Here is a 288,358-nt window from a genome sequence, read left to right on the forward strand (position 1 = left end):
GGAGGAAGCTGTGCTGTCGGTTGGTGGAGGAGCAAGCAAACACTGTGCTCCGGGAGCCTCTTCTCCTAGTTGGGCTTGGGCCCTGTCCTCATGGTTGGGCTCACTGTCACACCTCTCCCTCAGGCTCAGCTCTCAAGATCACAGATCAGCTGTAGGTTCTCCTGGAAGGCAGCGCTACTTCTGAGAACCGTGGCTGCCTTCTCACCTGGCTGTGCCTGGCAGCCAACTGCGCTCTGGCCTGTAGCATGCTCTCTGTCTGCCCGCTTCGTCCCTACCCTCAACCCTCTCCCTCTTGGGTTAAAAGCTCACATTTTTTAATCTCAAAAGCTGAATATTTTTCTATGTCTCTGATGTTGCTTCACATTCTTCTGATAATTTTATTTAAAAGTTTATTTATTTATCTTTATTTACTTGAAAAGGGGGAGAGAGAGATCTTCCATCTGTTGGTTCATTCGCCAAATGCTCACAGCAGCCAATGCCGAGGCAGGCTGAAGGCAGGAGCCCGGAACTCTATCCAGGTTTCCCACATGGTGGCAGGGACCCAGGTACTCGAGCCATCACCTGCTGCCTTGCAGGAAGCATTGAGAGGAAGCTGGGGCAGACGTAAAGGAACCAAGCCTCCAGCTAGCGTTCTGATATGGCCCTGGAGCAGAGCTTTCCCCTGGGTGTGGCACCACAGCGCCTGCCCCTCTTTCTTCTTGAGTTGCAGGCAAGCCCTCCAAATTCCCCCTCCTCCAGGGGCTCCTAACACACGACGAAAATGCTTTCACTTCTAGAATGTCACCAGGGAAGGAAGCAGCAGTTTTGATGAAGACAAATTCTTCGGCCTGAGAAGCAAACAAATGGCAGCGACGATGGCACCACAAACAAAATCAGAGTCAAAAAGCTCCATCTCTGTATACTTTTTTAAAGATTTATTTTATTTATTTGAAAGACAGAGTTACAGAGAGAGGTAGAGACAGAGAGAGAGAGAGGTCTTCCATCCGCTGGTTCACTCCCCAGATGGCCGCAACTGCCAAAGCTGAGCTGATTCGAAGCCAGGAGCCAGGAGCTTCTTCCAGGTCTCACACATAGGTGGAGGGGCCGGAGGACTTGGGCCATCTTCTACTGCTTTCCCAGGCTGTAGCAGAGAACTGGATTGGAAGTGGAACAGGGATGCCAGCACTGTAGGCCAGGCTTTAACATGCTGTGCCACAACGCTGGCCCCCATCTGTGTATTTTTAAAATGCCTAATAACATTCCAAGAATTCTGAAAGAACTTGGACACGAGAGCATTCTAATTTTAAGTAGTCACATTTATATGCAAAGTAATTTATAAAGGAAAAAAATCTTTTTTTATGAAAGATTTATTTTACTTATTTGAGTTACAGAGAGAGATAGAGGACAGAGAGGTCGTCCCAAATGATGGCAACGGCCAGAGCTGCACCGATCTGAAGCCAGGAGCCAGGAGTTAGGAGCTTCTTCCAGGTCTCCCACACAGGTGGCCATCTTCTACTGCTATTCCAGGCCATAGCAGAGAGCTGGATTGGAAGTGGGTCAGAAGTGAAGCAGCCAGGACTCAAACCAGAGCCCATTTGGGCTGCCAACACTTCAGGCCAGAGCTTTAACCCGCTGCACCACAGCGCCGGCCTTGGAAAAAAATCTTTCGATAAAACACAGGAAAATAATTCTGCTGTGGAGGTACTCTCATGTTCTGCCTTCCTATCATCTGAACTAACTAGTAGAGATTCTCCCTGGAAAATTTAACCACATAGAGGAGAGCCAAGGAACCTCTTCTTAAAGGGCAGCCCTTGGCATCAGACTGACCTTGGTTTATCTCCTGCCTTAGCTACTTCCCTTGCAGCATAAACTTGAACAAGCCACTTAATCTTTCTGAGCTTAGTGTCGTCGTCTCTACCATGGGCCGCCCTTCTCTTTGGGGGTGAGTATTAAAGGAGAAAATATATGCAAGCTGCATGGAACAGAAGCTGACACACCGTGAACGATGACCCACGTGTGTTGTGTGCCTACAACGTACTTGTCAGTAGACAGGGCACTAGGGCAGAACAAACAGGGCCTCTGTTCCCGTCGTGCTGAGGCTGGCAGAATTGGCACCGTTGACTCATGCCTTAGGGAGAACATCCCCCTCCCGTGGCTCTGGTTTACACGGAAGGGTGTGTCTAAGCAGCACAGAACAAAATACCATGCATTATTGGCAGTTGTCTGGTAAGTTGGCTGAAAGACAAGGCCCTCTCTCCTTGCACACACACGACTCAGTGCCTGTGACAGATGCTCTTAGCCCCGTATTCCACCAGTCTCCAGTGACAACTTGTGCTGTCTTTTTTTTTTTTTTCTTTTTCTTTAAATTTATTTGACAGGTAGAATTATAATCAGTGAGAGAGAGACAGAGAGACATTTGGTTCACCCCCAAAATGACCGCTGTGGCTGGAACTGTGCTGATCTGAAGCCAGGAGCCAGGTGCTTCCTCCTGGTCTCCCACGCGGTGCAGGGGCCCAAGCACCTGGGCCATCCTTCACTGCTTTCACGGGCCACAGCAGAGAGCTGGCCTGGAAGAGGAGCAACCGGGACAGAATCCGGTGCCCCGACCGGGACTAGAACCTGGGGTACCGGCGCCGCAGGCGGAGGATTAGCCAAGTGAGCCCCAGCACCGGCCCCTTGTGCTATCTTTTGAGTTCACTTTCTGCTCCCAAGGGTTTTATAGATCCTCGCATCATCTGTTTGGCCTGATTTACCGCAGCACCCTCTAATCCAGTTTACCTACATTTTGTTATTTTTTTATTTTATTTTTTAAGATTTATTTATTTGAAAATCAGAGTTACACAAAGAGAGGAGAGGCAGAGACAGAGAGAGAGGTCTTCCATCCACTGGTTCACTTCCCAATTGGCTACAACGGCCGGAACTGTGCCAATCTGAAGCCAGGAGCCAGGAGCTTCTTCTGGGTCTCCCACGTGGGTGCAGGGGCCCAAGGAGTTGGGCCATCTTCTACTGCTTTCCCAGGCCATAGCAGAGAGCTGGATCAGAAGTGGAGCAGCCTGGCATAGAACCGGCTCCCATATGGGATGCTGGTGCTTCATGCCAGGGCTTTAACCTGCTGCACCACAGCACCAGCCCCATTCTGGTTTTTTTGTTTTTTGTTTTTTGTTTTTTTAATTTATTGAGCATTTGCTCTGTTCAGGTGCTAAGCAGAGAGCAAGGAAAGCGATGTGCAGTGTATGATACAGGTCTCCATAGCAAAGCATTTGAGGGGACGGGGAGCACTCGCCAAAGGGATGTTGAGCTCAAGAGGAAGCTCTGGGCTGAAAAGAAAGGCTTGGGAATGGTGGATGGAAGAGTGTATCGAGGGCAAAGGAACGATGTGAGGAATTAAACTGGGACTGAGGTATTTTGGTGGGGATGAACATCCAAGAATAGGTAGAAAAGGATGAACCAAAGAGACTAGGAAGGAGCAGCAGTCAATGCAGAAAAACAAACCAAAATGACACACACACACACACACACAACCAAACAGAAGGGTCCGGAAAGCAAAGGGAAAGGATTGCTTCCGCAATTTTCCAAATGAGAAGACAGTAAAGACAGAAAGACATCTGAGTTGAGAACTGAGGTCATTGGTGACCATTATGAATGCAGTTTCAGTGGCGTGCAGGGGCCAGGGCCAGGTCCTGATTGGTAGAGGAGCGAATGGGAGATGGAGAAGTGAAGGCTGGGAAGGGCAACACTTCCTTTGGAAGAAAGGGATGAGAAAGAATAGAAACAAGTAGCAGGTGCCAGTGGTGGGGATTGGACGCTGAAAAGTGCAGGAGCTGCCTGCCAGGACTCAGAACCTACCACCTAGCTTTGAAAGTTGATGACAGCCCTTACTCCCTGTGTGACCTTGGGCAAGTCAGTCCTTCAATTCTGTCACCTGTAAAATAGTATCTCCTTCAGTGAACCACCTACAGCATAGGATGATCCATTATTTAGATGTACACTCTTGAAGTACAATACAATGTTTCCTTACTTTTACCTCTTAAAAAGTATTGTGTTGGGGGCCGGCGCTGTGGCATAGTAGATGGGACCACCGCCTGCAGGGCCAGGATCCCATATGGGCGCCAGTTTGTGTCCTGGCTGCTCTACTTCCGATCCAGCTCTCTGCTGTGGCCTGGGAAAGCAGTAGAAGATGGTCCAAGCGTTTGGGCCTCTGCACCCATGTGGGAGTCCCAGATGAAGCTCCTGGCTCCTGGCTTTGGATCTGCCCAGCTCTGGCTACTGCGGCCACTTGGGGAGTGAACCAGCAGATGGAAGACCTCTTTCTCTCTCTTTGCCTCTGCCTCTCTGTAATTCTGCCTTTCAAATAAATAAATAAATCTTAAAAAAAAAAAAAGAAAAATATTGTGCATGGCTTATGACTACAGGCAAAAGTCAGCTGTTATCTCCAGTGAGGGAAAACCATGTAGCAAATTTATTTAGTTTTTGGACTAGCTTTCTATTTCTGAAGCGATTTGCGGTGCTTCCTGAATGTCTTTGCTCTTGCTGATGACGCTTGTGTGTCTGACCATGTCGTGGTTGCCTCCTGGAGAGGTGCTCTAACTGCTGCTTGCTGTGCTGTGATTTGCACTGAATTGTGCTGTTGGCCTGTGTCAGCAGATCGGTAAGAAACAGCCCAGTGAAATTCACCGTTGCATTAACTGGAAGGATGTTGTTGAAAACGGGCTGCACTACTCTGCATGGTGTTTTGTTAATGAGGTTTCTTAGGAGACTGTGATAAGGAAGAGCTGCGCTTCACCTGACTGACTGGTTCAGTTTGGCAACATAGGCACCACGTTCTGGTCTTTGAGAAGACCACTAGAAAGCTTAGAGTATACTTGGAGATCAACCTAAGCAACTACTGTGCATTTCATAAACTGGGTTAATTCCTGGTCCCACTTACATTCTTATTCTCTGTTCTTTTTCTTGTGGGCTCCTAGTTTATTTTCTTTGGGTACAAAGTACATGTCTTTCAGAGTCACCTCAAATCTCTTGGAAGTAGAATAATAAAGTATGAGATCCGGAGTCAAAAAGTCTTATTTCACATCCCTGTTTGATTAATTACTGACTGTCCAACCTTGGACAAATTATTTAATGTCAGTTTCCTCTCCTGCAAAACAGGATAACTGATTTTACTTCACAGAGTTTTGTGAGGATCCAATGAAAGAAGTCATGTAAAGTACTGGCATATTACCTGGCACAGGGAGGGCACTCAACAAATTGATGTCATTGTTATTACCAACATTCCTCTATATCAGTGTTAGCAAACAAGACACAGACACACACATCTCTGGAAAAAATCTGATTATAACTCTTAGGAAATTAACATGGTTTTGCTTCTTCCTGGTTTATTTGAAATTCACATGCTTTGATATTCATGGCAAAGAACCAACTTCAGGAAATAGATTTTCAAGTGTTGACTCAAATCAGGCAAAAGATTATACTCGATAATTAGCATCAGCAACAGACGACTAAACATAAATATATTTTTTAAAATTTTGTGTCTCTCTTACCACAGATACAAGCTACTATTCTGTCTTTAGACTGATGGGCCTATTTACATAGTAGTTCTAGAAATGGCAGTGAAATGCAGGAGGTTATTCTGTCTTGCAATTTAAATGAAATATTGCACGGATAATTTCAGAAAGGAATTTTCCAGAGAGTAGGAATAGTTCTTAGCAACATGAAAAACCAGAAACAATGCTAGATCTAATTCTGCAAGAGCATAGCCATGTGCTGAGTGTACCATTTCATTTTTAAGGACATAGATTTAATTTCATGTGACAATCTGGCATCCAGGTTTTTCTCTGGTCTTTTTTTTCCAAATAGCCTAGTAAATATGAAAATGCAATCTCATGGTAAAAGATTAAATTTATGAGACCCTACTTGCAGGGCACCAGGGTTATTATGAAGACAGTAGATGAACAACACAGATTAAGAAAAATGTCAATGATAGTTGTAACATATAAACACATCTAATAAATAACTAATGAGAAGCCTATGTGCATAGTGAAATGCCACCCTTTCTGTCTAGCTTATTGTTTCCTATACCATTTCTATCCATCATGTTTATCAAAGAGATTTAGTAACTCTTCAGGGTATTATAGTAATTTATGTAGTATTTTTTTATCAAGACAAAAAGAAAACATTTTTTACATTAGTAATTGGGTGTTATTTTCTTCCAGCAAATTTACTTTAAAAGGAATCTGGCTACAAAAACAATTCTTAGTAGCTTATAACCAAATATTTAAAAATTCTTCTGTTGTATAAAAAAAGTGACAAATTATAATTTACTGCACAAAAACATGACAATTTATTTCATTTGTGTTCCTAATGAATTCATCTATTTGTATTATGCAGCTTATTTTAGTTCTCATTTTGCTGTTTTAAAAATAGAATAAATATTTATCTATTTTAACAGCACATGATCAATGAGTCTCCATTTAAGTTTCATTTGTTGATACAGAGTTCCACATTGTGATTTTTAAAAAATGAGTTACGGATTTCAACCCATTTTCTCTTTACCTTTCTGTGGTCTTCTTGTGCCATGATGAAGAAGAAGAAACTCAGGAAGTCTTTGATCATACATTCACAATTGGCACGCTTAACATGGGACCCGCGTGGTGCAAACAGTGGACATCAGGTACACTGGCATTCATAAATGTGCCAGCTCTGTAATCACCTGGTCACCTTGGGCAGGCCTGCTTTTCTCTTTCCATCATCTGTTCCTATAAGGGGAGAAATTTTCATACTACACAATTGTGCTCACCACACTTCAAAAATGCACTTAGAAACCCATGGTCAAGGATGGCACTCAGAACATCGCTGATGTATGTTTATTTTTTTATTTTTAAGAAGATTTTGTTTATTTATTTGAGAGGTAGAGTTACAAACAGAGAGGGAGAGATAGAGAGGGATCTTCCATCTGCTGGTTCACTCCCCAAATGGCCACAATGACCAGAGCTGGGCCAATCCGCAGCCAGGACCCGGAGCCAGGAGCTTCTTTCAGATCTCCCACATGGGTGCAGGGGCCCAAGGACTTGGGCCATCTTCCACTGCTCTCTCAGACTAGAGCAGAGAGCTGAATCAGAAGAGGAGCAGTCAGGGACATGAACCAGAACCAATATGGGATGAAGCCTTCTAAGCCACAATGCCGGCCCCAGTTGATGTATGTTTAAAGTATCTTCTTTCCATCTCATTTATTTTCGGCTTCTGAGTATAATGAATAAGTGATTTTCTAAAGTAAGCAGGGGAGTTGAAAGTATAAGATAAGGAGCTGGTGTTGTGCTGGAGCTGGTTAAGCTGTGGCTGCAGTGCGCATCCCTTATGGGTACCAGTTCAAGCCCCAGCTACTCTACTTCCAGTCCAGCTACCTACTAATGCACCTGGAAAAGCAGCAGAAGATGGCCCAAGTACTTGAGTCTCTGCACCCTCATGGGAGACTGGGATGCAGTTCCAGTATCCTAGCTTTGGCCTGGCCCAACCCTGGTCATTGTAGCCACTTGGGGTGTGAACCACCAGATGGAAGATCTCTCTTTCTGTCTCTCTCTCTCTCTGTTTCTCTATAACTCTGCCTTTCAAATACATATATAAATAAATCTTTTTTTAAAAAAAAAGTAGAAGATAAACTTCCACAACCCTGATTACTGATTTTAATTACTTTGACTTTCAGATAATTCTATGAAGAATTCTTTCTTGATTCGCAAGACTATTTTCTTTCACATTTGTCTTAATCACACTGAAATGCACCTATGGGAAGAGAATAGATCCTTATGGAATATCTGCTATTGCCTAATAGTTTAAATAATTAATTGAATTTATTCCTGATAGTATCCTTACATGGAAAATGTTGCTATCACCATTTTACAGATTAAAATAAAGCAAAAGCAAAGATCCAAAGAAATCCAGATAGGTTTCTGGTTCAGATTTGGGATAACTATTCACTCCCTTAAAATTGTTGAATTATAGAATGCTTTTAAAATTATTTTACTATAAATATAATGTACTTGTTGGTTGTTTTCATAGTTTAAAAAAGAACAATGTGTCATGACAAGTAGTGAGAAGGGTTTTCTCAGTCTGGAGTGTGCAACCTGTTTACTTTTCTGGAATTTACCTATTGAAAGATTTAGAAGCAATAGATGGTTTCATGTTAAAACAATCTCCAATACCTTCCAAAATCAATGCATGCTTATTATAACATTTTAAAATACAACAAGAGACTTCAGAGACGTCTCTGAGAGCCTGTGGTGAGGTCCCAAAGCTTCTAGGGCCAGGGTTTCCGTCTGCTCTCCTGCGGAGTACTTGAGACGCTGGAGTGCCCTAAGTACTCTCTTTAATGACAGTGGAGTTCCCTGGTTTGCCAAGTCACTTTGTGGTAGTCTTTCACAATCAGTGGGAATTTACCTCCTAGAAAAATCAACTTTGAAAAATGAATGAGCCTCTCCCGGGGCAGACGGCAGTTCCCATATATGTAAAATATTATTTTGTATTTGGAAAAAGATGTTTCTTTCAGCACTGGCTGGGTGTAAGCAGACTTGTACAGATCAAAGCCAGTTAGCAGAGTGGTTGACATTCTCAGTGAGAATCAAAACTGTGTCAGCTCTACATGCTACCAACAAAAACACCAGAATCCTGAAACTCGCCCCATGTTGTCTCCTCTGCCAGGGCTCCTGAGTGCGTGGCTGCTTTCTGAGATGGTCATTACAAATGGCCCCTCAGCGCCTGTGGTCTTGCTCTGTCTCTTCTCACCGAGGGTGAGCACCTCTGTGCTGTGGGGGAATATGCGTCCATAGCTCCTTGCCCTGAAGTTGCTCCTCCCAGGCAGTGTTCTCCTAAGGCACACCGACACTCAAGCATATGCAAGCTGATTTGGCATAAACAAGAACCTCATGAGCGCCTGCATCACAGTGGGTTAAGCCATCATTTGGGACACCAGCATCCTACATTGGGGCACCTGTTTGAGTCCTGGACACCCCACTTCTAATCCAGCTTTCTGCTAATGTGCCTGGGAAGGCAACGGATGATGGCCCAAGTACCTGGGCCCTTGGGAGACCAAGATTGGATTCCAGGCTCCTAGCTTCTGGTTTCAACCTGGCCCTGCCCTAGCCATCATGACCATTTGGGGAATGAACTCGCAGATGGAAGATATCTCTGTCTCTGTCTCTCCTCTCTCTCTCTCTCTTTCTCTCATACTGTGTTTCAAGTAAATAAAATAAATCTTTTTTTTTTAAAAAAATGGTACAGAAAAGCGTTCAACAGATTTCAGTGTGCATTCACAATTTCAAAAGTAAACTCTTGACAAACTAAAAATAAAAGAGAACATTTTCAAAAAACCTACATCATAATTCAAAACAATTATTTTGCCCTAAGATTGGGAAGACAATGATGTCCTTTCCTGCCATTACTGTTTCATGAGAGTTCCTAGTTCAGGTTACAAGTCAAGAAACCAAAAAACAATCATGTATTTTGAAGAGGAATATATAAAATGGTCACTATGTCATAGTGATATGTAGAGTCCTAAGGAATCTACTAAAAAACAACCACAACAGCAGCAAATTTAACAAGGTGACAGAATACAAAGTCAACAAACAGAAATCAATTGTATTTCTGTATGCAAGAAACAAACAATTGGAAGTAAAATTTTTAAAATACATAATTTACAATGGTGTCACAAAACATGAATTACTTAGGTATAAATTTAACAAAACAGTGGAACTTGCCTTGTGGCACAGCTAGTCAATCCACTGCCTGCAAAGCACGCACCGGATTTTAGAGCAATGCTCTACTTCCAACCCAGCTTGCTGCTGCTGTGCCTGGGAAGGCAGTGAAAGGTGGCTCAAGCGCTTGGGTGCTGGCTTCCCACGTGGGAGACCTGGATGAACTTCCAGGCCTCTGGCTTCAGCCTGGTCCAAACCTGGCTGTTGAAGCCTTTTGGGGAAAGAACCAGCAGATAGAAAAATCTTCTCTCTCTGTCTTTCCCTCTCTCTCTATTGTTCTGCCTTTCAAATAAATAAAAGAAATAAATCTTAAAAAAAAAATTTTAACAAGGCAATGATGGTATGTCCTTAGAAAACTCTTAAGATTTTTTAGCAATATTTAAAAAAATCAAAATAAATACTGCGAAGTGCCATATTCAGAGTTCATTTGACTCGATTGTTGTTAAGATGTCAAATCTCCCCTAAATTGACCTATTGATTTAATGTAATCCCAATCAATATCATCAATATCCAGGCAGGATATTTGCATAAAGATCACATAGACATGTGAAATCCTATGTAGCCAAAACAGTCTTGTGAGAGAACAACTACTACTTTATTTCAAACTTATTATAAAGCTAAAATCAGACACTGTGGCTTTACCCTAAGGATAGACAAATAGATCCAGGGAGCTGAGAGCCCATAAAAACTCTTATCTCTTATCTCATACAACCTAAGAAAGCTAACTTAAAGTGTGTTATGGACCTAAATGGAAAATCAATAGCTATAAAACTTCTATAGCAAAGTAGGAGGAAAATTCTTTGTGATTTTGGAGTAACAAAGACTTCTTAGGATGCAACAAGACACAAATAAAAAATTAATACATTGAAGAAATCATCAAAATTTAAACCTTCTCCTCAAAACACATTTTAAGAAAGCAAAAATGTAAAACAGATTGGGATAAAATATTTGCAACATATATTCTCATAACTGATAAAGGACTTGCTTCCAGAATTTGTAAACAATTCTCAAAATTCAATAAGCAGACACACAACCTGATTTTTAAATGGGAAAAAGATTTGAGCAGACATTTCACCAAAGATATGATAATGGCCAAAAAAAAAGCACATAAGCAAACTCTCAGTCATTAGGGAAATGCAAGTAAGGCCATAATGGGGTAGGACTATATGCCTCCACAATGGATAAAATGTTTTAAGCTGTAAATATTAAATATTGCCTGGGATGTGAAGCTGATGGAACTCTCATCACCAATGACAGCAAAGAAAAATAGTACTGCCATTTTGGAAGACAGTTTGTCATTTCCTCATGAAGTTGAAATCTCCATCTGTTATTTTCTTTCTGCCTGAAGAGGATTCCTTTGACATATCCGCAGTTCCATGGGTGACAAAGGTTTTGTTTTTGTTTCTTGGAGTGTCGTCTTTTCACTCCTTCTTTTTCTCCTTTCATGTTAAGCATTCTGTGTGTATTTCTAAATTTATTCCTAGGCTTTCTTTCTCTTATTGTGACAAAAAATACATAACTTTTATCACTTTAACCATCTGTAAGTGCCCAGGTCAGAGCATTAAGTACAAAAAATGTGGATCTCTTCTGGAATTTGTGTGTTATCCTTGTGCAAGGGTCATGCCAATCCATTTTGTGCAATGGTAAATGTGTGTATTCCCTCATTATAAATGCAGTCAGACTGGATTTACTCCTGGGAAGAGGCTGGGGGTACAGGGTGACTTTGGGGTTGTTTAGCTTTATTTTTCAAAATTCTCACTTTGTTAAAAAAATGAATTGACCATAAATGCTTGGGTTTATTTCTGGGCTGTTTTGTTCTACTGGTGTATATGTTTGTTCATTCATTTGTTTATTACTCCTACTACATAGCTATCTGATGCCTCCAGCTTTGTTCTTTCTGTTGAAGATTGTCTTGGTTATTGACTTATTGATTTTATTTGTAATTCCATATGAATTTTAGGGTAATCTCTTATTTCTGTGAAAAATATCATTGGATTTTTGATAGCAATTACATTGAATTTGTAGGTCATTTTGAGTATGGACAGTTTAAAATGTTAGTTCTTCTAATCCATGAATATGGAATATCCCCCCATTTATTTGTATCTTCTTCAATTTCTTTTGTTAATGTTTCCATCTTCTCAATTTTTTAGAAGAGTTTGAAGGTTAGTATTAGTTGTTTAAATGTTTGATGGAATTCAGCAGGAAAGCCATCACTTCCTGGGTTTTTCTTTGATGGGGCTTTTTTTTTTTTTTTTTAAGATTCATTTATTTGAAAGAGTTACACAGAGAGGCAGAGACAGAGAAAGAGGTCTTCCATCTGCTGGTTCACTCCCCAGATGTCTGCAACAGCTGGAGCTGCGCCAATCTGAAGCCAGGAGCCAGGAGCTTCTTCTGGGTCTCCCACATGGGTGCAGGGGCCTCAGAACTTGGGCCATCTTCTACTGCTTTCCCAGGCCATCAGCAGAGAGCTGGATTGGAAGAGGAGCAGCCGGGAATAGAACCAGCTCCCATAAGGGATGCCGGTGCTTCAGGCTAAGGCTTTATCCCCGCTGTGCCACAATGCCTGCTCCTTGATAGGACATTTTTACTACTGATTCAGTCTTCTTACTAATTACTGGTCTGTTTACATTTTCTGTATCTATTTCTTCATAATTTGGCCTTGGTAGGTCATATGTGTCCAAGAATTAATCGTTTCTTCTCTGCTACTCAATTAGTATATTTAATAGTGACATAATACTTCTGTCTAATCTGCCATTGATCTGTCGATTTTATCAGTTGACCTAATGACAACTCTCTGTCATGTAAAGGATCTAGGATTTGACCAGACATGAAATTTAAGTGTCACGTCCCTTTAACCTCCTTCAATCTGGAACTTTGTCTTTCCACACTTCAGGTTTTACTAACTTGAGACAGCACATTATATAGATTTTTGCTACATTTTGTTCATTTATGTTTGTATATATATAGTCTTATATTTCACAAAAGCAAATAGAATAAAAAATCATGTTTTTACTTATCTGTCATCACTATTTCCTTCCAAATTTTAATTAGCTTTTGTATGTAACCTTTTAAGGTTTTCTCTGAATATGCAAAATGCAGTTTTTTTTGTTTTTTTGTTTTTTTTTGACAGGCAGAGTCGACAGTGAGAGAGAGAGAGAGAGAGAGAGAGAAAGGTCTTCCTTTTGCCGTTGGTTCACCCTCCAATGGCCGCCGCGGTAGGCGTGCTGCGGCCAGCGCACCGCGCCGATCCGATGGCAGGAGCCAGGTGCTTCTCCTGGTCTCCCATGGGGTGCAGGGCCCAAGCACCTGGGCCATCCTCCACTGCACTCCCTGGCCACAGCAGAGAGCTGGCCTGGAAGAGGGGCAACCGGGACAGGATCGGTGCCCCGACCGGGACTAGAACCCGGTGTGCCGGCGCCACAGATGGAGGATTAGCCTAGTGAGCCGCGGCGCCGGCCGCAAAATGCAGTTTTTAACAAAAATAATATTATATTTTTCTGATAATCCTTTCTGCTTACTCATACCTTTTGCATGTCAAAGTTTATGTTCTTTCCTTTTTCTTCCCAAATTGTTATTGAAGTAACACAATACATAGAGAAAATGAAAAACCCATACATACTCATCTCCAAGAACTTTCACAGGTTGAATGCACTCCTGTGCCCAGCACTGAAATCAACAAACAGAACGTCAGCTATATCCCAGGGGTAGCTTTTGTTGCCATTCAGGTTTTCCTTTCAAAAGGGCACCCACTATTGCATAGCCCCACAAATTCATTTAACAGTTTTGTCTTGTATAAATAGAACCACATAATATGGATTCCCTCGGCTGTGGCCTGGCATTATGCGGGTGAGGTTCCTTGTTATTATTGTGTCAGCTGTGGCTTGTGAATTCTTATTGCTGCGTAGTGTGTCAGTGGGTATGGATACCACAGTGTTTATCCGTTTTCCTATTGACAGGCATTTCGGTGGTTTCCTGCCCAGGGTTATTATGACTCCTAGTGCCAAGGACATCTGAGCACATATCTGTTGTAGATGTATGTTTGGATGGGAACAGTGTAACTATATTTACAGCTTTAGTAAATTCTGCCAAACTCTTCTCCAAAGTGGTTATACTAATTCAAACTCCACCATACATACATGAATGATCGGATGGATTTGCCAGGACTTGATACTGCTTTCTTTTTCACTTCTTTCTTTTACTGTAGGTTGGTTCTTCATTTAGAGTGTAGGATAGCGTTTCATCGTGGTTTTCATTACTATCTTCATAGAAAGGAAGCGAGGAAATGTCTTCTCATAATTTTATTGACCACTTGGATATCCTCATTCAAGTTTTTCACTCGTTTTTCCAATGGATTTTTAGTACTTTTTTAAGATTATTAATTTGAAAGGCAGAGTTACCAAGAGGCAGAAAGAGAGAGAGAGAGAGAGAGAAGAAGAGAGAGAGTTCTTCCATCTGCTGGTTTACTCCCCAAATGGCCACAACAGCTGGAGCTTTGCAGATGTGAAGCCAGCAGCTAGGAGCTTCTTCCAGGTCTCCCATGCGGGTCCAGGGGCCCAAGCACTTGGGCCATCTTCTACTGCTTTCCCAGGCATAGCAGAGAGTTAGATCATAGAGCAGCCAGGACTAGAATCAGCGCCCATGTGGGATGCCGGCACTGCAGACGACAGCTTTACCCACTACACCACAGCACTGGCCCCTAGTGTTCTTTTAAATTTGTTAGATTGTTTTGTATTTAGATATTCTGTTCTTTATTGGACATGTGATATGCAAACATCTCTGGGTTTCTTTTTTTAAGATTTATTTATTTATTTTGAAAGTCAGAGTTATATGTAAGTAAAGACACACACACATACACAAGAGAGAGAGATCTTCCATTTGCTGGTTCACTCCCCAGATGGATGCAATGGCCAGCATTGAGTCAGCACTGGGCCAGGCTGAAGCCAGGGGCCAGGAGCTTCATCCAGGTTTCCCACATGGGTGTCAGGAGCCCAAACACTGGGGCCATCTTCCACTGTTTTTCCCACAAAATTAGCTGGGAACTAGATTGGAAGTGGAGAAGCTGGGATATGAACCTGTGCACATATGGGATACTGGCATCCTAGGTGGTGGCTTTATTTATTGGTATTGAGGGCTTTACCCCTCGATAATACCCCTGTAGATGTCTTAGTAAGGTCCTTCTGGTGGTGTATTTCCAGAAACAGTAGCTCTTCTCACATCTTTATTTTTTTGTCTTTGTATTTGATTTGGAACTTTATTATACTGAAAGAATAAAGGACTTTATTGTACTTTATTTGGAGCTTTATTGTGTTGAAAGAACTTTTTTTTCTACTCAGATGTTATAAAGCTTCTCTTCTGTCTTTTTATTGTAAGAGAGATTCTTTCTTTATATTTTAGGCCTGAAATGAGGAACATTAAGAGTTAATCTTGGCCAGCGCCACAGCTCAATAGGCTAATCCTCCATCTGTGGCGCCGGCACCCCGGGTTCTAGTCCCGGTTGGGGCGCCGGATTCTGTCCCGGTTGCCCCTCTTCCAGGCCAGCTCTCTGCTGTGGCCCGGGAGTGCAGTGGAGGATGGCCCAGGTTCTTGGGTCCTGCACCCGCATGGGAGACCAGGAGAAGCACCTGGCTCCTGGCTTCGGATCAGCGCGGTGTGCCGGCCGCAGGATGCCAGCCGCGGCGGCCATTGGAGGGTGAACCAACGGTAAAGGAAGACCTTTCTCTCTGTCTCTCTCTCACTCTCACTCTCACTGTCCACTTTGCCTGTCCAAAAAAAAAAAAAAAGTTAATCTTAAATGCTGTAAAGAAACCAACTTTATCTTTTTAGACTAAACTTACCATAAGATTCTGAAAATGTAAAGCTTTGCTTCTAAGCTTTTAGGTCTCAAAAATTACTTGGATATTTTTCAAGTCTATCATTATGTTTACTTTAAGCAGCAAACATAGATCTTCCAAAACCAGTTTCTCCTAGCTCCAGTACCTCAACTGAAGTTGACCCTCTCTATCTGCAGGTTCTACATCCTTAGATTAACCCAACCTTCAGTGGAAAATATGTGAAAACAAGAATTACATCTTTGGGGCCAGTGTTGTGGTGCAGTGGGTTAAAGCTGCCACATGCAATGCCAGCATCCCATATGGGTACTTGTTCAAGTCCTATCTGCTCCACTTCTGATCCTGCTCCCTGCTAATGCATCTGGGGAAACGGCAGAGGATGCCCCAAGTGCTTGGGCCCCTGGACTCAAGTGGGAGATTCAGAAGAAGCTTCTGGCTTCTGACTTTGGTCTGACCCATCCATTGTCGTCATTTGGGACATGAACCAGTGGATGGAAGATCTCTCAGTCTCTTCTCTCTCTCTCTCTCTCTCTCTCTCTCTCTAACTCTGCCTTTCAAATAAATGAATACATCTTTTTTAAAAAATCAAAATCTCAATTTTTCCCCATCTGCACAGGTCTAATTTCTTGCCTTCTCCTTCGTGTTTGTATGTTTTATTTTTTATTTCAGTGAGAACTCTGGGATCCTGAAACACCATTTTTTATTTGCCCAGTGGCATAATATATCTAAAATATTTTCAGAATCACATCATTTTTCCATATGTGAAACAAACAAAAAGAGTTCAGGAATTATTTTTAAGTTTCTCCCTGCCCAACTACTTGACCATGAACTGAGGGTATGGTTGTTATGGTTTGAACAGAATTTGGGTGTTCACAATCATGTAGTCATTTAAGCACCAAAGTCTTAGCTGATGCCTAATGGATTAATGTTAATAGTTGACAGAATAAGGGTGGAGGCTTGATCCAGTTCCCATGTCTGGGAGGTGGGCCTAGTGGGAGGTCTCTAGGTCATGGAAGCCTGCTCTCTGAGGGTTGTTCTCATGGGAAGGTTGGTTACATGAGCTGAGTTTGGACTCGCTTCTTTTCCTGCTTCCTGTATCACCATGTGAATTCCTCTAGCAGTTGACTGCCTAATCTTGGACTGTGAGCTAACAAAAGTTAGAGGGGCCGGCACTGTGGCACAGCAGGTTAACACCCTGGCCTGAAGCACCAGCATCCCATATGGGTGCTGGTTCGAGACCCGGCTGCTCTACTTCCAATCCAGCTCTCTGCTATGGTCTGGGAAAGCAGTAGAAGATGGCCCAAGTCCTTAGGCCCCTGCACCCGCATGGGAGACCCAGAAGAAGTTCCTGGCTCCTGGCTTTGGATCGGCACAGCTCTGGCCATTGCAGCCAATTGGGAAGTAAACCAGCGGATGGAAGCCCTCTCTTTGTCTCTCTGCCTCTCCTCTCTCTGTGTAATTCTGACTTTCAAATAAATAAATAAATAAATCTTAAAAAAAAAAAAAGTTAAGGGGAAATAAACCTTCCTTGCTAAATGACTCCTCTGAGGTATTTTAGTTAATGTAATGAAAACCACTGGCGAGAACAGTTAAATACTGTATTCAAACATTGCTAGGGTTAATTTTTCTGCATTTTCTCTCTGTGTGGTTATGCTGTTTATTTAAAATCTAATTGGGTTGACTTTTTCCTATTTTTCTCCATTTCATTTCTTTTATGCTGTTCTTACTAATTCGATTAATCCTTTGTATGTGTAGAAAGTTGTAATATTTTCAAAAGAAAACCTGGAGAGTTATAGCCATACAAATGCCATTCTGTACACAGTCCCTTCTGCTACATTCCCCTTGTAGCTCACCAACTTCATGGTTCTGGTTTATCCTTCCTGTGCTTTTTTGTAAACATCCCTAGATAGTCATGGTTTTAATTTTTCCTTCTGCTTCCTGGAAAGGTAGAATACCATACATGCTCGGGGTCGGCACTGTGGCACAGCGGGTTAACTCCCTGGCCTGAAGCGCCGGCATCCCATATGGGAGCCAGTTCAAGTCCCGGTTGCTCCTCTTCCAATCCAGCTCTCTGCTATGGCCTGGGAAAGCAGTAGAAGATGGCCTGAGTCCTTGGGCCCCTGCACCCATGTGGGAGACCAGGAAGAAGCTCCTGGCTCCTGGCTTTGGATTGGCACAGCTCCGGCTGTTGTGGCCATCCGGGGAATGAACCATCCGATAGAAGACCTCTCTCTCTCTGCCTCTCCTCTCTCTGTAACTCTGACTTTCAAATAAATAAATAAATCTTTAAAAAAAATTTTTTATTTTTTAATTTGAGAGGTAGAGTTACAGACAGTGAGAGGGAGAAACAGAGAGGAAGGCCTTTCTTCTGTTGGTTCACTCCCCAAATGGCCGCAACAGCTGGATCTACGCCTATCCAAAGCCAGGAGCCAGGAGCTTCTTCCTGGTCTCCCATGCGGGTGCAGGGGCCCAAACACTTGGACCATCTTCTACTGCTTTCCGAGACCATAGCAGAGAGCTGGATTGGAAGAGGAGCAACCTGGACTAGAACCAGCGCCCATATGGGATACTGGCACCACAGGCAGAGGATTAACCTATTGTGTGTCACTGCGCTGGCCCCCATACATGCTCTTTTAAAAACAGCTTTATTGAGGTATAGTTCACATAGCATGAAAGTGACCGGTTGTGAGGTGTAGCTAGACATGTTTTAGTGAGGTAGCACAGTTGTGCAACCTTCACCGCCATCCAGTTTTACACAATTGTGGTTCCCCCCACAACTTCCCTTATGCCCATTTGCAGATGCTTCCAATCTCAACTCTCGCCTTAGGCAGTCACTGTCTCTACACTTTTTCTAGAAATTTCATTTAAATAGGATTATACCATATGGGGTCTTGGATATTTGGTTCTTCCATATAGCACAGTGCTTTTCCTCTTTCACCTAGCATAATGCATTTAAGTGGGGGTACATCAGTGGTTTTCTTCACTCTCTTGCTGAATAGCTTTTATGGGTAAACCACCATTTGTTTAACATTCACCAGTGTGAGAGTTGCAGATTGTTTTCAGTTTTTCTGTGATCGTGTGTAGTGCTGCTATGAACATTTGTGTGCAAGTCTTTGTATAGACATATATTTTCATTTCTTTGGGGGTAGATACATAGGAGTAGAATTGCTGCATCATATGGTAAGTGTATGTTAAATTCTTTTTAAGAAATAATTATTTATTTGAGAGGCAGAGTGAGACACACAGGCATACACACACAAACACACACAGAGAGACAGATAGACAGACACACACACACACACACTGAGTACTCCCTGTCTGCTGGTTACTCCCCAAATGCCTACAACAGCTGGGGCCTTCCTGGGACCAGAGCAATGAGTCAGGAATGCAATCCAGGTCTCCTTGGGAGAGTGGCAGGCACCCAATTACTTGAGCCATCACTGCCGCCTCCCAAGATCGGCATTAGTGGGAAAGTGGAGTCGGAGCCAGAGCTGGGAAAGGAACCCAAGTCCTCTGATGTGGGATCAGGCACCCTAACTGCTAGGCTGAATGGCCACATCCTGTGGAACTTTTTAAGAAACTGCCAAACTATTTCCAAAGTGGCCGTATCATTTTATATTCCCGTCAATGTGGTATTTATGATTTTTACGTTAATTGTAAGCAAGCGTAGTGTCTCAAAGTTGCTGACAAGTCTTATCTTAGCTAAGCCATGTGTCTTTGTACTCCTGCTCACTTTTTACTTAAGTTTGAATTCAGAAGGAATGTGGCTAAAAAAAAAAAAAAAGACCCAGAAAATTGTATCCTTTCCTTTCTTAGGGGATGGGAAGATGTTGATGACAGTTTTAAAGGAGGGATTTTATAGCCCCAGTCTTTAAAAACAAAGGCTATTTGCATCTCAAACCTGAGTTTACATTCTCTCTGGTGGTGGGGCAGGAAGTGGGATTAGCTTCCTTTAAGCCATAGATATTTGGGAAATTCACTAAGCATAGGGTAGGGTCATTAACTTCACATTTTGAAAAATGAGAAGAAAATTCGAGATTCTGCAGATTTCTCACGTTGTTACTGTAATTTTGAACTGGGTGCCGTGGTAGCTGCAAAGAGGCTGTTGGAAGTGAGAGCCGTGTCTGCTGACTTAGCTGCCTGGGAGCCCAGACACAGGCTTGGACCCCATCATGCAGGGTACCCCCAACATGATACCTCAAGGTACACTCCAGGAAACTGTGTAGCAGTCAACAGACTCTCCGTTAATTTGTAAATGAACTTCAGCTGAATTTTTCAATGATCAAAGTTTGTCTTGAAAAAAGACCCTCTTCCCATCCCTTTTCACTGGTGTTTCTCTCTCCTTCTCATCCTCTTCCTGTCTCCCACCGCCCACCCACCCCCATCCTATGCACCTAGATTGTATTTTGTTAGGCCTGAAGTCAGCTAAGATAAATATTATTTACTACAACTCCCTTTGATCGCATGTTCAATTAATTTGATTAGCTTGTATTCTTGCTTCGGAGAAATGAAGAAGTATTCAGGTAGTTAAGGGGTCTCTCTGGTGGCTCTCAGAACATACCCTGTGTTTCTCACAGGCCCAGTCCTGACGAGGTGCATGTGGACCTGAACATCTGGACACTGGGTTTTTAAGAAAGGAGAAATGGGCACTGGCACTGGGGTACAGGGGGTTAAGCCTCTTACAACACTAGAATCCCACATTGGTGCACTGGTTCAAGTCCCAGCTGCTCTGCTTCCAGTCCAGCTCCTGCTAATGTGCTTGGGAAAGCAGCAGAAGATGGCCCAAGTCCTTGGGACCCTGCCACCCACGTGGGAGACCCAGATGGAGTTTAGGCTCCTGGCTTTGGCCTGGTCTAGCCCTGGTTGTTGTAGCCATTTGGGAAATGAACCAGCAGGTGGTCTCTGTCACTCTTCCTTTCAAATAAATAAAATAATTATTTTAAAAAATGGAACTTTATTAAAGAGAGAGCAAAAAGAAAGAGGAACATACTCCTTTGGAGTTTAGACTGTATTTGGATGAACGGAGTGAAAGTATTTGGTACCTCTGTGTATCTGGCCGACCGCAGCTTTACAGAGACGTAATTAGGTGCTGAATAACTAATAAGGGGGAAAAGTGGGAGGCTAGGATGGTGTGCGTCCAGAAGGAACAGCTGATGTGTGTGACTGGGCAAACGGGCCTGTTGATCCTGTAGGACACATTGTTAATTAGTGGTGCATGCAGTCCCCTATTTTCAGAAACTATCTCTAAACACACATGCACGCCGCAGTGATTTTTATTGTTGGTTTCCTGTTCCAAGTTCAGAGCTGTGCCATTCCACAGATGGGAGGAGAGTTCAGAAATGTTATTGAGGAAACACTGAGATGTTCGTACTTCTGGTTTGGTTAGGCCGCACATCAATTTCAGGAGTGGTCTCCGGGTATGCACAAGTCCCTCTGTTCGCTTTGGGCTGGGGGACGAACTGGGTGGTGGCAAATATGCTGTGCCAAGAGGGAGAACCACGAATGCATGCCAGGGACGCCTGCAACTTGCCTCTTTCCCTTTGGGTTCTTTATTTTCTATCTTTTACATTTGTGACAAAGCAAATGAAACTCGTCTGTGCTCGTCAGGCCGTGGCAATTTTAATGTACTTTGCACCATTCTATCGCATCCGCTTGGTTGCAGAACTTAAGTTTTCTCTGGGAAATCTGTCCTTGGCAGTGCCTTCCCCTCTACAGCCTGTGGTGTGTTGCTTAGTGTTTAACAACTAGGTCTCTGGAAAAGTAAAAAGCTCTGATTTACCGCATTTGCTGATTTTGGTGGCGTAAGGACTTCTCCTTGGCTGATTTCAAGCTTCTTGAGTGATATCACTCAATACAGAGTTGGAAAATTATCATTATATAATATTTTCACTGAACCAATAACAATAACATGAACAACCGCAGAAGCACAGGCGACCACTAAAGGTTGGAAAATAACTAGGAAATGATGGGTTTAAGTATATGTTAGCTCTGGTGCAAATATAATTCATTGAGTTGCATGTTTATATAATTTACTGTTTAATAATGGCTAGCTAAGAGAGTTCCTGTCAATTTAATGATTGGTTATCACAATTCTGGATGAATTGGTTCCAGCACCTTCTAAACCTCACTTTGCCATAAGGACAGCGATGAGGGCCTGGGGCTGCTGGTCGGAGTGAAAGCAGTAGCAAGCCGGCAGGACCAGGAGGCCCTGGTCAACCAGAGTCACAGTCATGTTTTTATTGCAGGATTTCCTGCCTCTTATAGATTGTGTATGTTCAGGTATGGGAAATGCAGATTGTACTTGGAAAAGTTTGTAAAAAATAGAATTAAAAGTTAAGTTTATATTAGGTGCAAAAACCATTGAAATCCTTGCATAGTATTTTCTTTTTTTAAAGATTTATTTATTTGAAAGTCAGAGTTACACAAGAGAGGAGAGAGGAGGTGGGGAGGGGTCTTCTATCCGATGGTTCATTCCCCAACTGGCTGCAACCTGGCTGTGCCAATCCAAAGCCAGGAGCCAGGAGCTTCCTCCGGGTCTCCCACACGAGTGCAGGGGCCATCTTCTACTACTTTCCCAGGCCATAGCAGAGAGCTGGATCAGAAGTGGAGCAGCCAGGTCTGGAACTGGCGCCCACATGGGATGCCAGTGCTTCAGGCCAGGGCATTAACCCACTGCGCCACAGCATCGGCCCCCATAGTATTTTCATAATACACATTTTGCCTGGACTTTTTGAAGATTCCCTGTATGGTGTATGGAAACCAGCTCCAGGCAGTGCCTTTTTGTTTCTTGTGATTGATGCTTTTCCCTTCCAGACTTCTACTGGACGCTGTGCCTAAAATGAGCACCCTCACAGTACAGTACAGTCAGTGGCTCTCTTTCCTACTGTTTCCTCTTTTGAAGCAGGAGGACATTGGCGCTCACATTCTACTTTAACCATCTCCCTGAGAGTAAAGTCTCCAAAGATGACTCTTCACTTGTGCCTCCATTGTGATGACTGTTTCCCTGCTTGGTGACAACATCTTGAAGAGCCACACTCTAGTGCTGCCACCCTACTGTTTACCCTCTCGGCTTTTCTCTGTCTCCCTCTCGTCACCCCTTGTATTTTTCCCTTTCTTTTCTTTATTATTTTTTTTTTAGATTTATTTATTTGAAAGTCAGAATTATGGGAGTGGAGAGAGAGAGAGAGAGAGAGAGAGAGGAATATCTTCCATCTGCTGGTTCACTCTCCATTTGGCCTCAGTAGCCAGGCTAAAGCCAGGAGCCACGAGCTTCATCTGGGTCTCCCATGTGGGTGGCAGGGACCCAGACAACTGGGCCATCTTCTGCTTTTCCCAGGCCATTAGCTAGCAGCTGGATTGGAAATGAAGTAGCTGGGATGCAAACCAGTGCCCACAGTCGGTGTCACAGTCGGCAGCTTTATCCTGCACGCCACAATGCCAGCCCTGTAGTTTCCCCTTTCTATCTTCCTCATTCGATCGGTCTTAAAGTTAGTCCATGACACAGAACCAACTTGTATGTTATTATTACTGTGGCTTTTGTTGAACAGAATCTTATATTCTCTTGCCTTTGTCTAAATACTTTATGAACAGTATGTGTCTCTTTCAAATAAAACATGGGCTTTTAGGTAGGTTTTCTTGGGGGAATTCCAATTGCCTTTGAGAGAGAAAAATAGGCTTTTCCCAATTCCATCCTAAATACTCTATTAGTTCAGTCTGAGAGAACACTAATGAAGAACTAATAGAAGAAATAAAAAAGCAAAACCAAAAAGGCTTCAGGATTTTGGAAACAAGATAGCATCCCAATGCACATTCAGTATAGCTTCAAGTCCTTTTTACCAAAAATTGAACAAAAATCCCAAGATACGGTAACACCCCAAATTCTTTGTGGCACTGAGATTTGAGCAGCCAATGACATTTGATCTCAGCTTGCTCAGGGCTCGGCTCCCTGACCAGTGATGCTGCTCTTTAAGAAGGAAGGCGCTGGTGGTGAAATGCGTAGCACATATGGGCCTGAACCAGTGAAACCGGCTTCCAGCTGGATTCCTCGAGAAGTGTGAGGGCGCAGAAAGTGTGATGCACTCGCAGATGCTGCACGAACAGCCAACACGGTGCCTGTTGTTTAGACAAAGAAGCTATTTTTAAAGTTTAACACAAATGGAAAGCTTTGCCTGTGCAAGATCAGGAAGTGGTATTTCATTTTGAGGAGACCCTAGTAAACACTCTGTGCAGGCTCAGAATCACATTTTAGAGACTAGAACCATCCAGAAGGGAAGTTGTAAAATTATGAATATCTTGTAAAAATAAGGCTGTAAAGAAAAGTAAGGTTACTTGAATCACTGGAACCAATAGAGATAAACTTGAACATTTCCCAAGGAGAGAAAGCAGGACTTGTTGTCTTTTGGATCCTTCGCCTTACCTAGCACTGAGGACACACAGGCACGATTTCATGGAGAATCAGTGACTACAGACAGCCTTATCTGGCAAGTGGAACAATTATGAGAACAATCATCTCTCCGAGAATGTAGAGATGTTAGGTATTGGGGCTTGAGAGCTGTATGGCCTCCAACCTGGGGCAAGTGCTTCTCAGTGAAGGCCTGTCTCGTAGGATCCAATAGGCAAACCTTTAACAATTGCCTGGTAAGTGACCCTCCTCTCTCACAGCCGCCCCCCACTGCAGGAAATCCATTAGAGAATGTGATTTCAACTTTGGACCAAAGAAGGGTTCCTGGCTCCTGTCTTTGAAGATTCCCCAAGACCTTGGATGCCCCTGGGGAGAGGGGTGCTGGGTGGGTTTTAAAGCATCTTATAGTGCTCTGGGGACAGGATTCAGTAAAGCACACTGTTGCTTCTCATCCATCAAGGAATGGAGGATTTGGGCAAGACAGAATGCAATGATGTTTCCCATGTGTGCAACGTGGCCTAGAGGATGTGAAGTTCCTCAGTGTTTCTCCCCAACACTCCTCGATGGGGTGCAGGTAGATCACTCTTTCCTCCATGGGCCAGACTGGAATTATGAGTAGAAAGTATAAATATTTTTCCTCATGGTAAAACAGGCAAGTATGGTTTTGATTTAGATCAAGGAGACTCAAGCTAGATCTGCGAAAGCCTCTTTTCTTGGGAAGAATTATTCACAATGAAAACAATTCTCACTGAAATGCTCAAGATGTGGTTTGCAAGTGGTTGCCTAATTAGAGTCAGATATCCATAGAGTCAGATTTTCATGCAAGGAATCAAAAGGGAGATACAATAGAAAAAGAGGTGATTCCAGACACAGAAAACGGCAAAAGGTAGCACGAAGATCTGACAAGACTGATAATAAATGTATTTCATGGCTGATCACAAGGGATTTGTACTCAAAACAAGTTAATGAGAGTTTGAGTTGAAGTTTACATTTGTAAAAGAAACCCGAAGCGTATAGGCAGACTAGATGTCTGTTTGTCCTGTTGGACAAGTGTTCTCTTTGGTTTCAGGGCTTTACTTAAGGATGAAGTTTCCCTCGTCCTTGTCAGAATGCTCAGGTGTGGAACCAAAACCCATCCCTAGAGCCACTCAAATCACAATGCAGATTATCCCCTTCCGCATCTCCCAGCATGCCTTTGGTCTCAGTTCTTGGGCTATCCATTTCTCCTTCTCGGGCGAAAATCTTTTCAGACCACACCTGTGAGAGAAAGTAGCTTTATCTTTCGCTGAATGATCCAAATACCTTGTGGTTCAAGGTGATTGTTCCTCTGATCCCCCAGGTGCCTAATCTTGTGGGGCGCACAGCTTTATTCCGCGGGCTTTCTTCTGAGGAAGAGTCTTCTGTGACTGGATACAGCTGGTGTCACTCGACGAGGCGAATTGGGTGAGCAGGAAACCAATCACCTTTGAGTGGAGGAGGAAGTAGCAACAGAAGGTGGGTGTGCCCCTGCAGCTGTGGATTCATCCGGGTTCTCGGGTGCTGCTTAGCCATAAATCAGAAGACACCAGGACAACTTTTTAAAAATGTACAATTTAGCTTATTTGAATATTACCTCACCATCTTCCAAGCAGTAGTAAAAAGATGGACAGTGTAACCACACTGCCAACAAAATTTTAGAAAATATGTAGTTCATGGCATTTGTGCTGGGAAAATATTACCATGTAGGCTCATTGGTAAATAATGAAATTGTTACGCCTCATTTGGCTTCCTATTGATTGGGAAGGCAGAAAATGTTTCAGAGGAAATTTATAAATGAAGGCAAGTCTTGGTTTGGATTCTCAGTGAGTCCCAGATGGTTCACACAACCTTTATCACTTAGCTCTGTGTACTTTAGACCTAAACTTAAACAAAAGGAAATAATGGGCTTGGAAAATTGTGTTCTCTTGAAAGACATCTTCAATAGCCTGAAAAGCACACATTTTGTGATCATCGTCTGCTAACGTGTATGGGTAGGACTTTCTGCTCTCAGAATCACTCCCAGTTTCTCCCTGTGAAGCTGTATCACGTGAGCCTTGGCAGAGGCTCTGCCTAGGTATTCTATTAGCATTTACCATAACCAGTGTGTAGAAAACACAAATGACTCAAGTCGTTGCTTTGAAAGCCCTTTGCACAATTGAATTTCCTGTGGAGAAGCAATATCCCAGGAGCATAATAGATTTTTCTCCCCTTCTTCCATTTACACACTTTCACAGCTAACTAATCAGTTGCAATTCTAATCCATATTTCTGATTTGTTTACATGCATCATGCAGGCTGGCAATCTTTAGAATTCAAATGTGACTTAAAGTAAAAGAAAATAAACCACGAGTAAATGACAGAGAATTACTAACAGTAGGAGCCTTGTTTACATTCCACATTCTGAAAATATTTTGTTCAGCTGGCTAGGAAAACCACATGGTTGAGACAGACTGGGTGATGATTTGCTTTATTGCTTAGCTGGGGCCAGGATGGAAAAGGGTATGGCTCGTGATACGGCTGTCTGTCACCTCAAACCACAGAAAGAACACATTTTCGGCACACGTGTGATCTGGGCTTTGACAGCAGAGGGCTGATAACCCTAGCCAGATCATCATGTGCGCCTGGCCCCGAGCCAGAACAATGTGCCAGACTTTTGGAGTCTTCAGATAATAACCCCCTCTTCCTTTCTGTAGTCATCAGCGGATGCTGCTTATTTCCCAAGGCCCTTCAGAGCCTATTTGTTCTTCAAGGCCTTTGTTCCCCTCTACTTTCTGGAATTATCTTCCAATGCATTCTCAATTTCTCCCTTTCCACCTACATTTGAGAGGCTTGAGCAGTCTCACTGATGCCCCTACTCAGCTCAACTGCATGAAACTAACCAGTAGCTCAGCAACAATCACCAGGAGCCTGTTCACTCCCAGAATGATGGGAAAGACAAGGATGCTTTTGAATGGGTTCCTGTCCTCCAGAGAAGGAGCATCTCAACCGTAGAATGCACTGGGATGCACCATGCAAGTCTTTAATATAAGAAATAAGGAGGCAGGGGAGAGGATAAGATTTTAACAAGTCTTTACTATTAGCAGATATACCTGAAGTGCAGCTCAGAAAATCAGTGATGTCATTATCTGTTGGTTAGGGACATATTTCCTCCCTGAAGAGAACCAAAGGAAAATCTTCCTCAGAGACTTGAAGAAGCTGGCACATTGTTCCTTTGTTTTGTTTCTTTTTTCTTTGAAAAACCAATCTCACTGAGGATGGTGCGGCACAGTGGGTTAAGCTGTTGCTTGTGACACCTGCATCCCATATCGGAGTGCTGGTCTGAGTCCCAGCTATTCTGCTTCCGATCCATCTCCCTGCTCAATGTGCCTGGGAAAGTGTTCCAAGGGCTGGGCTCCTTCCCACCCATGTGGAAGACACAGATGGAATTCCTGGCTCCTGGCTTCATCCTGGCCCAGTCTGGCTGTTGTGGCCATTTGGGAAGTGAATCAGTGAAAAATGTTTGTCTCTCTGTCTCTGTCTGTCTGTATCTCTCTGTTGCTCTTCCTTTTGGATAAGTCATCTTTGGAGAAATAAAACAAAAATCAACCTCTGTAAGTTCACTGTACACCTTGAGAGCTCATCAAGCGACACATCCTGCCTAATTAGGGCTTCCTGGAGCCCCAACAGGAAGACTGGATTAGTGGGGGGGGGGGGTGAGGAGAGAGAAGCTGCTGTCGTCTCCTTTCCCAGCCTCCCAGACATGTGCATCTGCAAAGAAGAGAATGTCCAAGAGCCACGGTAAGAATCAGAACTGAGACCATTCCCAGATGCATTTCTCTAGTTGTGTGTCCACCTGGGAAGATCAGAGGCCGCTCCTTCCACCTTGGCACCCCAGCTGGCTTCTTTCTTTCTCTCCCCGCTCTGGCCCCAGCTCCCCTCAGCCAGCTTCCTATCTCTGTTCTCTGTGCCTGATGACAGAGCTTGGGCAGCATTGTACTCCCTTGCTTTTCTTGGGCCAACCTCTGGAATCCTGTCCGTGTTCAGAGGAGTGGGGAACAAAACCTGGAGCCTAAGCCTGCTTTTTGCTTTGTGCCCCTTAATCTCTCACTCCACAAACCCTCTTTCCCACACCCTGAGTTTTCCTTTCCAGCCTTTGAGATTGTGGAAAGAGTCTCTCAACATGGCCATGGTATTAGTCAGCTTTTGTCACTGTAACAAAATACCTGAGAGAAGCTACTTACAAAGCAAAGAGGGTTTTTTGTTTGTTTTTTTTTTTGCTCACGGCTTTGAAGCTTCACAGCCCATGATCAAGCAGCCCCTTTAGTCCTTTAGTTTACCATCTGGTGGTGCATTCTTGCTGTCAGAGTCCTGATGTGGTGCAGAGCGTGTGTGGAGGAAGTATATCACACGGTGAGGCAGGAAGCAGAAAGAACGGCTGTGTCTGGCTCGGGCTTTTGTAATAACCAACTGCATTCCAGCCACACTGGGCTCACCCCCAGCAAATCATGCTCTAGAATGAGAAAAAAGATAACAAATGGGACTCTGAAAATATTCACTGGCAAATTTAGAAATGCATAGTGAAAATCCCCCCCCCACCCCGATGAAGGAGATCTGCTCCCAAAACAGAAGAATAATGTAGTTAATATTTCCTCAGTTCTCAACAAAAGAACATACTTGGAGTAACAGGCACACAAACTGAAATAAAACTTTAATTGAAAACAATAAGAAGCAGATCTAACACTGTAGAAAAGTGAACCATGTAAGGGGAATGATTTACAATGTGAAGGATTTTTTTTTTGCAATTTCATTAATGGTATAATTTAATGACAATTGGCAGTTTTAGGGATTCCATTTGATGAGTTTTGGTCAATGAACACCATTGTGTAGTCACAAATCACAGCAAGCTTTGTAACACTTTCATTATCCCAAGGCCTTCCCCTGTGTGTAAAAATCCATCCTTATCCCCATTGCAGCCCTTAGTCCTTGGAAACCACTGACCTGCTCTGTGTCACTATAGTTTCACTTTTGCAGAAATGTTCAGTAGAATGCGCCCTTTTGTGTCTGGCTTCCTGAACCTAATAGGGTGTTTTTGAGATTTGTTCAAGGGCTGAGCATTTCAGTAGTTCATTTCTTTATGTTGCTGGGTTCGTTTTATGGATATATCATATCTTCCTTATCCACAGATAAACATCTGGGTTGTTCCCATTTAGGGGTTATTGTGACTGTTCCTGCTGTGAGCATTCACATGCAAAACTTCACAGAGACTTATGTTTTCATGTCCTTTGCAAAAGAGGGGTGAAAATGTTGCTATATTAATATGTTGGCACATACCCAGAATAAATGCATGTTGGCTTTTTTTTTTTTTACTTTATTTCATTGCAATTTAAAACACTACATAAATGAACAGGATTCAAGTTAATCCAAGTTATGTACAGGTGATCAAAGCAAAGAGCCATGATAGTGTTTTTTCTTACTGAAAGTTTAAAACAGGAAACCTTTTTTTTGAAAGTAAGCATATTTTGGGCTTTATAAGACAGATATAATCTCTACACTAATTTATAATTTCTTTCATTTCTGTTCTAAGAAGAAATGAAACACAAAACATTCGAATATTATAACTTTTAAAGACACTCTCAAACCATATTCTCAAAAGGTCTACAGTGTTCTCTATCCTCCCAGCACTAGGGTCCCAGCTGCACCAAGTCTTCATACATTTTTGGCATTGACAGTCATTTGAATTTTATTTATTTATTCCTTTTCTAAATATTTATTTGAGAGACAGAGAGAGTGTGTGTAAGCATATACACTCTTACTTCCTGGTTCACTTCTCAAATACTGGCAATGGACAGTCTGGCCTGGCTGAAACTGGGAGCTGGAAACTCAACCCAGATCTCTAACCTGGGTTGCAGGAATCCAAAAACTTGAGCCATCACCTGCGGCTTCCTAGGATCTGCATTAGCAGGAAGCAGGAGTTAGGAAGCAGAGTCAGGTATTGAACCCAGCTACTCCAGTATGGATATGGGTATCTTAACTGGCATCTAACTGCTAGGGTAAACACCTACCCCATCATGTTCACTTTAGCCATTCTGGTGAATGTGTGGTGGTATTGCTTTATGGATTCACTTTGTTGACTGATGATATGAAGCATTAATTCCATCTACTTGTTGTCTTTTTTTTTTTTTGTAAATGTCTCGTCAAAATGTTTTTGTTCATTTTTTCCAATTGGGTTATTTGTCTTCTTCTTATTGAGTTTTAGGCATTCTTTTATATTTGGAATACAAGTCCTGTCAGATATAGTTTATGTGTATATATTTTTTCTAGTCTGTGGTTTGCCTTTTCATTTTTAATGATGTTTTTAAAGAAGCAAACATTAATTTCAATGGAGTTCAGTTTCTTGGTTTCTTTCTTTTATGGTTTGTGCTTTGTAAGCCCCATTTAAGAAATCTTTGCTCAAACAAAAGCCACAGGATACTCGCTTATGTTTCCTTCTGTAGCAAACTCTTTGAATAAAGAGGCAGATATTGAAAATTTATTATGGAAAGCTATCAGTCTATAAACCATTATTATCAAAAAATGTAAATAGAGCAAATAGATTTAAAAAAATGAAATGAACACAGAGAAAAGCCTTTTACAAATCTAAAACATTGAAATTTTAAATCTAAAACAAATCCAAGAACGAAGGCTTGAACGAGATGGGTAATCACAGGTAGGGCAGAAGCGAGGGCAGAGAAAGAGAAAACAGGGCATGAAGTTCCAAAGGCAGTGAAGACGCAAAGTGCGCATCGGAGTCAAATGCTGACGTTTAGGAAGGATCGCATCTCGACAGACGGCGCCCTTGAGTCTAAGCTGATTCATCCACTCTGCCCCACACCTTCTGGTTCCTGAAAGGAAGGACTCAGGTGCCTTCGTGACCCTACTGGATTCTGCCGGCTTGGCTACTCCTCCTGCTCTGGACCCTGAGATATTTGGCTCCCTGAATCCGACCTTGGCCCTTGCTTTCATCTCCGGGTGCTCACACTGTCTCTAGCATCGGAATGATCTCCCAGGCCTTTGAGGACTCGAGCCTGAGAAATCCAGGCCCTGAGGCTGATCCTCAGCCCATCCTCTTCAGGATGCGTTACAGTTGGACATGGATTGGTATGTGTCCTTCAAGGGTTCAGGTGCCGGAGGCCTGGTCCCCATGTGAGCATCCTGAGAGGTGGTGGAACTTTTAAGAGGTGGGGCCTTTTGGGAGGGCGTTGCCTTATGGGAGCATGGCCCTGGGTGGGTGGGGGGGATTAATGCTGGTTTCACTGTGAGTGAGTTCTCATGAAAGGACGTTGTCATTAAACTAAGGAGCCTGGCCCCGACTACCGCTGACCTTCTCCTACAGCAGGTGGTGATCTGTCCCTCCGACAGGTGCTCCCGCTCTGGTACTGCCTACCATGTTGCGATGCAGCCAAGGGCTCCCTCCCCAGAGGATGAATAGATGTGACTGCCTGAACTTTTAGCCTCCAAAATGGCAAGCTACATAATCCTCTTTTCTTTATAAAGTACCTGGCCTCCAGTGTTTTGTTATATTAACAGAAGACAGGCTAAGACAGGGTGAAAGAAGGAAAAGCTTAGGAGGATCTTACACAAAACTAAAGCCAGCTTAACTAAAGACTTCTCCTCACCAGTAGTGGAGCATAAGCGATAACAGAGCAACATCTAGAGGGTTTGCCAGGAAAAAAAAGAGCTTTTAATAACCTAGCGAAGGGCAATTTTAAAAAGTCAGGTATGTATATCTGCAGGATACAGATGATCTTGGTGTCACTTCTGTAAAAATCGTTTTAAAGTGTGCTTCGACCACTAGGAGAGCAATCGTTGAAAAACAATGGGTTAATGGAGATTGTGTGGACAAAAAGGACTGGGAGTAGACTTTAAAACCATCCCAATAGTTTGATGCTAATGATTAGGATAAGGGTTCTTCCCGAGAAGTTACAGGTTGTGTTAACAGATGGAGCATGACATGATGAGTGGCTTGAAAGATCACATTCAGGAAGGAAGGGACTGCACAAAGATGGGCTGCGAGGTTACCAGCTGTGAAGCACTGAGTTAGGCGTGACGAGGAAGACAAGGACACAGGAAAGCGTGGGCCCGGTCCCTGGAGCTCATGATGGGGCTGGAAAGACAAGGCTTACTCTCCTGGTGGGGCTGAGACAACTACAAGGAAAGCAGCTGGCCAGCAGGCTCTGTCCTGCCCAGGAACCCACCTTTAGCGATGCAACCAGAGCATAAGAAGTAGGAATGGAGTAGATCGACTTCTGGAGAAGAGAACCTATGGCGAATGTGTGTCTAGCTGTGGGCCGGACAACAAAAGGAAGGACGCAGGAAGCCGGCCTGGTGGAAACCGCTGCATCCCACGGTTGGCTGAGACAGGTGTGCGGGACCCAGTGACTGGTGGCCTTTCAGTTGCTTCCCAACCTAGTGAGTGACACAGGTGACCACGATGGTCCTACAGTGGGCACAGTCCTTTCCGAGGACAGGCTTCCTCGCTGCCGTCCTGGTGCTGCTGCTAGGGCACGCTCTGGGGGCGGGGGGGAGTGGTGCCAGCAGGAGCCCCAGCAAGCCTCTGCTGACGGAGCTCAAGGTCACACCATTCAGGTCAGCTGGTGAGCCACTGCGTACCGAGCATGTGCGGTGCCTGTGAGCCAGACATTCCCAGTGCCTCCAGTGGGAGACACAGACATCCCCAGATGATTTCTGTACCACAGAGTAGATGACAAGAGCAAGAGCACAAGTCTGCACAGCACCCTGAATGCAAAGTCAGCCTCAGTGCCAGCGCCTCTCAGGGAAGGGTTGCAGGAGAAACAATATGTGAAAAATTGCAAGAGTTTCCTATGAAGAGAGGAACCATCAGAGAGAGAGAGGAGAGAGAGAGAGAGAGGAGGAGGATTTTCCACACAGAGAGAAACACTTGTGAAAAAGAATGGGACATAAAGTGTATTGCTAACTGTGCGGTTTGGGAAAGCGGGAGCTTAGGATGGTGTGAGCAAGGGGTGACAAGAGGCGTCCCCGAGGGGCAGTCCTGCAGAGCTCACCACTCGTCCTACCCCGGGAGGTGCAAAGCCACTGAGGGACTGTGCAGCAGGTGACGTGGCCATGGGGTGTTTTAGATGGCTTGCTCCAGAGGCTGGTGCAGAAGATTAGCTGGGAAGAAATCACTTTTGTCTCGGAAGATACAGATGGCGAGCAGCGGTACAAAAGAAGGGGCGAGTGGCCGGATGGGAGAAACATTTAGGAGGTCAACTCCATAGTGGACCAGGGGAGGTGCAAGGCCTGGGATTTCTTCTGGGTCTCTGGCTGCCCTTCTGAATGGCTCTTGGTGCAAGTTAACACATCCTATGGGGGCGGGAGCAGATATGTGTCAGAGGTAGAGGAAATATGAATATAGGGAGATTCCTCTCTCGTAAAACATAACCTTCTGTTACAACTAAAGCAGAATACATGCATTGTAGAGAACTATAAAATGAAGAGAAACCAACAACAAGGTAGTGGAAAGTTTCCCTTCCATCACCCACTGACTATCACTATGAAATTCTTAGTGTATATCCTTCCACATCTTTTTTCTAGGAGATCACAGTGTCTTGTTGACTTGTTACTGTTTTCAGTCAACAATTTCTAACTTTTCTGGCCCATAACATTTCTTTTTTCTTATCTTTAACGGCAAGAAGTCAATCTGGTTTGTCCAGGTCAGGTTCTAACTTGGGGCCAGGAGGGGAAGGCAGCACAGTATGTTTCTCCGTGCTACCGCCGTGCTAGAGGCACAGTGCGTATGGAGCACCAGCAGTGGCCGGTGCACTGCAGGCTGTCCCACCTCCTGGGTCTGCCTGGGACTGCCTGGAGGAGGTGCCATTTCACTCGCTCCTCCATCCTGCAGGGAGGTTTCCCACAGTCACTAGTGAAAAGAAAACAAGTGTAGTCATAGCGTAGAGAGGGACAAAGACACATCAAGTGCACTAAAATTTCAGAGGAGCGGATTTGACGTTTGAGCAGGCCATCGGCCATCGACTATGGGTAGAATGTGGACAGTTAGCCAGGTCGAGAGTTCCAGGGGATGGCACAGTGAATGCAGGCCCAGGAGGGAGAACACACAACACTGTGGGTTCATTCTGGTTATTCAGAGGATGCTGGTTCAGTTTACCGAAATGAACGAGAGATAGTGGTTGCCGTTCATGACTGCTGTGATGTGGGATGGAAACTATTGTGTGGAGAGTTCAGAAAGCATATCCTCTTTTCAGATGACACCGCTGAAGAATACTGGAGATTCTATCAATTCTGCCATCTTAAAGGTTAGAGCAACTAGAAGGCGCTCAGGGTGTGCATTTCATACAAACATCTTCCTGCTCTTTGTCTTTCTGATAGTGTTTTATTTGGGTCCGTTTTAGAGGCAATGCTGGCCTGTAAGTTCAGAAATTATCTAAATCTCCAGAATCTGTTGGGTCTGAACATGTGATGAGGCAACTGGAAAACTTTTTCTCTGATGAAATCAGAAAGCTTGTCCGACAGTGCAGTGGATATTTTCAGTTAGAAGGTAATTGCATTGAAACCAAGGTAGATTCACACTTCTGGAATTTAAATATATCAAATTTCTGCTTAAATTACCTTAGTAATTGATATATTCGCATAAGATTTGATGATTGAAACAAACAGAAATTGCCATCCTGTTTGTGTTTTTTTTTTTTTTTCAAGTCCATTTATTTACTTTCATTTACTTGAAAGGCAGACCAATACACACACACACACACACAGAGGAAGAGAGTGAGAAAGAGAGAGGAGTGGGGTGGCAGGAAGGGGAAATAGAGAGACATGAGAGAGGTCTTTCCTCTGCTGGTTTACTCTCCAAATGCTTACAACAGCCAGGGCTGGGCAAGCCAGAAGCTAGGAGTCTGGGACTCCATCTGGGTCCCCACATGGGTGATAGGGACCTAGCACTTGAACTATCATTTGCTGATTCCCAGGATGCATTAGCAGGAAGCTGGATAAGAAGTAGAAGAGGCGCTGTGGCGTGGTGGGTAAAGCCACTGTCTGCAGCGCCAGCATCCCATGTGGACGCTTGTTCGAGTCCTGGCTGTTCCACTTCCAATCCAGCTCTCTGCTATGGCCTGGGAAAGCAGTAGAGGACGGCCCAAGTCCTTGGGCCCCTGCACCCATGTCGGAGACCCGGAGGAGGCTCCTGGCTCCTGGTTCCTGGCTCCAGATCAGTGCAGCTCCAGCCATTGTGGCCAACTGGGGAGTGAACCATGCATGGAGGGCCTTTCTCTCTCTGTCTGCCTCTCCTTCTCTCTGTGTAACTCTGACTTTCAAATAAATAAATAAATCTTTAAAAAAATAACAAATAAATAAATAACAGATGTATTTATTTGAAAGTCAGAGTTACACAGAGAGAGAAGGAAAGACAGAGAGAGAGAGAGAGAGAGAGAGAGAGAGAGAGGTCTTCCATCTACTGGTTCACTCCCCATTTGGTTGCTATGGCCAGAGGTAGGCCAATCTGAAGCCAGGATCCAGGAGCTTCTTCTGGGTCTCCCATGCGGGTGCAGGGGCCCAAGGACTTGGGCTGTCCTCTATTGCTTTCCCAGGCTGTAGCAGAAAGCTACACTGGAAGTGGAGCAGCTAGAACTTGAACCAGTGCCCATATGGGATCACGGCCCTGCAGGCAGCAACTTTACCTGCTATGCCACAGCACTGGCCCCAATAAATAAATTTAAAAAAAAAAAAAAAAACACGATGGAGATAGTGCTGCAGTATTTATAGATGTTTAATATTATTTTAAGCAATAAATCAAAATCAAGAGTAACTGAAAGGCTCTTTGTTTCATTTAATTCTTTTTTTTTTTTTAGTTTTATTTATTTGAAAGGCAGAGTGACAGAGAGAGAAAAAAAAGAGGGAGAGAGATCTTTCAGCTGCTGGTTCATTCCTCATAATAGCTGGGACTGAGCCAAGTTGGTAAAACCAGGAGTTAGGAACTCCAGTCTGGTCTCCTGTGTGGCTGGCCCTCATCCACTGCCTCCCAGTGTGGTAACAGCAAGTTGGGTTGCAAGGGGAGGTAGGACTTGATTCCAGGCACTCTAATATGGGACAGGTGTGTCTGAGCGGCGGCTTAATCCACTGTTCCACAACACTCTACCCTGCTTCCTTAAGTTCCAATGACTGTTCTATAATAATACATTTCATATTGTATCCTCGAAGAATTAAATCTCATAGGTTTGAGGTTAGATAGCACTGTTATGTATTACGGTTGGCAGGGTTACCACTTGATTAAACTCTTAAGCTGAATGATACATTTTTACTGCTTTTCAAGATAGTTAGCCAAATTCCCTGTAGTTTAGAACTTGATTTTGGTGTAACACTTCAAAAGACAGCTTTAGATTCCTGACCCTTTTAGATGTGCAGAACATGGTTAGATAACTTTGGGTATGGGCTGGGGTGGTGGTGAAAGTGGTTTGTTAGTTGTTTGCCACAAGCTGTAAGATGTGAACACTGCTGCTGTCACTGCTGCCCCTCTGAAATCTTTTCATCTGTGTTGGTTCTGCTTTTTTTCTGCTAGGTCTCTCTCCATGGGTATTCTAGTACTCACAGACTTGGGACCACACAATACAGATTTTTTAACAAACAAAAGAATGGATCCAGCTATGCCACCTTTTTTTTTTTCTTTTAGAAAAGAGACAAATAATTTCCCCCATGTTTCAGATTGGCTTTGAAGATGTTTCCCAGATGCTCCTTATGGATGTACCAGTTCTGTAACTTTCCCCCAGCCTTGGCTCTTGAGCAACAAGGTCCAGCTATTGCGTATGATATTTGTAGAAGGACAGAGAATGAAAGTTCAATGTAAGAAAGCTCTAGGTTCTTCTGTAGTTACCTTTAGAGGAATAGAATCCTCTAGCATCTAGTTGGTAGACAGGGTTCACCAGCAGCCTCATAGTTTTATTTATCTTTTAAGAATTTATTGATTTATTTATTGAGAGGTGGGGGGGGGGAGAGAGCGAGCGAGCGAGCTCTCACCTGCTGGTTCATCCCACAAATTTCAGCAGCAGCTGAGGCTGGGCAAGGCTGAAGCCAGGAGCTGAGAACTCAAACCAGGTTTCTGTGGGGTGGCAGGGTCCCAATCCCCTGAGCCAATCGCCACTTCCTCCCAGGGTGCACATTAAGCAGGAAGCTGGAATGGGGAGGTGGGGAGCAGGGCCTGGACTTGAACCTAGGCACTCTGGTACGGGATGCAGGTGTCTCTACTGGCAGTTTAACTGCTGGGCCAAAAGCCCACCTTATTTTTTTTTTAACTTTTTTTTAAAGATTTATTTATTTATTTGAAAGGTAGAGTTACAGAGAAGCAGAGAGGTCTTCCATTTGAGGCTCACTCCCCAAATGGCTGCAACAGGGGAAGCCAGGAGCTTCCTCTGGGTCTCCCATGTGGGTGCAGGGGCCCAAGTACTTGGGCCATCTTTACTGCTTTCCCAGGCTGTAGCAGAGAGCTGTATCAGAGGTGGAGCAACAGGGTCTTGAACTGGTGTCCATATGGGATGCTGGCAGGGCAGGCTGTAGGCAGTGGCTTTACCTGCTACACCACAGTACTGGCCCCACCCACCTCCCTTTTTAACACTTTCTTTTAATTCCCAAATAATAAACCACTTCTATTGACCATGCAAAGTTATTAGATTTGTAGACTTAGAAACTGTAAAATATTCTTTAAATGTGATTGGAAGAGTGTAAAATGTGGAAGTTTATTGTAGAACAGGCCTTTTGTGATTTTGAGGTAGGTTAGCAACACCTTATATATAACAACTTCCATTTCATGGTGACATTTTTATAAGCCCCACGCTATCCTAAGCATTTTCCATGCATTATTTCATGACAGTCCTATGAATCAGGCACTGTTTTTACTCAGGCTTCATGGGTAAGAAAACGGAATCAGAATTAAGAAACTGACTTGTCTCAAGTCACACAGATGGGAAGATCAGAGCAGGACTCGGCTGAGGTCTGAGTGCGTGCAAAGCGTGTTCTTAGTCCTATTAGGCCGTGCAGCTGGGCTGCTGCATCAGGCCCACTTCTCTCCTCTCTTGTATCTCAGATGCCTGAAATTTCACTCATTAACATTTACTCTTTTCTAATACAGTGTAGCCCTTTGTTAAAATACTAATAGTCTGGGGGGGGGGAGGGAGCAGTGCTGTGGCGTAGCAGGTAAAGCCGCTGCCTGCAATGCTGGCATGCCATATGGGCACCAGTTTGAGTCCTGGCTGCTCCACTTCCAATGCAGCTCTCTGCTATGGCCTGGGAAAGTGGTAGAAGATGGCCCAAGTCGTTGGGCCCCTGCACCCACGTGGGAGACGCGGAAGAAACTCCTGGCTTCGGATCGACGCAGCTCCGGCCATTACGGCCAACTGGGGAGTGAACCAGCAGATGGAAGACACCCCCTCCCCCCGCCTCTCTTTCTCTCTGTGTAACTCTGACTTACAAATAAATAAATAAATCTTTTTAAAAAAATACTAACAGTCTGGGTGTGTCAACAGGTTGAGCCATCTCCATTGTTAATAACATTTAATGCAGGTTAATGGATCAGATTCTTCTACTGTGATTAGTTTTAGATAAAAACTGCTGAGACCTAGTAAAAGGCGAGTTCTTTTAATATACTTTTTAATAAAGATTTTATTTATTCATTTGAAAGGCAGAGAAAGAGAAAGAGAGAGAGAGAGAGCGAGCTTGCGCGCACTTTCATCTGCTGGCTTATTGTCAAAATGGCCACAGTGGCAGGGGGTGGGCCAGGCCAAAGCTGGGAATCAGAAGCTCCATCCGGTCTCCCACGTAGGTGCAGGACTTGAGTACTTCAACCATCTTCTACTCTCCACATTAGCAGGGAGCTGGATTGGAAATGAAGCAGCCGGGACTCAAACCGGCACCCATATGGGATGCCAGCATGGCAGGTGGTGGCTTAATCCACTGCACTGCAATGCGGGCTCCCAAAGGCAAGGTTTTTTTTTCTTCAACCACAAGTTAAGGTAGGTGAGATTTGTTCGGGTTATGAGGGTTGGTGATAAATAACAGGGATTCCATAGCCTGGATCAGATGCCATTCGTATGATCACATTTTATCTGCAGTCTTTCAGAACAATTTGAAATAAACACTTTGCAGTGTGTGAAGTCAGTCACTAAGCCTGAATTTGAAGAGTACCTGTCACCTTTGTCAGAAACTAAGCCAAACCCGCTTCGTTTTTAGCTTAGGTCTCTTGTGACAGCGGGATTTGAAAGGTAACCCTGCTGGCCAGGAGAAACTGATCATGGTGGTGCCAGTTTCCAATCTGTTTTTAATTAGGAATCATAGCTCCTGCCTGCTCTCTTGGGGACGTGGTTTCATTTACATCTGAGTAGCTGTCCCATCGAAACTGGCTGACTCCAGTTTGTGGAATGCTTAATAGATTTTACATTGTATTTTAAAATGACGTTTTCTGGTGTGTCCACCGATGGTCTTGTCAGGTGACACACTGCCTTTGACCTAGTGCTGAGAGGTTTGTGTTTTCCTCCTGACCAGCTGTTTGTAGTTAAAACTAATCCTGGCAGGAAGAACCTGATCCATTAATTATTACAAAATGCTATTAACAACCAAGACAGCTACATCTTCCCACCAAGCAAGGGTAGATGCTAAAATGAGCTCAGGGAACTTGAACAGTTTGCAACATTTGGGTATCAGGTGATGGAGACAGGTGATTTCCCAGCTCATGAGCCTACCCCAGGCTATGCCTAAGCCTCTTGTCTTTATCTTTCCACCTCCTTTGAAAGGCCCATCCCTCTGGACACAGGTTTGGGCAAGTGACTAAAAGCACTTCACTCACCTGACAGTAGGTAGGTTAACATTGTGTCTGAGGACCATGGCAGTCAGACTGTATTTTGGGATCGATACAACCCCTCCATACTCCTCCTTTGTGTTTTATTGTTAAAATGTTTTTATCTGTTTGTTTGACTTATTTGAAAGGCAGAGAAAGAAAGGGAGAGATTTCTCACCTGTTGCTTTACTCCCCAAATGTCCACAGCAGCTATGGCGGGGCCAAGCTGGAGCTAGGAGCTAGAAACTCAATCTGGGTATCCCAGGTGGCTGGCAGGGACCCAACTACGTAAGCCATCACCTGCTGCTCCCCAAGGTGGACATTTGCAAGAAAGTGGAGTAGAGGACACAGCCAGGATTCAAACACAAGCACTCAGATATGGGATGTAGGCTCCCTAAGTCGCAGCTTAACTGCTGAGCCAAAAGCTTGTCCTCATTCCCACACTTTAAATTTAGAAACTTTTTGTTGTTGATGATGGCTTAAAGGAATTTGGCCAACAAGCTGAGTTTCTGAGAGGTGCTATTAACTGGTCTGACCACTCCAGGCACTAAACTCCTGGCTGAAACGTTCAGGGAGGGTACTCTCAGGCCAGATTGTTAGCACAAGCAAGGCCTGGCAGGGTTTCCTTTTACCTGGGACATTGGAAGGCAACAAAAGAATTAATTAAATGGACAGAACTCCAACAGCCTGATGTCATTGAAAATTTGAGTTATACAACTCATTCCTCAGTACTGATTCTAGGCTTACCAATGTTCTCACGGATAGGTTTTCCACGTGGTTTACTTCCAGCATAAGAGGGCAGGAAGGCTAGTGCCTGCTCTATCTAAAACTGTATCTTTCATTGTCAGTGGACCAGTAGCCTGTTGGTTTATGAACTTCATCTCTTATGATCTGGTTCAGGGCCAGTCAGTTGCCCAGAGCCCAGGGAACCCAGGATGGTGACAGGAATGAGTTTGTGGGTGTGCAAGCTGGTGACCATGCCTGTGACAGGGTGAACTGGAACTGGTGCCACACAGGCAAAACGTCAGTTGTACTTTCCCCAAAAGATACCTAGACATGACTGCTACTTTTGCCTAAAACTTTCACACCGATACCTTAGATCTCAGAACAAACGAGTATGTCCTCACTGACTCACCCCAAGCCAAAGATATGCCTCCGTCAGCTATTTGGGTAAGAAGACAATCATCTTAGGCAAATTCTCTGTTAAAAGGAAAAGGGGAACAATGTTTAACCAAATTACACTGCATGATTGGCATAATTGTCTCAAGCAGACACAACCTTAATTTCTGAGTCTGAAAATTGTTCCATTTATAAAATGAAGAGAATAATAATTACCTAAACTATTCATTATAACTAAAATTATTTTATGCCACCATATGAATAATGCTAGGAAGAACAGTGCCACCCAAAAACAAAGCAAGAGAGCATGATCTCCTCAGATTCTGTGAACATTTATTGAGCATCTATAATGTATTCAGGTGTTCTGCTGGGTGCTTTGCCTCTTATTTTCATTTCTCTGTAAAGTTTTTAGCTTTAAACTTTATTTATTTCAAAGGCAGAGAGAGCAAGCCATCTCCCAGCCGATGGTTCACTCACCAAAATGCACACAATGGTCAGAGCTGGGCTAAGCCAACGCTGGGAGCCTGAGCTCAGTCTGGGTCTCTCACAGGAGTGGCTGGGACCCACGTACTTGAGCGGTTACCTGCAGCCTCCCAGCGTGCACATTAGGAGGAGGCTGCCACTGGGAGCAGTGTCAGGACACTAACCCAGGCACTTTGATGTAAGGCGTAGGTATCCTAAGCCATGGCCTAACCATTACAGCAAACATCTATGCTCACTTCGGTTTAAGAGCAACTCAGGGCTGGCGCTGTGGCGCAGCGGGTTAAAGCCCTGGCCTGAAGTGCTGGCATCCCATATGGGTGCTGGTTTGAGCCCCTGCTGCTCCACTTCTGATCCAGCTCTCTGCTATGGACTGGGAAAGCAGTAGAAGATGGCCCAAGTCCTTGGGCCCCTGCACCTGCGTGGGAGACCCAGAGGAAGTTCCTGGCTCCTGGCTTCTGATTGGCACAGCTCTGGCCGTTGCGGCCAATTGGGGAGTGAACCAGCGGATGGAATACCTCTCTGTCTCTCTTTCTGCCTCTTCTCTCTGTGTAACTCTGACTTTCAAATAAGTACATAAATCTTTAGAAAAAAAAAAAAAAAAGAAGAGCAACTCAAGAAGTGAACATTGTACCAAACTAAGTATGGTTTCCTTCCTTTCTCTTTCTTTCTTTCTTTCTTTCTTTCTTTCTTTCTTTCTTTCTTTCTTTCTTCTTTCCTTCCTTCCTTTTTTTTTTTTTTAAAGATTTATTTATTTAAGCAGAGCTACAGAGAGGCAGAAGCAGATAGACAGAGGGAGAGGTCTTCCATCTGCTGGTTCATTCCCCAAATGGCTACAACAGCCAGAGATGAGCCAGTCCAAGGCCATGAGCTTTTTTCTGGGTTTCCCACATCATTGCAGGAGGCCAAGGACTTGGGCCATCTTCTACAACTTTCTCAGGCCGCAGCAGAGACCTAGATCAGAAGTGGAACAGCTGGGTCTTGAACCAGCGCCCATGTGAGATGCCAGCACTGCAGGTGGCAGCTTTACCCACTATGCCACCATATGGTTTCTTAATTTTGGGTAGTTTAGTAACTTCATTAGAAAAATGACAGAAGTGGGGCTGGCACTGTGGTGCAGCGAGTTAACACTCTGGCCTGCAGTGCTGGCATCCCATATGGGTGCCAGTTCGAGACCCAGCTGCTCCACTTCTGATCCAGCTCTCTGCTATGGACTGGAAAAGCAGTAGAGGATGGCCCATGTCCTTGGGCCCCTGCACCTGCATGGGAGACCCAGAGGAAGTTCCTGGCTTCAGATCGGCACAGCTCCGGCCATTGCAGCCATCTGGGGAGTGAACCATTAGATGGAGGACCTCTCTCTCTCTCTCTCTCTCTCTCTCTCTCTGCCTCTCCTCTCACTGTGTAACTCTGACTTTCAAATAAATCTTTTTTTTTTTTTAAAAGAAAAATGACAGAAGCAAATTTTAAGCCTACATCCCTTATCTTCAGATGTGGATCACTGGGTTGAACACTGTGCTGCCTTTTGATACTATTTTTCCCAGAGCTATGAACAAAGTCTGAAAGCAACACCTATGTGTTACCAGTGGGAACTGCTCCAATTAGGAATCGCTGAGGATCATTCTGCGGCTTTTGCTCTCTCTTCTGGTCATTCATGAGTTGTTGTAATCCTGAAAGATAGAAGATTCTATAGCTAATTAAGATGGTAGGTGTTTTATTTTGAAAGAAAATAAAATATCTTCCTCAGCAGATAAAATTTGGCTTGCTTTTGGCTACCATGGTGAACCACAATTAAACTTTGGATTCTGGGCTTCCAATTCTGCCTACAAGTCCATTGCTGACTGATTAGATTGGCTTAATTTACTCCAATTTAAGAACTGTTTATTGGGTAACCATTGAGTGATCAATGATCCTTTTAAGAGCTTACAGACAGGGCACGATCTACAAGTAAATAGGCAGCTAAAACAATCATATAGTGTAATAAATACCACAAAATTCCAGTGCTGTCAGGGTTAAGCCTTAGCAGTAGCATCCTGGCTTTAGGAAGCTTTATTAGCCATTGTCTTTGTTGGTAAGCACTTGAACCAAGAGATAGTGGATAAAACAGGAGTTTGTCTCTGAGTGGTTCTTTATTTTTTTTTTCTTTATAAATATCTATACTTTTTGGCTGTGAAAAAAATGATGAAATAGCCAGAAAATAGCAAAACAAAATCAAGCACAATTACCCCTGTCTTGCCACATTATTATCACTTGAATGTGATTTTTTTCCCCCCTGTCCCTTTTCATTGGATCAAATTCTGCCAGGTTCTTGGGGTGAATGTGAGCAGAGCACATGAAACATAAGATTAGAATCCACAAGGTAAAAATGGAGCGGGCATTAGGCCTAGCAGTTCAGATGCCCGGGTCTCACATCAGAGTACCTGGATTCAGTCCTGGCTCCAACTCCTGATTCCGCGTTCCCTGTCAGTGCACACCCTTGGGAGGCGGGGTGATAGCTCGGGTAATTGGGTTTCCTCCGTCCCTGTGGGAAGCCAGGATTGTGTTGCCAGTTCCTGCCTTGGCCCAGCCCTGGATGTTGAGGTCATTTGGAGAGCGAACCAGCAGACAAGAGGGGTCTCTGTGTTTCTCTCTGGTTCTCATTTTTTTTTTTTTTTAAAGAAGTGCTCAGATTCAACCTGTGGTTATTTTTCCATCAGGAATACACTCAAGGGTACTTTAAAAAGTTCGTGGAAAATGTGGTGTGCATAAATGGGGTGTGTATATGTCACCGGGCAAAACAGCCGTGGGGTTCTTGTCTTCATGCAAGAATTCAGGCGTGAGACAGAGTGAAGTAATAAGGTTTTATTAGGGACAGGGCATCTGTCAGAATGGAAGGGACAGATCGAGAGTGCTCAGTCGCTTGGACTGGGGGAGAGCGAGGTTACACGGTTGAGTGGAGAGAATACACCTGGGCAGGCCAGGTGGGCGGCTCAGCAGAGAGCAGAGAGCAGACAGCTGAGTGCGCAGTCTTTGTCTGGACTCCGTTTTTTTTTTTTTTTTAAAGGTTTTATTTATTTATTTGAGAGGTAGAGTTACAGACAGTGAGAGGGAGAGACAGACAGAAAGGTCTTCCTTCCGTTGGTTCACTCCCCAGATGGCCACAACAGCCTGAGCTGCGCTGATCCAAAACCAGGAGCCAGGTGTCTCCTCCTGGTCTCCCATGCGGGTGCAGGGGCCCAAGGACTTGGGCCATCCTCTACTGCTTTCCCAGACCATAGCAGAGAGTTGGAGTGGAAGAGGAGCAGCCAGGACTAGAACCGGTACCCATATGGGATGCTGGCACCTCAGGTGGAGGATTAACCTACTGCGCCACGGAGCTGCCCCCAGGACTCTGGGTTTTTAAGGGAGCCTTTTTATCCCCTTCCCTCTTCTCCTCCAGGACAAAGGATGGGGAGCCCTGGCAGGAGGGTTTGTTGGGTGAAAATATGAAAAATTCCTTCCTAAGTTTACCACTGAGGTTGTCAGACAGGGGAAGCCTTCCTGGAGTCAGCCAAGGGGCTTCTCTCTAGGGTACCCACCTTAGAGGAAAGAAGTTTACCAGGCCAGGTAGAAGGGGCAGGGCCGCCTGGAAGGTTAGCAGGGTCTGGGCAGGACTTTGAAATGCAGATGCTGGGTGCAGATGCTGGACTGCTTAGATGTCAGTTTCCTTAGGCCCTTCTTACACACATAGGCTAATTTCTAACTTCCTGCCTAACACACACACCCACACACACAATGGAACACTATTCAGCCATAAAAAGAATGAAATCTTGTCATGTACAGCAACGTAGATGGAACTAAATGACATCAGATTAAGTGAAATAAGTCAGATACAGAAAGATAACTCGTATTCCCCCTCATATGTGAGATAATACTGATTACTAGAGGCTTGGAGGGGTGGGACGGACAGAGGGAGTTTGGATTAAAAAATAGAGGAAATCGTGGGTGGTTCATTAATTGTGAAAAATGTATTGGGGCCGGTGCTGTGGCTTAGCAGGTAGAACTGCCCCCTGCAGTGCCAGCATCCCATGTGGGCGCTGGTTTGAGTCTCAGCTGCTCCACTTCTGATCCAGCTCTCTCCTATAGCCTGGGAAGGCAGTGGAGTTGGCCCAAGTCCTTGGGCCCTTGTACCCCTATGGGAGACCCGGAGGAGACTACTGGCTCCTGGCTTCAGATCGGCCCAGCTCCAGCCATTGCAACTATCTGGGGATGGGCTGGCAGATGGAAGACTTTCTCTCTCTCTCTCTCTCTCTCTGTGTGTGATTCCGCTTTCCAAATAAATAAATCTTTAGAAAAATGTATTATACAAATATGAGATGTTAATAATAGTGGAAGCTAACTCTTTGTACTACCTCACAATTTTTGTCTTGTAAATTTAAACTATTATGAGATGGAACGTTCAACAAAGAGTAAATAGAATTAAAGATAAGTTTATTTTGGTGCAAAAATTTTTAAAAATTCCTGCATAGCTTCTTCATACCACACATTTTTCCATGAACTTTTTGAAGACTCCACATGTGCATGGATTTTGGCATGTTTGCGTCAAAATAAACTTATCTTTCAATTTCATCTTCCTTGAACTTTTTGAAGCATACACAGAAAAATGAACGAACCTGCAGAATGATGATTATCTCAACAATGGAATTAAGTTGATCCTGACCCTTAAGGAAGATTTGAGAGCGTTCTTTCCAGGTCAAGTCAGATTCGGTTGACTCAGTGCTATTAATATCGGAGACAGACCCCTTAAAGGTCCCACCTGGGGTGCCATTTATGTTACTGGGTGCTTATTAATAAACTCGGAATATTAATAAGCCTGTGGGTTCTTGCCTCATATTCAAAGAAGAATTCTGAATACTGGCACAAATAAACGAGGTAGCATAAGTTTTTAATCTTTTTATTCAGTGAGAGAAATGCATAGGAGAGTGAGGGCCCTATCTAAGAAAGAAAGAGAAATCTAGATTCATACCAAGCACTGGGAGCCAGCCATGTGGAGGAGCATGCAGGCCAGAAAGCATGGGGAAGGCCACGCACCCTTGGAGGTGCAGGGCAGCAAGGGCCTGCAAGCAGGAAAGAGGCAAAAGGCCAAACAAGAGCTGGGCCCACCCTGTCCCAGGCCTTTAATCCACTTCCAAAGGGGAGTGGTTAATTAGTCTGAGTGGCAGGTGGGTACACAGGTGTGGCCAGGTAGGGGATAAGATCACACGGGGGCATGGTGAAGCCATGGTCTTCCAGCTTACAGACCTACTCAGTTTTATTTTATATGCGTGCCTACAACACTATGGCTTTGGGTAGAGGCGAGAGCTGTGTATAAGCAGTTGTTTTGGTCTGATCAAGTGCATAATTGAAGGAAAAGAGGTTCCATCCCACTTGCACCCTCTTGATGGAGGAGCAGGAGAGGGGAAGACGCCAGCGTGAAGCAGACGTGCTTGAGCTGCTGTCAGGCAGCAGAGGGTTTCCCAGCAGGCCACCCAGCCCCCTCGGGGACAGAGGAGTCTTGGCCATCCTGTCTGTGTTGTTACACAAACCATCAGCAGACGGTTTAGAGTGACACTGAAGAGACATGCTTGAGCATCACAGGTTTTAGGCCCCTGAGGAAAGGACCTGTTGTATTTGATGACAGTGTTCTGGAGAGTGCCACCTGGATCTCAAGCACGATTTGTCACAATGTGCCTGTGCTATGTATTTTTGCATTTCCTCTTGAGAAGCCAGAAAAGATGTGTTTACAGGGCTGTGGCTCCCTGCCTTGCCCCTGGCTACTGCTAGTGGAGAAGTCCCTTTGACTCTGTAGGAACAACTGAAAAGTGTTACAGTGTATTAGTGCTGACAGGACATTTGTAATGATTGTTTGCAAAGGCCCCTTGCCTTTAGGATGCAGATGAATTGTGAGAGCGGATGCTGAAAGAGCCTTCATTTTTGTGTTTGCAGTCTCTGGAAAACAGACAGGATGATGATTGGGTAAATGCATTCTGCTAGTTTTGGTATGCTACATGGAAACAGAAACTTTGCTGACTTTTTAAAACAAAAACTAAAATTTATTGCACAGTTTATTATTTTTTATGCATACATACTCATACAGATAAACACACTGCCATTTTGTCTATACACATAGAAAATAGTTCAAAGTATTAAGGTATTTTGAAAGGAAGTTGAGCAAATGTGTGTGTGTTGTTAGGCAATCACAAAACACACCAAACACCGGAGTAAGGGAAAGGGTTTATTGGGGAACACCCAGCAGACCGGAGGGAAGGGGTGAAGAGGGAAAAAGAGGCGCGTGTCTAGGAAGCGGGTCTAATATACCTTTTCCAGGGGGTGGGCAGGGAAGTAGGAATAGCCAATCCCATTGGGTTGGAGGTGGAGCTTGACAATGGCAGTTGGGCCATGTGGCCACCTGGCTTCCAGCAATGGCAGCAGGGGCTAAAGCATAAAATGGTGTTAAGGTGTAGATCGCACCACAGATAAACCTGCACCATTTTCCTAACCTGTGTGTGCCACAAAATAATCCAAAATTTTAATTTTTTTTTTTTTTTGACGGTCAGTTAGACAGTGAAACAGGTCTTCCTTCCATTGGTTCACCCCCCAAATGTCTGCCACGGCACGCCACTCCGAAGCCAGGAGCTTCCTCCTGGACTCCCATGTGGGTTCAGGGCCCAAGCACTTGGGCCATCCTCCATTGCCTTCCCGGGCCACAGCAGAGAGCTGGACTGGAAGAGGAGCAACTGGGACAAGAACCCGAGGTGCCGGTGCCACAGGCAGAGGATTAGCTAAGTGAGCCACAGCGCCGGCCTTAATTTGTTCTTTAACTTTGGCTGGTTTAATGGTATATTGGAACGGGTATAGCTCCTTCCTCCCTCCCTTTCTTCCTTCTTTCAAGAGGGGCTTTACTGGAAGAATTTAATCATAGAAAAAGACAAAGGAACAAAATGGGTTATATATTGATTGTCCATGTGAGGCAACATGAAAATTTGGAGACCATGAGGTTGATGCATCATGAAGCACCTGTGGTCACAGAAAGTCTTCAGAATACTTGCTGTCGGTTAGGACACAAGATAACATGCTCACGGATAGTTCCCTAAGCACTCGTCTCTCATAATGACAGATCTATTACAATACAAGCTAGATTTATTTTCTACGATATTTATGAATTTCCTATGAAGCCCAAATGTAAAGCTTGTGGAGGCTACACCAGGAATAAATCGTAGCCTCCTGGCCAACAGGGAGCGGTCAGAGCTGTGACAGGCAGGAGTGACAGGGAGGAGTTAAGCAGAGACTCTGTGCTGTCACCACCATGGTGCCCATTCTGGGATAAAAATAACACGTCTGCTTATAACACGGTCTCTTAATACCCGAACAGTGACTGAATCGGAAGATCTGTGTTATCTTGAGCCTAGAAGAAGAGATTAAATGAAGGATTCAATACATTTGACAGAGTCAGAACCCTCCACACCTCCATTCATCTCTGAATAATACCCGAACCTGAATTAGACCACTCAGAAAGCATAAAGGATCCATCTTCTCATGGGTTTTGCCAGAAGCCAGCTGAGATGGAATGACTGAACAAAAGAAACCGGGATATGGCAGTGATTTGGATGTGAATCAACACTTTTTGTGTCAAGTTCTCCATTTTCAGATCGAAACAGAATAAGGTCTAATTGCTTTAGTTAAAATGTATTATAATATTTAAGAAATATTTAAATCTTTTCAACACATATTGAAGATAATATAAAGAGTGAACTCCTTCCATAGCCCAATAGGTTAGCATTACTGTTCTTTTATCCTTTATATTTTTGAAAATATCTTATGATCTTTAACTGCATAATGTAATCCAAAAGAAAAAAAATTATAAAAAACTGATCTATGTTTTATTTTTTAAAAAATTTATTATTATTATTATTGCTTTGAAAGGCAGAGTTACAGAAGGGATGGAAAGACAAAGCGAGAAAGAGATCTTCCATCTTCTGGTTCACTCCCTAGGTGGTCACCCCAAGTGGGGCTTGGGCCAGGCCAAAGTCAGGAGCTTCATCCAGGTCTCCCGTGTGGATGGCAGGGGCACAAGTACTTGGGCCATCTTCTATTGTTTTTCCCAGGCCATTAGCAGGGAGCTGGATTGGAGGTGGAGTAGTAGTGGGGACTGGAAGCTGCATCCATATAGGATGCTGTCATTGCACGTGGTAGCTTAGCCTGTCACACCACAGTGACGACCCCAGGGAGTTCCCCTTTATATGGAACATAAATCATCTGGTGACTGTGGACAGTGTAGTCGGTCAGCCACAGTATCATGATGGGACCTGTCTATTGTGGTGTTGGGGTGTTTTCAAAGAGACAGGAATAAAATATTTGGCTGTCCAGACAATTGCTACTTGCCTTGGATCTACTGAATATCAGCTTTCTGTCTGTTAAGTATGTGTGAAAGTCCTGGAGAGTTCTTTTCCCTATTGGGTCCTACTGATGCAGGATACCTTATATAGACAATTTTAAGTTCAAAGACTGGAAGTCGCACCTCCTTCTCCCTGTGTTGCCGTGGTCAGCTACCTGTCAATCAGGGGACCCTCCCCAGGAAGTACCTCCTCTTACCAGGGACGTGGGGGTGGTATCAAGTAAACTCTTCCGTTTCTCTAAGTGCGCAAAAAGCTAGGAAGACCGGAAGCTCGAGCTCTCCTCCACGTGGACTCAGGACGAGCAGATCAGGGTATGATAATTCCTTTTCTTTGGCCCCATTCTCCCCTAATAAAGCCCTAATGGGCCTTTGTATTTTTTGCACTTCTCTAAGTAAAAGGCAAGAACCTGGAAAATTAATTTAGACCCAATCCTAGCCCATAACATCACCTCCTAAAAGGACTCAGACTAGTCTCCAGTTGTACAAGTGGACTTTGTATGGGTCATGCAGGGAGGAGAGAGTGGCAGCTGGCTCCTTGCCGGAGCCACACACTGCTAAACCCTACCCTCTTCTGTGCCTGTCCAGCCGGCTGCTGGCTCAGCATACCCGGTTCCCCCTGGTGCACGTGAGCTTCGCTCCTCCGTCACACACAGGACACCTTGATGATGTGTATCCTGAGGGCCATGTGAAGACACCATGGTGCCTTGTGCACTGAAGCCCCACCCAAACTCCTCCCCATTTGTATATTCATTTAGGACAGCAGCCCCTCCCCCATAAAGGGGCCACCCAGACTTGGGTGGGTGCAGCAGCAGATGCCACTTGTTCCTCATGGACAGGCTGCCTGCATTCACTTTTTTTTTTTTAAATATTTATTTATTTAAAAGAATTACAGAGAGACAGATACAGAGGGAGAGGGAGAGGGAGAGGGAGAGGGAGAGGGAGAGGGAGAGGGAGAGGGAGAGGTCTTGGTCTTGGTCTTCCATCTGCTGGTTCACTCCCCAGATGGCCACAACAGCCAGAGCTGGACCGATCCGAAGCCAGGATCTTCTGGGTCTCCCACACAGCTTCAGGGACCCAAGAACTTGGGCCATCTTCTACTGTCTTCCCAGGCCATAGCAGAGAGCTGGATCAGAGGGGAGCAGCCAGGACTGGAACCAGTGCCCATATGGGATGCCGGCACTGCAGGCGGTGGCTTTACAAGTTACACCACAGCGCTGGGCCCTGCATTTACTTCTGAATGTGTACTATTTCTTTACTCTTTTAAAGGAAATCCTCCTCTCATTCTTGCCCCATATCTGTGTCTTTACTTTGAATTCTCTCATGCTGAGGCCAAAAATTGGAATAAATCCAGCTGGGGAAATGAAAGGAATTTCTGCCCTCTACAGTATGTCCCTCTTATTCCCTTGTGGGACATATATCAAGACTCCTAAGCAATACCTAAGACCACAGGTAGCAGGGACCCCAGTATATCTGTTTTTCCTATACATAGAAACCTATGAAAAAGCTTAATTTGTAAACTGGGTACAGTAACAGATTAACAACAGCAATAACAAATGGAATTATTATAATAATATACTGTAATTATTTTGTATTTCTTATTTTTGGACCACAGTTGACTGCAGATATCTGAAACCAAGAAAGCAAAGTCACGGATCAGGAGGGACAGTTGTCTGGCTGTGTGGTGCCAGGTCACACTCTTTCTTGCTGTGAGAATTCTTTGTTGTTGGTATTTGGATATTTGTGATATAAATGTTTCCAGGAATCGCACATCATGTTTCACATTTCAGAAATTTTGCCGGCTCCACCACCGCTTCCCATTTTCACTGCTTGAATACGAACCAAAAAGCATGGACGTTGTAAACCCACATGATATAAGTAAATATACTTTCAAATAAGAAATATTAAAACATAATTTTTGGTGGGAGTTTTCTCTCTGTAAACTGTTTCAAGTAAACATGCTCAGAAATGAATGGATCAGCTTTATAAATTCGATACATCAGACACGATAGTAACAGTACTGGCTTTCCCAGCACCTTTTGTGAATTCCAGTGATCTTCTGGAGGAAAGTATAGAATAGATTATTTGGTGGGTTTAGCAGAAAGTGTCTTAGGGCTACCAGGGTCTGCTGTAATTAGCAGGTGTTTTGATACTCTAGTTAACTCTTCCGTGCTCTGGGAGCTCCCTGGCATAGCCCAAGGCCTGATACAGAGCTAAGATCAATGCTTAAAGAATCGGTAAATTAAAGATGAATAAGAGCTTAGTTTCCTTGGGGGTCATACAGAAACCAAGTCATCCAGCACTTCATAATGTTTAATGTGATGGCAGGAATAAACAAAACAATTTAAGTTATATAAGCTTGTATTCTTGTTTGGTTTTGAGATAAATTACTATTTGATATTCAAGCTCCAGGAGGAAGCAATTCCAAATAGATTTTTATTTTTCTGAAAATTATTTCATGATTCGAGTGGTGACAATATTCCTTTTAAAACATTACAGGTAGGCCAGCACCGCGGCTCAATAGGCTAATTCTCTGCCTGTGGCACCAGCACCCTGGGTTCTAGTCCCAATCAGGGCGCCAGATTTTGTCCCAGTTGCTCCTCTTCCAGTCCAGCTCTCTGCTGTGGCCAGGAAGGCAGTGGAGGATGGCCCAGGTCCTTAGGCCCTGCACCTACATGAAAGACCAGGAGAAGCACCTAGCTCCTGGCTTTGGATCAGCACAGTATGCTGGCTGCAGCACACCGGCCGCAGCGGCCATTGTGGGGTGAACCAACGGAAGAATGAAGACCTTTCTTTCTGTCTCTCTCTCTCACTGTCTAAATCTGCCTGTCAAAACAAACAAACCAACAATACAGATAGTTTTAAGACTCTATGTTTAGGGAGTTAGTAAGGGAGGCAACTTCATGAGGGGGAAAATGACTAAAGGGAGGTCGACTGAGAGGGAAAGTTCAACTTTTCTCTCCCAATGGGAAGGAATAAATAATTGAGTGTAGAGGGATAACTGGATATACAGAAGCATTCGAAATTTGGAAAGATTTCGCCACAAAAGTTCTGCCTTCTGAACTGAGTCTAAAAATGTGATCTGTTGGTTTGTTCTCTGTAGTTTGTGTGAGGAGAAGCAAGCGAGCCAAAGAATTTTCTAGACTATTACTAGAAGTGAACGTATTTGAGTTATCCATACAAGTATCCTAGTAGGCTGAATAATCTAAATGCTGTAAAAGTTGGAAGACATTAGCATCTGTAAAAAAAAACCTCCAGGGGGCCGGCGCTGTGGCATAGTGAGTAAAGCTGCTGCCGCCTGCAGTGCTGGCATCCCATATGGGCGCTGGTTCGAGTCCTGGCTGCTCCACTTCTGATCCAGCTCTCTGCTGTGGCCTGGGAAAGCAGCAGAGGATGGACCAAGTCTTTGGGCCCCTGCACCTGCATGGGAGACTTGGAGGAAGCTCTTGGCTCCTGGCTTTGGATCCGCCCAGCTTCAGCTATTGCGACCATCTGGGGATGGAAGACCTCTCTCTCTGTCTGCCTCTCTGTAACTCTGCCTTTCAAATAAATAAATCAATCTTAAAAAAAAAAAGAAAGAAAGAAAAAACCTCCAAAATCTTTCTGTTGTCAGACTGTTCTGAATTCCTTCCTATGTGGCCAAAATTAGGAGAGATTTGGAAGCAAGTTTTCTGATCAAGTTTAGGGATGAAGTCCATGATGCACCCCACTGTGACGGGCGACTGTTAAGGGCAGTAAAGAGGAAAGCCAGGCTTCCCAAACCTTTTTTGTAGTTTGTTTGTGAAAGTTTCATTTTCTTTGTTTCAGCAGAAGGTTACTGCCTGGTAAAGCTCCTCTTGCTCTTCAGTGCACCCGTGGGAAAAGCCTGTTAGTTTGGTAACTACAAACCAGACTTCTTCCCACCGCTTTGTATGTAGCCACTCATATTGGCACATTATATTTTGAGAAACCAATAAACTTCTTAAAACCTGAATTTATACTATAAAGATAATATATTTTTAAATTAACAAATACAATGAAAAGACCATTGAAAGAATCAGGTAGTATGATGAGACACATTCGTCAGAAACTCTGTTTCCAGTCCCTGGCCTATGTAGCAGAATTATGTCATTAGACGTTTACTGTCACCCCATTCCCTCAGCTTCAGACTTAAGTTGTTCAAGACAGTGATCTGGAGCCTAGCATAGCCCCTGGCACCTGAGAAGGCACCTATAAGTATTTGATAAATAACTGAATGGTTCATTTATAAAGAGTTTATCTACTTTTTATTCATCATCTATCATCAGTCTTATCATCTACCCTCCACAACATCCACTAGAGTCGCAATGAGGAACAAAACCAGATACACACTGAGCTCAGGAAACTCACAGTCCAGTGGAAGCCTCAGAGCACCTCAAAACAAAGTTTGACAAAGCACTATATCTGAGGCAATACTGATACCCTCAAGCATTTCCTTTTTTTTTTTTTTCCCCAAAAGATTTTATTTATTTATTTGAGAGGCAGAGTTAGAGAGAGAGAAAGATCTTCCATCTGCTGGTTCACTCTTCCGATGGCCGCAATGGCCGGAGCTGAGCTGATCCAAAGTCAGGAGCCAGGAGCAGCTTCTGGGTCTCCCATGCAGGTGCAGGGGCCCAAGCACTTGGGCCATCTTCCACTGCTTTCCCAGGCCATAGCAGAGAGCTGGATCGGAAGTGGAGCAGCCATGACTAGAACTGGCTCCCATATGGGATGCTGGCACCGCAAGCAGAGGCTTAGCCCACTACACCACAGCACTAGCCCCTGTCCCCCCTTTTCCTTTTTAAATGGTCTATGTCTCAATTTTGTATGGGAACTGATATGCCCACACTATTATACACATGTAATACACACATGTGCTACCTATGGGTAATTCTAATATTGTTATGTACTTGTAGAGTCACATCCAAAGATATTTCAAATACACATCACATCACATGTTCTATAAATCTCCAGCATTTTCCTTAGTGACTCTGACCTGGTGGGATAAACAGGGCAGTCTCTATTACAGACTAGATTTCAGTTCAGTCTTACAGGAAGGACAGAGATTAGATGATTTCTTGAGAGCTCCATCCTTCTCACCAATTTCCAAAGGTCTACAGATCATAAAGCAAGACATTTGTTAAAGAGATAAAAACATCCTCTGGGTGCAGGGAATTTGCCAGGCCTCACACTGCAAAATTGAGAAGAATTTGCTACAACTATCACACAGTGTGGCTTGGCCCAGTGGGTCTTAAACTTCCATAGGAAATTTGAAAGAATACGGGAGCGTTTGTAAAGTATATGGTTTCCCAGGCTCTGCTTGGTTCTGCTGTGTCAGAATTTCTGGAGGAGTCCCAGATCTGCATTCTAGCAAGATCTCTGTTGTTTTCCTTCCCAGCTGGGACCCCACCTTAGGAAACACGATCCCCAGGATGGCGCTGTGGTGCAGCAGGTTAAAGCCCTGAAGCACCAGCATCCCATATGGGAGCCGGTTCTAGTCCCGGCTGCTCCTCTTTCGATCCAGCTCTCTGCTATGGCCTGGGACAGCAGTAGAAGATGGCCCAAGTCTTTGGGCCCCTGCACCCACGTGGGAGACCTGGAAGAAGCTCCTGGCTCCTGGCTTTGGATCAGCACAGCTCCGGCCATTGCAGCCATCTGAGGAGTGAACCAGTGGATGGAAGACCTCTCTCTCTGTCTCTACCTCTTCCTGTAACTCTGTCTTTCAAATAAATAAAATAAATCTTTTTTAAAAAAAAGTAACCCAATCCCTTTGCATCCAACCAATCAAGCTCTGCCTTGACAGAGGGTGTTGCTGGTTTGAGATGAGAAAAATGTTGGAATAAGAAATCCTTTTCTCCTTTCGAATAGATTTTGATTAGTACCTAAAAAGAGAATCTGAAGTCAATTGGTAAAATGGCTTTGTATTTAAAATGGAGTTGTATTTAATACAATTTTATTTCAAATATAAAATAATTGTATTTAATATGAGATCCTGCCACCTGTGAATTCCAAAGCATAGAATTAACCAATTAATATCAGTCCCTCCCCACCAAGAAATACTCAGGGGAGCAGTTGGAAATATATTACCATCGTTTTGAGAGGGCCATGATATCTCATCCTGATAAAAAATTAACAGGCTTAAAGACAGAGCAATATAAATTTCCTACCACCAAGTAGTTAGATTAGTAGATGTAGTAGTTACAGATTCTCACAGTAAGTCTCCAATAAAATTTCAAAAAAGCACTGTTGATTTGTCCTGATTCTTGAAGCATATGTATTCATTTTCCAAATATTTGACAATTTAGAAGAGTATAAAAAGTCATATTAGTGACATCATTGATCTAATTTTCTACAAGACATAGTTAATAAATTAGTATATTTCTTACTAATTTTTATTAACATACATGAAGTCATGTATATGTTGGATCACAAAATATGCACAGTATGGAATTTTAAGAATTATTTTCACTTACAATATTAAGAGCATTTTAACAAACCACTAAATAGTTTTTGAAAATGTAATTCTGAGGGGCCAGCGCTGAGGTGCAGTGGGTTAACACCCTGGCCTGAAGCGCTGGCATCCCATATGGGCACTGGTTCTAGTCCCAGCTGCTCCTCTTCCAACCCAGATCTCTGCTATGGCCTGGGAAAGCAGTAGAAGTTGGCCGAAGTCCTTGGGCCCCTGCACCAGTGTGGGAGACACGGAAGAAGCTCCTGGCTCCTGGCTTTAGATTGGCACAGCTCCGGCCATCTGGGAAGTGAACCATCAGATGGAAGACCTCTCTCTCTCTGCCTCTCCTCTCTCTGTGTAATTCTGACTTTCAAATAAATAAATAAATCTTTAAAAAAATAAAATAGTTTCTGAGTTGGCTGTTCAGTTTCACAGTCTATGGACTTACCATGATTTAAATAAGTCTTCTATAGTTGGGCTTCTTCAGTAGCTTTCAGATTTTTTTCTAATAAACATGGCATGCAAAGTATTTTATTAGCTGTTCTCAAAGTTCTATGGAGAGAGGACATTGCCTTTGTTCAGAAAACTACCTCAATAAGCTGCTATTAGTGGTGAAAGAACTTTGAGAGAATGAATATTGAATCCAATTTGAAGAGGTTTCTGTGGCTGTGACTTAAGCAATCTCCCACACCCCACGCCAACGTGATAAAGTGCATGCCTTTGTTTTACGGGAGAAGCAAGGAAACAGCTTAAGTTGGGATGGTGTGGATGAGTCATGGGTGAGATCAAGGCTCCAGCGATGAATTGAAGTGACAGAGAGAATGGAAGTGCCCAGCAATTTGGAGAAATATTGGAGGAGGGCACTGTGTTTCCCTAAGGACATAGAACTCAAGGCTCAGGCCAATTTCATTTTAATTTTTAAAGGTCAAAATGACTTCAGCTGACATCTATGAAATAAATAGCACGGACAAAATAGCACAGTTGGATTTTGCCTTACCATTGGAGAGCCTTTGTTTTCCTATAGGGGAGATTTTAGCACACATGTTGACATCAATTGTTTCAGGGTTTCAGCTAAAAAATACTTTGTGCTCTTTGAAAAAAAAAAGTGTATCAGCTTCATTTTTTCCCATTTTGTTTTAGTTACAAGAATCAGGTTCATTTTGCTCATTACACCTGAAAGTGATTTGGAAATTGCTTGTGATATCACTTGTGATACTGCCACGAGTCAGACTCCCTGAGATACATGTAGAGATTTGCATGAAGAAGTTGGCTGGAAAGTGTGTTCAGATCAGCATCTGTAAGGGATGGGGATGTAGGCTTGGCTGAGAGAGGAGGTGACCTGTAGTGCATTTATGACAGAAGCCTCAGTCAGACCTACGTGTAGCTCTGAGATTGGGTTGGCCTTTCTAGAATGTTCCATGTTGAGGTGTGTGGGAGGGACAAGCAGATGTACTCCAGCACTATCCAGGCAGGGATGTGGGCTGCCTTCAGAGAGGGGTGATGTCCTGAGAGCAGGACAGTGCCTCCACCTTAGGGCAGTTCCTGGGAAGGGCCCCAAGCATGTGCCTTTAGCAGCCAGGACAATTAATTCCTCAGTTCTGAAGATGGGACCTGAGTGGTGTCCACGATACCATCCACACAGACCTTGTGCTTCTGTTAGTATTTCCTGTAAGTTAAAAATACCTGGGCTGCTTTTCTCTCATTGAATGTCAGTAATTACATTGAATTTTAATGGAAAGAGTATTGACTTACTTTTGGGCTAGATGAAAAATTTAGCAGGATTTTATTTCTGCACTCCTCAGTTTTTATTGATGTAATCTAAGATTATAGGTCAGCATAATTAATAACATCATGTTTCTGTGTTATAGCTTGTCTTTAAGAATTATTTTTGTCATCAGTACTAGATTTTTTTTTTTACCATTCCCACATCTATATAGATTTAACTTTTATACTATGAAGGGGAAATATGAAATTTCTCCTCTGTCTTGATGAAGAAATGAACAAACGAAAGTCTCAGATCTGAGAATTATACCTGCTTTGCTGATTAATCTCAAAGCCAACATTCCCAAACCTGTATCCATACTGCAAAAGTAATATATGATCATGGAAGGTTGTATTCAGACCTGATTTTTCCCCCTTTTTGTTTAACATGAAGGAGATTTGGGGTTCTAATAATTATTTTTTTGTTAAAATCTATCACAGGTTCCAATTTTTCCTATCTATGAGGGAGGTGGCAATAAAGGGGACGCGGCCAGATTCACATTCTCTTTGATCCATCTGCCCAGCCATCTTGGTATGGGGAAAGAACCTTGACTCTTTGGAATATGCCAGAACATGATGATCAGCACAGTCCATACTAGATTATGAGACTAAGTTAGGAAAACCACAAGCAAAACCAGTGTCTGCACCCTATCCTTACCTCTCACATGGTATGAGCTTTTTACCAAATGATTAAATCTGCAGTCATATCCAAGAGGAGAATGTTGGGAGGACAGGTAGGGCTCTGCCTGCAATCAAAAGTATGATTCAGGGAGCCCGTGCCGTGGCTCACTTGGTTAATCCTACGCCTGCGGCGCTGGCATCCCATATGGGCGCCGGTTCTAGTCCTGGTTGCTCCTCTTCCAGTCCAGCTCTCTGCTGTGGCCCGGGAAGGCAGTGGAGGATGGCCCAAGTGCTTCGGCCCCTGTGCCCACGTGGGAGACCAGGCAGAAGCACCTGGCTCCTGGCTTCGGATCGGCCCAGTGTGCTGGCCGAAGTGGCCATTTGGGGGGTGAACCAATGGAAGGAAGACCTTTCTCTCTGTCTCTCTCTCTCTCACTGTCTAACTCTACCTGTCAAAAACAAACAAACAAAACAACAACAACAACAACAACAAAAAGACCAAAGTGTGGATCCTCAGAGATGGGATTCCAGTGTAGTTTCAGAAAGTGCATAAGTTAGTGTGCTATCAATAGTGACTTGTTTTTTGTTTTGTTTTGTAATTTGTTTTAATGTGAGCTACTTGACTATGAATTGAAGGTAACTTGGATGGAGGTACTGTGGATTGGTATCATACAATATCTCATTGGTGAGGTGTAGGAACACTGGCGGGACCTTGTGGATCTATGTTCAATCATTGCAGGCCGAATTAGGCACAGTGGAAAGCAAGGGATGCCAAACTTGTATTCAGCAGAATGACACAGTAGGTCAGGAATAGGGACGTTTTGAGCCTATGAAGACGTAAGTCCCTCAGCCCCTACCATTATATCTGTTAAAGAACTTTGCAGAGATGTCATCTTTAATTTGGTTCGGTTTTTCTTTTCCTCTATTGCTGCATGGAGGCACTGTTCATATCTTTGAATGCTTATTTTATAGCAAATGTTTAATAGTTGGTTTTTGGTACTATATATTATTTACTTTCTAATTAGATGGAAGTCATCAAAATTTCCACATAGGCATTTTTTTCCTTAAGCCAATCCGCCTTAATGGTCAAATAGTTTCTTTCCGGGCCAGATGTCCACAAATAGCATTGCTTTAGAGCAGATGACAGGGGCGTGATGTTTTCGCAGACGTTTTTGTCCTTAGAATGCCCTTTTGTATTTCCATGTGAATCTCATCACATAAGGATTGAAGCAATTAATTAGCCAATTTATAAGTAATTCCTTCTGACAAGCTAGCCACCTTCCTTTAGCAAAAGTATAAAATGAACAATCTAGGGGACATGCATTAAAGTCACTAATTAAATTAAATGTAAAACCAAGGGCATTTGGGATCATGTTCCTTTTGTAAAGCAAATAGACATTTCATAATTAATAATTAGATTATAGTCATTCATTTTATTATGAATAGTGTTTGATTTTAAGAGTCAAGTCATAAATCAACATTGAATGTCAAATGTACTTGTAGACTAGTGCATGAACACTTCTATTTGGTTTTCTCATGGAAATTTCCTCTTGAAGATTATCAATGAAATTTTTTCTGGGGTTGGAAGCCCTCTCCTGTACCTTTCTAGACTTTAGAAGAGAGAATATAATGATGCATTGTGAGATTATATCCCAATAAATCCACCATAAATTGAGAATATTGCAAATGGGAGATGCATTAAAACAGCTAATCGGCCGGCGCCGTGGCTCAACAGGCTAATCCTCCGCCTTGCGGCGCCGGCACACCGGGTTCTAGTCCCGGTCGGGGCACCGATCCTGTCCCGGTTGCCCCTCTTCCAGGCCAGCTCTCTGCTGTGGCCAGGGAGTGCAGTGGAGGATGGCCCAAGTGTTTGGGCTCTGCACCCCATGGGAGACCAGGAGAAGCACCTGGCTCCTGCCATCGGAACAGCGCGGTGCGCCGGCCGCAGCGCGCTACCGCGGCGGCCATTGGAGGGTGAACCAACGGCAAAGGAAGACCTTTCTCTCTGTCTCTCTCTCTCTCTCACTGTCCACTCTGCCTGTCAAAAAAAAAAAAAAAAAAAAAAAAAAAAAAAAAAAACAGCTAACCTGCTGAGCATCATAGCTTAGCCTAGACTCTCCTAGACATGCTCAGAACACTTCCACTAGCCCACAGTTGAGTAAAAGCATCTACCATAAAGCCTATCTTATAAGAATGTGCTGAATATCTCATGTAAACTATTGAATTCTGTACCAAAAGTGAAAAACAGAATGGTTATATGTGTCCATCCATTTTTGCAGAATCATAAAGTTGAAAAATTTTAAGTCAGATCATCATCAAGTTGAGAACCCTCCATATATGGATCTGAAAATCAGGGTGGAATTGTGAGTTGGTTCCATGTGTTCCAGAGTAAAGATTTCCCAGGGAGAGTGGGTAAAGGGCAAAGAGCTGACATTGGAGTAGTAGCCTGGGGTAGACTAGTATTTGAGTGGCAGGAGGAAGAAAGAGTATGGGAAGGAAATGCACCTGACTAGGGAGGGTAGAAGAGCCCAGAGAGGAGAGAAGGGGTCCCAGAAGCCATGGCAGGGAGCTGTTTCAGAGCTAGAGGACAGAAGAGAGTAGGCAGTGGGCAGGGGCCCAGAAGAGCCATGTGACTGCTCTGCAAATGTCCCTAGGTCTGGGTCAGGGAGCATCATTTCGCTTCCTGGAGCATGGAACGGGCAGAGCGTAACCCCTACGCACAGACAACAGTACTCTGCAGCACACAGCACCAGAGAAAACTCTCAGGAGACAAGGACAGACTCTACGCACTTGTGAGGTTAAAACAGGGAAAGCTCAGGCTGCAAAGGCAGGTGTAGAGTCAGAGAAAGAACCAACCAGAAAACAGCAGTGAGGACGGCTGTGCCTGAGCTGGAATGGGGCCTTGCCCAGTGATGTCAGGGTCAGGCATCGATCTGGACAAGGAGCTATTATCACCACCCATCACCAAGCACAGCTGAGTGCCAGCCCCAGGCCAGCCCCTGTCATCCCTGAAGGACTCCTTTAGAAAGTCAAATTGGGTAATGAGGGAATAGTAGAAGTTGAAAAATGTTGATCAGTGAGTGAAATAAAGAAGAGAAACCAAAAGGTCCTAATTGAAAACTCAAATATTTCCTTAATTTCAAATTTCAGAGTCTGTTGAATAAGATTATCTAATGCTAGGGAATTCTGAAACAAAACGGCCAAAAAGGGCTGGCGCTGTGGCATAGTGGGTTAAGCCTCTGCATGTGGCACTGGAATCCCATATGGGCACTGGTTCAAGTCCCGGCTGCTCCACTTTCAATCCAGCTCTCTGCTATGGCTTGGGAAAGCAGTAGAGGATGGCCCAAGTGCTTAGGCCCCTGCACTTGTGTGAAAGACCTGGAGGAAGCTCCTGGCTCCTGGCTTTGGATCAGCTCAGCTCTGGCCATTGCAGCCATCTGAAGAGTGAACCAGCAGATGGAAGATCTTTTTCTCTGTCTTTCCCTCCCTCTGTCTGTAACTCTACCTCTCAAATAAAAATAAATAAAAATCTAAAAAACAAAACAAAACAAAAAAACTGCCAAATGGACAGAATGGTTAGATGACTTGTTATCTAAGAGGAAGATTCAGGTAACAAAAGATTTCCTATTGCTGTGGTTTATTTTAAAGAAAGCTAGTCTTAGTAGAATGAATTAGATGATAAATCAATATTTATATACAGAAACAAAAACTAGCACTGATTACTGATTCATGAAATTGGTCCTTTAATATTTATTGACTACCCATCGCTTGGCCTGCAGTGGTGAGCCAGATCCAACAAAGTTACTGTGCCCACATTGGTTAAACAATGGTATTGATGATGGCAAAGCTGACACTATCTGAAAGAATAATTTATAGTAGGGAGGCTTCACTTGCAACCATAAGAGAAGACTTTGTTAAGAAATTAATAATTCCAAATGGAAGGAGCATGAACAAAGGCCCTATGGCATGAAGAGGCATGACTGGGCATCTGTCTGAAGAAGCAGCAGAATTTTTTTTTTTTTTTTTTTTTTTTTTTTTTTAATTTTTGACAGGCAGAGTGGACAGTGAGAGAGAGACAGAGAGAAAGGTCTTCCTTTTGCCGTTGGTTCACCCTCCAATGGCCGCCGCGGTAGCGCGCTGCGGCCGGCGCACCGCGCTGTTCCGATGGCAGGAGCCAGGTGCTTCTCCTGGTCTCCCATGGGGTGCAGAGCCCAAACACTTGGGCCATCCTCCACTGCACTCCCTGGCCACAGCAGAGAGCTGGCCTGGAAGAGGGGCAACCGGGACAGGATCGGTGCCCCGACCGGGACTAGAACCCGGTGTGCCGGCGCCGCAAGGCGGAGGATTAGCCTGTTGAGCCACGGCGCCGGCCAGCAGCAGAATTTTTTAATGGGTTTTGTTTATTTGAAAGACAGAGAGAGAGAGAGGAAGAGAGAGAGGCCTTCCATCTGCTGGTTCACTCCCCAAATGGCTACAGTGGCCCAAGCTGAGCAAATCTGAAGCCAGGATCCAGGAGCTTCTTCCAGGTCTCCCACATGGGTAGCAGAGGCCCAAGCACTTGGACCTTCTGCTGCTGCTTTCCAGGCACATTAGCAGGGAACTGGGTTGTAAATGCAGTAGCTGGGACTCAAACCAGTGCCCATATGTGATGCCAGCGCTGCAGGCTGGAGGCTTTAGTGCCACAGCACCAGATCCAGCAGCAGAATATTAAGCTTCATCTTTATCCTCAGAAAAATGGAGACTGAAGGATTTTAGGCAGAAGAGCTGCATTCTCAGAATGATCTTGCTGGCTATTAAGTGAAGGAGAGTAATAGAGAAGGTTTATCATTAAGTTGTGGAAGTCTAGACAGGGCACGATGGTGACATGGGATAGGGTGGAAGCTGAATCTGAGACATTTAGTAGGTACAATCAATAGGACCAAGTGTTTGAACCAACATGAAGGAGAGGGATCAAGAGAGGTTCAGGGTGATCCTTAGCCATCTGTTTTATACAACAGGAAAGATTGTAGTGTCTTGCTAAAATAAAAGAAGTGGAAGGGGACCTCAACTTGTGGGTGGAAAGGATGCAGGATTTAGTTTTGGAATGGTTGATGTGCCTTTGAAACAGCAACATGGAGAAGACAAATTGGCAAGTGCATGAGCAGGTCTGAAGTGTGATGGCATGTCTGGTCTAGAGACACAGGTCGGTGAGTCATTTGTGTAAGTTCCTGGTTTCTAAGAGAGCTTAGGAAGAGTACAAACAGCAGAAAGGAAAGAGGGGTACACATTTAGCTCAGCAGGTAAGTTAAGAACTCCATGTCCCACACTGGCTTTTATCCCCTGGTCGGGTTCCTAACTCCAGCTTCCTGCTAGTGCAGTCCTGGGAGGTGGTGGTGATGGCCCAAGTAACTGAGTTCTTGCCACCTAGATGGAAGACCCGGATTGAGCTTCCAGCTCCTCACTTCGGTCCAGTCCAGCTCAGCCCAACCCTAGCTGTTGCATTTGGGGCATGAAACAGTGGACAGGAGCTCTTTTTTTTCCTCTTTGTATCTGTCTCTCTTTCTCTCTTAGATAAATAAATGATAATTAAACAAAAAGAAAAAGAAAAAGAAAGGAGAGGGCCTGATACCTTGTCTCATATTTAAAGGCCATATTTGTGCAAAGGAAAGGTGGTAGCCTGCAGGGCAGGGAAAGATAAGGAGAGCCCTCTGTCACCAAGGCCCAGGAACGGTGGGGGTGAGGTCAGCTGCTGTGCTGCAGAGCGAGATGAGGCCAGTGACATGTCCATTGAGGCTAGAGACACAAAGGGCCTAGGAACCTTGACAAGACTGGCTTTCAAGGGCAACTGAATGCCAGCCAGAGCTAGGAGTGGGAGAGCATGTGAGAAATCAGGGGAGGATAGCAAACTCACGTTCGATTGTGATGAGAACCAGCTAGCAGGTGGTTGGAAGAATGTTGGAAGTGGAATATGTGGGATGCCCTTGGGCAGGGACAGAAGCAGCCAGCTGAGAGGACTGGTGTGCTTGTGGAAGAGTTTCTGGAGAGGGTAAATTCCCAAAGGAGATGGGAGGGGAAAGAATCTGCAACCCAAGTAGAGGGACAGGGATATGGGGTTGGTGCTGTGGCATAGTAGGCTAAGCCTCTGCCTGAGATGCCAGCATCCCATGTGGGCACTGGTTCGAGTCCCAGCTGTTCCACTTCCAATCCCACTCCCTGCTAATGTGCCTGGGAAAGCAGTGGAAGATGGCCCAAGTACTTGGGCCCCTGCACCCACACAGGAGACCTGGGAGAAGTTCTAGGCTCCTGGTTTTGGCCTAACCCAGCCCTGGCCATTGCAGCCATTTGGAAAGTAATTTTTCTCTGTCTCTCCCTCTCTCTCTCTCTCTCTCTCTCTCTCTCTCTCTCTCTCACTCTGTAACTCTGCCTTTCAAATAAATAAAAAATAAATCTTTAAAGAAAAAAAATCACAGGTATGAATGTTCATACCCAGGCAATATGAGTCCTCATGTGACAACTGCAGTTTTCTGTATAGGCAGGAAAAGTTTCTGCTGAGATTGAAGAGGGAGGCATAAGTGTGTGTGTGTGTGTGTGTGAATATGTGTACATGTATGTGAATGTGTGTGTGTGTGTGTGTGTGATGGAAGGGGGCAGCTGCCTCCATGGAAGGGAGACACCGTGCATTAGTTTTTGTGCAAAGGAGAGTGAGTGAATCAAACATATGCAGGAAGAGGAGCCACCAAGGTTTTCTTTTATGCATTTACAGCAAAACCAACCTGCTGTACTGCATGCCTTTCTTCAGAGGGCTTTGCTGTGGGCACTGGAATGTAGATAGTTGAGTTCATCAGGGGAGAGTTTTTGTCAGAAGGGAAACAAAACAATCTCAAAGGGCAAGGGAATATAATAATCTCAAAAAGGGTTATCGAATGGCTAAGCCCCAGGCTCTGCTGGCTGAGGAGGGAGGTGAAGACGAGGTGAGGGTGAAGGCACTATGAGACTGAGGGGAGACTGGGATCAAGAAGTCCTGATGGTCTAAAGAATGAATCATCCAGTCACCAGGACCTGGGCACCTGGGACCGGGGTACACGTGGCAGGGCACGGTGAGGCTGGGGTGCGCTGGAGTAGATGACTCATGAGGAGTAGAGGGCGCAGTCACGGTGAGAGCTGGAGGAGACACAAGCCTGTGGGCCAGCGGATTGTCAGGTGTGCAGGGAAGTACTGAGGATGATGGCAGGGCCCGCAGGTGCGACGCTGGGACTTTGGTCCACGGCAGGGAAGGCAGTGTCCAAGAACCCGAGAGAAGACAACGACAACAAAGCGTGGTACACCAGAATATGTGAAGCACACAAACGTGAGGTTTTGCAAGAGGGAGCAATAGCAGGGCATGGAGCGGCACAGAGCTGGGGGAACAGCAGCTCTGCCTCCTCATCCTTGTGCCTACATAGGAGAGGGAAATGAGAGTGCAACAGAAAGGGGTGTGCTGGCACAGGGCAAGGAGCTGGGAGGCAACTCAGGGCCCAGCCTTAGAGAACAGCAACCCAGAGCAGAGAGAGTACCATTAACTGTGAGCTGGGGAGGGAAATGCCTTAGAAAGCTTAAAGACATGAAAAGGAGCCATTAGCCTCCAGCCTCTACCGTTGTTATGCAGAACCAAACCTGGAAGAGCAGAACACCCAGCAGGTCCCTGAGCCCTAAGCAAAGAGGATTTTTCACTTGGACTTGAATCCATCCCAACTAGGATTTGAACCTCATTTTAGAGAAATCTCTTAACCTTTAACACCAAATGTTCACATTGCAGCTAAAGATACTCGTTTGCACTCTAGGGAACAAACGAGTCCTGCTGAATATGTGTACCAGCTTGCCAATTAAAGACCCAAGTTAATGACCTCTCTGCTTTCTCTTCTTGAGTGGAGTAATCTCAGTCCCTCACTTTGTCTGCATAGGCCTTAGTGTCTAATCCTAGTTGGATTTAAGGATACGATACTCTATGAGTTCCTAATCTTTCTGTAACCATGAAGCTCAGGAATGGATGCAGTGCTCCTGGGAAAGTTTGATTGGTACCAGGGGTGATGGCCTGGCCTCTGGGTGCTTGTTGTGCATCCTATTGGTGTAATTTCAAGAAAGTTGTTAGAATTGACTGCAGCTTGTCTATTTGCTTACTGGCTCCTCTCTCGATAGATTATAGCCAATCACCCCTCATCTTCTGTTTGCATAACTTTATTTCCCACTGCTGAAGCTGCTCCGTGAGTACTGGCTAACGTGCTCCAAGTTTCCTTCCTGCTGATGCTGTGTTTGAGGGCCTTTGCCTGGGAATGTTTTCAGCCTACATTGTCCGCCACTCCTGGGCCTTCTTTGTGTGGAGTCAGAGAGGGCATTTTCTGTAGGGGGTGGGCACTGATCATCTTTCTAGTCTTTGTCAATGTTAAGAGAATCAATTCCTGTATATTTCTTAAAAAAAAAAAGATTTATTTTATTTATTTGAAAGGTAGAGTTAGAGAGAGAGAAGGAGAGAGGGAGAGAGATCTTCTATCTGCTGGTTCACTTCCTGATGGCTGTGGCTCTGCCAGGTCAAAGCCAGGAGGCAGGAACCCATGTGGGTGTGGGGCCCAAGCACTAGGGACATTTTCTGCTGCTTTTTCCAGACCCATTAGCGGGAGCTGGGTCGGAAGTGGAGCAGCTGGGACTAGAACCTGAGTGCATATGGGATGCTGGCGTCGCAGGCGGCAGCTTTACCTGCTGTGCTTCAACGCTGGCCCTGAGTTCCTGTACATTTCAAACCTGAGCTCTCACTTCTGTAGATGTTAATGGTGAAGAAGGCTATTTCCATTATAACATGTGTTGGCATCAAGAACTTCATTCCTTACATCTAAAATCAGCCCCTGGTGGATTATTATGTTTTTATCTTTGTATATATGTATATATTTTGTATCTCAAGCTCTATCTTGTCCTGTAGGAGCCTGTGGGTCGATTTGGTGTTTGGTTCTATTAACCCAACCACTGCACAGAGCTAGAGCATCCTTAAACAGTGATAGGAAGAGTGAATGTAGAGAGTCAGAGAGCGCTGGGCAGGACACAAGTCAGCAGTCAGGAATCCTCCCTCCTGCCAAGATGGATCTCTTCCTGCCCAAGTTCCAATGGGGGGAGTGAGGCACCTTATCTCTTCCTTTCTTTTTGTCCTCACGCTTCCTTTGTCATTGCAGTTCCAAACATTCACCGATAATAAACCTTGCTTCAAGCCTGGTGAGACTACAGGCCCATCCAGGCCCATCAAAGGAAGAGATGGTGACAAATGTGTCTCTAGCTCACAGTGTCTTTCATAATGTTTTACAATGGTCAGGGCTCTATTAATATTTGCTGACTGACAGAACAATGAAAGGAAGGTTTCATCCTAAATTGGATTTTTGTTTTGGAAAAGTAATTTAATTTTAATTGAACTCATCTTCCTCATTAGAAACCTTATTTAAATGTTGACAAATGACAAATGAAAACTAATCAGTTTGAATGTTGACTTGTACTCGAGTCAATTTTCATAAGCAAATGCAAGAGGAAGTCATGTCCATCTGCCCCTCTCAAATCTGGACAAAATTCTTAGTAACTCCCAGCAGGCAGCTCCAGTGGTAGCCTGTAATAGCCAATCAGTGAGAATCAGAGGCCTGGATCCTGTCAGACAGTTCCCAACAATCTGATTATGAGCAGAAGACCCATTGACAAAGCAGTACTTCTGTATACAACACACATTAGAATAAAAAGAAAGAATGCAATTGAGAAAAATTAGCTTGAATTAATATGTAAATCTAATATTTGTCATGCTGTCATTACACATGCAGAATTACCTGGGTCAAGACCAGAAGGTTATTGTTGGCCATGAAGATGATCTCAGTGTTATTCCTGTCAGTGAGTAGCCCTAAGGATGCAGTGGCTTCACACATCTCTGCATGTATACAGCATGGCACTTTCTCCACAGAACTTACAAAATACTAGCGCAAAATTATTGCTGAATGTTTTGATTAGGAAAAAAATGGTGGTACGTTAAAATAATTATCTGTTCCACTCCCTAGTCTAATGCAATTTGCTGCAGTAACTCAAGGCTGGCCTCTTGGTAGGTGTTTTTCATGCTAAATGCAGTCTAAAATAAAGAATGAAGAGATAAAGGCCTTTGGAGCCAAGACCTCCTGCAGCACCTCTTGACTGCCTCCTTCTGGGAGCCTTGAGCTTCTCCCACCAGTTACAGGAAGAAGGCAATAACCAAGCCTTTGTCTGGCCTTTGTCTGGCCTTTGTCTGTCTGGCTTTGTCTAGAATGATTTCTGCAAGTGCAGACCCCACAGATCTAGAGACAATTTGGAAACCAGTTGCCTAATGGATTGGAAAACACCCCTACCCTAGAAAGAGCCGGACCAGTCCAAAGATCAGCAACACTGACAAACAACATGTTAAACTCTTTGCAAATACCAGATACAATCACCATCATAGATTGGCCTTTTATTTGACAGTAGGCATCACGATAAATGCTTTATATCTGATTTATAGATGATGAATTGAGGGATTGCAGAGGATCACATGACATGCTCAAAGCTGCCCAACTACAAAGCAGTAGTACTGGCGTTTCTAACCAGCTCTTCCTGATTTTCAAGCCCTGCCCTGGGGTTGCCCATGAGAAATGAACCTGTACCTTGTTTCTTTGGCATTGGAGTCCAGGCTTGAACCCTAAGTACCTGTCAGAAAACTTGGGACTCTGCCCAACGCCAACCAGTCCCATCTGTCTTTCCCCACGTTATGCTTGGTGGCAGAATCACACTGCAAAATGATCTCCAGAGGAGTGGATTCTGGGAGCAAGCAAAAAGAATAAAAGGAAAATTCTGTGACGAAATTTCCCCTCTTGGAAAGCCACTTTATCTTAAAGACGTAGGAAGTCTTACATTAAAGAAACGGTAACTCAGTGTTTCCTGCACTGACTTAAAAAGAGAATCCTTTTTGTTCCATGAAATCTATTAATAATCCTCGAAATTTGTATCCTGCAGAAAACGCCTTGATCAATGGTGACCTGAGTATTTCCTAGGCTCTCCGTATGGACTCCTGCTATTATAGTCCAAACAGCTCTTGCTCTGTGTTCTTTGGGGTACCACACAGTTTGAATTAAGCTGCATTTTGCTGATCCCTTTGAACACAAGGTCTGCTGTCTCTACAAGAGCCAGTTCCCAGCTCTAAACCCATTCACATTCCATATCCTTCTCTGTCCCTGTGAGAGAATATGGCCAAGTTCCCAATTATGGCAAAGATAAATCCATCTAAGTAACAACAAATACAGATGCTACAACAAAAGAGAAAATAAGACATTATAGACACAAAGGAAGTAGAATGAAAAGGAGAAAACAGGTGATTCAATTTTACAGTTTGAAAGTTCAACTTTGGTGATTTATGATAACGTGCAGAATGTATTTATAAACTTTCCTGTTGAACCATTCTGAAGAGACTCAACAAACTGTGAGAATAGAGCTGCAAACTTCAAGCAAGATAAATTCTGACTTTTGCAAAAAGGGATGTAATTCAGAGCAACAAGCCCTATCACTCAGTCACATGGAGCACTAGCTTTCTGTACAGACAATAATTAGCTCATGTATTCATCCCACAAACATTTATTGAGTCTCTATTAATGCCAGCCTTTTCCCTATATACTTAAACCTGTAAGTTTAAAAGTATTCTATGTTAACGGGCAGTAAGTGCTATGAAAAAATAAAGAAACCGATCAGACATGATCTCTTTTAGGGGGAAAAGTACAGATTGCATGGTTAAATGGTGAGATTAATGGGGACCTGTGGGGAAGACATTTGACACAGGGCTTAAGCTGCTGCACGGGACTGAGTGATGGCTCCAGTGCTTGAGTCCCTGCCACCCATGTGAGAGCATCGAGTTGAGTTCCAGGCTCCTGACTTTGACTTGGCCCAGCCCTGGCTGTGGCAGGTGTTTGGGGAGTAAACTCATGGCTAAAAGATCTCTTTGTGTGTCTGTCTCTCTCTTTCAAATATATAACATAAAGATTTTAAAATGAGGTGAACAATTACATGAAAGACTTGTGTAATTGAGATGTATTTTTATAGCCCCAACTTTCTGCTTCACTTCTGCCATCCTCTTTTCTTCTTGCTATTCTTCTATTGCCTGTACTTCTCTGATTTTGTGTCAGTATTTTTAAATACTGTTTTTCAAAATATGTATAGTCAGAAAAGCATAAATAAGGAAGCAAAAGTAACCTAAAATTTTATCATGTTTTGCAGTTTGGGTTAACATTACATGTCTTTTTTAAAAGATTTATTCATTTATTTTGAAAGTCAGAGCCACAGAGAGAGAGAGAGGGAGAGAAAGAGAGATCTTCCATCTGCTGGTTCACTCCCCAGATAGCTGCAATGACCAGGGCTAGACCTGGTCAAAGTCTGGAGCCAGGGGCTTCTTCCAGGTCTCCCACTTGGGTAGTTGGGAGGTAGAGGCTCAAGCACCTGCACCATCTTTCTGCCTTTCCTGACCATCAGCAGGGAGCTAGTTTGCAGGTGGAGCAGCCAGAACACTAACTGGTGCCTGTATGAGATGCTGTTGTCACCGGTAGTGGCTTTACCCATTACACCGTAATGCCAGCCCCTCCACATTTTCATTCTTATGAACACATATATTTGCAATTTTTCAAAAGCAGCATCATGCTGTGTATACTACTATATAGTTGCTACTCTTTTTTCCCACTAAATAGTATATTTTATCATTTTCATGACATTTTAAAAACATGGAGCTTCTCATAATGTTCTTCCAGTATTACTTTATATACATACAGCAAATACACATTTATGGTAGGAAACTACAACATGCCATGAGGTATATTGTACTACACTTTGATTTTTCCCTGTACATTAAGGAGACCTTTTCCATATTGGCACATAGGGCTCCTTGTCAGATACAGGCATTTATTGTGTGATGTACTATAGTGTAATTGCTCTACTATTGATAATTATTCAAGCTCAGACAATTTTTGAAAGATTTATTTTATTATTTATTTGAAAGGCAGAGTTACAGAGAGGCAGAGGCAGAGAGAGAGAAAGGGGTCTTCCATCCACAGGTTCACTCCCCAGACGGCTGCAATGGCTGGAGCTGTGCCAATCTGAAGACAGGAATGAGGAGCTCCGAAGCTAGTGCAGGGGCCCAAGGAATTGGACCATCTATTGCTTTCCCAGGCCATAGCAGAGAGGTGGATTGGAAGTGGATTAGCCCGGAATTGAACCAGCGCCCATATGGGATGCCACAGCGCTGGCTCTAGTCAATATTTTAAATAAAGATTTTATTTATTTGAGAGGTAGAGTTACAGAGAGAGGGAGAGACAGACAGAAAGGTCTTCCATCTGCTGGTTCACTTCCCAAATAGCCACAACTTCAGAGCTGGGTTTATCTGAAGCCAGGAGGCAGGGGCTTCTTTTGAGTCTCCTATGAGGGTGCAAGGGCTCAAGCACTTGGGCCATCTTCCACTGCTTTCCCAGGCTGTAGCAGAGAGCTGGATCAGAAGGGGAGCAACTGGGACTAGAACTGGCACCCATATGGGATGCTGCAGGTGGAGGCTTAGCCCACTGGCCATAGGGCCAGCTCCAGTCAATTTTTTTTTTTTGACAGGCAGAGTGGACAGTGAGAGAGAGAGAAAGAGAGAAAGGTCTTCCTTTTCCGTTGGTTCACCCCTCAATGGCCGCTGCAGCTGGCACACTGCGCTGATCCGAAGCCAGGAGCCAGGTGCCTCCTCCTGGTCTCCCATGCGGGTACAGGGCCCAAGCATTTGAGCCATCCTCCACTGCCCTCCCGGGCCACAGCAGAGAGCTGGCCTGGAAGAGGGGCAACCGGGACAGAATCCGGCGCCCTGACTAGGACTAGGACCCGGGGTGCTGGCGCCGCGGGTGGAGGATTAGCCTAGTGAGCCACGGCGCCGGCCTCAGCCAATCTTAAAGGTGAGGTAACATGAACTTTAAACAGAATGTGTCTGGAACAGAACTGAAGAGAAGATCAAATTCTTCCTTGGAGTTAGGAGTCAGTGGCATAAGATGTTACAGACACCTGTGCTGCAGTCTTCTATTGCTGCTGTACATATAGGCATATGTACAGCATATGTACATATATGCTGTACATATAGACCTGTTTACCCTGGTATATGTACATATAGGTACATATACCTATATGTAAACAGGTGCCAGTGAGAAGCCTTGTGCTTTTCATATTTACTTTACATGTGATGAGCAGCACACAGTTGGAATTAAACTCATTTAAACTCAGACCTCATGAGTTTATTCTAGGTACGAATATTTTGTAAGCATTTATCTTGTTAACATCTAATGCATACTTACATTAACTCTCAAGGTAAAATTAAACATTCAATGTCAAATATTTCTACTGCAAATTTTTCATCAACTTTATTTCCCAAAAGGATAAAAACTAACCCCTGTAAGCATTAATATAAAGTTATTCTTTAAAATAATTAATTTTTGGAAATAGGAAGTCGTAAAAAGTAACCTTAAATCACCACTGTGCGCCTAGTGTGTGCTGAATTTGCCCACTTTGAGCCTTACAGACCTGGGAGTTAGACATTATTATTTCCTCTGACAGATGAGGAAAGAGGATTGGAGGTGAGATGCTGTGCCCAAAGTTACACATCTATTAAATCCAGGAGCAAGGTCTCAGTACCGAGCATTCCCCACTCTAGAGTCTGTATTCAAACAGGCCCTTACTCTGAGTCCAGTTGATGGTAAGTGGCCTGCGATCATTCATCTGTTGACAGTTCTTCTCTGAGAAATAACCTCTCTTTAAATTAAAAAAAGAAAAATCTTTTCACCTTCCTTTAAATTACAAAATGAAAAATCATTGAAGGGTTTGTAACCTAACAAGGGGTCCTAGGCCGTTGATCTTTTGCTTTCCTCCCTTCAGGAAAAAAAAAAAGCATCCCTGAAAATGTCATGTATATTAGATCGTAGGTCTTGATTTCTGAAATATAATAGTGAGGCAACACAGTCTTGTAGACCAAGCATTGCCACTTACAAAGATAAAGTTGGTGAGATAGAAGGAGAAAATCACTCTAGTGTACAAGCTCAGTTTCTTCCTTGGAGAAACCAGATCTGGAGAGATTAGTATGTCACCAAATACAAGAAAAATGGAGTAATTAAGAATGGCATCTCCGGTTTCCTGTAGCACAAGTATACTCTGTTTCCTATTGACGGAAGAACACTATCACTCACTGCTGGAGACTAACACTTGACACAGTAGACTTTATAGAATTATTTTGGAAACCAAGAGGAAAAAGGAGGGATTCAGTGACTCACATACTGGGACAGCATTGAGGATGAGGTAGTTCACCCTTTAAACTGGGGTGCTGGTGTGTTGTGTGAACTGTATATCCCCTGAGGTTTCTACTATGGTGTCATGAGTTTCATCTTCCTTTTTATCTCTTGCTGTAGAATTGGGGATCTAATTTGGATTTGAGGTTCTCCAATATGAAGTAACCAGTCATGGCAATCTGAACGCTGTCTTTAAGTAATAAAATCAAGGGTATTCCTTTGTAAGAAATAAAGTGAAAATGATATTACGGGGTAAAATATTAATTTTTGTACCCATCCCAGAACATCACAATTTTGTAGGCACTCAAACCTCTTCCATCACAGACTGTTTTAATCATCCTGGACTCCTGAAAGGCCCAAGAACGAGGAGAGCTGCCCATGTGGGCTCCAGTGAGAGCTGCCCATGTGGGCTCCAGTCTGAGAGCTGGCAGGCTTCAGACCCAAGGAGAGCCTAAGTGTCAGTTCACATTTGAAGGCAAGGAGATGACTGACATCCCGGCTCAAAGAGTTCAGCAGGAGGACCCTCTTTTACTCAGCCACTTTGTTCTATTCAGGGCTCAGTTGGTGAGTGGAGTCTGCCTTCGTTAGGAAGAATGCTCTGCCTTCCCCAGGCTGCCAAGTCACATGCTGATATAATCCAGAAACATCCTGACAGATGCCCCCCAAAGTGTTTGACCAAAGTCTAGGGACCCCGGGGTCCAGTAATGTTGACACATACCGTTACAGATGGATGTTGGGGAGCTAAGTAACAAATGGCTTTTAGGTTGATAAAAACACAGTATATTTAAAATTCTCAACCTAAGAGATTCTAAAAATCAATTAGTTAACATTGTTTAACTATAACTGTTTCACCATGTTACCTGCTGTTTCCTCTAATCAGAGAAATTTCCAAGAAATATGAATGGCTTTCCCATTCATTTGCTCAATTTGAAAAAAATTGATCATTTAAATAAAATGTTATATAAACAGAAACTGATGACATCTGAAAGACCCATTTTCTTTTCTCCTTCTACCTGACATTCCCTTTTCTTTCTTCCCTCTATTATTTCTGTCACTCTTTTTGTTCTGAATGCTTAGTTTACAAAAACAAAGGCAGAGAAATCCTTAAGCATGATGCAAAATTGGTTTTGGTGGTGCTACTTTTAAGGAGAAAAATTGTACTATTGATAAATCCTTGATTTTTCCAATGAGTGTTAAATGTCAAAATGGTTAATGTTACATATAACAAGAACAAATGCTCTCACTGCAAACCCTTTCTAGTGGAATCATCCATTTAAGAGCGGAAATTAGAACGTGTGTCAGCAGAAGAATGGAACTGCCATAATTCTTCCCTTGCTTGTGCTCACTGTACCTGATTTTCCAAAACTTCCATTGATAGATGTTTCCTCAGTGACTGTCATGGAAAAAATTATAATTTTCCTAAGCCTATGTAGTAAACATTTTGTAGCTTTGGTCTAGTCTAGCAATTTTGGTACAAATTTGGACTTTTTCTAGAAATAATGTGTAAATAGTCTCAGAATTTGCCAGTAACTGGAATCTATAGGTACATAATATTTATCTGTAATTATGCTTTTATTACTGTGTTGTTATATAATTAGCCATTTTTAGAATACTATAATATTTGAAAGCATGCATTTTGATAACATACTGATTATGCGGCCTATATACTAACATAATTTTCAAGGAAATGCTTGCCTCCTGATGTTTTCAAAGTTTATTTGTTGGGAAGTCAGCTCATGTAGATTCTCAGCTGTAGGCCAGTGAACAAATCCAGAGTAGCTTTTAAAAACACCCACCCTGCTATCTGAAGAGCTTGCGAGAGGACCAGAAGGATGCTTCTCATAGCTTGATTAGCAGTCCTGAAAAAGAGCCAACAGAAAGCAGAGGTATGAGACAAAAGGGGAAACTGCAAACTGAAGAAAGGATGTACTATTTCACTTGGCTGTGGGTGTAGGTGAATGATTTCCTGAATCCAAACTTTTCAAGTTTGTCCATTTTGAAAGTGTTACCTGGAAACACTTTACATAATTTATCGTTATTAATCCATACTTTAGTTGAGTATCAATCATAAAATAGTTGACTATAATGTATGTGTATAAGAAGGCTTAAAAAAGTTTGTGGAAAAGTGGAATTAAAAGATGATGCCCATGGTGCAATAGGTTAATCCTCCACCTGCGGTGCCAGCATCGCATATGGGCGCCAGTTCCAATCCTGGCTGCTCTTCTTCCAGTCCAGCTCTCTGCTGTGGCCTGGGAAAAAAGTGGAAGATGGCCCAAGTGCTTGTGCCCCTGTACCCACGTGGGAGACTGGGAGGAAGCACCTGGCTCCTGGCTTCAGATTGGCGCAGATCCGGCCATTGCAGCCATTTGGGAAGTGAACCAACTGAAGGAAGACCTTTCTGTCTGTCTCTCCCTCTCACTGTCTGTAACTCTACCTCTCAAATAAATAAATAACTAAAATCTTAAAAAAAAAAAAGATGATGCCGATTTCCTATGACCCTATGAAGTCCCCTCATATGTTGCTTTCCTTTCTTGCTGCCTAGACTCTGAAGGAGACCCGCTTAGGTAGCCAGGGGGAAGGGATTGCTGGCATGTTCAGGCCAGCTTCGTCCCTGGCAAGGAACTTGCATTTCAGGTCTTCGTAAACGAGAAACCTCATGGGGTCATGACAGGAAAGGGGTGTTCACCTATAACTGTTTGTGTATCTCTCTCTGTCCAGGCTCTTATCTCATTTCAAATATGAGGGGTCTTCAAAAGATTCAGTGAACATTTGTACTGTGAAAAAATTAGGCATGGATTTCAATATTTTTGCATTCAAATAAACTTATCATGAATTCCATTTTTCCATGAAGTTTGCAAAGTACCTGTGTTAGAGAGCTTTGGATTCAAATAGCTTCCTAATCTATTTTCTTTGTGCACAGGAGGAGTGAGAACACAGTAAGGAAATGAGAATAATTCTCAGTTATATCAGCTTCGAGGGAATGCTGTGAGGACTCTAAATGTTCTCCTTTCACATACAAAAAGCTGGATGTACAAGACATAAGCATTTTGCGTGGCTGGGTTGGTGACAGGCAGAACAAACATGTAAGCGTTTCGTGCATTTTCCTGTAAGAAAACTGTAGAAGGCTCGCTCTGAGAATTACAGATGTGACCTGGAGCCAGGGAGAGGGGGTGCAGAGGCGGTCAGAGTGAGAGAAACGTGAATGGGGAAGCAGATGTTGCCACGCTCGCACATTGCTGCTGTTTCCTTTGGGAGCCTTCTGCAGGGGTAGAGAGGGAGAGCTACAAGCCTTAGGGCCTCCCTCCAGAGGTAGTCAACAGCACACACCAGCATGGCTCTCCCAGCTAGAGAGAGCGTCTTGTACCAGCATGGAATATGATGCTTCTCTCCTCTCTCTGTCTCTCTCTCTGGCTCCTCCTTCCCACCCGGTGCCTCTCTTTGGAAGCGACAATGTCTTGAGTGTTTTCAAGCACCTGAGGAGTGAAGGACATAATGAGGGCTGGTCATCCACACAGCCATGGACGTGTTTAGAGATAGAACATTAAACTAACGGAAACCAGCCTTTCCATGGCTGCATGACCATCTTGTCGCATTGCTCTGAAGAAAGTGAAGTCATTTCCCAGTACTGGCGTGAGGCCGAGTAGTCCACGTTACACAGCATGTGTTCTCTTTCACACAATGTGATTTCACCTCTGAGGAAGAGCCACGCTTTCAGGGAGTCCTTGGGCTGGGTGGCAAATGGCCCGGCAACACTCACTGAGCCAGGGATTCCAAACTTGCCAGTTCCCCTACAAAATCCACGGAAGGGTTGTTGCTTGCAGACTGTTGGGGAACTTTTGGCCCAGTTGAATAATGCCATGAGAACATTCATGAATAAAACATTCATGAGTTAATATAATTTTAATATTTATGTGCAAAAGAGATTTAAAAAACAATGTGGGGGGTGTTTGGCCAAGCAGTTAGGCCACCTCTTGTCCTTGGCTCTAGCTCCTAATTCCAGTTTTCTCCCAAAGCTGACCCTGGGAGATACAATGATGACTCAAGTAGTCTGGCTCCTGCCACCCGTGTGGGAGACCTGGATTGAGTTCATAGTTCATGGCTTTGACAGAATTGTAAGCATTTGGTGAATCAGTAGAGAGGAATTCTCTCTCTGACTCTCAAATAATAAGTAACAAATTCAAAAATAAAAAAAGTAGAAGTTCTGAATTTACTTTCAATACTAATCACAAGACAACTTGTTGAACAGTAAGACCATTGAGAGTACCCAAGGAATTTCACCTAAAATGTGGCGACCGGGTGTGCTGATTATTTTACATTAAGTGTCCTTGGAGACCAACAGACACTGGAGAGGCCATAATCTGATTCCTTTATTCCTTTATGTGCCTAAAGAGGAGACCTCACAAAGAGGAGAACAACTGCTTTTGGGTAATAGAACCTCAAAGGTTCTTATCCCAGGAGGGAATGCTGGAACGTAACCAAACCTGGACAGATGTTGTCACAGTTTGTGGCACCTCCCTAGAGTCCTTTCATTCTTCCAAGCAGCATTATTGAGAAAGCATTGTTCATCCCCTTTGCCCATTCATTTCCTTGAAAAATTACTTACTACCCTGCAGAAAGAATCACCTTCCTCCCTGCCTCCTTCTGCCCTGTGAAGAAAGTTACATAATCATCTAACCCTCACTCAGTTGATGGGTATCCACGCTCCTATGATTTTACCCCAGTTCACATTAAATACCTTTGTATGCTCTTTCCTCCTGTTAACCTGTATGTTGTCTGTTCATTCCAGAAAACTTTCAGAGGGCAAAGTTTCCCCTTTATCCCTATGCCAAAAGGACATCATTAATCTAGAATTTGTGAGAGTTAGGATGGGGGCAGGACAGAAAGTTTAGCACTAGCCACATAGTTGCTGATTGTTTCTAGCAGGAGGAGAGGAGATCAAGCTTTGTGAAGTTAGCATCCCCAGGCAACCCCTATAACACACTTATTTCCCTGACAGAGCTCTCTAATCTCCTTGAGGAAGAAGGAATAGGAGGAAAAGGTGGTGCCCACATGTAAGAAGACCCATGAAGTTGTACGTCCTCTGGTTTTTAGCTACCTAAGCCCCAGTGTAACCTTTATTTCCTGATGAGACACTGAAGGGTTCAGGACTGGGAGCTGAGCCAGAAAACTCAAGTTGAACCAGAGCTTCTCTATTTGCCAGTTCACTCCCCAAATGGCCACAACAACCAGGGCTGGGCTAGGCAAAAAACAGGAACCAGGAACTCCATCTGGATCCCCCACATGGGTACAGGGACCCAAAGACCTGGGCCATCTTCTGCTGCTTCCCAGGTGCATATGCAGGGAGATGAAATGGAAGTGGAGCAGCTGGGACTCAAATGAGCATCCATAAGGGATGCCTGAGGCCACCATGCCGGAACCATATTTCCCTTTGTGCACATTCTGTTCGTAGGTGAGCTCATCTCTCCTGTGAATTTAATACCCTCGTGTATCAACAATTCCTACATCACAATAGTCAGCACCAGCATTCCCTCTGAGCTCCCAACCAAAAATACACCGTTGTAGTAGGCATCTCTAAGAACATGGTTACAGCACACCCTGGGCAGCTGTGATGTTTCCCTGACAAGCAGGACTCTTTTAGAGGTCTCTGCTTCAGGGAATGGCTTCATCATGTCTCTAAGTGTCCCAGTCTGACATCTGTAACTCATCCATGCCATCTCCCATGGTAGCACTCCAACTTCCAACCATCCAGTCCGTCAGTCTTGTTGATTCTAATTGCTGCATTACTTAAATCTATCCACTTCTCTCCACTGCCTTTGAGTGTACTACAGTCACCTTGCAACAGGATTACTCTTGTACCAGTCATGTCCCTGGAGAAGATGTAGGGTCTTTCGTGCACACGAGGTAATGATTAAAGATGCAAATTTAGGTGATGGTATTATGGTGCAGTGGATTAAACCACCACCTGCCACGCTGGCATCCCATGTAGGTACCAATTCAAGACATGGCTGCTCTGCTTTCAATCCAGCTTCCTGCTAATGTCCCTGGGAAGGCAGCTGAATATGGCCCAAGTGCTTGGCCCCTGCCATGTGGGAGACCAGGATGGAAGTCCAGGCCCAGCCCCATATGTTGCAGCCTTTTGGGGAGTGAACCAGTGGATAGAAGATCTCTCTCTCCCTCTCTCCCTCTCTCCCTCTCTCCCTCTCTTCCTCTCCCTCTCTTTCTCTCTGCCTTTAAAACAAATAAATCTTTTTTTTAAGAAGACACAGATTTAAGAGTTAGAGCTTAAAAACTTTCAGTCTTCCCTACTCACAAATCCTTAACAGCATGCCTCAGGCTTTGTGTGAAGAGATGATTCTTCCCTCCTTCACGTATGCTCATCCCACTTTCTGCTGTCCAGGCACAGGCATGGTAGCTCCTTTCTTGTTCTTCTAATGAGATGGACTTCTTCCAGCCCCAAACCTTTCTGTGTCTGCGTTTCTAGTCCTACAATGCTCTTCTACTTCTAGGGAGACATTCCCAGTCCATAAGACTAGGTCAGTGCCCACTGTTACATGTCTTGTTGTTCACCTTGTTGGGTAATTTTTCTCTACCTGGCTTCTCTCATCTGTAAGGGTCACAACAACAAGAACTGTCCAGTGCTAGTAGTGTTGAGATGAGCCTCAAACATGATACCCTATCGTATAGTGCATTGGCATTGAAAGAGTCTCAGAAGTAAGGCCCCTCTGACCTTTTGCCCTCTCTGTCTCATAGAAACCAGAATTCCTCTTCCCCCAGGTGGGTCATAGAAACTCAAAAGTAAGCCATAAAATCTGGAAAGGTCACTGTCTCCCTTCTCCTTTGAAGATTCATTCCTGAAGGATTGTGGCTCAAACCTGGGAGCCAGGAATGAGACAGGGAAAGGCCAAAAAGAATCTCAACAGACAGGCCCGGCTTCCCCTGCTCAGTGCACTATCATCAGGGCATACCTTTCTGTCTAGTCACATTTCTACACGGCTGCCCCTTCCTCATTAAACCTAATAAGTGCACAAGTAGTTTTCCCCGGGGTGGGGGGTGGGGAGTGGGGGCTTCCTTTCTGAAGGCCCCTGTGTCATGTAAAATTTTGATTAAATAAATTACTTCTCATACTTTTCTCTTCTTGGCTGGTCTTTTGTTACAAGATCATCAGCCGTGACCCTTCTGATATGTAAGGAAAGATATCAAACCTTTGCATAACGCGTTTCCATGTGCACACGAGACAGCCAATAAATGAATGCTTGGTGGAAGGATGAAAGTATTCATTAGTCTGAATAGAACTGAAAGGAGATCAATAAATAGAGAGAAAATAAAGAGCATGGATACAAGTACATACAAGGGTAACGGCACAGTGCCCCAGACTGCCGCATGTACCCAAGACTTACCAGGCCCAAGTTTTGGAATCCTCAGGGCCAACCTTGTCCAAGATAAGTTGGTTAGGGATTGGAAGGTCCTCATAGACTCCTCTGGGTTTGATAATGTGCAAGAGTGACATAGCACTTAGACTGGAGCTGTGGTTATGATTAAAGTTTTATTTTGGCAAAAGGTACAAATCAGACCCAGCCAAAGGAAAAGATCTAGGATAAGGAGGGCCCCAAACACAAAGCCTCCATTTGCTCAGGGACGTGCTACTGTCTTAGTGTTGCTTGGTGACCATTCATGTGCTGTTAATTCCAACCTAAGAAGCCATGTGAATGTTGGGATCTGGAGATCTGATCAGGCACCATGGGGCAGGCGTGACTGATGGCAGCCTCCTCCCCTCCTGGGGATTAGGCTACTATCACATGATTCAATGTCTCAACCCTCTCATCATAAGGTTCATCTTTCTGATGTGGTCAGGCTTCACCCTTAGGCTATCACTGTGGCCTGGGCCTCCCCTGAGTCATCTCTTAGCATAGCCCACCAAATGCACACCATAAATCACCTCATTGGCAGAAACTATGAGATGTGGTCTAAGGGACCCACAATGAATAACAATGCCTCTACTGTTACTGTGGAAATTCCAAGAGCATAAACGTTAACCCTCAAGAGAAGGGACAAAGACCAGCTAAAGTTAACTCACTGCTGAATCTTGGACTGTGCAGGTGCTTGGAACAGACAGACTGCATTCTTTCTGTGGTGGCTCAGAATATGATGTCTCAGAGTTTGACTAGGCATGCCGAAATGCTGTGAGCTAAAGGAGAACCAATGTCTCTTTGATCTGCTCCCACCCCACCCCTCCAACTGTCATGGTCTCTCGTGCCAATTTCTTTCTAAAGCGCAGGCATGGGCTTTCTCCGAAATTCCCTTCTCTACCAGAAGGCTGGATTCTCCAGAAGATTAAGGCATAGGAAGAAGGACTAGAGTTGACATCATCACACCCAAAGTCCAGACAAACTTGGTCTGACTATTGTCTGTTTTTTAGGTCCCTTTGTCTTCTCCAAAAATCATTGGCTCTTCCTCGAAAATTGCCCACAATCCCTACTTCCCTCTATCCTATGAAGAAGCTGTTTAAGCATCTACCATCTGATCCTTGAGTTTCATACATTTTGTATTTGCGCATTAGTAAATTTGTATGCCTTTTCTCCTGTTATTCTGCCCTGTGTCGTTTTGTTTTATAGACTTAGATTATTGAAACTTCAGTAGGAGAGTGGGGAAGAGTCAGTTCTTTTACCACTATGCTTCCCTAACTACAAAGCCAAAGGCCAAGACAAAGCAGATTGGGCCTTTGGCAGATTTCAGGGTTCAAATATCAAATGCTGCCAGCATTTATTTTGCCTTTGGTTCCTTAAAATTTAACAAATATTTTTCTCTTAAGAATGCAAAAAACCGAGAGATAAGGAAGATTAAAAATATCAATAATACACAAATAAGAGATAACACCCCCAAACGATGATCACTGTAACAGAACTCAATAAAAATCAGAGAGTATAATAATTTTACCTTACTTTTCTTAGTGATTTATAGCTTACAAAGTGCTTCATATATCATATCCCTCGGGTTGTTTAAGTCTTAGTGTAAAAAGAGTATGAATAAATAATTCAAAAATTGAGTGGCAATTAACAGCACCAAAAAGATTATTCAACTTATTTCATTTAACTTTAAGCTGTGCAAGAATTCATTTTTCTAGCACAGCAGAAATTCCATTTACATAACAATGGACATGCTAATTAAGATTCATCTAAGAAAACTGCTGTGTGACAATGCTTTGTTAATGTATTTCAGGATATTTTATGAATTTGAAAGTTCAAAATTTGATAGACAGTAGGTTTTTAAAGAGTTTTTCTCTAAAATCAAACAGTGTGACATAAAAAAATTAAAGTACAGCAGATAATAAAATGTTCTTCTCAGAAGGAAGCTATTCTCTATTTAAGCTGAATATTTACTATTTCACCCCTAAATTAATAGAAATTCGATCATTTTGTTTTGAGACTACGTAAAAATTCTTTCTCTGTGTAAATATGTCTATATATTTTTTATTTGTTCTTCTGTAAATAGTGTATTTTCTTCCTTCTAGCTGTTTTAAAAATTTTCTCTTTATCCTAGGTTTTCTGGCAATTTGATAATGATGTGTCAATTATTTTTTTTTACCACAATTGGGATTTATTAAATTTTGTAGATTCTTGAATTGTGATAAATTTGAAAATGTTTGTGCTGTTTCCTTAAATACTTATCAATTCTTCAAATTCTTCTGGAATGCCACTTACACATACGTCATAGTATCTCACAGATAATCCTTTATGATTATTCTGACCATTTTCCTCCTTATATTTTATACTAGAGTGTCTATTTAATGTCTTCAAGTTCAACTGTCTTTTCTTCTACAAAGCCCAATAAGCTGTTAGGAACATCTGGTAAAATTATATTTCCTATTTTGCATTTTTTTAGCAAATTACTCCTTGTATGTAGTTTCAGTTCCATAGTCTAATGTCTTCTTTTCCTTCCTTTGGGTGTTTTAATAAAAACTGTATAGTCCTTTCCTACTAACTTTGTCATCACTATCATTCTATTTTTACTGATTGATTTTTCCCCTGGATGTGGGTCACAGTGTTTTGCTTTGTAAAATACCTAGTAATTTTTTATGGGATGCTGGACATTGTAACTATTGTGTTGTTGAGTATTTATGGAGTAATGGGAACATCTGCCTTTGCTTTCTAAAGTTTCCATAATTGAGTCTGCTGAAATAAACTGATAATAGATTCATAGGAGAAAAGACATTTAGGTTTATTTTATGCACAGGAACATCATAAGAAAGCAAGAATGCAATAATTCAAGGAGATTTAGAAACTTATATACCCTTTTCATAAGGAAAAGGGAAGTGGGAAGTGTAGGCAAGTTTAGAGAATGAGTACTTGGTCAGTAGGGGAAAGGAGTGGACCCAAAGAACAGACAATAGCCCTGGGCCAATTTCACCTGGGTTCTGGATTTGGCTCTAGTCTTCTTTCCTGTGAGTTAATTTTACCTGTTTGATGAGATCAGAGTGAGGAGGCTCAAGAAACTTACATTCCTTCAAAAGGAACGTCCCTTAAGGAGTTAAGGAACTTCCAAAAAAGTCCTTTCCTCTGTTTGCTGCTCCATTGCTGCTTTCAGTCCCAAAGTGTTATTTGGAGGGGGGTGGGGATAGCATGTTAGTTTTTAAAAAACTTCCTTTAAAGTGTGTTGAACTGTTTTATGACTAGTAGGCAAGTTGCTTGTGTATCACCTTGATCTTTTAGACACTTTTTTATACACTTTGGTAAAATGGGTCTGCAGTAGAATTTAATCTAGGCAGTTTTAGCAGTATTACCAATCCTTCCGTGGTCTCTATGGGATGATTCAGGTTTTCAATATGGTATTTCCATTCTAGCTAGTTAGAATAGCAAACCTCTCCCAGCTCATGGAGAGATTTTTCAGCTAATTGCTTCTTTGCACTATGTTATAGAATGGGTTTTTTGTTGTTGTTGTTGTACTTTTGAAAACTCTCTCTTTTAAAAATAAGTTTGTTTCTATCTTGAAAGAGAGAAAGAGAGAGAAATCTTCAGTCTGACAGCTTACCCCCCAAATGCCTGTAACACCTTGGGATTAGCAACATTAAGGCCAGGAGTCCAGAACTTCAGCTAGGTCTCCTGGGTGGGTGGCAGGGACCTGACCACCTGAGCCATCATCTGGTGCCTCCCAGAATGCATTAGCAGAGAGCTGGATTGGAAACAGAGGAGTAGGGACTTGAACCAGCATGCTGATGAGATGAGGTCATTTCCAGTGATGACTTAACCCTCTGTACCACAACACCTGGGATCCCCCTCATGGAATTTTGCATTGCACATGTTTTCCTTAGTATTCAGCTGAAAAGCTCAACAGGCCTCCCAGGATTTGGATGTTTCCTTCAAAATACGTTTACACTTAGTCCATAATTTACATGTTGCTGGTATTTGGAGATGGGGACTTTGGGTGGGAGGTAATTCAGAATACATGAGGTCATCAGGTGAACCCCATCGTGGGACTGGTGGCTTTGTAAGAAGAGGAAGACAGACTACAGTTGACACTGGTTTGCTCAGTCTCACCATCCACTGTGTTATCAAGAAGGCCCCATCAGAAGACAAGTTGATGCCAGTGCCATGTTCTTATACTTCTCAACTTCCAGAAACAGGAGCGAAACAAAATTCCACTCTTTCAAAACAAGAATTTACATATTTATTTGAAAGGCACAGTGACAGAGAGCGACGGAGAGCTAAGAGATCCTCCATCTGCTGGTTCACTCCCCAAGTAGCCATGACAGCTTGGGCTAGTCCAGGCTGAAACCAGGATCCAGGTACTCCATCCTGGTCTTCCACTTGGGTGGCAGGGGCCCAAGTACTTGAGTCATCATCTGCTGCTTCCCAGATGCGTTATCAGGGAGATGTATTGGAGACAGAGTAGCCTGGACTCTGCTGTGGGCTGTGACCATCACCAGCTTTGGTTTTGGGCCACAATGCCCACCCTCTACTTTTTATAAATTATTCAGTCTTCGGTATTTTGAATAAGACAATTCCCTGTGGGAATATGCAGATTTCTGGAGCTTTAGCTCTATACAAGTCCCTCTACCTAGTATTTTGCCTTGCAGATTTCATTCTCACTGACTGGACTTCCCAAACTCCAGTCTCTGTCTACTCAGCTCTGTGAGATCATTGATACATGTATGCTGCCCTCTGCAAAGTGTCTTCACAGTGAAACTACGGGGACCACGAGTTTCACCTAGTTTGGCTCAGTTGTGATTGTTTTCTCTTTTTTATTCTTCTGGAATCTATATATATGTACTTGTTATTTGTTTATTTTTAGTTTTAACATTTAACTATTTTTAACATTTTCCATGTGTTCTTCGTATGTAGATATTATTTTTTAAAAATATTTTGTTTATTTTGTTAGAGAGAGAGTGAGATCTTCCATCCACTGTTTCAATCCTCAAGTGACCATGCTGGGCAAGGCCAAAGCTAGGATCCAGGAGCTTTATTTGGGTCTCCTACATGGGTGCAAGGCCCCAAGCACTTGAGCCATCTGCTGCTGCTTTTCCTAGACCATTAGCAAGGAGATGGATTGGAAATGGAGCAGCCAGAACACAAACCACTGCCTATATGGGATGCTGGCATCACAAGCAGTGGTTTTACTTGCTATGACACAATGCTGGTCCCGTATATAGATATTATTTACATACATATATACTCTATTTTTTCTTGAAAATGGATATTAATATCACAAAATGAGGAATTCACAACCATCATCATAATGTGTGGAAAGAAGGGTATATTATCATGTACATGGAGTTAATATAGACAGAACATAAAAACTGTGGCCTTTTTACTTTTTACATGTTGGACTCTTCATTTAGTGGAGCATTAAGTCTGAGCATAATTCAATTAAAATGTTATCTCAAAAATTAAGAAAGAAAGAACGAAAGAACGAAAGAAAGAAAGAAAGAAAGAAAGAAAGAAAGAAGAGGGAGAGAGGGAGGGAGTGAAGGAAGAATGGAAGTATCATTATAGTTTTAGAATTATATCTATGAATGACATTGAACCTATTCTCTTTGTATTAATATCACATTAATATATGAGAATTAACATGAGAATTGTGTTGTAATAATTATAATTTGCTGCGACCCCAAGAATCCAATGTATCAATATATTCCTATAAAAAAGCTGTGAGGATGTCATATCATTTTGCATATAGTTATAAATATTTGTCACTGACTATTTTCTAGTGTTTAAAACTACTGTTTCAGATATTGTGCCACATTTTCTAGTTATTTATGGCTACTTTGATAGCAGGTATTCTGTCATAGGTGAAGGAGAAAGTCTGCATTTTCTCTCGGTTGTGTCACCGTGTCATTGAATCACATGAAAAGTGATCTACCTTGGGTCTTTCTAGATAAATGAACCCATAAATTTCCTTCTTATTTTAAAGGTTCATTTTATTTATTTGAAGGGTGGGGTTCAGAGAAAAAGGGGATAGGGACAGAAAGAGAGAGAGAAAGAGGGAGAGAGAGAAGAGAGCTCTTCCATCTGCTGGTTTACTCCCCAAATAGTCACAAAGGCCCCAGGCTGAGCCAGGCTGAAGCCAGGAGCTTCATCTGGGTCTCCCACTTGGGTGCAGTGGCCCAAGCACTTGGGCCATCCTTCATTGCTTTCCCAGGTTCATTAGCAGGGAGCTGGATCAGAAGTGGAGAATCTGGGACTCAAACCAGCACCCATAGGGGATGCTGGCAATGCAGGCAGAGGCTTAACTTGTGCCACAATGCTGTCCCCTACTTATTTTAATAGTTGAGACTTGGAATTTTCTGCTGCCATCAACCAAAATGTGTATCCTAAGTGATGTATTTTATAAACAATTGGATTTGCAAAGAGAAAGATAGTTATTAATTATTGTTATTTCTTGTAAACTTTCCCCAAACTTGATGTTAAGCAATGCAAGTATTATTCTAGTTAAGGTCAATCAGTCAACTTATATGCATTTATTGAGTACTTGAATATAATTCAGATGCCATGCTAGACACTAAGAAAGTAGAAGTGAAGATATTGAATTTGAAGGTCAGTTATAACACAGATGCAAAAGGAATTAAAGGTTCGTGCTCATCCCCCAATTCCTATGTAGAAGCTGTAATCCCCAGTGAGTTAGGACTTTGGGGGATAATTATGGTTATACTTAGTCATGAGGAAGATTACTCTCCTTATAAAAAGAGGAGGCATGTGACCTCTCTCTCTCTTTCCCATGTGAGGATACGGTGAGAAGGTGGCTTCCACAAGCCGGGGAGTGGAGTCCTCACCAGATGCTGAAACTACAAGCATTTTCATGCTGGACTTCCAAGACTCCCAAACGGTGAGAAATAAATGTGTGTTGTCTAATCCACCAGGGCTCTGGTGGGTGCTACAGCAGTCTGAACCAAGGCAACTCTCAAGTAAGGAATGCAGTCATCTGTTACTTATCTACTTTATAAGTCTAAATTTGCTTCCAGCGAGGGTGTACATCTGTATAACATTAGGCAATTTATCATAATATGTTCCTTTTGATGTATCATTTTAATTCATTTCCATTCAAGTTCAGTTAGTCATATGGTTGATTGTTGTAAATCAATTGTAATCGGTCAAAGGTAACTCATAAAAAATGTAATACTTCTGTTTTATGGAATACTCAATTCAGTGTAGGGAAAACCATAAACTGTATGGTGACCTCTCACCTTTTCTAGAACTTAAGCACATGTCGTTTGCCAACACATGCTGTAAATAGCTGCTATTTCTCTCAACAGTAGATTGCCACTAGGCAGTTTCTTCAACCACATTGTGTTATTTAAAAGTTGTCTGCTTTTTTGGCTGCTGTTCAAGGGAGTTCTTTGCCTGTAAATCCTCTTTATCTCGTGCTATGGTTGAAGTAAAATCTTGGCACAGTTTTAGTGTGTTTGCTGCTTGTACCAAGGGAGAAAAAAATTAAGGGCTCCAGAGACTGACACTACTTTGCAAATGGTCATGAAGCAGTGGGGAGGCCTGTTGGCTTTTCCTTTGGGTAAAACTACTATGTACTCCCAGCGTAAAACAAGATCCCCTCACACAAGAGGCAGATGCTCCATTTGTGTGTGTGTGTGTGTGTGTATAAATAAAGATAAATTACAACCCTGAGTGATAGCATTTCAAAGTAGTGCTCATTGTATCCTTGACTCCAGGCCTTTAAAATCATCTTAACTTCATGGACTAAGTTCATCAGGAGCTGTCATTTAGTCCCTAGATTAGCTTCTTTTGACTCTGAATTTGGCTTCTACAATTTGTATTATGGAGATAGCAGCTTGTTTGCTGGCGGCTGTGAGGTTTAAGAGACGATAGGGCCCATCTCTCTTACAGCAGAAGAATGATAACAGACATCTGAGACAGTATATCCCTTCAATATCACATCTCATTCTGTGAAGGCCACCCCAGAATGGCTTCTTCCATTACTGACCATCCACCAACATGGACTGCATAATCCATAGTGCTGGGTAAAGGGTAGGAACTACTGTCAGAGAAAGCCCTTGTCGTGAACTGATCACTCTAGTTTGGCTTCTAGTTTGTCTAAAAAAAAAAAGGTGAACAATTGTGACTGTTTAATGAGGGATTTTAATGAGGGAATGCCAGAGTTGATCTAAATATGACACAGATCAGAGCCACCAAAATAGTGGATACAGGCATTTGGTTAAGATGCTAGTTAAGATCCCGGCGTCCCACATGAGAGTCCTATGTTCAGTTTCCTTCCAGACCCTCGTAGTCAACAGCTGATGATTCAAATAGTTGGGCTCCTGTCTCTCACATGCAGACCTAGGTTGAGTTTTCAGCTCTTGGCTTTGGCCTGACCCAGTCCTGGCTGTTGTGGGCATTTGAGGAGCCAAATAATTTCTCTCTGCGAAATTACAAAAAACAAATAAATAAACAAAAAGAATACTGACTATGATGACTTTAAATCTAATAGTTTAGAAACCTATGAGTTTAGGCCGGCGCTGCGGCTCACTAGGCTAATCCTCCGCCTTGCGGCGCCGGCACACTGGGTTCTAGTCCCGGTCGGGGCACCGATCCTGTCCCGGTTGCCCCTCTTCCAGGCCAGCTCTCTGCTGTGGCCCAGGAGTGCAGTGGAGGATGGCCCAAGTCCTTGGGCCCTGCACCCCATGGGAGACCAGGAGAAGCACCTGGCTCCTGCCATCGGATCAGCGCGGTGCGCCGGCCGCAGCGCGCTACAGCGGCGGCCATTGGAGGGTGAACCAACGGCAAAAGGAAGACCTTTCTCTCTGTCTCTCTCTCTCACTGTCCACTCTGCCTGTCAAAAAAAAAAAAAAAAAAAAAAGAAACCTATGAGTTTATATTGATAATATACAAACAGCCAAAATTCATTAATTATCTTTGGAGGTGCTAAGGTAACAATTCATTATTCTGAAAAAGTTGGCAAGTAAAAGGAAAGCATCAAATATTTTTCCTCCCTTTCCTTCATAAATGGTGTTTCAGGGTAACCAGGTAGTTGATGGGGGTAAGATCTTAAAGCTCTGGGTAATAAATTCAGAAGCAATGGAAGACATGGAAGATCACCATTCTGCAAAAACCTAAGGAAGTAATGGACCTAGAAAGTGATTTTCAATGGCCAATAAAGTTAATAATCTGGGAGCAGGCATTTTATAGAGTAGTTAAGTTATTGCTTGAGATATTTGCATTTAAGATCAGAGTGCCTGCTTCAGTCCCAGCTGCTCTGCTTCTGATCCAGCTTCCTGTTATTGCACACTCTGAGAGGCAGCAGGTTCAAGTACCTGGGTCCGTGCCATCCACATGGAGACCTGGACTGAGTTCTGAGCTCCTGGCTTCAACCTGGCCCAGCCTTGGATTATGCAGCTATTTGAGGAGTGAATGAGCAGATAGACTCTCTCTCCCTCTGTATTTCTACCTTTCAAATACAATGAAAACAAATAAAGAAAAATTTATAAATCTGGGTATTTTATAATGGATAAGTCTGACTAGTAATGCCTTAGTCCATTCATAAAAAAGCACAACTCATAAAAGAGAGATATCTAGTCAATATGTTCTTCCTGCTGTGATGCAACAAGAAATACACAGCACCACCTGTGCTGTTCTCTTGCCAAAAATTGCACCTGAATGTATCCCTCTATAGATACGAATACTTGTTTGTAGGGAAAATGTCTGTGGACAAGCATGCTAAATGGCAGAATGGAAACAATCAGGAAAACAAAGAGGAGAAAGTAGTTATTTGGCTTCTTCAATGAATAAGCACCAAGATTTTTAAAAAAGCAAGTTAAATTGCCATATATATACTTGTCAACTTCATATTTTGTTTTTTTGAAATAACATTTTAAATTTATGTTATAGTAAAAACTCAGTGACTACTAAATAAAGAGTTCAACAAATAAAAAGACAGTACAGCAGGAAAATAGGCAAGGGCTATAAAACAATACTCAGATGAAAAGATGTTCAACTTCACTCATATGAAATACATTTTAAAATAATCATAAAGTCCTTAAATCATTCAAATTATAGTTGTATATAATTCCTATCAAATTGTTTGACAAAGATTTAAAACAATGTTTGACAAAATGTTGTATTTGCAAAATTGATACAGGCATTTCTTTTTTTGATTTTTTTTTAATATGCAGCATTTGTCTTTTTGTGTCTGGCTTATTTCATTCAAAATAATGTCTTCTAGTTCCCACCATTTTGTTACCAATGATAAGATTTCTTTCTTTTTTTAATAGCAAAATAATATTTCATTATGTATATATATTCATGTGTGTATATAAATATATACATATATATACTGTCAAATATTTAAGAAAGAACACTCACTAATGCTACATAAGCACGTCTAGAGAGTTGAAAAAGAAGGACTTTTTTTCAACATATCTTCTGAAAACAAGACTAGAAAGATATTTAATGAGAAAAGAAAACTATGGACCAATATTTCACATAACTGTAAGATCCAGAAATAAATCCTTAACTAAATATTACCAAATAAAATCTAGTTTTCTTATAAATGATATCATATAATGTCCAAGTGAGGCTTATAACAGGAATGCAAGGTTGGTTGAATATTTGAAAATAGTTCCATGTATTGTCAGTGTATTAACAAATGAAAGATGAAAAACCATGATTATCAAAATTGATTCTGATAACAGCACTTGACAAAATCAAACTTAATTTGAGAGAGCTTCGGCTAGGTTACTTGAATGGGACGACACTTGACTGGCTGTATCTTTGTTGTCTAAACACAAGGAGGTCTTTGAGGTCAAAACTTTCCATCATACCAAGATATTTGCGTTTTATCATTTATTCTAAAAAGTATGCACTGAGACTACAAACTGTGATGATGTTAATAAATAGTAGTACTATGAACTGTACAAGTTATTTTAAAATCCTGTAGTTTTCCTGTGCTTCAGCACAAACATAAGTACTTGTGCAATGTGTTATATCTTTTCTCCAAAATTTCCAAATATTAAAGTTTTAGAATTTAGGAAACTTATTCTAAAATACATTTATGTTTTTATTATTTAAGAATGGATCACTGACTTCAGTAAAACAAACTTGTTAAACCAGCAAAAAAAAAAAATTAAACTTAATTCACAGCAATAATCCACCAGCAAACAAGTAGTAGAAGCAAAGTTTCTCTTCTTTTTGTTTTTAAGATTTGTTTATTTATTTGAAAGAGTAACAGAGAGAGAGAGAGAGAGAGAGAGAGAGAGAGAGAATCTTCCATCCACTGGTTCACTCCCCAGAAACCACAACAGCTGGGGCTGGGCTAGGCAGAAGCCAGGACGGAAGATCTTTCTCTGTCTCTCCCTCTCACTGTCTGTAACTCTCCCTCTCAAATAAAAAATAAATGAAATCTTTTTTAAAAAAGATGTGAATTGTAGACCTAAATGTAAGAGTCAAAATTACAAGACTTTGAAAACAAAACATAAAAGAAAGTAGTTTTTTTTTTTTTCTCGTTGTGTTAGGCAAGGTTAAAAAAACACTTTAAAAAACTAATTGGACTATCAATATTGAAGACTTCTGATCTTCAAAAGATATTTTCCTGAAATGAAAAGATAGCCACATACAGGTAGACAACATTTCCAAAATACTTATCTGATAAATGATCTGTATCCAGGTCATACTGAGAACTCTTAAAATGCAATAATAATGTGAAGACTCTAGTAAAAAGTTGGAAAAATATTTGAGCAAATGCATCACAAAAGAACATACAGAATAGCTACTGAGCACAATATGATGAGAATTAGAATAGAATGAAATAGTCATGAAGGAAATGCATATCAAAACCAGAAGGAGATAGCAGTAACACCCTTAAAATGGCTAGCTTTTTAAAAAAGAATTATTTATTTTATTTGAAAGAGTTACGTAGAAAGAGAAGGAGAGGCAGAGAGAAAGAGAGAGAGGTCTTCCATCCGCTGGTTCACTCCCCAATTGGCTGCAGTGGCCAGAGCTGCACCAATCCGAAGCCAGGAGCAAGGAGCTTCTTCTGGGTCTCTCATGCAGGTACAGGGGCTCAAGGACTTGGGCCATCTTGTACTGCTTTCCCAGGCCATAGCAGAGAGCTGGATAGGAAGTGGAGCAGCTGGGACTCGAACTGGCGTCCATATGGGATGCTGGCACTGCAGGCGGTGGCTTTACCTTCTATGCCACAGTGCCAGCCCCCAAATGGCTACAGTTAAAAGGACTGGCGATGTTAACTGCTGTTGAATACATGAAGCAATTAGGCCACTCATTCATTGCTGGTGGGACTGCAAATAAAATACACTCCCTCTGGGAAGAAAATTGATGGGTCCTCCTCACATTAATCATACATATGACATGAGACTGCAATTCTACCTCTGGGTATTTTTCCTAAGAAAATGGAAACATGTTCACACAAAAACTTGTATGTAATTGTTCAGAGCAGGTTTATCATAGCAATCCTAAACTGGAAACATCCTACATGTCCAGTGACCAGTGTGAATGGTTGTTGTACACCCAAAGCAGTGCAATACTACTCAGTGATAAAGAGAGTCAAATTAGTGACATATGCATCATTGTGGACAAATCTCAAAAGCATATACTAAATTAAATAATTGAGACACAAAGGAGAATAGTGTGTGATTCCATTTATAAGACTTTTTAGAAAAACCAAAATTACTGTAAGAGGAAACAGACCAGTTGTTCCCAGGAAAGTGGGGTTCAGGTTCAGGTTTGACTTCAAGGGGCACGAGGGAAATGTTCTACATCTTCATCAATTACATGTGTTAAAAATGGCCAAAAAAAACAGACATGCTCAGTACAGATCACTTAAGTCTATAAAAAAAGGAACCATAAAAGCAATTTAAATTACTTCATAAAAACTCTTTATATCTCATTATTAACACGGTGCTTTCAGGATTGGCTGTTACAATGTTTTGGTTCAGAACATGTCTATAAATATCAAGTCAGCCTTGGTTCATGTCTTGGTCTGTCATCGATTAGCAGAGTGACCTTATGCCAGTTCATTCATACCTCACAGGGTTATCGTAGGTGTTTTGGTTTTTGAGAGGCAAAGGAAGAGAGACAGTGAGAGAGAGTGCAACAAGCACCTATCTGCTTCCCAAATGCCTACAATGGTTGGTGCTGGACCAGGGCACTCAATCTAGGTCTCTCAGTCTAGGTGGTAGGGACCTAATTACTTGAGCCATCACCACTGCCTGCCAGGGTGTAGATTGGTGGGAAGCTGGAGTCAGGACTTGGACATCTTAGCTGCTGGTATCATAATTGCCTGGCTTTTTGTTAGTTGATTGAATAGCATTTAGAAGCAGCCTGAGTGGGGAAATACACACACACACATATGTATATGTACATGTATATATATGAATGATTACAATATCAAATGAAAATAACAGATATAGAGTAAGTATAAGTTACAGTAATAGTATAAAATGAGAAATGTTTCACAATATCTGGAGAAGCCAATGAAAACTTTCTGGAGGGAAATCATAACTAAGATAATTTTTTAAAATTTTTTATTATTTTTGACAGGCAGAGTGGACAGTGAGAGAGAGAGAGACAGACAGAAAGGTCTTCCTTTGCCATTGGTTCACACTCCAAAAAAAAAAAAAAAAAAAAAAAGGCCGCCGCAACTGGCATGCTGCGGCCAGCGCACTGCTCTGATCTGAAGCCAGAAGCCAAGTGCTTCTCCTGGTCTCCCATGGGGTGCAGGGCCCAAGCACTTGGGCCATCCTCCACTGCACTCCAGGGCCACAGCAGAGAGCTGGCCTGGAAGAGGGGCAACCGGGACAGAATCCAGCACCACAACCAGGACTAGAACCCGGTGTGCCGGCGCCACTAAGAGGAGGATTAGCCTGTTGAGCCATGGCGCTGGCCGACTAAGATAAATTTTGAAAGATGTGGTTTTCAGGCAAATCAGGGGAGTGAAGGGCATAAAATGCCACAGTAAACTTGGAGAATGATAAACAATTTTTTTTTAATGATGAGAGGACCTGTTACAGTAGGGAGGTGTGTCAGAATTAATAAGGTCTTGAATGCCAATTTAAAAACTTACTACATCTCATCACGTGATGTGGCAGGTGGGAGCCAGCTAGGAGAGACACAAATGTGATGTGCATCTTACAAAGTAACTTTGATCATCTTGGAGAAGAAGGATTGAAGCTAGACTGAAGCTAGAAATGGGAGACTTGCCAGAAAGCTTGTTAGATGAATCTAGGTATAGTTGGTGACACTGTATTATAGATATAGGAATGGAAAGGTGAGAATATATTTTCAAAGATTTATGTATCTATTTGAAAGGCAGAGTTACAGAAAGAGAGAGAGAGAGATCTTCCATTCGCTTGTTTACTCCTCAAATGGCTGCAATGGCTGCAGCTGAGCCAGGTGGAAGCCAGGAGCCCGGAATCCCGTTTGGGTCACCCAGTGGGTGGTAGGGTCCTCTGACCCTGGGCCATCTTAGTGTTTTCCCAGGTGCACTAGCAGAGAGCTGGATTGGAAGTGGAGCAGCCAGTGAGAATAAGTTTGGGAGACTTTTATAAAGGAGAACACAGATTCTGTTTATGAAGGAGAATGGTGGGTAGTAGTACCTCCTGATAAATGGAAGAACACGACTATACTGGGGAAATGATGAATTTAATTGGGTGGTGTTGATGTTCGAAGTATTTGTGGGTATCCAAAAGGAAGGCCATACTCATTCGTAAAGAGGAAGACTATACCCATGTGACCCTAGAGCTCACTATGGGAGTCTAATGGTAGTTGAAGTTGTAAATATAAATAAGATCACCCTGGAAAAGCATACAGTATGGAAAGAGAGCCAGGGAGAAATCCCCGGGAAATATCACTTAAGGCTGTCTACAAAAGACCTTAAATAACCGTCATGAGAGTGTGAGGAAGACCACAAGCAAGAGCACCAAGAAAACTAGGGAAGGAGTTCTAAGACCGAGGGATTATTAGGAGAGCTATATGCAGCTGCCACGTCAAGGCAGACGAAGACTAAGAAATACCCGATTGTGTGGTGCTCAGGACATCAGAGAGGGAATAGGAAACAAAATGTAGCCAACCAATTGGTGGGTAGGCAGGAGAGACAAAAGGAAATTGAGGTCCTTTCTGTGTACGAGCGATTGAGAGGCCTGGCGGAAAGATGAAAGGTCTTACCAGGGAGAGAAGGTTTGGAATGGCCATCACTTGTTCTGTGGGGGCAGATTGGACATCCTAGCATGGGGAGTGTTGACAACGCAGGTTTTACCTCAAGGCATAGACTCAGGTAACTGCAGATACACTTGGCTCCTCCAGTACTGACAGTTACAGAGGGACAGTGGGCACCTTGGCAGCAGAGCAGGTACTCCCTGGCAGGAGGCGCAGGTGCAGGCACACTGTGGCATTGCCTAGCAATCAGGGACAGGTGATTAGGAGGTGCCGGCCAGCCCCAGGGCCTTTGCTAGGAGTGAGAAGCCATTACCCAGCGGTACCTCCCTACAGGTAATGGCGGGTCCCTGACGGCATGCCTCCCCTCACGGTCAGAGAAGCCCAAGGTGAGCCCGGGGCAAACCTTGAGGAAGGAAAAGGACTGTGTGGGTGGGGTCTGCTGGGGCCAGCAAGGGGCCACCTTGTTGAGGGTTGTTGCTGCCCAGTACCTGCGGCGTGAGGTGGACGTCTGGTTTCCTAGTCATCTGCCACTCCCACTTAACAGGTGACCGAACTGAGTTCCTAAGAGGGGATCTGAGGGTCTAAGATTTGATTACTTTGGCCGTGAGCAATTCAGGAAATGGGCCTCTGCTTGTTCCAGCTCTTCTTCCTGCCTTTTAAATCTGGAAACAAAGCTCTCCACGGGAAAATCTTAAATTTGTAGGCTGAATGTCCTTGAAGGGACTGATAAAGACAGGGGAAAAAATGTGGCTCTGATAATCAAGAAAATGCAAATTCATCTTCATAACCAAAGCTTTGAACTATGTGAATTTTCACCAAGGTATTTTACTGTCTCAGATTTACCCTAAAGAAACAGTTGAGGATGTGGGTGACAATTTTATGACCAAGAATGTTCATGGCAGTCTTGTCTATAATTCCAGAAAATTGGAAGCAAATGCCCAATAATGAGACTGGCAGGATAAATAATGGATTTTAAATTATTATTTAAGGAATGTGGTATATGGAGCCACTGGTGATGAGTGGAGCAATAGATGGTGACTAATATTTCATGAAGTTGTCTGACATTTTAAAAATTTAGTAGGAAAATGGTCCCAGAAAGGGGAGGCTTGAGAATGAGGGATGGAGAGCAAGGTAGGATGGCAAAATCACTATAGAAAACACACAGAAGAGGAACTGTCTAGAAACGGCACTGGTGTTCCTGAGCTTCTCTTTGGGTGATTTTTGTCCTTCTTGCTTTCCAAATTCTCTTTAGTGAGCTGTATTATCTTTATAAGGAAAAGAAATTAGGGTTATCTTGGAGAGTCGTTGCTCCTGGCCTGTGTCACCTGTTTAGATCCAATGTAGGATAAAGCCAAAAGCACCAGCCCTGACATTGCGATGTGCTGTGTGTTCACAGTATTCCAGCCTCTGCTTCATTATACAGCTGCTCAAAAATGCTATCCTGAAAGAGGGAAAATGGGTTCCTGAGTGAAAATCAGATGATTTACCCAATTTTATTCAGTTGTAATTTAATTGCTTCTTAAATATTATTCATAAGGAAATCGTTTATAAATAAAAGTGAGCTATGTCTTAGAATTAGTTATAAAGAGCTATGAACTAATATATTCCTAGAGATTATAAGATAGATTCTCATTTGCATATAGCTCTCCTAATAATCCCTCGGTCTTGGAACTCCTTCCCTAGTTTTCTTGGTGCTCTTGCTTGTGGTCTTCCTCATACTCTCATGACGGTTATTTAAGGTCTTTTGTAGACAGCCTTAAGTGATATTTCCCGGGGATTTCTCCCTGGCTCTCTTTCCATACTGTATGCTTTTCCAGGGTGATCTTAAAGCACCTAGGAAAGATGTTTGAGATTTGAAAAAGCAATGACTCTAGATATGGAAAAAAATGGAAAAACCAATGCTAATTAAATGTTTTTGTTAATATTAAATTTTCATTACATTTGAAAACTATTTAAAATTTTGCAACAATTTCTAGGTATACATACTGATTCCTGAGTAATTTCAAAGTTTTTACAATGAACATTATATTTAATGGGGCATGTGTACTCTTTTTTTACATATTGGATAGAGAGTGAACAGTGCATCACAGAATAAGCCAGCTCAGAGTCTCAAAGATCTTAACATGTTTGTGACCCCAAGTTAGTGGTCCTTCAGAAATTAAGTTTCTATGAACACGTGGCTCTTTAATGTATGTGATAAATTCTGGTCAGTATTTCTAAAGCTAGGAGTTGCTTCTGACCCTTGCCAAGAAATTTGAACTAACCTTGACATTCTAGATTCTCTCCAAGGATTTTCTACTTTCTAAGATTTCTTTTGAGACTATGGAACTTCTCTGAGGTAAAAATATGCCATCTGAGATTGTTCTGATTACAAACTCTCATTGGATTGTGTTTGGCCTAGCAGTCAAGACACTGCATGTGTCCCGTATTGGAGCACCTGGGTTTGAACCCTGGCTCTGATTCCGGATTCTAGCTCCCCGCTAATGCAGACCCTGGCAAGCAGCAATGATTGCTTAAGGCTGGGTTCCTGCCACTCATCTGGTTGACCCGGATTGTGTTTCTTACTCTTAGTTTCAGCCTATTTGGCTGTTGCAGGCATTTGGGAAGGGAACCAGTGGTTAGGACACTCTCTCTCTCTCTCTCACGTAAGCAGTTGAAACTTGAGAGAAAAAAAAAAATAACTACAAAGATGTATTGCCTTATTCTAACAAGCATTAATATCTTAGAAAGTTCTTTTTTATACCCAGGTGGAGTGACTGCTCTGTGGTATGTCAGCCATATATATATTCTTTTGACTTTTTCACACAAGCCTGATTATAACATAGCAGGTGGAGAAGGGTCTTTAAAGGCACAACTTCAGGTTCCTAGAATACATCTCTTTGGATTCTCAATTGATTTTTCATTATATTTGTTACCTGAGGAAATAACACATGTGCTGATTCAGATTTTATGGGATCTTGTGTACCATTTACAAAACTAGTACTCCCAGGAAAACTGGAGTTATTGATTTTTATAAATATTGGTTGCCAACTATGTGCCAAACACTGTTGTAAATGCTTGGGAGAGATCTGTGCAAGAAAATAGCCAGAAATTCTGCCTTTGTGGCACATTCTTGCAGATTTCAAAAGTAATTTGGATTTAATCTCTCAAGCCCCAAATAAGTGAGCTATAAGCATGGTAAATGATTTCTTGTTACGTAAGTAAAATTATATCAGTGATATATTTGCTTTCTTTGCAAATTGGAAGCCAAGACTAGTGCTCAAAAATCTTATTAATAAACTTCTATAAAATAATAGAATTTAAAATAAGGATGCAGGTAACTTGTTTGTACAGGTAATTTCTACGTTTATTGCATTGCCTTTTTCTTTTATTAAGTAAAAATGTAAAGGAAGAAATAAAGCTCCTCCCAAGGACACAGGTAACTGAGAGATTTATACGTATAAAAGGCACAAATGGCACTTTAACCACTTACTGCATCGTTTCCACAATGGGTAAAATGATAAAGAAGGAAGTAGAAACTTTTCCTTAGGATGTGTTCTTGATTTGAATACTATTAGCACTTTAACAACTAGTTTTAAAAATAAATTGTTCAAACAGTTTGGCATGTACCAGTAAACACATGAATACATGATGGCAGAAGTCCAAAGTCTGACTAATGATAAGACAGAGAAATCTAACATCATATAAACAACATTTACAACATTGTCATTATGTAATTAGCACAATTAGAGAGTAATTATTAGCTTTTCCACTATGTGGATGGTATGTTTATAGCCTAGTTAATAAATAAATAGTTCTGTTTTTTCCTTTTAAATGGTTTACATTTACATTTGCCAGTCTCATTGTTAGTTATTCAAGTGAATTTTCAAAAATAACCAGTAGCTATGATATATATATATATATATATGTATATATGTTTGTATGTATATATAAAGAGTTGTAGTTATGAAATTTTGTATATATATATTTATGAGGTTATAACCATGTGGATATGAGAAGTACTGTATTTTACAGTTATATTGAGAGAGTAGAATTTGGGATCATCATCTTTGCTTTGCTTTGCTTTTTAAAGATGTATTTATTTGAAAGGCAAAGTGACAAGGGGAAAGAGATAGAGAAAGAGAGAGATGGATATTTTCCATCCACTGATTGATTCCCCAGATGCCCATAATAGCTAGAGTTGAGCCAGGCCAAAGTCAGGAGCCTGGAACTCCATCTGAGCATCCCACATTGGTAGAAGGGACTCAAGTATTTTGATCATCATCTACTGCCTTCCAGGGGCAATCCTTGATGGATTGGAAGCAGAGGGCAGGCACCCCATATGGGATGTAAGAGTCCCAGGTAAAAGTTTAAACCACTGAGCTACTTTGTCCACCCCCAATTTCTTTCTTTCTTTCTTTTTTTTTAAAGATTTATTTTATTTATTTGAAAGACAGAGTTAAGAGAGAGGTAGAGACAGAGAAAGAGAGAGGTCTTCCATCCTGCTGGTTCACTCCCCAAATGGCTGCATTGGCCAGAGCTGAGCTTATCCGAAGTGGGGAGCCAGAAGCTTCTTCTGGGTCTCCCAATGTGGGTGCAGGGGCCCAAGGCCTTGGGCCATACTCCTCTGCTTTCCCCAGGCACATTAGCAGGGAGCTAGATCAGAAGTGGAGCAGCTGGGACTTGAACTGGTGCCCTTATGGGATGCCAGTGCTAAAGGCTGGGGTTTTAACCCACTGTGCCACAGCGCTGGCCCCCCAATTTATTTCTATTTTAAATGCTAATCAATGCATTCCCCACTACAGAAAACCTTTTTCTTTCTTTTAATAATGTTTTTTCATCTTCAGTTACAGAAAAATTGGGTTAAAATTGATAGTTCTCAATTTAGAAATCCATTTTGTAGCAGATATATTATGTGATTTTCTTCAGTTAAAATACGAATAGAAAAGAAATGAATATGATCGACAGAATCACAGGATTTTAACGTTTGCAGGAACCTGAGCTTATTGTAGTAATCTCCCCTCCAAAACTGGAGAATTGTGGTTAAGACAGCTTTGTCCCAGCCTCTTAATGAACTGTGTTATTTTGGCCAGGTTGCTAAATTTGGTCAGATTATTTTGGTTTTTCTTTATCTTGCAAATGGGAATTGTCATTTCCAATTAATTTCAGCTGTTATATGTGTTAAATCAAAATAAATCCCATAAAGTTCTCAGCCTCTGGTACAAAAGTGGTACTTGGTAAATAAGATCTATTATCATGGGAATCCTCTGGACCCTGCTACACACACACACACACACACACACACCCTGTGTCTCAGATCCAGGAAGCCTTTGTAGAGATAATCATTGTTTCATAATGTAGTTTCATCATTCTGGCTGCTTTCCCTTGGAACTACCTCCAAAATGTGGCAGATTCTCTTATTTTTTTCCTAAGGCATCCTGAGTTTGCATTACCCTACTTCTTGCTGCCAAATAGCATTATTGACTTCATAACAGAACATGGACTCATGAACATGGTACTTGGCAACAATTACATTCTGATTAAAATTGGAATTAAGAGATTAATAAACAGGTTTATTTGTCTAGTAGAACTCGTGTAATTTTATAATGTTTCACTGTATTATATTCTGTACTCCAAGCACATTCATGTTGATTAGTCCTCTGTCTCTCCTCCTTGCTAATGGCACAGGGGAAGATTAGCATGGTGATTATTTAATCAGAGCAGTAGAAAACAGAAGAACAGGCTCTCTCACCTGAGCCGCCAAATCCAGTTCTTGGAAGAGTAGAATGTTTCCTATGGCTGTTTTTTTTCCTGAGTCTTCTTCATCAGTCTCGGAAGCCAAATTTTAATACTTTTTTGTACTTTGACAACATTACTGTGGAGTTTTTAAAATAAAATGAAGAATCAGAGGGACTTATTTTCCCATATTACTCCCTCATCAAAGATTAACAAGAGCTCAGGAATTAATAAAAAATAAAGATATAAATAGCACATATACAAAACTGTGTGATGATTACCACATTCCTCTCTTTGCTCTGAGAGTTTACTACTTCAGGCTGTAAAGTAAACCAAGAGCCATTTTGACGATTTCTGTTGTGACCCTTAGGAATTCCAGCAACGTTTCCTGCTGAGGTCTAGAGACTCTCTGCTGACAGTTCATGTCAGACGAGTGCAGGCACTTCTTCCTGTTTATTTGCTTCTCTTTTCCTGTGCAGTTGGCTCTCCCGGATCTGAGGCCACTGGTGTGGTAAACACATTCCCATAGAAACCAAAAGCCCTTTGACTCTCACTTTAATGGGCACCACAAAATCACTCAACTGTCATGGTCTATCTGTTGTCACTGTATTCAACTTTTTTTTTTTTTTTTTTTTTTTGACAGGCAGAGTGGACAGTGAGAGAGAGACAGACAGAAAGGTCTTCCTTTTGCCGTTGGTTCACCCTCCAATGGCCACTGCGGCCGGCGCACCGCGCTGATCTGAAGCCAGGAGCCAGGTGCTTCTCCTGGTCTCCCATGCTGGTGCAGGGCCCAAGCACTTGGGCCATCCTCCACTGCACTCCCGGGCCACAGCAGAGAGCTGGCCTGGAAGAGGGGCATCCGGGACAGAATCTGGCGCCCCGACCGGGACTAGAACCTGGTGTGCCGGTGCCGCTAGGCGGAGGATTAGCCTGTTGAGCCACGGCGCCGGCTCAACTTTATAATACTTGTGCTTTTTTTTCTTTAAAGTTTCTTTAAAATTCTCCTTTCAACTGATGTATGATAACTGTACATGTTCGTAAATCCAAAAATATGTGCAACATGTAATGATCAAATCAGGATAACTAGCATTTCCCTTTTCTTAAACATGTGTCATTTCTTTGTGTTGAGAATCTTTAAAGTCTCTTGTAGATATTTATAAAATATGTAACAAATTCTCGTGAACTATAGCTAACCTGTCATACTATAGAACATTAGGGCTTATTACCCTGAGCTAACTGTATTTTGATACCAGTTGGCAACCTTCCTGTCCCACCCTTCTACCCGCTAATGACCACTACCCTCCCATGTACTTCTGTAAAGTCAAATTATTTAGCTTCTACATATGCTTGAGAACCTTTGGCATGTGTCTGTCTGTGCTTGGCTTATTTCTCTTGGCACAACATGCTGCAGTTCCATCCATGTCGACACAGATGGCAGGATTTCATACTTTTGGTAGCCAGTAATATTCTATTGCATTCAAGTTCAAGTCCTAGGCTACTTCATACTTTTGCTTTCTGCTAATATGCCTGGGAGGCTGTAGATGATGGTCCCTGCTACCCACATGGGAGATCTGCATAGAGTTCCTGTTGCCTGGCCCAGTCCTAGATGATGTGGGCATTTGGGGAGTGAACCAGTAGATGAAAGATCTAGTTCTCTCTGTGTTTCTCTCTCTCTCTCTCTCTCTCTCTCTCTCTCTCTCTCTGACTTTCAAATAAATAAATAGTCCTTTAGAAAAACATTCATTGTGTATACATACATTTTCTTAATTCATTCATCTTTCAGTGGATACTTTTGTTGTCTTGGCTGTTGTGAATAGTGCTGCAATAAACATGGAGGGCAGGTATCTCTTTGGTAAATTTATTCCATTTCCTTTGGCTAGATACCCAGTAAGGGAATAATTGGATCATATGATACTTCTAGTTGTAGTTTTTTGAAAAGCTTTCATATTGTTTTCCATAATGACTGTACTAATTTACATTCAAACCAACAGTATATAAGAGTTTCCCTTTCTATATTTCCTTGCCAACATTTTTCTTTTTTTGTCATTTTGATGAGAGCCATTCTAACTGAATTGAGATACCTCAGAGTGCTTTTGATTTGTATTTCTGTGATGATTAGTGATGTTGAACCTTTTTAAAAATGATTTTTGATAAGATTTTTTAAAAAGTATTTATTTTTAGAAGCAGACAGAGAAAGAAGCAAAGAGAGAGAGAGAGCATGAGAGAGCAGGCTCCTATCTGCTAGTCCACTTTGCAAATGCTTGTACTTTCGAGAGCTAACTGGGACTAAAATTGAGAGGCAGGAACTCAGTCTAGGAATTCAAGCCAATTCTCCCACATGAGTGACAGGGACTCAACTACTTGAACCATCACTGCTGCCACTGGGAGTGCACATTAGCAGCAAATTGGAATTGTGAGGGAAAATGGGACTTAGACCTAGAGACTATGATATGGGGCCTGGGAATCTTTTAACCAGTAGGCCAGATGCCTGCCCGATGTTGAACATTTTGTGATACTCTTTGGCCATTTGTCTGTCTTCTTTTGACAAGTATCTATTCCAATTCAAATCAGTTGTTCATTTTTCAATCTGATTTTTTTTTTCTGCTGTTGAGTTTTTGAGTTCCTGATATACCCTGTATTTTAAATCCTTGTCAGATGAACAGTTTGCAGATCTTTTACTCTAGTCTACAGGATGTCTTTTTACTCAGCTGATTTCTTGCTGTGCTGTTTAGAAGTTTTTGTTTAATGTAAACCCATGTGTTTAGTTTTGCTTTTGTTGTCTGCACTTCAGGAGTTGATTTTGTGTTCTTGTAAGCCTGTGCTAATATGGTACCTACTAGTCACATGTAGTTTTTAAAAATTTAAATGCATAAGAATTAAACAGTTAAGAAATAAAATTAGCAGTTTAATTATTAGGTCTCATTAGTTGTGTTTCAAGTATCCAAAAGCCGTGTGTGGCCTGTGACTGCCAGTTTGGACTGCACAGGATCAGGTCATTCTCACTGGTGAAGTCTTATTGGACAGCCCTGCTCTAGACAGTCTTACTTCCTTACCAGAGATATGAAAATATCTCCATAAGCCTCTGGCCTCTGTGATGGGCTGGAATTGAAATCCAAAGCTCAGCCAATGTGCTCCTCCTTTCTTTCATTATTTTTGTAAGTAATTTTGGTTCATCATTTATTTTGTACAGAGTGTGAAATTATACTTTTACAACAAGCTTGTTGGTGACTGTGACTTCCTCATGGGAAAGCAGATGGGATATGTAATTACAGCACAGTATTATTTATTTAGTCATGTGGCATTCTGTTATAGCTATCATTTTATTCTTGATGCCTTTTAAATAAAAAATTACTATAATAATGTAGGCTCTGTAGGAGAAACAAATGCCATGCCAAGTTTCTCCACTCTCTGCCAAACACTGGTATTTCTCCTGATTTGACAGCTCTTTAGATTGTAACTCTCACAGTCTCAGGCTTCCCTTTAAGCTTTTAATACCCCATATCATATTTTTTTAAATGCTGACAAAGAGATATGGCAAAATACTGGAATTTTTTAAAGCATTGAAGATTTACTAGAGTTTTTGTGCAAATCTATTTTCATGTACTCTACTTCTTTGCAAATTATAATCATTCTGTGGAGATCACAACATATCCATACTTAACCTCAGTAGACTTATTTACATGCTTTTAAAAAGCATTAGAGGTATCTGACGTGAGAGTTCTAAAATGGGAGGGAAATCTGTCCTGAATGTGAGTTGTTGGTGAAGTAGCCAGCTGGAGTATTAAGGAACTGGCTTAGGTGGAACAAACAGTTTAAAGGCCTCGGTGTGCAATCAGGGAGCGTTCCAGAAGTAGGATGGGAACGGTGGCCCCTCTGCACACAACAATGCACTTTAAGTCCCTTGCATGTTATTTCAGTGGGAGAACGGCTACATGCCTATTGATGCATTAATGAACCTCAGATTTAGAACCTTCTTCCTATCACCAGCAGTTTCTAGAGGCACTTCAGTGCATTCCTCTAGAGGCATTTCTTGAATACTTCTGTACCCCAGGTATTGTTCTTAGGTAATAGAGATAGAGAAATAAAATGGTCCTTTGCTCTAAGAAATTAATTCATTAACTAATTAATTCATTAATTAAACACATAAGTGTTCTTGTACATCTTGGGAGTGAAGATGGGAACCAAGTCCAAATTCCAAGAACGCTTACATTATAGTGGGAGGAATAGCCAATTAACAAATGATAATATAATTCAGATAATGATAAGATCAATGAAAAAAGGAGATTTGGGGGGCTGGCACTGTGGTGCAGCACCCTGGCCTGAAGTGCTGGCATCCCATATGGGCGCTGGTTCTAGTCCCAGCTGCTCCTCTTCTGATCCAGCTCTCTGCTGTGGCCTGGGAAAGCAATATAAGATAGTCCAAGTCCTTGGGCCCCTGCACCCGCGTGGGAGACCAGGAAGAAGCTCCTGGCTCCTGGCTTTGGATGGCCATAGCGGCCGTCTGGGGAGTGAACCAGTGGATGGAAGACCTCTATCTCTGTCTCTACCACTCTCTGTAACTCTTTCAAATAAATAAAATAAAATCTTTTTTAAAAAAGGAGATATGGGATGTAAAGTGATGGGACTATTTTAAGTGGGTTCTAGGTCAGGGTAGACCTTTGCAGTGGTCATGCTTGTAAAGGACTTATGAAATGAGTGAGTACGCTATACATGTATCTGGGGAGAACACACAAGTCAGAATAAATAAATAACTAAAGTTTTAGTGGATTTTTAAAAAAAGATTTATTTATTTATATGAAAGTCAGAGTTACACAGAGAGAAAAGGAGAGGCATAGAGCAAGAGGGAGAGGTCTTCCATCCACTGGTTCACTCCTCAATTGGCTACAATGGCCAGAGCTGTGCCAATCCGAAGCCAGGAGCCAGGAGCCTCTTCCAGATCTCCCATGTAGGTGCAGGGGACCAAGGACTTGGGCCATCTTATACTGCTTTCCCAGGCCATAGCAGAGAGCTGGATCAGAGGTGGAGCAGCTGGGTCTTGAACCGGCACCCAAAGGGGATGCTGGCACTGCAGGCAGAGGCTTTACCCACTATGCCACAGTGCTGGCCCCAGTCTTAGTGGATTTGAAGAATGCCAAGTTTGTCACAACTGGTGATCAATAAGCAAGGAGTAAGAGGTGGGTCACAAAGATCATGCGGTGGTGGCAATCATGTACAGCCTCTTAAGCTATGTTAAGGAAGTTGGACTTTCTTCTAATGTACAAAAAAGGAAATCTATTGCAAGCTTATAAGGAGAAGACATTTGAATTATGTATCAAATGAAAGACAAGCTCATTCTAGCTATCATGTGAATGAAAAGTGAAAACTGGAAGACCAATTTGTAGACTATTGCCGTAGTGCAGTTAAGATAGAATGGGATTGGGTGTTTGGTTTAGCAGTTAAGATGCCCACAACCCATACATGAATACCTAGATTCTAGCCCAGGCTCCACTCCTATTTCCAGCTTTTTATACTCACACCTAGGAGGTAGAAAATGATGGCTCTAATAGTGGGGTCCCTGCCATCCAGGTGGGAGGCTTGGGTTGAATTCATCTCTCTCTCTCTCTCCCCCACCCTCTGTCTTTGTCTGTCTCCCTCTCCCTCATTTCCTCTCCCTTTCTCTATCTACCTCTCTCTTTCTCTCTCCTCCTTTCCCCCTCTCCTTCTCCCTTTGTCTCTCTTACCCTCTCTTCCTCTCCCTTTCTCTGTCTACCTCTCCCTCTCTCTCTCTCCCCCTCTCCCTCTCCTTCTTTCTTTGTCTCCCTTTTCCTCTCCTTCTCCCTCTCTCACTACCCCCATCTAATGAATAAATAAAATTTTTTAAAGCTGTAGTGGCAGCAAGGACCAGATGTAACTGGAGAAGGTGAGAAGTCGCCAGCATGAGCATACATGTTGAAGGTACAGATGACAGGCTTTGTAGATAGATTGTACATGGAATATGAGAGAGGAGTTGTGAGAGATGTTTCAAGGTTCTTGGCCTGAGCAACTGAGTGAATGATGCTATAATATACTGGAGTAGACATGTAAATCAATGAAATAATGCAGCATGTTATATGCTATTACAGAGCAAATCAGAAGAATATAGCTATGAAAAAAAAAGGGAGCAAGAGAAAGAAGCAGCAAAGAAAATACAATGATTTTTAATACCCAACATTCCACAAATAAAAAACAATGGAGATTTTATCCAGGAAAATTGAGACCTACTTGACTGTTGAATAAGCCATATACTTCTATATGTTCAAGCACTATTTTATTATTTTAATTCCTTAGAAATGAAATAAAGCTATCAATAAGTAGCAGGTTACATATGACATGGTGATCACTAATGGGGGCTATTTTGGAGAGTTGATGAGGGTGAAAGTCTCCCAGAATATGTACAAGAGACAGGATGAGAAAATGGAGAAAAGTAAATGGTTCATAAGATTTTTGACTGTTAAAGGGAAGGAGAGATTGTGTGGTACATGGAGAATGATTAGCACCTGGGAAAGTGGGTTTTTGTTTTAGAATAAGAAAGTTTTTAGAAATCCAAGTTTAGGAAAGCCATGGTGGTTAGAATTTGCAGGGCAGAGTACCAACAAGGAAGAAACAACATGGAGGAATATCTCCGGAACTGTGGCTATTAGTCTTCTTGAATCTTTGACTTCTACGTTATACAGGATGAACCACCCCCTACCTTTGGCAGCATGCATGAACAACTATGAGGGAGCTTTTAGCTGAATACTTCTTAGCACTCACACAGGTCTTGGAGACATAATTTTGAACAAAAAGGATGGAGAACCTTACTGAACTCATAGAGCACTAGTATAGTCTCTAGGGTCATTCCTTACAGTTAGTATGGCTATAGCTTTACAGTAAAGACTTCCCTCCACCTCCCCTAATAAAGCTTACAACCAGGCGTTAAACAAACCACACTGATTCATATGTAAGATAACTGCCTGGCAGAGAGCAAAGTCCAACATCCTTTAAGACAAGACTCCTAACCCCAACCTAAAAATAAATCCAGAAACTCAATTCTATCCTTTTCGCCATGGCCTATAGCCAATCAAAATTATTAGATTATGGAAAGAGAAGAAATATGAGCCATAACCAGGAGAAAATTCAGTGGAGGAGATAAAATGGGATACTAAAAAAATTTTTAGTTATTCTAAAGAAGACAGAAAAAAATGAATGGGAACAGAAAGGACAAAATAGAAACATCTAACAGAGAGGTACACATTTCATCCACAGCCACAGAACACACATTTTTGTCACCAGCACATGGGACATTCTTTACAAAGAGCCATGTTAAATCATACCATGTATCTTCTCTGACTACAATGGAATAAAAGTAGAATCAACAAGAGGAACTTTAGAAACTGCAAATACATAGAAATTGAGTAACATTCTCTGGAATGACTAGTGGGTCAACGAATACATCAAAAGGGAAATTTTAAAAATTCATGAAAATGAAAACAATATACCAAAACTTACAGGACACAGCAAAAGTAGAACTAAGAGAGAAATTTATAGTAACAAGAAACTACAAAAAAGGGAAGATCTCTGGGGCCAGCCGTGGGGTATAGCAGGTAAAGCCGTTGCCCATGACACCAGCATCTCACATGGGTGCCAGTTTGAGTCCCGGCTGCTGTACTTCTGATCCAGCTCCCTGTTAATGTGCCTGGGAAAGCAGCAGAAGATGCTCCAAGTACTTGGGCCCCAGCACCTACGTGGGAAACCCATATAAAGCTCCTGGTTTTGGCCTGGTCCAGCCCTGGTGGTTGTGGTCATTTGGGGAGTGAACCAGGGATGGACCACCTCTCTCTCTCCCTCTCTGCCTTTCATTCTTTCTCCGTAAGTCTACCTTTCAAATAAAAAATAAACAAATCTGTTAAAAAATATATTTATTTATTTATTTGAAAGGCAGATTACAGAGAGGCAGAGGGAGAGAGAGAGAGGTCTGCCATAGGCTGGTTCACGCCCCAAATGGCTGCAATGGCCAGAGCTAGGCCAATCTGAAGCCAGGAGTCAGGAGCTTCTTCATGGTCTCCCACCACGGGCGCAGGGGCCCAAGGATTTGGGCCATCTTTCACTGCTTTCCCAGGTGCATTAGCAGTGAGCTGGATCAGAAGTACAGCAGCCGGGACTCGAATCAGCGCCCATATGGGATGCTGGGATGCCAGTACTCAAGGCGGTGGTTTTACCCCTCCTCCCTATCTGAAACTTACAAGAAAACAGACAAAATAGATAAATAATGGCCAGGCACTGAACATTAGACAATGAAGGGTAGTGGCCACTGGGAGACGGGGAACAAAGGAAATAAACTGACTGCCCCAGCTGTTTCGCTTCAGAGAGCTTCCAGGCCACATCACTGCACAGAGGAGCCAGGTGGGTTCTGTGAGATGAGAAAACAGCTGAGAGTACAGGGAGTAAAGGCAGCTGGCAAAAAGGGCAGAGGAGAGGAGTATGTTGCACAGAGAGCTCAGGAGACCTGGGAAGGGTCCCGCTCAAGCGCTCGGCAGAGCCCTGAGCAGCGTGTGTTTGTGTTGGGAGGGAGAGGCTGGGCCAGACCAAGAGCAGCTCCAAATCCACAGAGCTCTGTGCAGAACACACAGAGGAGTATTGTCGTGGGATGAATAATAACGAGTCCTAGACAGAGAACTGTTCTGGTACCACCAACACAAATGAAAAGCAAGATCTTGAGAGGATCAAACTTTGCAGGTAGCTTAATTGTGTCTGCAAACAAACTTGAAGAATACAGAAATATTCTTTGTACCACAAGGAAAAAGTCATAATGTTGGTAATATAACATTGCCAGGCATGAAAAGAAGCAGGAAAAGTAATCTATGGAGTAAAGGATACAAATCAACCAGTTAATCAAAACCAACCCAGATGTTAGAATTTTCTGAAGACACGTTAAAAATGACTTAAAACTATATCTCATGTGTTCAAAAAGTGAATAAAGAAATGGAAGATATTAAACAGATCCAAATACAGCTTTTAGAGATGAAAACTTAAGCATCTGAGATAAACTATCATGGACTGGGTTAACAGCAAATTAGACCTTGGAGGAAAAATATTAATGAAGTCATATAGCAACAGAAACTATCCAAAATGAAGCACAGAGAGTAAAGAGAGTTTAAGAGAGCCATGGGAAAATTCAAGAAATGGAGTATTTGAAATGGGAAAAATGAAAGAAAAAGTATTTGAAGAAGTAATAACCCAAATTTCCCTACATCTGATGAGAACTCTGAGGCCATAGACCCAGGAAGCTCATCCAAGTCCAAGCACAAAGAATATGGAGTAAACTGTGCTGTGGTACATCACAACCATATTGCTGAAAACCAGTGATACAGAGAAAATCTTAAAGGCAGCCTGGGTGGGGATGGTACTATATTCAGAGGAACAAAGATGTCCATGACAACTGATAAATAGCAGGTGAGTTATCATCAAAAGTGATACAAATGAGAAGTTAGTGGAGCAATATCTTTAAAGAAAAAAAGATCTTTCAACCCTGAATTCCATACCCCTAAAAAAATTAGTTTTCAAAAACATAGATGAGGGGCCGGCACCGTGGCTCACTTGGTTAATCCTCTGCCTGCGGCGCCGGCATCCCATATGGGCCCCGGGTTCTAGTCCCAGTTGCTCCTCTTCCAGTCCAGCTCTCTGCTGTGGCCTGGGAAGACAGTGGAGGATGGCCCAAGTGCTTGGGCCCCAGCATCTGCTGGAGGACCAGGAGGAAGCACCTAGCTCCTGGCTTCGGATCGGCGCAGCTCTGGCCGTTGTGGCCATTTGGGGGGTAAACCTGCAGAAGGAAGACCTTTCTCTCTGTCTCGCTCTCTCACTGTCTAATTCTATCTGTCGAATAAATTAAAAAAAAAAAAAACGTAGATGAGGGGCTGGCACTGTGGCTTAGTGGGTAAAGCTGCCGCCTACAGTGCTGGCATCCCATGTGGGTACCAGTTCTAGTCCTGGCTGCTCTATTTCTGATCCTGCTCTCTGCTGTGGCCTGGGAAGGTGGTGGAGTATGGCCCAAGTCCTTGGGCTCCTGCACTCCTGTGGGAGGAACCAGAAGATAATCCTGCCTCCTGGCTTCGGATTGGTGCAGCTCCAGCTGTTGTGGCCATCTGGGGAGTGAACCAGTGGATGGAAGACCTCTCTCTCTCTCTGCCTTTCAAATAAAATGAATAAATCTTTCCTTTTAATTTTCTTTTATTTAATGAATATAAATTTCCAGCCGGTGCCGCGGCTCACTAGGCTAATCCTCCGCCTTGCAGCGCCGGCACACCGGGTTCTAGTCCCGGTCGGGGCACCGATCCTGTCCCGGTTGCCCCTCTTCCAGGCCAGCTCTCTGCTGTGGCCAGGGAGTGCAGTGGAGGATGGCCCAAGTCCTTGGGCCCTGCACCCCATGGGAGACCAGGAGAAGCACCTGGCTCCTGCCATCGGATCAGAGCGGTGCGCCGGCCACAGCATGCCTACCGCGGCGGCCATTGGAGGGTGAACCAACGGCAAAAAGGAAGCCCTTTCTCTCTGTCTCTCTCTCACTGTCCACTCTGCCTGTCAAAAAAAATAACAAAAAATAAATTAATTAATTAATTTAAAAAATGAATATAAATTTCCAAAGTACAGTTTATGGATTACAATGGCTTCCCCCCCATAAATTCCCTCCCCCCTGCAACCCTCCCCTTTCCCACTCGCTCTCCCCTTCCATTCACATCAAGATTCATTTTCAATTCTCTTTATATACAGAAAATCAGTTTAGTATATATAAAGATTTCAACAGTTTGCCCTCACATAGCAGCACAAAGTGAAAAAATACTGTTGGAGTACTAGTTATAGCATTAAATAACAGTGTACAGCACATTAATGACAGAGATCCTGCATGATTTTTTTTTTAAAAGATTGATTAATTTTCTATGTAATTTCCAATTTAACACCAAGGTTCTTTTTTTCATTTTCAATTATCTTTATATACAGAAGATCGCTTCAGTATATACTAAGTAAAGATTTCATCAGTTTGCACCCACACCTAACCACAAAGTGTAAAAATACTGTTTCAGTACTAGCTATATCATTACTTCACATTGGACAACCCATTAAGGACAGATCCCACATGGGACGTAAGTACACAGTGACTCTTGATGTTGATTTAACAATTTAACACTCTTGTTTATGGCGTCAGTAATCTCCCTAGGCTCTAGTCATGAGTTGCTGAGGCTACTATGGAAGGCCACTATGGAAGCCTTTAGGGTACACTGACTTTGATCTTATTCAGACAGGGTCATAGTCAAAGTGGAAGTTCTCTCCTCCCTTCAGAGAAAGGTACCTCCTACCTTGATGGCCCCGTTATTTCACTGGGATCACACTCGCTGAGATCCTTCATTTAGGTCTTCTTCTTCTTCTTCTTCTTCTTCTTCTTCTTCTTCTTCTTCTTCTTCTTCTTCTTCTTCTTCTTCTTCTTTCTTTCTTCTTCTTCTTCTTCTTCTTTCTTCTTTCTTCTTCCAGAGTGTCTTGGCTTTCCATACCTAAAATACTCTCATAGGCTCTTCAGCCAGATCCAAATGCCTTAAGGGCTAATTCTGAGGCCAGAGTGCTATTTAGGACATCTGCCATTCTACGAGTCTGCTGTGTCTCCCCCTTCCCACGTTGGATCTGTCTCTCCCTTTTTTGGTTTTATCAGTTAGTATTAGCAGACATTAGTCTTGTTTGTGTGATCCCTTTGACTCTTAGATCTATCAGTGTGATCAATTGTGAACTGAAATTGATCACCTGAACTAGTGAGATGGCATTGGTACATGTCACCTTGATGGGATTGTATTGGAATCCCCTGGCATGTTAAAATGAATAAATCTTAAAAAATAAACAAAAACATAGATGAAATGAAGTTTTTTCCCATATATGCAAAAGGTGAAATAATACATTATCAGCAGCTCTATACTACTGATTATGGAGTAAGAGGATCCTTCAGACAGAAGAAAAATGGCACTAGATGAAAATTTGGGCCTACACACACAAAAAGCTCATGCAAAGCACCAAAAGTTGTAATGCATAAGATTTTTTCTGTTGTTTAAGTCACTTTAAAGGCAAATTTATTATTTTCAGTGAAAATAATCATATATTGTGCATTGTGAAGCATGTATAAGTGAAATATATGACAACACCAACAAGTAGAAGGGGAAAAATGGGAATATACTATAGGAAGATTTTAATATGTAAAGTGGTATCATACCACTTGAAAGTAGACTGATGAGTCAAAGATGTGTATTAGAAACCCTAAAGCAGCCACTAAAATACACAACAAAACAAAACCAAATAAGCCATCAAATTAATAAATTGGAATCATAAGTAATATTCAATTTATACAAAAAGTTACAATTGCAGAAAATTAAGAAAAAACAAGGAATAATGAGACATAAAAAGCAAAAAAACAAGACAGTAGATTTAAACCTGATAATCAATAATCAAAAGGAATGTGAATGGCTAAGTGCCTCAGTTAACAGGAAGAGGTTGTCATATTGGATAAAAACCAAAGCTGCCTACTGTGCTTAAGAAATTGACTTGCCGGGGGCGGGGGTGGTGGTGGTGGTGTTTGGCACAGTGGTTAAGACACTATTTGAGATACCCACATGCTACTTGAGAGAGTTTCTGGATTCTAGTTCTGGCCCCACTTCTAATTCCAGTTTCCTATTAATGTGTACCTTGGGAGGCAGCAGGTGATGTCTCAAGTCCTTAGGTCCTTGACATCCATTTGGGAGGCCTGGATTGAATTCCTGGTTCCTATTACTGTTCATAGTGGCTGAATCTGATCTGCCAACAGAATGATAGGCGCTATAATTTCTGGTGAGAGCCATCTTTACCCTTTGCAGTTGCAAACAAGCTATTGCTCTTCTTCATTTCCTCCTCCTCCTCCTCCTCCACTTCCTCCTCCTCCTCTTCCCCTTCCTTTCCCTTCCCCTCTGCTTCTCCCTCCTCCTTCTCATTGCTAGAGCCATAGAGCTTTGTATGTTTCTGTGCCAACCTGGGATCTTCAAGACAGGCATTTAAATGATTTTGTTAAACTTTTTTTTTAACCAACATGGAGCTACTATCTTCTTTCACCTGCCAATTGTGTTTAGTTCTATGAGGACGTAAAACAACAGAGACTCACTTAACGAATTCAGCTAAAGAGAGAGTTGGTCAGGATCCTTGTAAGGTGAGGTAGCCTTTGAAGCTTAGATTGTGCTAAAGGCAATCTGAGGAGCTCACCTTCCCCAGAAAATGTTAATTGAAAGAGTACTCACATAGAAGATCAAGAAAAAAATTAGATGGCCAATATTATGCTATCAAAAATTGTCAATAAGAATGTGATGAATACAGATTGCATGAGAATACTCAAAAAAATGAAATTGCTGACAGTTCTGAAACAACCTAAAATTGTAGGTGTCACACTGTTTATCTAGCAAATAGTTCCTATTCAGTAGCCATATCTGAGAATGTTCCCAATTGAGAAGGAAGGGGACAGAAATCAATACCATGTTTAAAATGAAAGAAGCAGCACATTATCCATTATTTTTGCAGATTTAACCTCAAGAAGAGAAGGATTGTTTGAACAATCCGGTGTCAAGAAGCAGGAAAACACAACGATCAACTGTGTCGCCAATTTACAAGAGCTGCCAGTGAATTGCAGTCATCTGTTGAGCTATAAGAAAATGGTTTGGTGGATAGATTTACATCTGTTGTTGAACACCATAATTTATTATTCAGATCCAAAAGAGAATTTCCTGATGGAAAGAATCCCCGGGTGGAGGTGTTCATTTCATTTGGGCAGTTCAAAGTGTGATGGTACCTGATGTTGCCACACAGGTGCAGCAGTGCGGTCTCTGTCCGCAAGAGCCAGCGCTGCACAGGTACAGGAGGAACAGTGAGTGTACAGAGCTGCCTCTTCCTGACCTCATGGTCATTTCAGAATAGCTGGAATATCATATGGGGAATGCACTTGGAGATCTAAAGACCCAGGAAGTTTTTTCTTCAATCAAACGAAAACAGGAGACTTTTATAGGGCCCACACACATGCCCTACTGAGAAATACAGACTGAAATTATAAGAGTGAGAAGAGAATCCCAACACTCTTCCAAGGGCTACAGCTCTGCACAGTTCACTAGAACACTTGAGAAGATTTGAGGACTACGCCAGGCTATTATTTCTTAATCAGTGGAGTCAATGTTTTTCTTTTTAAATTTTTATTTAATTTATTTGAGAAAGAGAGCACCCGTCCACTAGTTTGCTCTCCAACTGCCCACAATAGCCAGGACTGGGCCATGTCCAACTCAGGAGCCAATAAGTCAATCTAGGTCTCCCCTATGGGTAGGGGAGACCCAAGTACTTGAGCAATCACTTGCTCCCTCTCTCCCAGGGTACATAGAAACAGGAGGCTGGAGTCAGAAGCTGAGTTGGGAATTGAACCCGGGAACTCTGAAAGGGGATGCAGGCATCTCAGCTGGCATCTTAACCTATAGGCCATCTGCCCATCCCCTTTTTAAAAACTGATGCAGACTATAAAATGTCCTCCACTTTGGGACACTACATTCCTAGAAGCATGTTTATTGGTTTGTATATCAAGTCAGTTTATATACATCTAGCTTTCTGACATTTTTTGGACATTTTTTAGCCATTTTGAACAGTAACAGAGCCAAGGTTTTGACAGGTTGAAAAATGGGTGGGCCCAGCATTGTGGCTTAGCAGGTAAAGCGACCTGGGACATCAGCATTCCATATGGGCACCTGGCTGCTCCACTTCCAATCTAGCTCCCTGCTAATGTGCCCGGGAAAAGCACCCAAGTGTTTGGGCCCCTGCCACCCATGTGGAAGACCTGGATAAAACTTCTGGCTCCTGGTTTCAGCCTGGCCCAGGCATGGTTGTTGCAGCCATTTGATGAGTGAACCAGTGGATGGGAGACCTCTCTCTGTAACTCTTTCAAAATAAATAAATAGACCTTAAAAAAAGAAAAGAAGAAAAATGGGCATATCGCTGAGTTCCTTAGGAAAATATGTCCAGTAAAAGTTAAATATATCCAGTGGTTAATGAGGAAGAATTAACCCAGAATCCATCTGCTTCAGCTGCTGCCAAGTAAACTTTTACAGCATTCTGGTAATAGTGGTTTTGTCTTCGAGACAAAGATGATTGACCAAGAAGAGAATCTGCAAAACTAAAGGAGCAGCTATGCCTTATTTCTCAGGAAAATCGTGTTTAAGAACAGCAATAGAGAAGTAGGGACATACCTGTCTAGTCCTAATTGGATTAATTGTAGAAAAGTAAAATTTTTAAATTTCAATACCCTGGGGCCGGCATTGTGGTGCAATGGGATAAGCCGCTGCTTGTGATGACAGCATCCCACATAGAAGTACCAGCTTAAGACCTGGCTACTCTGATCCTGCTCCTTGCTAATGCATCTGGGAAAGTTGTGAGCCCCTGCCACCTACATGAGAGACCCAGATGGAGTTCTTGGCACCTGGCTTCAGCCTGGCTCAGCCCCAGGCTTGGCAGCTATTTGGGGAGTGAACCAGCAGATGGAAGATCTTTGTCTCTCTCTATCACTTTGCTTTTCAAATAAGTAAGTAAATAAGTACATCTTTTTAAAAAGTCAGTATATTTACTGTTAAGCATTTTTGGCATTTCTGATAAATGAAATGGAAAGCAATCCAGATGTATTAATTGAAATAGGCTTAGATAATTCCTATTTGCATTCTGTATAAGATTTATTAAAATTGAACTTTAAAAATACCCTCCCAGCAAAAACAACAAGAAAAGATTCACTATATTACATAATGAGCAAGTACATGGCTAATAATTCAGCTTTACTGATACATGTTACAAGCACATTTTGCACTTTTATGGTTTTCCTTAGTGTTTTGAAAGACAGTTTAGTCCTCTGATCAAGAAGCATAGGTAGGAGTCTGTGTGGAGTTGGACTGACCTGGGCATGAAACCTGACTCCACCACTTACGTGCACCGTGGTTTGAGTCCTCAATTTCCATAGCTGTAAAATTACATGCTAACAACAGCTATCTCAGAAGGGACAGTTCAGTAGACATTGCCATTATTATTATTAATAAACAACAGTATTCTTTTTCTCCCTTTGTAGATGATGTTAAAAATTGTTGAGGGAGTTAAATGTCATGAATTTTGTAATTGCCATGCTCACTCCAGAAAATAACTTTGCCTCCTACCTCTATTTCAAAATTGGAGCTCGTTTCTTTTTATTTGATTAAACTGCATATTGAAAGTAACTTATGAAATATCAATTGTGAATCATTTTTAAACTCCCTCAAACCGCAGCTCAATTTTGAGTCTAAAAAAAAAAAAAAAAAAAAAAAGATGGGCTCTAAGAAAAGTGTGATGTGTGGAGTTCTGGGTTTTCAAAGCATATTTCAAAGTGATGGTTGCAAAGGCATTTAGCGTCCTGGTGCTGTTTATTTTTGATATGCAGAGAGAGTTATCCATGAATCTGCTAGTCTTTGTCTAACAAACATGTCTGCAGAGTACACAGGGCAAGTGCAAATATTTGAACACGGTGGATTAGAGCCACTCCTCGGACTGCTGAGTAGCTCAGACCCTCATTCACAGAAGAATTCAGTTGCAAGTAGGACAACTTGTTACAGGCAAGACCGATATTTAAAAACGTTTTGCTGAAAGCTGGCTAGAGACTTTATTTTCCCATTCAAAAAGGAAAAAAGGCTTGAAAAACTCACTAGTTGTGCATCATCAGTCCTTCAGTACTTAGTATATTCATCCAGAGAGAAAGTAATAGAACTTTAGATAGCTTTCAATTTTCACATTTTTAAAGTAATTTTCTCCCATGAAAAAAATGTTAGCAATGAATTTCTATTTTAAAAGAATAGAATGGCATGCAAATTAAGATTGGATGAAATGTACTTCTTCTGAAATAGGAAAGCTAAAATATTCATGATGAACATGGGCAGTTTCTTGTTGGTTTAACCCAGGTGATCTAAGCTCTTTGGAAGTAATAGTGTGTATACCAAGATTGTAGATTAGACTTACTAGTGATGTGAGTTGGCTGAACAGAATCCATTGTTCACAACAGCAAGATGCTACCTCACTGCTGTTTTCCTTTGCCATGGAAGGGGACTGCCCACCTTTACCTCCCCTCCATCCTTGTCTTCTGTACCCGTCCCCTCCCCCCAACATACACCCCTTGACACCCACGGCCCGTCAGCTTCCCTCTATGCCTGAGTCCCTGCTCTGGGTCCTTAGCCTTTACCACACACATTTGTTAAGCTTTACATCATCTGGAAATACACAAACGCCATTTAAATCGCTATCAGTAGAGTGTGAGAGAGTCAGGCAGCAAGACTGAGGCAGGCAGATAGGGTTCATGGAGAGGCTAAGAGAAACATATGGGCTCAAGCCAAATGGCCTCCAGAACAAACATGCCTGGCCGCGGTGTGTCACTGCCGCTTGACTGGGCACCTGCTGGTTTGACCCTCACTCTTCCTCCCAGAAAGAGACATCCCGAAGAGGAAGCACGAGGACCAGAGCTTTTCCCTTTGCTTACTTGGGCTTCGCCTCACCCAACAGACTTCCATATTCCTGTAAAGATATTTGTGTTTTTAATCTCAAGACTCCTTACAGCTGTCTCTATCTGTCATTATCTGTCATCAAGCAGAAAAGAAAAAATCCTCCAATTTGTTTTATTATTATTATTTTCATTTTATTTGAAAGGCAGAGAGACAGAGTGGGAGGGACGATATCTTCCATCCACTAGTTCACTCCTCCAAGTCCAGGCTAGGAGCAAGATTCAATCTGGGTCTCCCATGTTGGATGGGCAGGGACCCAGGAACTTGAGCCGTCACCTGCTGCCTCCCAGGAGGTGCATTAACAGGAAGCTGTTATCAGAAGCAGAACCAAAACTGCAGCCCGGGGAACTCTTGACATTGGATGTAGGCATCCCAGGTGGCATTTTAACCGCTAATTCAAATGCCCACATCCCCCACAGTTCTTAATAACAGAATTCCTAGCTAATAACAGTATACCAGGCTCCTAGGAATTCTGTTAACAGTGCCACAATCTGGGTGGCTTAAAACAACAGTTCTGGGGGCTAGCAGTTTGCAATCAAGGTGTTCATAGGGCTATAGGTGTTCCCTCTGGGCCTGGGTGGCATCCTTCCTTGTGTCTTTCCAGCTTCTGCTAATGGTGGTCAGTCCTTTGTGTGCCTTGGCTTGCAGCTGTGTCACTGCAGTCTCTCCCTCTAGGGCTCGCTCTCGCTCTCTCTCTCTCTCTCTCTCTCTCTCTCATTAAGGGCCCACCTTGCTCCAGGATGACCTCATCTTAACTAGTTACATCCACAGTAATGACACTGTTTCCAAATAAGGCCACATTCTGAGGTACTGAGGTTGGGATTTCCATATATATTTTGGGAAAGGGGAGACAATTCAATACATACCAAGATGCAACCTATAACTTTTAAGTTTAAAGGAAGCTGAACATCAGAGGTCAGATGAAGCATGGTTGGGGAAGCTAAGCTGCAAATGGGGCCTTTTCCACCTGCTCTCTCTCTGTAACTCTGCCTTTTAAATAAATAAATAAATAAATAAATAAATAAATAAATAAATCTAAAAAAAAAGAGTAAGAGACAGAGAATTTGTAAAGGTTCTTCTAGGATCACCTAATCTCTCCCTCTCCCTCTCTCTCTCTCTCTCTCTCCCTCTCTCTCTCTCTCTCTCTCACACACACACACACACACACAGATTCTAACAGTTGATTGAGTAGCATTTAACTGATTTGGGCTTCTGGTAGGTCTGAAAGCGTTTAGCGTCTTAACTCCAGAGTACAATGGTGATACGTAAATTTCAGATCCATTGCCCCACTCTGATGGCTTAGTAAATTAAATAACAAAAAATTACTTTCATTGTTTCTTAGATAATCAGGAGTCAAGGACAGGTGAATAGGACTTAAAAGATCCTTGAGAAACAACTTTTTATTAATTTTTGTAATATCCAGTTAGTATTTTTTTTTCCCCTAGAACAAACAAAACAAAGCAAAACAAAAAACCACCTCAGGGCTTACTATGGAAAACCAGAGGAATAAAGTAAAAACTAAAAAGAGCAGTGATGACACAAGTGCGTCCCCTAGCCAGATAAACCCAGCAGCCTTTGCTTTGTTGATCCCCGTGTGCCAGGCTCTGTGTTGGGCATTTAACATTTGTGATATACAATTATAAAAATACAAATATATCACTAATATATTCTGTTTTCAGAGATAGAAACTGTATATGAGCTAGGTTACTTAATTCACCCGATGTCACATAGCTAGAAAGTGGTTAAGCACAGGGAGGAACCTAGATTTGCCTGGTAAAGCTCAGTATTCTCACAGGTCTGGTCCTTCACCTGTCTTCTCTTGAGCAAGAAAGGAGAGGGGAAACTCATTGTATGGGTGTTTCACTTCTCTGATTTGTATAAATTTCTCATTTTTTCAAGAATATTTTTTCCTGTAAAATGAGAATAATAATTTCAACATTATACTATAACCACGTATAATTATTACATCACTACTCATTTCACAGAGGAGAAAAATGAGGCTCAGAAAAGTTAAATAAGTTGATTACAGCCACAAAGCTTGGAAATATAGGGGAAGGGCATGTTTCAGGACTAATACAGGGATTCTAGTTGGAAAAATTCAAATAATACAGACATATATACAGTGAGGAGTGTTTCATGCTCACCTAAGATTGGGTACAAGGTGCAGATGTTTGCCCTCATCACTTCAACGCAGTGTTGTCCTGGAGTTCCTAACCAGGACAAGAGAGACAGAAAAAGCATAAAAGACTAACAGACTAGAAATGTGTGACAGAATATGTGACCATGTGTACAGAAAATCCTAGAAAGACTACAGAGGGTTACTAGAGCTAATCAGCAAAAAGTTTATTGCATAGCCATTATATTTCTATGTACTAGTAATGAGCAATAGAAAAACAAAATTTTAAATGTGATTTATAATATAGTCCCAATATACCAGCTGTATGCAGTAAAATTTATCCCAAATCTATTCATTAAAAAAGGAATGATTTTAAAGAAAGCCTAAATAAATGGAGAAATGAAACATGCTTGTGGATTGACACATGTTATTAACATGTCAGTTTCACCAAATTGCCTTTTGAATTAATTTTCAATTCTCTTATAATGACTTATTGATTGGTTGTATTTAAGCTTGCCATTTATTATTTGTGCTTTGTCTGATCTGTTGTTTAATTCCTCTATACTTCTTTCCTAACATCCCTGGTATTAATTGATTTTCCTAGTGTTATATTTTAGTCGCTCTGTTGGCTTTCTGGTTATATCACATTGCACTATGCTTAGTGGTTGCTCTGATGTTCACGGTGTGCAGCTTTAGCTTCCCATAGTCTACGTGGAGTTAATATTGAACTACTCCAAGTACAATACTGGAATCTTGTGATTTTCTACTTACTTGTCCCATTCTTAGTATTATTTTTGTTAGATATTTTACATCTGTGTTCATTATAAATCCAACACTACAATGTAATGATAATTATTGTTTTGAAGTCCTGTGTCATTCACACACTGAAGAAGCTAAGGCCAAAATCTTACAATTGCATACATATGTGTATAGTGTCCGTCTCTCTGTCCATTCCTAGATATGCAATCGCTCAGATTTGCTGGCATATTTACCATTTCTGGTGTTGTTCATTCTTTCCAATAGATCCAAGTTGCCAACAATGTCAATCCCCTGAAGAACTTCGTTTAGCATTTCCTATACAGTAGATACACTGAAGTAAATTATCTCCGTTTTTTTGTTTGTTTGTTTGTTTGTTTTTTGACAGGCAGAGTAGACAGTGAGAGAGAGAGACAGAGAGAAAGGTCTTCCTTTTTCCATTGGTTCACCCCCCAATGGCCGCTGTGGCCAGCGCCCTGCGGCCGGCACACTGTGCCTATCCAAAGCCAGGAGCCAGGTGCTTCTCCTGGTCTCCCACATGGGTGCAGGGCCCAAGCACCTGGGCCATCCTCCACTGCCTTCCCGGGCCACAGCAGAGAGCTGGACTGGAAGAGGGGCAACTGGGACAGAATCCAGCGCCCCGACCAGGACTAGAACCCGGTGTGCCGGCGCCGCAGGCGGATGATTAGCCTAGTGAGCCGCGGTGCCGGCCATTATCTCGGTTTTTAAGTTTATCTGAAACATCTTCCTTTCACCTTAAGTTTTAAGAACATACTTTTGCTTGCTACAAAATTCTTGGTTGAGAGTTTCATTTTTACTATTAGCACGTTGTTATTTCTTCTTAACATCTTTGTTTCTGATGAGAATTCAGCTTTTAGTCATATTGTTATTTCACTGTGATCTGTCCCTTGTCTTTGATGGCTTTTGAAAGTTTCGCCTTTTTTCTGGCTTTTTGTGTTTCTGCTCTGCAAAGAAATGCAGAAATGTGGATGCTATTTCATGTCTGAAAGTTCTTAGATCTGTAAATTAGTGCTTTCCATTAATTATGGGGATTTTTCAGTTATTATGTATTCAAATATTTTTTCTGCTCCGTTTCTCCTACCAGGATTCAATTCTATAACTGCTGTCCTGCGTTGACATTATTGTATAGGACTCTAGGCTCCGTTAATGTTTCTTCAGTTTTTTTGGATTAAATAATTATTTTATAAAATTTATTTTCATTTTATTTGAAAAGCAGAGAGAGAGAGAGATTTTATATCTACTTGCTCACTCCCCAGATATCCACAGCAGTTGAGTGTGAAGCCTGGTGCCCAGAACCCAATTCAGGGTTGGACCAGACCAAAGTCAGGAGTCCAGAACTCACTCCAGGTCTCCCACATGAGACCCTGCTGTGGCAGCCATTTGGTGAATAGAAGATATTTCTCTCTCTCTATCTCTCTCTCTCTCTGTAACTGCCTTTCAAATAAATACACAAATCATTAAAAAAAAAAAAAAGGCTTAGCTTATTCCTACCTCTGACTCTATTCAGAGTGAGTTTTTATTGACTGCAATTTTCCTCCTGAATTTGAATCACATTTTCCTGTTTCTTTGTGTGTCTATAATTTTTTTCTTGGCTAAAAATGATAATTGTTAGTAGTACTGTCTAGTGATTCTAGCTTCTGTTGTGTTTTTCTAAGGATTGCTCTAGTAGACAAGTTCGTTGCAAACTCTGCCTCTCTTGTTATGTGCAACAGCTGGTATCTTTGTTTCTCTCTCTCTCTCTCTCTCTCTCTATCTCTCTTTCTCTCTCCCTCCCTTCCTCCCTCTCTCTCCCTCTCTCGATTTTAAAGAAATGGCTCATGATTGTGGAGGTTTGTCAAGTCTAAAGTCTGTAGGATATGCCAGCAGGTAAGCCAGCCGACTGGAGATTAAGCAGAGTATTACAGTGTGAATCCAAAGGCAGTGTACTGTCAGAATTCTTTTTATTTAGAAGGAAATCAGTGTTTGTTTGTTTGTTTTTTATTAAGGCTTTAAACTAATTGGGTGAGACCCACTCTCATTAAGGAGAGTAATCTGCTTTAGCAAGAGTCTACTAATTTAAATATTAATCTCACTTAAAATATATCTTCACAGAAACACCTAGAATAATGCTGTACTCTACGCTAGCCAAGTTGACACATAATGTTTCACTATTGCAAGCCCACTGTGTCATTTTGACACCCATACATTCTCCTTACAGCATACTCAATATTCAAATAAAGATAATGACACAGTCATACTTAACATTTAGCATGATAAAACTATCCTGTGTACATCCCAAAATGCATCTTTCCTTGGAGGAGGATGCAAAGTCCCTGGATAATGCTTACTTATCTCCTTGATATTCAGGAATTTAAGTACCATGCTACCAAGTTAATACAAATTACATTAAATGCTAAGGGCATGAAAGAAGGCAAAGCATATACACGCCTACACATGTACATACATGCACGCTCACACAGAAACGCTCAGAGCAAAACGAGGAAGAAATACGATGATTCCAGCCCTCCTGTCCCTAACTCATCACGTGGGTGTGGTTGATGTTTGTAACCACTTTCTTCCCTTTGCCTTCACCAAGCACCTCAGCTGGGTATGATCATTTACCTGTGGAGTGACCCAGACCTTCATGGCCCTCAGTGGTCCTGCCTGGATTGCATTGTGCTAGTATTCCATTGACTTTAGTCAGCAGAAATGGCCATGCTAGGAGATGCCCTCGGGGACCTTCTGGTTCCCAGACATACCCCTCCTCCCCTGCTTTGTGGAGTAGCCCTCTGCTTGCCCCTTGCACGGGGACACTCTTCTTGTTGCATCAGAGGCAGAAGGAGCCCAAAGTGCCCCAGGGGCAATTTTAACTTCCATTTAGACGGAATCATTGCTGCGTCTTCTGGTGGAAATGTTCTTCCCGTTGGAACTAAGATGGGAACTAAGGTCAACAGAGCATAAAGCATCTGATACAGAAAGCAAAAAATTGCCGGCGAGTCCCTGGGGGAAACACGGAATCCCGACGGCTCCATTGCCTGCCCCTCCCCGATTCCTAGAACCGTGAGTCCTGGCTGGGGGAGAAACGGCATGGTTTGACAGACACTAATTGAAAGCATATTCCGCCTCCTGGAAAAGCTTGTGCTAACCCTGCACGCGACTGCCCCCTAACTGGTGTCGTCAGCAAGTCTTTAAAGGGCTGTGCGCGGTCAGGCCGTGCAGTGAGCAGCAGTGCCTGTGTACAGCAGCATGATAGGATCATGCGTTCTATACTGAAATCCTTAAGGATTTCTGACTTGACTTTCTAGCTGTTCAAGTGAGGCTCCTGTGGTCCACTGCCTTGGAGATTTGAGCAATTCCTCGAGCAAGAAAGCCACACACTCATAATACTTCCCTCTCCCATTTGCACATTTGAAGGAATCTGTTTTCATTCAGCTTCTGTCTGTTTTCTCAAAAAATATTTTCTGCAGATTTTAGAATTGTTGTTGGTATAAGGTTGTATGAGCAACTCCCCCTGGCTATCATTACCAGACATTTCCTCAATAGCGTTTTTTTTAAAAAACAAACAAACAAACAAACAAACAAAACAAAAAAACATGAAGCTTTGAGAGTAAGGGGAGTGAGAAAGATGGGGAGATAGGAAAGTGATGTTACTTTGAGAAGCAAAACTCCTGTTTCCTCTGCTTTCTGTTAAAACAAACTTCATTACCTTATGTTCTGACTGACCATAGTCTCTCTTGCAGTAACATTTAGAAAGTGCAAATTTCTTTTATCACAACCTTCTAAAGTTGTGTTTAATTTTATTACTAGGAACTGAATAACCTTCATAAGGAAGTAACTTTCAATGATAGCCAGTTGCCTTGAAGACAAGGGCTCTGTGGTGCTGACCCAATTGATATAGGGTCTTCGAAAGCTGCTACCATTCACAGAGAATTCTATAATTCTTGATATTCAGAAGACTGCAGAAAAGGTAATGATTAAAACAGTTTTTGAGCATATGCCTCATTTTATTTTATCTGAATGAAGTCTACCTACCCCCTCTTGTATTTTTGGTTAGAACTGACAATCAATAGAGTATTTGTCTGCTTTCAAATAATCATTTGAGAACAGTGCTGTGCTTGCTACTTAAGTCCAAAGCTTATCTCACTGTCAATGAGTTAGAGACTGATTTTTTAGGGATATAATAAATTCAGCCTTATTTAATTATAATCCTGTTTTCATTACTAGTTCATTCCTAAATTAACTTTAAGACCTTATTTCTTTTGAATTTGGAGTTACATAGAATACATGCATTGTTTGTAATCCTGGAAGCACTGTTTGAAGAAATCAACATTTTCAGAATGCTATCTATGAAGGAGTTTCCAAGTCTCAGCTGCAGTCTGGTAGTACCATGTAGTACAGCTGTGAAAGGCAATCTGTTCTTACCGTGTATATAATGTAGTTGTCATATCAGTGACATGCTATGTTGATATAAATCTGTAAAATATGAGAGATTAATTACATTAAGCACTAAAAATGAAGTTATAGCTTTAATTTATGTATATGTGGAGTATTCTATTTAATAAAAGATGTGATTTTATTCTTCCCCTTCTGTATCACTACTCTTATAAATGATGACAGCTTTGATTATTTTGAGTGGTTTATATTCTAACCATATATACTCGTGTCTGTATATATCTCTATGTGTGTATTATGGGAAATGTTTCCTTTTCAGCCAGCGCTTCCTTCAAGGCAAAGCTTTCATGCAATGAACAGAATTTCACTGCCTAGTACATAATAAATATAGAGGGGCCTCATGAGTTACTTTATAAATGCCACATCTAAGGACAGGCTCTGTAATTTAGATTTGTAATGTTCGCCCAAGTTGGTTTTTTCAGTGTTCCATAAAGTGGAACTTGGACGTTCTTATAGCTGCTCAGTTTTGTTGTCCTCTTCCAGCCTCCTTAGTTCAATTGAGACCCAAATAGAGGTGTAACGGGAAGACATGGACAATGGACATACTGCAGCTTCTCTTTTGCATATTGTAGCTTCTATTTGGTCTGCGGTGGCTGGGTCATTCTAAGTCTGTTCCAACTCCTCTTGGGCTGGTGAGCTTCATGATGCTTACTGACCATGTGATTGTTCTGGGAAGAACCTGGACAGGAGTTCCTGTTGTTCTTGTTCTTGCACTAGTTCTACTACGAGCACTGCCATGGCATAGTGATGTGACTGTGAGTGAACTATAGAATCCAAGACCTATTTGTTCATTCATTCATGAACAATTTGTTGAGCCTCTTTTTTTGTGTTGATAAATCCAACAAAGGCAAGTAAATAGGCAATCACAATGCAGTGCTAAAGTGCTTCCTGACGACCCAAGATTACCCAGGAAGGCTACCTAATGCAGACTTGTGTCAGAGAGGTCTTCCTGGAATGAATGATTTATGGGGTGGAACCTGGAAAGGAAAGTAGAAGTTGGCCAGGCCAAGAAGGGCCTGATGGGCAAGGCAGAGAATCAAGAGCTTTCTTGCAAAGAACGGTATATGTAGAAAGTCCAGAGGTAGACTCCAGAATGGAATGTTAAATTCCAGAGCTGAAAGTTTCAGAATGGTTCATAAATGCAATGCAGCAGAAAACTTAGAGTTGAGGCAACAGAAGCAGTAAGGGGTCAAATGTTGATGCCAAATTATGCACTTTGAACCTTATTTTAAGGGCAGTGAATGAGCCACTGGAATGACTTAGAGAGAGGAAGGAACATTGTGAATTTTTAGAAAAAATTTTTTAACAATCTTTTTAGAAAGAAAGAATACTCTTGCTGCAAAGTGGAAGAGAGATTGGAAGTGTGTAGGACCAAACACAGAAGGCCGGGGTAGGGAGTGGTAGGGGTGTGCTGTGGTGACCTAGGCAAAATACAAATGTGCCTTGAAGCAGAGGTGCTGATTGGGATGGGCTGAAAGCATTTTGTAAGGAGAGCCAGCAGCACAGTGAAGAGCCCATACGTGTTTGTTGAATGACTGCTCGGGGTGAGGGAGGGAGCAGGGGATACTAAGGACTAGACCATCTTCCAGCTTGGGCAGCAGGGAGTAAAACAGTGCCATTCACAGAAACAGGGAACTCAAGAAGAAGAGCAGGTTTTGATTGAAGTAAAAGAAATGAGTTCCATTGAAAAAAAAAAGATACTGTATCACACATAATGTGGGAAAAATAAGGAAATGTATCATCATAACTTTTTATTTGTAATTTGAAAGGCATAGTTAGAGAGAGGCAGAGGCAGAGAGAGAATGAGAGATCTTCCATCTGCTGGTTCACTCCTCTAAAGGCCACAACGGCTGGAGCTGAGCCGATCTGAAGCCAGGAGCCAGGAGCTTCTTATGGGTCTCCCAGGTGGACTCAGGGGCCAAGGATCTGGGCCATCTTCTACTGCTTTCCCAGGCCATAGCAGAGAGCTGGATTGAAAGTGGAGCATCCAGGACTCAAACAGACATCCATATGGGATGCCGGCACTTTATGCTGGGGCTCTAACCCTCTGTACCACAGCACTGGCCCCATCATCATATCTTTTTAAAAAAATATTTATTTATGTATTTATTTGAAAGTTGATGAGAGAGAGAGAGAAAGAGAGAGAAAGAGAAAGAGAAAGAAAGAGGGAGATATCTTCTATCCACTGGTTCATACCCCAGATGGTTGCAGCAGCCAGGGCTGGGCCAGGACAAAGCCAGGAGCCAGGAGCTTCTTCTGGGTCTCCCACATGGGTACAGGGGCCCAAGAACTTGGGCCATCTTCCGCTGCTTCCTCAAACTATTAGCAGGGAACTGGATCAGAAGTAGAGAGGCCAGGACTCAAACCAGCTCCCATATGGGATCCTGGCTTTGCAGGTGGCAGATTTATCCGCCATGCCGCGATGTGGCCTCCATCATAACTGTTTTTAAATGTACAGCTCAGTGGCATTACATACATTCATGAGGCTGGCATTGTCATGTAGCAGGTAAACCTACCCGTGTGACACTGGCATCCAATGTGGGAGCTGTTCATGTCTCAGCTGCTTCACATCCCAGTCCAGCTCTCTGCTAATGTGCCTGGGAAAAGCAACAGAAGATGGCCTAAGTACTTGGGCCCCTGCACCCAGATGGAGCTCTTGGTTCCTGGCTTCATTCTGGCTTACCACTTGTAGTGTGAACCAGCAGATGAAAGATTCTCTCTCTTTCCCTCTTCCTCTCTGTGTAACTGCACCTTTCAAATAAAAATAATAAACATTTATAGTAAATACAATCACATTTTTATGCTGCCATCTATTCATGGAACTTGATTCTTCTAACAGCATGAAAATTATTCCTACCACTCAGTAAATCCCCATTAGCCCCTTATCCACCAGTCCCTGCTCACCACCATCTGACTTTCTCACTTCACGAATTTGACTATTCTAGGGACACAGAATCATACTGCATCTTTCTATGACAGTGTGCACTTAGCGTAATATCCTCAAGGTTCATCTATGTTAAAGTGTGTGTTAATAATTCTTTTTTTTAAGGCTCAATTAATATTGCTTTGTATACATACATATTTTACAATTTGTTTATCCCCTCAACCATGATGGGCAGCTGGATTTCATCCACCTTTTAGCTATCATGAATAATGCTGCTATGAACATGGATGTGCAATATTTGAAGCCCCACTGTCACTTCTACAACGGAGATATCTAGAAGCTGAGTTTCTGAATCACACCGTAATTCTATTTTTAATTTTTTGAGTTATTGCCATATGGTTTTCCACAGCAGCTGTACCATTTTACACTCCCACCAGCAAAGTACAAGGTTTCCAGCTTCTCCACATGCTGACCAACACTCGTTATTCTTTTTTTAAGAAAAATAATAGTCATCTTAATGGGTGTGCAATGATTTCTCATAGTATTTGTGTTTGTATTTCCCTAATTATTGTAGTAAAGTTGAGCATCTTTTTTGTGTGTTTGTTGGCCACTTTTTTTTTTTTTTTGAGAATTATCTGTTCAAGTCCTTTGCCCATTTTGCAGTCAAGTTGTTTGTTTTTATGATGTTGAGTTGTAGGAGTTCCGTATATTCTAGCTAATAACGTTGTATAGACAGATGACTTGAAAATATTTCCTCTCACTCCAGGGGTTGCCTTTTCACTATGTTGTTTGTGTCCTTTGCTACACAATGGTTTTTTCCTTTCTGTGGCCTCTTCTTGTGGTGTCATGGCCAAGGAGTCATTACGATTCCGTGTCATCAAGCTTTGCCCATGCTTTCTTCTAAGAGCTTTATAGTTGTAGCTCTGAGGTTTGTGTCTTTGATCCATCCTGAGTTAATTTTTTTAATGTGGTAAAAGGTAAGTATCCAACTTTATTCTTTTGTACAGAGATATCCAATTTTCCTAGCACAATTTTTTGAAATACATTCTTTATTTGTAACACAAAGGAATTCAAGCAGATAGTCTCTAAGTCCTTTCTGGCACTTAATGTTTCCTGATTCTACTTCCTTCTGTCACTTCTAAAATAACTACATTCCAGATACAAATCGTGTCTTCTCAGTCTTTATTTTAGAATCTCTGACTAAATCTCTATTTACTTCCTCTGTGCCATATGTGATTCTATCATGTTCCCTTCAGCCATCACTTTTCCTGTCTGAAGAATCGTTACCTTGTTTAGTCTCTCCTCGTACATTGTGTCCTCAGGGTGTCTTGTGCTGCTTCTCTTACCTCTTTGGAACTTTCACTTGTTTCTGATACCTTCCTTGCAGTGTGTTGATAAGTATGAAGAATAGTATTTTTTTTAAATTTGCACCATCATTTTAGATAGTGTAATGATGGATTCTTTCATGATTATTTTCCATTTCAGTCTTAGGAGGCCAGTATTTCAGTCCATCTCTTATTCATGTCAGCACGTAGGGCCCACCCTTGCCAAGGGAGACCTACAGTGAGTCCCACGTCTCCTTTCTCAGTCAGGACCCATATCTCAAAGTCTTTGATTTTAAATTCTAACATTGCTGATTCTATGTTCTTAAAATGAAAATTTTGCCTTAAGACTTGCATTTTCCTTGAGGCCTAGCATATGACTGATGTGTACAAGTGTTGTATCAAATCTTGAAAGGGTATACTCTGCTTCCTATTTAGGGGATATTTATTATAGGCATACTAACTGCAAGGCAGTGTTCTAGAAGATAAGGATAAACAGTGGATGAGGTAAATGAATAAATATTCATTGAACAGAGAAAAACATTTTTTCCTGTAGAATGTAGAGTTTGAAATTTATCTTTTAGTTCAACTTCATAAATAAGATTATAGAATTCCTTTAATTCCTATTTATCTTATCTATTTGATCTATCATAGATGAAGAGTGGAATGTCAGAAGTTTCCCACTATGTTATTTCTATTTTCTCTTATAATTTTATTTGCTTTATTTGATATTGCTTTGTGTGTCCATTACTATGTTTTTTTAAAAGATTTATTCATTTATTTGAAAGGCAGGGTCACAGAGAGGCAGAGGCAGAGGCAGAGAGAAGTCTTCCATCCGCTGGTTCACTCCCCAGATGGCAATGGTAGGAACTGTGCCGATCCAAAGCCAGAAACCAGGAGCCAGGAGCTTCTTCCATGTCTCCCACATGTGTGCAGGGGCCCTAAGGACTTGGGCCATCTTCTGCTGCTTTCCCAGGCCATAGCAGAGAGCTAGATCGGAAGTGGAGCAGCCAGGTTTCGAACTGGTGCTCAGCAGTGCCGGCCCCTGATTATGTTTTAAAAAGTTTTTTTTATTATTATTATTTGAGTCATAGAGAGAGTGTGTGAGAGACAGAGACAGAGAGAGAGGGAAAAACAAAAAACAAAAAATGCCCATGGCTGGGTTAGGCCAAAGCTGGGATGTAGAAACTCAATCCATGTCTCGCCCATGGGGGGCAGAAATCCAGTTAGTTACTTGAACCATCACTGCTGCCTTTCAGGGTCTGTATTAGCAGGAAACTGGAGTCAGGAGCCAGAGCCATTATCTAAACCCAGCTACTCCAGAGTGGGACGCAGGCATCTTGACCAGTGTCATAATGGCTGGACTAAATGTCTGTCCTGATTATGTTTTCTTTTTTAGAGTCTCACATATGCTTTTTAGCTGTAAATTCTAATTTGGTATTGAGATTGTCTTGTGTTATCAAGTCAGAAAAAAGTTATGTAAACTCCATATGGCTTAAGTAGAGACAGATGAAAGGACTGCTTTCAGAAATATAGTTAGGATGTGGGAACAAACAAGGAGCAACGGGGTCCCCGTGGATTAGCCACATTAGGAAGCCTTCTCTTGTGCTGGATCCAAAGAGCAAGGCAAAGAAATATGTTTGATTTATTTTAACAACTAACATATTTGGCCCTATTTCTGACATCATGCCTTACGCTTTGCACTTTTTATTATTTTGTGCTGTTTTCTCACTTCTTACAGATTTTTAAAGCTTTCAGAAACAGTTAATTAAAAGATAGTCATTATAGTTATGGAAGATGCTTATCAATCTTGCTTCCATAACTCGTTCCTTTCTGATGCTTGTACATTTAATAGGGAGGTAGGGATTTCCCTTTCTGGAATCTATAATCCCCTTTTTAAAGAAGTACTTCGCTGTTGGGGGCAGAGCAGGTTAAGCCACCACCTGCAGGGCCAGCATTCCTTGCATCCCAGCTGCTCTGCTTGTGATTGAGCTCCCTGTTAATACACCTGGGAAGGCGGGCGGATGATCGCCCAAGTACTTGAGCCCCTGCCACCCACATGGGGGACCCCTAGATTTCCAGGTTCCTGGCTTCATTCTGGCCAAGGCCCAACCATTGAAGCCATTTGGGGAGTGAACCAGCAGATGGAAAATCTTTCTCTTTCTGTCTCTCCTCCTCTCTCTCTATCACTCTGCCTTTCAAGTAAATAAGAATTAATCTTTTTTTTTTTTTAGAAAAAAGATTCACTTTGCCATTACATTCAATTTTATCAACATTTTTCTTTTAAAGATTTTATTTTATTTATTTGAAAGACAGGGTTACAGATAGAGGTAGAGACAGAGAGAGAGGTCTTCCATCCGCTGGTTCACTCCCCAGATGGCCGCAACGGTCGGAGCTTCACCCATCTGAAACCAGGAGCCTGGAGCTTCCTCTGAGTCTCCCACGTGGGTGCAGGGGCTCAAGGACTTGGGCCATTTTCTACTGCTGTCCCAGGCCATAGCAGAGAGCTGGATTGGAAGAGGAGCAGCCGGGACTTGAACCGGCACCCATATGGGATGCCAGCGCTCCAGGCCAGGGCTTTAACCCACTACACCACAGCGCTGGCCCCCTCAACATTTTTTATTGAGAGTTACATACAAATTGAATCTGTTTCACTGTACATTGTCAGTTTTCACAATGAAACTTACCCATTCTTAAGATTTTGATTCATTTCTCAAATTAACCAGGCTATACTTTTCAGTTAAAAATGTTTTTCAGAAATATCCAAGAGTGGTGTGCTATTGAGACCTTACCTTACCAGACTTGTGAATATATCTGTTGCCTTTCATGATTTATGACAATTTAACTAGGTTTGATATTCTGGCTTCCTAATATTTTCTCCTGCAATATCTGTAACCCTTGCTTTTGTAGAGTCTATGCCTGAGGCTAGTTTAAGTTCTAGTATTTTGTATATATGATGTTTCCTTTATCCTACCAGTTCAAAATTTTGCCAAAATGTCTAACTCTTAACCCCATCCGCCTCCCTCCCTGACAGTGCCACCCTGCCAGCATAGTAAAGCATTTTAATTTCCAGACCTGCTGGGTTGTTTTATGTTTTTTGTTCCCTAACTCCAGAAATAGTTTTTTTTCTCATTATAATTTTTGTTATTGCTTTTTGTTTCATTTAATCTCCCCCTGCAAAGAGTACTTACTATTTTGAAAGCATCTCCATTCTCTTTCTTCCATACCTGTTGGGCATTCTTTCATGGTCTCCCTTTTGAATGTTCTCCATGGAGTGCAGAAGGCTCTACCTAGCCCTGGTTTGAATGAATAGACAGGGATTCAAGGGTGCCCTTTGCGTGTGTTCCCCTTCAGCTGAGATGGCAAAGAAAGCCTTTAGCCAAGGTTTGATATTGAGGAGACCTTCCTCTAATGTGACATTGCCAATGCCACAGTCCCATCCTCTCCTGATCCCATTGCTGACACAGGAGGAAGGTAATGTAGGTTTGGAACATCTAAGAGTCCCATAATTGATTGGCGACCAAGAATGGTTTATGGAAATTTGGTTTGGTCTCTCTTGCCCTTGCCCTAAGATCCTCTTTTTCTTCTCATCTTCCTAGTCAACCTCTTTGATTTTAAATCACTCCCCCTCTTCATCTGGTCTCCATCATTTCGCCTACTGCATATCCTGCCAAGACAGTCCGTGTAGAATGTGACCGGGGCCTCCCAACTCCTAAATCCCACAGACGTATTTTCAGGTTTTTGTGTTTTTTAAATTTCATCTTTTGTGGTATTCCACACTGTCAATTGCCCTCTCCTTAAAACTCTTCAATCCTTTGATTTCCATAACATCCCTGTCTCTTGATTATTCTCTTAATTTTCAAACCAGCCCTTCACTTTTGCCAGCTTCATCATGTCGATACTAAACTTGCCTTCTCGTCTGCTGTCTTGTTCTCTTTTAAATCTCCCTGAGCAATCTCATTTATGACTAATACTTCAGCTGCCTCCCTTATTTGCTTATGAATCCCAAATCTGTTTCTAATTCTGACCTGTCTCCTGAATCATGCCTGTGTTTCTGACAGCTTCCAAGCACATCCGACTAAATTGCCCAAACTCAGTTTTTGAGGAGTTGTGAATTTTTTTGTTAATCTGATCAAAGAGTAACTTTCCTGAAGTGAACATATGCACAGCATTCTGTATATAATTTCAGGGAGTTTGTCGACTTCCTGAAGTCCATCTATGTCTTCTGAACCTACGGGCTCCAGGGTAATAGCTTTTGGAGTACAATAAACCAGATCAAGTCCATATTCTCTCACTTAACATTAGTGATATTTCTACTTTATACAGTCACCTGACTGTTGCTTATCAGTTGCTCTTGCTCAAGCACGCTCCGTTGTATTCTGGAATATATACCTTTTGGTAGACTGTAATTTTGTACTCATTTGCTCTCCTTTAGGTTCTTAGTCTGTATTCTGATTTTGTAAATCCTGTTCTGACCTATTGATATCCCTGTTCTTCCAATAGCTAGAGATAGAATGAAAGATCAAATGTTAATTCGCTTTCTGTTCAAGTCACTAAAATAACTGACTTTCTTTAAGGAATTAAAAAAATGTGCTTTCTCATGCTTTAACCTAGGATAAGAATCTGTGACAGTGTTTTCTGATAGCCTACTCTTGTTTAAATATGGTACCAGTTTTCTCACACCAGATTTTCATGTATCCCTTCCATTAGATTAAAGCCACAACCTTTTCGTGAACCAAAGATGACCCTTCTACTTTGAAATATCAAGAAACACAGCACACAAACTAACTCCCATTGCTTTGCAGACATTCCAGTTTTCAAACGGGGGAAATTTGCATTGACCCTGACATCACTTAACCAACTGCCCACCTGTATTACAATAGGGCCCCCCTCACCATTGCTTTGCAGGTTTCCGCTATTACTATAAAACCTTTACTTACTCGATCATTCACCTTATTGAACTGGTAACATTTTCCCATTCTTGCTAGCATAGTCTCCTTCCTTCCTAAATTTTCTCTACCTTTGGTAACTATATTAACAATGCAAACAGTATATCAGTTGGATCTCAAAATTCCATGGGTGCAGAGAAGAGGTTTTTTTTTTTTTTTTTTTAATATCCAGTAGCCAGTAGAAAGCTGTTTGGAAAGTTTGATTCTTGGAGCTTCTAGGGAAGATATATGGTTCCACAAAGATTCAAGCTTTCTCCCTGTCCACATATAGGACTAGACCCTCAACAGTGAATCTTTTTCTGATCCGAAGCACAGGGCTCGGAGAAAATCTCTCCATCACAACTCTAGCCTTTAGAATTCTTCCCCTGAGGCTTCTGAACGGCCTTGGTCATAACATTTAGGGGTGGAATTGCCTCCACCTGGCCTGGGCACAGTACTGAACAGGAACCACCAACCTGGGGCCAGTGCTGGAGGATAGGGTGGCATGTTCCTCGTTTGTCTGCTTATTCCGTTCTACTTTTATTGACTTAACTCTTAACTCTATTTACTTGGCTAGGTAAACAGCAGCCAATCCTCCTTCTATGGCCAGTTGCTAAACTCTGCCTTCTCGTCAGGTTGTACCTGTATTCCTTGTCTATTTTTATAACAACTCCTTCCTGCCTTGGCCTCCATCTACCAGAACCAGCCAGTTTAGGTAGGCATATTTTATTTTATATTAGTTATAATGATAAACTGAAATCATTGTAAAGATAAACAGTTAGCTTTTAATATTTCTGTACTGAAAGTAAATAATTATGAAGTTAAAAAAAATTTCCCAGGGAGCCAGTGTAGTAGGCTAAGCCTCTGCCTGCAGTGCCAACATCCCATGGGTGCCCATTCAAGTCCAGGCTGCTTCTCTTCCAACCCAGCTCTCTGTGGCCTGGGAAAACAGTAGAAGAAGGCCCAAGCTAAACTCCAGCTATTGCAGCTGTTTGGGGCGTGAACCAGCGGATGGAAAACCTTTTTCTTTCTCTCTCTCAAGTAAATAAACACAAAATCTTAAAAAAAAATTCTCATTTAGAAAACTCCATTCGTAAGTAAGGTTTGATAAGTAGCACTCCTAATACTGTTAGTAAAAACAATGTCACTATCAGTATTAATTTATAACTTTTTTATATTCTATCATCATAGGAATTTTTAGATTAGGTTATTATTATTATTTTATTATTGTTATTATTATTATTATTATATATCAAAAACGCAGCAGAAGCACACACACACACGGAACACACATTCTTTAAGTTTTGTTTGTTGAGTAAAGTTTAAACTTGCATCCCCACTGTGGAAAACCTGAATCAGTCCGCTTTTGACCTGGTACCAGTAGGAGAAAGGTGTTAATTACTGTGTTGCCAGGAGGTTTATGAACTGGCATTAACATCTCAGCAGGAGCAAAAATGATACAATAGCAACTTCTGGGAATGAGTGAGGAAAAGCATGATTATGCACAGATTTATTTTAGGGAACAAAACCTCATGCGTTTTATTTCAGTGATGTTGAACACATGTTATTTTTAAAGAGCATTACTCTGTTAACAGCATAACTATCTTGCCATCTTTATTATCTGTGTAATTGAAACACAAATACTTCACTTCTCAGTGTAGCAATTCAATGAAAGTACTTGGTTAATATGTTAATTCATCTTTTAAATCTACTACAGCCATGCTGTGGTCAGCACTTCTGAGGTGTGGTAAGCACAGCTGGATTTTGAGAGCACTCACAGCAGGGCTAAGAAACTAATTGTCCATAGTATGTATTTAAATTGCTTTAAAAATCTTTCTGATAATTACATATATTACCATTTTTTGAATGCAGTGCTAACACACTCCAATCTTTGTCTTTGCGAATTAATTATTTGGGCTAATTTTTCCTGATAGAATCCACCCTTTAAAGTGTTCTGTTTAGGAAATTTGATTTAGAGCTATTCAGGAAATCTTAATGATGAATCTAAGCATTTTAGGTTATAGACTCTGGAAAACATTCAGATATTATTTATTCAGTGAAAACTAATAAAGACTACATATATTTTAAAGCATTTTAGGAACCCCATACTTTGAGAAAGAAGTTTTAACTGCAGCTTTTTTGTGAAACACAGTTAGGGCATGCCTGAATTGTAATGTTAAATGAAAGGAAGAAGAGATTAAAATGATAGGATTACAGGACAAGGCTCACGACTGGTTCAAGAGACAGGAGCAGGAGTGCTGGTCATTTAGCCTGTGTCAGTCATAGCCAGACATCTGTGTAGCTGATGAATCAAGGCCCAAAGCACCTGCAGCCACGGTGCCATCTGAGTGTGGGACTGGGTCTGTGGGAAGGCGTTCATTTAAAAAGCTTGCTATGAAAGGGAGGGAAAAATCATATCTTAACTTTACAATGGAAACCTAGGTGCTAATAACTTTTAAAAATAGTTCTGGAGAAAAGCAAGTTAATTAAACTATGTCTGAGTGACTTACACATGTAGAGATTGTAATCTAAATTACTGTCAGCACTTTTTGCAGAGATTCTTATTTTAACAAAATATTCTTCTTGTGTATATATATATATACATATATATGTATACATACATATATATGTATATATATTAACATCCTAAGAGCACATTTCACACATTCTCCTATTTTGATAGTGAAAATTCACTTTATAAAGGTTAATTTTATAAACTTTAACAAGATTATTCATGGAGGATAAAATCTATGACAATGTTTTTTGAAAGAACTATAAGTAATTTAGCAAGGAATTCTTTGTAAACTCTTTTATATCAGTCTCTGGTACCTTTTTTTTTTTTTTTTTTTTAAGAGTTATTTGAGAGACAGAGTTACAGAGAGAGAGAGAGAGAGATGGAGAGGCAGAGAGAGAGAGAGGTCTTCCATTGCTGGTTCACTCCCCAGATGGCGGCAACAGCTAGAGCTGAGCTGATCAAGAAGCCAGGAGCGTCTTCTTAGTTTAAAGCAGTATTTACTAGTATAAGAAATCAAACTAACTCAAGAGAAGTAATGTTTAGGGAAAAAAAAAGAACTTTAAAAATACTTCGGATTTGGCCGGCGCTGCGGCTCACTAGGCTAATCCTCCGCCTGCGGCGCCGGTACCCCAGGTTCTAGTCCCGGTTTGGGCGCCGGATTCTGTCCCGGTTGCCCCTCTTCCAGGCCAGCTCTCTGCTGTGGCCCGGGAAGGCAGTGGAGGATGGCCCAGGTGCTTGGGCCCTGCACCCCATGGGAGACCAGGAGGAAGCACCTGGCTCCTGGCTTTGGATCTGTGCAGCGCGCCAGCCGTAACGGCCATTTGGGGGGGTGAACCAACGGAAGAAAAACCTTTTTCTCTCTCTCTCTCTCTCTCACTGTCTAACTCTGCCTGTTAAAAAAAAATACTTTGGATTCAAATTTAATATTTTATAATGGAGTCAATGTCATTGCATACAATCATTATTTTATTGGTTTCCAAATAAAGAAAACTACTCAAATGTATTTTTAGATTATGTTTGTGGTGAATTATCATTTAAATAATTATTTTATTTTAATTTTTGTTTATTAAGCATATATTGTATTTTGAGATAAAAGATGATTATGATTTCTTGATATGCGAGTAGAAGCTTCTTAAGAGTCAGGATCTACTAAATAAGTACTTTTTAAAATTATTATCTACTTTTTATTATCTACTTATTTTTGTTATCTACTCAGGAAGTACTTATTTTTACTTTCTCCCTGGTGTCTTAAGTATCCTGCTCACTAGTTTACACATCCTGGGCACTCTTCAGATCTTGGGGTTTGCATTTAAAATGACTGTCAAACGAGCAGCTTTTTGTGTTTAGTGAGAAGATAGCCTGTGTGAACACTGGACACCATGTCACCCCATGGTTGTTAAAAACATTCCTCTTTCTTATTGCAGAATTTTCTTTGCTGCAGTATTGATATCATATAAGGGAGCAGGGGAAAGGCAACATCCATGGTTCATATGATTCAACTACTGTGTTCTAAAGGTTAAGTAGGTATGAACTTAGCTTAGACTGTGCTACTAAAGCTGGCAAATAGTTTGAATCCCTATCATACTTTGCATGGGATTGTAGTAATATTTGTATCATTTTGTAGCAAAAATGTGAATTCTTTTTCTTTGGGTTTATGGAAGCTGAAAATAGAAAATATTTTCATGAATAAGAGGTTGAAAAGTGCCCGATAGCCCTTTTGTCTGAAAATCATGGAACTAAAAGTGCTGCTTCCCAAGCTATTTCAGCAATGTGTGAGATTTGGTCAGCAAAGATGTTTTCAATAATCAAGACAAGCAAACTGAAAATAAATGTTTTGAACATTTTTTTAAAGTCACACTTTAGCTTTCTTTTTCTGTAGGGATTGCACAATTAGTTCAGTTGTGAAAAAGTGACAATGAAAAGGTCGTGGAAGTTGGGGCTCTAGTCTGGCAGCCTGGCCACTTGCAGTCCTGCTAATGCAGATTGAAGAAGCTCACTCAGCACTCACTTCCACTTCCTGTTGGACACAAGGGGTCTTCAAAAAAGTCAGGAAAAAAGGGTACCAAGAAATAACTGTGCAGGGATTTCAAAATTTTTGGTACCAAAATAACATCTTTTCATCCCATTTTTCCCACGAACTTTTTTGAAATACCCTCCTATTTCACAGTGCAAGACGTTCTCAAATTTATATTGTATATATTTCAAGATAGCTTGTATCTTGTTTCTGATGTTCTATCTTGGTTTATTCTCATGAAAATAGAGTCATCATCATCCTTACTGGGCAGGGAGATACCATGATCACGAAAATAGAGTCGTCAGCTTCACTTGTTTTCCAAAGATTTTACAAAATCTTGATTATTTCAAAGGTTGTTGGGAAAATATGCAGGAGTAACTTGTACAAGCTTCTACTAAAAATAATACTGGATAATGTTGGAAATATTAGAGAAAACTTATAAAAATTTGATAGTAACATTTTTAGAAGATTCATTTTGATAGGATATAAATTTTAGATATATATAGAAACATTTTAAAAAATATTTTAAAGCAACATTTTATAGACAAATGCCATGCAGAAGTTTAGGAGATAGGAATGCCCTCTGCATTCCAAGCACTGTGGTGAAAATTTCTATTAATTTGCAAGATTAACTATCAAACGAATCTTTGAACAAGTGGAAAAACTGAGACACTGAAAACTTACCTAATATTTCTGCATATACATATTTATTTAACAGCCAGTCTTGGAAATTCCGTTATAAGATTGCCTTATAAAACAGTAAATATTTCTTGAAATTAGTTATCACAAATAAAAAAATTATTTGCCCTCCCAACATCTCATTTGGTATGTTAATTAGCTTTCATTTATTATTGTTTTGTGACATCATTGCTAAAATTACCCTTTTATAAACTTACCTTTTTAAAAAAATTTTTTGAGAGGCAAGGAGAGAGTGAAAAAGAGAGAAGACTTTCATCTAATGGTTTACTTCTCAAATGTAGTGGTGAGGATGAAGCCGGGAGCCAGGAACTTAATTCAGGTCTCACATATGGGTGACAGGTCCGTCTGCGTTAGCAGCAAGTTGCAGTGAGAGGCCAAAGACAGGTATCAAACCCAGGCTCTTGGATATGGTGTGCTGGGCCAGACACCTACTCCTACTCATTTCTAATGTGAGATAAATTCTCTGCACCCAGCTATTACTTGACCTTTCTTTCCTTTTCTCTACTCCTACACAAATATTTTGTAAGACCTTAATGGAGTGACTAAAAAAAAACTCTTAACAATGCAGATAAAAACATAGCAGAAATGAATAAGCATCAAAACAAAACTGTATTCCTTTAATAGCTGCATCTTTGACATGGTAATTTCCTAAATTAAGGGTCATCATCATCTCTATGAAAGCACCCACAGTTCCAGAATACTGAGTCATGGTACGTAGCAGTTTGGAAATAGCGTATTCATTTGTTTTTCCAACATAGTCTCTCTGGTACAAAAAGTCTTTATCAGCAACATGAAGCCCTTCTACCTCCAGGCCAGGCAGAGGTATCCATTGTCTGAACTCCTTTAATAGGCCTCCAGAGTGTATGGCTGTGTTGATTTGATGTGAGTATGCCTAGCTTATCTCGTGTCACAGTTTTACATAAATTCATAGAAAAATAGGATGTTTGGTAGCTCCAAAAGGTCCTCAGATTTGCCTTTCAGTTTACTAATCTGTTGTCAACGTACAAGTGCTGGGTAGGACTAGATGATGCCTAACTTCTCTACTACAGCCAACTTTCATACTGTTAGTCTTACAAATGTTTAAATTTTAATTGCTGCTATTCTTTAACTTACTATATCCTATCTTTTTTTTTTTTTTCCAATTTGTATTTGGTAAGGGAAATGGGAGATGAATGCAGATAGTTTTCTGGATGTTCTTTGGAGCCTATATAATTTTTACTTTGAACTTTTTAATTCAAAAAATGGAAAGTAAATGTTTTTAAGGAGGACAAGGAGTCAGATCTGATGTATTTGTGCCAAACGCTGAAAACTGGAGTAGCAGAGGTGCGAGTCAAAGGAAGGACCACTAATAACCACCGTGCCAATCCTAGCAGACCTCCTGCGGTGCGACTTGCTAAAGCCAAACACACCACAAGTGACAACAAAGGTGACTGGTTGCTTTGAATAACAAATATTTCCTAAGTAAATTGTCTTTATAAGACTGTTAGCTAAGCCTCGGCGCTGGCGCTGGCGAGTGTTCCCAGCGTCACATTTTAGAAGCGGCTTGTTTGATCAGATCTCCTGGCAGGAACCGTGGCTGTGCTGCTGCAGTGGGTGGAATCGGGGTTTTCTAATTGCTTTTCTACCGCACCTAGGAAGGAGGCAAAATCCCAGGCCAACATTCGTCCAGGTCCATTGTCTCATAATTGCTTGCCTGATTAAAAAAATGCATTTAGAGTACCATAAACAACAATTTCTTGCAGGTTAAAATGTAACCCATCTCTGTACTCTTATCTCGATGTGCTTAACATCAATTTCTAATTCTTATGTTCAGGGCATTTTCTAGAGTTGGTGGCTCATTTCATGAACTGAGTAATCAATGGTGTGTTGTGATAACATAAACCTGGTGTAATTTCCTTTATGTAACAGATTTTTGCCTGGAAAGTCATGGGTACATCAACTTTTTTTTTTTTTTAAGATTTATTTATTTATTTGAAGTCAGAGTTACGGGGGGCGGGAGGGAGAGAGAGAGAGAGAGAGAGAGAGAGAATCTTCCATCTGCTGGTTCACTCTCCAGATGGCCACAACAGCCAGGGTTGAGCCAGGAGCTTCATCTGGGTCTCCCATGGTAGGTGCAGGGGCCCAGACACTAGGCCCATCCTCCGCTGCTTTTCCCACACTGTTAACAGAGAGCTGGTTCTGAAGTGGAGCGGCTGCGACATGAACTGGTGCGCATATGGGATACTGGTGTTGCAGATGGCAGCTTTACCTGCTGTGCCACAATACTGGCCCCCAAATTTTGTAACATAAAGAAAAAAAGCCAGGGGTAAGAGAAGCACACTTTGTGGCAACAGTTTTCAAAATTGACAAATACTTTTTATTAAAATATTTTTATAATCTAAAAATAAAATTTTATAATCTATTTAAATTAATTAAAATTTAAAATATCTGATTTCAAATTTGCCTGCATCTTGCCTCCTGACAAGACAAACCATTCACATATAATAAAGTCATGCAATGAGGAACAATTTTAGCAGGAAAGATAAATCAAAACCAGACCATCCTATCTATGCTTTTGTGAGAGATTTTCATCTTTAAAGTAACTTGGACATCACCTGGATTTGTGCCAAAAGATCTTGCCTTTGTGAATGAGACTTTCCTGATATTTGGGTTTCCTGGATATTTAAAAATTTACTTCTTTAATCAACAAAATTTTTATAAATTTGTAATGAGTTTGAATTAAAATATTCTAAAATCCTTCAGCCCCATCTGTCTGAGCTGATCAAACTATTGTTTTGAGAAGTGGCTATTACACGGGGGCTTTTGGAGCCCACAGGGACTGTGGGCTGTTTGCCCCACTCTCTGAGTGTGGGGCCAGGTGGCAGTCCCTTGGGGCTTGATTACATTTCATTGACTTGTTATTGGCAGTCTGTCAGTTACTAATTTTCACTGCTGTCAGCTGATCGGAATGGCAGCGCCTCTCACTTCCTCCTGCCAAGATTCCCTTCACATCACTTCGTTCTGCCAGGCGAACACTTAGACACCAGGGAACCCAGCTTCATCAAATTGTACATAAAAGCCTTAGATGGGGGCACAGTCTGGCTTCTCAGAGGCCATTTCTTCCTCCATAGTTCTCATTTATGTTCTGGATAGGTGAGGTTTCTCGATCCACTTGAATTACGGATGAGCAAAATCGTAATTCAAAGACAAGTTTCTACTTACGTATCAGTAAAATGAGGAATTGGGAAATAAACAGACCTTAAAAAATGTGATTAAAAATTCTTCCAGCCGCACTTCTCCTTAGTTAGGAATGCTTTTCTCCCTGTCGGCCCTCCGCTCACTCCGTCACCCCTTCACGTCTGGTCACTCGTCTGTCCCCTTGGGTGCGTTATCAATCCTGAGTCACTGCTGCCCTTTTCCCCAGCACCCACTCTTTTCTGATGTGATGTAAAACTCACCTGTTTCACTTATTATTTCTTGTCTGTCCCTCCCCCTCTCCTACCCCTACCACCTGCAGTCATGAGGGGAGTAACCTGTGTAATTCACGGATGTATTCCAAGCATCTACAACAGTGTCCATTCCATAGTAGGAATTTGGAGGGGGGGGGATAGGTTTGTATTTTTAAAAAAGCAACCAAAAATAAAACAACAGTGGGAAAAAAAAGTCTATTTGACATCAACCTAAAACAGAAAGAAAACATCAGTGCTGTCTTATTTGTTTTTACTCAGTTTGGTCATAGAAGCAACAGTGGAGGTTTACTTATAATAGGTTTTTAAAAAAATATTTATTTACTTATTTGAAGGCTGGAAGGACAGAGGGGGTAGGGAGAGACACTGCCATCTTGGTTCATTCTCCAAATGCATACAACAGCTGGAGTTGGGCAAAGCCAATGCTAGTTTCTAGAAACTCAAACCAGGTCTCTCACATAGGTGGCAGGGACCCAACTACTTGAGCCATCTCTTGCTGCCTCCCAAGTGTCCATCAGCAGGAAGCTTGAGTTGGGAGCAGAGCCAGGACTCAGAACTCAGACACTCTGCAATGGACTGTGGCGTCTCAAGCAGTTGTAACTGGTGTGCCATATGCCCACCCTCCACGATCCCCTTCTACTGATAGATTTCATTCTTTATTCTCTGTAGAATAAAGCTTACTTTAAGTGGGTGAAATATAAAAAGGCAATGATTGATAATATAAATTACTGTTTGGAGGCATAGTAAGAGGATGAAAACGACCAGATTCACTGATTAGATGTGAAAGAAAGAGAAAAAAATTCTTTTAAGTGAATACATAAAAAATGAGAAAGTTAAAACAACCTCTAAATAAATGAATAGGTAAAAATGGAAACCAAGGAGCAATAATGGATTTTACAGAAAGATGTAACCCATTTAACTCATCTGGACCCAGATATCCTTTTTTTGTATACTTCAAATCTCTCTGATAATTCCCGATCAGTAATTTTTGAAATAGAGAACATTATTTTCAACTAAATCTCACATACATTTACCCTGTACTCGTACATTCAGTTAATCCTATCAAGTTTTATGTCATTTATATAATTACTGAAACATTGAATTATTCTTGGTTGACATTCTTCTAGTATGAGAATATTTTAAACTATTAATTTATAACATCACTGCCATCTGTTGGATCTGATCAGAATTAGAGATTTTAGAGTTATATCAAGAATGAGAAGGACTCGGTGTTTTTCATTTCTCTTTTTCAATGCTAACTAAATTTGGCCATTGGTAAACTAGTATAAATATTTGCCAGATATTTTCCAAGAGATGTAATTGTTTTGGGGAATAAAATGCAATAAAGTGATAATATAAAAAGCAGCAACTACAACTGCTTTAATACCTGTAGATAAGTAAGTGAAAACTGTGTTTTGCCATGGTAAATATATAACTGAGTCTATGTTGTGTACATATACATCATACTGACCTTGATTCTTCATGCTGTTCCAAGGAGAACCAGAAGATCTCCCTTGATCTTATGGAACCTGTTACTTCCATTTCCTTGTTTCTTATATTTTTAAAGTTTTCGGCACGACTTCTCACTTCCCACAAGAGCAGTAACCCAAGAAAGTTCTAAATGGTAGCACATACAGTGGTTACCTGGAGAGCAACTTGATCGCTGAACCATGGCCAGCAGCCACCCTGCCTGAGTCCAAGAGCTCCCCTCTGGGACCTGTCCTACTATTTTGGGACCTGCGGGTCAGGACCACACAAGGGAAATGATGAGATGAGCAAGGAGTATATCCTAGTGAGACTCCAGAAAGAGAGAAAATGCCCCAGATTAAATACATGTGCATTTCAATGCTTTGGGGACTTTTAAATGTTCTCATTATAGATAAATGACTTGGCACTTTGTATAATCGATACTAAAAATTCTCTTCATAAACACAGAAATAAAGCATTACTACATGATTTTAATACCTGTGAGAGTTATGAATGGAGTATCATGCCAGAGAAAGCCATGTAACGTGCAGAGAAAAAGATGTGCAAGGCACGCCACACAGGAACTTCATACAGTATTTCAAACAAAGTGAATACTTCCTGTGAGAGAGCTGCAAGGAAAGTGAGTACTGCATGTATTCACAATAACCAAACTCCGATCAGTCATTCCAGTATTGTTGGGAGGGGCGTGAGCGCAGGTGATTTCTCGGATTGTGAAATCTCTGTAGCATGTATAGAAAGCATTTTTCAAGCACCCTTCTCCCCTTTTTTAAATGTGTATTCCATTAAGTAAAGTTGAGGGGAAGGTAACGTTATCCATTTATTGTTACCATTTCTTTCTTTTGTTCTGTGGATCTTGACCTATTGTTCATTGCTTGGCCTTACCTGTGTTCTGTTGTGGAGCGCTGGCTCCGTTGTGAATGGTGGTGATGGTGTTGAAGGGGACCAGGTGGAACCTCTGATGAGTAACCAGTCTCACTTCTCCGCCTCCACCCCTCTACCGGCAGAGGGCGATACACACACCTTTGAGAAGGCTGGGCACCGTCGCCCTTTGAAAAGCCTATCTCAGAAGAGGCCCCTTGGCCGAGCAATACCCAGATTCACTTCAGTAAGTAATCTGGTTGCCTAGAATTCTTGTCAAAGAAACACTGGCTATGGATATAAGCCACGGTGATTTACAAAATTAAAATTCAGCCTCCCGAACAATGTAAGCTCCTGCTATAAACTTGCTGTGGAGGCTGGACATACTGATGCTAACGTTCTGCAGTTATTGTCTTTGTTGCTTGGGGTTTTTCCTTGGAAAAGGTTTTGGGAAGAGTTTGCTTCCTAACAATAGAGGAACTGCGGCTTCATACTGACCCCTAGTGGCGATTTAGGGAGAGGTTGGGGGAGGGGAAAACAGGTGAATTAGTAAAACTCACAGATTGAATTTGCAGCACTCTCTGATGTACCTAAAATAACATTTTAAGCCATTATTAAAAGATTGTGATCTAGAAAGCATTTCCTGGTGATGCTTTCAAAGAGCTAATATTCTTGTGCTAAATGTGTGCCCAACAGATGCTTATGTTTATCCTTTTTTAAGGTGTAGTGACCAAAATAAATGTCCGATACATTCACTGAACTGGTGGCTAATTACCTGATGTGATAGGTAGCCATCTAGGATAAACACAGTGCACTTGAACAGCACAAATTAATGCATCTCATTGCCACCCTGGTTTCTCTTTGAGGGAGCTTAAAATGTTCAAAGACATAGAATTTAAAACTGTTTATTTTCATGCAAAACAGATTTGAAACGCATGTATACTTTTTTCATAATGTGCATTGCCATAATCATTTTGGAGATACTTCATCTAATTGAAAAGATTGTTGTGTTTTAAATTCTTATTTATGTCATTTTGTTGTACAGTTCTAAATCCTTTGAGTTAGAGTGCTCACAATAGGAGCTGTTTTTCATAGCCTTTTCAGAGGTTCGGTTTTTTGTTAAGGATGATTCAATTTTTGTATGATACCTCAAAGAACTTCCTTAAAGTATCACTTTAAATGGGCTCTGAAGTGAATAGATGAAATAGAGTCTTTGTGGCAAGCATAGCCCTGTATTATCTCCATCCAAGTGCACTAAGTGGATACTTTTCATTTCTACCCAGTAGAGCCTAGATTCCCCTCTTCCTGATGGAGTCTTCGTATAACCTTGGTTGTTCTGGATTGGAAACAGTGCAAGCAGGCGTTGTGCAGGCTGACGGCTTTGGGTGGACACTCGGCTCCCAGCCAGTCTGCCCTGCACCTCCGCCAGGAGCTGCTCGGGCTGAAGCTCTTCCCTCCACCTTTCCAGCCTTGGGTCCTGATCAGAGCTCTGGACCCTGAGCCTCTCTGAACCTTCCCCACGAGAAGGCTGCCCATTGCCTTCCTGATCTCCGAATTCTTCCAGACACGAGAGCCCAGCGCCCCTTGAACCTTCGGAGGTGCCTGTCACTCCCTCCCTTCCTTTTCTTCCCTGCCTTCTTTCTCCCAGGTTCCTCTCTCCCTACCCCTCCTCTGCTCTTTTTTTCCTTTCTCTTCCTCTGACCCTCTCTTATTTCTTTTTCCTTAAGGAATGATGAAGGGTAGCAAGTAGATTCTGTGTCTTTCTGTTTTGTTTCTCCCTGAAAAATATCTTCTTTGTGAAGCTTAGAAGACTGATAAATGTCAAAAGGTGATGGACTGAAAGGGAGAAGTCCAGGGCTTTAATTCTGTGTCTGTTGGTTAGCTTGCTTCATGAGTCAGTTTTAATGTCTCTGACTTTTTTTTAAGGTTTATTTTATTTATTTGAAAGAGACTTACACAGAGAGGTAGAGACAGAGAGAGAGAGAGAGAGAGAGTTCTTCCACCCGTTGGTTCACTCCCTAGATGGCTACAAAGGCCGGAGCTACGCCGATCTGAAGCCAGGAGCCAGGAGCTTCTTCCAGGTCTCCCATGTGGATGCAGGGACCCAAGGAGTTGGGCCATCTTCTACTGCTTCCCCAGGCCATAGCAGGGAGCTGGATCAGAAGAGGAGCAGCTGGAACTAGAACCAGCGCCCATATGCGATGCCAGTGCTTCAGGCCAGGGCTTTAACCTGCTGTGCTACAGCGCTGGCCCCAGTGTCTCTGACTTTTATCTTTCTCAGCTATGAAACAAACCAGCAGAAAAATGTGAATCCAGATTGTCTCTATGCTGAGCACCTAAGTGCTTTCCCTCTGCCCAGTATTAAGTGGGAGTCTGGAACCCAACTTCCACCAGTAGCTAGATCAGCTCCCTCTCTGTAGTTTTTATCATTTTATCCCCACAGCTGAGGAAGTCCTTGCCTGTGAATTTAGGCTTCTCATGTAATTGTTTCACCATTGTTTGGGCGTCTTTCTGTGCCACCTGCTGGTCTGGACTGCCCAGAGGTCATGGGGCAGGGGCAAAGTTTCCAGGGAGCGGCATCCAGCTCTGCAGTTAAGGAGACAGGCAAGGCGTGAATAATCACAGAGGGAAAACCAGCGTCAATGCAATCAAACAGCACCGTGTCACAGAGTAGGCATGAGCTCAGGGTCGTGAAAGGAGTGCTAGGGAATGACACAGCTGGCCAAGGAAGTGGAGCTGGTGCTGAGGAGAATAAGCCAGTCCTGGCGAGTGCGTGCCACCCCACTAGACAGCATTCAATGTCCTTGTTGTTCAGTTATGAAAGTCCACAGCGTGGTGCGTTTGCTGACGTGGAGACTGTGTCCCTTGTCATCTACAGCTATGCAAGCTGGCTGATTGGGTGACCACGAGAGTTACTGACACCTTGACCACTGTCCTGTTTTATTAGGAGAAAACTCAGCCCTGTGCAGGCCGGCAATTATTGGCAGACCGTTCTGGCTTTTGAAACGGAGGTGGCATGTATGCAAGTGAAGAATTGTGGTGACCAGAGAAGTCAATAACGACTCCATGTGCCCTGTAGGCAAATGACATTGGATTTCCCCAGCCTTTGATGGACTGCCTCAAAATCAGTCACAAAGACAAGTGCGCTGGCTCGTGGACGTGCTGGGCGAGCCCGGGCCATCCTCACTGCACTTGTGCAGGTCTCCTTTGGAAAGCAGATGTCGAAGCAGCCACAAGAGTGCACTCTCAGAGTCGCGTGATCACACCAATGAAGGCACAATGACATGATGTTTGCATTTTAAACATTTTGTTGTGGAGTGCAAACACAATTGTTTCTGCTGCTGGGGTGTACTTTAATAATTATATGTTACTTAAAGCCCTTCAGGTTAAGCATTTGTCTATAATTCATTGTAATTCGCTCCCTTGTTAGTGAAAAAGCTTCTTTGAATAATATTTCCTGAACAGGAGAAAATGCCCTTGGCTAGTTTCCTCAAGCCTGGAGTTCAGCCAGAGTTTGGGGGTCCATATTCCAGCATTGTGCAGCTGGGGGCTGCGGCAAGGGGATCATGGTTTTATACTCAAAAATTGGCCAATTTAGCAAACACCCTCCACTTCTTGGATCGCTACCTTTGCTGAAAAACTGGCTGGACCAAGAGACAGGAATCCTGCTCACCCCTTTCTAAATCCAGCTGTGGTAACAGGAGAGCTGTGTATGGGAATGGCCGGTGTTTTCACCTGTCCCCTCTGACTGCCCCACGTGCCCCTCTCCTGCCCACCTGCAGCACGTCTGCCTCTGAGACATGTTTGCCTGGGTGTGATAAAACTCACAGAGACATATGAAAAGTCATGCTGCTGGGCATGGTTGTAATCACTGTTAACAAACAAGGTTCTTATTGCCAGTAGTGCCATCTGTTCCATCGGGTTCCATGGATTCCCCGGTGGGTGGGCTCTGTTAAACAGATTTCTGTGCTGCCCAAGGTCACACTTGATTCATGTAACCAGCCTCTGCAGATGGATCGAATGTGAACTTCAAAATGCAGCAAGGATCCAAGCCTGAGAAGTGCCAAATGGTGTCATCTGGTGGCCCCCTCAAATGAGCAGAGTTAACATGGTCTTTAAAGACAAAAGGAAGGCACCCCTTGATAAAACCCTAAGAAGTTATCCAACATGCAGAATTTCATTCATCGAACTCCATGTAAAACTAACTTCACTGTGTAAGTGAAGAAGCGTGGGAGGTGAGGAGGAAATGAATGGATCTCAGGAGCAGCTGTGAGTGCTGACAGTGGGACTGTGTCTGGAAGCAGCTTGTCCGCCGGGGGGCTCCTGTGTGGGAGGCGTGGTCCCCAGCGTGACAGTGCGGAAGGTGCTGGGACCTTAATGAGGAGGTGATTAGGTCATGGGGGACGCTGCCCACATAGGGATTAAGGTGGTTTTCAGAGGACCCCGAGTTTCTCATGAGGGTGATTTGCTATGAAAGGACCCTGCCTCTCCCTCTGGCTTCCTGTCTTGAGATGAGAGCTCTCTTTGTCTCATGAGCTCCTGCCCCTGTGACACCATCCACTGCACAGTCTTCCCTGGAACTGAGCCGATGTGGGCTCCACGCCCTTGAACCTCCCGAACTGTAAGCTGATTAAACCTCGTTTCTTTATAAAGTTACTCAGCCTCAGATATTGCATTACAGTAATGAGAAACAGACTAATACAGTGGAGAGCCCAATTTTATTGGATCCTATCCTTTCTTGCAAGCTGAAACCTAAGCAGAGCGCTTTTCCTCCCTCACTCCTTCTCAACACCTGCAGAGGTTTTTCTTCATCTCTCACCGTGAATTGATGCTAATCATAACATATATCAATCCTCCCTGCGTTGGAGGTGTAAATAAGACGCACACATTACCTCTACGAAGCATGTGTCAGGTGTAGACGTAAGAGGGGCACGATGGTCATGAGGAGCTTTGCAAGGGTGGGGGTGCTGAGGAGGGATCAAAGAGTGAAAGTAGATTTACTCAGGGAGGAGTGCACGAGGGCTAGGGAAAGGGCTCTTGGGCAAAGGGAACCTGAGTCAGAGACATAGACACATAACAGCCTAATAAGTGAGTCCCAGTAGACACCAATTGCGTAACTAAATTTCTCGTAGGGATGTTAGGAGTACCCATTCCATAATTGCTTTCTGATTGTAGCACTTGGGAGCTTTAAATAAAACAGTGTGTGTGTTGAATTCCTTCCTTTAACAAGTACTGTGAAATAATATTTTAAATGTGTTTCTTTTCTCTAACTATGGACATTTTTGTGGAAACGTCATTTATGAAACAAAAAGAGATGCATGTATTTAGCAAACAAATGCTCTCAGCTCATGTAAAAAAAAAAAAAAGTCCTAGTTTTGAAATCAAGAAATGCTTCCCTGGGGAAGAGAGATTTGTGCAAAATGACGGGAGGCGAATAGGAATTATCTGGGGCAGGGGGGAATAGCGTGCCAGGAAGTGGGAAGAGCATGTGGGAATACCCTGCCGTGAAAAAGACCCTGGCATCCAGGAGGCTGCAGGGGAGGCCTGAGGCACAGGGCAGCAGGGAGAGGTGGAATGGGGTGCGTAGGACCCCAGAGGGAGCGAGGGGCTCCTGATGCAGGGCCTGTGAGCCCATGTGACATGATCAGGGCTTTATCCTGAGCGATGGGAAGCCATCCAGGTTTAAAGTCAGGGAGCAGTCCCATTTCATTTTAAATTTTATAAGATCATTTTTGCTATAAGATGGAGGAAAGACTGGAAGGGGAGAGGAGAGATCTGTTGTTAGGAGATTATTTATATCAATATGCAAGAGAGGGCATGGATTGGATTTGGTGGAAGAGGAGAGATTTGAGAAATGTGGAGGAAGAACACAGTGAGGACTTTGTAATAGATGAGCGACACCTGACATGTCAAACGTCGCCTCTACTTACATATATCAGATGGTCTAAACAGATGTTTTCATACATCCCCATGTTCAACTTTTTTCCATTTCCATTTTAAACTTGATTAAACTCCAACTGCATGGAGGCTAGTGATAGTAAGTATCAGAAAATATTTTTAAATTATTGTAGTAACATATGGTCCTGTAATTCTGGATTTTACAACAAAGCAGTTTGATTTCTGTCCCATTCATTCAGATAATGCAATGCTACTTAAGAAACTGAAATGTGTTTTAAAAATATGACAGCTTTCAGCTTATAGTGAAAAATAAAACAATGTCTAGAGTTTGAAGGAAACAAAATCAATGCAATTCCTTTTTAAAAAGGAGTACAAATTCCTCACTGTATTTCTAGAAATGAAATGCACCTTTTTTAGGTAAGAATAATAGTTTGACTTTCCACGATAATAAATTAATCTCAGGGTTTCTTTTTAGATTTCAGCAGGGCTGCACAAAGCAAATTATGGGCAGATATGCACATATGCTGCAAGTTGTTCTCAACTGTGTGTGCGTGGTTTGCCTTTCTGTGCTGGCTTTTATGTTCAATTTAGTAAAAGCTGTCTTCCACTGCTAGGATCTTTGGTGTTTTAAACAGCTAGGTTTTTTTTTTTTTTTTAATGTACTTCCCTTTACTGTCTCCATAAAAAGCAAAGAAAAAAGCAGACGGTAGAGATATAAATGAGCCAAGGCAAAATATGCTTTCGTGCAGGAAAAAGGAAGAAGCTAAATCAAAGAAAAAAGGCCGAGAGCTCAGGTGCTTCTGATGGAAATTTCTGTATCTCGATGACCCAATTTTTCTTAGTTTTCAAGAGAAACTAAAATGATGGAATGTGTTCCTGTGTATTCCTTCAATTTTCCCCCCAAACTCCCCAACGCCCACAAAAGACAAGGCCTTTGGGAATTTATTGGTATACATTTACTTAAAATACTGTGGCTTCCAACATAGCTGTCACTGAAATACCACCACTGGTGGCAGGCATCCGGCTTAGCAGTTAAGACCCTACTTGGGACTCGACATCCCATTACTGAGCGCCTGGGTTCAAGTCCTGGCTCTGCTTCTGATTCCAGCTTCCTGCTAGTTCTCATTCTGGGATGCAGCAGGTGATGGCTCCAGTGCCTGGGTCCAGGCACCTATGTGGGAGACCCTAACTGAGTTCCGGGCTCCTGGCTCCTGGCTTTAGCCCAGCCCAACCATGGCTGTTGTGGGCATTTGGGGAGTGAATCTGTAGATGGAAGACCTTTCTCTCTCTCTGACTTTCAAATAAATAAGTAAATATTTTTAAAAAGAAAGAAATACGTCCTTTGGATCTTCTTCCTTAATTCTCCAAGATGTTAAAGAAGTGAACATTGTCAAAGGGAAAAAACATTAAGTGACAAAAGAATTGTATGTCTGGGCTAGGGCATAAAGGTGCCTTAAAATTACTTAAAAATACATGGAGGGGGCATTTGGTACGTACTTAAGTCACTGCTTGGGATGCCACATCCCCATATCATAGTGCCAGAGTGACCCTAACTGAGCCCCTTACTCTGCAGAGAAATTCAATTTGCAAGGGAACCATTAATCCTATATTCAAAAAGCTGTTGCTTTTCAGGGTGCAAAAGGGTGGATGAGTTGGGAGGAACACACAGGGGTTCCAAGTAATTGAAATATGCTGTTGGTTAAACTGGTGTAGTCAGTGTTCAGGTGTCAGGTGAAGAAATATAAGACATCCTATGTGTGGGCAGAGAGAAGACCTGCCCCTACCTAGTCCTTGTCCCATGGAAAATCATGACTCCTTGTTCTATGGGGACCTTTTCCCTCCCCCATTCCTTCCTTCCATAAACTTCTAATGTAGGAGAGAGAGAGGATATAGATGTCTGTCCATCAACATGTAATATGTAAATATTCCCAGTGTGGTACCTTTCTTTTCTTCTGTATCTGGTACCATCATGGAAGTAAACACTGGTCAGAGCCTGACATGGAAAAACTGCAGAATAACCACATCACAAATCCAATGGGCTCTCTGCTGTCTTCCTTTGATTCCATGTTGCCAGTCAATTTCCAGTGGATTTTAGAACTCAGAGCCTCTGACCCCTGGGATAATTGAAGAAACTCTAAATAGGAGCCAACAAAGATAAATTATGTTTACAAGTCTCCAGAACTATGTGCTGAAACTTAACTACCACCTGTCATGTTTCTTTGAAATAAGAACTGAATAATAGAGCTAAGAATTCAAGCTTCAACATTCTTCTTTAGAAATATCATGCATATTTATACTGAGGACTTCAAAAAGTTTGTGGAAAATGTGCACTTTCTTTTAGTTTAATTTTCCATGGACTTTTTGAATGTGTATACAATATTTATGTAACATTTATACAAATAGTCTCTGTTATTGCTTCTGAAATGGTTTATAATATTCTTTTGTCTTATATCTACCTTTTATGCTTTTAAAACAGTATGTTGCTGCTAAGAGCTCCAAATAGGACCTTCTTGCTCTCCTTATCTCTGCCTGCATAATATTTTCTTTAATTGCTCTGCTTTCTTCCATGCTTTCTCTTTGTTACCTCCTCAGCAGTAGCTGGAGTTTACATGGGTGACTTTGGTTTCTTATGAGACTATATATGGTTCTAATTTTTAAAAAACATTTTAGTTCAAAAGCCTAACAAAAGTCAAATAAAATCTCTGTCTGTCAGAGCATGTTCATGAGAGAGATGATTATCATGGGCCAGTCAAAACATTGGCTGGATTTGTGGCAGATGTCTCCTTTTACGTGTGGTCCTGGAGAAGAGTTGCCTCCTACTCTCTTGACAAGGGGAGGGCAGGCCACAAGGGGAGGACAGTCCTATTGTACATATCACCCTTTAGGCAGATTTCAATTTTTCTTCTGGTTCTCAACACAACAATCAGCCAGCCTTAATTTTTTTAAAGATTTATTTATTTATTTGAAAGTTAGAGTTAGGCAGAGTGAGAGAGAGGAGAGAGAGAGAGGGAGAAGGAGAAAGTCTTCCATCCACTAGTTCACTCCCCAAATGGCTGCAATGGCCAGAGCTGTGCTCATCTGAAGCCAGGAGCCAGAAGCTTCCTCCGGGTCTCCCACGTGGGTGCAGGGGCCCAAGGACTTGGGCCGTCTTCCACTGCTTTCCCAGGTCATAGCAGAGAGCTGGATCAGAAGTGGAACAGCTGGGACGCGAACCAGTGTCCATATGGGATGCCAGTGCTCCAGGTGGCATCTTTACCTGCTACACCACAGCCCTGGCCCCCAGCCTTAATTTTTGATCCTTGCAATTCTTAGCTTTTCTCAATACCTTATTTTTCTTATTGAGCAGTATGGTTCTTAATCCTAAATTTTCTGAGCAATCCTTCTGGTAGGAGCTGTTTGGTATACTCGTGAATATTAGTAGGCATATCGTTTGACAGCATGGGCTGTTTTGCTCTGACATTTGATGTTAATATTTTTCTGGAACATTTTGAAGCACTCTCATCTTTACCTCATTTAATCCATGTCACTTTATTTCTGGACATGTTCTCTCTTTTTCAGCCCTTTTGCTATCTTGCAAAAGGTATTCAGGATGCTTCCTCTACTCCTTTTCTATTCTGTATCATTTCATCTCCCACTCATATGTGTGCACCAGCTTAAACCCCTCTCCTGAGTCCAGACATATTTATGCAGTTGCCTGTTGGGGCTCCCAACCCTGCCACCTTGGAGACTCTTCAGGCTCAATATGTTCTAAACTGAGCTCATTGTTCCCCCAGCTCCCAAGCCTCCTCTTCCTCTGTTCCCTCTGCTGCCTGACCCATGTTCCCACCCAGTTGTCCAAGCCTAGGAAGCACCTAAAAGTTCTTCTTCGTCCTCAATACCAAATGACCGTCCTAGCCCTGCACACTCTATGTCTTAAGTACCTTTGAAATCTATGTCTTCCTTTCATTTTTTACTTGTACTTCCCCGGTTCAGACCTTTCGATCTCAACATACTAGGAAAGGTCCTGCCGCCTACTGCATGGCCTTACGTAAATGCGTCCTCCAAGCTACCTTCCTTTTTGAAAGGCACTCCTGAGCCTGAAATAATGGTTGCCTGTCATCTTCCAGATGAAGTCTAAACTCCCACCATGCCAGACCTGGAAGAGCTTTTACTATTGTATACACCTGATGGATTTTTACTTTTATTTTGTTTTCTTTATGTTTGTTTTTGTTAAGCCTTCTGTGATCACCTTAGGCTGTACTTTATGCTAATTTATTGGTGAATTTGAGTTTTTAGATTGTGTTTTGTTATTTATATTTTTCTTAGCTTTATTCTAGTATTGTTGACAAATAAAAATTATGTATATTTATAGTGTACAACATGATGTTTTAATACATGTGTGCACTGTGCAGTGCTTGTCACAGTCAAGGTCATTTACATATCCATCACCTCACAGATACCTTTTTTGTTTTCTTTTGTGATGAGAACATTTAAGATCTTCGAAGATTTAAGCATACAATACAATGTTAGCAAGTGTAACATAACATTATTATACTTATTTATCCTGCAAAACTGAGACTCCTTTGTGAATTGGTTCTCTCTCAAGGATGAGGGACCTTCAAAAAGGTCATGAAAAATGCAACTATGATAAAAGTACACACAGATTTCAAAATTTTTGCCCCCAAACTAACTTTCTTTTTTAAGGGTTTATTTATTTATTTATTTGAAAGACAGTTACAAAGAGATAGGGAAAGACAGAGAGAGAGAGATAGACAGACAGACAGACAGAATTGATCTCCCATCAGCTGATTCACTTCCCAAAAGGTTTCAGTGACCAGGACTGGGCCAGGCCAAAGCCAGGAGAGTGGAACTCCATCTATGTCTCCCACATGAGTGCAGGAGCCCAAGGACTTGGGCCATTCTCTGCTTTCCCAAGTGCATTAGTAGGGAGCTGGATTGGAAGTAAACGGGTGGAATTCAAACCAACACCCATGAGGGATGCTGGTGGGCTGGTGTCATGAGTGGAGGCATAACTCACTGTGCCACAATGCCCCCTAAACTTATTCTTTAATTCAATTTTTCATAAACTTTTTGACATCCTCATGCATAACTTGCACAATCAGAAACCTTTTGGGCATTAGCATGACACCACAATAGAAAATTTTACACCATGATACTTTGTTTCTTGTACAAAAGTAATGAAGATATTGTATAAAATTCCCTGCAGGCTGTATGTATAAGATGTATATGCAACATAAATAAATTCTGTGTTTATACTCGGATCCCCTCCCAAGATATCTCACTATGTATAAGCAGAGATACCAAAACCCAGAAACATCCCAAATCCAAAACACTCCTGGTTCCAAGCAGTTTGAAGAAGGGATGCCCAATCTGCATTTACTTACCTACCCTCCTATTAATCCACATACAGATAGAAGATTATCTTTAAGGGGCCAGTGTTGTGGTGCAGCACATCAGCATCCCACATAGAGTGCCAACTGGAGTCCTGGCACTCCACTTCCAAACCAGCTTCCTGCCGATGCATCTAGGCAGGCAGTAGTTGAGGGCCCCTGCCATCCACGTGGGAGACCCAGATGGGATTTCTGTCTGCTGGCTTCAGCCCGATCCAGCCCCAGTTGTTGAAGACATTTGGGGAATGAAGCAGCGGATGGAAGATCTCTCCCTTGCTCTCTGAATGCTCTGCCTTTCAAATAAATAAATCTTTTTAAAGTTAAGTTTATTTCTAAAAGGAAGAAAAGAAAAATATGCTTAGAATTTTGAATCCCGTAATAAATGCATATTCTCTCAGGTGGTTTTGCTAAAGTCTCTGCAGTGAAGGTCAGTGTTCTGCCTTTGATCATAAACCAGTGCACTTTCTGAGGATTGATGGCACAGGAGTTAATTTTGTAATTTCCAGGTGTTTCCATATTCATTTAGCAGTGAAATTAGTTTAAATATTGAGGCTCTGACTGATGCAACTTGGCAGCTTTTGTGGGAAAGAAGTCCAAAAGAAAAGCTTCTATTGATAGCAACAGAAAACTGCACTTCCGGTATATTATCCTTTTTAATTACTCAGTAAGATTGCCTTCCTTGAAGGCAAACCAAATACCATCTCATACATGTAGACGTCTATTCTAACTTGAAGCAGCACATTGGGTGAGAAATACTCCTGCTCGTTCTGTAGGTAGCTCTGAGTAATTACAGGAATTGAGTTCTCCAGTCTTATAAAGCTATCTTGCAGTATTATTTTTTAAGAATTATATATTTATTCTTTGAAATGTAGAATCACAGAGAGAGAGAGAGAGAGAGAGAGAGAGAGAGAAGGAAGAAGGGAGAGAGTGAGGGAGGAAGGGAGGTGGAGAGAGAGAGAGAGGAAATATTCTATCATCTGGTTCATTGCCCAAATGCCTACAACAGCCAGGGTTAGTCCAGGATGAAGCCAGGAGTCAAGAATTTCGTTTGAGTCTTCCACAAGTTTGGCAGGAACCCAAGCACTTGGCTCATTATCTGCTGCCTCCTAGGTGCATTAGTAAAAAGCTGAATTGGAGGTGCAAAGCTATTGGTTTTCGAACCAAGCACTCCAGTATGGGAAGTGGTTATTCCAAGAGGTGGTTTAACTTGCTGTTGCATGATGCCTGCCTTTTTTTTCTTTTAATAAAAAGACTTATTAAAATCTTACAATTAAAAAAAAAAAACAGGTGCTATTTTACAGTTCTAATACTTTTTAGTGTTTATTCTTAATTTACTAAAATCTTTTTTTCTCCGAAAAAACTTTTGTTTAAGGAGTACAAATTTCATAAGTACAACTTTAGGAATATAGTGATTCTTCCCACCATACCTACCCTCCCACCCCCACTCCCACCCTACTTCCTCCTCCCTCTCCCATTCCTAGTCCCATTCTCCATTAAGAAAAAAAAAAAAAAAAAAAAACCTGTTCCTCAACAGTCAAGACAAGGGCTGTTCAAGTCATTGCCTTTTTTTTTTTTTTTTGACAGGCAGAGTTACACACACACACACAGAGAGAGAGAGAGAGATGGCCGCTGTGGCCGGCGTTCTGCCCCGATTCAAAGCCAGGAACCAGGTGCCTCCTCCTGGTCTCCCAGCGGGTGCAGGGCCCAAGCACTTGGGCCATCCTCCACTGCCTTCCCGGGCCACAGCAGAGAGCTGAACTGGAAGAGGAGCAACTGGGACAGAATCCGGTGCCCCAACCGGGACTAGAACCCTGGGTGCCAGCGCCGCAGGTAGAGGATTAGCCAAGTGAGCTGTGGCCTGGCCAAGTCATTGCTTCTTAAAGTGTGAATCTCACTTCTACAGATTTCCTTTTAGGTGTGCTCTATTAGTTATCACAGATCAGGGAGAACATATGGTATTTGTCCCTTTGGGACTGGCTGATTTCACTAAGTATGATGTTTTCCAGATTCATCCATTTTGTTGCAAATGACTGGATTTTTTTTTTTTTACCGCTGTGTAGTATTCCATAGAGTACATATCCCATAATTTCTTTATCCAGTCTTTATTGACAGGCATTTAGGTTAATTTCAAGTCTTAGCTATTGTGAATTGAGCTGCAGTAAACATGGGGGTGCAGATAACTCTTTTATTTTCTGATTTCATTTCTCTTGGGTAAATTCCCAAGAGTGGGATGGCTGAGTCATATGATAGGTCTATATTCAGATTTCTGAGGTATCTCCAAACTGACTTCCATAGTGGCTTTACCAGTTTACATTCCCACCAACAGTGGATTAGGGTACCTTTTTCACCACATCCTTGCCAGCATTTGTTGTTTGTTGATTTCTGCATGAAAGCCATTCTAACTGGGATGAAGTAAAATCTTATTGTGTTTTGATTTGCATTTCCCTGACAGCTAGTAATCCTGAACATTTTTTTCATGTGTCTGTTGGCCATTTGGATTTCCTCTTTTGAAAAATGTCTGTTTACGTCTTTTGCCCACTTCTTCACTGGGTTGTTTATTTTGATGTTGTGGAGTTTCTTGATCTCTTTATGTATTTTGGTTATTAACCCTTTATCAGATGTATAGTTTGCAAATAATTTCTCTCATTTTATCAGTTGCTTCTTCACTTTCCTGAGTGTTTCTTTTGCAGTACAGAAGGTTCTCAATTTGATGTAATCCCACTTGTCTTTTCCAAGAATGCTTTGCCTGTGCCAATGACTTGAAGGGTTTCCCCAATGTTCTCTAATAATTTTATGGTATCAGGTCGTAGATTAGGTCTTTAATCTATTTTGAATGGATTTTTGTGTAAGGTTTAAGGAACGGATCCTGTTTCATATTTCTGCATGTGGAAATCCATTTTTCCCAGCATCATTTGTTGAAGAGACTGCCCTTGCTCCAGGGATTGGTTTTAGCTCCTTGGTCAAATGTAAGTTGGTTGTAGATGCTTAGGTTGATTTCTGCTATACCAATCAAAATGCCAAAGACATCCTTCTCAGACCTAGAAAAAATAATGCTGAAATTCATCTGGAAACACAGGAGACCTTGAATAGCTAAAGTAATTTTATACAACAAAAACAAAGCTGGAGGCATCACAATACCAGATTTTAAGACATACCACAAGGCAGTTATAATCAAAACAGCCTGGTACTGGTACAAAAACAGATGGATAGACCAATGGAACAGAACAGAAACACCAGAAGTAAGTCCAAGCATCTGAAATCTTAACTGTGTATGTGAAGATGTCCAATTTGTTTTACAAAAAAGGAAAGGCGTTAAGGTGATATACTTGGGAAATAATTAATTCTTGCTTAGATATTGTATCATGACCTACGGTTTGTGTGTTGAATGAGACTTGTTCCTTTGCTAAGCTGAAGCAAATATAGTATTTAATTAGAAAAAAATAAAACTTCCGGGACTTATCGTTAAAAGTTTTATAATTCTCAAATAGTAGTTGAAAGGATTTTTTTTTTTCTATTTTTCCTCAAATTAAAACTAAAGGTCGGCCGGCACCATGGTTCACCTGGCTAATCCCCCACCTGCGGTGCCGGCACCCCGGGTTCTAGTCCCGGTTGGGGTGCCGGGTACTAGTCCCAGTTGCTCCTTTTCCAGTCCAGCTCTCTGCTGTGGCCCAGGAGGGCAGTGGAGGATGGCCCAAGTGCTTGGGCCCTGCACCCGCATGAGAGACTGGGAGGAAGCACCTGGCTCCTGGCTTCGGATCAGTGCAGCGCCGGCCATAGTGGCCATTAGGGGAGTGAACCAAAGAAAGGAAGACCTTTCTCTCTGTCTCTCTCTCACTGTCTATCTCTCTCTCTCTCCCTCTTTTTTTCTCTCTCTCTCTCTCTAACTCTGCCTGGTGGAAAAAAAAAAAAAAAACAACTAAAGGTCATATAAACTTCACTTGATCCCTCCCTCACACCGTGTGTGTCAAGCACTATTTAAATAACTCCTGCCCCTCACTTACTGCTAGTAGAACAGGTGCTCAGTTTGCCTGACTGCCCTGGCCTACCCCCATGTTCTTGGCTTTCTTGACCTGTGCCGTATTGGTTGTTTTTCATTCCTGGATTGCAGTAAGGTAGCAAGATAAGAGGTGCAATAAAAACTGCCATTTCCTCTTGATATCATCAGGCTCTACCTCTGTAAACAAGATGTGTGAGAAAATCTTGTCTCAAGAAGTAGACAAATGGCACAGAGCTTCCCATAGAGAGGCGTGTGGGAGACACTTAGGTAAAGTAATGATTCTTTTGAACAATAAGCTGAACAGTATATATATATATATATATATATATATATATATACATAACTAGTTAAGTGATAAAATTCTTCTGGAAAAACTGAAATGGAAAACTAAGATCAATCAGAGCATGCTGGCTGAACAGGAAACACTATTGCCTGTAAGTCAGGAACTAGAGGCAGTGTTCTCCCCCTTGAAGCCCCGCCATTTCAACTCACACCTTAGTCTGTTCTGGAGCCTTCTCCCATCACTCTGGAGAGCTGGGTAGCTAGGCCTGGGGTAGGGAAGCAGGTCTGTGTTTGTGCCTAGGGTTTCAAGGCAGCTTCTCAGCCTACAGTGGAGTCTCGCCAAGTGCTTGCACTGCTTGGGAACATAGGATTTCATTTTATTCATTGTAAAGGTCACTACCCAAGGTCATGTGGGGCCACAAGTGGCTGCCTCTTGATCTGCCTCTGTGTGACACTGCAGAAGCCAAGATCTCTCTACTTGAAAAGGGGAAATGCATCTTTGAGAGTACCACATTTTGGACTTGTACATTGGTAATTGTTAAGGAAAAAAAGCAAAAGCTGTGCCTGCCGTGAAGTGAGGAGGCTGTGACTATGATCCTTACATCTTGCATTTTCAGTGTCTGTGAATCTCTTGCAGAGCTGCTCTTGGAATGGGTGAGGAGAGCCTCCCACTTCCTCCCGGAGGGTCCTCTCATGTCACAGGCAATATTCGCCCAGTCCCAGCTCTCGGCTAGTAGCGACCCCTCGGGAGATGTTTGATAAAGTGAGCCTTGTTGAGGTACAGATGGCAGAAACAATGTTACACATTAGCCTGGGGATATTGTAGCAAAATGTTGATTTTGTCCATTGACACCAATACCTCTAAGTTGAGGATGTGATGCTTGAGGAAGGGGTACAGAGTAGGGAGTGGGCTGTAGTTCATCAAATCATACCTGCAAAGTGCCTGGAATGAGCCACACTATTTATAGTGTTAAAATATCATATATATAAAAGGAAAATCATAACTCTCATGCAAACATAGAATGGATACATGGCAAATTTTAATTTTTTTAGATTAACTATACCATACAATGTACTTCTATATACAATCCTATGAATTTGAAAGAAAGATTTGTGTAGTCATCATCACAATCAGGATGTAAAACACTTCCATTGCTGCAGGAAGCCGAGTACCTGGTATTGTCCGATCTGTTCTCTGTTCCTACAGTTTAGTCTTTTTGAAAATGCCCTGTGAATGGGATTGTACGGTATGGAAATTTGAGACTGGCCTTTTTTCCTCCTCAGCATGAGGAGGTTATTCCAAACTCTTTCGTGCATCAATAATTTATTTCTTTTTCCTTCTAAGCAGAATCCCATTGTATGGATGTAGTACGATATATCAGTTCACCTGCTGAAGGTCACTGGAGTTGTTTCCAGTTTTTGGTGATTGTAAATCAAGCTGCACTCAACATTCATGTACAGAATTTTGTGTAGATATAAGTTCTAATTTGTCTAGTGTAAATACGTGGAAGTGAGATTTCTGGGTCATATAGTAACTGTATGTTTTATTTCAGAAGATGTTGCCAAACCTTTCAAGAGTAGTGATAGTGTTTTGGATTTTCATCAGCATTGTAGGAGAGTTCTACGTGCCCCACATTCTCATTAGCACTGGTCTTGTCAGTATTTTTTAGCTATTCTAATATGTAAATAGTGTCACATCGTTGTTCTAATTTGCATTTCCCTAATAGCTAATGATGTTACTTATTTGTCATTCTGATATCCTCTTGCTGAAGTGTCTATTCAAGCCTAGTGCACATTTTCTAAATCAGGCTATTTATTTTACTGTTTAGTATTGATAGCTCTTAATATTTCTTGGCTGTGAGTCTTGTATTAGATTTGTGGCTCATCTGTACCTTGTCTTTTCATTCTCTGTGTATCTTTCTCAGTTCAAAAGTTTTTAATTTTGATGATGTCCAGTTTATCAAAAAAGTTGTATTTTTAGTGTCATGTCTAGAAACTCTTTTTCTAATTCCATATCAAGATTCCCTCGTTTGTTTTTGTTTTTTGCTAAAATTTGAATGCTTTTAGATTTTCTATTTAGATCTAGCATGGATTTTGAGTTCATTTCTTGCATAAGATGTAAGGAATAGGTTAAAGCTTAATTTGCACTGAGGCATCCAATTGCCCCTGTAATATTTGCTGAGTAACAACCTATCCTTACTTGAATTGTGTTTACACCTTTGTCAGAATCACTTAGTGGCTTCTTGCAGATCAAGGTGGGTTTAGGCCATAATTCCCAGAAAACAATCCAGAATGCTATAATCCCAAACCCTGAAACCCTGACAGATTAAAATCCCTAAAGTCTAAAATCCCAAAAGATCAAACTCACAAAAAACATGATTTTGGCTAAAATAGTTTAAAACTTCTTTAAAAGACATTTATTTGATTTTTAAAGGGGCTTTATTTTGAGACAGTATAAAAAATTATGGAACACTTCATAGGCCACTTTACACAATAGAACAAGCAATAACAACACATATTTCCATAAGCACGAACAATTAGGTGTAGTAACAGCAGTCACATGCCTTTATAAAGAAATAGTGAACAAGCAAAATGTATAAATGCACTTCACTCTGGTTGGTAATTGTGTGCACCCAGCTTTATAACTGGTCATCTGATGATGGCCCAAGTAGTTGGGTCCCTGCTACGCTGGATGGAGTTCCAGGCTCCTGGCTTTGGGCTGGCCCACCACTGGCTATTGCAACCATTTGGGGAGTAAACCAGCAGATAGAAGACCTGTCTCCCTGCCTGGGTCACTCTGCCTATCAAATAAATCAACTTTCTTAAAAATCTAAAATAGTAATAAAAAATAATTGGTCATCTGAAGCATTATGATAGACAACCTTAGTCTTTGATGATGTTGATCCCATCACCACTTACGTAGTCATCCAAAGAACCGAGGTCTCCAGGAATTTTATCTCACTTGATTGCAGGCATTCACAAAGGACATCTCAACACCTCCTGAGTAAGTCTGAGCATTTATATATATATATATACACACACACACACAATGTTTACAAAGTCAGTGCTGCGGTAATACACTGTGTTGGAGTCAAATTTGCCAAAAACACGTAACACAGATTAGAACTTTCTGAACATCTTTGCACAATGTATGCCTCTGACATTGAAAATGATGCAAATTTCTAAAAATAATGGTGAAAAATTAAAATATGTGGGGAAGATGCTAAAAAAGAAAGAAAACAAAAAAGGAAAAAAACAGCTCAACCTACTGACAAGCGCATTATGGGGATGGACAATGGGCAATTGCATGGAGATAGCCTCTGGGAGCTGACTGACTTCCATGATCGTTAACTGTGTTTTGAAATTTTGTGTCACGATGAATCGCTGCTTTTTGTCTTTTTCTTCTTTTTTTCTCCCCTAGTATGCATTCACATTGATTTTGTGTGTGTAGGTGTAGGGTTTTTTTTTTTTTTTGGAAATTCCCACATGATTCATTATAACTGACATGAGAATTCCTAATTAAGCTTCCCCATCTTCTACGTCATGCTTCCATGTTGTTTTGATTCCACATGCACTCCTACAGATCTCACTATGGGACAGACAATCCTGGTTTTTTAACAACACCATCGCTGCTCTAGTGTCTTATTGTCCTACGTAATTATTTTCAAACCAGTCAGTAACTTCAGTGGCTTCTTCAGTCAAATGCAGCTTCAAGTTATTAAAAGCTTTTGGAATTTCACCTGTTGGAAGGAATGCCAATGCAGATAAATGATGCAATTTTTGAATGGATTTTTCATCACTCTTGTAACATATAGCCAGTAGGATGGCTTCCCAGAAACTCTTTTTCACCCATAGTTTTCAGGATTTTGGCTTTCATGATTTGAAGATTGAGGGTCTTAATTTTCCAGGATTGTGATTTTTTGGGATTACAGCATTTCAAGTTGTCTTTTGGTACTGCCATTGACAGACATCAAAATGGCAGTGAGTAGTTTTTATCTGCTCCTCTTTGCTAAATACAACCACTAGCCTTGGAAATAATAAAAGAGGTAACAAAAGAACTCCAAAGATGGTACTAAGAAGGTGAACTGGCTGGGACTCTTTGGGGGAATCAACACAGCAGCACAACATCCCATGTCCTGTATCCAACAGAAGACCACCCAACCCAGCACCAGAAAGTAACTAATAGTCTGTCCAGCAAAACCAGACAGCCAAGTTCCACTGACAAGTGGGTTGATTGGAGCTGCACCAACACTAAGTGTCTAAGGTGAGCAAACTCCTCTTCTGCCAGCCAGAGTCCATCCTCTTCCTCTCCTCATCTCCCTCCCTGCTAAGGCATCTAGGCAGCGCTAGCAGGTGGGACCTAGCTATGGCAGGTGTTCTTGAAGGCCTGAGACCAGCTTCCCTCATCCAGAGATACTTGCAGCCAGGAGGCCCTAGAAAAATGGTCTTTGGTCAGCAAAGAAACGGCATAGCCTAGGAATCTGCTTTGTCCCAGTGGGGCTGAGACGCTGTTCTGCTGCTGGGAGTCTTCAAGCTGTTGGGCAGAGCTGGCAAAAGAGACGTAAGCCCAGTAAGAGACCGGATAGAGAAGCCCCTTTGTCCTGGTGGACTGGAGACGACCTTCACCCACCAAGAGACATGGAGTAGGGAATCCTGCCCCATGTGCCCTGAGAAGAAGTGCTACCCATCTGACATAGGCTGGGGGGATTCAGCCTCAAGAAGCCTCTGTCTAGGGAAGTGTTGCCGTTGATTTCTCCACAATGTTGCAGTGGGTTCGTTTCTGAGAGGAGCAGCGTGGTGGGGGCAAGAGGCGCGGAGTCAACACACAGACCCCGGGAGTCGGGTGAAAGCAGGCTTGAGGCGAGCAGCCCGCAGACTCGTTTATTACAGTTGGTACAACAGCTTATATAGCCAAGACCAGCCAATCTGGTCAAGGGGCGGTCTATACCCCAACCAATCACAGCCTGTCGCCAGGCAGTTTCAAATCCATCCAATCACAGCCTGTCGCCAGGCAGTTTCAAAGCCATTCCTGACTAACTGACGCTCGCTTGCCAGTGGCCACCTTTGCATGGCCTTCTCATTCCACTACATTTCTAAGGAAGCCTCTTGCTCCCTGCAGGATCGAGGCTTCACTCCTTTTAGAACAAGGCCCAGAATGGGGAAATCCCTTGTAGCTCCTCAGGAAGCCCCAGCAGGAACCTTTGTGTGCCGCAGCAGCACTAAAGCCTCCCCTGCAAACAGCACATACACACACTGAAAGGCTCCGGAAACTAACCCGTCATTGGGATCAGCCCACAAAAGTAGGCCAGAACCTGTATGTTGAACATAAACACAGTGACTACTTTCTAAAATAAATTGCCCCAGAATTTCCTAACAATAAACATGTCCAGAATGGTCTCTAAAAAGACTCATTGTACCAAAAGTGAAGAAAATCAGCTAATGTCAACACTGAGATAAATCGAACTTTGAAATTTTCCAAAGAATATTTAAAGCATTCACAATTTTTCTTGAAATAAGTTTAAAAAAACACAAAATTTCAGCAATAAGGCAGAATTTATAAAAACACACCAGATAAAAATTATAGAATTGTGACTGTGTTGTGGCTCAGCAGTTTAAACCACTACCTACAATGCCAGCTTCCTGTGACAGTGTGCTGGCTCAAGTCCTGGTGGCACTGCTTAAACTCCAAGTTCCTTGCTAATGGGCCTGGGAAGGCAGCAGAAGATGGCCCAAGTACTTGGACCCCTGCCACCCATGTTAGAGACCCAGATGGACTTTCTGGCTCCTGGCTTTGACCTGGCCCATCCCCAACTGATGTGGTTGTTTGAGGAGTGATGGATGGAAGATCTCTCTCTCTCTCTCTCTCTCTCTCTCCCCCTCTGTCTCTCTCCTCCTCCCCCTCCCTCCCTCCCTTCCTCCCTCTCTCTCTTCCTCCCTCCCTCCCTTCCTCCTTCCTTTCTCACTTTGCCTTTCAAATAAGTAAAATCTTTTTTTAATTATAGAACTGAAAAATACAATGCCAGAAATAAAATCCTCATGGGATAGACTCATTAGTAGCCTGAGGAAGATAGATTATCGAGTCAGTAATCTTGCAGAAAGAGTAATATAATTTACCAATAATACAACTGAGACAATTAACTGAAAAGAAAATGGGGCCTATGAGACAGTAATACAAGATCCAACATTCTTGTCATTGTACTTCCAGAATAAAAAGAGTGACTGAAAGAATATTCCAATAAATAATAGCTAAACTCCTCAAATTTGGCAAAAGATATAAACACTTTATTTCAGGAAGAGGAGAAAACCCCAAATAGGTAAAATCCAAAGAAATCAATTCAACTAAAAAGGAAGAAAATGAAACCCACATAAGTAGGAGGGAAATAATAGTAATCAAAAATCAAAGAAATTGAAAACAAAAAACATTAGAGAAAATAAAATAAAAAGCTAATTTTATAGAAAGGCCAGTAATATCAACAAATTGCTGACAACTAATAAAGAGAGAAGACATAAATTACAAATATCAGGGGTTGAAGAAGAAACAATCACTACAAACCCCCCACACGTTAAAGGAAAATAATAGAATGTTACAAATACTATAGTTGAGCAACTTACACTCAGTGGACCAATTCATCAAAAACCTCAGATTATCAAAACTCACCAAAGATGAAATAGATAGCCTAAGTAGTCCTAGTAAATGAATTCATTTCATTTAAAAACTCCAAAACATAAATTTCCTCATCCATATAGTTTTATTGGTGAATTTTAAAGAATTAACACTTTGTAGGGTGTTGCAGCACAGCAGGTTGAATGGCTGTTTAGGAGGCCCACATTCCATATCCAAGTTCCATTTTTAGTCCCAGCTTCCTGCTAATGCACCTGGACAGACAGCACTTGGTGGCCCCAGTACTTGGATCCCTGCTACCCTTGGGGAGACTAGGATGGAGTTCCAGGCTCCTGGCTTCAGCCTGGCCCAGCTCTGGCTATTGTAGGCATTTGCTGAGTGAACCAACAGATGGAATATCTCTCTCTTTGTCCCTCTCATTCTTTCTACTTTTCAAATAAATAAATCTTTAAAAAAAGAATTAACACCAAACCTACACCACATTTTTCCAAAAAATAGAAGATGCTTCCTAACTCATAAGAAATTAGCATTACTATAATGCCAATATCAGACAAGGACATACAAATTAACTACAGATTAATATCCATCATAAGCCTATATACAAAAATCGTTTAATAAATATTAAGCAAATAAAATCCAGCAATAAGTAAGAATAATAACTTATATGACCAAGATAGTTTCATCCTAGGAATGCAAGGCTAATTCATGTTTGAAAATCAGTGTAAACTACCACATTAGCAGTATGAAGAAGAAAAACCATATGATCATATTAATTAATTATTATAACAATAAATTATTAAAGCCAAAAGAACTTTTGAAAAGTATAAACTTGAAGCCGGCGCCGTGGCTCAACAGGCTAATCCTCCGCCTAGCGGCGCCGGCACACCAGGTTCTAGTCCCGGTCGGGGTACCAATCCTGTCCCGGTTGCCCCTCTTCCAGGCCAGCTCTCTGCTGTGGCCAGGGAGTGCAGTGGAGGATGGCCCAAGTGCTTGGGCCCTGCACCCACATGGGAGACCAGGAGAAGCACCTGGCTCCTGCCTTTGGATCAGCACGGTGCGCTGGCCGCAGCACACTGGCCGCAGTGGCCATTGGAGGGTGGACCAACAGCAAAGGAAGACCTTTTTCTCTGTCTCTCTTTCTCACTGTCCACTCTGCCTGTCAAAAAAAAAAAAAAGTGTAAACTTGAAAGAATTACTTTCATTATTTAAGACTATAAAGCTGCAGCAACCAGAATAGTGTGGTATTGGTGAAGGGATAGATGGATTAATGAACAGATTAGAGTCCAGACATAGATGACACAAATATGGCCAGCAAATTTTTAATCGGAACTTTTATGTGCTAATTATAGATTCTCATGCTCTTGTAAGAAATAATAAACATTTCATGCATCCCAATTATAACATTTTAAAATTATAGTACAATATCATAACAAGCATTTTGACCATGATATTATCCAATAATTTTGTTTGGGTTTCCCAGTTTCACTTCTGCATACGTATATTGAGTCCTGTACAATTATATCACATGAGTAGGCTCATAGAGTTAAGCTAATGGACAGTTTTATCATCACATTGATCCTTTATACCTAATTGCAACATTTGTTGTAAAGGTTTTCTTCCATTGAACTGCTTTTGTATCTGTGTCAAAAATCAATTGAGTTATTGGTATGAGTCTGTTTCTGTGTCTACTGTTTTGGTACATCAATCTATGCGGTGTCAATCCCTCTACTAGTTATCATTCTGTCTGAGTTACTGTAGCTATATAATAAACCTTAATATCAAGTAAATGATTTGTCAAGATTGATTTAGCTGTTCTACAGCTTATGACTTTCAATATACAAAGTTTTATGGAACTTTATATGTCTAGAAAAAAACTTCGCTGGGATTTTGGTGGATTTGCATTAAAACCCTAGATCATTTGGGGGAGAATCAACATCTTTAATACACTGCATCTTTAGATTCATAAATACACTATGTCTCATCATAGGTCTTCTTTATTGCTTCCATCAGCATTTTGATATTCAGCACACAGATCATGTAAGAACCTTAAAATATGTTCTGTAAATTATTTAGCTGTAAATCATCCAAAGTATTTAGTTGTAGATCTTCCAAAGACTTATTTTAATTTTGCTTTCCAAGTCTTCATTGTTACTATATAGAAAAAGAGTTGATTTTTTTTTTTTTAATTTTTTGACAGGCAGAGTGGACAGTGAGAGAGAGAGAGAAAGGTCTTCCTTTTTGCCGTTGGTTCACCCTCCAATGGCTGCCGCGGCTGGCGCGCTGCGGCCGGCGCACCGCGCCGATCCGAAGCCAGGAGCCAGGTGCTTTATCCTGGTCTCCCATGGGGTGCAGGGCCCAAGCACTTGGGCCATCCTCCACTGCACTCCCTGGCCACAGCAGAGAGCTGGCCTGGAAGAGGGGCAACCGGGACTAGAACCCGGTGTGCCGGCGCCACAAGGCAGAGGATTAGCCTAGTGAGCCATGGCGCTGGCAAGAGTTGAGTTTTTGTGCATTAACTTTTTATCCTGAAACCTAAGTGAACTCACTTGTTAGCTCTTGGATGTTTCTAGTAGATTCCTTGAGACTTTTCTATATCAGATAGTCATGCTATCTACTTTCTCTTTAGTTTTTGATACTTTGATTTTGATGTGTCTGGAAATGTATTTCTTTGGATTTACTTTACTGGCATTCACTGAAATTCTTGAATAGGTAGTATTTTTTTAAAGATTTTTATTTTTTTACTTGAGAAATAGAGTTACAAGACAGAGAGAAGGAGAGACAGAGAGAAAGGTCTTCCATCCTGCCTCACTCCACAAATGGCCCCAAAGGCTGGAGCTGCGCTGATCTGAAGCCAGGATCCAGGACCTTCTTCCAGGTCTTCCATGTGTATGCAGGGATCCAAGCACTTGGGCCTTCCTTCACTGCTTTCCCAGGCCATAGCAGAGAGCTGGATCGGAAGTGAAGCAGCTGGGACTAGAACCAGCAATCATACGGGATACTAGCACCAGAGGTGAAGACTTAGCCCACTATGCCACAGCACCGGCCCCGAATATGTAGATTTATGACTTTAACCAAATTTAAGGAGCCATCTCAGCTCATATTTATTCAATATTTTTTTGTACTACACCCTTTCTTCTAATTTACTGAGACTTTGATTATGCTAATATCAGAACTTTTTAATTGTACCTCAGGTTCCTTGCCTCATCCCCAAGAGCATGTCAATTGTTTTTCTAGTCTTTCCCACATTGTTTATATTGGGTCATTTTTTGATCTATCTTTAAGTTTATGGGTTTCTTGTACTTTATTTCACTATGAAGCCTCTTTTGGCTATGGTATTTCTTTCTTTCTTTCTTTTTTCTTTTTTTTTTTTTTTTTTTGACAGGCAGAGTGGACAGTGAGAGAGAGAGACAGAGAGAAAGGTCTTCCTTTTTCCATTGGTTCACCCCTCAATGGCCGCTGGGGATGGTGCACTGCGCTGATCCGAAGCCAGGAGCCAGGTGCTTCTCCTGGTCTCCCATGCCGGTGCAGGCCCAAGCACTTGGGCCATCCTCCACTGCCTTCCCGGGCCACAGCAGAGAGCTGGACTGGAAGAGGAGCAACCAGGACAGAATTAGGCGCCCCGACCAGGACTAGAACCCGGTGTGCCAGCACCGCAGGTGGAGAATTAGCCTAGTGAGCTGCGGCGCCAGCTGGTTATGGTATTTCTAATAAAAAGTTATTATATTTTTCATTTATAAATTTCTATTTTTATATCTTCCATCAAAAACATCTTATTGACATACAGTATGCATATGAAGAAATGCACATAAGTATAGAGATAAATGAGTTTTTGGTCCTCTGATTATAGTCATAAACTGACACCCAAGTTAAGAACAAAGCATTACTAGTACCAAAGAGTCCCCACTATTCCTCTCCCCTCCATTTCTTTGCTTTTTCTTTTAAGCATGGGTGTATCTTCTATTTTTTTCTGAGGTTTTTAACTGTTCATTTCAAGAGTGTTTTACTTCACTATTTGGAGCACTTTAAAAATCTGACTGAGGTAAACATCCAGGTCAGCCAAGTATTGGTGTCTATTGATCGTTTTTCTCCTATGAGTTGAGATGTTCCTGGTTCTTAACAGACTGAATAATTTTAGGGTATCACAATGTGTTATAAGTCCTATGGGTCTTTTTTATATTCTAAGGATATTCCTCCCGTGTAGCAGATAATTGGCCTAATTTGATTTAAATTCCAACCAACTTTCAATGGATTGTTATTCCGGTGCCAGTCCAGCTTTCAAAGTTTTGTGGGGCCATTTGTGTCAGTATTGCATGTATTACAACCACTGTCCAGTTTGGAATTTGGATTGTCGTCTATCCCACAGCTCTCGAAGTCTATGTGTGTGCTGTTTCAGGTCAACCCACGCATTCCCAGCTCAGGTAGGCTTAGGAATACAGACTTCATTCTACAGGGTTGCTTTCTGAGCTTCTTTCTTTTCTTTTCTTTTTTTTTTCTGAGCTTCTTTCTATGCATGATCTTCCTTGTATTTGGCTCATTCTTTGAGACTTCCCTTTAGATCCTCCAGCTGGAAAACTTAGTTTATACTGCTGTGCCACACTATTGCCATAGCTGTAGTACATCTACAGTCAAACATCAGGAGGATGGGGTGATCACTAAGCCATCTGAGGCTGCTACAGGATCCCACTGGCACCACTGCTGCAGGATGCTTTGGAGCTGAGGTGACCAAGAATGAAAAGAAAAAGGGGGGGAGGAAGGAAGGGTGGGAAGGAGGGAGGGAGGAAAACAGTCACTTTCCTCCACACTGTTTTTCACCTGTTTCTCAGGAGGGTTTCTCTCTCAGCTCTTTGTGTGCTTATACTCACTTCTCACTATTGGCTAGGTTTTGTTCAGCACAGGGACTAGCGGAAGAAAATAAAAAGATAAATTCACCATCAGTGCAGCAGTAATTCAGATTTTTGTCTTCTCTGATCTTCTTGCTACGTTTACTTCTCAGGGGCCTCCAGGAGCTGTTGCATGTACCCTATCCAGGATTTATCACCACCTCAATGGGAGTGGCAGGGCGGGGTGTGCTTACTCCACATTACCTGGAATGAGAACCCAGGCCACTGTGTTTGTTCAGTTCATCAATTAATGAGCGAACTTGTAAGATGTTGACACTGTCTCAAAGAACATTTGAGGTGCAAGATAGTCATATGCAGTTTAATTAAGGGATATAGGAAAATACCATTGAGTTACACACAAAACTGGATAACAAACTATAGGACAATATCCTCAAACATTTGGGAATATCTTTCCCATTGGATGGAAATTATATGCATCTCTACTAGATAAAAATCTACATGTTAACTATTAACTCTCTAAGTCTAGACATTTATCTGATAGTAAATGGTATTGTTTTACTGCTTACTAAGCAAATTCCACTTTAACAACGTATACAAGTAAATATGTTTCTCTATATAAATCTCAGATGAGCCTTTGCCCCTGTGTGACTCAGAAATTATGTGCTATTCTTATTTTGTTTTTTTTCTTTTTTCTATTTAGAAAAATTTTCAGTTCAATACATAATTATTATATACTTGCTGTGTACCAGACACCTTACTAGGCTATTTTGCAGGAGCCCAATATGTGATTTTCAAAATACTTATCAGTTACATAGTATTCTCCTTCAAATTAGTTTTCCATGCATAATAATCACTCTGTAAAATAAAAATTTTAAAAATATATATGGTATGGTTGTTGGGGTATAAGATACCTTATTTCTGTGATGTACTTCAGATTATCTCAGAATACAATGTTTGTTCATTTGTTTAGTAGGAGAAATTATTTTGGTTGTTGTTGATTACTTTAAAAGAAAATACCATGAAAAAACAGAAAAAGTGAAAGAAGATTTAAAAGCCTCTGATGTATCAAAATTGACTCGTGAAGGAAACCCTGATAAAGAAGGGTGCCTTCCCTCTGACCCTGACTTATGATCTGTGTGTATGTGAAGTGATCAAATCAATACTGCCCATAACCAATATTAAGGAGTAGATTCACATGTTCTCAGCAAGGAAGTTATCTATTATACACATATGTTTTTAATTTCCTGAAACATTTTTAATTTTAGTGGTTTCCTTTTTTAGCCAACTTTCAGACAAATAGGCCATAATAAAATTGCAGCTTACATCCCTTTAGCTCTGACTCTGATGCAGAAACAATGAATTAAAAAGCTTCTTAATTTCTATTTTGATTACTTTTCTACAAAGAATCAGAACAGAGAGCTGGAAACTACTTAGAGTAAATGCCTGTTATTTTTTTTCTAGCGAAACCACCAATAGTATAATTTAATGTGATCTCAAAGAAGTTAAAAAAGAATTAAACGTTTGAAAATTAAATCATTCTTTAGTTGCATTCAGAATTTACTTAAATCCTACTGTGAATTGTAAACAGTAGGATTACTTACAGTTATTTTTTAAAAGGTATTGTATACACTGTATATTGTATACACTGTATATTGTATACTCTGTGTATTACAGTTATTTTTATAAAAGTTATTGTAAACACTAGGAAAACCCACAGTTATTTTTAATAGAATAAATATCCTCCATCTTTCTGTTATAGGTCTGATATTTTGTGTTTCATATTGCTGTAAAGTAGGGGTGTGTGGCCTCATAAGAGATGGTTGCCTGGGCAGGTTCTGGAATCTGTACTAAGATCACAGAGTTGTCCTCTTCACTACAGTGGTTTTATTTGAGAAAGAGAGGGAGAAAGAGAAGGAGGGAGGGGAAGAGAAAGAGAGAGAGAGAGAGAGAGAGAGAGAGAGAGAGAGAGAGACCTATTCCCCCCTTCTATTTAAGGAATACAAATTTCATAAGTACAACTTTAGGAATATAGTGATTCTTCCCACCATACCCGCCCTCCTACCCCAACTCCCATCCGCCCCCTTCCATTCCCAGTCCAATTCTCCATTAAGATTCTATTTCAATTAACCTTATACACAGAAGACCAACTCTATACTAAGTAAAGATTTCACAATTTGCACACACACACACACAGTTTGAGGACGAGTTTTATAGTTAATTCTCTCAATACAACTCATTGAGTACAGAGGTCCTGCATGGGAAGTAAGTGCACAGTGACTCCTGTTGTTAATTTAACAATTAACACTCTTATGTATGATGACAGTGATCACCCAAGGCTCTTGACATGAGCTGCTAAGGCTATGGAAGCCTTTGAATCCACAACCTCCATCAGTATTTAGACAAGACCAAAAGCAAAAGCAAAGTGGAAGTTCTCTCCTCTCTTCAGAGAAAAGTACATCCTTCTTTGATGGCCCCTTCTTTCCACTGGGGTATAATTCAGAGATTCTTCATGTAGGACATTTTTTTTCCACAGTGTCTTTTTCCATCCCTGAAATGCTCTCATGGGCTTTTCAGCCAGACCAGATTGCCTTTAGGGCTGATTCTGAGGTCAGAATGCTACTTAAAGCAATTGTCATTCTAAGGAGAATCCTGCCTTCTGAATCACTCCCCAAATGGCCAGGCGTCAAGAACTCAATCTTGGTTTCCTATGTGGGTGGCAGGGACCCAACCACTTGAGTCACTGCCTGCTGTCTCCAAGGGTCTGCATTAACAGAAAGCTGGAACCAGAAGTCAGAGCCAGAACTCAAATCCTGGTACTCTGACATGGGACATGGGCATCCCACATAGGGTTAAAACCACTAGACCAAATACCCACCTCTAGAGTATTTAATCTGATTCCTCCCAAGGCTGACTGAGCATTTAACTTCATATAGCTGTAAGGGATTAGGGATCACTAGAAATGAAGGATGAGTTTCATTATTGACACCACCCAATAGGTGAGCTGCTAGCTTATGCAACAGCTGCTGTCTCCATGGGAGCTTGTATTTACTCCAAGTACAAGTGAGTTGCTGTCACCAGACTTGGATGTGACAACTGCAACTGACACAGCTGCCAGATCTGACTTCTTGTCAACCAGACCTGGAAGAGAACATTTTCGCTACTGAAGTTTTCTCGATGTCCTTGAAAAGTGATGACTCAAGCAGAACTCTGATCCAGCTCCTATAAGCATTTATCAAATTTCCTCTTACTTTATTCCTATCAGAGACACTTTTCATCAGTCACACATACTTGTCTCTCTTTCAGCCTGAGCCCGTATCAAGCCAGGGAGAGATGTGCAGGTTGTCTGGGCTATGGTTCCTTAGTGTTCACTGGGGTCCCCTGGCAGAGTAGGAGCGGGGGTGAAGAGTCAGTTCAGTAGCTCTCCCCCAACCTCGTTCTCTTTGGTATTTTTATCTTTGTTCTTTTTGGCTTGGCTTCACACATAGCAAGAGGATATTCTGTCTTTATAATTTGTAATTCTACCAGAGGACTTTTCCAGGTGTTTACTGACTGCCCATGGGGCCCAGTAGGGGAAAAGCACAGGCAAAGAATTCATCCTGCTGGCTCACTGGCCGGCTGTGTCCTCTCCTCCCCTCCCCTCCCCTGACCTTCTGGCTCTTCCTCCTCTTCTTTCTCCTCTAACTTCAGTGTTATGTAATCTTTTTTCTCTAAATTGCAAAAAAAAAATATACATTTAGGAAGAAAAAAAACAAAGTTATAAAACTTGAAAATGTCTGTGAATCTCATGAGAAATTTTTCCGTGTTCCTCCTGTCTCTGAGTTTAAATTTCATGAAAGAAGAACCATACATTAGCACAATGCCTTGGAGTGCAGATTAAACCATTTAAAAATAGTCTTCAGGAACAAGATAAACTTTTAAAGCTACAGTGATATTTAGCATGATATTTTTATATTGTTTTATATATATTAGGAAAATTAGCATTCATTTTCTTCTTCATGTTGAATGAAATTGCTGGAATTTCAGTTTATCATAGAATAGAGTAAGGATAGTGCCAACCCACATTTGTAAGTAAATTTAAAAAATTAAGTTAAACAGTAAAAATCAGAGGAGATATACTTTTCACACATACAATTGTACGAGTAATTACACTGAAGACATCCAGAGTGAGATATTAAACTTGATTGATTTGATCTCAGTATAATTGACATAATTATGGGGCAGAGAAAATGGGTAGTAGGACTGCAAATTGACTATTTTCAGCCAGGAGCTCCACATAGGGGAACCACAGTTTCAACTTAAATCCAATGTTGTACCAATTAGATGGCTCAGAAAGTAATCCACTACTGAGCTTTGCTTTTCAAGGTCATTAAGATATTTTGCCTTAATTAGGTAAAAAATGTTTTTTTTTCTTTTTTTTTCATTTATTAAACTTTTATTTAATGAATATAAATTTCCAAAGTACAGCTTATGGATTACAATGGCTTCCCCCCTCCCACAACTTCCCTCCCACCCGCAACCCTCCCCTTTCCCACTCCCTCTCCCCTTCCATTCACATCAAGATTCATTTTCAATTCTCTTTATATACAGAAGATCAGTTTAGTATATATCAAGTAAAGATTTCAACAGTTTGCCCCCATATAGCAACACAAAGTGAAAAAATATTGTTGGAGTACTAGTTATAGCATTAAATAAGAGTGTACAGCACATTAAAGACAGAGATCCTACATAATATTTTTAAAAAATTAATTAATTTTCTATGCCATTTCCAATTTAACACCAGGTTTTTTTTTTCATTTCCAATTATCTTTATATACAGAAGATCGATTCTGTATATAATTAGTAAAGGTTTCATCAGTTTGCACCCACACAGAAAAACAAAGTGTAAAAAATACTGTTTCAGTACTAGTTATAGCATCACTGCACATTAGACAACACATTAAGGACAGATCCCACATGAGATGTAAGTACACAGTGACTCCTGTTGTTGACTTAACAATTTGACACTCTTGTTTATGGCTTCAGTAATCTCCCTAGGCTCTAGTCATGAGTTGCCAAGGCTATGGAAGCCTTTAGAGTTCACTGACTTTGATCTTATTCAGATAGGGTCATAGTCAAAGTGGAAGTTCTCTCCTCCTTTCAGAGAAAGGTACCTCCTTCTTTGATGGCCCCGTTCTTTCCACTGGGACCTCACTCACAGAGATCTTTCATTTAGGTCTTCTTCTTTTTTTTTTTTCCCATGGTATCTTGGCTTTCCATGCCTACAATACTCTCATGGGCTCTTCAGCCAGATCCGAATGCCTTAAGGGCTGATTCTGAGGCCAGAGTGTTGTTTAGGACATCTGCCATTCTATGAGTCTGCTCATAGAATGCTTCCCATGTTGGATCCTTCTCTCCCTTTTTGATTCTATCAGTTAGTATTAGCAGACACTTGTCTTGTTTTTTTCTTAATAATATTGAAGTGAACCCGTTGCAACAATGTAACTAGATTCTATTAGTCCTATCATTTACTTACATTTGACGTACAGATTTACTTATATTTGCCATTCAGTGGAAGTCAAAAGTTCTGGGAAATAGAATTAAAGGATAACTTTAGGGATGGGTGTCTGGCCCAGAGGCTGGGATGCCAGTTAGAGTGACCTGTCTCGTATTGGAGTGTCTTGGCTTTATGGCCTCCCGACTCCTGCTTCCTGCTGATGCAGACACTAGGAGGCAGTGGTGATGGGTCTCTTGCCTCTGCAGGGAGACTAGAAGGTGAATGGAGCAAGAAGGATGGGCGCCCCGTACTGAGGGTGGGATAATTTAGAAGGAAGTTCCAGAGATAGAATCCAGAGGAGCTGGTGACGGCCTAGGTGTGGGGTGAGTGACTGCATGAGAGGAAGAGCACAATCCCCAGGCTCCTGGGAGGGCCCCTGAGCATGATTGCTTTGTGCACTGGGGAAGGGTCAGGGTTGAGGGAGTCGTCATCTCTTGTCCCATTGTATCCAGTGCCTGGCATACAACAAGAGCTAAGGAAATGTTTCCTGCACCGTGACTGAATGTACAAAATTCATAACCTCTTCCAAATACTTACAAGCCTTTTTGCATCCATGTTTATCTTACCTCCCAGCTAATTTTATTATTCAAATGCAAGCCTTTCCTATTTCCTTTGATTTCCTGCTCTATCAATTATTCTTTCTCTCCTTCCTTAAATATGTTTCTCCCCATTAGCTGTTACCTCTTTAAAATCTAACATGCTTACATTTAAAACGCAGAACGAGAAAATAGAAATCTTTTCTCATTCTACTTACAACTCCTACTGTAGCTCATTTGAGCCGTATGCCAGGCACTTTATAAATTTAATCATGAACAGTCTCAAAACAGCTGGAGTTTGAAATTACTATCCTTACTTTATTTATTTCTAAAAAAGATTTATTTGTTTATTTGAAGTTAGAGTTACAGAGAGAGGGGGAAAGACAGAGAGAGATCTTTCATTTGCTGGTTCATACCCCATATGGCTAGGACTTCAGTCAGGAGCTTCATCTGGGTCTCCCATGAACTTGAGCCATCCTCTGCTGCCTTTCTAGGCAGATTAACAGGGAGCTGGATAGGAAGTGGAGCAGCTGGGACTTGAATTGGTGCCCATGTGGGATGCCAGTGGTGCAGGCAGTGGCTTAACCTACTGCGCCACAGCAGTGGCCCTCAGCCACCCTTACATAAAGACAAGAAATCTGACACTTACGGAAAAAATTCTCCCATGGTCAAGCAGAGGGGTGGAGTTAGAATTTGAACTCATACTTCTGGATCAAAAACATTCCACACTGCTTGTATCCATAAGTGATTGTCATTCCCAAAGTTATCTCAATTCCCCCTCTCTCCTTGGATTCCGCTCCTCATTTACCTCCTAACTCACCCCCATCTGGCCTCAACTCCAGTGCTCTTGGCGAGGGCCATAACAACCTCCTCACTGACCGCCTTCCTTAAAACATCAAACCATTTGTTTTTGGCTGCTCTTTTTCTATGATATCACTCCCTTTAGTTACTTTTATCCTCACTTCTGTCACTTCTTTCTTCCTCTCCTCCATGCATTTGTCTGCTTCTGTTTTCATATAAATCTATAAATCATATAAATCTATATATCATATAAATCTATAAATCAACCCCTTGGATATCGACCTGACCCATGATGTCTCGGATGGTGAGCTTCACTGGCTTCTGCTGGCAGGCTTCGCCGTGACACCGGAAGTGGTGTGGAAGGTCAGGCACCACCTGCTGTTGATCTTGTGCAGGAACTCAGTGCCAGATCCCCACAGCTTGTCCCTTCAGCCTGGCTTTGCCACCAAATGTCTCAGTGTACTTGATGAACCGGCTGACTTCAGTTTTTTTCATTTCCTGGGGGAGGCACCAACCCAGGGCACTATTTACCCAAGCCCTCTGGACGAATTTAGCCACGTCACACTACCCGTTAGGTCTGAGCCCAGAAAGTTTGTTCTCCCTTCAGCCACTTTTCAGGGTGAGATCTCCCCCGATGTGGCCTGAAGTCTACAGACCCTTTCCTCCATCCCCCAAGCCTCTCTGTGTCCTGATCCCGTGTCGGGTTACCCTCCAGCGTGCTCCACGGGAGTGTCTCACAGGCGCTGTGTCGATCCGTGTGGCTTGCTGCAGCAGTGTGCATCGACTTCAAGCCTGAACAGCACATATCAGGGTCTCACAGCTCTGGAGGCTACAGACCCAGGTGCCAGCAGATTCGGTGTCTGGTGAGAGCCTGCTTTCTGATTTGCAGACACCTGCCCTCTTGCTAACTCCTCAGATGGCAGAGAAAGAGAAGGCTGTCTGGTCACTTCCTCTTCTTGTAAGGGCGCTGATGCCGTCGTGGGTTTTCACCTACAAGGTCTCATCTAAACCTAATGGCCTTCTAAAGACCCCGCCTTCAAAGGCCATCACAGTGGGGATTAGGGCTTCAGCAGAGGAATTTTGGGATGCACGTTCGATCCAGAGCAGGCATCTTAAACTTGCTATGCCAAGCTTAATTCATAACCTGATTCCTCAGCTGAGTCATGCAATTAGTTGCCAAAACTCTCCCACCACAGAAGTCAGAAACACTGGTAGTCACTGATAAAAGTATCTCATCCCCCGATCCCTTCTAAATCGCTCATCCCTCCTTTATACCCTGTGTCTCCCCTCATTTTATTCTAGTTTCTTGGCCGCTGTTTGGCTTTACTTTCTTGCCTAAGCTGCACAGATAAATCACCCACAGCCCTACTAATTCTCCCACTAATTTCCCGTACATCCCTTCCCCCACCCCTCCAGCCCTTTGCCTTTCTAGCCAGCCAGGCCCCAATCTAATGGCTGTTTTCTACCTGCAACATTCAGGTTTTAGCCATGACAGTGCAGGGTTGTGGGCGTGCCACAGCAGAACCAGGATGTCCAGAGCTGGAGAGACACTGTGTTACCTGGCCAACTTTTCCCCAGCAACTATGCCTCCCACCTGCCCCCTGCCTCAGCTCTTCCAGTTGCATCTCTTCCCTCTCTTACGTGATGGCCTATGTCCTGCTTCTCCAAGCAAATAGAGACTTTCTGATGGGCAGTGTAACGTTGATGTTAGCAACTCAGTCCCTGGATCTCACTTTAGGTCACTGCATAGTGAGACTATGGGCCATTTCCAGGACTCGGCTTTTCTCTCTGTAAAATGAGACAGGCAACAGCATTCATTTCGCAGGGTCATTTTGATGATTTAAAGTGCCTTGACGTGGAGTAAGAGATCAGCAAATTTACTTTACATGATATCCTGTAGCTCCATATTTGTTTTTGTCTCTCCTCCCCAGCTCTCTCTGAGAGCCATACATTCAGTTACTGCTTGTGTTGTGCTTGACTCTTAACCAGGCAGGTTCAGACGAAAATGGCAACTGAAAATGGCAACCCTGTCTTTTAGGAATTTGTTTCACTTAACTTTTTACTTAGTTATCTGAGAGACAGGTAGATAGAGGGTATGCTGCCATCCACTGGTTTATTCCTGAAACACCTGCAATGATTAGAACTGGGCTGGGCCAAAACCAGCAGTCAAGAATGCAACCCAGGGTCTATATTTGGGGAAACTTAGGTCAGAACCTGGAGCTGGGGATCAAACCCAGGCACTCCAGTATGGGACACAGGCATCTTAACAGGTGTCTGGATGACCAGGTTGAAACACATTCCACGATTTGGGTTTTGTCTTTTTATTTTTATTTTTTTATAACCGTGTCTTAATCATCTTGGCCCACCCAAGATGACCTGGTGCAATTATTTCAGAGTAAGTAAACAGTAAATTAATCTGTTGCTTAAACAACACAATTCTTGCCTTCTGGTGAGTATTTACTCTTAAACACTTGACCTTCACCTTCCTCACTTCCCCTCCCCCACCCCGCCCAAGCGGAAGGTGCACAGGTGCACAAATGGAACCTCAGCAGTGGAAAGTCACTCGGTTGCGGTGAGCGGTTGGTGAGTTTTGTGGTTCGGCTGAAATTCAAGCCTGGGTAGTCTGAACCAGTGCCTTTTATTCTCTATGGTGTGGCTGAGAAGTTTCCAGATTACTTAAAGATTTAAAAAAAAAAAAACCTAAAATCAGGAACCATCAGAGGGCAAATGGAAGAGACACCTTCCAAGAAACAAGCAGGCCCTGATGAGGTGGCGGCCAACAGCCCAGAAGCACCAACCACGCACAGTTCTGCCCCTCCTGCTCCACAGCACCCACCCACGTTCCCCAGAATAAATTGGCCGGAAATCGGTCTCCCTGCAGAAGCGCAGTGTAGACGTGTGGAAAGATTGATAGTCAGGCTGTGCTGAGAGCTCATGGAATAGCTTTTCCGCAGCTACCTCGTCCATCTTGTGTGGACACAGCCTGGTGTAACTGCCTGGAAATTGTCACTTCCCAGCAGGACCTACACGGGGATTTTGAGTCTGCAGAATCCTAAGGCACAAAGGAACTCACTGCATGTGATTGTCTCCAATCACAATATCCCACGTTTTCTGGCTTCCCACCTAAACATCTCTTCGCAGGAGCTGTGTATTTCTGTTTCAGCCAGAGCGGGGGTTACAAGTAAGGATTTTTCTCTACCACAGTCTCTCATCACCCTTGGTTTTTCTCTTATTTCTGCTCCTACTGGTTCTGGCTGATGAAATCAACCTTGGCTCTTCTCGGGTTAGAGGGGAGTGTGGCCGAGCTTGGACTGCGATGAGGCTGATGAAGGAATCTTGGAAGGGAGTGATTGGAGGCTTGCACACACCTGAGGTGTTCACTGTTGACCTCACATTCCAGCCAGGCAGGCTGATGCAGTTAAGATGTAAAGAGACCAGTTCTTCACAGATTCCTTCCAGGTTGGGGAGTATCAGGCTGAGAAATCATTTGTTCTGGCCTGGCAATCACAGGTGGGACTAGAAATTCAATAAATCTCCAGCAGGTGACTTTTTCTTTATTTATTTATTTGGAAAAGTTACACAGAGAGAGAAGGAGAGGCAGAGAGAGAGAGAGAGAGAGAGAGAGGTTTCCCATCCACTGGTTCACTCCCCAGATGGCCGCAACAGCTGGAGCAGAGCCAATCCAAAGCCAGGAGCCACCCACATGGCTGCAGGGGCCCAAGCACTTGAGCCATCTTCTACTGCTTTCCCAGGCTATAGCAGAGAGCTGGATCCGAAGTGGAGCAGCTGGGACTTGAACCGGTGTCCATATGGGATGCCAGCGCTGCAGATGACAGCTTTACCCACTACAACACAGTGAGCAGGCAACGTTTTTTTTTTTTTTTTTTTTTTTTGACAGGCAGAGTGGACAGTGAGAGAGAGAGACAGAGAGAAAGGTCTTCCTTTGCCGTTGGTTTATCCTCCAATGGCTGCCGCGGCCGGCACGCTGCAGCCGGCGCACCGCGCTGATCCGAAGGCAGGAGCCAGGTGCTTCTCCTGGTCTCCCATGGGGTGCAGGGCCCAAGCACTTGGGCCATCCTCCACTGCACTCCCTGGCCACAGCAGAGAGCTGGCCTGGAAGAGGGGCAACCGGGACAGAATCAGGCGCCCCGTCCGGGACTAGAACCCGGTGTGCCAGCGCCGCTAGGCGGAGGATTAGCCTATTGAGCCGCAGTGCCGGCTAGGCAACTTTTTAAGCTGATACTTTTGTATGGCCCATAAATGAATTTCCAAATGGCCCTCATAGAGAAAAGGTTCCCCAGCCCAAATAAGAAATTCATCATATCCACTTTCTGAGTTCACCAATTTCACCTCTTTAAATAAAATCATTAAAATGTTCTCTCTGTCTACAAATGAAGACACTTGGATTGAACTTAGTTGTGATTCAGGTTTCAGGGTTTTGGCAAGAGTTCAGTCTCATTAGGCCATCTGATGTTCGCTGCTGCTCTCACACTCCAGCCCGCCATTTCCCAAGGAGCATCTCTGTTATTTCGGAATCACGTGCTAAAGCCCTTGGCGACTGCCCCCAGGAATGTTCTGTGTCCTCATGACTCTCACTCTTCAAGTCTAGAATGTTCCAGAAACTCTTGGTTAAGTACAGCCACTGGACTTTGAAAGTCTTCAGTCACTCATCTCATTCTCATTAAGCTTTTGATAGTTTACATACTTATAGCTCTTTTCTAGTTGTGTATCACAAATACCTTTCTAAAGTTTTCTTCAAAGTCTTTAAAATTTATCATAAAGAATGCTTAGTATACTTACTGAATGAAAAAATCTAAACAGTATTTCTATAAAATGTCTGTCTTGTCTGTATTAACTTAGAAGTACATCTAGCTAAAAACTATTCTGATCTTTTGTACATCTTAAATATAACTTCAAAAGTCTGATATTCTAGAAAACTTTAAAGTATAAAATGAATCAAATCTTCGGTAAGGAATTGTGTTTTCAAGGTTGAGCACAAAAAAGGAGTAAATACACATTACAGAGGGTAAGGCGAAGACGTTGCTCCCTGAGAGCACGCCCATCAGCACATGCTTCTTCGCTGGGTTCAAGTCTAAAGTTCACCTACGTAGCTATTTTTCTAGAAAATGTTTGGAATCAGTTTAATTTTTGAAATTAAGGCTATTTAATCATTTTGTATGAACCAGTCTATATATATATATATATATATTTTTTTTTTTGGCAGGCAGAGTGGACAGTGAGAGAGAGAGAGAGACAGAGAAAAAGGTCTTCCTTTGCCGTTGGCTCACCCTCCAATGGCTGCTGCAGCCGGTACACTGCGCTAATCCGAAGCCAGGAGCCAGGTGCTTCTCCTGGTCTCCCATGTAGGTGCAGGGCCCAAGAACTTGGGCCATCCTCCACTGCACTCCTGGGCCACAGCAGAGAGCTGGCCTGGAAGAGGGGCAGCTGGGACAGAATCCGGCGCCCCGACCGGGACTAGAACCCGGTGTGCCAGCACCGCAAGGCGGAGGATTAGCCTATTGAGCTGTGGCGCCAGCCGAACCAATCTATATTTTTAAAGAATTGAATTCTTTATTTCAACATAAAGTTCTTTCTTTCAAATGGTGTGGTAACTGTATTTATCAGGCAATTTTGTGAAACTGGGGCTTGGATTACAGGCTATAAACTCATGTCAGCATTTTCAAATCTGTTTTGATACAGAAAATATTTAAAGTGGATTACAAGATATATAGTTTTAACAAGTTAAAGCGAAATGACAAGCAGGTCTAGGTGTAGGAATAGAAGTTCAGCAAGGCTAGGGATAAGCTTCAAATTCAAAATCCCTCCATGAAAATGTTGTGCATTTGTTAAAGATGGATGCAAATCTGAGCCTCAGCTCTCCAGCAGCAGATGCAGAGGGAAATGTGATTTCTACAAGGGTCCACTGGCTAACAGCACAGAGCCCTTTCTCAAGGGGCCAGAGACCGGGAGTTTGTCTTTGGGAGCTTCAGAGAGATGGCAAAACATATCAAATAAATAAATAAAATCTTAAAAAAAAAGAAAAGAAAGTGCCTTTTTTGCCCACTGGGCAAATGATATCCTATTTAGTAAATAGTATTGGGAAAATTATAATCTTCGCAAGGGAAGACCCTTTGTATGTATAATAGAAAGACTAGAAGACATAAGTAAGTAACTATAGATGATAAGGGTAACTGCATAACCCTATAAGCTCCTGACAGCAAAATACACTGTAAGCAAACTTACAGACTTGGAGAAGGAAACATGTAGCACATGTAACATTAACTATCCTTCACAAGCAAAGATCTCCTATAAATCATTAAGAAAAAGACAGTCCACTTGGAAAATGCACAGATACAACTGTACATTTATGGAGTGGGAACAATCCCCAGATCGCCGAGGCTAAACCCTTCATCCCAGTGCACGTCCTACACGGGTCCACACAGCTTTTCAGGCCCCGGGGCAGATAGAAGCCCTCACCTCACCGCAGCACGCTCTGGAATTCAGGACCACGGTCTTAACCGGAGCAGGGGCAGGTGCTGGCCGAGCTGTCTCCATCAGGACACGGCAGATTTCAAATTGGGCGAGCTCCTTGCCCAGGAATTGCACTGTCATCCATGAAAAGCGCTTTTCTAGAAACCCAAACTGATAGACAAAGTCATGTGGGTAGGGACCTTTTCTTTTCTCACTGAGACGCAGTTCTTACAACGAGTGACTTGTTACTCAGCAAGATGCCATCACGGTGTGCACTTTTCTTGCAGGGCAGGAACCCGGGGATGGAGGCAGAAGGCAGAGGGCTGCAGGACGCGGTGCTTTTCCCTTTGGGACCTTTCCGGGCAAGGCTGTGATCCACCTGCTGGTTGTTTTTAAGCTCTTACTATAGGTAAGATACACGGACTCGAGGCTATATAGAAAGGTCACTTGGTATATTCTTACGGAATACAATAGTATCACATCACTCAGGGTTTAGAAGTTAAAAGTCCTATTCTTTATTTAAAAACTACTTGAGTATTACATAGATCACTAGCAAAAGCCTTGTTAAGAGTTATAATTTTGCGTCCAGGAATATGATTACTTTAAAAAATGCAAGTCACCTTCACTTGAAGAGATAATCATCAAAGTGTCGGGTCTGAATATATGAATATAGTGACTTCAAATAACGCTCTTGTAGAAACCCCCACAGTACAAGAAACTGTATGATCTGCCAATAAATAAACCACAAACCACACATTTAAAAAAATTTTAAAAAACTTTGCTGAAAAAGGTAAAGAAATTTTATTATGGTGCTTTTGCTAACAAAGTCAATAAACCTTTATTATTGAGAAATAACAACCATGCTAGGAAGCCCCGGCTTTGGAAGCGGAGATGAAAATAAGTTCTGCCCCTCTCTCAAGCTGTGTGACTTTGATAAAATTACTTAACCTCCCTGTTTCTTAGTTTGCTATTATGGGAAGTGGGGCTAAATAACAATAGTACATTTTATACTATGTGCTGGATGCTGTTCTGTGCAGTTTAACTCTTCCATTAACCCTATGATGTAATCCACACTTAACAAGTGAGAAAGCCAAGGCTCAGGGAGGCGGGTTAATCCAGCCAAGATCACTCAGCTAGTAAGTGGCGCGGTTTTATATTTGAACCTAGTTTGGCTTCCGAGCCTGTAATCCCAAACTGTAAGTCTCATCGAGCTGCTGGGAGGGTGAAATGAGTGACAGCTGAGATAGATATGCACTAGTGTGTGTGTGTGTGTGTGTCCCCATACTCACATCATATTGCACCCCTTAGTCCCCATGTGTCTGTGTCTTCCTTTAGATCCCCAGGTTGAGCCAGGTAGTAAATATTTTAGGCTTTGTGGGTCACACGGTCTCTCTAGCAGCTGCTCCACCCTGCTATCGCAGCAAAAAAGCAGCCATCGATTATCCCCAGGCAATAAAACTGTCTTCACTGACACAGGTGGGGAAGCAGATTTGGCTCATGGGCCATCGTTTGCCAGCCCTGCTCTAGAGGATGAGCATTTTGTGGGCATGGAAATGGGAAGGGCTTAATCCCTAGGCGTCTTAATTAAGGGGAGACTCCTGCCCATGATATTTTGTCTTCCTTGGTTTCTCTGGGTTGAAAGATGGATCTATCTCCTCGGTATTAATCTAGTGAGTGCCAACATAGGTGTCTTATTTTTAGTACGAGTGAGGATGCATTTGACCTAACTACAAAGGAAAATAAAATGCTTTTTTCTGTTCTTCTGTTCTGAACTGTGAGGGATCAGAGATTTTACTCTGTCTGCAAGCCACTTTTATGTTGCCCGGAGACACCTGGTCAGACAAAGGACTGTATTACTCATAGTGCAGCAGGCATTATGATCCTGCCTATTTATGTCAATTTTCCTTGTTCTCAAGTCTAATATATGTGAAATTTGTACTTATTCTCAAGTCTCTTGAGGGCAGTGTGAATTGAGCTAGATGGACATCTTCAAATGTAAGCATAAGAACCCCCTTACCCTTAGAAAATTCCAATCATCTCTAATGGACAGGAAGGGAGACAATATCTGAACTTCCAAGACTGTTCACTGATGCCCTTGAAACAATAGTCTGGGACAAAGGACAGGAAGGAAGGTGTGCGGAGACAAAGGGAGACCCATGGAGAAGTGTTTCCCAGTAGCTTCATCAGTGTACAAGGCTCTATGGAATTCCTCAACTACAAAATACAGGTGATTGATTTATGTGAAGTTATCCTAGTCGATTTCTCTGTAAGAGTCAAATATTATATATATATGTATATATATATATATATTACATAGAAAAGCTCCTTTACATATATTTTAATTACATAAGCAAGGTCACAGCACATCAGCTCAATGACTCATAAGGCCAATTCTTTGTCTGGTATCACCAAAGGAGTATTTGAGAGAATGAATGGTGGTTACCCTCAATATCACCCTGCTTGTCATCTGACAAATCTTTTATCTAAAAGTTCAAGTCCAGATCCAGACCAGGCCTTGCCTTCTTCGCTAAGCCTCCCCAGCTGCCCTCTGTTCCACTGATGACCCTGTATATCGGTGTCTAGAGCACTCATTTTGGCATTTTTCCGCATGCCTACAGCCTCACAGTGCTGTTTCCTTAATGTACCTGTAGCTCAGGTAGTGGCAGAAAGCATTATGTGGGCCTTGGAGTCACAGGGCTTGGATGTGACTACCATTTCTGCCGGTCTTGGCTGTGGGATTTTTAGCAAATGTCTTGGTTTCCTCATGTCTACAATGGGGATGGGATAATAGTCATCACTTCATAAGGCATTCCTGCTCTCAGAAGTAAATTAAGGCCTGCGCCGTGGCTTAACAGGCTAATCCTCCGCCTTGTGGCACTGGCACACCGGGTTCTAGTCCCGGTTGGGGCGCCGGATTCTATCCTGGTTGCCCCTCTTCCAGGCCAGCTCTCTGCCATGGCCCGGGAGTGCAGTGGAGGATGGCCCAAGTGCTTGGGCCCTGCACCCCATGGGAGACCAGGAGAAGCACCTGGCTCCTGCCTTCGGATCAGCGAGATGTGCCGGCCGCAGCGGCCATTGGAGGGTGAACCAACGGCAAAAAGGAAGACCTTTCTCTCTGTCTCTCTCTCTCACTATCCACTCTGCCTGTCAAAAAAAAGTAAATTAAATAGTGCATATATGGTGTCAAAATTAACATGAGATCAAGTTAGAATTTTAAGAGTTTATTGTTCATACAAAAAAAGAAAAATAACTATAAACTAGAAATCTTTAAACAACATCTCAATTGTATAGTAGTTTCAGCACAAATTTTGAATTTTTCCATGATTGGCTGTACATTCTTTAAAAGCCAGAGTTGTGTAAGCTAATTTATGTGTAGCTGATTGTTTTCGTCTCACTGAATCAGTGCTAACAGAGATCCAGCGCCTGGGGTGGGCGTTTGACCGAGTGGTTCAGATGCTGCATGGGCCGCCTGCATCCCGCATCACAGTGCCTGATTTGTGCCTCGACTTCTCAGATGGAGCTTCCTTCTAATGCACAGCCTGGGAGGCAGCAGATTACAGCGCAAGAACCTGCGTCCTTGCCACCCGCACGGGATACCCGGATGGAGTTCCAGGCTCCTGGACGCAGCCTGGCCCAGCCTGGTGGTTGTAGGCATCTGGGGAGTGAACCAGAGATGGAAGGTCTCTTTCTTCCTCAATGTTGTGCCCTCTGTGTCTCTGTGCCTCAAAGTGAAAACATAAATATTTTAAAAAATTCTTCACCTTGGCCAAAATGTCATCAACCTTAAGAAATGCCCCTTAGGCCCCCCTGTGAACTTCTTGTAACTTCTAGTTTTAGCAAAGGACCTGTTTAGTGAGAACCCACCACCCTTGATCAATATCTGGTCACCTCAATATCTGGTCAGATTTCTCATCCCATCCTCACACCGGCCTGCCTTCACGCTGGTCGGCTTGGCCAGAATCCCCAAACCTCTGATGTTCCCTCTCAGTAATTTTCCATCCACTCATCCTCTCCTTGCCATAGTTCCCGCTTGCCCATGCTAAGTTCAGAGTTGAGCCCAATCTCTCTGCCCCGCGGCATGACCCCATGGCAGTGACCCCTCACCTTTACATTGGTCCTGGGTAAAGATTCCTCACTGGGTTTTAGTAAGGGTCATGGAGCAATTGTTCTCTATAGCAGTATTGATAATGACAAAAGTTTACATGTGTGTTTTGTTTAGGGCCAGTCCTTTTGGGAAATCGGGATTATTTAAGTGTTGGCTATGTGGCCCTAGGCAATTGGCTTATGAATATGTGAAAGGTCTTCAAAAAGTTCATGGAAAATGAGTATTACAAAAGCACTGTGCAGCTTTCAAAAAATTTTTTTGCACCAAAGTAAATTTACCTTTTAAGTCTATGATTTTCATGAACTTTTTGAATTGTCTTGATTCTGAACTGTGGCCTCCATTTTTATTTTTATTTTTAACAGTAATAAGCATTTGACAACTATTTGCTATTATGCTTTGATCTCCCCCAATGTGGTGGGAAGCTTTTTCAGGTCTGGCGTATACCTTTTTGTCAAAGTCATCTTGACACTTGTTGACGGTCTTTATGCCTTAAGCTAACTGATTTTAAAGACTTAAAATGGGATTTTAGTTTTCACTTTAACTTGGAAAGTAGTTGGGTGGTAAAGAAAATCCCTCTCGTTTCTGATGAGTCCTGATTTCCTTTTGCCTTCCTGTGTGGAGGACACCATGATTGCACAGCTCCATTTGAACTTGTGCAGTAGGAAATGAAAGTGCAAACATTCGCAGAGTCTTTGAAGCCTATGTCCTAAGTCTTTCTTCATTATGTATGTGTCCATTCCTTCATCACCAACGCCTTCCCTGCCACAGGGTGGTTCTAACCTGTGTGTGGCTGCCTTGCTAAGAAAGGAGACAGCAGGACTATCCATCTATGCTTCAGTATTGCTGCTCAGTGGGAGGCACTTGTGTGTGATCTACAATGACTCACTTTGCATAACTGCTTGTTAAAGTACTATTTTTGCAGTCAAGACTGCTTAGATTCTTTTTTATTTTTATGTTTTTTATTTTTTGACAGGCAGAGTGGACAGTGAGAGAGAGACAGAGAGAAAGGTCTTCCTTCACCGTTGGTTCACCCTCCAATGGCCGCCGCGGCCAGCACACTGCGGCCGGCGCACCGCACTGATCCGAAGGCAGGAGCCAGGTGCTTCTCCTGGTCTCCCATGCAGGTGCAGGGCCCAAGCACTTGGGCCATCCTCCACTGCACTCCATGGCCACAGCAGAGAGCTGGCCTGGAAGAGGGGCAACCGGTGCCCTGACAGGGACTAGAACCTGGTGTGCCGGTCAGAGCCACGGCGCTGACCTAAGACTGCTTAGATTCTTAATAAAACTATTATCAGTGCACACATTTTCAAATCAGTTAAGATCTTTGCACCAACCAGAACCTGGAAATGAGCAGGCCCTTGTTCACAAGTCCCCAGGGAGCAGCACCTGCTGAAGGTATCTGTCCGTCATGGATGTTGGGTCTCGGAGCCATGAGCTAAGAGTCATCAATTTCTGTTTCTAGTTCCTGGGTCTCAGCCCCCAGATCCTGCAGACAGGCAGACTCTGATTATCTTGAGAAGGCCCCAGTTTGTTTCATGCAAGAGCAGCTGACACACAAATGGAGTCAGGCACTTTTAAGTAGTCATTAATCCTACTGATGAGAACAGCTGAAACAAACAGTGCTCTCTAAGTACTCACTTATCTGACATACAAATCAAATGATCGCTCAGTGAGTTTATTTATAGGGTCCTTTTTTTGAAAGATCCAAGCTAGTGTCTAGCTTTCCTTTTGATTCCATAATCTTTACTTTTGGAAAAACTCTTCAATACCCAGACAAATGCGTTTGTATCTGTATTATCAAGTCATTTATCTGTTAACTCACTCATAGTCACTATCTGCATAACAATTTTCTAGCTCTGTGATTTCATTTATTTAGCTTTCAGGGGATGTTTTTTTAGTCTCATTTTATTAATATAAATAAGATAGAGATGGAGCCGGAGAGAAATAGTTCCCTAGACTCTCACAGCATAAAAAGCTTAGCTTGTATTCTTTGTGTGCAATTATTTGCTTCTTGAAGGATTAGGATGAGATGAAAAAAACTTAATGAGATGAGAGTTTTCTTATGCAGTTATTATTTTTCCTAGCTAAATTAGACAACAATAAAAAATAAAAAGCGAGTTAAGAATTGTGAGAAGCAGACTTCAGTAGCAGTCTGGACAGGCTGGGAAGCCATCCTTTGGGGAATGCCATCTACTCCCTGGCAAATCCTCGCCAGGCCTGGGCGCCATGAGCACGGGCTATGCAAACATCATTGGTGAGTCAGAAACGTCTGCAGAATCACGACACTGCTCCCTTCTCACACTTTTGCTTTACAAACTGAGTGCCCCAAGATTTGAACTTCCTGTGTCTGATGCTGTTGCATCACTGTGTTCAAAGCACATGCTAACATGAAATCCCATGGATCTTCACATGAACCACATGGTTCCTTCTAGTCCTTATTGTCTCACCATGTAGTTATGGGCATACTTGGAAAATGCTAGGTTTCTGTTTCTTCCAGGGCCTGGAAGCCTGGGCTGGGTTGGGTCAGAAGGGTGGCATCCCACCAGGAAACCCCAGTCCAGAACCTTAATGTCAATCACTATAGGGGAGGAGCCAGATCGCTCCCGCAGCCACGTTGCTGCGTGAGCTTCAGAGCCCTCAGGGTCAAAGACGTGGGAGAGGACACAGGGAGAGTAGTCCTCTTAAGGACATGTCCTGTCATTTCAGGTACAGTTGATATCTGTATCAAAGACACCACACAAAAGGGACACAAAAGCCCCACAGATAGAGCTCAGAACTGAACTTCCACCGAAGCGGTCAGAATCTATCTTAACAAGTTGGAGAAGAAACTCTTCTTCTACTCTCTTGTGTTCAGCGTTGGGCGCCTGCAAATTAAACTGCCAATAGATCAGCAAGAGCATACCATCATGTGTGTAAGAGAGAGCACCAAAAATTATGGCTCAAAGAGGAGTTAGAATTTGGAGCTTATATACCACTTTAATAAGGGAAGGAGAAGGACACTTAGTGACCATGAATAGCTCTTCATGATGTGTGGGCCTTGGCGGAGTGGAGGGGAGGAGTGATAGTGCTCTGGCAGTGTCTGCTGGTTTCCAGCCTCCACGGAGCATCAACCTTTCCTGGTTCCTCCTCAGGAGGGAATTTATCTCAACAGAGTTCTTTCGGATTTTCTTGGCAGGCTCTGCACTTAAGCAGATTAGAGATTTCCAGAACTCAAATACCTTTTGCTAAAATCATTTCTGTGTCACAAATAGCATATTCAGGACCCCTTTCACTCCAAACTGTTCTCTCAGATCAGGTCTACTTACTCTGCTGGGATTGATAATATATTAAAATCTACACTCAACCTCAAAGAAGGGGTTGGTCTCCAGCAGTTTAAAACAAATGAGATCCAAACTTTTAAAAATTGGATGTGTTTCTATAAAAGGATCAATAAGTGCTCTAGAAAATTGGGGACTCATGCAGCAGTGAATGCCTTGGCCGTGTAAGGCACTGTCAGTGTTGAAGTGCTGTTCTTCCAGGTTCATTATTTGCTGAGCTGGGTGTCTCACCTCCCTGTCTTTGTGTACTCACACCACTGGAATGTTTCATCACTACAGTCCTCGGGCCTTGACAGCATGCAGCTGCTAGGTTCCCTGTGGGCCCCAGTACGTGGTGATACGCTGTTTTTATTCTTGGGACTTGGATCTGTGGTTTTCACAGGGAATAATACCTATCTCTTCCCCATCTCAAGCTATGGAGTCACTCACTCCCAAGGGTTATTGTTGAGGATGTCAATTGTTAGTACATAATTAGCACAATGCCCGGAAAGCTATTTCAACATAATTACTTTAGAAAACTTCTCCACCCAGAGGTGAGCGTTTCAACTGGCCCTCTGCAAGCAGGGTGTGAGTGATAGATGGGAAGGATGTGGAGGTGACATGAAGGCACAGAGCACCCTGGTTCACGCCTCCACTCTGCTCCTGAGTCAGCAAGTGGCCTTAGGCACGTCACTCCCAGGCTCTCAGTTTCTTGGCCTAGAGAGTGGCAGAGACAAGAATCCCCTACCCATCGGAGTGTGGTAAGAGTTAAAGGGACATCAAGTGGTGTGGGCAGAGCCTGGCACAGAGGACGCCTCTGATGAACGTCACCTGCCCTCAGCTCATTTGTGCTGTGCCCTGAGACTCGGATTTTCAGAAATAGAAGACATAAATTTCAGACATAAATGCTAGAAGCAATTCCCAGCCCCCTTCCTTCAGCCAGGGCCCTGCTGGATGTAAGAGAAGAACAGCTCCTGGACCAGACCAGAAGTCCCCTCTGTCACCCTCACTGTGGTTTGTCAGGGCGAGTTGGGTGAACATAGGTCCCCCTCTGGTGGGGCTCAGCACACACTCCAGACCTGGCCCTTGGGCATTGTGGACATTGTAAGTGGAAGGCATTTGAGGAAGTAGCCCAAGCAGGAAGCCTGTTCTGGCCTTCACCTAATGCAGGCCATGTGACCTGCCTGTGGAAGGGACCCTCCTTGCACCCACAGGAAGGGAGCATCCTTGTCTGAACACAGAGGATGCTGAGGGGCTCAGTGAAGAAGCCTTGCTTCGTTTCCCCAGTGTAGCCCTGGGCCTATTACATTTTCCCGTGACTTCTCTCTCCTTATCAAACGTATTGTAGAAACGCTCAACTTCATTTCCTTAAGAAGGCTCCCATGTCATACAAGCAAATCAGTATTTATTGCATTGAATAAGCTAGTACGATGTCCTTGTGCTAATCTGTCTTTTGGTAGTCTAATTTGCAGAGCCCAACCAGTGAACCTAAAACAGGTAGAAGGAAAAGATTTTGTTCATGCTCCTCCACCTCTGTCTTCCCATCTGAAAAACAGTAGAAGGAAAGTCTGCCTGAAAGTATGACAAAAAGAGTTCTGTTTTCTTAAAAGCAAATCATTGTTAATCATTCAGTGTCAGGAGCTGGAGATTTCTATTGTGAAATGCTGGAAGACTCTGCTTCCTTTTTTCTACCCGCAGAGCTCAGAACTAGACCCCTGGAAACTCGAGGACCAGGCAGGGGCCAGGAAGATCCAGTGTTTCCTGACACCCAGGGCTCCCTGCGACTGCTGAGCTTTTCAGGAATTCAAGTGTTGCTGAGGGAAGATGCTGGGGGGAGGGTGTTCTTTAGTTTTGTACTTGAGATTTGGGATATGCTGAGTCACCAGGGTCCACCCCTGGCAAAACCCTTGAGAGTAAAACTGGTTTTCCCACTCATCTTCCACCCTTTTCCCCCTGCACCTCCACACCTAATGTCGCCTCGGGCATGCAGAGCCTCCTCTCTGAAGCCCTCCGTTCCAAAATACTTTTTTTCCAGAAGGATGGATTCCTTAGCATGAACATAAAAGAAAGAAAGAAAGATCTTCCATCTGCTGGTTAACTCTCCAAATGGTCACAACGGACAGGGCAGAGCCAAGCTGAAGCCAGGAGCCAGGAGCTAGAAGCTTCATCCAAGTCTCCCACATGGGTGGCAGGAGCCCAACACTTGGGCCATCTTCTGCTGCTTTCCCCAGGTGTATCAGCAGTGGGGCTGGATCAGAAGTGGAGCAGCCGGGACATGAACCTGCACCCATATGGGTATCCCAGGCGATGGCTTTACCCACTACACCACAACATCGGTCCCAAGAATCTATATTTTTTTAATAAGATTTTATTTATTTATTTGAAAAGTTGAGTTACAGACAGAGAGAGGGAGAGTCACAGAGAAAGATCTTTCATCCAGTGGTTCACTTCCCAAATGACGGCAATGGCCAGAGCTGGGCAGATCTGAAGCCAGGAGCCAGGAGCTTCTTCCGGGTCTCCCATGCAGGTGCAGGAGCCCAAGGACTTGCGCCATCCTCTGCTTCTTTCTCAGGCCATTGCAGAGAGCTGGATTGGAAGTGGAGCAATCAGGACTCAAACCAGCACCCATATGGGATGCTGGCACTGCAGGCGGTGGCCTTACCCACTATGCCATAGCGCTGCCCCCAAGAATCTGTATTTTTAAAAGCACAAAATACTTGAGAACCCAAATGATCACCTCTGATTATTTAATTTTGAGTATTGGCGTACATATATAAAATGAATTATTTTGTTTTAAGAGATACATGCAAATTGTAGGCACTCTGGAGAATATAGTAAAGAAGGACCTTTCTTTTTCTATCAGTTTGTGTTTTGAAATATATATTTCCAGTTCATTCATCTGGGCATTTTCTAACTTATCAGACTACTGATTTTTGTTCCTATCCTGAACACAGAAGATGGTCATTTATTTAGGAAGCTATTGAATGAGAAGGACTGGGGACAAGGGGATTCTCTTGTGTTCAGAAGTCATACTACCATCCCCAGGTAGTACAGTTGTCACCTGTTTTGTCCCATTGAAAGCTAACTGAGGAGATGGGAACTTGCATGTGTTAAGTGTGGGATCCTCCTCCTCCTGTACTTTGATCACTGGTCCTTTCTCAGAGGCCTTGGCTTTGTGGAACAGCAGCCACGACCCATGACAAGCCGGGTGATAAATAGGATATTGATGGGCAATTACCTGACACCAAATAGCTCCATAAATCAACATGCTGGAAGCTGGCACCACAGTCAAGGGCAGCTCTAAGGGAAGGCAGGGCCCGCAGCCCTGCAAGTCAGGATGGAGAGCAGACGTGGCTTCTCAGTACCCAGCAGACGATGGACAGCTTCCTTCACAGGGAGCAGACACCCTGTCCTTGCCCTGCCATGTCTGGCACACTTCCCCTTCCAGAAGACAGGGGCCCACCCCAGCCCAGAAGGGGCTGAGCTCCTGCTGACAACCAGCTCCGTGATACTTCCTGGCCTTTCCTAGAATGGGGCACTTTAAAGATAACGGATGCCTTGGGATTCTAAAGTCTCATGGTAGAGGGTCTAAACCATTTAGACAAAGACATACAGAAGCAACTGCTAGTCACCCGCCGTTCCGTGGCCAGGGGTAACCAGCCACTGTTAACATTTGGTCCTCTTAGGCTTCTTAGAAATGATGTGCCCATCATCCTGCCTGCTAAGAAGAGGTGCATTTTTCTCCTCATCCCCCTTACCACCCACTCAAGGACAAAGCTCTCCTCCCCAACCTCTGTCCTTTGCCCAAAAGACTGAGAGCTCAAATTTCAGGAAAGCACCTTCCCGCCCAAAGGTGGCCCCCAAAGCTTCCAGTGCCCCGGATGTCTGAGACAGGAAGTCCTCCCTGCTGAGACCGATCCAGATACATCATCCCGGTCACAAAATACCCACCCAGACAGGAAGACCATTGTACTATCTAAAAATCAAAGAGGCATCTTGTCTTAGCACTCTAGGGTTTAGGCATTCCAAGGAGACGGGTCTACAGAGGAGAGTGGCACCTGTCCTTCCAGGTGTCACCAGAGTAAACCTATGGAGACCTGTAAAAAGAGGAAGAGCAGAAGGAACAAAGGCCCCGCCCCCTCGTTCTTAGGGAAGTCGTTAGCAGAGATGAGAATAGAAGCTGAGGTTGTGTGGTCAATACGTGCACTAATGCAGTCATTTACCAGATAATCACTGATGCTTCCTTAGGTGATTTTACAGCATTTTCAATACATGAAAAACAGGATTGCTCATTTAATATTCTTCATCTTTCAGCCGGCAAACACAGATCAATCCCCGGCCCCAGTATTTTCCTTGCCATGGTGATGCAGCTCATTTCATATGTGGTTCCTTATCAGTTGCTGCCTAGATGAGATTCACTCTTGGTGTTCGGAGTCACACAGGCATGTCTAAACGACAGGCACACCTTCTCTGATTCCTCTGGCAAAATCAATTCCCTGGCAGGAGGAGCTGAAAGCTTGTCTGTGATCGGACATTGAAAGACATATTTGCATGCTAATTGCCCAGCTCACTGAGGTGTTATAGAAAGGCTAGGTAAGAATTCCAGAAGCCCAGTGCTTGGCTGCCTCACTAGGGGAAGAGGAAATGAGGATGTTTTAGATGGAAGCAATTAGGATGCAACCTATTTTTAAAGTCATTTTTAAAATCCACCTTCGTTGAATACGTCACATCAGATTACCCAGAGAGCATCTGTATCAGGAGCACACAGCTTATTTTCTCCTGTGCCGTTTGTACCTTAGGGAGGCCTTTTCCACACAGGTTCCAAAGTCTGTGGGCCTGCGTTCAAATACAGTAGGGGAAAAGGAGACGTCTTTCTTTTCCATCACTCGGTTCATGGCTGAGGGCCCTGTAGCAAAGGACTGATTCCTAAGAAAAAAGCTTTATGGGACATGCGAGACTCCGTAAGGAAATGAGGAGCCAAAGACCCAGAGAAGCCTGTGTGTTCTGTGCTAGGTGGGGGGAAGAGTGGACAGTTGTGACGAAGTCGGATTGGACAAGGAAGGTGGGATCTGGGGGCCTTAGCTGGAAGGAACCCCGCAAGGCCTGTTTGTTCCGATTCTTCTCTGTGAGCCTCTCTCCACAGGTGAGGGGGCTTTTTTCTCCAGTTGTGGGGAGGGCGCCTCTCCCTTGAGGGTCTTCTGACCTGCTTCAGGGGAGAAGGGTGAGGGGCAAGTGGGAGTGGCCCTCCTTCTTCTGCTGTTTCCCCAAATGCCAAGTGACATATTTTAGGGTAATTTTTGTATAGAACCCAATCAAAACGCACGGACTGCTCCAAAGAACCACTTGATCACAATTCCAAAAACTGTTCAATGGAAAAAAATGTTTATGTAGGGCAGCCATCAATAAGAACTCTTTTCTGATTGAATCAAACAAAACCACATCTATTCAACAAAGTAGTCTGTGAATGCGATTTGAAAACTGATTTTTCCACTGAAAACAACAGGTAAAAATGGGCGCCTACTTTGGCTCATACATAGAAATGAAAAGCAAGATACCTTCTGGGTTTTTGAAATTTCTCCATCTTTTCTCTATGGAAGTGAGTGGCTTACATGTTTTTCCTTTTTCCTTTTTAGGGAGATTCTCTAGTATTTCTGTTTTATTTTCTTTTGCTATATTCTTGTTATGTTTCTGTCAGATGTTTTTAAATGTTTGTTAATTTCACTTATTTGAAAGGTGAAGGTGTGTGTGTGTGTGTGGGTGGGTGTGTATGGAGAGAGAGAGCGAGCGAGCCTTCCATCTGCTGGTTCACTCCCCAAAAAACAACAGCTCAGGCTGGGCCAAGTTGAATCCAGGAATCATCTGGGTCTCCCACATGGGTGGCAGGGACTCGAGTACCTGTACCATCATCTGCTGCCTCCCAGGTGCATAGCAGGCAGCTGGCTTGGTAGGCAGAGGCAGGATCTGATCCCAGGCACTCGGGCTTGGGATCGGGGCATCCTAATTGTAGCCTGACCTGCTGCACCACAGCGCCCACCCTCTGACAGGTTTTGAAATTCTAAGAATGCCAGATGAACGTGGGAACGTTGCCGCCTCTCCTTACACCTGGACTCGTGGTGGTGTCTGATTCCTTTTCCATTTATGCCAAGCTTTCTTCTCTGAATGTTCCCTAGCACACCGGTGGTCTCAGGGATTCTGCATCTCGGCCAATGTGCCTGGGTGGCTGTGCCGGTGAGGGAGGTCCAAACCTCCCACACAAGCCCAGGCAAGCGCACACGAGCCCGGGCCCAGTGGTATAACCCACACTAAGGGAGTCCCACTTTGTTGACCTCTCAGTATGCAAGAACAGCTTTTAAAATAAATGTCAGCATGGGGCTGGTGCTGTGGCACAGTGGGTTAAAGCCCCAGCTTGCAGTGCCGGCATCCCATATGGGTGCCGGTTCAAGTCCCGGCTGCTCCTCTTCCAGTCCAGCTCTCTGCTATGGCCTGGGAAAGCAGTAGAAGATGGCCCAAGTCCTTGGGCCCCTGTACCCTCGTGGGAGGCCAGGAAGAAGCTCCTGGCTCCTGGCTTCGGATCAGCCCAGCTCTGGCTGCTGTGGTCATTTGGGGAGTGAACCAGAGGAATGGAAGACCTCTCTCTCTCTCTCTCTCTCTCTCTCTCTCTCTCTGCCTCTCCTTCTCTCTGTGTAATTCTGATTTTCAAATAAATAAAGTAATTCTTTAAAAAAAAGTCAGCTTAGGCTAGGTGGTTGACTCGTGTCGTTTCCCCTCACATCAGATAATCCAAGATTGCTGAACAAGCTCCCCCACCAGTCATCACCACGATAGTGGTCTGAGGACCACATCCCCTTAGCCAAAGCAAACCTGAGCTTCCTGCTCCTCTCCTCCCGGCTCCGGCATGGAAATTATCAGCAAAACAACTAGGAAGAACTTAACACCTCAAAGTTGCACTAAAATTATTCTAAACAGGGTTTGTCCTTAAAAATAAATTACTTTCCTTCCTCCAAATAACCTACTAAAGGCTTATTTAGAGTTCATTTACATCAATTGTGGATAATTTCTTTTTCAGAAAGAACTTTTATGTATTATCGTCCTTATTACACGTATGCCATCATCAAAGACAGAAATGACAAATATGCTTAAAGCAGCCAACCAAAGAATCCCTAGAGAAAATGAGGGTTTTCAACCTACGACTAATAAAGGCTATTGTCCCAGTGAAATTCAGTAATATTTTCACAAGAGCATTTTAGAGTTTTAAGAACTCCTACATATCATTCTGTACCTTTTTACTTTATGGCGAGGGGATAAGCTGAAGCCCAGGAAGCCAAGTGATTTCCGCAAGGTTTCAGCAAGTCCCTGGCAGTGTTCACAGTGGGAAGCTGCCTTTCCACTCCCTAGGGAGGTGCAACAAGACCCACCAGCTCTGCCAGGGCAGAGTCTGCCTGCTCTGTGTGGCCACCGTTGCAGCCTGTCCTCCCTCTGCCCATCCACCTTCTCCAGTGAGAAGCATGGTACTGAATGCCAAAAAGTGCCATCTACCCCTGGCTGAAGGGGTGAATGCTGGGGTCAAATGCAAGGTCAGTCTCTCACCTTAGCACTGCAGGTTCCTGGCCTCACTTCCTCACCTCTGGAACAGGAGTGTGGATCCCAGTACACATCCTCCTACAGGTGCTTTCTGGTCTACCAAGCCCCACCCAGTCTGGATCCACGTGATGGCTACAGTCACTAGGGAGGCAGAGCAAGTCCCACTCAGCCCTACCCACACCCAAGAGACATGAGGCTCAGGAAAGTGGTTACCTGTTCTGTGTGTGCATGGCTTCTGCGTGGCCCAGCACAGCAGGGACCTAGAAGTTCCTAGCTTCACGCTGTGTGCCCGGTCCTCTATCGCAGCTGCTGCTGCTACAGATGATTTTTAAGGTGCTCTGCAATTAGGGTAGCAAGCACAGGTAGGGTGGGGAGGAGGAGGACAGGAGAAGGAAATTCTGAGGCTTTGTGTGTATTTTCATACATCTTCTTTTTAAGAAAATTCGTGATACACCCTTATAGGGGAAGAGAGAGATCTTTTCCTTGCCCATCTTGGATTCAAGGCTGAGGCCACAGTGACAAAAGACAGATGGACAAGAGAAAAGCGAACACATTTACTTAATACGATTTACTCGCCCCTGGGGCCGTTGTTACCCAAAGCAGGTAAAGCTGTGTGTCTTGTAGCTAGTCTTGATGATGAGTCACGAGAAGTCTGAGCGGACAAAGGGATGGGCGTGAGCGGTCAGGAGCCGGGGGAACTTGGCGAGGTCGGTTTGACCGTATTGCTCCCCCTGACCCTGCGTCTTCAGGAATAACCGTGTTCCTTCCCTGTCACATGAGGGCTGAACGTCCGGTTAGAGGGGAGCAGGGCAGGCGAGGGTGAGAATGACCTTCCCGTTTGTGTCATCCACTCGGGTGCCTTCAGCTTGAAGGGTTCAGTGTGCCACAGTTTGGGGTAGAGTGATCACCCTCACTCTGGATCACTGGCACAGTTGAAAAGAAAATAATTTAATTCCTAGTTAGACTCATAGTACCATGTCCATATCACGTATTTCCCCCAAGAAAGTCAAATATTCTAGAAGTCACGGCGACCGATTGTCGTGGATCAGTGAGCAGTGACCGTGGCGGCAGATCTCCTCCTGTCAGAGCAGAGGGAGGCTGTCCTATCCTGGGGGGGCTGGCTCCTCCTCCTCGGCGACTGTAGAAATTCTCCCACGCACACTCAGCCAAGTCAGAACCAGCAGTGGTGAGGGACCTCTCTCAGCCCAGGGAGAGAGCAGTTTCTCTCTGCTTGGCGTGTGTAACCCAGGAACAGCCTACCACAGAACTGCTCTTAAATCACTTCTATTTTCTCTTTTTTATGATGCCATTGCAAATTGGCTATTTTTCCCTTTTGTAATTAGAGGCCGGAACAGATGTGGAGGCCGTTGCTCAGGGAGAGACATGTGCAGTAGTGGCAGTTCCCTGCCGCCATTGTTCCAAATGCCACCCAGGGAGCCAAGGCGGCAGGACCTGTCCCTGCCCCTCCCCACTGTCTAACTGCTCCTCTCACTTTTGGGGAAGGCCCCTGCTTGCCAATCAGGATTCCTTCCCAGGCACTGAGGGCGAACATCAACACGGAAGCTAGGTGCCTCACAGACCCCTTCAGCTCTCGTCTTTATTTGGAATGCATGCTAAGAACTTTGCCGCTTCTCCCGTAAACACAGGGCATCGGTTAACTAGTGAAGGCCTTCTCCCAAGAAGATCCACCTGTAAGCCAAGAGGAGCTTCAGAGAGAGGTACGGCTTTCAGCTAACCATCAACAGCCCCTGATGCCTGGAAAATGTGTTCTGAGGAAACAGTTGGCAAATGTGCGCAGCGTCTGCTACGTGGTAGGCACTCAGCAAACACACGCCAAAGCATGCTTGGCTGATGGCATCAAATGCAAGAGCAACCCAGTGAGCTTCTTGAAGTCAACTCGATGCACGGGTTTCAAAATTTTTTGCACCAAAATAAACTGTAATTCAATTTTTTGCTAACTTTTTGAAGTTCCTTGGCATATAGGAACTGAAAGGTTTTGTTTTGTTGCATGAAGGTATCCCTGGAGAATCTCAGCAGCCCAGGGATTCTGCCATCCTTGGAGCCAGGCCGGAGAGGTGGCTGTCCCGGGAAGGCCCCAGCGCTCCCTGCGCCCAGCTGGGCTGCATGTCCGCAGATCTTTTCTTTCCCAGGGAATCTCGTCTGCTCTGAGAGCACGGCCAGCTGCAACCAAGAAATTGGAAGTCCTCAGAAAATGAAAGGTAAGCTTTCCGAAAGGCTCGGCTCCTTTTTAACCCTGCAGGAAGAGGTTTACATTGCCGGTGTTGGATAGCAGGCCAGGCCCAGTTAACACATCTCTCCCACCACAAATCACCCCGTGGCATTCTTAGTTGACACTGGTCAAATAAACGCAGGGATGGCAAGGAGCTGCTTGTGCTGAAATGCAAAACGAGGGCAAGGAAACGAGATACACGGCATGGGCACAAGAATTGGGAGCTGATCTGACGTCCACGTGGGTTCCTGCCTCTGTTCTCCCTGCTGTGAACATGTAATTTTGACTCTATATCCTATGGATAGCATTCCCTCAAAACCATTCCTGTCCAACTCAGACCACTCTACGAGAGGCGGCCGACAGCCGACAGCAGGTGTTCTGCGCCTGAAGTCTTAGACAGAGTAAGACTGTACATTCTCTTCGTAAACTAAAACCTTACATTTGTCACCATTTAGAGAAAACAGAAAGCAGTATTAGGAGGAATGAGTTTCTGCGAGAGAATAAGCCACCTTCGACAACTGGCTTGAACTATTTAGGATTCAGAGTCGGGAGGAAACATGTTAGATTTGTCACTTGTCATCCGACATTCCTTTTCGGGCCACCCAGTCTCTGGCAGCTCAGTGCTTGCTACCACAGACTTCCTCCCCATTGCGTTTTTATGCAGTGAGTCCCCGGGATGCTGTCTGGCTGGTCACTGGCCTGTAGAGCTGCCGGGCGCTGCAAGGTGGCCACTGCTGGACAGCTGATGGTATCCGACCATTTCCAACAAGGGCGTGAACGTCAGGCTGACACCATGCCCCCACTGTTTGCCTCTGGCCACACATTCTGTATCCTCACTGGCTTCCTTGTTGTAGCCACAGGCTTCTGTCAGCCTGTCACTGACCACTTTGCCCCAGTGTGCAGTAAGTTCTAGATCCCCTACAAAGTCTGCAAAGGCTGAGGAGAGCCAGGAGCATGAACGGCCACAGGCCACTGGCCCCTATACCTCCCCAGAAAGAGCTATGCGATAGCTCGCCGGTGCGTGTGCGTGGGCCTGAGTAAAAGGCAGGCATCACATGGATTCTTGGGATTCTGGGGCTGTCCTGCCACAGCGAATCACAGAACACAAAACTGTTGGCCAGCGATTACCACTGGGCAGCTATTTGTTGCCGGACTGGCTTTCCCTCACCTTCCACAAACCCCATCCCTCTGTAACACAGAGTTCAAGAGGAAATGGCCATACGCTCAACCCATGTAAAGCAGGCAGCTGTGGACAGCTGGCTCTCCGAGCTACACATGGAACCTGCCTCTGCTCTCCTGGCAGCTTTTTGTGTGGATCTAGAATGGCCTCGCTTTGGCTCCTGGCAGAGGAAGTGACATCCATGTGGCGAGGTCATTTGACTCTGGTGTACGTTGCATAGTTCTAATGGACTTGGATGTGCCCTGAGCTCCATGCTCTCCCATCGAGTCTAGAACTCTGTGGTCCCCTTCTGTTCATGGTCCAACCGTGAGACACCCCACTCTGAATTTACAGGCATTGTATTGCTATCAAATTGCTGCAACTCAAGTTTACTGTCTTAGTGTCTGGATACAACTCTGTGCATTTCATAGTCTTTCATGAAGGCTGAGCGATATACCAAAAAAAAAAAAAAAAAAAATGGCCCCAGTGGCTTCCTATTTTTTTTTTTTAAAGATTTACTTATTTACTTGAAAGTCAGAGTCACACAGAGAGAGAGAGAGAGAGAGAGAGAGAGAGGTCTTCCATCCGCTGGTTCACTCCCCAGATGGCCACAACAGCCAGAGCTGTGCCAATCCGAAGCCAGGAGCCAGGAGCTTCTTCCGGGTCTCCCATGCCGGTGCAAGGGCCCAAGGACTTGGGCCATCTTCTATGTTTTCCCTGGCCATAGCAGAGAGCTGGATTGGAAGTGAAGCAGCCGGGACTGGAACCGATGCCCATATGGGATGCCAGCAATGCAGGCGGTGGCTTTACCTGCTATGCCACAGCGCTGGCCCCGTGGCTTCCTCTTAAAAGGTGGGATTTTCACATGATTTTGGTTTTTGTCTTTTCTTTGTGCTTTTCTGTATGGTTTCCTATACCGGATAGCACTACGTTTACTAGAACATGGAAACCTTTTTGTTCCCAGTTACTTTATTATTATTTTGGGAATAGTTTTCCTAAAGATGCCACTTATAATTCCATAGAATGGGTGTTATTGTTACTTTTAAATGAGTTAACCAACATCTAAATTCCTCTGTTTTAGTTTACAGTACTGTAAACAATGACAGATAAAACTTACAGAAACAATGTTCTTCAGAGTCTTCAGTAGCTGTGGTATAGCGGCAGGCATTTAGCCTAGTGATTAAGATGCCCACATTAGGGCCGGTGCCGTGGCTCAATAGGCTAATCCTCCACCTTGTGGAGCCGGCACACCGGGTTCTAGTCCCGGTCGGGGCGCCGGATTCTGTCCCGGTTGCCCCTCTTCCAGGCCAGCTCTCTGCTGTGGCCCGGGAAGGCAGTGGAGGATGGCCCAAGTGCTTGGGCCCTGCACCTGCATGGGAGACCAGGAGAAGCACCTGGCTCCTGCCTTTGGATCAGCGAGATGTGCCGGCCACAGCAGCCATTGGAGGGTAAAACATTGGCAAAAAGGAAGACCTTTCTCTCTGTCTCTGTCTCTCTGTCCACTCCGCCTGTCAAAAAAAAAACAATGCCCACATTATACATCGACTCTGGCTCTTAACTCCAGCTTCCTGCCAGTGCGGCCCGTGGGAGGCAGCCGTGACGGCTTAAGTAATCAGGTTTGCCACCCATGTGGGAGATCAGGATTACATTCCTGGACCCTGACACTGGCCCTGTTCTCTCAACTGGCCATTGCAGATGTGAGAGGAATGAACCTAGCATGGAAGCGCTCTCTCTTGCTCTCGCTCTTGCTCTCTCCCCCTTTCCCTCTTCCTCTCTCAAATAAATAAATAAAATTTAAAAACAATTAGAATATAAAGAGGTCATGAGACCAAAAATATTGAGAATCATATAATAGTATAGACGACACATAGGACTGGGAGTTTGAAAATCTAAATTCAAGTTCCAGTTCCATCACTTAGCTGACATCAGTTATAGCTAATTTTAAGTGTGACTCTCATGTCAGATGTCTGGGTTTGTAATTTTGGCTCCAAGCTTGCTGGTGGTATTACTTTGGGTGAGTCATTTAATCTCCATCTACAGGGATAAGTAATAACACCTACTCTGTTGGGTTGCTATAAGCCTCAAATGGCATTAGACTGTTTAAATGCTTACATTTGTACCTAGACCATAGTAAGAGCTTAGTCGACAGTATTATTACTCTGAAACTTTTCTTTACATTTTTTATTTATCTGAAATGCAGAAACAGAAGGAGAGGGAGATGGACAGACAGATAGAGATGTCCCATCCACTAGTTCATTCCCCAACTGCTTACAACAACGAGGGCAGGGCCAAGCCTGAGCTGGGAACTGGGGACTCAGTCTGGACCTCCCACGTGCATTGAGAGATTCAAGTGTTTGAGCCATCGCTCTGCCTCCCAGTGTGCACGTCAGCAGGGACGTGGACCGGCAGAACTGTGACTCAAAACCAGGCCTCCAGTGTGGCACACAGGCGTCTTGAGTGGAGGCGTACCTGCTCTTCCCAGTGCCCAGCCCGAAACATTTGTTTAAATGAGGAAAAGTTCCTTTCTTTTTCCTCTTCTCACGATTCAAAACTGTCAGTAATAAAGGGTGATTCTACAGGGATGAAGTGTTTACCAATTCCACCTCCTGCTTCCCCTGGGCATGTACTGACATCAGAGTGGATGGTTGATGTTTCCCAGGATGTGAACTGGAGCGAAGCAGGTTGTGATGCTAAAGCAACAAAACGTTATGAATGTTGCAGGGTGACACAGAAGGCTGGGGAGATTCAGACAGCCAAGCCCTAGGACTAGCATCTTCTAATGTGACCCCAAAGTGGCTCTTCCCAGGCACACATGGAGCCCCGTAGGCCACTGTCTCTGGAGCTCTCCAGTCCTACAAAAAGCAGGCGGCCCTCCCCTCTTTTCCCTTTCTCTTCCCTCCCCACTTTTCCTCTCTCCTGCACTCATCTCCCTTCCTTCTCGTTCTCTCCCCTCTCTTCTTCCCCAGGCTTCTCTGGCCCCTCCTCCCTTCTCAGCCCCTCTCCTCCTTCCCGACTCCCTGCCTCATCCCTCCGTCTGGGGACTGGCAGTGCTGTTCTCTGTCCAGCCATCACCTTCCAGGAACATGGCTGAGGAGGAGGCTAGGAGGCCTCCAGCACTGGGCCTGGCAGCTGCTCACTTTGCAGGAAGGTGAACTGTGTTGAGGCATTGGGTGCCCCCTAGTGGCTCGATCCCACAGACACCATAGCCTCTATGCAAAGGGGAGGGTGCCTTTAGTGAGAAAGGGTAGAAGCAGGGCTTGCAAAACCCAGCCCCTGCTGACCTGTCATGGTTCCACCGGCTCTGGCCCCTCACTCTCCCAGAGAGCCATGCGTCCCAGAGCCACCGTGCTTTCCAACAATGTTTCTTCAGGAATTCCCTCTAAGATCCTGCAACCCCACAGCAGCGTGCGACAGGCTGTGGAGTAAAGCGTGACGCGGAGTTGTGACCCCGCGGAAGAGCAAAGGGCGTTAGTGCAACCACTGAGGCTTGACACAGCTCGGGCTCTTAGCGCCTGCTGACTGCACCTGAGAGCGTCTGAAGGCTCCTGGTCGTGGCCCCTTCCCTCTGACGGGGAAAGCCTCCCCCTGGAGGCTGCCTCAGGAATCGCCGCCGCCAGGCCTGGCCCAGTTCTGGCTCACTCTTTTTGTTTTTACTTATTTTATTTTATGACAGACAGAGTGGACAGTGAGAGAGAGAGAGAGAGAGAGAGAGAGAGAGAGAGAGAAAGGTCTTCCTTTGTCGTTGGTTCACCCTCCAATGGCCAGCTCACCGCGCTGATCCGAAGGCAGGAGCCAGGTGCTTCTCCTGGTCTCCCATGCGGGTGCAGGGCCCAAGGACTTGGACCATCCTCCACTGCCTTCCCGGGCCATAGCAGAGAGCTGGCCTGGAAGAGGGGCAACCGGGATAGAATCCGGCGCCCCAACCGGAACTAGAACCCGGTGTGCCGGCGCCGCAGGTGGAGGATTAGCCTAGTGAGCCGCGGCGCCGGCCCTGGCTCACTCTTTTTAAATGGGCAGAGAGTGCCTCCTGAAGACCTGCTCTGTGCAGTCAGCCCCGCACGGCAGTACGTTGTTTAACTCGTGACTTTGAAATTCCACCCAGAACCCTGGGCAACTTCACCGTGAAGCCATAAAAGCGCATGTTTGGCTAAGGCGATGTTTCCTAATCTATAATTCATGCGATCCTGTCCAAGTATTTTTAACAGATGTTCGTACATACCTGAGCTGGTGGACCATCTCCATTAATAACTGTCTGCAGCTTCTGGAAGGCAGGGAAGCTGCTCCTCATCTGCAGGCTCAAGTTCAGGTTGGAGTGGGGATCTTGTTTCCATTCGGGCATTTTTAAAGAAACGTTAGTAGGAGCTCGAAAGTTCCTGATGAGTGGCAGGACATAGACAGCTGAGCAGTGTGACTGTGGCATAATGGATTCATGCAACCAGGAATTCGTTCCGTGGTCTTACTGGATAGATGCTAATCCCTTCCTTGTTCAAATTGATTTGATTTGAGGTCCCTGGTCTCATAGTGACAACAAAGAAGCTTAGAGGAATAGTGACACTTCCGGAGAAAGAGCAACAGTCCCCACACGTGTCCCAGAGGATGAACGAGTCACTGTAGGGCAGGGTGACAGAAGCTGAGTGTCTCAAGTACTAAGATATCTCTGTCTGGAGTATCAAGCTTGCAGGTAAAAGAGTAATGTGGCTCTGGTTGTTTGTGCCTGATGTGCCTGTCAACAGGGTTGGGCAATGAGCTGGGCTGGGCCCACATTCAGGATCTTTCTAGAAGGTTACCTTCCAACCACACAAGTTGTTGACATCATTGTCCAACTGTAAACAGTCAAGAAACTACTGACATCATTAACTGAGGTCAAGGAGTTGTTCCCCCAAACCTAAGTGACTGTAAAAGAAAAGTAGTCCCCAGTGTTCCATCCAGTGAACCTGGAGAGACTCAAGTACAGGAAAGGGAAGTGGGCTCACCGTTCTGGTAGCAGGATTCAACTCAAGGCACTGGTTCTCACCCTACACTGATGGAGCAGGGGTTCTCACAGCAGCAGGCATCAGAACCCTCTGGATTCTGGGGATTGCTGAGCTCTGATCTCACGGGAACCACTGCAGTAGGTATGGGGTGACACCTGAGACTGTATTCCTGACAAGTTCCTGGGGGATCCCGACTGCTGCTCTAGAGTTCAGGAAGATGCCCACAACCATGAGCGCTGCTCTCAGGCTCTTGCAGGTTTGGGCCCCTCTGCAAAGTGGCTACTCTGGCCAGCGCTGCAGCTCAATTGGCTAATCCTTTGCCTGTGGCACCGGCACCCTGGGTTCTAGTCCTTGTCGGGGTGTAGGATTCTGTCCCGGCTGCTCCTCTTCCAGGCCAGCTCTCTGATGTGGCCCAGGAGTGCAGTGGAGGATGGCCCAAGTGCTTGGGCCCTGCACCCCATGGGAGACCAGGAGAAGCCCCTGGCTCCTGGCTCCAGATCAGCGCAGTACGCCGGCTGCAGTGGCCATTTGGAAGGTGAACCAACGTAAAAGGAAGACCTTGCTCTCTGTCTCTCTCTCTTTCACTGTCCACTCTGCCTGTCAAATAAATAAATAAATAAATAAATAGTGGCTACTCCCCATCCATGTTCATTAGTGTCCTGGAATTCAAGAAATCCCAGATACTGGTTCTTATTTCTCACCTAATGCACTGCCCACAGACAGCCTGCTTACTCTGTCCCTGTGTCTGTTGATTCTCCTACTCTTGCTCTGAATCTATTCCTTCTAACTTCACAGATTCTCTACTCTTCTCATTCCGCCCTCAAACTTTTTCTGTGGAAAAGTCTCTGACTTCCCTGTCTCAGCCACAATGTCTCCGTTCATTTGAATCTATATCTTAATGGCCTGACTTGGCTAGAGACCATGGAAACAGAAATAACACCATGCTCTTTTTTATAAAGATTTATTTATTTATTTGAAAGTCAGAGTCACACAGAGAAAGGAGAGGCAGAGAGAGAGAGACAGGTCTTCCATCCGATAGTTCACTCCCCAATTGGCCACAATGGCCAGAGCTGTGCTGATCTAAAGCCAGGAGCTTCTTTTGGGTCTCCCATGTGAGTGCAGGGGCCCAAGGACTTGGGCCAGCCTCTACTGCCCTCCCAGGCCACAGCAGAGAGCTGGATCGGAAGTAGAGCAGCTGGCTCTTGAACCAGCAACCATATGGGATGCTGGCACTTCAGGCCAGGGCGTTAACCCACTGCGCCACAGCGCTGGCCCCAACACCATGCTCTTTGTTTCATGACCTTTTACAGCACTTAATAAATACTAGTGGACTTAAGTCCTTAAATATGTTGGCAGCTATAACATTCAGAGTTTACAGGTGATTCCTTTTTAATTCATAATTTGGAAGTATAAACTCTACAAAATTTTAAATAACAAGTAGTCAAGAAGCAAATATGTTTATTCAAGTGAAGATTATTTCTTGACAAAGACATGAAAATAGATGATACCCTATGTGGATAATTATTAGATCCACGTAAACTGGGCTTTCACAGAAGCAGTATGTGATGTTTTTCTTTTAGTTGTAAGCCAATCATCCAAAAGCCTAGACAAATGCTGGTATGTAAGAGAAGGTGTGCAAAATGCAATCAAAACAGGCTGCAGCGTTCTGCTTTTTCAGCTGGTAAGACATGCAGTAACGTGAACCCCTTTTAAACAAAACACATGAATTCATTATCACATAAAAATAAGTAGACTCAAAACATGGTCCTTTTAGAAACAAACTGAGCACTAAGAAATAGAATGCAGCAGTGTAGTCAAAGCAAAATCAATACGCTGTTTCACTATGGCATTCTACAGAGATGTCTAGTACATGGAGGTTGTTGGGAAAATGATCCACACCTAATAAAATACAAGAACTGGAAGAGACAAATCCTTCGTTTGCATAAAAGAACCTACACTGATAGAAAACACAGCCACCAGCCTGCTTGTATGTGGATTTTGAGAAAGTGTGGACCTGATTTGAGTGCCATGCAAGTTAAGAAGTTGAATTTGATGATCTCTAGGGCCCTTCCACTCTAACCTTCAACAGGATATTTACACAGCCTTGGGAGGATAAACTCGTCTTCTACTATGTGTTCCGTTCTTAACTAGGAATGTCAGGATTATTGTACCATGAAAGCATTGTCATGGAAGGTGGGGATTTGCTGTAATTGTGACTAAAGTCACAGGACAGACCACAGAAGTCCTGCTCTTCATTTGAACCCAAAGTTTCAGGGCAGTGTGGAAGCTTGAATTGGGGTTCTTTGGTCTTGTTGGAGAAAAATACAGGTGTGTGGAGCGCACCTTTGAAATAGTGAGAATAAGACTGTGCTCCAGGTGCCATACGTGTAGAGCTGGGAGGGAATTAAAGCAAACATATTTTTGTGCGCGCTGCATTGACCTTGGCTTTCCAGACCTCACCGTGTGTGTGCCTTGCATACATCAACCTTCTCTGCTTCCTTCAGGTAGCATTTTAGTGCATGCAGGTTTACTGGCATGTAAAACTTCCCTGAGGTTGCCAGAGTTCCTATATATACATTCCTCTATATAATATATATATAATATATAATATAATATATATTACATAATATACAATATATTATATAGTCAATATATAATATATAATACAATATATAATATATATATTATATATATAAGCCAACTTTGAATCGCTCTGAGAAAGGATAATCAGAAAAAGAAGAGCTGAATATAGGGAAGAGGAAATGTGAGAAAAATGGAAGAGCGGTAGACGTGTTCCCAGCGACATTTAAAAAATGCAAACGAATAAATGAAAATAAAGTGTTTCCTTTCCCAAACTTGAGGATCCATATTTATGGAAGCCCTTGAGCTGACTTTTGGTTCTGATCCTGATGAAACAAGAAATCCTCCCAACATAAAAACTACGAAACTGGACAAAATATAAAAGCAACCGCTCTCAGGTGGATGGACAACAGAGCACAAGGCTGTGGGCTTTGAAAGCAAGGAAATGGTGGATTCACCCTGCCAGCCTCCCTGGGGACACTTTCCAAACTGTGGCACAGGAGAATGCAGCCCAACAGATAGTAGCGGTCTGTGTGCTGTGAGGAAATGGAGACTGGGTTCAAGGCTGTTAGGAGAGCAAGGATTTAGGGACTGGAATACAACAGAGAAGGAAACTTCTCAAATTCTTAGAGGGTCCTTTCGATCATGGAGTCTTTGGTTAAAGACCAAGCTGTGCCTGTGCGGGGTGAGAGCCTCTGGGGCCAGGATTGCAGCTGGAGGGCTCTGAGAGGAGCAGAGATGCCGGAGGTCAGGAAGAACAGCGAGATGCTGGAGTCCTGCCAGCCGGAAGCGTGAGCACTTGTGGAATCCCTCAGGTGTTCAGGCGAAAGCAAAGAAGGGCCACACGGTCCTAGAACAAGAGTTATCAACATAGCGTGAGGTTAGTCTCGGCAAACTCAGATGGATCCATCAGTAAACTAACTGGGTACCAGAAGTGAACTCAAGTAAGCATCAAAATTTGGCACCAGTGGCATGCTCACTCAAAGGCCCTGAACACAAGAAAAAAAAATTGCCAGATGTTACGAGAAGCAGGCAAATGTGGCCTAATCAATAAAACAAACCCAAAGGTGACACATTAAAATTAGTAGACAAGACTTTTTTTTTTTTTAAATTTTTGACAGGCAGAGTGGACAGTAAGAGAGAGAGACAGAAAGGTCTGCCAGGTGCTTCTCCTGGTCTCCCATGTGGGTGCAGGGCCCAAAGACCTCCACTGCATTCCCGGGCCATAGCAGAGAGCTGGCCTGGAAGAGGAGCAGCCAGGACAGAATCCGGCACCCCAAACGGGACTAGAACCTGGTGTGCCGATGCCACTAGGCGGAGCATTAGCCTGTTGAGCCATGGCGCTGGCCAGTAGACAAGACTTTAAAACAGGTGTTCTAAATTTGCTCAGGGGTTTGAAGGAGAATATTGATATAAGTAGTCAGCAGATATGGAATTTCAATCAAGAAATGAGAAGTAATAAAAAGGTAATTAAATGGAAATTATAGAGCTGAAAATAAAATATCTGAAATAAAAATTTCTTTATATTTTTAATTGAATGCTTTATTTTAAGGTATGGATAATAGCAAATATTGGGGAAAATGCATTGCTCATCAATGGGATGTTAAGAAAAATACCAGCAATATAATTTCAATGTATTGAAACAACATAGGGGCCGGTGCCTTGGCTCACTTGGCTAATCCTCTACCTGTGGTGTCGGCATCCCATATGGGTGCTGGGTTCTAGTCCTAGTTGCTCCTCTTCCAGTCCAACTCTCTGCTGTGGCCCGGGAAGGCAGTGGAGGATGGCCCAAGTGCTTGGGCCCTGCACCCGCATGGGAGACCAGGAGGAAGCACCTGGCTCCTGGCTTCGGATCGGTGCAGCGCTGGCTGTAGCGGCCATTTGAGGCGTGAACCAATGGAAAGAAGACCTTTTTCTCTGTCTCTCTCTCTCTCTCTCTCTCTCTCTCACTGTCTAACTCTACCTATCAAAAAAAAAGGAAACAACATATAATTATACAGAAAAATACATGCTGCTATGGAAAATGATCATAGTGGATTGATTTGTTTGAATACTATAAAACACCATGTATTAATCACTTTTTGGAAAATGAATATTTTGTAAATGTGAATATAGTTTTCTATGAATGTATGAAGGATTGTGATGCTTGGTAGCACATTCAATAATGAATCATTAGTGGTTGTACCTAAAATTTTCATGCATTATGTTGGCTGAGTAGCAGACTAGACACAGGCTGGTGGAAATCCCAAGATAATAGAAGCTATCAAAACTGAAGCACAGAGAGAAAAAAGGACCCAAAAACATAGACAGAGCCTCGGTGCCCTGTGGGACAGTATGCAGTAGTCTCACATACAGAAAAATAGAGTCACAGAAGAGAAGGAAAGATAAAAGTTAAGGAAGAAAAAAGCATTTAATGAAATAATTAATTTCCAACTTGTGGAAAATGTCAGCCCATAGACTGAAGACTCTCAGCAAAGCTGCCCGGTGACCGCACCCAGGCACACGGTAGTCAAGTGCTGAGGAGCACAGGCTGATGTCAGCGGGCTGGGCTGGGGGCAGGGTCCCAGTGCATGTGGGAGAACAGATCACTGGTGACTTCTGCCCGGACACAGAGTCTGCCTGGTGTCAGCAGAGTGGCGTTGTCGAAGTACTGAAGGGAGGAGCAGGCCAGTTCTACAGCCAGTTAGAATATCTCTCAAAGATGAAGGTGGAAAGAGATGTTTTGAAAAAAAAAAAAAAAAAAAAAAAAAAAAAAAAAAAAAACCAGAAGCTGAGAGACTTTGTTGCCAGCAGACCTGGGCTACAGTAAGTACAAAAGGACACTTTTCAGGCTCAGGGCAAATAATGCCGGCTGGAAATTCAGATCTATACAAGAGAATGAAGAGACCCCAGAAATGGCAAATACATGCATAAATGTAAAAGAGCTTTTTGTAAACAACAAAAAAATTCTTTACAGGTAAACTGACTGTTTAAGAGCAAAATAAATAGCATTGTAATTGCTTCTGGGCCCTTTGGCTAAGATCAAGTGTAATAACATATTGTAGCGTTTATAGCATATGTTGAAATATGTTGTGTAACAACAATAGCGCAAAGATAGAGTGTGGTAAGCGGATGTATATGATTTAAGATTTCATAAGGGAAGAGGTGTAATTTGCTATAGTAAGTTAAAGATGTAAAGCTAGCCTCTATAGCAAATATTAAAAATGAAAAGAAAGAGGTATAACTCAAAAAGCAAACATTGGGAGAAAAATGGAATTACCAAAAACCAAAAAACATAATCCAAAAAAATCAGGGAATGAGATAAAAATAAACACCCCCCACCCCCACCCCATAGGACAAATGGAGAACAAACAACAAATAAACCCGAGTCGAGTGTGATGGTTCCCGAGGAGACTCAGTTCCTGTGGGAAGAGTCCTTGGAGATCCTCCTTCACTCACTACATCACATACAGCAGTCACCAACTCAGTGGTATTTTTTTTTTTTTTTTGACAGGCAGAGTTAGACAGTGAGAGAGAGAGACAGAGAGAAAGGTCTTCCTTCCGTTGGTTCACTTCCCAAATGGCCGCCACGGCCGGCGCACTGTGCTGATCCAAAGCCAGGAGCCAGGTGCGTCCTCCTGGTCTCCCATGCAGGTGCAGGGCCCAAGCACTTGGGCCATCCTCCACTGCCCTCCCGGGCCACAGCAGAGAGCTGGACTGGAAGAGGAGCAACTGGGACAGAATCCGGCTCCCCAACTGGGACTAGAACCTGGGATTAGCCTAGTGAGCCGCAGCGCCAGCCCTCAGTGGTATCATAGATGACAATTTATATACACTAAATGAGCATGAATGGGTTATTAGTCATTTGCATTTGCCATCTTGTGCTGAGGAGAAACTTATGGAACCTTCCTACCAAAGACTTTTAACAGGAGGTTTGGGAATTCTACATGGTCACAGAAGCAGCACACCCCAATATGAACAATTACCACCCCAGTGATCGAGAGATTTCTGATTCCACTGGTAGTTTTACTGCGGCTGCTTGAGACAAGAGGCTTTGTGCATAGCCTCTTATGTGCGTTGCCTGGCACAGACAGTCTGAGCATCTGATGGAGAGGAAGACATTAGTGAAGGAAGCTAGAGTGGGCGATGCAAGTGTTGCCCAGTCCTCTGCCTGCTCTCTAGGTGGCCCTGCAGCAGGGCTGGAGAGAAAGGCAGTGAGCCAGGTGCAGATGTCCTCCCGGAGTGTGGAAGCCTCAGGTGGCCGGCCTGGGGAACGGGCCACGAGGGTTGTAGACGTGAGGAACTCCAGCTGCAAAGCAGGAGTTTGTTTATGGTAGACCTAGAGTTCCGCAGGGCAGAAGGGAAGCCTGGGGGAAGGGTCAGGCTGGGATAGCATCAGATGATGACACAGGACCGGTGAAGGGAGGCTTGATTCTGTGTATTTCCTTTTGCATTTACTTCCTTTGCTGGGACGCCAGTCCGTGTGGTCTGTGCTAAGGGGATCTGTCTTTTGTCGTTGTTCTTCAGAGTGGAACAGGACATAGGCCCCTGCGGATGCAAGGGACAGGCCCTGTCCCACAGAGCAGAACGGACCCCTCTCCGGGTCAGGAACTGCCCTTTCTGGAGCTGCTCTCTGTGCGCACAGGGAAGAGCTCCCGGTTTCAAGTGAGGGCAGATTCTGGCTTCGCAGATAATGACTTGGATTTAATTCCGTCACTGCTGTTGTAATGTGAACTCAGCCTCCACGTGGCTCATTTTCTCCCTCTATACACTGTGGAGTAGGATATTTGCAATACACCCAACTGATAGAGAGCCTCATAAAACAAGTCATTACCAAGACTTTTATGTAATGTGTGCGATAAAACAAAATTGACTCTATTTCTCCAGCCTTTCAAACAATGTGCATTGAAGTCAATACAATTTAAATCTAATTTAAATACAAACTTTAGTGATTTAAAGCAATTTTTAATATGCTATGAACTAAGCTTTTTTACTTTATTCAGAAAGCATGAACATTATTTTCTTGTTCTCTGATGACCTCTTATCAGTAATAAAAGCCAAGATATTACCTCCATCAAAATTCTGTAACTCCATTGTAGTTTCTGAAGATTTTTTTACTCTGTTATCTTGGTAGTATTTATCCAGACGCATTACACATAAGGACTGGTCTTTCCTTCACCTTTGTTAACTCTGATTTCTTTGTGTTTTCAATGGAATTCAAAAGTGTCACTCCTTTTTTTTTTTTGTTTTAAGATTTATGTATTTATTTGAAAGGCAGAGTTACAAAGAGGCAGAGGCAGAGAGAGAGAGGTCTTCCATCCACTAGTTCACTCCCTAGATGGCCACAGTTGCCAGAGCTGGGCCAATCTGAGCCAGGAGCCAGAGCCAGGAGCTTCTTCTGGGTCTCCCACGTGGGTGCAGGGGCCCAAGGACTTGGGCCATCTTCTACTGCTTTCCCAAGCCTTAGCAGAGAGCTGAATTGGAAGTGGAGCAGCCAGAACTCGACCCATATGGGATGCCAGTACTGAAGGTGGTGGTTTTACTCACTACACCGCAGTGCCGATTCCATGTTACTCCTTAAAAAAAAAAAAAAATTTACCAGGATCCAACATAGGAAGGGGGAGACACATAGAATGGCAGATGTCCTAAATAACACTCTGGCCTCAGAATCAGCCCTTAAGGCATTTGGATCTGGCTGAAGAGCCTATGAGAGTATTTTAGGCATGGAAAGCCAAGACACTCTGAAAAAAAAAAAGAAGAAGAAGAAGACCTAAATGAAGGATCTCAGCAAGTGTGATCCCAGTGGAAAGAACGGGGCCATCAAGGTAGGAGGTACCTTTCTCTGAAGGGAGGAGAGAACTTCCACTTTGACTATGACCCTGTCAGAATAAGTTTGAAGTCGGCGAACCCTAAAGGCTTCCATAGCCTTGGCAACTCATGACTAGAGCCTAGGGAGATTACTGACGCCATAAACAAGAGTGTTAAATTGTTAAATCAACATCAAGAGTCACTGTGTACTTACGTCCCATGTGGGATCTGTCCTTAATGGATTGTCCAATGTGAAGTAATGATATAGCTAGTACTGAAACAGTATTTTTACACTTTGTGTTTATGTTTGGGTGCAAACTGATGAAATCTTTACTTAGTATATACTGATTCGATCTTCTGTATATAAAGATAATTGAAAATGAAAAAAAGAAACTTGGTGATAAATTGGAAATTACATAGAAAATTAATCAATTTTTTTTAAAAATATCATGTAGTTTTCTGTATATAAAGAGAATTGAAAATGAATCTTGATGTGAATGGAAGGGGAGAGCGAGTGGGAAAGGGGAGGGTTGCAGGTGGGAGGGAAGTTATGGGGGGGGGGAAACCATTGTAATCCATAAGCTGTACTTTGGAAATTTATATTCATTAAATTAAAAAAAAATAAAATAAAATGTAGAGACTAAAAAAAAAATATCATGTAGGATCTCTGTCATTAATGTGCTGTACACTGTTACTTAATGCTATAACTAGTACTCCAACAGTATTTTTTCACTTTGTGTTGCTATGTGAGGGCAAACTGTTGAAATCTTTATATATACTAAACTGATTTTCTCTATATAAAGAGAATTGAAAATGAATCTTGATGTGAATGGAAGGGGAGAGCGAGCGGGAAAGGGGAGGGTTGCGGGTGGGAGGGAAGTTATGGGGGGAAAGCCATTGTAATCCATAAGCTGTACTTTGGAAATTTATATTCATTAAATAAAAGATAAAAAAATTACTATAGCCATAAAATGAAAGAAAAACATTTGTCGTGACTCCTATGTTGCTCTGAAGTTCCTGTTCAGTCACAGGTTATCTATTGGGCTTTTATGGCTTGATGAAGGGAGCATCAAGCAATCACAGTTTTCCACTTTAGGATTGTCCCTCTAGAAATATCCCACTTGGTAAGGCCTTGAACTTGAACTCAAACAGGCAAAGAAAGTCCAGTTGTGTGATTGTTCCTGAAAACCAGCATTTTGATGCTTTTCAATGTGGTCAATTTTAAATGCCTCTGAGCTCACGAGCCGCAATACAGCAAATACACACCCTGATAAAGAGCATCTGGCAATTCCTGTCAACTCAGATACAGATTTCAGCTGTCCGCAAGGCAAAGGGTCCTCCAAAGAAACAAGTTTGCACACAGCTTTTGAGGTCAAGAATCTCAAGGCTGTGTAGAGTAATTTGCCTTTACTTTTTCTCCATGGAGCCGATTTTTAAGTCTAGAGGATTACTGATTGCCTGGAGCTCATCCATCATGGTAGCTTTCTCTTATGAAAAGTGCGGTCCAAAAGATAGTACTCAGAGGATGTGGCCGGGAAGCTCCCAGTCCTGAATCATGCCGGAACACCCTGAGCGTTGCCAGTTTTCATCACACTTGGCATTAATTGAAGATGCTGAGAGAGAGAAGCCTTTCTCAGTGTAGCCACCTGGAGCAGATTAAAATCTGGATCCTACTGGTGAGGAGATCTGAGGGAGTGGGACTATGAGACTGCTTTAATTTTTTCCAAGTCAGGCTGCTTAGAAATATCCATACATCAAATGTCCATGGAACTCAAGCCATTTCCTTCTGGGGGAATTCAATTACCAGAAACAAGAAGTGGGGTGAACTTATCGCAGCGAGCCATCAGGGGAGGGAAGGTGCGCCATCCCCTGGCTGTGTGTGCCGAAGTTTGCCAGCACAAGGTTAAGGTGCTGAAGGTGCGGATGCGACAGATGACGTTTCCTTGGGAAGCCTTGTTCACGGGCCTGGGAAAATGGAATCACGACCAGTGGAGAGCAGGGACCTCTCTCTGAGCAGAAGTGATCCTCTGCCACAGAAAGGTGACCTCGGATTCCAGGGCCCCACCTGAGTCCTTAGGAAGACATGGCAGTGAGCCAGTGGGGGTGCCCTGCCTGAGAGAGCAGCCAAGCTGCTGCCAACAGGAATAGGGGTAGGGGGACTGCCAGCGAACCGCCCCAGTTAGAATGCCGTTCTGGATCTATCCCAGAGCTATGGAAAAGAGCCTGCTCCCTTGAGGAACGAAGAGGCAAATTTAGCCTCAGAAAGTGCAAGACCCACAGGAACCTCAGAGGCAGAGAAAACCTTCATGTTTGAATGACAACAAGAGGAAAAGAGACAGCAAGGTGTGAGGACGGAGACAAGACAGCCACGCAGGAAGAGTGCAGAAGATCACCAACCAAAGGGCAGGACCAGCCCGGACCAGAGCCATTGCAGGTCTTCCTGAGATGATGCCCCTCCGCAGGGCCGAGGAGACCTTGGTCCCCTGGCAAAGGAGCTGACTGTCACTGAAAAGTAGTGCCCTCTACCACTTGGCCAGGAAATCTCTCCAAGAGTGGACAGAGCCAGAAAGATGAGAAAACCCAACAGCTTCTTTAAAAAACTGGTCCCATGACATGTTCACCATCTTTTATGGGGACCCATCTACAACATGGTAGGATATGTTTCAAAACAACTAGAAGATTCTGAGCATTGTGACTGCAAAGCAAAGGGGGCCAGGCGTGGGGCCTGGCAGCCGAGATCCAGAGTCTCGCATCAGAGGACCTGGTTCCATTCTTGGCTCTGGTTCCTGACTCCAGCTTCCTGCTAATGTGGACCCTGGGAGGTAGCAGTGATGACTCAAGTGATTTGGTTCCTGTCACCCTGGTGGGAAACCTGGATTGCATTCCTGGCTCCTGGCTGTGGTCTAGCTTTAAGGAGTGACATATGACCTCTATCTCTCTCTGTCTCTCAAATAAATAAATAATAGAAGAAGTGATATTCAAGGTGATGGCTATGTTACATACCATGATCCAATCATTACGTAGTGTAGTTGTGTAGAAGTATCTCACTATGGCCGGCGCCGCGGCTCACTAGGCTAATCCTCCGCCTGCAGCGCCAGCACCCCGAGGTTCTAGTCCCGGTCAGGGCGCCAGATTCTGTCCCGGTTGCTCCTCTTCCAGTCCAGCTCTTTGCTGTGGCCTGGGAAGGCAGTGGAGGATGGCCCAGGTCCTTGGGCCCTGCACCCTCATGGGAGACCAGGGGGAAGCACCTGGCTCCTGCCTTCGGATCAGCGCGGTGCGCCGGCCGCAGTGGCCATTGAGGGGTGAACCAACGGAAAAAGGAAGACCTTTCTCTCTCTGTCTCTCTCTCTTACTGTCCACTCTGCCTGTAAAAAATTAAAAAAAAAAGAAGAGTATGACATATTAGTAGATAAAAATACCTATATCCTAAAATTGTATGGGAATACACAAACAATGATTAGAAATTAGAATGCTTAAATAAACAAAAGTCACAAATTTTCTATAGATAAATCTAATAAAAGATGTATAAGCCCATTGTGGGCAATAGCATAAAACTATAGAAAAATATGAAAGAAAGCCTGAGAGCTCTAGAGAGCTACAGTAGCACTTTATTTATTAATTTATTATTTCGATAATAAGTGTTCTGAAAATTCCAATTGCCTGGCCCTGAATCTATAAATTCAGTGCAATTCCAACCAATATTCCAATCAGATTATAACTTGGCTACTAGGTTTCATAGGAAGGTGATTCTAGATTTCACTTGGGTGAATGAAGAAACAAGAAGAGTCAACATATTTTTGGTGGAGGGAAATTTATATTTTTCAAATACTAAGACAACATAAAATTACAGTATTGATCCAGTAATACTACTCCTGGGTATATATCCAAAGGAATTTAAATTGATATATCAAAGGCATGTCTGCACTCCCAATTTCATTAGAGCATTGTGCATAAAAGCCAGGATTTGGAAGGAGCTCAAGTGTCCATCCAAATGAGTGGATAAAAAAATATAGTGTAGGTAATACACACAGTGGAACACCATATGGCTTTATTCTGTCATTTGCAATAATATTGGGTAAACCTGGAGGATATTGTGCTAAATGGAATAAAACAGGCACAGGCAGAAAAATACTGCATGATCTCAATTACACATAGATTCTAAAAAAAATCAATCATAGAAATAAAGAATAGATTGATGGGTAGATTGATAGATTGAGGTGGGGAAGGAATGAGGAAAGAGAGGTGGTGTTAGTCAAAGGGTAAAAAGTTCCAGGGCCTGTGCTGTGGCACAGTGGGTTAAAAACCCAGCCTGCAGTGCTGGCATCCCAAATGGGTGTTGGTTCGAGTCCTGGCTGCTCCACTTCTGATCTCTCTCCCTGCTCATGTGCCTGGGAAAGCAGCGGAAGATGGCCCAAGTCCTTGAGCCCCTGAACCCACATAGGAGACCTGGAAGAAGCTCCTGGCTCCTGGCTTCAGATCAACTCAGTTCTGGTCATTGTGGCCATTTAGCAAGTGAACAGTGGATGGAAGATCTCTCTCTCTGTCTCTACCTCTCTCAGTAACTCTTTCAAATAAATAAAATAAATCTTAGAGAAAAAAAAAAAAGAAAGTTCCAGTTACAGAGTGGGTTAGTTTTGGGGATCTATTGCATGGCATGATGACCATAATGTAGGACATATTTCAAAACTTGTAAAAAAAAAATAGATGTTAAACCTCACTATTGAAAAAATGACAAGAAGGTGAAATGAGATGATGGGTATGTTAACTAGCTTAATTTAAACTTTCCATAGATCAAAACATCATATAATATTCCATAAATATGTGTCAGTAGAACACAACAGACTTTTTAATGAATGCTTTAATGAATGGATATTTAATAAATAGTTCTTGCAAGTGACTCTTCATGTGGAAAGAAAAAATTAGATACCTAACTCATTCTATATGCCAAAAACAATTTCAGGTAGACTAAAAATTTTGAATGTGTAAAGCAAGACTGTAAACTTTAAAGACTACGTAGGAGAATATCATTATTACATAAGATTTTTACAAATAAATAAAATAGATTTTAAAGACCCATGTAGGTAAAACTTTAAAACAAAATATAGAGTAATAAAAGCAAGTTGGGAAATGATACCACAGTATGAAGACTATAATATATACTTTTTGGGGAAAATAATATGCACACACAGGGGAATAAATATGAAAAAATGCAATACACAAAGGCAATGGTAAATAAATCTACTTAAAAATTTACACAACTGTACACTGAAATCCATGTGACCAAGAAATAATTGATATGCATAATAATGAACTCCAACAAGACTGTAATAAAGGAAAAATAATCTAAAAGAAAAAGGAGACAAAATGCCCAGAATTTAGAGAGAGAACACTACAGTGGTTAGTAAATATCTGAAAAGATTCTAAATTCCAAAATCAAGAAGATGAGAATTTAAAACTCAAATGAGACCCCATTCTGTACCCACCCTATTGGCCAAAACTAGTAATTCTTATATTACATCTGTCCTTGGTGAAGATACAGGGACACAAGGACTCATCCACGTTGTTGGTGGAACTCTGTGAAAGAGCAAAACGAGGAGTCCTGGGCAAGCTGAAGATGAGCATCACTCCCTGACAAGCGATGTCCACTCTAGGGAGACTGTGCTTTGCACACGGAGGCTTGCACAGTCACTCACTGGAGCACAGTAGCATGGTTTGTAATAGCTAAAGAACAAAAACTTCCTACTGTCTCTGAATAGGATAATGGCTGTTTTCTGGTTTATTAATACAATGGATTTTACTCAGTTAAAATGGGTGAATTACATCTCAATAAAAAATATAGGGGCCGGCGCTGTGGCGCAGCAGGTTAACACTTTGGCCTGAAGTGCCAGCGGCTGCTCCTCTTCCAATCCAGCTCTCTGCTATGGCCTGGGATAGCAATAGAAGATGGCCCAAGTCCTTGGGCCCATGCACCTGCGTGTGAGACCCAGAAGAAGCTCCCGGCTTTGGATCGGCGCAGCTCTAGCTGTTGCGGCCAACTGGGGAGGGAACCATCAGATAGAAGACCTCTCTCTCTCTCTCTCTGCCTCTCCTCTCTCTGTGTGACTCTGACTTTCAAATAAATAAATAAATCTTTTAAAAAATAAATAAAAATATAATACAGAATGACAACATCAATTTGCACAAGTTATACTGACAGTGTGATATCTCTTACGTGAGTTTTTTTTTTTAAAGATTTATTTATTTGAAAGAGTTAGAGAGAGAAGGAGAAGCAGAGAGAGAGAGAGAGAGAGAGAGAGAGAGAGAAAGAGAGAGAGAGAGAGAGAGAGAGAGAGAGAGAGATCTTCACTCCCCAGTTGACTGCAATGTCTGGAGCTACCCTGATTTGAATCCAGGAGCCAGGAGCTTCTTCTGGGTCTCCCACGCAGGTGCAGGGGCCCAAGGACTTGGGCCACCCTCTACTGCATTCCCAGACCACAGCAGAGAGCTGGATTGGCAGTGCAGCAGCTGGGTTTTGAACCGGTGCCCATATGGGATGCCAACATTGTAGGTGGCAGCTTTACCCACTACGCCACAGCACCAGCCCCTAATGTGAGGTTTTAAAATGCACTGGACAATACTTCAGACTATTTCAGCATACATTCACTGGTTGCAAAAGAACAGAAACTACACGTGGAAATGGGGAGATAGGAGAGGAAGGCAAAGGAGAAGAATGGGGAATGGGAATTTACTTGTCGTGTCATGTGCCAGAGACAACAGAGAGGAGGGAGAAGAAGCAGTGAGGGGAGACAGAAAATCCGAGGCAAAAATGAAGTACTTTAAATTACCTGTCAACACACCATAGTGGTTACACAGATTGTTACACTGTAGTGTCTCCTAATTATATGATAATTTTGAAAAGATATAGTCAATCCACTACATAAGAAACATAAATATTTCCATTAGACCTCTAGGTTTTAAAAATAAGAGACCTGAGCCGCCCTTGGAGTACAGCAGGTTTGCCACACCACTTGCCATGCTGGCATCCCATATCAGAGTGCTGGCTGGAGTCTCAGCCGCTCTGCTTCTGATCAGCTCCCTGCTAATGTGCCTGGGAAGGCAGCCCAGGAGGGAGGCCTGGATGGAGTTCTAGGCCCCTGCCTTGGTCTGGCCCAGTCCCAGCCATTGCAGTCTTTTGGGCAGTGACCCAGCAGTTGGAAGATATTCATCTCTCTCTCTCCCCACCCCTCAGTGTGTGTGTGTGTGTGTGTGTGTCTGTCTGTCTGTCTTTCTCTTTCCCTCTTTCTTTGTTACTCTGCCTTTTAAATAAATAAATATTTTTAAAAAAATAAAGACTCATTTCAAACTGGCTTTTAAAAGGGGGGCGTTGGCATAGCAGGTTGGGCAGCTGCCTGGCACACTGGCATTCCATACCAGAGTACTGGTTCAAGTCTCCACTGTTTTGCTTCTGATCTAGATCCCTGCTAATATATCCTGGGGAACAGCAGATGACAGCTCAGGCGCTTGGGCCCCTGCCCCCCAAGCACAGGAAACCCAGATGGCGTTCAGGCTTCTGGCTTCCGTCTGGCCCAGCCATCGCTGTTGCAGGCATTTGACAAGTGAATCTGGGGATGAAAGATCTCTCTCTCTCTCTCTGTCTTTCAAATATGTGTAAAAACATATACACATTTAAAAATTAAGAGAGGTGGGGACTCTTAATTGAATGAAAGTCAATATGGAACCTTTAGGTGAGTCTAGCGGTTCAAACCACGTGGCCAGGGACTCAGATTCTCCAGATTCTCCTCTGTTTTACAAGTCAGTGGCTTCCTCATGAATCCTACCTTATGCCCCCAGCTTGGCCACCGAAATTACAGACTCTTCCTCATGGCAATTCCAGATCTCAGGTCTTATTCTCATGCTACACTGTCCAGAAAAAGAATGACACAGCTTCTCCTTTCCCGTGGGACTGGCGAACGGCCGTGTTGTCTTTTGTGCTTCTGTTTGGTGGTGTGCCTGCCTCAGATCAGATCCGTGGGGTTTTAAACAGCAGGAATCAACTTAGCGGCTTACGTCTTCAGGAGCTATGTCCAGATCAGTGGTTCACAACTGGGGGTGACTTTGCCTCCAGGGAACGTTTATCTCTGGGGATGTTTTTGGTCGGTACACTGGAGGAGGACGCTGCAGGCATCTATTGGGTGGTGGCCAGGAGCGCTGCGGAGCTTCCTCCAATGCCTGACGGCTGTGACCCCCCACCCCGCCTCCACCCGTGCACCACCAAGGAATCCTCTGACCCAAATGTCTGCAGTGCTGGGATGCACCGCTCTGTGAATATCCATCCCGTCCAGGTCACCCAGCTGAGGACAGGGACTGAAAGAAGGAGTTTATTTGTCAGAGAAAACCATAGTAGGGTTTAGGGAAAAGAGGAAGTCGTTGAAACATCATTCACAGTATTCATGAAGAAGACTGAAACACTATACATCAAAATAGTATGATTTGGGGACTAATATTCAAGAATCTTTATAAACTTCTATTTTCTTTTTTTTTTAAGATTTATTTATTTATTTGAAAGTAGGGTTACAGAGAAACAGAGAGGGAGAGACAGAGAGAGAGAGGTCTTCCATCCACTGGTTTACTCCCCAAATAACCACAATGGCCGGAGCTGGGCTGGTCCACAGCAAGGAGCCAGCAGGGTGCAGGGGCCCAAGGACTTGGGCCATCCTCTGCTGTTTTCCCAGGCACATGAGCAGGGTGCTGGATGGGAAGTGGAGGAATCTGTGCCCATATGGGATACCGGCGTCTCAGGCAGCAGCTTTACTTGCTATGCCACAGTGCCAGCGCCAGTGAACTTCTATTTTCTAATTTATCTAAAATAAATAGGAAATGTTTGTGAAATTTGAAGAAAAATAAGATAAAAGCACAAAAAGAATCTCTTTACCAAATAGTGCTAATCTCTTCCAAAATTTCGTGCCTCAGAACAGCTCAGTTTCACAGTGCCTGCTCTTACACATTGTTATTGTTATGTAGTAACTATTTTGTGTTTACTTTTTTCTCTTCGGCTTTTTTTTTTTTTATGTAGACCATTCCAGCAACCCAGATAGTCTTAATATTTGCCATTTAAAAATATTTATTTATTTATTTATTCGAAAGGCAGAGTTATAGAGAGGCAAAGAGAGAGAGAGAGAAGGAGAGAGAGAGAGAGAGAGAGAGAGAGAGAGAGAGAGAGAGAGAGTCTTCCATCTGCTGGTTCACTCCCCAAATGGCCACAACAACTGGAACTGGGCCAATCAAGGACCAAGAGCCAAGAGCTTCCTCTGGGTCTCCCATGTGGGTGCAGGGACCCAAGGACTTGGGCCATTTTCTGCTGTTTCCCCAGGCTATAGCCAGGCTACAGCAGAGAGCTGGATGGGCAGTGGAGCAGTTGGGACTTGAACCGGCGCCCATATGGGATGCCGGCACTGCAGGCGGTGGCTTTACCCACTAAACCACAGCGCTGGCCCCCATATTTGCCATTTCAATGGTTATATAATGCTTCATTGTATCACTGTTGACGTTTACTTAGCCATTTCTTGGCTCCTAATGATTTTGTATTCATCTGTCATTATGAAAAACATAGCTGTAAAAAAAAAAAAAGCTAAACAAACAAGCAAAAACATAGCTGTAAACTTTTGCAAAAATAGTATTTGCTTTGCTGTTGAGATCATTCCTTAGAGTTTGTTCCTCAAAGCAGATTTGCCATATCACGTGATGTAATGAGTTCTGGTTTCTTTCCAGAACAACCATACAACTGTTGTACACAACAGATTTCTTTCCAGAAGAAAACATGTCACCATTTCTACAGGCCGTGTGTGAGTGCACCTGTGTCCCCAAAGCGTCCCACATTTTTCTTTCTAAAAAATCTCTAATTAATAATTTAATATCTATGAGGTATGACACTGGGCTGTTTTCATTTGCAATTCTTTCATTATTATGAAGGTGGATCATTTTTTCCAGTGTTTGTTCACTACCTGTATTTTCCCTGTGCAAACCATGTGCTCATGTCCTTTAACCACCTGTCCAGTCACACCTGAGTATTGCCCAGACCTGAGAGAATGCTATGTACACAGTGTTAAATGTTGAATTGTTTATGTACAGTGCTCTCTTGTTATTATCCTTGCTATTTTCACAATTTGGGGAAAATTTTGTTCCTTATTTTGTGGTATGTGTCTACATTTTTATGTACCTAAGCTTGTCAACCTAATCATTTATTTCTTCCATTTTCAGAAAATACATTTTATTTCAGACTGCGTAAGTGTAGCATTAAAAAAAATAGATTTCTCTCTTATTTGAAAGGCAGACTTACAGAGAAAGAGAGAGACAGAGAGAAAGAGCTCTTCCGTACACTGGTTCGCTCCCCATTGACTGTACTAGAAGGGGCTGAACCTGGCAGCAGCCTAGAACTCCATTTGAGTCTCCCACCGGTGGCAGGTGCCCAAGTATTTGGGCCATCCTCTGCTGCCTTCCCAGCCTCATGAGCAGGAAGCTGGATCAGAAGTGCAGCAGCCAGCACTGGAGCTAAACAAATACTCATATGTGATGCCGGCATCCCAGGTGGAGGCTTAACTGGCTGTGCCATCGTGCCAGGCCCTGTGTAGGTAGCATTATTTTACTTCATATGCACATATACAACAATTAAACTTAAGAAAGTTCACAGAAAATGAATTGAAAGATAAATTTATTTTGGTGCAAGAAATTATGAAATCCATGGAAGATGCATATTAAAAATTGCATGATTTTGTGCCACAATAAACCTATCTTTTGATTCCATTTTTTTTTTTACAAATTCTTTCAAACTCTCTTGTATGTGTATACATATAGATACACAGTACATTAATTCAAAAGCTAATTCTTTTAGTTGAAGTACTTTGTCAATCTTAGATTCTACCTTAGATGCTCAGGTTATTTTCCTTATATTGATAGTTACTTTTTCCCAAAATATATATTAAATAATTTTAAGTCCCTCTATTTGTGATAAATATGTATTAATTTAGTTAATCTCTATTTTATCTCTTTGATCTGTCTCTTAGTTATTATTCCAATCAGCAGACCATTTTGATAGCCCCAGTTCCTTGACAAGTCAATTTAACATCTCATGAGGATACTTTTCCATCATCGTGTTTATTATAAAAATATACCTTCTATTCACATTTGTTTTAATTGTTATTTTGTTAATTTCTACACATGTATTCCATTGGGATTGCAAATGATATAGTTAAACCTATGAATTAATATGAATTAACTGTATGTTATTTTTAATCTTCACTTTAGCTTCCTTATCAGTAGTAGAGCCTATCTTTCAATTTTCCTGCAAAAACTATATAACTAAAGACTTAGGAGAATTTAGACAGCTTTTGAGTTATGGTTCTAGGTCCCCCTCTTCTTCACTTGGATTATCTTCCAGATGATGAAACCAAGGTCCAGAGACTGATTCATCAGAAACCCTGCACCTGCTTCGGGAAATAGCTAAAACCAGAAACCAGAGCTGTTCTCACGCTGTTTGTTTGCTCCCACAACATTTATCCAAGCCTTCATTCACTGCCATTAAAGGTTCAGCACTGTCCTTACTAGTTAGATATATCTCTGTTGGCTGGTTTCTAGGAAATGTGTAGATTGTGTCAGAACAAAACCAAACACTGATGTTGAACCTTGAGTGGATGGTAGCTGATGAGGTTCCTTTGATGAGGAGAATCTGTGCAAAGCTCCTTCTTCCCCAAATGGCTTATCAGTAGGGGGAAGCACCTTGAACTGGTGCCCCATTTTCTTATCTCACTAGGGGTTTTATGATCAATAATTGTTTCTGGTAATTTGATTACCTTTTGCAAGGAACTATGTTATATATACAGTGAACCAATGGTAAAGAACCTTGTCTCTCCTGAAGAATCTCGCAAACTCAGACATCAGATACAAACTGTATCAGCTGCATGAAACGGAAAATCCAAATAACAGTGGTTGCACAAAAATGAGGATCCATTTGTCTCTCATGTACTGGGAAGTCTTACGGTAGGCAGGCCAGGGCCAGCATGTTGGCTCTCTGATGCCAACCATAACCCAGATCAGATTTTAGCACTGGGATGTGGGCTTCGTCTTCATGTTTATCAGAAGATTGTTAATGCTCCAACCACCACGACTAATTTCCAGGCAGAAAGAAAAGAAAGAACAAAACGCCAGTGCTGAGTCAGTTCCCCTTTAACTGGTTTTCCTGGCAGCCTCCCAGGGATGTCTGCTTCTATCACTGCCCTGAACCAGGTCAGGTGACTGCCACTAAACTAGTGGCTTTGATGTAGAGACTTTATCAGGCCTCAGTATCTCTTCCGCAACTTGCGGCTTCCTCTGTCTTCATGGTGGTGTTTACAAGGCAGGTCCTTTCTAAAGAGTAACTCATTAAATTGGGGGAGCGGTGCACGGATGGGTTGGCTCTGTAGGAAGCTGAGTGGTAGGTCTCAGCTTTCAATTGTCACCCATAGAGTTAGCATCCTGATGCTGGGCCTTAATTGAGATGTTTTTCAGGAGCTTCAAGCCTTGTTCAAACACGTTTAGAACCAATCTTCCCCTGGACCTCAGCCTAGAGTCCACTTGCCAACACAGCATCTTCAGAACGCGCCAGCCTCCTGTCGCTGGCCAGGCAAAGGGAGGCCGCAGTTGCTATGGACCAACCCAAGACCCACACACAAGCTTATCATGCACAGCTGAACTCCAACTTTTTTTTTTTTTTTTTGACAGGCAGAGTGGACAGTGAGAGAGAGAGAGAGACAGAGAGAAAGGTCTTCCTTTGCCGTTGGTTCACCCTCCAATGGCTGCCACGGCTGGCGCACTGCGGCCAGCACACCACGCTGATCCGAAGGCAGGAGCCAGGTGCTTCTCCTGGTCTCCCATGGGGTGCAGGGCCCAAGCACTTGGGCCATCCTCCACTGCCTTCCCGGGCCACAGCAGAGAGCTGGCCTGGAAGAGGGGCAACCGGGACAGAGTCCGGCGCCCCGACCGGGACTAGAACCCGGTGTGCCGGCGCCACAAGGCAGAGGATTAGCCTGTTGAGCCACGGCGCCAGCTTGAACTCCAACTTTCTACAAGTTATGTGCCTTTAATCCTTCAGGGAATTCAGGAACTGAGTGATAGCTGCACGGCTCCTTGCTCTGTGTATTGCGAATAAACTCCTACTCTCTTCCAACATCCTGGGGTCTGTTGTTATCTTGCTGCTTGCCAGGCAAGGGGGACCAAGTTTTTGAATTTTGTAGCACTTCTCCCAACAAGTCTTGGGAAGTTCTCCTGCACTAACTCCAAGGGGCTGGTGAGTGTACCATTTTGCCAGACACATACCTACTCTCAGTAAAACTGAAGGTCTGTGTGTAAAGAGAGAGGAGGAAGGATACTAACAGTGTCTCCCTGTCATTGTATGAAACAAAAGGTGAAACATAATGTATGTTTTGTTCAGGCTAGGACCATGTGGCTCAGAATCAGTGCATGGTCTTGATGGTTAAACAGGATTTAGACAGATGAAGGAGGGCAAAGGGGCATGCCAAGCATGGTTTTGCTGAGAACACAGGTGATGGAAATAGATTATAGTTGCGGGCTGGAACTCTCCTCATTCTCCTTGCTAGCCAGAGCGGTTTTAGTTGAAGCTTCATGTCTGTGCTTGGTGCTATCAGAAGCAGCCTAATGAACTGTCTTGAGATCTGAAATTCTTCAGCAACAGCAACATTTGGCCAGACACCAGTACATACCAGGAGCTAGGTGACTTACCAGATGCTCCTTCCTGGGGAATTCGTGCTAAGGAAATAACTCAAAAGAATAAAAAACTCTATGTGCAAAGCTGTTTTTAACAGCACTACTCTTAGGGATCAGAAACTGGCTATACCCCAAATCAGTTAAGAACCACCTAAGTAAATCATGAACGTTCAGTTCAGACAACTTAGACATCCATCAAAAGTGATGAACAGGTAGTATGGTTGTTTAGTCAGCTTTTCATTAATTAAAAACCTGGTAAGAGCTCCTTGGGAAGGGAAAGGAGGATTTTGGCACATAGACTGAAAATGCACAGTCTGGCGTCCGACTGCGGCTGGCAGTGATGAAGTGTGCGCACAGGAATGATCGCCGGGGCCAGGAGGCACAGAGAGATGCAGCAAGCAGGACCAATCCTCTCCGGAGAACTTCCTTCCAAAGGCAAGCCCAAGACTTCTCCCCAGGCCCAGGGCCTAGAGGCGGAATTGGATCCAGTGTCCACTCTTAACTGTTAACAAAAGACCTACCTGAGTTTTCATGTTCAGTCCTAACAAAGGTTAAGGGCGTGGGCTTTGCTAGTCCTGCACCTGAGTCATGATTTCCTGTCACTTACTGACTATCCGAGCTTGAGCTGCTAGAACAAAATACCGGAGGGGATTGAACAACAGATATTTGACGCAGGGCACTGTGGCTCAGCAGCTTAAGCCACTACCTGCTTCCATGTTGAAGTGCCAGGTTCAAGTCCTGGCTACTCCATATTTCCAGTCAAGCTTCGAGGTATTGTACAGGGGCCCAAGAGCTTGGGTTCCTGCCACCCATGTGGGAAACCCAGATGGATCTTCAGACTCCTGGCTTCAGCTTCGCCTAGCCTTAACTGTTATGAGGGTGAACCAGTGGGGGAAGATAATCTCTCTCTGTCCTTCCCTCTGCCTCTGACACTCAACCTTTCAAGTAAGTAAATAAATCTAAAACAGCAGCAACAAACAACCAAATAGGTGTTTATTCCTCCCAGTTCTGGAGCCCGGGAAGTCCAAGATCACCAGGACGACACATTTGGTTCCAGATGAGGACCCGCTTTCTGGCTGGCACGTGGCCATCTTCTTGCTGTGTGTGTGTGTGGCAATACCTAGCTCTCAAGTCTCTTCCTCTACTTACGAGGACACTAAGCCCATTAGGAGGACCCCGCTCATGACCTCATCTGAACCTGATTACCTCCCAGAGGTCCCAGCTCCAAAGTCCACCACACTGGGGGTTAGGGCTTCGACTGTGAATTTCTTAGAAGGGAGGAAGGGACAGCACAAACATCTGATCCATACCGTGTCTTGGGACACGTTTTTGGAACTTGCAAACTTCAGCTTTTTCCCCTTCTATAAAATAAGAATAATAATAGTAGGATTATAGTGCAGAATAAAAATTTTTTAAGTGCTTTGTTACAGTGCTTGGCACTTTGCACTGGATAAATTTTAGCTATAATTTTTTTGGGACAAAGGTAGCATCTTTGAGAAAACTATCTGTTGCTTCAGGAAAACATCCTGTAGAAGCTGTCTCGCACATAAGGTTAGAGCAGACCGGTCCCACCTGGTAGGAAGGAAAATTAATTTTGCAGATTATTGTGGGATGGGGAATCTGTGTACCATTTCCTAATGATTTCCATTAGGTTCAGCAGATGAGACTGGTTTATATGCAACAGTTGCCAGCATAGCACCTGTGACCAGAAAGGTGAGCAAAAGCAGAAAGAGGTCACCAGTGAGTGACCCTACAACCAAGAACAGGTTACCTGAGAGGTGAGAAAATCAAGACCTGCCTCACAGGGAACATAGGACCAACGAGACACACAGACTGTGAAACTCACAACGCAAAGAACGGAACAAAGAACGGAACCCAGAGGAATCTTACCAAAGCACAATCCCTGGTGTCTTAGTCCATTTCCTGTTGCTGTAGCGATACCTGAGACTGGGTAATATCAAGAAGAGAGGTTTTAGTTTGGCTCTCAGTCTGGATGCTGAGAAGCCCAAGATCAGGTGGCCCCATTCTGCTTCAATCACAGTGGAACGCGGAGGGGCAAACGGGGGCGTGCCAACGAAAGGGGGCGTGCCAACGAAAGGGGACAATTTGCTGTCCCAGCCACTAAGCCACTCTTGCCAGAGTGCGAGCCACACAAGAAAGGCTTGAATCCAACGGTCGGGTGAGGCCCCCGCTCCCGTGATCCAAACATCTCCCACCAGGTCCCACTTTTCAAGGCTGCTGCCTCGAGGAATTCGGTTTCCAAGAAACAAAATTTTGGAGGACACACTCAAGCCATAGCGGAAAGTAAAGCTGTGTGACTGTTGAGTAAAATAGAAGCAGAATTCAAACTTTGGGGTAGAGAAGAAAGCAAGAGAATCTGAAAAACATGCCGTCCTCCAAAGGACCACCACATGCAGAGAAGATGTGGCTTGAGGACAAAAACCACCTACACATACCCACAAGAAGCTTGGAATTACATCAGGAAAGGAAGGGATTTGGAAATGGATAAATGAAAGTATAATAAACACTGCTGTTACTCTTAACTAGCAGTTTGTTCACAGTGATCATAGCAATAGTGTATTCAGTTCCTTTAACTTTTACATATGCCTGCAATGTGTATGTGAAATGAATGACTACAATGATGTAAGGAGCAAAGAAGCAGTAGAGCATTATTATTCTGATAAGGCGCTTGTACTGCCTGTTAAGCCATAGAGTATTATAGGAGTCTGGATTTGGATTAGTTGTAAATGTAGATTGAAAACTCTAGGGCAGCCATTAAAGAAAGACAGACGCTAAGAAAGGAAAGAAAATGGTGTGATAAAAACGCTCAATTGAACAATGAAAGGCAGTGAAGAGTGGAAGACAAGTGTGAAAACAAGGGACAAGAGCAACAAACAGCAAGCAGCGGGGAATGGGGGATATGTTAATCCTGCATCAAGAATCACTGTAAACAGCAGTGGCTCAAATGCACCAATCAAGAGACAGTGATGGTCAGAGTAGATCAAAAAGCAAGAACCAACTGTATTGTCCACAAGGAAACCACTTCAAATGTAATAACATACAGGTTAAAAGTAAAGGGATGGAGAAAGATACCACGCCAATACTAATCAAAAGAAAGAAGGAATAGCACAATTCAATTATTAATTTCAAACAGAGCAGACTCTAGAACAAGGAAAGTCACCAGGAATAAAGAGACATTATGGAATGAATGATAAAAGGGCCAATTACCCAGAAACACGCAACAATCCTTAATGTGTATGTACCCAACAATAGAGCACCAAACACATGAAACAAAACCAGATAGAACCTCAAGGAGAAATAGATCATAATTGGAGGCTTGAACATGCTCTGTCAGAATGGACAGATTCAGCAAGCAGAAAATCAGTAATGACCTAGCTGAAGTCAGCAGCTTCATCAATCAACTAGCTATAATTGACATCTCCCTACTAGCTCGTCTACCAACAGCAGAATCTACACTCCGCTCAGCTCGCGTGCGGCATTCAGTAAGATGAACTGAGGCCAGAATGAGGAGCAGGAGGTAGTCAGGAAAAGAACAGGAAAGAAGTATTTCAGCCAGAGGGAACAAGATGGAAATGCCAAGACAGGGGAGGCCGACACATCCTGGGAACCTCAGCGTTGTGCATTCATGACAGCGTAAGGGAGGAGTTGAAAGTGCTGATCAGGCCAAGTCATGAAGGCCCTTGGAGGTCGCACTAAGAAGTTTGGGACTGATCTTGATGCCATCATGCCATGTTGAATAGTCTGGGGGTAGTGAGAAGAAAGTTAAGAAGTGATCTAGATAGGAGTAGGGCCTACAAAGGGGAAATAATGATTGCCTGAATGGAGGCAGCGGCAGAAGCGAAGGGAGAAGGAGCAGGCGCTAGAGTCACTTTGGAAGTAGAATCACCAGGACTTGGTGAGCGTGAAAGGGAAGAGTCCTGAATGATGGCCTTGGGTTCCTGGTTTGAAACATGGGTGACGAGCCAGAGCACTGGCAGGAGGAGCGGATTTGGGTTAGGGAGGAGGAGATACGTAAGTCTTTGTATGGACCTCCAAATAGAGATATCCACAGGACTCTGGAACTCAGCAGATAGAGGATGGAGGGAACAATCAATTTGGGAGCCCTCATCCTATGAGTATACTTTAAGCTACTAGGTGGATGCAATCCCTCAGGGAGCAGGTATGGAGTGATGACAGCAGAGAGTCTAGGATGGGTAGACTTCTCTAAAGAACACCAGTTTTGAAGGGATGATTAGAGAAGGGAGAGTAGAGAATGGATACAGAAAGCGAGTAACTAGAGTGACCAGAGAATTTGGTGTTACGGAAGCCATGCCAGTGGATAATACCATAAAAGGGAATGTCGACTCAGTCAAATACCGTGAAAAAGACAGGGATGAGTTGTCCACAGGTTTTGCTGAGGTCTCTCAGAACAGATTCAATGCAGTGGTGGGGTAGTAGCCAATGTTTGGAGGAGGGACAGAGTAATGAAGTGCAGACAGCCCTGACAAGAAGTTTTATCATGGATGCTGGCATTGTGGTTCAGTGGGTACAGTCGCTGTTTGAGGTGCTGGCATCCCATATCAGAGTGCCAGCTGGAGTCCTGGCAGCTCTACTTCTGATTCGGCTCCCTGCTAATGCACCTGGGAAAGCAGTAGAAGGTGGCCCAAGTAATTGGGCTCCTGCCACCCACGTGGGAGACCTGGATGGAGTTCCTGACTCCTGGGTTTGGCCTGGCCCACCACTGACTGCTGCTATCAATGGGGGAGTGAACTGGCAGATGGGAAATACCACTCTCTCTCTCTGTAACTCTACCTTTCAAATAAATAATATAAATCTGTATACAAAAAAAAAAGTTTTTTCATGAAGGAGACGAGAAAAAGAGAATAGTGTCTGGAGGGAAGTGGCTATGTGTGGAAAAAGAGGTTTGTGTTACTTCTCCCAGATGGCAAGGAGCCACAGAGCAGGAGAACTTGACACTCCAGGAGAAAGCAGGATCGTCAGTAGATGTAAGTTCTTAGAAAGGCAAAAAAAAAAAGTGAGAAGTAGAGTAGAGGTGACCCCAAAAAAAAACCACACAGACAGGAGGAGACAGCCACTGGCGCCTTCGAAACAAGATAGAAGAAGGAAGGACTGGTGTGGGCATAGGCACATGTGATGTGTGATGCTTTGGCAGCTGCCTATGGAAATGTCATAGTCACCTTGGTTCTTGGGGACCCCAGTGAACTTAGTAACTCTGACCTCATGATGACAGTCATCTTCCCAGGCAGAAGGTGTTCTCCAGTAATGCCTCATGGTACAGGGGGAGGCATGGGGAAGATAATATTTAAAATAAGCTTTTAAAAAATTCTGGAATGATTTTAGGCTAAGCAGACAGGTTGTGAAGATAGGACATGGAGTCCCCAATACTGCTCACTCAGTTTATCCCCTTGTTAATTTTTTACATTATCAAGGCACATTTGTCAAAATTAAGGAACTGGTACTGGTAGATTATTACTTAGAGTGTCACGGACACTCCAGACTGGTTTGGATTTCTCCAGTTTTCCCCTTGAATGTCCTTTTTCTGTTCCCAGATCCACCCTGGGCTGCATGTTGCATTTACTCGTCAAATGTCCTTATTCTCCTCTGCTTGCTTTTTTTTTTTTTTTTTTAATTCACAGGCAGAGTGGACAGTGAGAGAGAGAGAGAGACAGAGAGAAAGGTCTTCCTTTGCCGTTGGTTCACCCTCCAATGGCCACTGCAGCCGGCGCACCGCGCTGATCCGAAGCCAGGAGCCAGGTGCTTCTCCTAGTCTCCCATGGGGTGCAGGGCCCAAGGACTTGGGCCATCCTCCACTGCCTTCCTGGGCCACAGCAGAGAGCTGGCCTGGAAGAGGGGCAACCAGGACAGAATCCAGTGCCCCGACCGGGACTAGAACCCGGTGTGCCGGTGCCGCTAGGTGGAGGATTAGCCTGTTGAGCCACAGCGCCGGCTCTCCTCTGCTTTTTGACAACTGCTTCTCCATCTTTCCTTGCTTCTCATGACCTTGACCATTCTGCTTAGTACCAGTCAGGCGCTTTCTAAAACATCCCTCAGTCTGGGTTTCTGTGATGTTTCTCTTCATGATTAAGCTGGGATTATGAGCTGTTGGGAAGAGGACCACGGAGGTGAAGTTCCCTCCCAGATTTCTGTGCCCTGTCCCATTTCTCTTCCCACCACACTCCCCTCTCCACACACATGTTTATGCACACTTATTTATATGTTTATCTTGCGGAACCATTTGAAAATTAGTTGCACATGTCATGACATGTAGAAGAACCTAATGAAGTTCCTGGCTCCTAGTTTTGGCTTGGTGCATCGCAATCTGTTGTGGGTATTTGGGAAGTGAACCAGCAGATGGAAGACCTCTCTGTCTGTCTCTGTCTCTCTGCCTTTCAAATAAATAATAATAATGAAAACATTTGGTAGGAAAACTCTACTGATGTTGTATCCTTCTCAATGTGTCCTATTGGGAGACACATGATGTCGCTTGTCCCACGATTATTGATGCTAACTTTGTTTGCTGGACTAAGGTGAACTTCTAGATTTCTCCATTGTAAAGGTGCATTTTCTTCTTTATAATCAATAACTTCTGCGGTTTTGAGACTGTGTGACTATCCTTTTCCCTAGTGTTCTTTCGCCTGGAGACTTTAGAATTCCCTATTGATTCTTTCCTAAATCAGCTGCAAAAATAGTGACTTAAAAATTATATCATTCCTTCTTCATTTATTGCTTGGCATTCTGCATAATATGGAAGGCCTTTGAGTAGTAACAATTGTCACATAAAGAGATTCTGCTTTGCTCCCAAAGAGATGAATTACAAAAAAATTGTGTTAATTAAAGTATATTTCCAAAGAAAATTTCAGAGGCCTATTTCCATAGTCAAAGTTAAATAAATCCCTGTAGCTTTATAAAAATTATATTTAAGAACTTGGTGTAGGAAGTCACTAAGACGTGGCTTGGAATGCATGCATCCTGAATCCAAGTGGTTGGGTTGAAATCCTGGCTTCACCTCCAGTTCCAGCTGCCTTCTAATGTGCACCCTCAGAGGCAGTGGTGATGGCTCATGGAGCCGGATCCCTACCATGCATGTGAGAGACCTGGATTGAGTTCCCAGCTTCTGGTTTCAGCCTTGCCAAGCCCCAGCTGTTGCCAGCATTTGGGGAAGGAACCAGCAGATGGGAGATCTGCTCTTTCCCTGTCTCCCTGCTTTCCAGGTAAAATAGTAAAAAGAAAAGACAATTTTTAATATACTTAGGTGAATAATCTTTTTAAAATATGAATAATCATAAGCAATTATCAATACATAATACTGAAAATATGTAATACTGTGATCTATAATTCTGATGATGAGTTTTCATATTTTCTTGCCAAAGGATTTTTAAGGATTTTTTGATAATCAAAAATGAATTTCAAATGCAATCTCTGACATGCTTGATATAGATATGCTGACATTACAGGAGTTCAACATTTCATCCTCAAAGCCACAGCTGGGTTGCTAACCCTTTAAGCATCTGTTTTCTCATTTGTAAGCTGAAGAGTTGGGCAGATTATAAAATCCTTTCAAATTATTTTATCAAGTTTTATTTATTTATTTTGAATTGCAAGGCAGAGAGAGAGAATCTTCCAGCTGCTGGTTCATTCACCAAATGTCTGTAACAGCCAGGGCTGATCTAGGCTGAAACCAGGTGCCAGGAACTCCATCCAGGTCTCCCAGGTGGGAGGCAAGGATCCAAGCACTTGAGTTACCATCTTGTGCTTCCCAGTAGGAACCTGGATCAGAAGAAGAGTAGCTGGGCCATGAACCAGGTACTACAACATGGGGTGCAGACACTGCAAGCAGCTACTGTGCCAAATGCACACCTCCTTTCAAATTCTTAGTATTGGATAATTAAAACATTTATTATGTGGGCTGGGTTTCCAGTCCTCTTTGCCTAAAGAGCTTGCTGTCCTAGTTACCTTGTGTGCGCTCACCAAGATAGAGCTGGAGATGAGCAGCCAGATGTTTAGCAGAATAAATTAGTGGGCTTCTCAGACAGATGCTGCCATCTACTCTGTATTTGGCCATTTTACAAAACAAGTATCAGCCATTATTTTAACTCATGTCATAAATCTCCTTCAGTCACTCACTCCCTCTCACACCTAACTTTTTTAGAATATGCCAGAACTGAAATCCTTAGCTTCATTAGGCCAAGGGAGGAGAAATTAAAAAAAAAAAAAAAAAAAAAAAAAAAAAAACAACCAGGAACCTTTCATTTAGTGACTCCAAATTGAGATTCAGTTACACATGTTTTTATTGGGCAACTCCAAGATGCTAGCACTGTGCTAGACCAACGACAGATAGCCTGCTTGAGCAGTCACTAAAAGCTGACATCAGCAGGAGGGGGGTTCTAGGTGGAGACCCGGGCCCTGCGGCTTGCCTCTGCTCTGAGCTCGGGAAAGGGTGATGAATTACCCTGTCCCTGCCTGCTAGCAGAATGTAATGAGTGGAGACACCGGTGAGACTGGGCATAGGGTAAAGAAAGTCGTCAGCTTGCAGGGTGTGCTTTGGGGTCTGCTGGCTGGCAGAGCCTATGTTCTACTGCAGGGGCGGCTCCAGCAGGCAGCCGTCCTCCGAGCTGCAGCCTTGCCGGCTTCCGCCGCTGCCCCCTTCCTTGGCCCCACCCACCTAGTGGGTCCCATCTTCTCAGAGGCATTGGTCTTAGGGGTGCTCCTTTCTCCCCTGCTTCACTCTGCCCTCATCTTTATAAACGGTCCTTTATGAAGTCACGCCCTTTGTATGTGCCATCTGCAGCAGCAAGCATGTGGTGTCCAGATGATCGAAGAAGCTGTCATTGGCCCAGACAGACCTTGAGATCCCAGGGTGGGTCTTGTGAACATCATTGTTTTCCTGACCCTGGCCCCTCCCTGCACGCCCAGTGGTGGCCCATTGGCAGGAGGTCAGAGTGTAAACTCTTTAGCACCATGTGATCTGCCTCTCTTGCCTTTTGCAGCATGTTCTTCATTCTCCACCTAGCCCTCTCTGTCACACAGGTCTTGCCCAAGTAGTTCTGCCTGTCTCCCATTTCTTCATAGGATTAACTCTTTTTTGTTGTTTTGTTTTGTTTTTGATAGGCAAAGTTAGAGAGAGAGACAGACAGACAGAGAGAAAGGTCTTCCGTCCATTGGTTCACCCCCCAAATGGCCACTATGGCCAGCACTGCACCGATCCGAAGCCAGGAGCCAGGTGCTTCTTCCTGGTCTCCCTCACGGGTGCAGGGCCCAAGGACCTGGGCCACCCTCCACTGCCTTCCTGGGCCACAGCAGAGAGCTGGACAGGAAGAGGAACAGCCAGGACAGAATCCAGCACTCCAACTGGGACTAGAACCCGGGGTGCCGGCGCTGCAGGCAGAGGATTAGCCTAATGAGCTGCGGTGCCAGCCATAGGATTAACTCTTACTCATCCATCAAAATTCAGCTTGGTGGTTTTTATTTTTTAATTTTTTAAAAAGTATTTATTTGAAAGTCAGAGTGACAGAGAAAGAGGGAGATTCAGAGAGAGAGAGAGAGAGATTGTCCGTCCTCTGGTTCACTCCCCAGATGGCTGCTTCAGCCAGGGCTGAGCCAGGTGGAAGCCAGGTCTCCCACGTGAGTGGCTGGGACCCAAGCACTTGGGCCATCTTCTGCTGCTTTGCACAGCCTGTTAGCAGGGAGTCGGATCAGAAGTGGAGCAGCCAGGACCTGAGTTGGTGTCAATAAGGGATGTTGGTGTCACAGGTGGGGAGGGTTTACCTGCTGTACCGTAACACAGCCCCAGCTTGGTTGTTTTTAAAAAATGTATTCGAGAGATAGATTTGGAGGAAGAACTCCCATCTGCTGATTCACTCTCCATATGTCCCAAACAGCCAGGGGACTGAAGCTAGGAGTGGGGAACTGCATGCAGTTCTCCTACTGGCCTGGTAGGAACCCATGTACTTGAGCCAGCAGTGCTGCCTCATGGGGAGGGTTCCCACTAACAGGAAGCTGTAGTCGGGAGCCAGAGCTGGGGATCAAACCCAGGCACTAGGACGTCCTAACCAGTGTCTGAATTGCCAGGCCAAATGCCAACCCCACAGCTTAGTGGTTTTTTTGCATTTTTCCATAGTAAACATCAATTAGCTTTGCAACTAAAAATAATAAAGGCTAAGAAAAAAAAACGTCTTCCACCTCTGATCACAGGGAAAATGTAGAACATGAAGCCTTCATGGAAACTCCCCTTGCAAAGAAAGGTGCTATGCTACCCAAGCTTCATGCTAATCTCTCTGTCTTGCTGTCAGCCCCCATGTCTCTTCGCAACGAGGGAGCAAATTCTTCAGGTTTAGTAAATGTGATTGTTTCGTTCCCATTCCTGCACCATTAGCCCAGCCCGGCAGAGATTCTTAACTAAATACTACAATGAGCTTACAAGATAGCAGCTGCGTTGGGCCCTTAATAAGCAATAGGACTTGTATAAAATAGGGAGGTGAGAGAGGGAGACATCAGGAAGTCAGGCAACAGGGCCGGTGCTGTGGCACAGCGGGTTAAAGCCCTGGCCTGAAGCCCCGGAATCCCATGTGGGCACTGGTTCTGTTAATGGCTGCTCCTCTTCCAATCCAGCTCTCTGCTGTGGCCTGGGAAGGCAGTGGAGAATGGCCCAAGTGCTTGGGCCCTTGAACCTGTGTGGGAGACCCAGGGGAGGCCCCTGGCTCATGGCTTCAGATTGGCACAGCTCCGGCCGTTGCAGCCATCTGGGGAGTGAACCAGTGGATGGAGGACCTCTCTCTCTCTGTCTCTACCTCCCTCTGTCTTTCACATAAATAAAATAAATCTTTTAAAAAAAAAAAAAAGGACATCAGCAAGGAGGCCACAAGTAGGTGCCAGTCCATAAAATCTCCTGGCCCAGGACTGCTTTCCATCGAATAATTTATTTTCAACAGCAGTTCTCTGTTATTTCCTCTGCCCAGCTGTCACAGGCAATGCTGAAAGTCTATTTGGAATCTTATCAGACTCTTCTAGATCCGCCTTGGGACAGGCAGTGTGTGTGTGTGTGTGTGTGCGTGTATCAGCCCTGGTGGGGGCGGTATAATAGCAGTTAGTGCCCGTGTTGGGAGCAAGCATTCCAGGGGATAGCTCACCACTACTACTTCCGCAGCCATGTGCAGGGTTGTTGATGAGGGAAAATGGCCAACTATGTCCAGATGGCTGGCTCAGTAGGTTAATCTGAAGATGGCTGTTGTCCTGCAGCTCCCTGGAAATGTGCTGTTAATGCTGCCACAGGGAGTGGGGACATTTGACCTGTGGATGCTGTGAGTGGGCAAATCTGGAGAGCGCAGAAGAGGGTAGCTTATTTCCCAAGTCAGCTTTGCCACCAGACCCACAGTGCTAGTGCGCCTTCCTGGTTAGCGTCTTCCCATAGGAGAAGTTTGATTATTTGGATGTACAAAAGCCTCAGCAGGGTACAGGTAGTGGCCATTGCTCAGCCTTTGCCTTGTCCAGCTGGGCAAGGTGAGCACCAGGTTTTGCAGCCATTACCCTGCCTCTCCACTGGCAGCCGATCTCATCACATACGTCCTTGTCATTGGTCCTAATGGCTTTCACCAGCTTTGCCAGAGTGCCTTTGTCTTCTGGGTTCCCCTGTTTGAAGGTGACAGTGGCAGGTCTTCTTGGGGGCAGGGGCCCCAGCCTTGCCTTATCCTTGATGGCGAAGTAGGGGACACAGAGAGGACGGTGCTAAGCTTGATGAAACAGACCCACGTCATGCCTTCCTGTGCTCCACCTTGAGGGGTGGAGGACAGTGTTGATCCTCGCTCCAAGGACAAGGGCCCTTCCTCTTAGCTGGATCCTGCCTGCTCTACTGGCAGTCTTCTTCTCGGCCCAGGCTGTGCCTCTTGCCTCTTTGGTCTGCATTTGTGGGCCAGCTTCAGCACTTGAGTAGCTCTGTGGTGGCCCAAGGCCTGGGTGAACCGGTGAAACACACGAGGCACCTTCAGCTGCTTACATAGGCCAGCCCTTTGCTGCTGCAGCTGGATGTATGGGTGAGACAGAATGGGTGAGTCCCTTGGGTCAGATGTCCGCCCAGCACCTGCCTCTTTAGGCCTTTTCTCATATAGGGGATTCACCGCTTTCTTGGCTTCTTCGTGACAACTAGGGATGTGGCCCTCTGCCTTCCTGTCACTTTCCCTCCTTTCAGCATCGTGGGTGGCTGGAGGAGAGACTTCAGAGTCAGCATTGCAAGTTGCTTTTAATATCCTTTGACAGAGGAGATGACGAAAGGAATTTTGACAGGCAGTTAGACAGTGAGAGAGAGAGACAGAGAGAAAGGTCTTCCTTTTTCCATTGGTTCACCCCTCAATGGCCGCTGCGGCTGGTGCACTGCGCTGATCCGAAGCCAGGAGCCAGGTGCTTCTCCTGGTCTCCCTTGCAGGTGCAGGGCCAAGGACTTGGGCCATCCTCCACTGCACTCCTGGGCCACAGCAGAGAGCTGGACTGGAAGAGGAGCAACCAGGACAGAATCCGGTGCCCCGACCGGGACTAGAACCCGGGGTGCCAGCGCCGCAGGTGGAGGATTAGCCTATTGAGCCGCGGTGCCAGCCAGTAATGGTCTTCTTTACAAATGAGATCCAGGGACTGGTGTTGTGGTACAACATGTTAAGCCGCCAACTGCAATGCCGGCATCCCATATCAGAGTGTGGTTTGAGTCCCACCTGCCCTGCTTTGATCCAGCTCCCTGCTAATGTGCCTGGAAAGGCAGCAAAAGGTGGCCCAAGTCCTTGGGACCGCCCCTGCCACCCACTTGGGAGACCTGGATGGAGTTGTGGACTCCTAGCTTTGGCTTGGCCTTGCCGTGGCTGTTGTGGTCATTTGGGGAGTGACCCACTGGATGGAGGGTCTATTTCTCTATCTCTCCCTTTTTTTGTCATTCTGCCTCTTGAATAAATAAAATAATCTTTAAACATTTTTTTAAATGAGCTCCATTTTGCACAATAACACTTAATAACCATCTGCTTGCCTCATTGCCTTGCAATACCTTTGAAAATGGTGGATGCACTGGCTTAGTAATAACCTAGGAAGTAACCTAGGCTTGTTATTGAAGATTTACTAGATATACATTGTCCTAAACACCAAATGAAGCTTGCTAAAGGCATGACCCCTGACTTCACCAAACTGTGCTTTCTTTTTATGTTTGACCCTTGGCTGGAGTCTTCAAAGCCTCTCAGACTGTGGGCTGGATTCCTGTTGTATGAACTCTTTTGAAATAGAGACCTAAATCCTGCGCCATCACAGGGGTCAAGACTCTTTCATCTTACTTTTTTTTTTTGGTGTGGATTTCCATGTTCTTGGGTGAAAGATGCCATATACATACCAAGCCTCATTAGTATCATCATCAGGAATTCGCCACAATAAAGGCAGGGCTGCCTCACTGGACGCCCTGTAATTTCTTTCTGGTGCTATTTTTGTGCTCCTTCAAATTGGTGCGGGCATTCCTTGCTCTGAGGATTTAAGTCGGGCTTCCATCTGCTGTCCGTGGGCTCCACCTGAGTGACACGGAGGCAGGGCCGTGTCATTGCGTGTGTGGGACTAGCCCACGCTTCAGGGGAGATGACGAATCAAGAGCTCCCAAAGGGGAACAAACCCCCAGAGCCCCGCAGCTCTGTATCAGCTGAGGGCCGGGGACAGAAACGGCTGTGTGGTGCCAAGCTGCACCGCTCACGCTGGGGCTTGCCTGTCTCGACTTTGGCCCCAGAACAGTGACCAAGGCCTCCTTCAGTCTTCCTGCCTGTCTGTATCCCTTCAACAGAGCAGGCACAGAAAACTTACCAGGCACGATCAAGCTTTGGGGATTTTTTTTTTTTTTTTGAGGGAAAGTGTTTAAAGAAATCTAACCCCTAGTAGCATTTGCTTGGCCACATGATTATAACAAAACCCCAGGGAAATGGGTTTATAATTTAATTTAAGAAACGCAGGATTTTACGAGGATGGATTCCCTGCAACGCTTGCCAGTGGTGGATACCATGCCCCCTTCTCCGAAGCGAAAAGTAAATTTAATTGTCCCTTGATTCAAAGCCTCTTTTAAGCCAGTCGGGATCTAAAATCTCTCAACAAAGGCTTTTTTTGTTTAGATATGCAGAAAAGAGTCTAAAAAAGTAGATTGTAGGAAGAAGAAAGGAACGCATCTTTGAAGTCCTGCTTTTCAGAACTTCAAAGATGTTTTCCTTTCTTTTGCATCAACACTAAATGGGTTTAGAATAAAATGTACATGGAGCCAGCTCGGGGACTCTTCCGCTAGGCGGAGCTTCCTTGTGTCCCTGGGGCTCTGAGCAGAGCCAAGACAGCGGGTGCCAGGCTCCGTCTGCAAGGCTGAGCTGTGACAGAGGTGGAGTGTCCTCCGTGCCCGTGAGGGATGAGCTTCTGCACAGGTGCATTCCTGTGTTAGTGGCTGCCGGGGACATTCTTAGTGGGCAGTCAGCTAGGATGCTGTGGGGGAACCTGCAGGGAACCACTTTTATCCAGAAAGACGTGAGGCTCATATTCTGAGATAGTAGCTCTCCCTGGATGGTTGGTTCTATTCAAGAGAAGCAGAACCTTGATGTGGCCAGGCGACCTTCTACATAATAGCTTTGTGTTCAAAGCATGAAAGACAGCAGCTATTGCTTTACCACCAGACCCCTGTTCTGTTTGCACCGTTGCACTGTGAAGACACAAGAGAAACCAGCCTTGTGCAAGCACTCGCCTGAGCTTGCCTTTTGTCTGCCTTCACGGAGCTCCAGGTGCTGCATCTCACTACCCAGTGCTCACAGCCCCCACCACACAGGCTCAGCCTCAGAGTCACAGGATGTCGGGACTGGAGCGGCCTGGGATCAGAGCAGAGAGCTGTGTCCCCTGAAACCGGCTGTGGTGATGGGCATGCTCTGTATCTGCACCAGCCACCGCGGTAGCCACTGACCACACGTGGCTCTGAGCACTCACACTGTAGCTAGTCTGGAAGAGAGGTTGCGTTTTTAGTTGTGTCCATTTTAATTAAATTTAAAAAGGTCACAGGTGGCTGGTGGCTACTCTGTGAGGAGAACTTGAAGCAGTTCATGGAAAGGTTTATTTTGGAAAGTTTGAAATCCATGATGTGCATTTTCCATGAACTGTTGGAAACCACCTCATGTTGGCACAGCGCTGGCAGGTTAAGGAAATTAATGCCACTTCCAATTAAGGCAGTGAAGTGATCAAGCCCAGGTCACTGAGGTAGTACAGCAGTCAGGAGTGAGAGGAAAACTGGTTGATTCTGTGAAAGTCCCATTACCAAGTCTCCAGGTTACTACATGGCCAATTCACCAACCCTCAAGTTGTTTCCTTTTAATAATTTATTTTCATTGAAAAATACCCCCTTTTCTTTAGAACTTTTGAACTTGTCTCTGTTCCATATGCCTGCTGCTGCAGCTGAGACCAAGAAAAACAAGAATATAGTCATAAGGATCATGTATATCCCATATACTCTCTTCATTTATAGGAGAGGCAGTGTAGGAGAGTGGTTAAGGATGCTAAGAATACTTCGTGATTCCATTCCTGTGTGACTTCTGACAACTTTCCTAACCTCTCAGTCTTTCATTTTCTTCAGTTGTAAAATGGACTTGTAGAAGGACCTGATCCATAAGCTTCTGGGGAGATTATCTGGGTTATGACTTACAAACGTGTGACTGCATCTGACAAGTGCCAAGCGCTCAGTCCACGTCAGCACTGACATATTCTTAAAGACAAGTCCTTCTTAGGACTACATACATGGATATTGGTCTGATAATATGGAATTCTGGAAAATGTATTCAAAAGAGCAAACACATAAAAGAACAAGTACATATAAGCGAAGACTGTATTACTGAGCTTCTTCCAGTCAAGAAGATCATCTCAACAGCATATTCTTGCTTTGCCTCCCATTTTCCCTCTGCCTCCGATCTCCAGCATCGACAGTAGGAAGAGCAAGGGTATAGAAAAGAATGACTTCTAACAAAGCTTGAATAGGGTAAAAATGAAGTGAAAAGTCGGTCACTCCACACTAATTAAATTAATAAATGCAGGTACTACCTTGCTTCCTGCACCACCTGGGCTGCTTCCTACCTGTTGACTATGCCCGCCTCCTGGGATTTGGCTACAAATGGTACACTGGTTTAAGTCCTGTTTATTATTCTCACAGACCATTTTCACTAGGCAGCCTTCTCTGATAGCGTATACTATGGGTTTCATTTCCCCACTCCAAATTCCAACTACTTTGTCAGCAACACATAGTTCAGGACTACCTTAATTCTCTCTTTGGCTTAATTGTTCTCCTCATTTAATTAAATTAATTTATTTAAAAAAAGATTAGTTATTTGAAAGGCAGAGTGATGGAGTTGGGGGAGGGAGGGATGGAGAGAAAGAGAGAGAGTGAGAGAAAGAGAGAGCTTGATCTTGCATATCACCTGGTTCACTCCCCAAATGGCTGCAACAGCCAGGGCTGGGCCAGGCTGAAGCTGGGAGCCAGGAACTCCATCCTAGTCTCCCACATGGGTGGCAGGGGCTCAAGTACTTGAGCCATCCTCTGCTGCCTTCCCAGGTTCATGAACAGGAAGCTGAATCAGAAGCAGTGTAGCCTCAACTTGAACTGACATTCCTATATGAGATGCTGGCATTGCAAGTGGTGGCTTCACACGCTGTGCACCACACCTACACAACCAGGCCAGTCCCACCTTATTAAAACTTGATAAAACTCCTTGAGTTCTTTGGTCAGCTTGTACTTCTGGTACATTGCTTAGGAGATTGTTAAGAAGCTGAACGGGGGTCTCTCTCAAAGATACGTATTTTAAAATTTTATTTTTGTTTGCTTTATTTGAAAGGCAGAGAGAGAGAGAGATTTTCCATCCACTGATTCACTCCCTGAATTACCTCAACAGCCAGGGCTATGCCAACCCAAAGCCAAGAGTCTGGGACTCACCCCGGTCTCCCCGTGGGTGGCAGGGACACATGAGTGCCTGAGCCATCACTGCTGCCTCCCGGGATACGCATTAGCAGGAAGCGGGATCAGACCGAGGAGCCATGACGCAAAGCAGGCTCTCTGCGACGGGATGCAGGCAGCCTAAGCAGCAACTTTGCGGCTGCACCAAGTGCCTACAGCTCTAAACGATACGCTGAAGTCCTAATCACACCTGTGAATATGACCATTTTTGGAAATATGGTGTTGAAGACGTTATTAGTTAAGATGAGTGACACTGAAGTAGGATAAGCGCTTAATCAAATACGTCCTGTGTCCCTCTCAGAAGAGGAGAAGAGACCAGGACACAGAGAGAATTCCAGGTTGCTCTCGCTCCCAAACGGACTCCAGACTCTTCCATTCACTTTGGAATTAAGTGGTGTTGCCTCCTCCCCTCCTTCCTCTAGCTCCAGAATGGCTTTAGGTTTTTCAAGAGTGAGTCTTGTAATCTGCTAATGGTTTTAAAATATGTGTTGGAATTTCTAGTGGGACTCATACTGAGATTCTTAGCCTTCAGTTATATGTTTGGTCCTCTCATATTACTTGGTAAAATCTCCAGATTCTGCTAATTGAGTCCATAAAGTTTATTGTTTTCCCATAAGACATGTTAATGACTCTTTATTGGTCTTAGATTTATTCACTTAAAAATTACTATATTTATAGTTCTCTAGCAAAATTGTTTTAATGATCATTGGCATGTATAGGAGAGGTCTTCAGAAAATTTGTGGAAAATATGTATTATGAAAAAATTATGCATGGGTCACAAATTCTTTTGCACTAAAATGAATATATCTTTTAATTTGATTTTTCCATGAACTTTCCCCCAAACATGTATTATTTATTTATTTTGTATATTTGAGGTGGAGAGGGAGAGAGACAGAAAGTGCCGTCATTCCTGATTCACTCCCCAAATGCTCACCATGTCTGGGCCTGGGACACCAACCCTGGGATCTGGGACCTAAATCCCGGTCTCCCCTTTGGGTGCCAGGGACCTAACTACTGGCATTGTTCCCTGCTGCCTCCCAGGGTGTGCATTACCAAGAAGCTGGAGTCGCTCATTAGAGCCAGGTCTTGAACCCAGGCGTCCCAAGTGGCATCGTAACCACTGTATCACCCCCGTGCCCCCTCCCCTCAACTTTTTGAAACATCCCCTTACAATGTTCAGAGTGCAAAGACTGTGACTGAAAGATACTTAGGATACTTTTGAACCCTCAGGAGACGGTTGCACAGAACCCAGCCTGAATGTGCAGGCACTTCTAGTTGATCCAAGTCAAATCCATGACTATCTGTTACTATTACTAACAATGACATTTTTCAAGAATAGCCACTAACTTAATACCACGAGTCAGGCACTATGCTAAGCACACTACACGCAAGAAACACCTCAGTTAACCCTCTCGGCAGCGGTGCACGGTAACAATGCCATTGCTGGTCTATAGATCAGGCCACCAAGTCCTCCAGAGATCAGATAACTTGCCAAGTCCACATGGCGGAAACCGAGTGTGGATCCACTCCCCAACCTCCCAGGAGTCCAAACTCTCACTGGGAAGGAGCACCTTGAACTCAGAGAGGACCTCTCAGCATTCCTGGGACCTTCTGGGGGCCCCACGAGGTCCTCCTCTTCCAACTCCCTCTCCACACGAGGCAACATCTTCTTTCTGTAGTTCCAGGAACCACTATGTGGCATGGGGGGTGGGGGTGGGGACTCACGGCAAGGGTCAAACGTCGCTTTCCAGCCAGACTGTGAATAGTTTGCAAAGCTGTAAAACAGCGCAGCTCTTTTCATGTTGGAAAACACAGCGGTCCTAAAAAATGGTATGTCTACATGTAATGGATTTATTGTTTTTAAGAAGCCATTTGGGGCATGTGCTATCTGAAATTCTCAGTTCTGATTGCTAATTTGCTAAATAGTGATGGATGCAGCTCATGTCATCAGAAGCTCTCAGGGGTCCTCAGTAATGTTTGGGCGTAAAGTGGTCCCGAGACCAAAATGTTTACGATCCGTGTGTCACGTGTGCTCTTGGCCGAGCCTCCTTCTGGCTTCCCAGTCTAGGCAGGTCTAGGGACATGCTTCTTCACCACTTTTTTGCTCCATTTTTTTCAGGACTTAACTTTTAACTCTTTCTTCCTTCCTTAGACAAGTAGAGCCATCTCCCCACCATCTAAATTTTTTCTAAAAAAAACTATCTAGGGTCTTCAATGCATTTATGGAAAATGTTTTATGAAAAAATATAAATTTAAAAAACTTTTGCACCAAAATAAATGTATTTTAATTCCAAATTTTTATGAACTTTTTGAAGTCCCTTATATTTTCCTAGTTCAAGAAAATTTTTTTTCAAGTAGCTTTTTAAAATTAATTTATTGATTTAAAAAGAGAGAAAGGGAGAGAGAGACATGGCTCCCATCCACTGCTTCATTTCCCAAATGCCTGCAACAGCAGAAGCTGGCCCAGACCCAAACTGAGAGACAGGAACTCAATCCAGGTCTCTCCCACTTGAGGGGCAGGAGCCCATCACTTGAGCCATCGCTACTGCCTCCTAGAGTCCACATGGGCAGGAAGCAGGAGTTGAAGCCCAGAGCTGAACTCAGGTCCTCCAAAGATTATAGGGCAACCCAACCTGAGCTTAATCTCAACCAGGGCTGGGAGATGTCAGGCTCATGGGCCGTATAAGGTCCGTGATCACTTGATCTGGCCCTGTCAAGGCAGCCACAGCTGAGACTCGAAATTCAATAAAAGAACAGTAGGCTAATTTTTAAAAAATGTATTTGTTTGAAAGTCACAGTTGCAAAGAGAGAGGAAGAGACAGAGAGAGAGATCTTCCATCTACTGGATCATTCCCCAGGTAGCCACAACAGCCGGGGCTGGCCAAACCGAAGCCAGGAGCCAGGAGCGTCTTTCAGGTCTCCCTCATGAGTGCAGGGGCCCAAGCACTTGGACCATCTTCTGCTGCTTTTCCCAGGCCACAGCAGAGAGCTGGATTGGAAGAGGAGCAGCCAGGACATGAACTGGCACCCATATGGGATGCCAGTGTCACAGATGGCAACTTTACCCGTTGCGCACCAGTGCCGAGCAGGCTAATTTTTCAGTTGATAATTTTATATGGCCTTGGCACAAAAAAAGGCTTCCCACCCCTGCAAGTTGACCGTCCACCCCCTAGTGCCATTTAAGGAAGTGTATATGTCGGAGCACCGAGGGCACTGGGGCTTGGGTGAGTAGATGTACCTGTAGCACCCCGCCGCTCTCTCCCCCACCCACCCGGCTCCCTTGCCAGCTCCCCGGCTTGCTGCAGTCCCCAGCACCACTCGTCCCTGGGAGACTTTCCTTCAGGGTCATGCTTCAGGGCAGTGATTGTCGCAGGAACAGCATCCATGAGCCGTTACCATGTGCCCGGTACCATGCTAAGCTCTGTACCACGCTCTGTAGCATATCCCCTGATGTCCTCAAAGTATCTCTGGAGAGTAGATACCACTGTTTCCATTTTACAGGTGAGAAGACCAAGGCCCCAGGAGGTTCAGCAGCTTGTCTGCCTGCCCACAGCTAAGCAGTGGAGGAGACAACTCTTGAATTCCTGAAGGCAGTCAGGCTTCTGTGTTTAGAGAACATGAAATTAGTGCTGCTAAAAATGGCTGTTTCATCCGACCCGACACTTCTCTTACATGTGCCAAGATCATGAAGAGCTCCTTTGACTGCCATTATTCCCTTTTGATTTCTACCTCTTTTACATCCAGAGCACATGGCTTAGGCTTGTGTTTGCTCATGAGCAACACAGCTCACAAAAGCCCTAGTATTCTTCGGTCCTTTAGATCAGACATTGAGAAAGAAGCCTTTAGCATCAAAAGAACAAGAAATCCTTTCACTGCCAGGAGACCTCTGCACTAGGCAGGTGCAGCGGGGAACATCCCTGGGAACTGATGGTTGGCACAGCTGAGCTGGGGTCTGGCAGGGGAGAGCAGGCGTCAGACCCTGCTCCCTAGAAAAGTGGGTCAGCCAGAAAGCGTGCTTGGTAGGTTGCAGCAGAGCCTTTGGCATCTGCAGCGTCACGAGCATCTTCCACCATTCTGAGAAACAGCGTTGCCCTGACCCTGGCTGCCCTTCATTGTCTAAGGCTCATGGGATGTCTGACAGGTGACATCCACAGCTCACTGCGTGCATCAGAGGAAAGAGTGGCTGAAGTCCAGCCAGCCAGCTCATTCTGAGACCCTGGGGTGCTCAGATTTCCTGCCAGTGCTGAACCGCCTTGAGTCGGTTCCACGACACGTGGTTCACGGGTCAGTGAGCGAGCTGGACAGGCTACACTGGGAGACCCTCTCTCTGGCTTTTTCCCTTGTAAGATTCTCCCACTCTTTTTTCAGTTCCCTGGTTTCCCTTTTCAGGTTTCCCAGACCTGTGTTTCACCTGTGGCCCGCACTGCCCCCACGTGCACCACACAGGCTCCACCTAGCCTCGCACTACCCGCTGGGCAGGTGAGAACCGACTGGTCCATATCCCCACGGCCCCTCCTGCAAGCCGGCTGCATTCTGCACCAGGGGCCGCCTGCTTCCGTTTAGCCTGCAGCACTTCAGTGGGGTGGCCTTCGTATCACGGCCAAGCTCTGTGCTTGTTTCCTGGAGGAACACAGTGGTCAGGGAGCACCGTCATCCTTAGTCCCAAGAAGAAGAAATGAAGGACTTTTATTTGCCAGTACACATGCTCCCTGACTTATGAAGAGTTTACACCCCAAGGAAACCCATCATAGGTGCCAAAAATATCAGAAGTCAAATATGCACTTATACCCCACGCCTACCAAATCTCAACACTCAGCTGTGGAGTGACTGCTGCTTTCCTAGGCTTGCGAGGCTAGGCTGCCTGGGAGCTGCTCACCTCAGGACACAGAATCGTACTCCATCTTAATAGCCCCGGAAAACATCGAAATCCAAAGAAAAGACCAACATGCAAAAGTCAAAGGAAAATTTCTGCTACATGTGTATTGTTTCCACACCATTGTAAAGCTGAAAAATTGCTAAGGTCAGTCATTGTGAGTCAGGAACTATCTATACGTTTTTTCAATGCCATGTCTTCACGTTTGAAATCAAATTGGATTTTAAATCAATCGTGCTATGTGTTTTGCCGCTGGTTCGTCCTGTGAAGCTCACCAGGAAGGCACAGGTTAAAAATGTGAATGAAAGTCGCAGAGATTGATCACTGAGAAGTCTTGCCGAAGGCAAAGGCTCTGGGTCATTTTCAAGATAAATTATTAGGACTGGTGTCATGTCATGTACAGTGGAGTAAGCCACCATTTGTGACATCAGCAACCGTACTGGAGTGCAGATTCAAGTCCTGGCTGCTCTGCTTCTGATCCAGCTCCCTGCTACTGTGCCTGGGAAAGCCAGGGGCCAGGTGTGTGGGCCCCTGACACCTGCATGGGAAACTTGAATGGAGTTCCTGGATTCTGGCTTTGGCCTGGCCCAGGCCTGGATGTTTGGGGCATTTGGAGAGTGAATCAATGGATGAAAGATTTCTGTCTATATGTATCTCTCCCTCCCCCTCCCATCATTCTGGTTTTCAAATAAATAAATAAATGAATCTTTTAAAAATGGCTTTAAACACTCTGTCATTCTGCCTTTCAAATAAATAAATCTTTTTTTAAAACCCCACTGTTTTAAAAATAAATTTTTTCTGTAGTATAGTTCTTGTAACTATGTTCTTGTCTCCACTTTCCTGATTTGGGACACTTTAATGGACTTGAGGAGATTTGAGAACTCCTGAAATAGGAGAAAAGAAAAGTGTGACTGGTCTATTTTTCAAGGAAAGGGTCTTGTAACTATTATCAGATTTTCCAAGGGGTCCTGGCCTGAAACTGACTGAAAACCGCAGTGCTTGGCAGAAGAATTATGAGGCCTTGGGTGCTGTCACAGATGAGGTGGACAAGAATCTTATTCTAACTCTTTGTAGTTAAATGGTTAATGTCAACCCTGCATTTTGTCTTGTTACTTTGTCAAATATTTTTATATTGGCTCTAACAAGGAGCATATACAAATGTGGCAGGTGGGTCTGTCGTGAGTTTCAGAAAGCTACTTCTACTGCACTGGGGCTTAGGACTGTCAATGTGTGCAGTAATTCTCTTAGCAAGAACATTGCTGTTAACTTCTTTGTCCACAGTGATGCCAGTAGCATTCTGGGTAGCACTGTAGACTTTCAGTCTGGCCATGGTAACATATGGGCACTCCCTTTTAGCTATACCCATTCTCTTGATGCCTACAGTTATCACCTTTCTTGTGAGTTTGCCTGGATGTGGCCAAAGAGACGCCTCCTGCTTTCTGAAAGGCCTAGAGAACGCGGAGCAGGTGCCTGTCCTCTTTCCCTTTGTGCTTGTGTTCTGGTGAATTATCGGAAGGTGGTAGCTAGAGCTCAAGGGCCCAGTAGCTTTTGGACTCCTCTTGTGATGTTTGATGAGTCAAGACACTTAGTGCTGGATGCTAGTTGTAAATGCAATTTATGTGCTATGTTCTGGCTTCCAAACTTTAGTGAGATTTAAAACATATTCATTGGATTCTAACAAATTCAGATCATGGTGTACAATATATAAATCACCATTAACCAGCAGTTATCATATTTAAAAAATAGAAATTATTATTAAAGACCAAAAATTCTACTTGCTGCCTGTTCTACAATCAACCAATAACACTGCAGGTGAGAGTCTCAGTATGCTTGTCAGTTGAGTTCTAATATTTTATTTTCAGCTCTGTATATTATTTTGAGGAAATATATTTACTCTAGAAAAGAAAAAAAAATATCCTGGAAGGAGAATTCTATGAGTTCTATATTTATATGATTGTCATTTTCCCTGGAGCTTATGTGTTGACTTCAGGTTTTTTTTTTCTTTTCTGGAGAACAAGTCAGCATGTCTGTTCTCTCTTTCATAGGCAGTAAAGTCAGCCTAACTGCCAGAGACTATTCCGTCCGTGGAGGATCTTGCAGCATCTCCAGCATCATCCTGTAGATTAAGAGGGCTAGGAAGACGTCCATTCAGAAAATGCTGACCAAGCAAAGATTTCCTGGGTCCCATCCAGTGCTGACTTCTGGAGCAATTTTCTCCCAAGGTGGCCTGCCTGATTTCAGCAGTGTTTGCCACAATACTTGTGAGGTTTCCACTCTGCTTTCCTTTAAAATTGGCCTTCCTTAAACATGGGTACAGGTAATGTTGTCCTAGTGTACATGGGCTCCACCACCCTGCACGTGGAGGAATCCTGGGAATGGAATAGGCTATCACTATTGGCTCCTCCCCAGGCATGATTTTCTTTGACCATAATAGACTGTGAATTGTTGTTTATTGGAGTAGCACCTTTAAACTTCATATCTAGAAAAACATCATACCGACTCTCACCATCAAATTAATATACAAACATGGGATAAGAAAATAAAATCAAAAAGAAGTAGAAACTGGTGACTTACCTTGAATAGCTACAGAGAACTCTGACTACAGGATAGCTACAGAATCCTGTGAGTTGATCACAGGACTGTGTGTTGGTGGGGTGGTTATGCTTCTGCTCTTTGTTTTTTGTGTTTATTTTTTAAAGATTTATTTATTTATTTATTTGAAAGGCAGAGTTACACAGAGAGAGAGAGAGAGAGAAATACCCTATTTCCCAGAAGGTGAAAGCAGTGTTTGTAAGGCAGTGTGCACACAAGCAGGGGGACCTGTCCGACAACAGTACAGTGGGTGTCAAATCTACCACCCTCTAATCACACGGTGGTTTTTCCAGGTGTGGCCAACCCCTATCCCGAGTTACCTGCTCAGCATAAACTGCAGTGTGGTCCTAGACTCAGCATGAATTACAAAGACATGCTCATCACTCAGGGAATTCCAAGGAACCCAGGACAAAGACCAACGTTTTATGATATTGCTTTTTTAAAGAAAGATATATTTTATTTATTTGAAAAGTGGAGCGGCAGAGATAGAGAGATTTTCCATCCTCTGATTTTACTCTCCAAATGCTCACAGCAGTTAGACAGCTCTGAGGCAGGCAGAAGCCACAATCCTAGAACTCCGTCTGGGTCTCCCATGTGGATGGCAGGGGCCCAAGCACTTGGCTCACCTTCTGCTTCCTTCCAAGGAACGTTAGCAGGAAGCTGGATTGGAAGCGGAGCAGCTGGGATGCAAGCTGGTGCTCCAGTATGGGATGCCAGCAGCACAGGCAGTGGCTTAACCCGCTGTGCCAAATCATGCCTCCCAAGTTCTTTACTATTTTACTTTGGGAAAATATTTATAGGGTACTGTTAATACTATATTCATAACCTTAAATCCTTTTCTTATTTATAAAAGAAAGTGATTAAATACAATAATTAATTAAAGAAATTAGAAAAATAATAAGGTAGAGACCAGCATTGTGGCTTTAACTTAAAATTGTTTTTCATTTATTTCAGCAACCAAAAGAGAAACCTATAGATCACTCACTTCCCAAATGCCCATAGTGGCTGGACTAGAGCTGGACCAGGTTGAAGCCAGGATCTGGGAACTCAATCCAGGTCTCCCATGTGGGTGGCAAGGACCCACTTACTGGCACCATCACCTGCTGACTCCAAGATCTATGTTGGTGGGAAGTTGAAAAGTAAGGAGCCAGAGCCTAGAATTGACCCCAGGTACACTTATTTGGGATGTGGGTGTTGTAAAGACTAGACTAGGCTAAATGTCCAATCCCTTCTTGTTATAAAATAAAAAGTATGGGGGCCAGTGCTGTGGTGTAGCAGGTTAAGCTGCCTCCATGGCAGCAGCATCTCATATAGGTGCCAGTTCAAGTCCCGGCTGCTCCACTTCCAATCCAGCTCTCTGCTATGGCCTGGGAAAGCAGTAGAAGATGGCTCAAGTGCTTGGGCCCCTGCACCCATGTGGAAGACCTGGATAAAGCTTCTGGCTCCTGGCTTTGGTCTGGCCCAGTCCTGGCCATTGCAGCCATTTGGAGAGTGAACCAGCAGATGAAAGACTTCTTTCTCTCTGCCTCTGCCTCTTCCTCTCTGTAACTCTACCTTTCAAATAAATAAATCTCTAACAAAAAGAAAAGGAATAGAGTAATCTTAAGGAAAATAGAATAAAGAAATGACAAAAAAGAGATTAATTAATTAGAAACATATAGCAGATTAAAAACATCAAAGAACTGGGTCTATGAAAAACAATAAAATACAATTTTAATAGTCTTAATCAGTAAGAAAAGAGTAGTTATCTGAACTAAAACTAGAAACAAAATGTGGAGTATAATACAGTTATAGGAAGTTTACGGCCGGTGCCGCGGCTCACTAGGCTAATCCTCCGTCTGCGGCACCGGCACCCCGGGTTCTAGTCCCGGTCAGGGTGATGGATTCTGTCCCAGTTGCCCCTCTTCCAGGCCAGCTCTCTGCTGTGGCCCGGGAAGGCAGTGGAGGATGGCCTAGGTGTTTGGGCCCTGCACCCACATGAGATACCAGGAGAAGCACCTGGCTCTGGGCTTCGGCGCCTGCTACAGCATGCCGGCCGCAGCGGCCATTGGAAGGTGAACCAACGGCAAAAAGGAAGACCTTCCTCTCTGTCTCTCTCTCTCTCACTGTCCACTCTGCCTGTCCAAAAAAAAAAAAAGGAAGTTTAAAATGAACACAGTCTGTAGTGCTCAGTGAAAACATGTGACTGGGATCCATGATTTCATTTTGCAGGAAATATTAAACGTATCATAATTGCCGTGGGAAGTCTGTAATGCTTGAGTAGACTGATACACATCAGAGAAGGCTTCAGAAATTACAATAGCTGCCTCCCCACAAAGACTCTGTGACCAGAGATTTTACAAGCACATCCTCTCAAACCTCGAATAATCCCTATGCCACACACGTGGTTCCTGGAGCGAGGAATGACAAGTGGAAAAGCAGTTTTCATATTTGGAAAAATAGCTTAACAGAAGCATTAAATCCCATCAAAGATAGGAGACAACCCCAGAGGAGCTCTACAAATCATTTTAATCTAAGACAATAGAAGTAAAAGTATTAAACAAATTACTAACAAAGTGAATTCAAAAGAAGATGAAAATAAGAGTTCAACTTTCCTGTGATGGGGATGTTGAATCCGATCCTTTGAAGGACTCTTCAGTTGAAAGCAAAACCAAAATGGAGCCCACGTGAAACATCCAGGAGTACTTCCAAAAGGTTGTGGGGAAAATGGCATTCAAAGGCACACTTATTGTGGTGGGAGGAATCTTGTCATGCAGGCATATGAGAGATCTTCAAGAGGTTCATGGAGAGTGTGCCATTATGAAAAAACTATGCATGGATTTCAATTTTGGGGGGTACCAAAATGAGTTTAATTTTTCACAAACTTTTAAGGATACACTTGTGGTGGTGGTGGTGGTGTTTTTATCTAACTACATTGTGGGCCTTCAGGGAATAAAGGAGCTCTTCGGGATAGGTTAGGGGAGGTAGCAGTGGAGTTGGAAGTGATAACACAGCATTCACAGGAGGCTGGTTTGCCAGCAGGGGTGGGTATAAAGCAAGCTTCATTTACCCAACAACCATTGATAGCGCCTGTCTTATGTGTGGCTCTTCCTAGCCCTTGGAGATGGACCAGTGAACAAGACTTGAGAATCTGAGCTCCTTTCCTCATTTGGAACTTACCTTTGGGAGGAGAGCTAGGCAATAAAATAATTGAGTGTGAATAATAAACCTTTAGTGATCCTAAGTGCTGTGGAGAAAGACTGAGCATGGAAGGAGCACAGGGCGTGTGGGGTGGGTTGCAGGTAGCCAGGGAGATGCCTCACTGAAAGGGTACCGTGGAATAACCTGGAGGTACTGGAGCAAGCTATGCAAACAGGTGCGGCTGTTGGGAACCACACACTGCGAAGGTTGTGTGGGGAGTGGTTATGCAATGTCTTAGAAGCAGTCAGGATACCAGTGTGGCTCAAGATGTGCTAGTGAGAAGAATAAATTAGATCAGGGACCTGACTGCTATTTCCAATAAGGCGAGTTCAGTGGGGACTTGTACGGTGACTATGTCTTTGAGGATGGTGCTGATCTCCCCAATCCTTCCTTCAAAGGGGTCCTCAGGAATTTACTGGAGTGGCTACGCTGGGGAGAAGAGAAAAGGCAGAACTTTTTTTTTTATTTTAAGGGCTTAGCTTTTTTATTGAGTGTATTTGGAAAGAGATTTAGTCAAAAAGACCAAAGCCACAATGTCATCACACTCTTCAGATTCTTCTTCTGCTTTCTCCTCCTCGACAGGGGCAGTGGCGGTGGAGGGGCAGAGCCTTCTGCTGGAACAGGTCCAGCGGCTCCAGTGTCCTGATGCTGGCACTGGCCAGGGCCACTGAAAACAGACCAGGGCAGGAGATCCAACTTTCATGGCAGCTGCATCGGTGAGGGCCCTGGTGTTGTCATTCACGAGGGCCGCCTTGCCACGGTGCAGGTGGAGGGAGGAGAGGGTGCAGGAGATCCTGGAGAGAAGGGCACGGGGTGGTGCTGGCCGCCGGATGCACTGAGGGGCCCACTGCAGGGCAGCGTTAGCTCCCCCAGCCGACGATGTGGCCAAGGGTGCATTAATTATCACTCCAGATTCTTGTCTTACACAAAGATTACTTACAAGGTGCACAAACTGATCATGAAATGTGTTCAGGATGTGAGAAAGTGAACAGCATGCACACATGAACATGGGTTGCCCCACGTGGAGAAATGCCCATCATGAGTGGGCTGTGGGCCAGAGGATCGCCTGTAAGGAGGAGGAGTGGGGGAGGAGAGCACACCTGTGTAGCACCTCCAGCTAAAGTCTGGTCAAGGAGAATGAGACAGTCTCCTCCGATGTTGGCACCTTTTATGATGTGGGGGTAGGGGTGGTGTTTGTACGGGTGTGAAGCTACCTGGGAATTTTATGATAGCTCCATCGGTTCCACATGGAGCTTAATTTCCATATTTTCATGGTTTCCCCCTTAGGTCGCGGGTGAAGCAGGTGCATCCTGGGGAAGGGGGCATTTTGACTGACAAGTAGGAGGATAGAATTACGTCTGGGCCCTTACAGTGACTTCCAGCTCACACAGCCCTGTCAGCTGCCTGCCTATTTACCCCACACCAGTGGCAGCTGAGGAGAAAGGAGCCAGATGTTTTAAAGTCTGTTGGACATCAGATCCGGGTTGTCATTGATTCCAAAGACCCCAGAAGGCATCACGGCCTCTCATCACAGTGGGGTATATTGAAGTGAATCACCTCACAGGGGAGCCACCGAGTCATGGACCTACCCTGTGGCCGTTTGCTGGTCCCTGGGGAAATAATCAGGATGGATCTACTTCCCAACGGGGAAGGGACACCCCACACGGTTTCCATGAGCCATGGAGGAAGGATAATCGTGATGTGAACGTGCAGATGCAAGCCGCTAACACTGGCCCTCCTCTCTCAGCCAGGAGAGTCAACCAAACACAACATGAAATCCCGGGGTCGTGGCGGCTTTTAGTTAAGTTAGAAACGCTCAACTGGAGGAGAAAAATGAAATAGTGGCACCAAGGACGCACAGCTGTTTTTCTTGTCCTGAGTCAAAAAGTTGGACTTGGCTTAAAAACCACATTGAAAAGGTGACCCACTAAGTAATGGTACATGTACCACATCCGTCTACAGGCTGGCTGATGGCTCTATCTGGTGTTCTTCCTGTAAGTCCCAGGCACGTTGGAACCCACCAGCAGACTGAGGGATGATGAGGAAGCCTGCCCCTAAGAACACACCAAGGAGAAGCCTCAAATGTTGTCATGGCTGGATCCTGCCTCGGCACAGGCCTTCAGCGTCTCTGCCCATCCCCCAGGGTGCATGGGTGATCTGAATTATATTGCCACAGGACCGGCGACCTTGATATTCTCAAGTCTTGCAGGTGATATGGCCATGTGTCTCCTGAGACACCTCTGGGGATTCAAGACTCCAGAAGAAAAGCCATTTCTTCCTTCCTTCCTTCCTTTCTTTCTTTTTTATTTTTTTTATTTTTATTTTTATTTTTTTATTTTTTTGACAGGCAGAGTGGATAGTGAAAGAAAGAGACAGAGAGAAAGGTCTTCCTTTTGCCGTTGGTTCACCCTCCAATGGCCGCCGCGGTAGCGCGCTGCGGCCGGCGCACCGCGCTGTTCCGATGGCAGGAGCCAGGTGCTTCTCCTGGTCTCCCATGGGGTGCAGGGCCCAAGGACTTGGGCCATCCTCCACTGCACTCCCTAGCCACAGCAGAGAGCTGGCCTGGAAGAGGGGCAACCGGGACAGGATCAGTGCCCCGACCGGGACTAGAACCCGGTGTGCCGGCGCCGCAAGGCGGAGGATTAGCCTAGTGAGCCGCGGCGCCGGCCTTCTTTCTTTTTTAAGATTTATTTATTTATTTGAAAGATCCACAGAGAAGGGAAGAAAGAGATCTTCCATGTGCTGAGTCAATCTCTTAACGAACAGCCAGGACTTGGCCAGTCCGAAGTCAGGAGCCAGGAGCTTCTTCCAGGTCTCCCATGTAGGTGCAGGGGCCCAAGCACTTGGGCCATCCTCTGCTGCCTTCCAGGCGCATTAGCAGGGGGCTGGATTGGAAGTGGAGCAGCTGGGACTCAAACTAGCATGTGTATGCAATGCCGGCACTGCCGGCCACGGCTTTAACCCACTGAGCCACAGCACTGGCCCCAAAAGCCATTTTTTTCAATGCACCAGTAAGGACTTCAGTAAGGAATGGGTAGCCCGCAGGCTCGTGTTCTGTCTGCCTAACGCCCTCGCCTCACACGCCCTGGCCCTGCCCAGGTGCAGTTCTGAGTTGCGAGCAGCAGGCCGGGGCAGCCCGAGAGGGCACAGTCGGCACAGCCTCCCAGCTGCGGGCTCTGCTTCTCTCATCTTGAGCCGGGCTTCCCGTGCGGCCACCTCCCTGCAGCAGCGTCTGGCGGGAGACTTGTGAAGTTACCCAAGACCGGTTCTGGGATCCCAGAGCCCAGGATGCCCTTAGGACGGACCCTCCCTCTCCTTCACTCAGGGTCTGGAACAAAAGAATTCACCTTGCGTTCAGCTCCGGATTGCGGGGCACCGGGCTGCTAAGAGATGCAGGTGGAGGGACTGCTCCTAGAAGGCGGAGGACTGCCTGATTGGTAACTGTTTACAGACCGGTTTCATTCTACCCTGTCTCCCTTGAAATCCTTTTCCTTGTAAATGTTAAAAGCCACATAAAAAAACAACAGCCTTGATTGCCCTCCTTTGTGTTCCAATCAGCAGCATGCCAGCGGCTGAATAAACAAGTGATCCCTTCACTGGGCCTGCGAGGAGACTAGTTAGGCCACATTTAAAGGAAGATCTCAGCGGGGGTCTCCAGAACAATTAGCAATTAAAACAACTGATTTCCCACCCTGGACTGTGACAGCACTGCTGGGGGTGCCTTTCCCTGTCCCAGGCACCCACTGCTCAGGGGCACTGGATTCCCCAATTCCACGGCTGACACCTGCACTGGAGGCCTCTGCAGTACTGGGGGCAGCTGTCCGTGTTCATTAGGGCCTCACCGTCATGAGAACCAAACTTGATGCCTTTTCCAGAGAATGTGCTTTTAGGGGTCCCCAGGACTCCCTTCCCATCCCCATGGCTGGAGACTGGTGTCTTGGTTCAGCAGAATGTTTGGAATCTGCAGAAAGCAGCAATACAAAGGCGAGAGCTTCAGGCCGGTGCTGTGGCATAGCTGGTAAAGTTGCTGCCTGTGGCGCCGGCACCCCATATGAGCGCCGGTTCAAGTCCTGGCTGCTCCACTTCCAATCCTGCTCCCTGTTAATGCGCCTGGGATAGCAGCAGAAAATGGCCTGAACCGTAGCTCCCGGCTTCTGACCGGCCCAGCGCTGGCTGGTGTGGCCATTTGGTGAGTGATTGCTTTATGTCCCTCCCTTTTTCTCTGTAATGCTTTCAAATAAATAAAGTAAATCTAAAAAATGAAAAAGAAAAGAGAGAGCTGTGCAGAATAGGGCCCTTGGAAATCTCTAGTTGCCTCTGTCTGGAAGTGTGCAGTGAGGGCTGGGTGGTGTGTGCGCAGGGCACCACCATCCTGTAATAGACGCTACTGTCTACTTCCTGGAGAGCCATTTCTATAGGACTGAGGGTGAAGTGGAGGTAGAGGGTGCTGGGAAATACCGGAGCTCCAGATCTCTGAGAGAGGAGAGACTTCATTGCCCATCCCGCTGAAAATCCAGGGGGGCCTCCCCTTAGGGGAGGAGGGCCCTTTCCAACGTTAGCCCAGTGGGGAAGGAAATGTTTTGGTAAAGGAGAGGATGCAAAGAAGATGGGTGTACTAGACCAGTATCACCCAATGCTTGATTTTGTTAAAGACAGTAGTGTGGGGTGTGTGTGTGTGTGTGATGAGGCAGGTGGTGGAAGTAGGAAGAGGAAATCGCACATGGAAAGACCCAGGTAGATGATGAAAACTGATCCCACAGAGCTAATGGAAAAAGTGTGTTTCATGGTTGCAAAATCCATAATTCCCCTGTTTTTCGCATCTCTGAAATGATAGGCCTTATAATATAAGGTGCTTTATAATTTTAATTGGCAATCTTTCTTACTGTCACATAACTGGTGAATTTTCCAAAGATATTTCAGATTTAATGAAATCAAGCAGTCCAGTTAGACCTCAATAGAAAGCAAAAGGTAAAAAGCAGGTGGGCAGGTGGGTTTGAATGTGTCCCAGTGTAACAGGAAGCCACCTGGCCATTTTAACAGGGGATTTGCTAATCAGATTTATCTACACTGGAATACAACTTGGTCTGTAATGTGAAGGATGCACGAGTGTGGGGTGGAGCCTTGGGAGCCGCCCATCGTCAGGCCTGGGGCTGCAGGTGTGTGGTGGAGAATACAGAGAGGAGCCAGACGTAGGGGTGACCCCTTCGTTCTTGTTGGCCGTGTGACGAGCGTGGCGAGTGAGTCAAGGCTGATTGATATCCAACTTCCAATATGAGCAACTGGGTGGGTGGCAGGGACCTCCCAGAAAATAAGGAACAAAGGAGAGGGAGCATGGTTCCAGTGGCGAGCGTTCGAGGATCCTGAGGGACATCCACCTGGAGAAGCTCAATAGGCACTCGATGCAGGGCCTGAAGCCTGGGGAAGACTGAAGCCGGTGGCCCTGCCGTGCGAGTCCTCGGCGTACACACAGGGGCTTCAGAAAGTTCATGGACAGTGAAATCAATACAGTGGCACATGTATTTTGCCGTGAAACATTTTGAAAGCCATGCATATTTTTTAAAAAGAGTTATTTATTTATTTGAAAGTCAGAGTTACACAGTGAGAAAGGAGAGGCAGAGAGAGATCTTCCATCCGCTGGTTCACTCCCCAATTGGCTACAATGGCTGGAGCTGCGCCGATCCGAAGCCAGAAGCTGGGAGCTTCTTCCGGGTCTCCCACGTGGGTGCAGGGGTCCAAGGACTTGGGCCATCTTCTATTTCTATCCCAGGCCATAGCAGAGATTTGGATCGGAAGTGGAGCAGCCGGGTCTCGAACCAGCACCCATATGGGATGCCAGTGCTTCAGGCCAGGGCGTTAACCTGCTGCACTGCAGCGCCGGCCCATCTATGCATTTTTTTCCCCCAATGCACATTTCCACCAACTTTTTAATGTCTCCTTGTGGTGAAAGACTGGTGTTGAGATGGAATCACCGAGGGAGAGGACAGCGTGAGAGGAGCCGTGGCAAACGGCAGACGTTCCCGAACATCTGAGTCATGGGCAGAGGAGGCGTCCTGTGAGACAGACCACGAGGAACTGGCCAGAGAAGTCGGGGGAGAAGCAGAGGAGTGTGACGTCACGAATGCCAAGGGAAGATCTCTCTCTCTCTCTCTGCCTCTGCCTCTCTGTAGCTCTGTCTTTCAAATAAATAAATCTTTGAAAAAAAAAAAAAAAGAAGAAGAAGAGGACTGGACCTCTACCAATACTTGTCCATGCCTTATAATGTGCATAGAGTGTGTTCCAGAAATGCCTTAAAAGAATAATCTGAAATGTATGCAGAGGTATATGTATAAGTATCTTATAAATGTACAGGGTTATTTATAATAGGAAAATGAAACAGCGGAAAAATCCAACATTAGAGGACTGTTTAAAAAATCATGGTATGTCCACTTGCTTGAGAATTGTGGGATTGTATGATGACATAGGAAAGTGTTCAAGTTACATGGTGAAACTATGTATGGAGTGATGTCCTACTGCACAACAGGATAGCTACTGATAACAATAATATCCTGATCATACATACGTAGTTAAAGCAGGCATTGAGATTTCCTTTTGCAGTTGAAGAATCCAATGACTTATCCAATGTCACCCAACTTGTGAGTGGCAAAGTTGGGCTTCAAGCTCAGGTTTTCCAGACTACGTTGTTTTCTTTGTGTTTAGTTTAGTTTCATTGTTGGCATGACTTTATAGAACTACTATATTTGTCCTATGGGAACCAGCGCCGGCCACCCTGAAGCAGCTCCTTTACTGCGGGGAGCTGATGCTGCTGAGCCCTCCCCACAACACACCACCCCACCCCATGAGCTTGCTCATTCCTCTGGTGGACCCTCTGTCATTCAGTTACATGTCACAGATCCAACAGCTCAGATCTACCTTGCCCCACCCAGGCCATACACACGCAGCACCAGACTCAGAGGGAAACTTGTACTCCAGGAAACAAACAAACAAACAAACAAACGAGCAGAGCCAGTGCCACAGAGGCAGGGAGCCTGCTCCTGCCAGCGCTGGAGACATTGTTCTCCTGCATGGGCTCCTTCTTGGCACTGGTCCCATGGACACAGGGTTTCCAGGCCACTTGCAAGATCAAACCCTACCCCAGGAAGCAGCAGGAAGGCATTTGGGACATCAGAACCAGCAAGCTCCTACGAATGCATGGAGGGGCATTGAGATGGCATATAGTTATCATCTTGGGACTGGTGGGGACAAGGAGGTCTCCCTGGGCTGGAACAGAAGTTCCAGATAGCCCCGCCCCTAGCAGCAGCACCGGGAAGCACCTCGGTTATTTTGCTGCTGGCCAGCTATGCCACTTCCTGTGCACTTCCCAGGAAATGAAGTGTGTGGATTGCATCACTGGAAACCTCCAGAAAGCCGGTCAGTGCTGTGTGAAGTGCATAGAGTGTGGTTTTCAAGACCAGGATTTGATTTCAAAATATCATGTAGGAAGGTAGAGAAAAGATCCACATGACTGTGTCTTCTCTCTTTTCCAGCCATGTTGGCCTCCCAGATCCAGACATGACACTGCACTGCCTTCTTGCTTTTGCGTGTGTGGGGCCCCTGCACGAAATGCCTTCGCTCCCTCCCACCGGGCTCCTGTTACTCCTCACATCCCACCTGAAAGTCATGTCCTTGGGGAAAAGCTGTGAGCTCCTAAACCAGGTGAGATCCTGTTGTTGTATACCCTGGATTCTCATGTCACTCGATACACTTGCAATTCAAAAATTATCTAATTCCAAATGTCCCAATATGGTTTCCTTCTTAGCTAAAGCCCTCCTCTCCCCACCCCATCCCGCTGCCACTGCAGGAATGCAATAGCATGGCACATGCATGGCTCAAAATGCCAGAATTCGATGCAGCTCTGGCTCGGGCCGGTCAGCTCTAGAGTCAACCAGGCTTCTCAGTGCAGGTGATGGGCTCAGTAGGGGCCATCCTGTCACGGATATTTTCCCAGAACACACAGAACACCTGGTTCATGGTATGTGCTCACTAAATACTCCTTGGATAACAGAATGAATGCTGGGAGCGTGGCAGCCTGGGTTGGGTACTCCCGACAGTCACAGGCAGATGGTCTTAAGTTCCATGTCTAGGGTGGTCCTGATCTATGAAGGTACTCGGAAAATTTGTGGGGAAATGGATGTAAACGATGAATTTACTCTGGTGCAAAAAGTTGATATCCATGCATGGCTTGGTGGTGTGCATTTCCCTTGAGCTTTCTGAAGACGCTCTGTGTCGGCCAACCTTTCTCTCTCAAGAGCCCTAGTTCATATGTTCATTTATCTGGATGCCTCAGGGAAAGTATCAATAACTCAAATTCTTCTTCCTAGTAAGTAATAACTTCCTGATTAAGAAATCAAAATCGTTTTAAGGCATTCATGTGTTTTTGATAACATATGTACAAGTCAGCAGGTGTTTCAGAGCTGTGCTCTGAGCTAGAAAGGAAAACGGGGAGGGCCGGCACTGTGGTGTAGTAGGCTAAGCCTCTGCCTGCCGTGCTGACATCCTGTATGGGCGCTTGTTCATGTCCCGGCTGCTCCACTTCCGATCCAGCTCTCTGCTGTGCCCTGGGAAAGCTGTAGAAGATGGCCCAAGTGTGTGGGCCCCTGCACCCACGTGGGAAACCTGGAAGAAGCTCCTGGCTTCGGATTGGCCCAGCTCTGGCCATTGTGGCCTTGTGGGGAGTGAACCAGTGAAAGACTTTTGTGTCTCTCACTCTCTCTCTCTGTAACTCTGCCTCTCAAATAAATAAGTAAATAAATAAATAAATAAATAAATAAGTCTCGTAAAACGAAAGGACGACAGTTTTTCCCTCTGGTCTGCAGAAAGTGCGTTGCCGCAGACTAACATTGCTGCGTGTGCTGTGTGCAGATCAGGGCTGACCCCAAGCTGTGCCTTCCAAGGAGACAGCATCGGTGCTAATTCTCCTGTCCCACCAGAACACCCGAGTCCCAGGAGGGAACTCTGACTTGCTCAGGGCTACAAACTCCTTTTGCACATTGATCCTAGAATCAGTAAGAATTTCCCTATACATGACCATTTTTTCTTATTAAAAGAAATCAGTTTAATTTGTAAAATTAGAAAACATAAATATTCAGAGAAGAAACGCTAAATCTCCATAGTCCCAACATTCAGAGATGCTTACTGTGGGGACCACTTCTCCCCAAGGAAATTCATAACTTTTACTTTTTAAAGATTTATTTTATTTATTGGAGAGGCAGAGTTACAAAGAGAGAGAAGGAATAGACATGGAGAGAGGTCTTCCATCTGCTGATTCACTCCCCAGTGGCCACAATAGCCAGGGTAGACCAGGTTGAAGCCAAGAGCCAGGAGCTTCATCCAGGTCTCCCATGTGGGTGCAGGGGCCCAAGCACTCTAGCCATCTTCAGTTGCTTTCTCAGGTGCATTGGCAGGGAGCTGGCTCAGAAGAGGAGCAGCTGGGACTTGAACTGGTGCCCAAATGGGGTTCTGGTGCTGCAGGCAGCATTAAACATTTAGGGACTGAACATTTAGCCTAGTCTAGTCTTTAAAAAAATGCCCACATCCTAAATAAGGGTACCTGGGGTCAATTCTAGGCTCTGGCTCCTTACTTTTCAACTTCCCACCAACATAGACCTTGGAGTCAGCAGGTGATGGTGCCAGTAAGTGGGTCCTTGCCACCCACATGGGAGACCTGGATTGAGTTCCCAGATCCTGGCTTCAACCTGGTCCAGCTCCAGTCCAGCCATTGTGGGCATTTGGGGAGTGATCTATAGGTTTCTCTTTTGGTTTCTGAAATAAATTTAAAAAAAAAATTAAGTGAAAGCACACTTGGAGAAGTTGAAGAAAAATTTAACACAGGGGCCAGTGCCGTGGCTTAACAGGCTAATCCTCCGCCTTGCGGCGCCGGCACACCGGGTTCTAGTCCCGGTCGGGGCACCAGATTCTATCCCGGTTGCCCCTCTTCCAGGCCAGCTCTCTGCTGTGGCCCGGGAGTGCAGTGGAGGATGGCCCAAGTCCTTGGGCCCTGCACCCGCATGGGAGACCAGGAGAAGCACCTGGCTCCTGGCTTCGGATCAGTGCGATGCGCCGGCCGCAGCAGCCATTGGAGGGTGAACCAACGGCAAAAAAAAAAGGAAGACCTTTCTCTCTGTCTCTCTCTCTCTCTCACTGTCCACTCTGCCTGTCAAAAAAAAAAAAAAATTTAACACAGGAAGTACAGACTATGTTAGCAAACACATCTGTACATTCATTAGTAAATGCAGCCATCTGGGAATAATACATGGGTGTGTATGCACACGTCCCTGTGTGCCTGCACGGAACAGTGCAGATAAAGGTGACATCCCCCTGAAGTTCCAGTCCCTTCCTCCTTCCCCAGGAGCAACCATTGCCATGAAATGGTGTGTTTCTTGGCTCCATGTGAGTCTGTCGGGGGGGGGGGGGGGGCTTGGCTAGCCTGTATGTTTGTGTTATCTACATAAATGCTAATCACTCTGCATATTGATCTTTAACCCATTATTTCCACTCTACACTTTTTAGATCTTTCAGTGTTCATATATGTAACATTAATGGATTTGTTTAAACAGTTGTATGATATTTTGTTATATATAAAATTGTATTCATTTCTCCATGGTTAAAATTTAGATTGTGGGGCCAACATTATGGCATAGCCGGTGAGGCTCCGCCTGTGACAGTGGCATTACATATGGGCACTGGTTCAGGTCCTGGCTGCTTCACTTCCAATCCAATTCCCTGATAATGTGCCTGGGAAATCAGCAGAAGATGGCCCAAAGCCTTAGGCCCCTGCACCCATGTGGGAGAACTGGATGAATCTCTTGGCACCTGGCTTCAGCCCAGCCTAGCCCTAGCTGTTCAGTCCATTTGGGGAGTTGACCAGTAGATGGTTCTCTATTTCTTCTTCTCTCTCTCCCTCCCTCCTTCCCTCTCCCTCTCTCTTCTTCTCTCTTTCTCTCTCTCTCTCTCTTTCTTTCTCTCTCTCGGTAACTGTGCCATTCAAATAAATAAAAATTTTAAATAAATTTTTAAAAAAAAATTTAGATTGTTCCCAATGTTTTACTTTTTCAGGTTGAGTATCTCTTATCTGAAATGCTTAGTATCAGAAGGATTTTGGAATTTGTAATATATGCATATACATAATGAGGTATGTTGGGGTGGGACCCAAGTCTAAATATATAACTAATTTATGTCTCATATACAATTTGTTTGTATGGCCTGAAGGTAGTATTATATGATATTTGAGCATACCTATGGGTTTTTTTTTTAAGACTTATTTATTTGAAAGGCAATGTTAGAGAGGCAGAGGCTGAGAGAGAGAAAGTCTTCCATCCACTGGTTCACTCCCCAAATGGCCACAACAGTGAGTGCTGAGTTGAACTGAAGCCAGGAGCCAGGAGCAGGGGCCCAAGCACTTGGGCATCTTCTGTTTTTGCAGGTGCATCAGCAGAGAGCTGGATCAGAAGTGGAGTAGCCAAGACTCGAACTGGCACCCGGCACTGCAAGTAGCGGCTTTACCTGCTATGCCACAGTGCCCGCCCCATGCACCCGGCACCTGTGTTTTAACTGAAAACTTGTCTCAAGCTCAGGTATGAATTTCTCCACCTGTGGCGTCATGTAAGTGATGGAAACATTTCAGGTTTTGGATATTTCAGATTTGGGGATCAGGGATGCTCCCTGTGTTCAGACAATGCTGTGATGATTGCACAAGTTTTCTTGTGCACATCTTAAGAATTTCTCCAGCAATGTCTTTAGAACTGGAATTGCTGGGTTGAAGGGCTTACAGGTGTCATGACTGCCAAGTTGATTCCCAAGGTGGTTTTGCCAGTGGGTGAAAGTTCCCATTTCCGTATAGCTTCATTGGCACTTGGCCTTGCCTGGGCACATTTTTGTAACCCGGTAGGTTGGAGGTGGCGTTTTACTCTTTGTCATCACCATTTTCATAAATGCACATGAATTTAAGCTGTGCACTGTTTTATAACTGCCCCTCCTCAGTGTACCTGGAACCCCTTCTCACATAACATCAATACTGCTTCATATTTCATATGGCCTTGCTACCATTGTACAACTGTCACTGGACAGTCATTCGTGCTCCCAAGAATGTGCTGTTGTAGATAGTGTATGGGGGATGTGGCAGCAAAGTGGACAAGAGGACAGACTTTACACTCAGACAAAAGTGGGCCTTCTGTTGGGGACCCACTCCTTGCCAGCTTCGCAGCCCTGGGCAGGTTCCCAGAGACCAACAAAAGTAGTGACCTCCAGGGCCCTAGGGCGCAGCAGCAGTGCTGACAGTCCCACTGCTGAAGCTGGCTGCTGTTGCAATCTGGTTCTGCTACCCAGTAGCCCTGTGGCCTTAGGGAAGTTGCCCGGCATCTAGTGCCACCCGGGTTTCACTGTATGCGACCATTCCAGTCTAGTTGAGAAAGAGTCATTTTGGGGTGTACTCAGCGGCCCACAAACCTTGGCATCCCTCTGCTGCCTGCGTGCGGCACTAGACTCCTAGTAGTCTCAATCGGAGCAACCCAGGAAAGGCAAAAGGACATCTAACCATCTGCTAGACTGGCCTGGATGGGGCCGCAAAGGAGCAGGGGTGGGAGGAGAAAAGCCTGGACTGACTTTTTTTTTTTAAAGATCTATTTATTTTATTTGAAAGGCAGAGTTACAGAGAGGCTGAGGGAGACAGAGAGAGAGAGGAGAGAGTGAAGAGAGAGGAGAAAGAGGTCTTCCATCCGCTGGTTCACTCCCCTGATGGCCGCAATGGCTGGAGCTGCGCTGGTACAGAACCAGGAGCTTCTTCTGCACCCACACGGGTGCAGGGGCCCAAGGACCTGGGCCATCTTCCACTGCTTTCCCAGGCCATAGCAGAGAGCTGGATTGGAAGTGGAGCAGCCAGGACTCGAACTGACACCCATATGGGATGCCGACACTGCAGGCAGCAGCTTTACCTGCCACGCCACTGCAGCGGCCCCTGGACTGACTTTCGTGATGTCGTTAGGAGCACGCCCAATTAAATGGCTGCACTGAGCTAAGGAGGACACCTGTTGTCTCAGCTACGCACCCATTGGAGCAGGAGGCAGCCGCCTGCCACCTCCCTCGCCCTCACTGCCCTGTGTGAGCCCCTCTCCTTGGAGCTCATGTCCCTCTACTAGTATTCACTCTAATCATTACAGACTGACAGCATGTCAAGCACTAAACCTGTCGAGACGAAATAGGGGGAGGAGGAGAGAAAGAAGGGGAGAGAGAGGGAGGAAGGGAGAAAGAAGAAAGGAGAGAAGGGGAGGAGGAAGGGAGGGAGGGAGGAAGAAAAAGAGAAAAGAGGAGGAGGGAGAGATGGAGGGAGAGAGAAAGACAGGAAGAAGGAGCAATTGGGCGTCTTTCACCTAGGAAACTCAGACCTGTAACCCGAGTCGCAGGGCAAAATGGCACGTGCAGAGCCAGCTGCGCAGCCTGCTCCACGTGGGTCACAAGACCCCTGCCCTTCCTAGCAAAGAGAACCTCTTGTCTGTACGCACTGTTCATTGACTTGCATTCCCAGCGTCCAGCGCAGGGCCCGTGCGTGGTAGCACTTACCCACCCACCGATAAATCCAATAAAAACCTGAACGCGTGAATGAAGCCAGAAGCCGGCTCTGGGGGTGTCTGGGGCCGTGGCAGCAGCACCGCCCAGTGCCGGCCTCGGACGGGTGCGCCCGCCAGGCTGCACCTAGGCGGCGGGGAAGCCAGGATCGCTGGGCCGCTGAGTGCCTCCAAAACCCGCGACGCCACCATCTCCACGCGCAATGTGCTCCCGGCTCGGGACGGCTACAGCGGACCGCACGGCGTCACGCACGGAGAGCCTCGGGTCAGGAGCCCCTGGGCTGCTGCACTGGTTCCCCGCTCCCTCGGGTGGAAGGCAGGTGCCCGCCGCGGGTGCGCCCCGGAGAACCAGGGCTGCCCCGAGTGCGGCCCACGTGCGGCTCTGCCCGCAGCCAGGGCACGGTCGCGGCTGTGACTCGTTCCCCACGAACCCACCGCGGTCAGGAGAGTGCGCGCACTGGTACACGCTGTCGGCACGCGGCGGGCAAGGGTGCGCGACCCCTCGAAGGCTGAGAGGCGAAGCGCTAGGACAGCCGTGGGTGGTTCCCGGGAACCACCAATCCCTGGGGCGTGGGATTCGCCCCAGCCTCTGCAGGTCTCTCGGGGTCCGCCCCGGCCTCCGAGGTGCACTGGATGGGCTTTAGCGCGGCACTTTGGGGCGGAGGTGAGGGGATCTATAGTTGCTAAAATGAACGTATGAAGGGAGTACTGCTTAAATGCCGTTACCTTTTGGCGTAAGAAGAGGGTTGAATCATTTTTGTATTTTAAAGTAAAGCTGTGCCTATACTGACCTAAGCCCTTAGCTAATTCCACTACCCCTGCCAAAAGTCAAGGGTTCGGGATTCACAGACTCTCTCTCCCTGGTTCCATCTTCCCGTTTTCCCAAGCACCCGGTTTGCCTGTGTGTCGGCCTTATGTGGGGGAACGAGCAATTCGGTCAGACACCACCAGAGGGAGCCAAATGACTGCTTTAAAACAACACGCGCGTCCCTGTGGCTTTCCTGTTTGGGAGGCTCCTTGACAACTCCATTGAGCCGTGCCTCTCCCCCACCCCCCAAGACATTTAATGAATCATTAATAATCATAGAGTATTCTGTATTTTTAAATATTAATTTATTTGAGAGTGAACTATCGATCTATCGTCCATCCACTACCCAAATGGCAGCAATGGCCAGGGCTGGTCCAGGCTGAAGCCAGGAGCCTGGAATGCCATCCGGGTCTCCCATGGGGGTAGCAGGGGCCCAAGCACTAGGGCCATCTTATGCTACTTTTCCCAGGTTCACTAGCAGGGAGCTTATCAAAAGCAGAGCAGCTGGGACTCGAACCGCTGTCTGGTATGGGATGCCGGGGTCTAAGAGCCATTTTAACCCACTGCTCCCCAACACCAGCCCCATCATTCCATATTTTCTTAACAGCTCACCCACTCTAAGAAATAATACTTCTGTGGTATGGTATCTAACAGTGTAAAGACTGCCCACTTACCAGGGAATAAAGAGATCTCATCTCAGGAGAAAAGGGAAATCGTGGACAGATGGTGAGGAATAAAGCCCGTCAGGTGTATGGGCTGCCTGGGGCAGGATGGGAAATCATTTGTGGTTATAAAAAACTTCACTGAGCTGAACACCTCGCATGGGTTTTCAGCGAGCAACTCCTTTAAAGGGAGACTTGCCAGTGAGCGTTCCTGCCCACGCAGTGCTGGGCGCCCGCCTGCTTCCCGTTTGTGTCCCACTCTGGACACACGAGGCTTCCATCCAGGTCCCCACCGCCCCAATGGCCTGGGTGTGGCTGGGCATTCTGCCAGTCAGGCACCACGGGCAGTATGGTATCTGACTCTCAACCAAGTTCCTAAAATCTCCTCCCGCCTGGATTCCCACCTAGAATCTGGTGCTGGAGCATCCTCCCGAGATCCCACACACTTCCTAGCAGGTTCTAGTGCCAATCCCGTCAGGTATTCCAACTCTGACTTCCGTGTTAAATGGTTGGCTTCTTAAAGGACGGCAGGCACAGAAGTGTGCCATGGGATAAGGGACATGTATCTAAAACGCACAGAGAACCATTGTGACTCAGTTATGAAGGGACAACTGGGTTTTCAAATCGGGAATTGTCTGAATAGAGAATGCTCTGATGAAGGCATGCAGGTGGCCACCAAGCATAGGAAGAGTGACTGACATCCTTAGCCACTGGGGAAATGCCAGTCGAAACCATCATGAGCCAGCTTACCACACCCACGAGAACAGCTATAATCAGAAAGGTTACAGATGTATTTGAAGGGCCCGCACCGTGGTGCAGTGGGTTAAAGCCCTGGCCTGAAGCGCCGGCATCCCACATGGGAGCCGGTTCTAGTCCCAGCTGCTCCTCTTCGATCCAGCTCTCTGCTATGGCCTGGGGAAGCAGTAGAAGATGGCCCAAGTTCTTGGGCCCCTGCACCCATGTGGGAAACTGGAAGAAGTTCCTGGCTCCTGGCTTTGGATTGGCAAAGCTCCAGGCGTTGCAGCCATCTGGGGAGTGAACCAGTGGATGGAAGACCTCTCTCTCTCTCTCTCTCTCTCTCTCTCTCTGTCTCTATCTCTCTCTGTAACTCTGTCTTTCAAATAAATAAATCTTTTTTTTAATGTATTTGAGAGGATATGGAGGAATTGGAATCCTGAGCCGCTGCTCAGGTTTGGGGAGGGTGCAGGCAGAAAAGTCGTGTGCTGCTCTGGAATACTGGACGGCCGCTCCTCAAATGGGGAAACAGCTCCTTGCTATACTTGTTCGCCCAAGAAAAACCAGGACCTATGTCCATGCACAAACCTGGACACATGTGTTCATAGCAGCATGGTTTGCAATCGCCAACACAAGGAAATAACCCAAATGCCCATCAACCCATGAGGTAACATCTGCTCATGGAGAGTCTTTGGCAAATAAACCCCAAAGGAATAAAGTTCTGTGATATAGCTACAGGTGGATGAACCGTGAACGCTTAACGAAGAGACAGAACTCAGTCACACGGCCTCATTCTGATTACACAGAGTGCTTAGAAGGGGCAAATTATGGAGAAAGAGAGGAGATGGGTGGCTGCCGAGGCTGGGGTCTCGGCAGTTTGGTGTTTCTTTCACAGGTAGTGAAATGTTCCAAAATTCATCATGGTGATGGATATAGTAGGTAGTGAACCCGCTAAATGTACTAAAAGCCATCGGATTGCATGGTGTGTTAATTATTCCACAACACAGCTGTTAAAAACTCATGATCGGCTAGCGCCTCGAGCTCATACCACCAATCGTCAGATAAGCCCTCAGACTCCACATGAGAGCAGTCACTCAGAGGGGAGTATCCCGCATGGCCAGAGAGGCAGCTCCCAGGAGAGGCCAGGGTGCTGCCGGGAGGGCCGCGCTCACCACTGCACTCCCCTGCCTGCCAGGAGCTGTCTGACACAGGGAACTCTGGTGAGCAGAGCCAGCAGGGCTCCAAACTCACGCGCAGGAAAAACGCACAGCTCAGCGGCGACGGCTGCTAGGGCTCCAGTGTCAGGAGAAGCCTGGCTGGCCTCGAGGCATCTGGCTTGGGCCCTGGTGTCCCGTGGCGGTGACGTTCAACCCTGGCATGTCGCCGCCGGCAACTGCAGAGATCTGGGTGAGGAAGTCCCTTTAGCCTGGGGCCGTTGGCTGGGGACACAGGGTCTGCCTTGGCAGTGGGACCGCTGGGCTGCTTAGGGACACAGCAGTGAGAAAGAAAACAGGGCTTAGAGGAGCCAGGACTCCAGTGGGTTTGAAAAGAAAACAATTACGATCCTAACGGGCGTGCCCTTTCTGAACACCTGCAAACTCGCCCCTGTACCGCCTAGAAGGGGGATAGGATGGAAGATGTGGTCCGTGGAAAGGACTTAACCAGTCTTATCCTGACTCAGTTTTGAATACACCTTCGAGGTCCCAGGCAGAAAGGAAGTGGAGTTACTCTAATACGATAGCTGTTGCTTTGAGAAAGGAGAAAGCATAACAAATTCTCAAGATAAAACAAAAACTACTGACACAACAGGTAGCGTTTTCTGACATGCATTATTGCTCTAGGAGATGTACACTCAGGAAGGCACCCCAAGCATTTTATTTGATATTTGAAAGTGTTACTTAGAAGTCTCAGATCTTTCAAGTATCTCTACCAAGGTCCATCTTAGAAAGCAGCGTACACTCAGTGTTTGCTACAGTTAAGCCACAACATAACAACAAGCCAGCAATGATTTATGCTCCTCCTATGCCTCGGCACTGAGGTGGTCAAAGGAAGGGAAAGGAGGGCGTGAGCATGAGGGCTGTCTTCCAGAAACTTCATCGGGAGAGAGCACACCTGAAAAAATTTGAACCATGAAGCAACAGAAACAAATCCTGAGGGGTAGCATCAGGCGCCTTGCCTCAGTTGGGTAGGGATTTCAGGGGGAGACATCGATGAGACCACAGTTACGGATGAAGAAGTGTTGGAATGGAGGCCCAGGGACCCCATCTCAAGATCCTGGCCTGCCTCAGCCAAGAGCACTGAGCCCTGCACCCACCTGGGCAGGGCTGGCCCTGACCCCACTACGGGATCGCCATCCCCCACCCGCCGATGCAGCCCCCTCCCCAGATGAGAGGGCCTGGGGGGACCCAGGAGAGAGAAAGCCCTGGGCCAACCCAGCCCCCTGTCCGTCTCATTGTCCCTGGGGCCTCAACGGGACCAGGCGGCATGGAGGCCATGTCTACCCTCAGCTCCTGGAAAGTGGCATTTTTTTAAATCTTTCAATGAGGAGTGTGATGACCTCTTGCGTCCATTCAGCCGGCTGGCAGGGAGAACGTGCACACAGCCAGATGTGCGCAGAGTGGCTTCGTGAACGCTGACAGCACAGCTGGAAAGAGATCTTCAGAAGAACGAGCGTCGGCTGAGAAAAAGCGCGTGGGCCGGCTGCTGTCCCCAGCGCCGGCTGCTGTCCCCAGCCTTCTGTGTTGGGACGGGACTGCAGGACACGCACCGCGGCCCTCTTGTCCTCACGGCACGCCGGCAGGCAGGACCTCCTTTTGAAGACGGGGACTGTGCAGGTAAAATGCTCAAGCCTCACACTGGCGTTTAGGAAGCCCAGTGCCACCTCTTATGCCCCTGGTGGTTTCTAATATCTTAATCCCTCCGTCTGGTATTTCTGGTGCCTCTCTCACTTAGGGCAATATGTAGACAACATGCCTCTTGTGAGGTAAGAAAATAGGGGTTCCGGGCTGGCGCGGTGGCGTAATGGGTAAAGCCGCCGCCTGCAGCACAGCATCCCATATGGGCACTGGTGCAAGTCCCGGCTGCCCCACTTCCAGTCCAGCTCTCGCTATGGCCTGGGAAAGCAGTGGAGGATGGCCCAAGTCCTTGGGCCCCTGTACCCATGTGGGAGACCAGGAAGAAGCTCCTGGCTCCACTTTGGATCAGTGCAGCTCCGGCCGTTGTGGCCAGCTGGGGAGTGAATCAGCAGATGGAAGACCTCTCTCTCTGTCTCTCCTTCTCTCTCTGTATAACTCTGAGTTTCAGGTAAATAAATCTCTTAAAGAAAAAATAGTCAGAGGATGTAGAGGTGTTAGCTCTGGAGGGAAGGGGGCCTGTGTTTGGCCTGTTCCTGTTGCTAGAACACAAACATACCTTTAGGGTCACTGTGGGGCCACAGTGAAAGGCATCATTTCTCAAGGCCAGGTGGAAGAAACTTTGTATGTGTCAATATCACAAAGAGTTGTTCTTATGTGAATGACCAGTTTACTTTTATCATAGACGTGGTGAGTGATGACATTTACTGTAGTTTAGAACCCCAGGGTCGGCCTTGGGCTGGTTTGTCCTCAGGGGCAATTGGAGGTTTTAAAGGCAGTGGGAGGCGCCCGCGAGCGACGCACCCCTGGATAGACCAACCTGCACGGCATCCCTTGTGGCGCTGGCTGAGCGTTTTTGCCTCCTTCCTTTACCTCTGCAAATTTGGCGCAGCTCTCAGGACCGCGGCCGAGGGCAGCGGCGACCTCCGTGGGGCCCCTGCAGCCCGACGCCCGCTTCTCTGCGCTGGGGACCCCGCGCGCCTGGCGCTCACACTGGAGAGCTCAGGATCCAGCAGGCGGGCAGCGCTTGCAGGTGTGGCCTTTTGATACCGCCACGCAGGTACCACGTGTTTCGTGTTTCATAGAAGCGCAAGACTGATTGTTCTCGAGAGTTCCTCAGCCAAAAGAGGGCGTTTAATTAGCTGTGGGGTCTCGAAGAGCCAGGCACGGCCAACGGAACTCCGCACCCCGGGTAACCCCAGCTCCATGTGGCCCGGGAGGGACGCACGAAGTCGCCAAAGCTCTGACCTTGGGCCGCGCCGTCCCCCCACCTTCAGTCCGGCTCACCGTGGCCACAGCCTCTGGGAATGGTCTGGCGAGGCCAGCTCAGCGTCCCGAGGCCGCCGGCGGTCAGAAGGCTGAGCGCTGCGAGGCTTTGCCTGCCCGCGGGCCTCGGCGGGAGGAGGGGGCGCCCCGCTTTATTATTCCATTTCTGCACGCGACGGGGTGGGGGGGGGGGGGCTGGCGGCACCTGTTTGTCCCACTCCCTGTGCTCAGTGTCCCCGCAGCCTCTCCGGAGCTCCGTGTTGGGTGTGCCCTGCGGCTGGAGGTCCCCGGCTCAGGGCTGTGGAGACGTGGCGGACAGAAGTGTGTAGACACGCGGACCACCGCGCCGGCTCTGAAAGGAGCATTACCAAGCCGGGGCGCAGAGGCCACCGATTTTTTTTTTTTTTTCGGGAATCCTGGCGGGTGCGGGAGCTGCAGGTGGCAGCCATACCCCCGACACCCACCCCAGGAGGAGGCTCCCACCCACGTCTCCCAGCACCCACGCGGCTATGCTGCTGCTCCTCTCTGCGCTCTGTTGCCGGGAGGAAAACCGACTATTCTACTTGAAGAAAGCAGTCAGTTGCTGAAAGAGCAGCAGACTGAAGGCAGTGCAGCTCCAGGAGATGAATTCGCTGTGATGAGAGGCTCTTCCGTGGCAGAGCCCTCTCCTGTCTGGCTGCCTGGAATTTCTGAGGTCGGACAAATTGTAACCTGTTGGATTTTCATAGAAACTTCCACTTCCATACCAGGTAATGTATTTTTTTTTAAGGAATACCAATCCCAGGACAAAATTATAAATGTGCACGTTCTGTAGTCTTGTTCGTGGCAAAACCTGAAAACTGGAAATAGACTTTATGCTCTAACGGCTGAACACATGAAGGTGGGTTTACACCAGAGAATCTAATGCAGCTGTTAAGGTAAATATGCTACATGTATGTTGTCCTCAAGGGCTCTGCATTGTTTCAAAAACTTGGCAGTGTTGACTGCAAGTCATGTGTGTAGTTAAGAATAAGTGAATACGGCCGGCGCCGCAGCTCACTAGGCTAATCCTCCGCCTTGCGGCGCCGGCACACCGGGTTCTAGTCCCCGTCGGGGCGCCGGTTCTGTCCCGGCTGCCCCTCTTCCAGGCCAGCTCTCTGCTGTGGCCCGGGAGTGCAGTGGAGGATGGCCCAAGTTCTTGGGCCCTGCACCCCATGGGAGACCAGGAGAAGCACCTGGCTCCTGCCATCGGATCAGTGCGGTGCGCCAGTCGCGGCGGCCATTGGAGGGTGAACCAACGGCAAAAAGGAAGACCTTTCTCTCTGTCTCTCTCTCTCTCACTGTCCACTCTGCCTGTCAAAAAAAAAAAAAAAAAAAAAGAATAAGTGAATTCAATAACACTTAAAAATTATCTAAAATCTCTGTGACCTTGGGTTGGTCAATGTTTTCTTAGCTGGGCTACATCAAACAATATTATCAAAATATCAAAAAGAAAGCTTGATGGAAATCTACAAAATGTAAGAAAACATTTGCACATTATATATCTGATAAAGGACTTGTAAGTAAAATATATGAAGAACTCTTACAACCGAATAACAGGACAGCCCTATTAAAATAGGAAAATATTTGGATAGTTCTCCATAGAAGATGTAAAAATGACCATTAAGCACATCAGACACTTAACATCACTAGTCATTTGGATAATGTGCATCAAAACCACAATGAGATACCACTTTCAAATCCACTAGGATGGCTATACTTTAGAAGACAAGCATTAACAAATGTTGGCAAATTAAAAACCTCATACTTTGCTAGTAAGAAGTAAAACGATCCCGGTGCCATGGAAAATAGTTTAGCAGTTCCTCAGAAAGAGAAACTCAGAGTTTCTATAAAACCCAACACTGGCCGGCGCCATGGCTTAACAGGCTAATCCTCTGCCTTACAGCGCCGGCACACCGGGTTCTAGTCCCAGTCGGGGCGCAGGATTCTGTCCTGGTTGCTCCTCTTCCAGTCCAGCTCTCTGCTGTGGCCCAGGAAGGCAGTAGAGGATGGCCCAAGTGCTTGGGCCCTGCACCCGCATGGGAGACCAGGAGAAGCACCTGGCTCCTGGCTTCGGATCAGCACTGTGTACCGGTTGCAGTGCGCCAGCCGTAGAGGCCATTTGGGGGGTGAACCAATGGAAGGATGACCTTTTTCTCTGTCTCTCTCTCTCTCTGTCTCTCTCTCTCTCACTGTCTAACTCTGCCTGTCCAAAAAATAAATAAATAAATAAATAAAATTCAATTCCTCTCTCCTAAATTCCATTTTCACCTCAGTTGCACCTTCTTCCCTAGTTCTTATGCAAAGCAGCCTTGTTTTATTCCAGATCTTAGAAAGCCTTTACCTTTTCCTTGCTGATTCCGGTGTTAGCTGTTGGCTTGTTATATATGGACTTTATTGAGCTGAGATATATGTTTCTTCTATCCTTAATTTTTTCAGAGTTTTTATCATGAAGACATATTGAATTTTATCAGATGCCTTTCCTGAATCTCTTGAGTTGATAGTATTTTTTTTAAAAGGTTTATTTATTTATTTGAAAGGCAGAGGCTGAGAAGGAGAAAGAGAGAGAGGTCTTTCATCTGCTGGTTCACTCCCCAAATGGCTGCAATGGCTGGTACTGGGCCGATCTGAGGCCAGGAGCCAGGAGCTTCCTCCGGGTCTCCCACGTGGGTGCAGGGGCCCAAGCACTTGGGCCATTTTCTACTGCTTTCTCAGGCCATAGCAGAGAGCTGGATTGGAAGTGGAGCAGACTTGAACCTGCACTCTTATGGGATTCAGGCACTGCAGGTGGCAGCTTTACCCACAGTGCTGGACCCGAGATGATAGTATTTTTGTCCTTCATTCTGTTGAAGTGGCATACCACACTTATTTATTTTTTAAATACTTTATTTATTTATTTATTTATTTATTTATTTACTTGAGATGCAGAGTTAACAGAAGGAGGGAGAGACAAAGATTTTCCATCTGCTGGTTCATTCCTCAAATGGCTACAACAGCCACAGTTGGGCTGATCCAAAGCCAGGAGCCAAGAGCTTCCTCCAGGTCTCTCACGTGAGCACAGGGGCCCAAGCACTTGGAGCATCCTCCACTGCTTTCCTGGGCCACAGGCAGAGAGCTGGATCAGAAGTGGAGCAGCGAGGACATGAACTGGCACCCATATGGGATGCTGATGCTGCAGAGGCTTAGCCTACCACGTATGCCACAGTGCCAGCCCCCACACTTATTGATTTGTGTATGTTGAACAGTTCTTGTGTCCCTGGGATGAATCTCACTTGATTATAGTGAATAGTCTTTTTAATGTTGTTAGATTCAATTTTCTAGTGTTTTATTGAGGATTTTCATGTTTATGCTCATCAAGGATATCAGCCTGGGGGCCAGCACTGTGGCACAGTGGGTTAATGCCCTGGCCTGAAGCACCGGCATCCCATATGGGCCCGGGTTCAAGGCCCAGCTGCTCCTCTTCTGATCCAGCTCTCTGCTATGGCCTGGGAAAGCAGTAGAAGATGGCTCAAGTCTTTGGGCCCCTGCACCCTAGAAGAAGCTCCTAGCTCCTGGCTTCAGATCAATGCAGCTCCAGCCATTTCAGCCAACTGGGGAGTGAACCAGCAGATGGAAGACCTCTTTCTGACTCTCCTCTGTCTAACTCAGACTTTCAAATGAATAAATAAATCTTTAAAAAAAAAAAAGATATCAGCCTGTAACAGCTTTCTTGTGAAGTCATTCTAAATGGGGCAGCGTGAGTGGAAGAATGAGGTAGGCAGCCACAAGGCCAGCGAGGGGCACCAAGGTAAAGAAGGAAAATCTGAACATGCTTACTGGGGGTGGAATGGAGATACATGGGAGACTCAGGATCAACCTGCAAAGACGTGTTACACTAGGATGTGGTCTGTACTCTTGGTAACAGTGATCCACTGAATAGCAGTTGAGTTATATCATGACAAATAGGTTTGAGAAAGGCTATACTGGCCGGAACATAAAAATACCTAACAATTATCTTCCACAGGGGTCCCGTGAGATTTGAGGCACCTAGAGGACTTAGAAGCCATGTCAGGATGAAGGCTTTGAAACAGGAGTAGACAAACTCACTCAGGAAAAGCATATGGCATCAAGAAGATAAGAGGTCTACAATTCATTACAATTTAATAAGGCAAATATCCAGAGAATTTGGACATTCAGAAAATGATAAAAGGATAGAAACATTATGGGATTCAATTTTTCAAATATAGTTCAACATTTATTTCAAGGATATAAAACAGAACCTCATTAGTACAAGGAGAATATTTACTCCTGGAATATTCTGGTAATATGCATTTTAACTTAATATAAATATTTAATCCTATGGCAACATTCAAAATGCTACAAGATTAGTCCTTTTTTGGGGTAAAGCTGCCACTTCTGGCTTGAGCATCCCATATGGGTGATGGTTCGAATCCTGGCTGCTCCATTCTGATCCAGCTGGTGTGCCTGGGAAAGCAGTGAAAGATGGTCCAAGTGCTTGGTCCCCTGCACCCACATGGGAGACCCAAAAGAAGCTCCTGGCTCCTGGCTTTGGATTGGCCCAGTTCTAGCCGTTGCAGCCATTAGAGGTGTGAACCAGCAGAGGGAAGATCTCAACTTCTGTCTATCTCTCTGTAACTCTGCCTTTCAAACAAACAAATAAATATTTATAAAAATAAATTGAAGAGATTTTGAGAAAAAGAGAGCGAGAAACTGGAAAAATCAGCCAGAGAGAGCTCCCATCCCACTCCACAATGCCAGGGCTGGCCCATTCCAAGGCTGGGAGCCAGGGACTCAGCACAGCTCTCCCACATGAGTGGCAGGGATTCAACTACTTGAGTCATCGTCTGTTGCCTCCCAGGGTGTGCAATATCAGGGAACTAGGAGGACAGGAAGGAAATAACACCAGGCACTCAAATTGAGGTGTGGGTATCTGAATCACTATCTTTACATATAGGCCAACAGCCTGACTCCGAAATGTTTTTTCCCAAAATTTTTACTGAAAGGAAAAAAGGTCAAATTTAATGAGAATGTATTCGGGAAGTCTTTCCTTAATGTCTCAATACCAGTAGGCACATACTTGCATTAAGTATGTATGCCACTCTTTCACAACTAAGAAGTATCTTCTAACAGTTACAGAAAACCTTACTAGGAAGGGCCGGAAGATCATTATTTTAGCTTCTAAAATGTGCCAGGCAGTTAGTTTCACATTTTCTCTCATATATGTGATAATATAAAAATGGTTATGATGATGGTTGCCTCATTAGGCAAGTCCTGCTCACGCCCAAATGTCAGGAGTAAATGATAAGCTGGTGTGATCCGCTGTTCTCTGCCCAGAATGTCTTCCTCCTGGAGCTTCCCAGGGGAGGCTCCCTCTCGCCCTCTAGTGGCAGGGTTACAGCCAGACTCACAAAGATCCACTGTGGCTGCAGAATTCCATGCTCACTCCTACCTTCCTCCAAACTGCAAACTCCCTCCATAGTCTCGACTCTTAAAAATATTTAATTTTTAACAAATGTTAGTGTGTTTTTACTTTTTTGGAAAAGTAGAGAGGTAGGGAGAGGGGGAAAGAGAGACAGAAAGAGAAATTTTCCATCCACTTGTCTAGTCTTCAGATGCCTGCAGCAGGGGCCGGTGCTGTGGCGTATTGGGTAAAGCCACTGCCTGCAGTGCCGGCATCCTATATGGGTGCTGGTTTGAGCTACTCCACTTACAATCCAGCTCTCTACTATGGCTAGAGAAAGGAAGATGGCTCAAGTCCTTGGGCCCCTGCACCCATGTAGGAGACCCAGAGTAAGTTCCTGGCTCTTGGCTTCGGATCAGCACAGCTCTGGCCATTTCAGCCAACTGGAGAGTAAACCAGTGGATGGAAGACCTTATTCTAGCTCTACCACTCTACCTCTCTCTGTAACTCTCTTTCAAATAAACACACACAAAAAAAAACTTAAAAAAAAAAAAAATCCTGCAGCAGCCAGGGCTAGACCAAGCTAAAGTCAGGAACCCAAACTCCATTCAGGCCTCCCATGTGGGAGGTGGGGACCCAAATATTAGAGCCATCATGGGCTTCCTCCAAGCATGAACATTAGCAGGAAGCTGCATCAGAACCACAGTAATCAGGCTTCAAACTGACACTCTGATATGGGGTTTGACTTAAGCCACTGCACCAAATGCCTGCACCTCTCTCAGATGTCCCTCACTCAACACTCTCTGCCGTCTTGATATAAAGCACTTTGAGTGACTTAATCTGATGCGACCATGATAGCAGTATTCCTCATCTTGTATATTCAGTGTCTGACTGTCACAGGACATCACCAGCACTCAACAGCAAATATTATTCAGGGTGAAAAGATTTCAAATCTCATCAGAAGGGCCTCAAGTGCCAGATCACTGCTTTCCTTTAGGAAATTTCCTGTAATAGTCTACTGAAACTTAGCATATCTAAAATCCATATTCCAAATAGCCTAACTTCCCCATTTTTCTGGACACTGTTGCCACTTATTTTCCTTCAGGTTTTAAAAAAAAAATCTATCCTCAAATTTAAGACACTGAATATTACTATAATCCCTTTGTCCTATCTGTGTGTCTAGTTTTCAGCTTACAATTTGCTTTCACATTTTTTAACCACATTTTTCATTACACACCCATAGGAATCAGTTATTAGCACTACTTTCATGGATGTGGTCATTGGCATTCAGGTAGCTTATATCATTTTTCCCCAAGACTCCGTAGCAAGTACGTGACAGGCAGCACATCTTAGGACTTCACTGGAGTTGTTGCCACCACTACCCAGCAGCGCTTAAAGCCTCGGGCCTCTCCTGTCTCATCTCCCTGTTGACACTGTACTCATGTGGTGGTAGCATGGCTACCATAATGGTACTCGGTGCATTTTATGTTCAGAATGGTTGCTATTTATCCAAATACCGCTAAACCATACTATTGAAGTCCCACATATTTAATGCTACCCGTTATTTTCCTTTTCTTGAAAAGTTCTTTGCAGATCTCTAGGCACAAATCTAAGTCTAATAATGCTATGGAGAGTCAGGTGTTTTCTTACGTTCCAGGTTGCCAAAAGTGTTTTTTTCTAAATTTCATTGGCATTATGAGACATCTACAGCTACTATACAATCATAATACAGCATAGGTTGAACTAGAATAAATCTACATATTAGAGAAATGTAATTCCAGAACCCAGCTGATTTCTGGCGTCCTTGAGGCCTCTGTGTGTGTGTGTGTGTGTGCTATGTTACACTGGCTTCATTCAGTAGCCAAGCAGATTTGTAGAACTGTACTGATGCAGCAGCACAATGCTTAGGACACAATGTATTGCTAATGATGAAAACGTAAGAAAACAACTCATAGTGGGCATGTGCAGAGATGAGAAAGAAAAGTCAAACCATGCCCTTCACAGGAACTCTGACATGGGTAGTGACCTGCATTCAACATGAGAGTGCCTAGGTTCTGCTGCTGGCTCCAGATCCTGATAACCAGCTTCCTGCTAACGCGGATTGCAACAGTTGATGGCTCAGGCATGTGTGTCTGCCTCTCGTGATGGAGACTTGCATTGTATTTCTGGCTCCTGGCTTCTTTCTTTGGCATGTCCCTGCTGCTTCCAATAGAGACATTTAGGGAGTCACTGGGACCATGGGAGCTCTGTGCAGCTGTGTGTCTGTGTATCGTATAA

Source organism: Lepus europaeus, chromosome 14, assembly GCF_033115175.1.
Source record: "Lepus europaeus isolate LE1 chromosome 14, mLepTim1.pri, whole genome shotgun sequence".
Lineage (NCBI taxonomy): Eukaryota > Metazoa > Chordata > Mammalia > Lagomorpha > Leporidae > Lepus > Lepus europaeus.